Genomic DNA, 288358 nt, shown 5'->3' on the forward strand with positions numbered 1-288358 from the left:
TAATCCTTTGTACTATGTTACTGGGCAGTCGTGTCAGCTAGGCTGTTGTTGTTTTTTTTTACAAATATAGAAACTTCCCCCTTTTATAAGGTCAACATTCATGGCTGTTTGGCTCCATAATCTACCATAAAGCCAAAGCCAAAGTCCACTTCTGAAAATGGCTCATTAAGATTTTGATCAATCTTGTGCTTTCGGTGAGGCAGACTTAGGAAATGCCATCAGAAAATTGCATTTCCCAATGACATTAGGCGCCCAGTTGACCATCCAATTCCATGTATTTCTATTGAGACGTTAAGATCTGATATCATTTGGGTCAGAAAACCTGCTTTTTTTTTTTTCTCTAAGTGAGGCAATTAAATTTCCTTGATGGTCTCTGAGAGCACTTAGCTTAAGAGAATACACTTTGAAATCAAAAAGCTTTCAATCATCTCAAATCATATTTGGGAGAGATCTGGCCCCGAGTGTGTGTGTCACATGCAATGCCACTGAGCATGTGACAGAGCTGCGCTGAGAGCAGCGACATTGGCAAAAGGTTGCAACCGTGTGACGTGCTGTTCAGTACTGATGTGAGCTCATATCAAAGAGAGGCTGAGCGGAGATAACTGTCAGAGATCTTGACTTCTCAAGCAATATATATATATATATATATATATATATATATATATATATATATTTTGCTTTTTGGACTTGTCTGGAGTAAATTAATACAAAAAAAATAAACACACTGAATAAAACAGATACTGTAAAATATCATAGCCAAGGCAGTTGTGTTGCACGCATGATGAACACAAATCTTAAATATTCTTCATCAATTATGCATTGGAATTGTCAAGACATAAACTCAGCCTGGGTTTGTTGGGGGAGGCAGCGTTAGTTGAGCTCCGCTCGCATCGTTTTTTTTTCCTTTCAGAAAAGTTTTGCGTTTACACTCGCAACGTTTTGAAAACGATGTCCAATTACACGGAAATGGCAGAAATACTGCAAAAACCATGTAGTTAACTTGCCAGGCCACGAGGTGGCCCTGTTGGCTATTTTTATACTGAAACCAAACACACATCAGGAAAATCCGCTCTAAACATTAACAATGGGAGTACACCGACATTCGTATGGACAGATGATGAGGTTGGATTGTTATTACGGCGACTGACAACTATAAAACTCATCCCAACAAGTCCCAGGAGAATCTGGGCTGAGAGTCATGACGCTCTGGAGGCAAGGGCATGCGCAGGAGCAGCATTACAGCCATCAACACCGAGTCTGAGGATATTCAAACAGTTTCACCTCAACAGCCGTTTTCCCGAAGTTGCATTTTCAGTAGCTCCCAGCAGCATTCCCATGTAAACGGACACCCAAAACACGATAAAAGTTTTGCGTCTTCACTTCACAGAGCCGTAGTCTCCTGTAGGTGCCTCATGACCAGTCTGACGACACGACACCAGAAACACGTCAGGAATCACTGCTCGTTGTTCTGCAGTTAAGCTTGAGGTATTCAGTCAGCGCAGATCCTGTTGTTGAAACAGAAGCTTCTAGCATTTCTTTAAAGTGTGCATTTTGTTTCTCTCATTGACCTCCCTCAGGCCCACAATGCCCTGTGATCCATCCATCCACCCCGTCCACCTCCAAATGCTGAGCTGACCTGCAACAATACACCGCATTCTTCTGTCGCATCAGGTTTCTCCAACACTGAGCTTTTTGGCTGCTGACTTCACAGTAGAGCCTCGGAAATGTATTCCTGGCATCAATAATATAAAAACCAGTGCCGCAGTGGCTGAACTACCTTCAAACAGGTCAAATGAAGTCAAGGAGACGATGTGATACAATGGAAAAGTCAATTTGTTCTAATTTCTTAAAATCTTTGGGGTGATTATGTCTTTTCTGTGGATTCGAGCATGAATGCATTCCTCAAACTTCCAAGGACTTTTCAGCAATCTTCAGGAAATTATATCAGAAAATCTGAACCATGTAACTAATGAAAATGACATGATAACTCGAAGGTTTGTTGATCGTCAGTAACCTAGATGTGTTTACCAGAAGAAGGAATTCAGGTGAGTTCAATAGAGCTTTTCAATACAAGGTGCTTCAACCTGCAGGCCCTATTGACCCTATTCATTTTGTTTTTAGTTGGAGGAATGCTGCAGGTACCTTGAAATTATTCATATTCCAGCACCTAACATTTAGTCATATCTGAAGTCTTAATTGGATAGAAAGCGAAATATTCGGCTCTTTGTAAATCCGTAGCGTCGGCAGTAGCAGAAAAAAAAAAGATGATCTTTGAGCCAGAGTTAAATGTTATATTAAACAATGGTAGCACACAGAGCTTTGGTTATTAAAGGTGAAAATTATGCCGAGAGGCCATTCTTCCAAGTCAGGGATAAAATACTTGGGTCTCTGGTACTACCTGCTGTCTGGTTTACCGTTCTGCTCTATTTCACGACAGCTAATTAGGTTGGTTTTATAACTAGGTTTACTTAACTCTGTCATGCAAGGATAAATTACCATTTTGCTGTTCTCACTTAATCATTTTAATTACCACAGGCAATTTATCAGGCTGTCTTCGGGGTATGAATAAGTAGAAATATTATTAGATAAGAGTGTACCCTGCATGTATCAGGACACTGCTTATATGTAAAATGTATACTCCCCCTTCATATTGATCAAAGCTGCCTCACCAGGAGGCTGGACAGAATGCATTGAATTAATGTGTATGTGGAGCTGTCACCTCACACACACAAACACACACACACATGATTAACTATGAACTCACACTCATGTTTTTCTCACATTCAATAGTAAAATCTAATTTAAAGTTGGACTTCTTGTACATTCCCGTTAAAATAAGTCATTGATCCACAATGAATGGCATTAGTTTTTTTTTTAGTGCTAGTTATTGCCCTTATCACTGTAAGTGGAAATCTCTGTATGCATCCTGTCATAATATGCTTTTTAATTTATAACGAAACTTTTTTCTGAAAATTCTTCAATTAGATTTGACCTTGTTTTTCAGTCCCTGTAATACTTGTTCGGTGCTTTTTGTACAAAGAAAGTCAGTATAACTCTTTTAATCATAAATTTAATTAAAATTAAATTCAAAACTTGAATAAAAGTGTACACTTCTGCTACTATATTTTGGAACTGGGTAAAATCTGTTTGTTTTATTTAAAGCTATTTTTCTATCTTTAGTTTGCTTATATCAAATGAAAAATATTTTTTATATATATCTTTTGTGGTATACTAATTTAAAAATGAATGTCTTGAAAAATAAATAAACAAATATAAATTACAAAATAAAGACTTATCCCCAAACCTCCTTAATGTTTGTAAGGCAAAGATTATAATAAGGAAAAAAATACTTATTACAAATGTTACTTTGACCGTTATTACTGACCAAAGTCACACTTATTTCACAGTTTAATGGTTTGAAAAAACAAATCATAATGCAATGTGTTAGATTTTGTCTTAATGACAACTAAAGTCTATGATTTTGCTGTTATTTAAAAAAGCAAAAAAAAAACCCTATACACATTTATTTTTGGCTCGGATTCTTTTCTTATCATAGTGCTTGTAGGTAAACGTTTGCATTTTTTAAATATATTAAAGCAAGTAAGAAATACACAAGTCAAAGCTAAGTGGCAAAGCACAACAGTGTACAAATATGAGAAGCTTAAAGCAGAACTTGACTTAATTTAATTAATTTAACCACCTCAATGTACAAAAAAACTCTGTTTAATTGTGTAAACAATGATTGTTACTAACAAAAAGGAAATCAATCCCACTCTGAAGGAATTTTATATCTTCAGTATATCTAATTTGGTCTGATGCGATTTATGTTATTACATACATTTGTTGACATTAAGACAGTGATGCATGGTAGCGGCAGCATCATGCTGCCAGGCTGCCTCTCTGCAGTAGACTGTAGAAGAGATCTGAAAGTGGTGAAATGGAATTGAATCAGGGGTTTCTGGATGATTCAGTCTGTAAGAGAACAACCTGAGAGGAAATTTGTATAAAATAATCCAAAATATCCAGTTAACTGACTGTTATTTTTTCACTGGCTATGATTACACATGTTTCAGGTTACTTTATAAACTGCATGTTTTTTTAATGAAAAGGACACAAACTGCCACACAATGTGCTTATTATCCCTCTTTTACTACAATGTTAAAAATATATTCTTTCACAATCCTTGTGTTTTCGGTGCATATTTGAAACCAACATGGAGGAGAGCGAGTCAACGACGAGACGTCTACTGATGATACGATAAGAAAAGATCAGATAAGACATCTGAGAGGAAATTTGGATTAATTAGAGGATTAATAGATAAGAAAGACAAGAAGAAGAATAAAGACGTTGCTAATCAAAGGTGAATTAGGTCAATTTAAAGGTAATTAAAGGTGAATAAAATGACTACAGACAAAGTGTTGGATTAAAATAAAATGTGTGTGAACTGCTGATGGTGGTGCAAATAATCAGATGAGAAATGCGGCTCAAACGGGGCAGTCTACCCTTTAACCTTGATAAACCAGAGTTTGACTAATTTACCAATAATAAACAAAATAAAAAAAGAGTAAAAATGGAAGTGTGTTTGGAAAGGCCCGGCCCTTTTCATTCCGGCACAGTATCAACAGTTAAAAGTGAGATGCTGCCAATCCTCCCTTCGTTCTTTCTTTCTTTCTTTCTTTCTTTCTTTCTTTCTTTCTTTCTTTCTTTCTTTCTTTCTTTCTTTCTTTCTTTCTTTCTTTCTTTCTTTCTTTCGTTCTTTCTTTCTTTTTCTACTCCTCCACACAGATCAAAGCAGGGTGTGCCATGCTGCTGCGGACTTCCTTGAGAGACTACCAACATGAAAATGCCATATCCCAGTCCTCGGCGGGGAGCCGGTCCGTAATTGTGTCTTGTCAGACCTCCAAAGTCGCTCTCACAGCTTCGCACCTGACATTTCCCTCCAAAGAATTTATTTTTCATTCTTTGCTGTTTTGGCAGCGCCGCCACTTGTGACCAAATTCAGCTCTTTTTCTCACCGGCCCCAGTGCACCGCGAGCCAATGGTAAGTACGTGAAAACTGCACTTTGTGCGGAGAAAGAGAACATTACCCTCGTCAAACAAAAGGTCAGTTTCAGCCATTGATGAACGGCCAAATGTGCCACTGCAGTACGAGTTAAGTTATTCATTAGTTCGGACACCTTCGTTGCTCGGAAATGTCTTGCCGAGGACAGGAACGACCACAAAATGTTGAACTCTCGTGGAATTTGAAAACTGCCTCAGAAATCCTCAGCATACGAACCTAAACATCAATTTACAACAAGTTCCCTATTAGATTGAACAAATAATCAAACACCGACAACAACAAGAGTACAGTAAATAGATAAATAAATAGAACTTTCAAAAATTTCAATGTGTAGTACACACACACACACACACACGCCACCGTCTCACATTATAAGGAGACACTCATTGACAGTGGCTGAAATCGATATTCAATAAACAGCATAACTGTCAGCAGGATTTTCACACATTAATGTCTAAGAAAAAAATGATTAATAAAAGAAAATGTGAAGAATTAAACTTTTTTTTAATTAATCATTGTTACTGCAATAGAGATGAATCATAATATAAGCTTGAATGCAAAACCATGAATGCAAGTTCAGTTGCAGGCTGTGAATCCAGATCCACAGGACTTCACATTTAAAATCCTCCACCCAGCAGGAGAAGAGTTCATCTTTTTATTACCTCTGGTATTGGTTCCTTTGGAACGAACCATCACAACTTCATAGCAATTGCACATCACATTTCTAAGGCCCCGTTTACATGACAAGTCAAAATGGGGACATTGTCTCTGTGTTTCGGTGTTTCCACAGCGACGGTGCTCGGAGCCACTGAAAACACAACTTTCTGAAAACTGCTCCCAAGGTGGAACTTTTGAAAATGCACCAGCTCCATATAAACAGAAAACACCACAACTGTGGTAAATCATGAGTTGACAGTCACCGTAATAACAATCCAACTTGACCGTCCATACAAACGTTCGTTGTTGATTTTTATTGCGTATTGTTATATGCATGCATGTGTGTGTGGTTTCATTACAAAAACAAACAACAGCATCCTCTAGTGGCCCAGCGTGCTAACTACATAATTTCCAGCATTTTTGCTATTTATGTAAACGCCATACTTTTCTGAAATGAAAATGCTAAAATGATGCGTTTTCACTTAAAAACAATGTCGTCTAAACAGCCTACTGAAAACATTTTTTTTTTCTTTTACTTTTGACTAGTACCATATGATGATTAGGGTGCGACAACAGGATGGTGAAAGCTTTTTGAAGACATCCAGCAAGACATTTGTAGTTATTACAGAGTATAGGGCTTCACCATCAACCAGGTGTGGACGTTGTACATTTCACCATATTTCATTGAGTAAAGAGAAAACAATAAATTTGTGACTTCTGGCAGTGGTGCACCACAGTCTGCATTCTGGTAATGTTGGGGGTTAGCATTGGGCTCGTGAGTCGGATGTCGAGGTGGCAACTGCAAAAATATTTGCACGCAGCACAAAGCTGACATTAATCAGATTAAGGAAACGTCACTAAATATAATGGCAGTAATAATATGGTGACCAGTACCAAGAACAAACAAAAAAGGTCACCAAGAGGGTGAGGAAACAAGCAACTGACCATCCAAAATATTTTCTTTAATGAAAAATAGCAGATTCTTGTATTATCCACGTACCAATATAGTTGCAAAGGAATCCTAAATCAGCTTTTTAAAGAGCTCATAATCAGCAGTCAGTGTGTGTGTGTGTGTGTGTGTGTGTGTGTGTGTGTGTGTGTGTGTGTGTGTGTGTGCCACATTACCTCTTCTTACTTCATTAAAATAAATCTATTCATGGCTTCCACAAGCACATAACGTGCTATTTCCCACACAGACTGCGACACATGCTAAAAGTCTTTCAATCATCATAATGTTCACAACAGAGAGCAAAAACCAATTTTTTGGAGGCATTTTTTTATTAAATTTTTTTAACGCCACTTGAACAACTTTAAAAAAATATATATCTATTTTTCAATAATTGTCACAAAAACACTTTTTTTTAACTGAATATTCACACAAAGAAAACAAACAAACAAAAATTAAATCAGTTGATTATACTCATTATTTATCCACACAAATAAAAATCAATTGTGGGATTTGTTGGTTTTCTCAACATTTGTTCTTCAATGGTATTACTTTGCGGCCCTCATCCCATTCATTGGTATAGAGCAGACTGTATAACTTATACTGCAACCAGCCACAAGGGAGCAGTAAAAATAAAAAACACATATCTTTTTTTTCTTACTCTAATTGAATTAGTAAATTAATTTCCTTTCCCAATCATTTGTTAAATAATGGGTGATTATTTTTTAATAAAACACTGTCAACATAATAGTGTTTCCTCAAACAGCCACCCAGCTTTTCTTAGAGGCCGGTCCGAGTCCTCAGTGGGAGAAGTAGACACTTATTACCTCCTTCTTCGATATGAATCTGCTCCAAGGCCTTATATTGAAAGGGGAAAAAAACCAAACCAAACAGCTAATATAGTCAGTCTCTGTGTGTTTCTACAAAAATTACTTGGGCCACTACAAGCAAACAAAAGCGTATGCCCTTGTTTAAATCAAGCCGGTGATAAATTTTGCACAAACACACAGTGTAGGCTGTCACACCTCTGACTTACTGTAGTGCTCCTTGAAATCTCCCTGCGCGCTCACATGCTGTATGTTCCTGAGAGGACTGGAGATTAGCATATGACATGACAGATTACATTAAATCATGTCTGCGCCTGTACTTTATGACATTAGCCTCTTAGCCCAGGCATACAGATGCATGCAAATGCTCCCCCCAAACCCTCTTATTTAAATCTGCCGCGTGACACGGCACCTTTGATATGATTATTAGTCATCTAAGCGACTTGACTTCACCCTCATCAGATAGGGGATGTCAGCAAAGGTGAGAAATGATGGCCACTTTGAACGCAAACCCTGACAAGCCGCGGCGAAGTGGCGAGAGGCCGACGAACCGGCTGAAAATGTTATTTAACAAAGGCTGTCCGCACGTGTGGGGAGGTGCTTTTCTCCCCATCACGCCGCATGATTTTCTTCGAGCTCCAAAGAAAGATAAAAAAAGGTCGAGCAGAAAGTGTGTGTGTGTGTGTTGTTTTTTTATTTTTTTATGCTGCCTCCTCGGATAGCATTAAAATAAAAAAAGAAGAAGAAAGTTGTGGAGAATGTAGTTGCTCACTTCATGCTGTCCAACTCATTAGCAACAGAAGTCACTCTGTCTCAGTCATAGCTGCTGTCCAGATGGCTCTCCAATCTGCCCCGTGTAAAGAGTGAATCATCATAATAACACATAATCTGCTGTTTAACACATGCCTTTTGCTTCATTTTTAATAAAAAAAAAACTTGCACACTACAGTAATACATAAATCAAGCCCGTCCTTTTTTCCCCCCCATCCTGAGGCGACACAGAGATTGTGATTTATCGGGTTGTTTCATCCTCATTCCGATTGTCATGTGATGCCCACATTATCCTGCTCTTTGAGGAGGTAGGGATTGTAGATACTTCTCTCCAATTATTCCCAGAATCATCGGAGAAGCCCCCAACACCACTCGAGTGTCTTGTCTGTGCTCTGTGGTCTTTAATCTTAATTATAAAGCTATCATTACAGCATGAACCCTGGGCTGCCAACAGTGGAGCCCTGGGCTCATCTGCTCCGAATCAATCAAACTAAGTTCTGCACTGGAGGACTTTTACTTTTTTTTTTTTTTTTTTTTTCAGTCAGGTCATTTTGATTCTCCCTTATCTCATTTTCATAATTATGCTTGTCCCTTTCTCTAATGGAGTGAAAATGCTGTACCTCCTGAAGCTTTGCAAGTTCAATTCTGAATATTTTAACTGTGTTGCAACCTTGAACATCTGACCTTGCCATCTCTAAAACAGAAAAAGGGAGGATTAGAGGGAGTAGCATATGATATTTGTATCAAAGCTAAAAGCAATTACTAATAGAATTTAAAAAGTCATATCATAAATTGATTGACGTTGTTGGTGTGTTCAATTTAGCAAGCAAGACTGGGTCAAATCCCAGCATATAGAGGATGAAGCGTATTTTGTTATTCTAATATTCGTAGCAATGTGGTGCCCAGCTGACCAACAGCAGCTTCATCGTCCAGCCACATGGTGTTCAGCTGACCAATGTTGACTTTGTCAGTGAGTATTATCCTCGTTCCCACCGCGCAGTATACGTGATGGTACGGTAAGGAAAACTGTCATTTCAAGTAAACCATGCAGCCTTAAAACACATTCGTTTTCTAAAAGGGATTAGTGAAGCTTATACTTGTATTTGTTTACAATCTAAAAAAGACAACATTGTGTTCATGTGGTTTATAAATGAACTGTATTTAAATGAAGTTAACGTAGGCTGAATTTGAATGATAATGAAGAGCACCGGCCTAAGAAAGTTAGCACCAGCCGCCATTGGTGCCGACGTACCGGTGAGCGCAAAGCGGCGTATGTAAACAACAACGGGAGGGTTTACAGCTGAAGAAATATTCAGATGTTTGCTGGCTTGTCCAGAGTGACGATCGTTACCACCAATCAGCAGATGGCTGCATAGTTACTCCTCCTCATGGGACTCCTACTGATGTGCTTGGTACCTCAACAGAGGGGTGACCAAAAATCGGCAACGGTTGGGTACGATTGTTTCGGTACCATCCGCAACTTTTGTCAGTGGAGACGCACGAAAACCAGTACCTTACCCTTCTGTCCCGTACTGGCGCATACTGCACGGTGGGAATGAGGCTTTGGTGACTTGTAGCTCACAAATGTTCCTTTGATCATCCAATTATATGTTGTTTTTTTTAGTTCACTCGGCCGTGTGACTTTCCGCTGACCAATGGTCACTTCATCATCCAGTGACACTGTGTTGAGTGGACCATTGGTGACCATGTGGCTTTCAGTTGACCAACAATGTCTTTTTAAACATGTCACTTGGTGTTGAGCTGACCGATGGTGCCTTCATTATTCATTACAATGCTAAATGCTAAATGCTAAATGGATATCCCTAATATTGGGCTTTTTCACTTCCACTGATCAGTGCACAAAGCACTTTAAACTGTTATGCATATTCACCCATTCACACACACCAGTGCAGGCGGCTGCCACAGAAGGTGCTCAGTCCATCCATTGGGAGCAGTTTGGGGTTCAATGTCTTGCTCAAGGACACTTTGACAGACAAGGAATGTAACCTGAAACCTTCAACCAGCCATTAACCAATGGGAACTTCATCAGAGAGCGATGTGGACTTCAGCCGACCAATGATGACCTCACGAGGAGTGCACAGCATAAAGCTGACCAGTTGTGATGTAATGAAGAATTTACAGCAAACTAAATAAATCATTTGAACAAAACCATACAATCACTAAACACGGAATTCTTACATCTGACATTAGTCCATCTGAATAATGTTTAAAACACAGCACACCCACTGTATGTTATTGGAGATGCGAAAAGAGTTGAAAGATGAATGAATACAGCTATCATTGCAAGGCTGGACTTCAACTAATATTTTTTCTCTGAAGAGTTGATGTCATTAAAATGAATTTTAATTCAGGTCAAGAGAAACTACAACTGTAAAAATAATGAAAAAACTAAAAGCACATGCATAATATTGAGTAATATAACGTTGAGCTTAACTTCATTGTATATAGGGATAAGAAAGAAAACCACATCTGACCTCATGTTGGAGCCCTTTTGTAATAAATGCTTGTATTTTTCAGTCCCATGGAAATCCTCCGTGAATAATCCACAAGATTAAAAATTGCTCCCTGCAGTTCTTGTTAATAAAGCCTTGTTAATGGAGGGGGGATGAGACAGGAACAAAATAACTTAGGCAATTTATTGTTTATGGGAAGGTGCGAGATACGGAGTTATGTGTCTGCGAAACGCCCTCATTCACACTCAAATTGTCGGCTTCTGCTGTAAATCAAGGCAGTAAAATTGGATGACGGGGAGAAGGCTGGCAGCAGCAGCCAATGACAAATTCTCCCTATCTCAAACACAGCTGACATCTTAAAGCTGCGATCAAGTGGAATGATCAAAGGCATTCAGCACTCCGTTTAGAGGTAACGCGGATGTGTGTGTGCCGAGGGTGATAGTGGCGGAAGGTTTATTTAAAGCCAAACTGGAATTAAAATTATTTTTCCACATACCCTCTGTGTTTGTTTAGGCGGGCGTGCTTTATCTTGGTCGAAAGTGTGACTGCGGTAAAAGGGAATTTCGAATTCTTTTCGCCGCTCCTCTGCCGAGACGGCGCCGCGTTCCACGGCCCTGAATGACAACGTTGCTACTGTATTTTTATTGACATGATATCTGTGTGGGCAAGCGCTAAAAATAGTTTGTAATATGACAGCAATTTCAAGAGCACACAGGCTGTTAATCAGCTGGAGGGTGATGTTATTAGCAGCTGCTTGGTCCCATCTGTGATTCCAGCTCTCCCCGTGTTACTTAGTGCATTGATTTAAATAAAGGCATTTTCACATCAATGTGGATCTTTTTTTTTTCACTCCACTTTTTTATTGCACCTTTCCCCACTGTTGTGAGTGGGTGTTTAAAGTCCAGTATTGCATTTTTGTAAATTAGCACCACCCTTGTTCCCTCAGCAAAAACCTAATGGGATGTTTGCAAGAATGTACTTTATACTTTGCTGGATTCTTTATTTTGTAATTGAATACATCAATCCATCTCCTGTACCGCTTTATCCTGTGCAGGGTTGTAAAGCGCCTGAGCCAAATCCCAGTTAACTATGGGCGAAGGCAGGATACACCTGGACAGGTTTCCAGTCCATCACAGGACAGACGACCACACTGTGGCAGGTGAGGTGATTAAGCCCCTGATGTGAATCCGGTGTGCTGTCTCACCTCTCTGCCCATAAAGCAGGAGCCGCCCGGATACACGGGAGTGACAGGTGGGAGACGCAGGCCTGAAAAGTGAGTTTTGGTTGAGTTTTTGGTTTCATTTGATAAAAAGTATGGTGACTGGAAAGTCTGACTCCGTGCCTCTGTGGGTGAACCTGACGGTTGACCAGTTATTACAATTTGGGTTTTATTACATTATATTTTATAACAATATGGGTCGTTGTTACATGTCGGGCTCGAGGAAGCCTTATTTTAAGCACCTCACAAAAAGCATGTCAGGATGACTTGGTGTATTTTAAAAAAACATCAACTCCAAACTTGCTGTTTTCCTATGAGTAAAATAGAAAAGGAGATATAGAAAGCTACGTGTACTCATCGATAATTCTTGGTTTGTACCTTAATGCTGAGCTGTACAGCAACCAGCCACCAGGTGGCATTAAACATATTTTCACTGAGTTTTTTTTTTTAAAGTAACTGTGAATTCAACAGATTCAAAATAAATAAAAAATGTTCTGGCTGGCTTCATTCTCTCTTTTGGGGACCACCTTGCGCCTTACGTGACCCCATGAGGAGCTTAATGTTCCCAATGATATAGTTCTGGTGATCACGAGGCCACGCAAGCCCTTCCAGGTGGTGATCCATTCTACATGTTTTGTAGACTAGAAGGGATTCAACCGGATCCCCTGAGATGTCTGAGGGTCTTCAGGAGTACGGGGGGAGGGGGTCCACTGCTGTTGGTTATCTGGTCTCTATACCTCTGTTGCGAGGGCTGCATCTATGCACATTACATTGCGTTGGACTTGCTAAAGGTTTGACTCAGCCAAGGTTGGCCTGAGTTCCTTCTTTTGTTTGAGATCTTCGTGGACAGGGTGTCAAGGCATTGCTACGATCAGTCGGACATCTTGTTGAGGTTGGCTGAAGGGTGGCATGTCTGCTTTTTGTGGATGATGTTGGCCTTTTGGCACCGTCACATGAGGACCTTCGTCGTGCACAGGTACAGTTTAACATCCAGTGCGAAGCTGTAAGGAGCTGTAGATCTGGACCTGCAAACGCTGCGGTTGGTATGCCAGGCCACGAGGTGGCGGTGTTGCTTTTTTTCTGAGATGAAACAACACACGTGTGCAGAGAACAATACGCTATGAACGTTGACACAGTTGAGAGTACCCAACATTCATTTGGCCAGATGACAAATCGGATGCTATTCGGGGAGAGTCTTCTTCTTCTTCTTTTGGGTTTAACGTCAGTTTGCATCCATAAAGTCGCACTACCGCCATCTGCTGGTTCCAGCTGGTACCAACACTCCAAAACCGAAAAAAAGCCTTGATGTGATGAGTCTCAACTTTAAAATGACCAACAGCAACTATAAAATCAGAATATGGACTGGGAGTCATGTCACTATCTGGGCCACCGTGTTTGTTACTCGCTCATGAGCAGAAGATCTATTTACCACGGCGGTAAAGATGCTCTGCAGCGTCCGGCTGTCTCAGCAGGGGTGAAATCAGGAGTGTCAAACAATAGATCCACCCTGGGAGCTGGTATGAAAAAGACACGGTTGCAGTGCTCTGCGCACCGCTGTGGTGTAAACGGACGCCCCAAACGTGAAGAAAGCTTTGCGGTTACAATAGTTTCCGTTGTCATTTAAACGAGGCCTACATCTCTGGTTTGGTCTGGGGAGACTCGGTGTATTTACTTGTTATGGTCAACAAGAACGTAAATAGATAATGGGCCACTTCATTTTCACAAAATTGTTGACAAAATGTTTTATTCAAGATAAAAACAAATCATGCAGTCTTGCTCTCCTTTACAGAGAAGCATTTTGACCTTTTTTTTTTTGTTGTTAATTAAAGAATTAATTCACTACAAACTCTAAAAATATCTATATTTTTTTGGCTTGTCTACAGCTTTGATAGTCACCTAAGCAGTGCACTGATCTGCTGTTGCATTTGTAACCACGTCATTGACATGAGGATTATTTAAAAGACTCAAAGTGCTTCTGAGTCATTCAACCTCATAACTATTCTTAACAAAATCCAGGCTTCAAATGCTTCTTCCAGTGGAAACCTGAATGATTGAAAGTGGTAGAGCCAGTCCAAACACATAGTGGGCAAGGATAAGATGGTTAAACTAAAAAAAAAAAAAGATGGCTCTGCGGGCACATTGAGATACGGAGCACCTAAAGGAATGTGTCAGAGAAAAAAACTAAATAGTCATGCTTACAGACATGATACTATGTTGTGTTCACAAGATAAGTTTCACATGTGAACAGGATGAAGGGCGAAGTGGAATGCTGGGATTTTTGGCTCTTTGAAGGAAGCCACAGTTTTTGGATAAAAGAGTCTTTCAAAAGACTAATTTAATACATATTGACCCACAAGACTTTTAGATCAGATTGAGGCCAGTTTCAATTCCTAAATATAACGAGAAAAAAAAGGTTGGTTTCCTTTTGGCTTTCATTTGGGGAGTTTCAGACTTTCTGAGAGATATCAGAACAAATAACTTTCCTCCTTTATGCCACAATTGTTCTACTCTTCTAATTGCTGTTTTTCTTTAACCTCCCAGTTATTCCCTCCACCTTTCACTGTTCAAGCTCTCACAATGATTCAGCCATCACCGAAACATCTCATAAAATATTATCAAGCTAAGCAACTTAGCGTTTAGCTTATTGAAGCTAGTTATCGTCAATAGTAAATTTTTAATAATCGTACATTTTCCTTGCGTGAAAATAACTGCAAAATATAAAAATGTTAAAAAAATCCAGGTCTCACAATAGGAACTCAAGGAAACAACTATATATCAGTCGATAAGTACATGAGGTTAGTCCAAATGCCCCTTAGCATTAATAGAATATTTAAGGAAAAGAGCAATTTAAAATAGAGCATTCAGTTTTGCCGTTGTCTTATTGAAGATATTGTATTGCTCAATCTGGAATGGCACAAAAGTTCCGTTCTGAAATCAAGTCAGGTTTCACATTTTGTTTGGTTGCAATTGTTCTTCTAGAAACCTTTGATTGATTCTCAACAATGTGCTTGTGATAATGCTGAAACACCAAGGACCGGGCGTTGTCCCGTCAGTACTTTGTTGTGACGGCCATTCGTGGGCTCCTCTGTGGATAGCCCTCTCCCGGACACTTTTCACATTCACGCAGCTCTGCCTCGTCGCGCCCAGATGACCTTTGATTCATTGTCCGGACTTCGTGTTTACCAAGGTCATCCTCGCCAAGCTCTTCTGAGCGGCACTATTTTATCACGGCCTCGTGAGACCACAGCATGGGCTCCAAATATTCATCAGGTTACTTTTCATCTTCAAGCAATGTTTAATCTTGTAGTTGTGCACCACAGAGAAAGCCGGGGTCGTTTTTCTTGGATGCCGCCCGTCGACGTTGACATTCAGCGGTGTCCTTCAGCGTCTGAGCTGTCACCGAAACTCTGATTTCCCTTGATAACCCCGGAGTCTGAAGCTCGGCGTATCAGAGCCAGATTGTGGCAGTGGCGCGCTGTCCGAGGCATCGTTTTAGGATGGACAGCCAGCGCGGCTCTGATTACTGCGGCTATGGTTTGATCTAAACCTCCTGATTACTGCTGCCAACTGTGTTCCCTGTGATTTTCACTTGGCCACTGATCTTTCAGTATCCTTTTCCATTTTTGTCAAGTCTCACAATCAGATATATCAATTCCAGGGTGTGATTTAAAAAAAAAAAAAAAAAAATCCACAGAGATGATGCAGATAGACATAGCCCATAGGTCAAAGGTGATTTTTATTACAACGCTGATGGAAGGAAATTGACTAGAAATCTGAGGGAGAATTCAGTTTTAGTTCACTGAACACACGACTGTGTCTCTTTTTTGTGCGTTTGGTTCTGTATATTTCAACAATCTCTGGGACTTGTTCCTGTTTTGTTGTTCTTCAGAAGAAAACACCCGACTTGTCAACTTTGATAAAAGGTGGATCGTGACATTTAATCGTTTTCAAACGCCGCCAGCTGTGTATCGAGAAGCACAACACAAATGACAGTAAGCGCTCACTTCAACCCAGTGTGAGACAATACACTATGATACTGTAAACAAGGCTACATATAATGTTTTTCCTCAATAACACTTTGGAAATTTGGGAAAATTACAAATACACATGCTTTTATTCTACAGCAGTTACCCTCAAACTTCCAACTATGGCATTTTTTAGGAAACAGAAATGAAACTGCCAAAACAATCATATAAGTACCGGCTCAAATTAAAGTACCATTACTTTACTGGTCCTTATACAGAATAATCCAGATTAAAGATTTCGGCCCAAAGGAAATATACTTTGCATAATTCCAAATCAGCTTCGCCGTTCGCCTTTTCAGAATTCACCAAAGATACGCGATCCTAATATTGAGCTCGAGTTTAACACTGAGTGAACCCGTGAACCTTTCGTCTGCTACTGAGAAACTCAAACGAAATCCAACACAAAGACAACCTGTAAGTCGCTTCATTCATCATGAAACGGCACGAAGCAGATCAAAGAGGAGATGAATTGAGCTTTTCAACTTTGAACAGGCGGCGGCTGGTATGATATCGCTTCCCACTGTCCACGCCACCTTGTCGCGGCACAAAGGGAGGGGAGCCTGACAAGTGAGCCTGAGACGGAGGAGATTATGTTGAGTTCACAGGTCACACTTGTGTAAAGCCCAAACCCTTCAGAATACCTCTTCACTGCTGTCTGGGAGGAACCCAAAGCCTCGGTTTAATGCGATAGAACGGACGTCCTCATTGGCTTTAAAATATGCAAAGCAGTACATGCTAACATTAACCAGCGCCTACATTATTTATCCTCTTCAAAAGTGTTTTATCAGCACTAGGCCTGCTTTACTTTGCCTTAAAATATTCAAATTACAGCAGGAATAAAATACCCAGCATGCAAGAAGACCGGGGCTCTTTAACATTTTGATTTTAAAATTAAGCTCATAATTCTCATATATTTGGTTTAAACACGGTTTGGTTTATTGCAAATTCTGTGGTGCTGCAGTTTTTTAGAGGAATTGCCGAAGGCTCAGCTATTCGCAATAATCAATATATTTTTTTTTCTGTGTGGCTGAAATATGGCCGAGAGCTGAGGATTGTGGGAGTTTTGCTTGGAGAGCTGAAACTGGCAAAATGAAGTTGCTTCATTCATCAAAAGAGGAATCTTTGATGATAGAAATATGACGGCATGCAACATATTTACCTGCGAGGATGGCTTTCCATGGTATTCCTTGGATAAATTCAATCAAGATGCAATTCAGTTTCCAAACTTCAATTTTAGAGCACGTTTCATACATGTTGTTAAAATTCAAAGTGCTTCACGAATGATCGACACTGCGACGATAAGACAAAACGAGGAGTTTAAATTTATACTAAAAGTGATTAAGAAAAGATATTTGATTGAAAACCTTCAGGAAGACTAAATTAGAAAAAACTCAACTAAAAACCGAAATGTTCATAAAGCAGGAGTCAAACCCCTAAAATAAAATAAAGCAATAAAATGGATGAAATATAGTATAAAAAGATGATAGGTGAAATACTAAATAAATAAATGAATAAATACATTTTATTTAGTGAATTTTTTAATATTTCAACATTAAAGAAAGATTTTTTTTGCCAAAGCCTAAACAGGAGTAAAAAACGATGTTCAAGCCCTCTCAGGTCAGAGTTGTAATTGCAACTACAACTTCATCTGCTAAGTATTGTGTATGTGGGTCGGTCCCAATTAAAAACCATCTTTAACATCTGGGCATTGAAATTGTCCTTCATTTTTCTTCCCGAAATTACTGAAGCTCCTTAAGGTCGCCAGGTTTGAACCATTTTCACATCCTGACTGTAATTTCACCATTTCTATCAGAGACACGCTTTGATATGATGTTATATGATATTAAAACATGTTATATCTTGGAGATCAGTGGTTACCAGTGTGTATATTTTCGCAGTGTGTCTCTGACAGGGGAATTAAAGGCCTGATTTGCTCAAATGTGTGTATTAAGTGTGCTACATTGCACAGTCATGCAAGTAAGCGGCGAATAACACCACGACTGACATGACGAGTTTTCAAATGAAGGTTTTGTGCCGATTAGTTTATAATAGCTTGATAGACGGAATGGAGAACTGACCACATTGAAACACAGACTAAAATGTGACACCGTGAAGTTGGATGTTTTGGTGGAGGACGTTATCCAACAAGTTGAAGCAAAGAAAAAAGAAAAACACACCATGAGGGATGATGGGCTGCAAAGTTCAAAGTACTACACAGAAAACGTTGCGTGGAACAGCTGAGGGAATAAAGACAAACACAACCATAAACAATCATTTTGAGACGTGAATCACATTTCGTGTTGTTCATTATTCTGTTAACATAGGCCCTGTTTACACGACAACGTTTCACGTGACAACACCTAATCCTGCAGCAGCGGACACAGAGACAACGATGTTGTTAGTATGCCGGGCCACTGGAGGGCGCTGTTGCTTGATTTTGTAATGAAACTACACAGACGTGGAAAATGGAGAGAACCCGACATCCGCATGGACTGATGACACATCGGATGCTATCAGGGGAGAGTCTCAACTATTAAACTACTGATCTGGACGATAAAACTAGAATATAGACGGCGGGTCGTACCACTACGCGGCCGCCATGTTTGTTTACAACTGGATGAGCAGGAGGGAGGGGGAGAGGTGTGCATGCGCAGTAACAGGCTCTGTAGCCTCCATCAGTCTCTGCAGGAGGGATTTGCGCCGTGAAAGAATCTTTCCACCTTGAGAGCCGGATTAAAAACTTTGCGGATACAGTGCATCCGCAAACTGGTGCCGTGTAAACGGACCCCCCAAAAGTGAAGAAAGTTTTGCGGATACACTCGAATTCGTTGTTGTGTAAACAGGGCCATAAAAGCCTCCCAGTATTTTATGCACGATATCCCATATCGCGATCCCATATGCGCATTTTTCAGATTCGGCCATCAATGTGTGACGTCAGCAGTTTAACTTTCACACACGTTGGCGTTGATTTTGAAACATTTAGTAGATCAGACCCTGAATCTTCTCCCAAGTCCTGGTTTACTAATAACTGAACTGTCGCATCTTCTACGAACGTGTGGTTTTCAGGTTGAATTTTGTTTTTTCATCCTCAAACTTCACTTTTTAAAACATTTTCAACAAGTTGCCTGTAACCTGATTGTAAATCTGCTGCACTCATTGTGTCTCAAATGACCTCCATTTAAAAGTTTGAATTATTATCACCTGCAGGTTCCAATCCCACTGCTGTAAGGTCACCGCAGCACTGCCCCATGATCTTTGACCCCCCAGCAACTCCACAGGCGTCGTACTGTGGCGGCCCACTGCTGAAATAGTATGAGCATGCAAAGTCCCAGACAGAAAGGCGATGGCCAGTATTTTAACGCAGACATTCGCACTGTGAGGCCAGAGTGCTCACCACTGCCCCACCGTGCGACCCACAGTAATCAAGAAATAATAATGATTAAAAAATGAAAAAAAAAATGGAAGCAACACTTCAAATCACACTTTGGTTTAATTTGTTGAAATGTTGGTAAATTCTTGGTAAAAATTCAAGTTCTGATGACGAAAGTAGAATAAAAAAAAAAAACTATGAAAGAGGAGGCTATTCTAGAAAGGCACGACACGCAGTGCACACACCGCAACAAATTGAAACCGACTTCAGAAATCTTGTTGGATTTGAAGAAAATCCCAGCATGGGAGACACATCACATGTAATTTTCTCACGAATGTTTATTTATTTTTCCATCTTTTTCTGGTTGATTCTTCCCCATGTGGACTTTATTTTATGCGAGCGAAGGCTTTAGAGGGAGGGAGACAAGCTTTTACTGTGGTTTGTTTTGGCTGCATATCGTTAGGATTACTAAAAACCAAAGAGCCGTTCCTTGCTCTTTAGCACTCAACCCCCCCCCCCCCCCACCACCACCACCACCACCATCCCACCACCCCCCACAACCACCACCCTCCCCCATTCTGCCCTTTATTCCATAACACCCATCACAAATTTGGTCTGGTATGTGACTGCTAATTTATCCTTTCAATGTATGATATCCTGTCATCTCCTCATTTGTCCCTGAGTGTTTCTAATCTGAGATAATCCCAGTCAAATCCTTTGATTGTGTGTTTGGACCAGATCCATCTCTAAAGAAGCAATTTAATGGGCTTCATGGCACTTGGTGTGAAGTCATTTATCTAGTGGATTGGATGTGAATGCTTGTTTTAATAAGTGCTCTTCTCTTCATGAATAGCGGGGAGACATGCCATTTAATTAGGAAGAGTGTGGACCTTTCCCGTCCCTCCAACTTCTCCAAGGTTTTTTTTTTTTTTTTTTTTAAATCAAGTGCTTTGTTACACAAGGTTTGGACACTTCAGATTCACTTCAGAAGCTATGTTTGAGAAGGGATGTGAGGCTCGGATTATATAAACAATAATGTGATGGAACACTTTCTCTGTATGACAGTGATGAACTTTTCAAAATGTCTTAACAGCCAGCAGCAGCAGCAGTCATTTAAAAAAAACAAATAACTATAAAAAGCCTTTGAAACGCTTGTGATTTTTAATTTTTCTATAATTAAAATCATTTCCAGTACAGATTGGCTTCTTAATAGAAAAGATATTTCTGCAAGGAAATGTTGGTCTATATACAGGTAAGTGACAGCTAATTAAACATTTGGTTGGTGTTTCACTGTTGACATGAAGTGAAACTTTAACCGATGTTAAGGATCGAAGTTCCAGCGAAACACGTCCAGACTCAGGCAAAGAACTTGGCTCAGGTCGTGAGGAAACTGCAACATGGCGGAAAGTCAGACAAAGCTCATTTATTTGGATGCCGTTGTTTTGATCATCGCTTCTCAACTTCTGCTGCTTTTCCTTTAAGTTTTTAAGCTACAAAAAAAAAAAGAAAAAAAAGAATATTTCCTCATCTGACCTCATCAGAAAGTGTGCATTTCAAACATTACCCCTCTGGTTTCTTCACAAATCACACCCTGTTTATTTCTAAAGCGCAGGGTGGGTAAATATTTTCACAGGACATGTCAAAATATTTAGGATCGGCACTCTGGTGGACTCAGCTATATTTTCATGAATCGACATAATTTGAAATCATATCAAACAGAATCGGATTCTAAAAAGTTGACACGAGTAACTTGTGGAAAAATGGAAAAAGATCCAATCATCCATAAGCACACTTGTTGCTCGTTACACAACCAGCCTGGATTTCTGGCCCTGGTGTTTCTCTGTGCAGCGTCAGCTCCGCCACTCACGGTGGGGAAAACCCACTGGCGGGAGACGTTTTGGGGATTGGCTGCGTGAAAACGAGGATGACGGCAACATTTTGGTGCCACACTGGAAGAGCAGCGCAGACAGAAAACAGCTGCTTCAGATCTCCTCATCAAGCCTTTTCAGTTTGGGTTTCTAACTCAAGCGAAATGCGAAGAGATGCGTGAGGGGTAAATTCCACTGCACGCTGAGCATTTTCCCAGGAGTACCAGGCGACTCATTGCAGCATTGTTGTTCCCTTTCATGGGAGATCCTCCTTCAACATAATGCAAACCTCAGAAAATTAATGCTGAACCGGAAAAACAAAACAAAAAAACAACACAACATGGCCAGAATGGAAAGAATCCAGCATTTCTGATGTGTTAGGTATCAGATTCCAACATCTGCTTTCAGATTCCTCTCACACAGTTCACTGGAGAAACAGTTTTTCCTCCCCTCCATGCAGCTTCCTGTGCTGACGTGCCCGGGCGCTCGCCTGCGATTGGCCGCTCCACTTTCACAACTTCCTTGCAAAACACAGGGCTATCAGCTGACGGAGGGAGCGCGGTGGCGATGCACATGCAGATGTGCAGCAGTGGATTTGTGACGCTAATTTGTCTGAGAGTGTTGGCAAGAGGAGCCTGAGGAATGCTACTAGGAGGCCGAGGAAACCGCCGACGTCTGGAAACACTCAATGGAAGGAGGAAGAAGTTGGGCGTCAACACAGATGAGATATGGGCAGCGAGTACCAGCCACTGCCGGATGAAGCCTCATCCACAAGTGTGTTTGTAGGTGTGTATTGAGGGCATCGCTTTCAGAAGCTGTGTTTCAGCTGAGTAGATTAATGTCTATGACATGTTTCCCATCTGGTTCTGAACTTTAAAAAAAAAAAACAGGTTGTCGTGTTCCAGTTGATTTCAATTATTTGTGAGAAAACTGTTTGTTTACCTGATCTGTCCAAGGCCCCTTTCACACAAGGTTTCATCGTTTATGTTTCAGAAAAGTTTGTGCGTTAACGTTGAAATGCTAAAAAAAACCAAACAAACAAAAAAAAAAGTAGTTTATATGTTGGGCCACTAATGGGTGCTGTTGTTTGTTTTTGTGACACACACATCAACAGAGAGCAATACGCTATAAACATAAACAATAGGAGAACACGGACGATCGTATGGACAATTTGGATTGTTATTACGGAGACTCTCATCTATAAGACCGCCAAGTCCTGGAAAATATGGATGGGGACTCATGACACTCTGGAGGAAAACATTGTCGTTATTGTCCATCTACTGAGCATGTGCAGAAGAGCACATATGCAGTAGCAGCATTCCAGTGTAGAGAATGTACCCAAGCATTTATATAAAGTTCCCTTGTTAACATAACGGAGTCGGAGTGTTTTCAAAAACGTCCACCTCGGGAGCTGTTTTCAAAAGGTTGCATTCTCATTTGAAATGTGTTGACAGGTCCTAAAAAGAGAATCGGTCCCTTTTCGATTGACAACAACAAACAACAGACAGTACAGTGGTGGCGCTGTATTAACATTGAAACCTCATTCATGCTAAAGTTACACTGCTGGCCGAAACTCACCATTCTCAAATTTAAGGGGATTCATTTGAGATTTTTAACCTCACAATGGCAAGTTGTTTTTTTTTACAATTTCTTCCTTTCAAATTTGACGAAAACCTAGAAAATTTGAGCTTCAAAGACAATTGGAAGAGGCTTGCACGCCTCCCAATGATCATTTTTCCATGGACTTTGTTTTAGTTGCATTCATAATGAAATCATCAAGTGTATTATATTTGACCTCGCTTTGTCAAAACATTAACAAATTACCGAAATGTTTTGTTAAACATTTAGTATTTTGTCTCAAATTAGCCTTAACAACAGCCTTAACAATAGGATTTGCAATAAATGCAAACACTTAAGTTGATGACGTTGTTGTCTTTGTGCTTTGACGTTTGCCCTTTTGACAACAACAGCGCTTTTTCTCTTGTCCATATTTTACACCAGCCGTGATTAATCCCCTTTTTGGAAACCAAATGAACAGTAAGAAGTTTCCGCCAACAGCTTTCAGAAGTGAAGCAGGTTGATGATTGTCTTGCCACACACTCACACTCACATTCACACAAGCACTTTAGAGCTTCAACTGTGTGTTTTTGGACTGTGGGAGGAGAGAGGAATTTATTTATTATTCATACATTTGAAAACAAATGGTGCAGTTTCTTTGTATTTTCTGGATTACTCGAATAATTTCAGAATAATGGACAAAAGAAGAAAAAAGTGGGAAAAAAATCTCTCGTCTAGAAATTGAAACAAAGCAAAATGATGATTGTACCTTTCTTTATTTTTAACATACTACAGCTTATCTGAATGCGAGGACACAAGTTGAAACTAATCTGAATGAGTTATGCCTACATAATAAATCTAAGAAATTTCAATTGTCACTGTAATCACGACTACAAGTGAATCAATCTATCTTTATATTCAACAAATTAGGATTTATTATGTCAAATGCAAATCAAACTAAACTGCGCAGGATTTTTAAAGCTGGCAGGGAATTTGAAACAACGACTTTGATTAGACATCCATTCAATGTACTGGAAAAACAAAAGCTGCGAGGGCAACGTTGGTCCCGGTTTGCATGTCGAGGTGCTGTCGGCCTGGAGCTAGTGATGTTTGTGGTGTTAGCTTACAAGCCCACCCCCCCACCACACCCCAAACCACCCCCACTCACCACCACCACCACAACCCCCTTCTGTAGCCAGATGGCTGTCACACAGGCGGATCCTCGCCCGGGCCATGCTGATTTCCCATCATTCTTCTGTTAATGAGGTCGTTAGCAATGCAACGGACAATTAAATTATCCCAATCTGGCATTTTCCTCGTGTGTTTACTTTGTAGTGCACCGCGCCGCCGTTCAGACTTTCACCAGAGCAGCTCAGTACTACTCCGTCCTCCAGTCATTGTCTGTCTTTTTAAAACATCGCCGGCGCAGGCCCACGTTGAGCGTAGCCCCCCCCCCCCCATGGGCTACATTCCCCTCTCAGTGGTAACGGCGTCGCCCCGTCCGGACGCCGCAGCACGCGGGGAATTCTGCTCGCCGTTGAGCCGTGCTGGGAGGGCGACTGGAGCCCGTTAGTGGAGCACCCATCCCCACGCGAGACGCCAGCGAGCGCTGACACCGCTGACAGTTAATTACGGGAGTCACAGATCACGCAGACGTGTCAGTTGGGCTGCGAGTGACACGCCGCGTGTTTACATCTCTGTTGTAGTTGTGTTTTCTAGTTATTTTCTCAGCAGCAGTGCTGTTACTTAGCTCCAGAAGTGCCTCGGGGCTCGCCATAATGATCGTAAAAGCAGCACCAATTCCGAGTGGTGAAATGATAAAAAGGACCGGTGGGTTATAATTGGTGAACCTGCCATCAACAGCAACTTTGGAAATGTCCTCGGTCAGGCTGCTGCAACACACACCGACTGCCTGTTAGTCCGACTTGTCACGCGCCATAGGCCTGTGCCCGCATGGCTCCATTATTTTCTGCAAACTCTTCAGCAAGTTATCGTGAGAGGGAGTGAAAAACCAACTGATCCCGAGACACTGTTAGACTGGCGGACAAAAAGGAGGCAAACATATGAATAGTGACACAGAGAAGTGTTTTGGAAAGTGCTTGACATGGGAAGTGGAAGGCCCAGACGTTTTGGTGTCGGTAACGGCGAGGTACAGCGAGCGGCAGCAAAGGCAAGACACCATTTGTGTCCAAATGCCAGATTTAGGGCCAGACCCAAAACACAAGTTTAGCTTCCTTTCTGTCTCTGCGTTGCCGAACTTGTCTCACTGATATTATTTCAAGCGGAGATATTTGCCTGGTCAGTAATAAAAAAAAAAAAAAAAGTGCTTACACAGATGGCGATGGGCTACATTAACAACCCACCCTTTGATTAAAAGATTTTTCATCTGCGGATAGATTTTCACCTGCAGCAACACTCTTCAATGAGAGGCCCCGAAAGAGACAGGAGCTTCTGAGGCAGCAGTTCATCCCCCACGCCGGCGAGCCCACATATGACATGACAGCAACCCCTCCAAGTTGCTGTCTACCGCTGTCTTTTTTTTTTTGTAAGATGAAACCTGCAAATCTGGCTCACAGCTATTGTCTAATATTTGGCTTCAAAGCTTCTGCTTGGCAATCGGTGCTGATAAAGCGATTGGCAATGTGAAATCCAGAAGGTGCTGCTCGCAGCATTAAAAACAATACATGGATCTCAAAGCTAAGCCTTCGGGCTGAGGCCAGGCCTCGCACGCTTATTTCCTGCTCCGTAGCGCTTCAGTGGGAGACGTCAGGCATTGCTAAGTAAGTTCAGTGTTGTTGTTGTTTACCACAAAAGTGGAAAATATTGTCTTGTCAATGACAGTTTGCATCCTGATCCTCACTGTGCTCTGACATTGTTGGACCAGATTGTGCTTTTGATGTGCAGCAAAATAAAAATTTGTTGTCATTCATGTTATCTTTGCTTTGACACTCAATACTTAATTTATATTCAAATCATTAAAGATATCATCACAAGTCAGTGTATCAAACCGTATAAACGTCTAAAACAAAATAAAGCTGACCTCAAACAACCAAACTCACAATTTAAAAAGTCGTCAAACTGGTTGTCATATTGATGATTTGGGAGATGTGCAGTTTCATGTATTTTTCATATTACGTCTGACTTAGGGGGCTCTTCAGACCCACTGTATTGGCTTTCTGAAGCTTCCTGGAAATAATATGTAGAACAATTTTCATCCTAATATTATCTTTTTTAATTCTTTTTGCATACCTGGCTTATTTTTAAGAAAACCAAGAAGCCAAAATGTCTAGAATGGAACAAAAACATTTCAAAAGGTTAAAATGGATCAAATGGCTTACATGACAAGAAAAAAAACAGTCAAAGTCAAAATGGCTGAAACAACCAAACCGGCTGAATCAGTTAAAGTCGGCTAAAAAGATTAAAACGGCTAAAAGTGGCCACGAAAGCTAAAACAGCTTAATTAATTCTAAATTGTAGTCAGGAAACATCATTAATGTAGGCTTAGCCAAACCACATAACTGACTTTAGATGCTGTGTGATCTTTTACAAATAAACATGTTTTGTGGCTTCAGAAGATTTTTGTTTGGCGGAAAGTGACAGAAAAGATTCTTTTGACGGTCACACAGACCCATGATGTCGGAACCCATCAAGGGAATAAACAACCACATAATAATTCAACACTGGAGAGGAACCGTCTTGTTTATTGTCTCACTTGGTTGTCCTTTAACACGTAGCATCAGAAGTTCTGTTCGTTTCTTTTCTGTTCAGACATTGTAGTGGTACTAAAAGTCAAGGCCAGCGTTTTGTTCTCAATAAAACTGTGATAGCAAATATCATGAAATTACAAATTACAATAGAGTCAATATGGTAATGGTCCAGGTTGTCTATTGTCCATCCTTCCATCCATCCATCCATCCATCCATCCATCCATCCATCCATCCAAGTACTTTTTGCCTGGTTCAAACTGCTTGTATTTGTTTGTTTGGTTGTTTTGGTTGATTGATTGATTGATTGATTGATTGATTGATTGATTGATTGATTGATTGATTGATTGATTGATTGATTGATTGATTGATTGATTGATTGATTGATTGATTGATTGATTTGATTTATTCGTTTATTTATTTATTTGCTTGGTTGGTTGGTTGTTTTTATTATTTACTTATGTATTTGTTTATTTAGTTGGTTGTTTTTATTATTTATTTGTTTATCTATTTATTTCTAATTAATTATTTATTTAGTTGGTTGGTTGTTTTTGTGATTGATTGATTGATTGATTGATTGATTGATTGATTGATTGATTGATTGATTGATTGATTGATTGATTGAATCAGTAGTGTGCCTTGGATGGTTGATCAGTCAAACCAGTCCAAGTTCTCCGCTGCAAACCTTTTGAGCACTTTAATTCCCAACGCAGTAAATATTCTTCAGGGATTATGAAATTACAGTGACAACGTTCGAATACATACACAGATAAAGTTGGTAGCGTTTCACAAGCATGAAAGAAAGACTCCCCGAAACCGAAAGAAGGAACAAACTTCTTAAGTATGTCGGCTCGTTTGCGTCTTACTGTCAGTCCAGGACCCCAGTCTGAGAACAGGTAGGGTACAAGTATTTCAGTTACTTTCACAGTACAACAGACTGGAGAAGAACAGCATCTTTCTGAAATCATCCAAGCCTCTTTAAACCGTGTTTAACAGCTCTTTTCTTCATTTTGTGCACGATGGGCTCAATATCTCTGCAACGCCTCAAGAGAAACACATTTATTTCATTTTTAGTTATTCATTACATTGCTGGGTTAAAAGTAATTATGACCATATTGTCAAATTTGTTATCATACTTACTCAGGAAAGTTTACAATGAGACTGTGTCACCCCCCTACCTGAACCAGGGTTCGAATCCCTCAAAGATTTTCTCTCCCACATACACACCGCAGGCCAAAATACCGCAGCTGGAAAGTGAACGGGAGCGTTTGATTGAACTCTTGTAGTTGGTGTGTCGCCTCTGAAACGCCATGAAAGTGCTGAATTCCGTCTTCTTCTCTCCTCGCAGAGACGTCAGAGTGCTTCATATGCAGGGATGGCGAACTTCTCACCGGCGAGCCACTCCGAAATTTCTGCAACTGCAAGAATTTACTCGCTCATCATGTGTGCCTTTCCACGTGGATCCAAAGGGTAAGAGAAGCTTCCTTGAAGGCAAACCATTCATCCACCATTCCTCAGAAAGTGAAGGGGAAATTGTTCCGTGTCTGATTTCTGAAACGCGATCACCGTGTTAGCATTCCTTATTGAGAAAAAAAAAAAACTTCTCCCCCTAATGAGCCACCTTCCAAATGGTTACACCAATTAGTTTTAATGAGAGTTGCGAACAATGGTAACACGTCACCGTACATTTGAAACGCTCAAAGACAGTGAGAGGTGTCTCGTAATGGACTGGCAGAAATCCAGGAGGCTGTCGTTGCACCCGACACCGGAAACCCTCCAGCTCATTAACATCTGTCTTCCTCCTTGCACCAGCAGCCTTTCTAATGCGGAAGCCAGTGATGAGACTTTGCACCGCACCTCCCAAAAGATGGCTTTGCACTCTTCCCGGCTGATGGAAACGTAAACTTCCGTAGGTGCCGGGCTTCTTTCTTCCCGTCAGAGCTTGTTGCCGCTCGTTCTAATTCCTCTTCCGCCGTCGACTCTGAGCAAACCGATGCGTCCGCCGTCTCCGCAGACCGAAATTGCCAGAATGTGTAATTACTACCGTATTTCCCCAGAAATCAAAAACGTGAGTGAAGAGATGTGTTGACTTGAAAATGTAAATTCTGAAGCTGGATATTGACGCCTCAGCTGAAGTAACGAGCTGTACGGAGAAAAACACAAAAGAGATTGTTTGAAAATATCCTGATGAACAGTGACGCCCGGTAACGCCTTAGTTAATAACGCCTTACTCTCATAAGAGTCTTTTTACAGTAACGAGTATTCTCATGCGTTACTATTTCCAAACCAGTAATCAGATTAAAGTTACTTCTCCAAGTCACCGTGCGTTACTATTGTAGCGTCCCGCAGGACAAAGTTTCTTGCCTGTAAAGCTGCTTTAATATTAAACAGAACCGGGCTGCTCCTTCATCCTGCTCCAAACAGACACACACACACACACACACACACACACACACACACACACACACACACACACACTCACGTGCAGTCTCTGCACGCTCCCTTGACCCGCCCCCTTCTCCACTCTCAGCCAATCACAGGCCACCTCGCTCTAACGGTCAGAACCAACTAACATTAAACCTTAACATTGCATCAAGAACACAACTGCAGAGACATCAGAGTATTTTTTGTAATTTTCCTGAGTAAAGACATATATTGGCTAGAAGCCCCGCCCCTTTTTTCAATCAATCAATGAAAGAATGTATTTGTCCCCAGGGGACAATCAAAAGGTCTCATAGAAAAAGCAGTGCAAATAGATAAATAGATAAATGGTGCAACAACAGACTACAACTACATCACGGGGTACATAAATACCAGTAATAGTTCAAATCTGATAATAAAACCGTGAGTCGGGTATAAATACGACAAAGAATGAAGGTCAAAGGTTAAAATAGGTTTCAGCAGGTTTAAAAAAAAAAACACACAAATCATTTTATGTTGAGATGGTGGGGGGTTTTGTCGGCAGCTGCTGAAAGTAACAAAGTAACTTGGAATCTAACTTTGTTACTTTTGAAAACAAGTAATCAGTAAAGTAACTAAGTTACTTTTTAAAGGAGTAACTAGTACTCAGTAATCATATTACTTTTTCAAGATAAGTTGACCTGTTCAAATTTGAATAGCATGATCGGTTAAACTTCTTTGTAAAGCTGCTTTGTGATGATGACTGTCATATATTCGGGGCTATAGAAATAAAATTGAATGAAAACCTGTCACAAACCTTTAACTCACGTTGTTGAAATTCACATATGTTGATTTTACTGATGCCAATTTTAGGATTTCCTACGTATGTATTTCTATTAATGTTTTACTAGTTTGGTTACTTGTGAAATGTTGAGTTTAGGGATTAGACCCAGTTTGGTTTTGATTCTCACGGTAGATTGATTTGGATTTGGCAAAGACTTTGATTCCAGTTTGATACGTTGTACTTTTTTTGGCTTGTACTCACACCCAATGGATGTTGGAGTTACCATGACTACCAACCTTAACAACACGTGGAGCGCCTTGTTTCAGTAGTTGAGACCAGTGACCGTCCTCGTACTCTTTTCAGCTTGTCCCACTGTGTTTTCCTTTTCTGCGCCATCGCTTCCTATTTCATTAAGTGCAACTCACATTGTCACATAGTCCAAGTGTTTTTTTTGTTTTTTTTATGTGCTGCTGTTGTTCCACAGGTCGATGCATCTTTCTGTGAGATGTTTACTAAACACACTGCATATAAATCACTGGCTCAGTGTTTATGAGCTAAAAGTATTGTCTTTCTGACTTGTTGGGTTTCAAGCTGAACGTGTCAGAGAAGCTACTGCAGGAATAACTGGCTCGTCCTATCATTGTGAAGCAGAATTCACCAAAACATTAGATTGTTTTATCGAAAACTAAATAACTTTAACGAAGTCGTAAAGTGGGTGAAGTCGAAATATCAATCCCATCAACAATAGAGAGCATACAAAAATATATATAATTACAAAAAAAACAACCAAAAAACAATGGTGTGGACAGTGAGTACAACAAATAAATAAATAAATAAATAAATAAATAAATAAATAAATAAATAAATAAATAAATAAATAAATAAATAAACAGAAACTTGACAAAATGGAAAGGTAAAAATCAGCCCCCTAAACTTTAAAAGGACAAAATAATATAAATAGAGGGGAAAATAATTGAAAAATCCCTAAAGAATAAACAAATTTCAAAGATAAAAATTTTGAATGACAATTATCAAAAACAGAAAATTAAATAAGACATTTGACAATGAAAGTTTTTTTTCAACAGAAAGGAGAACATTCATATATTCATCGCAGTATGAAATGTGACCATCCCAGTGTTTCCACCGTCTTGAGGGCAAAAGGAACAGATGAGTTTCATCTATGTCACTTAAGCACTTTTGGACAGTATCTCATCGGTGCGTCTGGCTGCTGCCTTCTTCCATTTGAAGTATAAACACACTCCAGTTGTATATAATACCATCTAAATGTAATTCAGAATCCGTAGGCCTCCACACTGGCACGGTTTTCTTTTGCGTATAAATCAAAGAGAGATCGCTTTGTGTCTGTTGCCGTGCTGTCCACTCCTGAGCGAGCTTCGTCTCTCTTTGAATAGTCCACAAGTGGCAGACAACATGTTACAGTAGACCTTTCATCTGCACCACCCAGCTGTCAGGGTGAAGGGCCACTTCCATTAAGTGTGTGACTTCCCACTATACAATTATAGTACTCACAAACACACACAATGGGACGCTTTGGCCGCCAGTGTGCGTTGATACAGGACAACTTCAGTGTGTGTGTGTGTGTGTGTGTGTGTGTGTGTGTGTGTGTGTGTGGTGTGAGAGAGAGCAGCAGACAGGCAGAGAGCATGCAACCTTTTAGAGTGCTCAGGGAAGGGAGCCCCTTTCCCCTTTTACAGAACAGAAATCAGCAATTGACCTGTCACTTTTGCTCTGATAGCCATCTCTGGAAAGCAGGTCATGCACATACGTCTAAAGTGCCTCTTAACCGCATTTTATGAAGCCAGAAAAATGTAATCCAATAATGATTCGACTGTGTGTGTGTGTGTGTGTGTGTGTGTGTGTGTGTGTGTGTGTGTGTGTGTGTGTGTGTGTGTGTGTGTGTGTGTGTGTGTGTGTGTGTGTGTGTGTGTGTGTGATAGAGAGAGCAGCAGTTAGCTGGGAGTGATAACATGCACCGTTGCACCGTTAATGTTTATAAAAGCAGCGACACTGAAAAAAGAAATGTCAGATTTTTCACGTCTTTAGTTCATTGAAGCCACAGCAGGACTGCACACAATATCAAAACAACTCTACATCAGTTAAACTATTAATTCAAGAAATATTTCTGAAATACGTTTTGTTATTAAAATGTAATTCAGTGTTTTTGGAGAATTAAAAAAAACAAAACAACAACCCCACTTTATTCCCAGTTTAAAACTGAAGCCCAGAAAAAGACTCAAATGTTGGGGGGGAAGGGGGGGGGGGGGGGGGGGGGGGGGTCTCTGCATTTCACACCAGTTCAAATTTCATATCATCACCAATACATAATACTTTGTTTTAAATTTAAAAGTACTATTTCATATTTTACTAAAGCGTATCATATAACTATCATAAGATAATCATTTCTTAATATACAAGTGAAGAGTATCACATCATTTTCTTTTGAAAATGTACATTTAATATTTTATAGATTAACAAAAAATTTGAAAACTCTACTGATATTTAAAAGAACATTCCTTCTGTTCCTTTGAAAAGAGGAATTATTTGTTTTTAAACATTCTCCATTTCATTTCCCAAATTAGAAAATCAAAACATTTAACATTTGGTTGGCTTTTATATAGTGAGCAATGTTTTTAATTAGTTTTGTTTAGCGTGTACATATGTATGAGATAACTTTGTTATTGAGTGTGAGGATGGAGGGCTGATTGAAGACTGAAGACTGAAGTCGTGTTTACTAGACGTTTTCAAAAATTTTTGTCGGCATGACAACGATGCTTAGAGGCACTGAAAATGCAACTTTTTGGCCACTGCTCCCTGGGTGAAGCTTTTTGAAAACCCTCAGATTCCATCGTTGTATAAAAGAGGGAAAACTCAACTTTTTGAAAATGCTCTGGACCCGTCTCAGTGTCGACGGTGTCGACGGCGACAACCGTGTGCACCACAGTTATGGTAAATAGTTCTTCTGCACATGCTCAGTAGATGGACAATAACAACAATGGATGTCATGACTCCTGGAAAAAAAGATTTTTCAATGGTCGAATGAAAGTCTGTATAATGTCTGTGATTCTGAAGAATTATGTATTTGTGACATCTAAAGTAGACAAATACGACTGATGTGGTATATTTTACTGATAGTCAAGGACACATAGAAACAAACAAAATAATGCTGCAATGTGATTAAAAGTTTTGCGTGGGAATAAAAAAAACGTCATCAATGAGGTTACAATGCTGATGAAGAGGATAAATGAAAAATAAATAAATAAATAAATAAAATTTAATAATGATAATAATAACATCAACATCTAACCTTGCTCACCTCAGCTCATCTGGATTGGCTGACTAGTGCGTCTTGTCCCGCCCATCATCATATTTTTCTAAAATCGATGAAGCCATAAATACAAAAGGCGCAATGCAGTTTTTTTTTACAATATGGCGGACTTTGAACAGTCAGTGTATGTTACATGCAACGTTCTGCTTTAAGGATAATTAAGTTAGCGTGTTACAGAAAACCGTATGAAGAGAACAGACTTTTCTCAGACTGCTGCTTCCGTTTGGCCTCACTATGATGTTTTTGCACATGATGAAGATGAAGATGAAGAATCAAGCCGTTCTCTGGGAGAAACACTGTTACTTGGACAACCTTCATCTCAATCTCTTGATAGCTGGTGCTCATGTTCGAGGCTATCTGAGTGATTATTGTCTGCACTGAGGCAAAACATACGCTACCATCTTTTTTTAGAACCTTCTAATTTGCCCTCCTAACCGACCCTTCCACCCCTCCCTCCCCCTCCCCATTTAGGTTTCCTAAAGACAAATAGCACAGCACAGAACTAATTAGTAAACCAGGAACTAGTTAGGAGATGCCCTTTTGAAAACCGTGTCCCGAGGCAGGATTTAAATATAGGGACAGAGTCAGTGACTGAGTGTGCCTGGGAGATCCCGGCCCCCAGGCGCTCTGCCACGTCGACCCCTGACCCTCATTATGAGCTGTGCATTCCTGGAGGGGTGAGCCCCCCTCCCCACCCCCCCAACACCCCCCACTGCTCGCTGAGCGAAAGCACAAGGGCAATGGGGTGGGGTGCACAGCTCGCACCACCACACCAGCATGGCACGGCCTGGTGCGACTCGCCGCCTCGGCCCCACCTACCGGATGTACAGGACACTGTGTGCGTGTGTGTGTGTGTGTGTGTGTGTGTGTGTCTCATGATATTATGTGTTTCTGTTGTTTGGCGTGCTTGTTTCCCCCTTCCCTCATGGCAGTTTGTTTTTACATAAATCATTTATATTCATTCGTTTAATCTTATCGTTTGTGTCCGTCCGTTCATCCATCCATCCATCCATGGACATCCCTTGGCTGATATGGAAATATCATATCATGTGGAAACACATAACACCTGCATTGTGAGAGGCGTACTATAACGAAGTATATATTTTTGATTCACAACAGTCATAGTTCATTCAAGCTCTTGCAGGAGTCATAATTAACCATGGCCTTGAAGAAAACACTGGTGCCCTAAGTTGTGACTAATTGCTCAGTTGTCGTGCTTTGTGTGTGGATGGAAGTGTAATGGAATCATTTCAATTAATTAATTCCAATAAAAAAAAATTTGCATTTCTTTCAGGCCTTGGTTGGACGACGTGAAAACGCATCGTTTTTGCATATTTGTTTCAGAAAAGATTCGTGTTTACACGCCGACGTGTTGATACCAATGTCTGCTAACAATGTAGTGAGCATGTTGGGCCACTAGTGGGTGCTGTTTGTTTGTTTTTGTATGAAACCACAAGCGCATGTGCAGAGGACAAGACACTATAAACATGAAAAATGGCAAGTACATCAAGTTGGATAGCTACTACAAATATTAACTTATTATTGCGTGTTATGTTATTTTAAAAATCAGTTTCTCCTCATTTAAAAAAAAAAAAAAAGGTCAGATTTTTTTTTTTTTTTTGTGTGTCGTTGTTGAGCGTTGTTAGATATTCTGCTTTGTGGGGGAGGGGGCGGGGGGGGGTGGGGGGTGGGGGGGGGGGGTGACATTGTTGTCATGTTGCTTATTTCAAGCATTTCCGTTTAAAGGTGAATGACAAAGTAAGAAAGTTAAATAATACTCATTTATACAAACATGGTCAGCTTTCATCATCGTGTTTCCTGCAAAGTTTTGATTTCCGTTCGAGTTGTTTTGTTGTTGTTTCTTGTTGTTTTGCTGTAATTACTTTCTCAGTTGAGTGATGTTGGGCATTTTCATGTATTTTGCGAATCGAAATTGAAATAGTTTTCGTGTGTTGTGATTTCAGCAGTATGATCTTTGTGGTTGCCGAGTGTTTAGTATGTTTTTGTTTGTTTAGAAGTTGCATTGCAATGTTCATTTTCATGGAACGTTGTTGTGTTGTTCTCCTAAATGTGGAGCAGCACTTTGTTTTGAGAACCCCACAAGAAGAATCCCTTTTTCATGTTTCTGCAATGTGTTTTCCCTCTGTGGAGGTTAATGGAAACCGTGTTCCCAGAGCTGGTTAATCCCGACCATCTGAACTGAGCCACAGTTGAAAAGAAGAGAAGAAGTGATGCAGCAGAGGAGTTAAATATAGCATCGATTGAGAGGCGCGAGAGGTAAAGTGTGAAGAGATAAGAGCCATAATGAGTCGGGTTTAAACGCTGACATGTATTTGATATGTTTCTCATATGTGATAAGTGTGTTCTGTGCGCCTTCCTGTGCCTCCTTTTAATTGCAAGCAGTGTGAACAGCGAGTGCACCCTTTTCCCCCCATCCCCCCCCCCCCCCCCCCAAGGGTTGATCATTCTCGTCATTACAAACAGACCTGGTTTACATTCATTAGCCCAACACTCACAGCAATCAGGCCACGGTGCCAGGGGGCAATGGTCCTCTTTATAAAATCACATCGCCTAATAGCGCCGTTCTATAATTATATTCCATTAACATCTATCAAAATGTACTCGCGCACGCCACGCAGATTAGCCGCCACCGCTTTGGCACTTTGTGTTTGTGCTAATGCTTCTTCCGCGTCCTATTAGCATCCTTCTTCCAGGGGAAGCTAGCGAGCAGCTTGGCGGCCGCTGCCGACGTGTTTTTTTGTCCCTCGTTCTCTCCTGTCATGTGAAGTGGTCCGTTTAGCATTTAGAGCGCGCGAGATCAACAAAGGAAAGAAAGAAAAGATAAAGAGTCCAGCTCTGGCTGTCACTAATTATAGTTCCCAACAAATCTCAGGCTGTAAAACACAGACCTCGTTTCCATGACAACATTTCAAGTGAAAACGCATCGTTATTGCGTTTTGATTCTAGGAAATGTTTGTGTTTAGATTCCATGTGGTGAAAATGATGTCCGTTTAGACGGGAACGGCAGAACCGCTGAAAGTGATGTCGTTAGCATGCCAGGCCAGGAGTTGGTGGCGTCATTTGTGTAGTGCTGGAACCAAACACACAGCGAACAATACGCCGTAAACATTAGCAATAGGAGAACACAGACATTCTAATGAACAGACGACCAAGTTGGATTGTTATTATGGCGACCGTCAAAATAAAACTATCAAGTCCGAAGACAGTATGGACTGGGAGTCATGGCGCTCTGGAGGAGGACATTGTTGTTAATGAACCTTTTAATCGTTTTGCTGACATAAGGTCGTCTGTGCTGCCGCACTGATCCCTCCACGCCATTACTCTCACTAAAACTGTGCGTTTCCCAGTGTTACATTAAATTAAATACTTCCTATTGGTTTTCACATTTTGTGAGGAAGTGAACTTCTGTTCACTAACTCCAACCAGAACGTCTCCACCTCTGAGTTCAGTTCTACACAAAGTCTCCGCCTCTGAATCTGGTTCTGCAGGTTTCTTCCTGTTGAAGGGAAGCTTTTCCTTTCCAACGTCTCCTATGGTTGCTCATGTGGAATTGTTAGTTTTTCAAACTGATAAACGAAAATAGTTGGACCAACTTAACTGGTTGAAGTTCTTGATCAACTTCATTGACTTCATTATCTTAATGAATTAGATTAAGTTGGAGGAACTTGATTCATTTAGATGTTACCAAATTATGCAATTCAGTTTAGCTGGTCCAACTATTTTCTTTTTTTCAGTGTACTTTGAAAGAGCTGTGTTGTATTTCCCACTAAAGAAATACATAGAAAAGAATAGAATAGAATAGAACCAGTGGTCTGTTTGCTTGATGCCCCTCTCGCTTCCTGTGTACACACGTGTTTGTTTTTTAAAAATCTTATATTTATTGTGTATTTCCAACTTTGTTCAGATTTGTTTTTATACTGCAGATAGCTCTTTTTTAAATGGCAACACACACTTTGTTTCTGTTTTTGTTGTTATTTTCTTTTTTGTGTGTGGACATGTCTTTCTTCTCATTTGTGTTATTATATTTTCTGCTCGGTGATTGTCGTGCATTTTGAAGTTTCCTGTTTTGTGGATGTCTTCTGTTACGTCTTTTTCTTTTTTCATCGTATTTTCCGCTTTTGTACTGTGAATAGTCTGAAGACTCTTCAAATATTGTTTTCTTTTCTTTCTTTTTTTTAAATTGTGTTTTGCCACTTGTGTTATTTCTCATTGCGCTTTTTTTTTTTTCTTCAAATTGTCATTGTTGTACTTTGTAGGTAACATTTAGTTCTGTGCAAAATATTGTGCTTTGTGTCTCTTTATAAACAAGCATCGTGTTGTGCTCCTCAAGGCCGCCCACTGTACTGCACTGGCTTTCAGCGCTGTAATTAAATTAGCATTATTATGCCTAATGCAGCTTTAGGTTAAAAAAAAAATAAAAAAATCCTGTAACATTTCCCCAAACAAACGTAATTAGTTTATTGATTAAAGCGCACAGAAATCATTCACGTGTGCCTCTCGGTGGTGTGTCCACTGTGCAAGCTGCCATTTTCCTTTGCTAATTCACTCATTTACTTTTCCATATTGTTTCCTCACAGGGACGTGGGAGTGAAGACAGGCTGCGATGCATCATCTGCAAGGCAAAGGTAGGCTTAACGATGTGTGTTGATGAGAGGAGTCACGGTGGTGCGCTTTCCCCCCCCCCAAAAAAAAAGAAAAGTGTTTGACGATGTCTGATTCTTTTTGACTTTACTGTGCAGGTAGTCAGCATTTACTAGACAAACACAGTTTGAGCCATTAAAGAGCGTCTGCGTCTCACAAAGCAGATTGGAGCCCAGAAGATCCATATTACTAATGAGCAATCAGGCCTTTGTTTTGCTCTGTGATTTAGCTGATTTGCCAGCAGTTGTGTTGCTTATGAGCTGCGAGCCGCCGTTCCATTCCTCCTTGTTGTGGCGGGGCGCTCGTCGCTGCAAGAAAAAAAAAAGAGGGCGAAACATTATAATATTTGGCAACGGATGCAAGCCGTGTAATGACAAAATCTGTATTCATTTGCTGAGCACAAATTAATCACGCCACCCCCCTCTCACACACACACACACACACACACACACACACACACACACACACACACACACACACACACACACACACACACACACACACACACACACACACACACACACACGCACACACACTGCGTTCTGTCCTCCATGCAAATTCTGCCGTCAACACATTGCACCCTGTGTTTGTGCGCTTCATTGGTGTGAAATGGTGGCGCCGATGTGTCATCACAGACGGGGTTACGTGTGCAGGACAAGGTGGCTGCATTACTAACCATCTCGGATTAGGAAGTGTGCCGCTGATGTGCTGTATGTATTCATGGCTGCGCCGTGGGTCAAAGCGTCACAAGCTGGCGACAGGGTGTTTTATTCATTGTTTGCTCGGCGGCGGCGGGTTTGCAGTCGGGTCCACTCCGTGTGTGTGTGTGTGTACAGGTGGGATGCGAGCTGTTTAAGAAAAAAGAACATGTCACAGTAACTCTGACGATGACCTTTCGGGGATTTAGGATAATTTAAACATGAAATCATCCGAACACACAGATTCACACTCTGACGAAAGTTCAATGAAACATTTTAGTGTGTGTGGGAAGCCTCCGCCGTGTGTCGTTATCCATCCAGGAATGTGTGTGTTCGCACGTGTTCACTGGTCCTATAGGTGGGGGTGACAGAACTGAACAGTGGACTTAGCAATACTCATAGTAATGCAGCATTGGCGTGCGTGAACACATGACATGTGCAGCTATAAAACTGAAAATTCCCATAAAAACACATTTCTGATTGCTCTCATCCCTTCATAAAGTTTCCAGGTTGTTCATGCTCTTTTTTTATTTTAAGAATGTAAATATGTGCATATCTTTCACTGACGATGGCTTTGCATTTTATTTTCAGAAAAGCTTTGTGTTTATTGCTATTAAAGTGACTCTTACTTATAAAACTACCAAGTCCCAGGAGAATATGGACTGGGAGCCATGACACTCTGGACGCCGCCATTTGTTCCTATTGTCCATCTACTGAGCATGTGCAGAAGAGCTATTTACTACGGCCGCGCTGCCCCTGCACAACAGCGGCATTTTCACCCGTCTCCACGGAGACAGTGTGCAAACAAACCCCCAAAATGCAACGGGGCCTGATAGTTGGTTCAGTACGATCTGACTGGAGTGTTTTGGAGGTTAGCATTAACATTTAACGCCACTGCACTGTGTTTTCAGACTCAACATATTAACTTCATGAAGCATTTAAAGCTTCAACGAACTAAAGTGGATGCAGATCGAACATCTTGCTCTCTCTCGTGCTGGCAACTCAGATAATGTGCTGTAATTCTAATATCCAGCTGAATTCAGTTTCTTTCACATTTCACTTTGTCACTTTGTTTCTCGTTCTGATTGGATTGACTCAGTCTGGTCCTGCGATTTCTTTAATTTATTCTTGAGACTATATTGTGTCAAATGTATGTCATGCACTAGATTATTTACTCACTTTGTATATTCTACAAATTATTATTATTATCATTATTATTGTTGTTGTTATTATTATTTAGCCTTAACTACATATATTAGGCTGTGTGGGTCACCACAGTGCAGCGGGGGTCAAGGGTCTTGATCAGGGACCCACAGTACCTCAAATATTATTATCATTATTACCGGTATGAGTACGACAGACAGGAATACGTGTAGAACTTATCGGAGGTTGAGGTTGGGCTGAGCAGTGATAGGCTGCAGTGTTGGACGACTCGGTGCTGTTTGAACTCGGCTCCACATGATGTTCGAGAGACGGGTCCACCTGCTGTCACTCTCAGGTTCGGACTCTCACCTGATTGATAATGTAAGGCTGTGCTGTTAACATTTTGTTTTTGTTTTTGTTTTTTTTGTTTGCTTCCCCTGACAGCATTTAGCTGCAGGCGAACACACTGACTCGACTCTGCAGCCTCCATGTCTACTTCCCCACACTGTCTGCCGCCTCTCCCATCCGTCTCGTACCCGTGGCACGGCCGTCAATTATTAATGGCGTCTTTGAGACGTCCCGGTGACCACAACCGCCGGCTGGGTCTGTGGCATTGAGAGTAGCAGCTGTCCCATTTCCAGAGTGATGGTGGGGAATCTCCCACGGACACGATCTCTGCTGCGTCAAGTTAATGCATCAGTATAATAACATTTTAATGTCTGCAGTGGCACGGCCGTTTAATATTTGTCCACAGAGGGATGTATATGTAGATCAGCGGTGACTCTAATGATGGTGATAATCATTTGGTCCTGTGTGGTATCACTCTGAAATGCATTACCGCAATCACCCTTGGTTAGCATTAAGAGGCTTCAGCTATTAGGACTTTGAGCGAGCGCCGCTCATTATTGTCCCCAGTCCAATGTGCTGGTCATTTCATCTTCCAAGCAGCGTATCCAGAAAAAAAATAGAAAAGTATATTATTTTTATTGTTAAAGCAGTGTAGCCCCCCAAACCCCCCCCCCCCCCCCCACCCCTCCAGAATGTGGGCCATTTGTATGAGCTATGCTAATTTGTTGGGGCAATGAATGCATTAATTTCATTAGCACATGGCCTCAAAGCAATAATTACCAGAGTAGGTGTGTCAGAAGCAATCATGTTAAAATTTGCCAGTTAATTATTAAGATTTTGTTCTGAGGGACCTGGATTTGACACGAGTCGCCGAGGGAAAAGAAATAAGAGGGAGAGGGGGATCAGGGAGGAAGTTAATGCATTCCAGTGGCCGAGGCGAGGTGCTAGTTGTTGGACAGAGCTGGAGGAGGTGGGGTGACCCTACTGGCACTTTTCTTTCTTTCTTTTTTTTTTTTTCATTTTGCATGTTGACAGCTCACATTCGAGACTAATTACTGCACATAGGAAAAAGGGGGCTAGCTGGTGCTCACTCAGTCCAGGAGGGTGTAATTACATGTAGAGAGGGAGGTCCGAGACCACACAATGCCCCCTCCAATGCTTCTGACTGGACTCTGGTGGAGAAGATTCACTGCCTCTAACCATGAGACCTGCAAAGTTTACTTCTGTAAAGTTAGCTCTTTTAATTAACAACAATAATAATAATAATTAAAAAAAACTTAAGATTCTGTTCATCTGTAAAACCAAAGAGTTAAATACATCATTAATCAAATTTCGTTTCGCCCTCCATACTGTCTGTTCATCCTATAAAACCTCAGTGTGGGACTATCTGAACACTTACAAAACAAACACACATCCTGTTTTTGTTCTTTAAAAAAACACTAATTAGAATCAGTAATAAAGTAATTACGGAGAATACATTCATCAACCTAAAAACTCAACGATTTGTTGTATTTCAGGGCCATTCTCTCTGTTTACTGAATAAAGAACTAGCAGTTGATCCACAATATAGAAGGCGGCACCAATTAGGATTTATGTATTTGAAAAACAGTTCAACTTGACTGTGTATGCAAAGTTCTAACACATTTCTAAAACTAACATGATAATTGAGTTGGATGAACTGGAATAACTTCCTTACTCATCTGTGTTGACTTCATTTGATGTTTTACTTTCTCCTTATGTATTCAGATTATTATATCGGTGTGTGTGTATAATAATAATAATAATAATAATAATAATAATAATAATAATAATAATAATAATAATAATAATAACAACAACAAACTGATTCTCCAGCATTTCTTTAATTAAAACATCACAGCTGAGTGAAAATTCAGCCTTTTGCAAGTAAATTTGATAAAAGGTTCAATTAATCTCGTGACTGTGATTATATGTTCTTCATGTGACTGTTGTTTATCAAAGTAAATGGGTCGTATCTGCTACTGAGGAGCTCTGAAATATGCTGACTGCCTTGGTTTTTAGAAGCTGACAAGCCGCACTACTTTCTGCTTTTGGGATGTTTGAATGTACTCATGAGTAGAGACACCAACACTTTTTTTTAAAGGGCGAGTACAAGTACAAGAGCACTAACATTTATCTACCTGCCAATACAGAGTACTTACGAAATTCCATGAAGTCTAATATACTTCATGTAGCAATGATATGCTAAGGTTGTGCCTTGCTGTGAACCACCTCTGCGTCGACGATTCGAACACCTCCCAGAGGCCTGAAGCCTCCAGGATACTTCATCTGCTGTACTCAAAGGGCATTGTGTAGTGTCTAACTACGCAACTCGCTGTCAAAGTGTATCAGTCGTACTTAAATCATGTTTAGCATGTAGCTTTGCAGGTGTGTGAGTCCTGAAACTCTTTAGCATGTAGCATGTAGCTCGGCTCAGAGTATAATCCTCCTGGATCCACTGAGCGACATCGTTCTAATTCTGCTGGTCCAGATGTATCTGGTGATTAGGTTGCTGGTGTACTAACTATCTTTCACCTCATCTTGATATTTTACATAACATAGTTTACAGTCCATCTTAATTTTGTCATTCTCATCAATTTTAAAGAATTCCCAAACCACAGACATCACTCGTCTTCTCTTTCGGACCTTCAGGCGATGTTGCTGATGGATGATGCTGCGTAATACTCGCCGGGTTGTATCGGGAAGCTTTAACGAGTACGAGTACTGCATGCAGTATCGGACCCGATACCAAATACTGGTATCGATATCCGTGCATCCGTACTCATGACTATATGTAAAGTGAGAGAATGCACTGTTATTCTAGTTGAGGGTTAAAAAGACAAAGTGTACTAAAGTATGTGTACTTTACCCCGCTCAGAAATCACTTAGTAAATGAAACACTTATATATTTGACAAAGTAAGTTAAGTGAGAGACATTGGCATTATCGCAGCATGATATTTTATTATAGTTTAATATGTTTGGGGGGCTTTTTTCCTCATCATCTCATAAACAGGAAGAGCTCGTATGTGAGGTTGGACCTAAGAATTTCTTCTATTTTTCTTTTCTTTTTTTAAATAAACATATACACAGAGATACAAAAATAAATTACCTAATAGTTCAATGAGAAAGATGTTTTTCTGGACACTCTTCTTCAGCTGTCAGATTTGTTTTTAACACATTTTTATCTCTGAGCAGTTTTGACTAAACGCTGGATTTTTGCACTTTCAGAAAAGTTCGGCGTTTACACTGCAACGTTATAAAAAAACGATGCGTGTTTACCGGGCAATGCTAAAAACAATGTAGTTCTCATGTTGGGCCACTAGCGGGTGCTGTTGTTTGTTTTTGTAATGAAACCACACACGTACGTGCAGAGAACAACAAGCTATAAATATTAACAATTGGAGTACATGGACCTTTTGTATGGAAAGAATACCAAGATGGTATTGTTATCATGAGTTATTATGGTTTAATCAACTGTAAAACTACCGAGTCCCAGGAGAATATGGGCTGGGAGTCATGACACTCGTCCATCTGCCTCAGGCATATGCAGAAAAACTATTTACCAGAGCTGTGGTAGTCTTGCCCAGTAGCACATTTTGACTGTCTGCAGGGAGCCCGAGCATTTTCAAAACGTTTTGCTTTTGCCCTTTTACCCAATGATGGAATGTTGTCAAAAAGCTCCAACCTGGAGGTCGTGGAAAACTTTTCAGCGTCTCTGAGCACCGTTGTCGTGTAAACGGACACCCACAATACAGCATACGTTTTGTGTTTTCACTTAAAAACTCCATGCGATCCAAACTATATTTACCTATTTATATTCATGAGCATTAAAACAGGGTTGAATTATTAGTAGCCAGAGAAGCTACTGCATGATGCTAAAAATAAGTGTTGATGAATTTGTAATAAACATGATATAAACATCAGTACAGATGGCTCCACATTAAAAAAAAAAGTCATATTCATAGATTAACAAAAACAAAAACATCTACAAATCTTCTATTCTGCACTATTTGTGAACCTGCCTCAGTCTGCGTCTCTCAGCTGTCTCCTTAGAGGTGCTATGATTGACTAGATGCCCCCTCCCTAAAAACTATCCCGTCCCCTCCCGCTTAGTGAGAGGGGGGGACAAAAAAAAAAAAAAAAAGTTAATCATCACTTGATTCTATATGGAAAGCAGATTATCCTTTGATTTGGATGAATGCGGCAGCTGCCAGACACTTCATTTGACTAAAAGCAGGACATTATGCCGAGGCCTCTCGCATGTCACTAAGCCTGTGTCAGGACAGGACAGTGACAGGAGATGACACATGAAAGGGATTCCTCCTTATGGCTTTCCCAGGACAATGGCCTTCGTGTGTGTGTGTGTGTGTGTGTGTGTGTGTGTGTGTGTGTGTGTGTGTGTGTGTGTGTGTGACACCTCCTCACAAAGCTGTTTCTACTTTACAGTGCACATTAACAGTATCCACACACATTATAGGTAATTTCCCTTCTTACAGAAAAACCCTGTTGATAGTCAAAGTGGGAAAAAAATATTTCTACAAACTGATGACAGCAGATTAAAAAAAAATCTAATAAGTGAAAGCATAAATATTCGCCGCGTTTAAAGTGCCTGGTGCAGGCCCATGCTGTGAGGACGCTGATCGTACACAGCGAAACATCAAGAAATCCTGGAAGGAAACTCGATTCACTCTGCAGCTAAAACCTGGGAATCAATTAGCAGGAACTTCTCAGAAATTAAAAACAACAAGATCACAGCGACTGCCCAATATTTATGCGATCAATGCTTTGTAGGAATCTGTTTTCAATTGACTTCAACAGGAAATCCACACAGAGGTTTAATATCTGTTAGATTGCTTCTCTTTAACCCAAACAATTTGTCAAAATCAGTAAACATGGTCAACAAATGTCCAACTGAACCAGACCACAGTGGAAATGAGTTTGTGAGACGATGGCAGACTTTGCTGGGTTGACTTGATTTTACATTAAAAAAAACTGAGAAAAAAAAGATGCTCTGTTTAAGCTGGAGCAGTGTTTTCCAACTGGCGGGATGGGACCCAGAAATGGGTCACCAGCATGTTTTCAGTGGTTCGTGAGCGTCTGCCAACAAAAAAAAAAGAAAAATCAAGATAAACATCAACATTGTCAATTAACAATAGATAGTGATAATGTAATGTGAGTCAACAACCACGATTTTACAAATAAATAAATAAACACATAAAATATGGAGCGGCAAATCCTCAGTGAAGATCAATTTTACTGCATTTCACAGTCAATCTGTTAAAAAAGCCTGAAGTTACTGAAATGAAGAGTTTTTACTTTAATTCAAATGCATCTAATTGCACATAAAGGAAACTGTTTCCCTCTTTACATTCACACTTGGTGGTCATTTCATCATTTATATTAAGGGTCTTAAGTGTCCAAAATCTTTTGGACACTCTCAGATTCAAACCATGCTCCATTTTATTCAATACATTTGAAAAGTGGAACATATTTCTTGATGCAGGCTGATCCTGAATCCAGACCAGTGAAGAATCTGTCTGAATGGTCCACATCCAATGAAAAAACCCCACTTTTTAACAGTTTCAGGACGAACTCTAACGTTTCCTTTGGTGGGCATTAGATTTAAACTGGAGCCTGAGCTCAGATGTTTCTCATGGCAACAGGTGAGTGACATCAGGAAGCCATCGCTGCTTTCAAGGTGGATGATGGAAAAGATTCCCATGGCGTCATCTAACAGCCACAGACAGCAGCTGCCAGTCTCACTGTGCTGCTGCCTCGCTCTCATTAGCAGAGGTCCCAGCTGTCTTAAAGCACTATTAATGGCAACTATAAAGGATTGTAATGTGAACAAAATGTAGTAACGTTGAGTGATGGTTGTTTTATTGAGGCGTTGGATGTGTGAGGGCTATAAATTCTTGCTTGCACAACGCAGCACTGCACCTATTGATTTTTTGCATCTTATATTTAACAACGGACTCTGATGGGAGGCTCCAGGTTGCTCATGTCACTTTAGATTTTTTTTAATGAGTTATCAGATGAAAGTAACACTACTGTGAATACAAATCTATCACAAATTATAATTGGGTTTGTAATTTCAATTAATCTTGGGGTTTTTTTCTATTTACATGACAAGTGAAAACGTAAAAACTTTCATAGTGTGTTGGGTGTCCATTCACCCAACATCGGTGCTCGGAGTCACTGGAAAACTCTTTTTGAAAATGGCCTTCCAGGTGGAACTTTATCCACAACGCTCGGACTCCGTCGTCATGTAAATGGGGGAAAATGCAACTTTCTGAAAATGCTCATGCTCTGTCTCTGTGTAGACGGCAGACATGCTGCTGACTGAGCATCGCAGCTCTAGGAAATAGTTCCTCTGCACATGTGTGAGTAGATGGACAATAACAACAGTGGTGGTGGCCGCCAGATCTGGACTTGTCAAGTGTGAGAACTTCAAGATTCTCCTTTTTACATCGAAAAACCTCAACGAGAACATTTTGTGCGAACTGATGCTGCACATCCAGACAAGATCCACATTTCTTTATCATCAAGTAAGTGAATAAAGCCACCCAGCCTTTCTCTCCTTCTCACTCTATGACCCCCCCACCTTCTACCCCTCTTTTGATTGTTTTTGTTACGACATCAACATGCACAGTATACATTTCGTAAAGGACTGACTAAACTGCAACACATTTGGTTTCCATGCTCAGTGCCTTCATTACTCTGAAATGTGATTAACTAAAGGTAGGGTAAATGAGGGGCGGGAGAGAACACACTGTTACTTGTAAGAACAAATCTCAAAGCACAAATCCAATAACACCACTGTGTGAAGTATTTATGCCGAGTCGTATTGTTATGGCAATTATCCACATGATCACATATCTCGCCTAATATTGTGCAACCCTAGAAGAAACTGAAATGGATTTAATAGCAGGTACACCTGATCGACCCAGACACTTGGAAACACCCCCCAAATAAAAGAAAAAGTTACCCCCCCCCCCACCACCACCGCACCCCCCCACACCCTTTGGTATGCACTCCATCTCTTTGCCAGCACCCTCTGAGACATTTGGTGCCAATGTTGTGCTCACAAAAGCGCAGCAAAAGGCCAAAGAAAGTCCCACTTAGGAACAGTATATCTTAACATTGCTTCTTTGATAAAACATGCATGAGGTTTTAAAGCATTTACAGCTCTCCGAATCCATCAATTAGTGATAAGAGATAAAAAAAAAGAAAATGTTAGGCTTTTACAATAATTGGCCTTCTATTTATTCGTCAGGGAGACACACGTACACAACCAACATGAATGACATTATTTTCTATCTGAGGAGTACTTCTCCACGGGCAAAGCTCGCTTTCAACCCAAAAAGAAAGAAAAATCAGTTGCAGATGTGTTACTTTAGCTGGCTCAGGGAAAAAAAAAAACCCAAGGAGCTGTGAAAAGGCAAGCATTGATGGTTGAAATGAAGGTTTGAAGTTCAGCATCTTCTACCCCCCGTCCCCGCTCTCCCCCCAGAGTCTTCCTTTTGTCTTCAAACAGCACCAAAGCAATCATGGCGCTCAGACATAATGCATCGTAATTACGGTAATTTCAGTATCAAATTTTCAAATGTTAGACCTTAATTCATTGTGGATAAGTAGCTTAGTTGTAATTCACATTTCCAACCCGTCTTAGTGCTCGAGGAATGACACATCCTGCAAGACACTGGATGCAGGAACACATTAAATCATCAGCTTTAAATACACTTGGGAACATTTTAGGCTTTTATCAGCACAAAAAAAAGAGAGAGAGAGAGAGACTTGTGAATTTACGTAATTTAATTTCCTTTGTGTGCACATCATGTACGGAGTGTTGCAGGTATGTTGCATTTATGTCACTCAGCTCTGACGTTGAAACGACCAGCATCACACTGATCCCCTCAAGAACAACTGAAAGCCGTTTCTCATGTCGGGTTATGAACATTGTCTAAATCTTAAACTGTGAGGTTTGGATGTTCTAACAAGGATACAGCAGAACTGGACCCGGGTATTTAAAAAAACTGTGATATTTCTCTGCATTTCTTGCATTTATACATAAACGCAGCTATGAATCACCACAAATGATGTTTCCTGAAAACTCCAGCCACAGTGGAGATTGAGAAAAACTGTGTATTTGTTTGTCTCTAAAGGGCAGTAGGCAGAGATTTACATCACAATATGTGACCTTGTGTTTTTTTCCAGGATTCTGGTTGGCTATAATGACTTCTTGCTTTTTGTTACACTGCCCCCTACAGGTTTGGCATGCTCATAGTAGCTCTGAACCATTGTAAAAAAAAACTAGGTACATGTAAACGAGGTAAATGTGTCCGAGCCCAGTTTTGCTAATTTCATAGGATTTTGTTTTTGTCAAATAATCCGTTCAGACAATCTTGCATATAGTTTAAAGAGATCATGCTTCCTCTGAGTCATAATGTTAAATAAAGAATCAATGTGGTAACTTCTCAATAAATCCATCCATCCATCCATCCATCCATCCATCCATCCATCCACAGCCTCAACAAAACTGCATAACAGAAGATTAGAAAACCCCTGAAGTTCTGACGAGTCTTCATTTCTGCTGCCACGTTCAGATGGTTGACTCAGAATTTGCTGTAAAGAACAAGAAAGCATGGATCCTTCTTGCCTTGTATCAGGACAGTTTTGCGCGTGCTTTCAGCCTCTGAGTATATTTCAAACTCCACAGTCTGTCTGGGTCTTGCTTCTGACCATGTCCATCCATTTATGACTAAACATGATGACGAGTTCACTGTCCTCCAACGGTGAAACGGGACACTCACATCATGAATGTTCACCCAACAGTTCTGCAACAACTGTGTGACGCTAACATGTTAATATTGACCAAAATCGGCCAATCACCTGGCAGCAGCTCAGTCTGTTGAAGCATGTAAACATGCAGAAGATGAGCTGCTGAAGTTCAAAACGAGCTCGAGAGGAGGACAGATGATTTACGTGACTTTGATCGTGACGTGGTGGTTGGTGTCGGAGTGGAGCCGGGTGTCATCTGGTATTTCAAAAACTGCTGATCTATGGGGAGTTTCACTCACAGCCGTCTCTAGAGTTGACGTAGATGGTTTGAAAAAAAAAAAAGGGAAACATCCAGTGAGCCGCAGCTGTCTGGGTCAAAATGTCTGGTTGGTGCCAGAGGTCAGAAGAGAATCAGCCCACTGATTGAAGATAGGGAAAAGTAAATCATGTCAACATGGACCCAACTCTCTGAGGTTTCTAGTACCTTGATGAATCTATGTCAACAACAAGGCAGTTCTGCAGGTAGAAGGGGATCCGAGCTGCTATTAGAAAGATTCCCCAATAAAGGGCCAATGTAAAAAAAAAATCCTTTGTCCTTAATAGACTTTTCATTGTTTAGACTATATTTAATCCTTTCCACCACCGCTTAAGCTTGCTGTTGTGGAATTGTTCATTTTTCTCTGTAAAAGTACCTTGAAATCACTGTGTTGTGTTCGTATTGTTGTATATAGAAATAAAATTTAAATAAATTGAATTGAACCGTTAATAAAACCATGTTAGATAATTGGTTTTAATCGATCTATGTGTTGAATCTCACAAATAACAAAAAAAATTACGAGTTTCCTTTCTGTTTTGTTTGTTTCTCCTTGGTGGGGGGGTACAATGTGAGACGATGTGTTGGTGGAATCGTTATAAGTAGGGATGTCCCGATCACACTTTTTTGCCCCTGATACCAATCCGATTTTTCAGAATTGAGTATCGGCCGATACCGATATTTTCCCGATCCGATACTCACATTGCTATTGCAAATATACTCAACAGTGTATTTTTGGAGCAACTAAGATGTCGGAAGCTAGAAGCACTATTGGCAGAAGCTTTGTTTAGCTAGAAATGATTGTAAAACTCACTTATTGAATCAGAATTCTTCTCTTTCTCTTTAGTTGTTGTTGTAAACTGAGGGTACATCCACACGACGAAAAAAACATATTTTTCCTCCCTGGCCTTCTCCCAAAAAACCGTCCACACCTCACTATGAACACGGCTCAACATGAGGCTTCAGGGCATGTAGTACACATGCCAGGCCTTTAGGGGCGCTGTGACTCACCAAGCACAATAAAAAAGCAAAAGAAGACAAACCACATAGAAACTTCAGAAGTAGACCTCTGCACATAAACACATAAACCACTATATATAACTCTAGTTTTATAGGTCTATGGCCCCGCTCCGCCTGCTTCTAGCTTCTGCAGCTCAACCGGAGCTTGTAGTCCCTGATTGTTGTGGTTATTAGGTGACGTTGCGGACCCCTTTTTCTTTTTTTTTCTTTTTTTTTTAGATCGGCGGGGTGATCGGCTGGATTTGCCGATCCCCGATCACTCACAAATCACTAATATCGGCCCCGATCCGATCGGTAGATATCGGACATCCCTAGTTATAAGGATTTGCTTGCATTTAAAAAATGTGCATAACACCACTTTATTACTGAAGCTGACACTTGGCAGAAGGCCTTAACCTCTGTATCATCGAGAGAAAAGGAAAACTGAAAACCATTAAAAAAAAACACAGAAGACATAAAAAGTCAGCTCAACACTTATATATATATATATATATATACAGTATATATACTGTATATATGTGCTTGATCATTAATGGAGACGCCGCTCCTCTCGGTCTACATGGCTTGCGATGATCAGTGGATTCATTATGAGGGTCCCCCACAGCCACTATGCACAGAGTCTTTTTCTTCCGAAGCCAGCTGTAAATTTTGAGGGACTCTGACACGCCTGCCGAGGGTTACAGCGGGAATGCTAACGAGGCCACGGCGACATTTCCATCACCGTACAGTCAGCCGCACCATACATCAGCTCGGCGCCGAGCACCTCTGAAGTCCGTGACGATTTCAGACGCAGCGCTTTATTAGTATCCCTTCCCATCTTCTGCCATGTAATGAATGGGGCCATTTAGACAGGATTTACGATATCTTTAAAACTTGATTGCTCGGAATTTGAGAATTATTCATAAGACTAAAGCATCATTTGTCATACGGCGAATGCCTGCTTTGTTGGGAACAAATGGTTTTGTTGTACTTCTTTCAAATGAACTCCGTTTCAGTCACTCCTCAATTGAGCCATTTGTATGCATACGTGTCCACGGGAGAGGCTGTAATTAAGGGGAATGCGGCTCAGGTGACAACTCACAATCAAGTTTTACCTCATAATGCGTCGAGCTGAAGTAACAGATACGGATGCAAATGATTAAAAACGCAGACACGTATCAGATTACGCTGCAACTTTTGCAGGAACAAAGGCCATGCTGTTCATACTCCGTCGTTCTGAGGCATCGGACATGTACCATATATGTCGTCTTTAAAGTACCCCCCCCCCCCCCCCCCCCCCCCCCGCAATTGAATGATACACTTCAATAATTAAATGACTCCCTGACTTTTCTTGTTTCCACCACACGAGAGGGAGGAAATAAAAAGTAAAAAAAACCCAAGGAGAAGCGTCTTCGTCCTTGTTACAAAGATTATTGTGCACACTTCCCGAGGCGGTGTGGCCACGCTTTGTGTGCAATGGCCAGATCATCTCTCAATTACTCCAGGATCCTGAGGCAGAGGGTGGGGAACCCAAGTGGACCAGTTATGTCCACACACACACACACACACACACACACACACACACACACACACACACACACACACACACACACACACACACACACACACACACACACTGCTATAGCTCCGAGGCACAGCTTACTATAGCCACAGCCAAGAATGAGGCCTCTCAGGATAGATTTACACACAAATAAAACCAGTCTTATCTTGGCCCGCATGTGAACGAGAACTGATTACACGGTCTACATTTCAAAGCTCAAATTAAATGGAGTCAATTTCCTATGGCCTATTTAAACCCGTCTCAAACCTGCAGACACAATAAAGCCAAATCCAATATCACTGCACCTCAAATAAGTTGGTAATTATATTAACAATCCCCCGAGAAACTGTTTGTGGATGCAGGTAGCAATAATAGGTGATATTATACGTGTAAGCGGCCAAAGTGAAAATGTTTTATGCATAGAATTGTGCAGCAGGTGCAGATTTTGTTTTTTAATTTCAAATGCCCCAGCTATAGAGCTAACAGTAATTGTCTTTGTCGAAGCACAAAGTAATGGTCGTTTGACTCTTTCATTTCGTTGATATCAATGTATTATTAGTAGGGGCACATGAACTGTCGCAGGTTCCTGTCACAGTGAGCGATTATGCAACACTACTAAGGCCTTTGATAATGACAAACACCATGGAAATTGGGAAAAACTAGCAAATATTCTACATCGATAACAATTCATACTTTACGGAAAATGAAAGTATTTGGTGTCAACTTGTTTAATCAACATGCTGCGATGGGATATTTTTGTCAGGGATCAAGTATGACACCACAAGAGGGTGTGGGAAATCAGCTGAGATGAAAGGCTTGAAAAAGAAATGCTTCGACGATGATTCTTTGTTTGAATTAAAGATGTTTAATGTTGAACAGCATCAGGAAAACCACAGACCGGTGGAATAGGTCTGGGGGAGAAGCTGGCTTCGAATATGCTTTCTCTCCGTATCAAAGTTCAGGCTGGCTTTATATACCGTCTAAGAAAACTGCAAAACATGTGAGTTACATATTTAGTGCATAATAAAAGATAAGATAATAGTCAAAACGTTAGAATCAGCACAGAACATCGATCTTTGCTCAGAGGCCCCCCATCATAATGAGGTGGAACTTCAACCCTTGGTCTGATTTTAAAACACTGCATATTATATGATCACATAGGAAAAAGACATAATGATATTACATGTAATCCGTATGTCGTATAAGAAAATACACGTCAAGGGCTTTCTTCTTTTTTTTTTTTTGGTTATTTTTGATCCACCAAGGCATTTTTATAGTCTAGGTATGCAATAAAACAGATATGTGTACTTTAAATGCCATTAACATTGCTGCCTTTATACTTATACATGTTCAATGAGTTGGAATCATTTAGCATTTAATCCACCGCAGGTTGAAGGCGGCGGTCTATGAGGCCTTCAAACTCATCGGGATGTCACACAGATGCTCTTCAAACACTTCTGACATTTATTATTCACGCAAACTCTCAACACGGCTCCCACGGCTGTCAGTGGTCCCTCCTTCCAGGAGCCAGAAATATGGACAAAATCAACACCAACAGTGGGCAGGTGACTTTATGCACATACGTGTGCATATCGAACACCAAGCATACAAGAGGCTTAATTATTGAGCGGTGGAAATAAGCCAAAAGACCGTAATCATGACAAAGGTTTCCATGCTGTTCAAGATCTGAGGTTTGTGCAGTTGTACATGTACTATGCTTGAACATAAACACATTTTCTTCTCAGGTCCACGTGCAAACCAATAAAAGCCTCCTGAACTAACTTAACTGAGAAGAATTCTGCATAAATAATGAGCTGTGTAGAAGAAAGGGTTTGTATTTTATGTTCTTCATTTGTTCAAACAAAACAAAACAAACAAAAGGATTTCAGAAATTCACGTTTGGGTCAATTTGGTCAAATTTACAGGTCAAATGTAAGTAGTACCTCGCGCTATGACACATTTTGTGTGGCGAAATCCTTTATAGTAGTTTGAAATGTGTGGTTTTTCATTGAAGAGTGAGACGAGTGTGTGGACCAGTGCTGTCACAATCGTGTCGCCGCAGCCTGTGATAATGCTCACCGCCGTAAATTTGAGGAGTGTGATCTCACTACGGCGCACAGTGTGACTGCTGCTACGAGCGGCAGCTGCAATTAACCAACAGAAACGCAACAAAGAGAAGAGGTGATTGTCAACACCAAAATAAAAGTTTGCAGACTTCAGATAAGATAAATTGAGGGACGCTTGGGTCACTTCATTCAGTCATGTCTGGAATGCACTGGTAGCGTTTGTAGACGACATTCAGGAAAACGCAGTCTGTAGGAGCCTTAAGACAACGTTACACTGTAATTGTGGGGAAAACAATGACGATTTCTTTGATTAGATTGTTTACAAGTTTGTAGACAGCAGTGTGATCACGTCTCAAGACCGCTGTCTCACTACATCGCACTGTGTGACGGCTGCTCGGAGCTATCAACCAATAGAAACGTGGCAGCGAACAGATTCCCAAGGAGGTAAATTGGTTAAACGTGTCCCAGGTTTTCTCTCTGTCTCCATACCAAACTTTTTTTTGGTGCAAAGGCTCGCCTCATAGTTTCATTTCCTGAAGGCAGATGTGGCTTATGCCGATGGAGAACAGAATAACATTGTTTTACCTATGGACTGAATTATGTCATTAGGAATCAGTGGAAATCAACATCAGAACCAAAATCAAAGTCAGCACTTTTATGCTCTTTCATATAGGTGCGACCATTATTGTGAAGGGTCTAAATGACCCAATCATTTCCTCGTCTGAACTTTCTGGTCAAAAATGAACATTTGTCTCTCCTAATGTCTCTTAAATGTCACACAGTAGAGGCTTGCTATTGCATCAGCATCTCCGGAAGATATTATTATTATTACAAGTTTTTTAGAGGACTTGGGCTTTTTTTTTTTTTTTTCTAATTATGACTGCGTTCTTAACCATCTTTGTTCATTCCCCTGAGCGGCGGCAATCACCATGGTAACCACTCATAGCAGGTGATTAGCTGATTAGAGAGCCTCTCTGTCAGTCCGTTATCCATCTATGTGTATTTTTCTAACATCTGTTGTTCCTTTCACACACACAAAAGTTTGCTTAACCAATGCACCCGCGCTCGATTAAAGTGAACAAGTCACTCTTTTGTCCAGAAATGGAAGTGCTCCTAGGTGAGAACATGAGTGTGTGTGTGAATGTCCATTTGTGTGTGTGTGTGTGTGTGTGTGTGTGTGTGTGTGTGTGTGTGTGTGTGTGTGTGTGTGTGTGTGTGTGTGTGTGTGTGTGTGTGTGTGTGTGTGTGTGTGTGTTCTATGATGGACCGGATGTATGCTTTCTTAGCTGAGAACTGTGACAGTCACCTGCTTTAATCTCATTTCCTGTTTTATTTTGTACCCAGGTCTTATGCACATGGTCTCGTGCTTCACTTCCTGTTTTCCCGCTCACCACGCCTGCACCTCATTAGATCAGTCTCTCAGTCTCCCTAAACACTCTCTCACTCACCTTTTGTTTGCCAGACTTTTGTTTTGTTTGAAGTCATTATAGCGTCTTCACAAGTGGATTCTTGGATTTTGATTCTGTCTTGTGGACTTGTGTCTTTGCCTCACAGACAGAATTGATGATTCAAAATAAAAAAAAATTCAAACTTTCAAACAGTAATTCCTCTGTAGGACATTTGAGTTTTTTTTGACCATAGAACCTTTGGACCCAAGGCCGATCCTCCAACTACGGCGAGGAAGAGGCAGCATAGTGAACAGCAGCGTCCTGGTTGTTGCCTTCCTAGAGGGGCTCTTAGAGGAGATAAAGGATCACATGGCTCCTCTTGACTACCCTGTTGACCTGGAGTCCCTCATCTCTCTACCTATCAAATTGGACAAGAGAGGTTTGGATTGAGTTCTGCACCTCAGGAGTTCCATTCAGCCTGCAACACTGGTATTTCTGTGGAGGAGCATCGGTGACGGCTGAGAGAGGGGTAACGTATCTGCTTTGGACAACTTAGCCCAATCCTATCTCATAGTTCAATAAAAGGCCGGATTCACCTGTAAATGAAAGATTCCTGGTGAGACAAACAGTGATGGACACATAAAGCTCCCGACTACCGCTGTGCTCATCACATTTACTGGGCCTCTTCAGGTTCCCTCACAGCTCCTTGCACTTGATGGCCGTCTTGTTCCTCTTCAACTGTCAGGAGCACATGGAGCAACTCACTTTTCTTGTTTTTAACCCTCCTCAGTTAATGGTAATCTTGGCTACCTCTGGTTAAGGACATAAACTGATAGATGGAATGATTCTTGTGTAGTTGAATATTTGACCTCTGCTTCCCTTCATGTCTCTCCTGAGCATACTGACCAGACGTCTGAGCTTCCAGGTCTTGAAGAGCAGCACTAGGACTGTGTTATTGATGTGCTACCGCCCCGGGGGAGGACTTTGCTCCCTGTCAGCACCTGAAAGGGACGCCCTAGAAAACTATATCCAGAAATCCCAGGCAAATGGAATACTTTGCCCAACGTCATCTCCTGCAGGTTCAGGATTCTTGTTTGTGGAAAAGAAGAACAATCTCTCCAGCCTGTTTTGTCATGGATTCTTGGATTAGGGATTTTGGCTGGACCTTTGGTCTTTTATTTTGTTTGGTTGATTTTTCTATCTTTGCCTGGCAGACAGATTCCTGGGCAAATGAATAGATTTGAACATTTTGGTTATTAAAGTGAGTCTCTGATTTTGGGTACACCATCACAGCATCAGCTCCAGCACCCGCCGTCCCTGTATAGGATGAAGCAGTATGGAAGATGGATGGTCACTTTTGTGCTTAAAAATGGGGAAAAAATTAAATATCAATCAAAAAAATAAGTCAATATTAGAGGCATGAAATTCTTTCCTCATAGTCGAAGATCAAATTCTGCATTATCCTTTTAAAAGTTAAATAAGAGATTACTTTAAAAAAATAAATATATTACACTTTTTCATAAGACAGTCTTTGGGAATATGTATTAAATTGACCAAAGTTGCACAGAATCCATGATTTATAACTTAAAATATGTGTCGAAATGGGAAATATTTTTGTCAACTTTACTGTAAGAGGTTATGAAACCTCATTTAGTCCCACGATGTAATGGAAGTTTAAAGCAGAGGTGTCATGTGTTGTCATTATCCACTTAGATTTTAGAAATCTTACATAAGCAGTACAATGTCAGCATGACACAACTTCTTCTCATGGCTGATCATCATGAACCCAACACTGCTAGTTTGGATAAACTGTCTGGTAAATTGTTAATTTACAAAAACGTTTTCATAGTAGAGGTTAACAATAGACTCCAATGTCTGTTCCTGTTTAGTTCGGTTTTTTTTAAAGGTCGTATTATTGGTTCAACTTTATTTTGTACCAAAAGAATTTGTAACAGCAAGACACTTCAGTGCACCGCTTTTTTCACATTCCAAATAATCTGGATTTATTAATTAATTTACTGCTGAAAAAAGGCTGACGTCTAAATTTCTACTGAATTACATCTTGTCCAATTACAAAAATATTGCAGGTTTAAAACGAAGGCCTTGCACAGTTAATTAACCCAACTGGAAGAAGTTATTACACTCTCTCCCTTTATTTTGTATTTTTAAATTTTTTTTGGTCTATCAAGTGTGTTTGTTTTTTTTTACTAAGTGGGGGGCAGAAGCAGAGATGGCTGCAAATTCATGGGTGCGCACATGTGCGTGTGTGTGTGTGTGTGTGTGTGTGTGTGTGTGTGTGTGTGTGTGTGTCTTCTTTTCTTTTTTTTTAAAAACCCCACACAGCACATATTGCTGCGGCTCAGCAAAGCTCTTGATTAGCTGCAGATTTTATGTTTGGATGGTCCATTTAATTAGGTTACGTACGCAATAAAGGCCAGCCAAAAGTAATCACAAGGATTATTTACTCTTGTTAATTGAGGTTCCATTTTAACACCACAACTAAAGGTTAATGTTCTCTTGGTATATTATTTACTGTCCACACTCCAGAGGTTACCTCGCTCACCGTTGAGGTTGGGGGCGGGGTGGGGGGGGGGGGGGGGGGGGGGGGTGATGGGAGTACTCCACAGGTACAAATGATTTGCAGCGCTGAAACGCTGACAGCAGTTGAGCTCTGGATATTTAACGCCTCGCTGTCAGCCATCTGAAACACTCTCCGATCCTCATTTTCATAATCTCGGCTCGGGCTCTCAGGTGTGGCGCACCAGTTTCCCGGAGGTGTGTGGCGCCGGCGCCGGCCCCGTCCGACGCCACTCCTAATCTCCGCCTTTAACTAACCACAGATAATTCTCCTCGCACATGTGAATCAGAGACCGAGCTTGAAAGTGAATTGAAAGGTAGATTTGAAGTGACATTGTGATTAATTCAGCCGCTCTCTCGATGACCCTTGGTTCTGTCTTCACAGGGAAATGCCATTCTAATAGTCTTTCCAATAGTGATTAAAATTACAAAAATATGAACCTGTAGGTTAATCAAAATGGTAATTTAACTAGTATCTGATTTAATTGACTCTGAAGAAGTACTTCAACGTGTTTGCACTCCGGAAAATCTACATGGCTCAGCGGCAAAGAAATTGGAATATCCAGCTGTCAAGATAATAAATTTGACTATTTCATCACTGTAATCTTTGTATGATCTCCCTTTGTGCTGGTCTCCGCCGCTCACCGCTAATAAATCACCTTTGTGTTTGCAAGAGTTTCACGCATTTTATGGAGCAATTGTAATACACTCAAAAGGAGCCCGAGTGCGGTGATCCACCAACGTTCTTAACCTTTGTAGATTGAAGGATTGAAAAGTTTAAATCAGCCTTCCAACTAAGTCAAACTTCTCCGGTGTTCCCGTTCTAATAGGATTTGATCTGCCAGCGCTGAGCAGGCTGGACGGTGCGGTCCTGATTCAGACGGTTCAATGTAATGCCTCCGTTCAGCTTAACAAAAATAAGAGAATGACCACAAATGTCTGCAAGGTTTAGATAAATAAAACGACATATTTGACCTTCAAAAGAAGGAAAACACAGACGATAAACTGAGATATGCATTTTAGTTATACATATTAAAAGTGTGCTTTTTTTTTTTGCTGTTTTACCTGTTTTCCTGCCTGTAGCTCTTTTTGGTGTTTTTCCTTTTGTCTTCTCTTTAGTTTTGTTTTTAGCTTTTTCACCCTTTTTTTTTTGTTTAACATTAATCAAAAGAATTTGCTATTTGAAGCCAAGGGAGTCATTTGATCCCTTTTCATGCATCTTAGCTAATTTATTTTTTAGTGATATTGTTAGTGGTTTTTACTTGTTTTATCTATTTTGTTTTCTCTGGCTCATTCAAGCAAATCTGGATGTTTTTTCTAAAGATGTTTTGCCTTTTTAGCTGTCTCTAGATTTAGCTTTTTTCAGCTTTTTAAGTTGTCTTTGGAAACTTTTTGAGCCATTTTAGACAGGAACCCCCAATTCTTTTTAGCATTTTAATCTATCATTTATTTGGTTTTCAACCTACATTTGTTGTTGTTCCTGTTGTAACATCACAGAAGAAGAAGAAGAAGAAGAAGAAGAAGAAGAAGAAGAAGAAGAAGAAGAAGAAGAAGAAGAAGAAGAAGAAGAAGAAGAAGAAGAAGAAGAAGAAGAAGAAGAAGAAGAAGAAGAAGAAGAAGAAGAAGAAGAAGAAGAAGAAGAAGAAGAAGAAGAAGAAGAAGAAGAAGAAGAAGAAGAAGAAGAAGAAGAAGAAGAAGTGTAAACAACAAGATGTTTTTTATTTAAATACTGATGTCATTATCAAGACTCGTCTACAACTGCTGCACTCTTTTCCACTTTAGGTTATATTGTGATTTTAATTTGTCTTTATTATAGTCACCTTCTCTTCTAATTGTCAGAGTTTTACTTAAATAATTTATTTTACCTTCACTTTTAGTTGATATATTGACTATGTACTTCATATTGCATTAGCATGTAGTAAAGCTCATATTTTGCTTGTAACAGTTGAAGTGAATCTTCAGATTTTTTTTTTTTTTTTTTTTTTTTTTCAAATCCCAGCGAGACCGGGCAATTTCTTTCAGGAGTGTCATTTCTTTCTCCCCATTTTTTATTTATATGATGCCAAAAATATGCTCCCAGGGCTATCGTTTTTCTGGGCTTGTTTGCAAAAGCTGAGAGCGAAAGAGGATTTATCTTCCTGACCTATCGCACAAAGACAATGAGCTGCAATAATGGCCGTGTCCGACCGGGAGGGCCGCAGCCGGGCACACCCAGCCGTCCTCAGGCCCCCTTCTAAAGACAGAGTCATGTTACGGGCGGAGGGAGCCATCACTCTTGTCTGGATCAACTCTCAGTGGCTTTTGTTCACACACACACCCACACCCACACACCCACACACACACACACGCACACACACACACGCACACACACACACACACACACACACACACACACCCACACGCACACACACACAGAAAAAGCACATGTGAGTTGGTCGAGGGGGATTACTGTATGTCCGAGCTGCATCTCTGGCTTCAGGTTTCTGACGGTAAACAGCAGCACATATCGACAGTGACAGTAAACACCTGCACAGGTTGAAACTCGCTATGAAGATATTGTTGCTGAACTCTTTTAGGAGTTGTTGTTTTTTTTTTTTTTTTTTTTTGCCCCGGGGCTACGGCTAATGGTTTACTTGCTCCCCGACGGGCCCTCGGGCTCCAGGTACTCTCACATTGTCAGACCGCTCTCATTAACTCCCATAACTCTTGGAGAGATAAGCGCCCAACAGTCACAGACTGGGAGACCTCACAAGTGGGAGTGCAGCCGGGGCTGACAAACACATTTATACTGAAATTATTTATTATTTTTTTTATTTTCCCTTCAGGTGGAAGCGTGTTTTTACTCCCGTCCTGCTGTTTGTCAGAGTCTCTGGTGTGTGAAGCCGATCATTGCGTCACAAATCCGATCATTAGGCCTCGTTGTCGACGCCGTGACTGCAAGAGAGAGAATCTAAAAGTAAAGCCAGGAGACTGCAGAGCATCCGGTGGCAACGGAGCGAGTAGTTTCTGGAATCACTGGCTAATTAAGCCGGCAATTGTTGTCGATTTTAAAATGGAATTTTGACTAAAATTCAAAGGCGGCATCTAAAGTTCTGTTTATCTTTTGTGTCTGAAAGCCCAAAAGCTTGTGTGACAAACAACGAGATTGTGGATTCGCTCCTGCTCACAGTAAGAATGCACCGATACCAGCATCGGGTCCAATACGGCACGGAGTACTTGTACTCGTGAAAGATTCAAGATTGAAGGAACTTTATTTAAAACAGCACACACTGAGTAGCTCATGTTAAAACAACTGTAGAAACAGAAAAACAGATCCCCGACATTCCATTGCCGATGTCATCCGTGAGTAACATCGGCAGGTGGACAAGAAAGGACCAGGCATGTCAGACGTTTGAAGACTCATATTAATAAGAATGACAAAAGTAAGACGGACTGTAAATTATGTTCGAAGAAGAGGAGGCAGCAGATCATTTGTAAATCGAGCTGCGCCACATGCCAAAGAGTTTCAGCTCTCACACCAACAATGCAACAAGCTCCACATGAATAAAGGATGAGTATAAATCAGAAGACTCCGTGCTCTGGATACCACAGATTTGAAAATTCCTCGAATGAGCCTTGAAACATTTACAGGCCTTCGGTGTTTTTAATCATCTTTGCCTCCATTTCAAGCAAATGAACAGCTTTGTTGATGAAACATACCGACAGAATCAAAGTGTCTTATCCATGGCAATGCATCATACTTTGAACCTCATTAAATATTCTGAGCATGGAGTTCACAACAAAACTGTTGTACGTCTAGTTTTTGGCAAGTTTTGTTTCACCTAACTTATATGGAAACACATTTCAGTCAACATCCTGATCTGAAAAATGTCAATTGCATTGAAAAGTTTTTTTGTCACTTTTTTCTGCGGTTGTTTTTTTTTTCTATAAGACTTTTAAAGATGCTAAGAAAAATACATTCTAAAAATTTCCACAATTTGTAAGCTCAACATTTGCGAAAAGAAATATTTCTATTTGTATGTGAAATATAAATTAGTTTGACTGTTTGAATTCAATTGTTGAAAAAATTGCTTCTTCGTAGATTACATTTTCAAGATCATATAATGAAAAATATATTATATTTTCATCTCAATCTTAACCTAAAGATCAAAAATCTATCTATCTATCTATCTATCTCTCTATCTATCTATCTATCTATCTATGGAACCATAATAGCAGAAAATACATATTTTATCATAACACATAAGCAATGATAAAATCATTAATGGCGATGTGTCATTGATTTTGTTAATCCTGATACTTCTCCCCTGCCTCCGTTCCTCCTGTTAAAGTATGATATCATATTATCATTACTAAAAATGGTTTGAGCTGCAAAGTAACCACCGCAGCCTGCAGGACCGCTGGGTAACGTTCTCACTGCCTAGCTGACGTCTCAGATAATGAGCTGTAATTTACTCACTCTACTCATCTATACACACGACGGTACATCTACTTCCTTGCTCGTGTTTCTGCAAAAATTCAACACATTATTTTGGCCCAAATCTACTATATCTGAACCTCGAAGGCAGTACTCGTGATATATATGACCATGCAGGCTGTTCTTAAGCAGCACAAGTCAACCTACAGTAGATGGTGGTTTTGTAACGTATACTGTACATTTCAATCAACAACACAAATGACTGGCTTGATAGCGATGAGTTAAGTTTCCCTGCTCTTGAATTCAGGCTCTGCAAATTCAAAAAAGACTGAATTTTATGTACGAGAGAAAACTTTGATTATTCGTGAAGATTTGACAAAAAAATAAAAATTGAGGACAAACAGCCAAAAAGTCAACAAATTGTGAAATTGTTCCTTTCCTTTTTCTGCCTTATTTGAAGAAAGAAAGAAAGAAAGAAAGAACTGTGGCCTCTGTTTGCCCCCGTGTGTCCCCCCTCACATATTCAATGATCCTATCGTCTTCTTACCCTGCTCAGAACTCATGTGCAGCACCTGTGTTCTCCCTGTCTTCCCTGTGTATCTAAACCCGTCTCCCTCTGTTGTCTGTGCCGGCTCGTCTTGTCGTTTCTGGTCCCCCTGCGGTATGGTTGTGGTCGCTCGACTCTGGTTTTCGTTTCTCTGCTCTCGTTTGGAGTTTTACCTCTTGGACTATTGTTTGAATCAAAGTTTATTTTTTATGGAACTTTTGCCTCGTTCACAGTGCAGGGAAATGTGACCCAATTCAGATTGATTTATTTTTTCCCCCACCAGACCCAGACCTCGATCATATGTGGTACCAATTCGGATATTTTTCTACATGCGACTGCTTCGCCATTGACATGAAAATGAGGTTGCGGATATGGCACTATCGCTCAATTGTAGAGCCAAACCTTTTAACTTTGTTTATTTTGTGTGTTTATGGTGTGTTCTTTATCACACGTATCATAGTTTAACATGATTCCTACACAGGCTGAGATTTGGGCTGGTTTTTATTGAGGTGTGTGGGTTTTATGTTGTTTGGGCTGAAAACGGTGAGTCACATCTGGCAACCCCTGGTGCTGACCTGCGTGCCATACGTAAATGGCGTGCTCGGCGTGACCACACGACGTCTTCTGCGCATGCGCTCTGGGGCTAAAACAGTCGGTTCTGTTCAAGCAGCAGTCTGATAGAGGTCGCGTGAAGATGTGCCGCGTGAACGGAGCCTCAGGCCACGTTTTCACGTTTCCCAGGTATTTGAAAAAAACCGGTGATTTTCTCTGCGTTTTGACCTTGAATTCACAGATAAACGCAGTGACGACTCACCACAAACGATGATTCCTGAAACCTCCGGCCACCGTGGCGATCTGGATAAACTCTGTCTCTGGTTGCATCTGAAGAGGGGTTGGTGGATATTTACATCACAATTTGTGACGTCGTGTTTATTTTCCAGGATTCTGATTGGCTATCATGGCTCCCTGCTTCTCACGACACTGCCCCCTACAGTTTGGCTGCTCATAGCAGCTCTGGACTAGGTGTGTATATGCAGGTCTGTGTCAATGAAGATTTGTTTTTTTTAAACGTAGAGAATGAAATATCTTTTTTTTTAAACCCGGGTATGTTTAAATGTGGCCTCAGTCTGTTCCAGACATTCACGTATCCTTGCCCTGTTTTTTGTGATTGATTCCCGGCTTCTGACTCTGCTCGGCTCAAGGATTCGCTTTTGGTTTACCCCTTCTGCTTTTGAATAAACTCTTTTATTGCCCTCTGTCGTAAAAAAGAGCATTTATTTGAAAGCACAAAGACAGTAATATCAGCTGCCGAAGTCTTTATGTATTGCATATCATTCAGCCAAATGTTCACATGAAGGTTTGTCTTTCTGTATCGTCTCAGTTGTTTTCCGTCACACATGAAGATCTGGGGCCTTCTGAGCACATTAAAGTGCTTTTATCTCACCACAAAATATACTTCACTTTAATTTGCTGAGCTTTGGCGGCACCACAGTGAACACATGTAATGGAATCTAAATGAAAGCATTAATTACCCCGTAAGAGAGTTCCTCACAACTGTGTGAGGATTATAATCCTAAAAAATTGTGGCTGACACTGCTGGAGAGGTGTTGATTAAACAATCTGAAGCTTTGGGTGTTAATTAGGAGGTTGAAGAAGTGAGGCCTCTGTATTTTTGCACTGAGTGATTTGTACTTTAGATACTGTATGAATGAAATAATTGTTAGGGGGCAGGTCGAAATGCCGCAGTGCGAGGTGATCTGCTCGAACAGCGTGATGGCGAGGAGCGACCGACAAAGTGACCAGTTGTGTGTGTGTGTGTGTGTGTGTGTGTGAATAACTGCTGAAGGAGCGATATAAGACACATGTGTTTTCTAAGAATCTTTTTAAAGAATTCAAACCAAGAAAAACAACCGCGTCTTTTCTTCAGCCTGAATCCACAAGTTCACATGTGGAAAGCAAAAGAAGTGGGACATGACGACTTTACTGGTGGTTCAGTCAAGCACGTATCATTCAATGATTTTAGTTTTTAAAAGTGGAATGCTAGTAAATGTTTGTTCAAAAGAAATACGATCAAATAAGTGTGACAGGTGCAAGAATTGTGAATCATTATCCCTTTATCAGGCAAACAGCTATATTTGGCAATTTCCACGGTTTTCCTTGTAGTATCTTCAAAACAAACCAACACATCTTTTAATTGAAGAAAAAAAGAAAAGAGAGAATCGCTCAAAAGGATAAAGACTCGTCCATCATTGTAGAAAATCATTTGACTGAAATTAATGAGTATTTATATCTGATTTGGAGAATGTAATTGGATTATATATGTATATTTATCCTTCAACTTTCACTTTCAGATGTATTTATATGTATTGCGATGAAAATTTGATTGGATATTCTAACTACAGCATTTATTTGTGTTTAACCATAGTGTTTCAATTAGAAATGTTAACATTAATAATAATTTATAATGATAATAATACAAATTCATAATGCACTTTACATTTAAACAATCTCAAAGTGCTACAGGGAAAATGTAAAAGATAAGGTTAAAAAAACTGAATTGTAGGGATTATTGTTTTCAAAAGGAACACATAAAAGACGACATGTCATGACACAGAAGCTCGTGTGGAAGTTATCGTATTATTATACTAATACTCCATTATTGAGCTAAACAGAGGCGCAGTGCGATAACGCCCCGGGTTGTATCGTCCAACCTGTTGTTCCTGGTTATGAGTTGCAGGGAGAAGTAATAAAGGAGAGAAGCAAACTCCGGTAGTTACCGTGCTTCTTTAATAGATGTCGGTGTGTTTTATCATGGAGAGGGTTTGTGCACCGTCGGTTTTAACTCGGGACCAGACCTGCAGTTTCTGCCTGTACGAGAATCTCCTTTCCTCTTGTGCTTGATCAGGTTGAAAAAGATTAGTGTGTGTGTGTGTGTGTGTGTGTGTGTGTGTGTGTGTGTGTGTGTGTGTGTGTGTGTGTGTGTGTGTGTGTGTGTGTGTGTGTGTGTGTGTGTGTGTGTGTGTGTGTGTGTGTGTGTGTGTGTGTGTGTGTGTGTGTGTGTGTGTGCGCGTGTGCAGGAATAGTGCATCATAAACTGGCTGCAGGCCTCGGGGCAACAGTGTCTGCACTAAAGCTGGATAATCTCATATCAGTGTGGCGTGTTCATTTAGCTTAAGAGATAGGCCTGTTTTAGAAGCAACTCCTTGGGTTATTATCAAGCTTTTCATACTCAAGATGATAAACTCATTTTGGCACCTGTGTAATTTACTAATGACACATGATTTTTTATTTTTTTTTTTTCCCGCCCGCCACCGACTGTGGAGCCGGGGAAGGAGAGCCCCGTTCTCTCCGGCACGCCAGCCACCCGACACCGAGGCAGAACCTGGCTGAGGCTGTTTTAACTTCTTTAATTAGGTGTGTTTACTCTGTATTTTATTTGCAGAGATCACGGAGGAGCCCGGGGGGGAAAGGTAGATTTAATTAAGGGACACTGATGAAAGCGCACAGCTCTCGCAGCCTCCAAAGCGTTTCCCTCTGATGGTGGCGGCGAAATATCCCGATGACAGGTGGCGCCGGGGTGGAGTTGACACGGCTGCGAACGAGAACGATTTGGATTCCTTTCTCGCCATGTGTAGGTGGGGGAAAGTGTTATAGGTCCTCTGTTATATAGCACTCAACGAAATGTAACAGGCACATAAAATCCATTTAAAGACAGGCTGGCTGGGTTCTCACAAACGGAACAAAAAGAAAAAAGAGATGATGGTGAAGATGGTGATGAAGGTGATCCCCCTCCCCCCTCCCCCTCCCTCCCCATAAAGGAATTCTGATAGAGGGTGTGATTGTAGAAACGTACGAGCAGGTTTGCAATTAGCAAGTGCAGGGCTGCCACGTTGTCAAATGCCCTCATGCTCTGTCTCAGCGATAATTGTCACAGGCCCTCTTTTTTTTTTTTTTATTACAATCTGTCAGAAAGGCAACCATATTCATTAGGAATTCTTATCCAAGTGTGCCTTAACATTTACCAGATGGCACGTCTGTATCAGAAGCTAATAACAATGTCGTGAGGAAATTAAGACTTTATCAAAAGCTACTTAATGCTGTTTAAAAAAAAAAGAAGAAGAGGGAAAATCAAAATACACCGATGCATCGGTTGATCCTCCATGATCCTATCTGCGAACGTGTAAAAGATGAATCATCCTATCTTATTGCCGCAGAGTATGCAAATCGCTGCGGAGGGCAAAGCTGAAATTAGATTGGGTTTAAGCTTAACTAATCTCCTTTGGTCACAATTTAAGTTTGATGTCGAAGGCTGAAGTAATTGGCCACCAGAACCTGCAGGACAGCAGGGGGGGTTGGAAGCGGAGGAAATGTCCAGTGGTTTGTGGACAGCGAGCGCTCAGATATTTTCCACACCTGCCAGCTCCCAAACAAAGGGATTTACCTTTTGCCGCATCCTGCAGATGCACCGCATTAATTAAGACGCCAGCAGAATATCTAAATCTCCTTTTATAGGAATAGTATTGCTCAAAACACACACAAACAAACAATGTTTAAAGTGGTGAAAAGCAGACCAGCAAAGAAGAAAAGTCACAACTCATTGGATTAATCTGTCCTGGGTTCATGTTGAGTAATTGAGATTCTCCAAAAAATTTAGAAAAAAAACCAAAAAAAAACTGGGAAAAAGGATTTTGCAAGCTCAGCTCAGTTTTTAAAAATTAGAGCCAAAGGAAACAGTCGGACTAAGGTCATCCTGTTTTGTCTGATTCATTATGATGAAATCAGTAACACACTGAAGTCCAGACCCAGTCCGTCCGCACAGAGCAGGTTCAAGTTGTATTTCCTTGATGACCTCAGCTGTTTTAGAGGTTTTGACCAGAGTGCGGCCATTGAAATTCTGACATCCATAGTGCCACTGGTTTGCCTTGAGTTTCCCATCGGGCCCAGGGAGGGGCTGTTAGTCCTATGCCCAACCCTATAAGCTGGAGGACCGGGGGCTTCCTTGAGTCTGTCCTCTCCTCCGTGACCTGGTTGATCCTCCAGCCCCCCGCCGGTGTGGCTCACAGGGTCACGAAGGCCTCTTTCTACCTCCGGTGCTCACTGAGTCGATCTTTGAGCTTGAGCATTTTCCACAGCTGTTGTCTAAAGGAAAAGAGTAGCTCTCTTACCATTGCACTAAACTCCTTCTTACTGGAAGACTCATTTCGGACCAAAGCAAATAAGTTTACCAACATAAAATAAAATAAAAACCCCCAATGTATGTGACTTTAACATTAAGTTGTATCCTCGGTTTACAGAATAATATTGGTTTGTCATCAGCATAGGTTAATATCAATTATTGTTAGTGGGAATAAGGGTTCAGTCGGAGCAAATTTGTACTGATATGATGAACTATCCTTGATAGAATTTAGAGATTTTAATAACTCCCATGCCTTCATAATGTTGTATCATAAATAGTTTATATACATATATCCATTGAATTGTTTTTTCCCCATATATATATACTGACTTTCCAATGGCTTTTCATTTCAATGGTTTTCCATTGAGTAGAAGAAGTTTGAATCTTAAAAGTTTAAATCAATAAATTGCAAAACACAGATTTCAGGAGAAACTAATTGAAGAACCCTAGAAAGTACAGAAAGTTTTGAGCGGCGACAGTGGGCTGCACCTCACAGTTCGGGTCTGTTGGTGTCAACCTGTCAGCAGTGGAATTTGAACCTTTCAACAATCGGAAATCATTAAAAAATCTCAAAATGATTTTGAGAAAATATAAAAATATTCTGCAAAAACGGGTTTCGGTTTGAATATGATTCTAACTTTTAAAAGAACAAGTTTTTAATCATAAATTTGGTGATTTATGAAGCTTATCAACCACCGACAATAACACAATCACTGCTTCAGAAGATACATGCGAGTTTGAAATTTGAAATAACTAATTAACTTAAACGTTTCTCATATACAAGCTTGGATCCTCCTCTGGGGGGGGGGGGGGGGGGGATACAAACATGCAATTTATTTATCCAGTGATATTTATTGAGCTCTGGTTGATCAAGAAGATGTGATCAAGTGGGCTGAACTTCTGAACCCCATCACTCCTCAGGCTGAGTTGTTATGCAAACAACAAATACAGCAGAAATAGCCGTGCGTCACTTGTGTCCTTGCAGATATACTTTGGTTGAAGTGCTGGCAATGGTTTCTCCTCCTGTATACATAACGCATGTTGGGAGAGAGCGTACCCTTCACCCTGATGGAATGGATTCTTGTCTTATGTTGCTCTGGCAACCTGCAGTGACCATTGAAGGCCAGTCGAGTCGATGCTTTCTTTTTAAGAGTCCGGCCTGTATGAAGATGTAAAGAAGCCCAAGAACAAAGATTCTCAACACTTTTGTTCAGCGCTTTCAACTCGAATCCCTTTCAGAGACAAGACTCTGAAAGAGTCTCAGGAAGCTTTTAATTTTGATTGTTTGCTCGGTGCATAACAACACCGGATAAAAAAGTGATATGATGACGTTTTGATCTGTGTGGGAAGTTTTCCAGTTTTCCAATAGCGTCAACATGGGAGTCAGTGCACTAACATATGGAGAAATGAGGGTTTTCCAGTAACCGTGTTTCAAGTCTTTTAATGTCGAATGCGAATAAAGACTTTAGTTAATACACTTTTGCTCTTGAAGACTTGATCCTGAGTAGAGGAAGAAATTTAGAAACACGAAATAAATATGGTAAGAGCACGAAGCTCGTGAGAACAAGAGGCATGGTTCATAGATTTAACTTCCTCAGTGACGTCTGGAACAGTTTATGTGCAAAAGTTGTGGAAGATCACTTCTGGTGATACAGACTTGTCGTCACATTTTTCATTCCCCGTCGTCCTGTCCCATCGCATCCGGATCACACCGGTACAGAACAGTTCCCTCTGGATTATTGGCCCAACATGTGCATCCTCCAACAGAGTTAATGACGTTCATTCAAATTACAAGTAGATACAGTACATCAAAACTCTCATTACTTTAAAATAACTAAATAAAGTAGATTTTACCCATCGGTATTGGTTGGATTTTTTGTTTTTTGTTCAGCAGTGCACAACATTTTTTTTTTTTTTTTTTTTTTTTTTTTAACCGTGTAGCTATCAGAGAGATAAACTCCTGTTAGATAAACCCAATTAGTTTTTACCCTGGAGCCTCACAGATTGGCTCTGAGACAGGCTGCAGAGTCCTGCGCTGATTTTCCAAAACATTACAGCAGATCTCAAACTGAAGCTGAGCAGGATATCCAGTGCTGGCACCATTTTCTATTGGAAGGCCACTTTAGTGTTTTAAGTTGTACAAATCAGCATGTTCCTTTATTTCAAATAATGTTTAATAACACAAAACCCTAGATGTTGACCTGATTGAAGCCTTTTAATGAACCGAAGTAATTATTGCTCTTTTCTGGTCAGACATGTTGCAGCACTTATAATCATAAACTGCTTCTTTATGGGAAAAATAGAACTAAATTAAAGTACATACAAGCACATTTCAACATAGAGTCTTCATTCTGGGATGTACCAAGTTGAGACACCTTTACACCTTTTTTTTTGTTGTTTTCTTTTAACGTCAAATACTTTGTGCTATTGCTGTGTGACTGCTGAAGCTTTTCAAGATTGACATGCTGAATGCATTTCGTTTGGGGTTTTTGTTGTGGTACAAAAGCCACATGCTACTAAATTTATCCAATAATTCCCAGAATGGAGGCTAAGATGATGACAACATCAAAGGCCTGTAAATGATTCAAGGCTCATTAGAGAAATCCTCAAATGTATGACATTCACAGTGTGCACAGGGCTGTCTGATAGGGGGAAGAAATCAGACTTTAATGGAGAACATGCACATAAAGGCACATGTACCCCGTCACTGAAAAAAATAGAAAAATTCAGTCAAGACACGGTAGGTTGTTCACTCTTTTGCTTCCTGATTGAAGATGGTACTCAAAACATCTTTGAATGCAAAACAAGAGGAAGGTTTTCGTGTGGGAGGTGGCGTGTGTGCTGTGGTGAGGGAGTGTGAGCTTAAAGTCAAATGTGAGGGGCTTTAGATAAGTTTGCATGATACCTGTGTCAGCTCGATTGTTTTTAGACGGACTCTGCTGAACATTTACAGCAGAAAACTTTATATATCGGTATGTAATACACCAAAAAAATCTGTATAATAGATTCATTTTAAAAGTGAAGCAGAATGTGTGTGACTTTTTGTAGTATGTTCTCGGGATGCACCAATACCGATACCAGTACTGGGTAACAGTTCCGATACCGCATCTAGTACTCAAAAGTTTACTCCTGAAAGCTCCACGACACAACCCATCGAGTATTACGCGACGTCATGCATCAGCAAAGTCACCCACAGGCGTGCAGGGGAGGATGCGCCGTGCTACATGCTACGTGCTACATGACACCAGCATTGCAACACATGATTAAAACAATATTCCACTCTGAGTTGAAGTTGAAGATGCTGCATTATCAAAAAACAAACCATTCTCATAGTTTATTTTCGTTGCGTCTACATTTGATATAAATTCATTCCCTTCCCATCTAATATGAATGACGTACAGATGCACCACTTTTCAAAGGATGATTACGAGTACTAACTGATAAGAGTACTTATTAAATACCACTAAGCCTAATTCATGGTTGATACGTAAACGATTCGCAAAGTTACAGAGAACCATGTTGATGCATGACGTCACACAATACTCACCAGGTTTCATTGTGGTGTTTTCACCAGTATCCATGCAGTATTGGACTGAATACCCGATACTGGTAACGGTGCATCCCCAGAATGACGGCATGATTGACTGATGCAGACCATACAAGAATACGACAGTGAGAAACGTTCCAGTCATTTTAAACTTGTTTCCACCCGTAGAATTGAGGCACTATCAAGCAGCTTTCATCAGGTGACAAATCTCTTTCACACCACTGACAACTATTTGTTTGACAACTCACCATTACGGAAACTTTGAATAAATTAAATTAGTTCCCGTTGAGTTTTTACGGTTATTGCGTGATATGCAATGATGGGGTGAACAAAACATGTTGTTAAATTGACGTTAGACACAATAAAGGTCAACAGCCTGTTGGATATCATGAGTGGAAAAACATCAAAACCAGCTGGGCCATGTGTCACTGAAAATATCTCCCAGTTACTTGGAGTTGGCGTGTGAAGCAACCAAAATCATGTCTGCGAAAAAAACAAACCAACCTCTGGCTGTAACGAGAGCGTGAATGACATTTCTGTCCATGATTCAAGCCACTGTCATGAGTCACGTGTGACTGAAACCAGCCGCGGCCAGAAACTGTGACGCTGAAGTGGAGAATTTGTGCAGAAGTTCACCAAACAAGTATAAATTGATGGTGATTTTGGTGTGCGTGGTTGTTTTGGAGTGTGTGTGTGTTTTTTTTTTTGTGCTGCGCTCACAGAGCTGTGAACAAACACACATCTGGAGTTGATCTATCAGCAGCCCGAGGAGTCTGACTAATCACCTGAGTAACCTGAATAAACCATTGCAGATGTGAGATAATTGCAGACCCAACAAATAACTCCGGTCAGATTAGCAGAAGTTACAAACAATTGACCCCTCCCATTCCAAACAGGACCTGCCACATGTTGACCCGCAGATAAAGTCCGACTCCCAAATTTCGGATTTCACTGAAACACACTTTGTCGGACAGAGACAGACCATGCGGGTTGAAACACGCAGGTGATTTCAAACGACCAAAGCTCTGACTTTAAAGTGCAAAGCTGCAAAAGAATCCTCATTAATTGTGTAAAATAGGTTTCTCTCTTTGCTAGTGACAGGAATGGTGTAATGACTGGAATCGGGAGGTGGGGGTGGGGGGTGGTGGTGCTTCATGGGTAGATATTCTGGCTAATTGGCTCTTTAAAAGAAGGTTACGGCATTTTAAAGGCCTCAAATTGGTCTTTTCTCCTTCAGAACAAATTCAGAGTGCCAAAAATAATCAGGGCGGCACTGATTGTTATGGACCCCGAATCACACTAAGTCGAAACAGACAGCAGGGAGGATGCCAAGGGAAGCTTTATGAGTCTCATTTGAGGTAAGCTGAACTGACGCTCATTATAAACTGTATGTGTTGTGTGAGGCACCGTCAGCAATGCAGATTGCATAACTCTACGCAGCTTTTAAAACAACCATTTGCACTTTGTACATTGTTATTAGAGGAATTGCATTTCTCCATGTCTTTTAAAAGCCCGGAATGAGAAATCCCAGAACATGTCATTATCATCATGGCAGTCATCACTGTTTAGTGCAGTAGTTGGGTTATGGCCGGTGGTGTCGTGGTTCGTGTTCTGGCCTCACAGTGAGGATATTTCCAGTTCAAGAACCAGTTCAGGGGCCTTCCTGTTCTCCGTATGCCTGCATGGGTTTTAACTGGAGAGTCTCGTTTCCCTCCTCAATCTAAATACAAGCTTATCTCATGAATTTGTAAAGTGTAAATGTGACTGTGCATAGTCGACTTTCTCTCTGATGGACTGGGGACGTGTCCAGGGTGTAACCCGCTGCCGAGCAAAGAGATCGTCTTCACCCCCAATGAGTGAGGATTGATGGATTGTTGAGTTGTATTCATTATTTTTGGACAAGTAGGGACAGCAGAAGGTGCTGTGGATGAATCTTCTGAGATAATAATAGCATCTTATCAAGGTAAAGAGTATTAGTCCAAGTCTTGTTTGGAGCCGCCTGGGAAATTTTTAAATCAGCCAGTACAGGCTTATAAACTGATCTACTGAAGATTTGCATGTTGAAAAACAGGTGCGAACTTGATATCACATGTGGAAGCTGAGCCTCTCAGGAGACACACACACACAAACATGCAAAATGACATATTTGTTCCTCATCAATGTGTAGAGTAAGGCAAGTGTGAGCCAGGCTGTGCAAAATTACTCAGGTTCTTGCTGCTGTTTTAAGGTGCAATACATGACGTGATTTACAGTGTCTGAAAATAGCTGATTTGTTTATGTTCACACATTTAAAAAGGAGACACAGGGAGGGTGCTGTTGCTGTGTTGAGATGGTTTTCATCAGCTGGCTCACCGCGACTTTTCATTTGCTGACTTTATCCGAAGCTACTTTCTGTGTTTGCCCCTCCTTATGTCTTTTTCTCTTCTTTTGCTTTTATTTTCCCTATAAGCTTTGATTTCATGAGAGATTATCTCTTATTTTCCATTTCTTTGTGAGCTGTAAGCCTCGGTTATCCTTGATAACTTTCTCAACCAACACGTTTAACTTCACAGTGCCGCATTTCATTGGCAAAATGTATGTGCATGCAGTCCGGCACACTTTATACATGATCGTAGTAAATTAGGCCGATTCATAGATGATGGATGATCTTTATTGTCATTCAAGAATAGAATCCATAGGCACATACGTGAAGGAAATTACTGTGCAACAAAGCTCACACTAAAAGTGTCTAAAAACAATAAAAAGTATAAAAACACATATTAAAAGGTATAAAAACACACACATTAAACATGTTTCGTTCTATGAATGGCTGTCATTGTCTGTTCCCAACACAGTGTGACTGTAAAGCCTCATGTAGACGTTTTCTTTAACTAAAATGATGAACAGAATCAAAAGAAACAAGAAATTAAGTTTCTCCAATGTAATCCTTGTGACTCTCTACAGATGTTGAAGAAGTTTAATGCACACATGGACCTGCAACCTTTGATGCAGCAGTTTTGCTCAGAAGAACCATGTCGTTCAGGAAAGAGTCACACACCAGGTTATCATGTTCGAAGGGGTCAAAGGTAGACTGAATAGTGGCCACAGGAGTTCAATCTTACAGACAAAACCAGTGGCTCTGCTGCCGGAGTTAATGTTGCTTCTGATAAAAAAGCTTTCAGGATATCAGTTATCTCTTAGTTTCTTGTGTATTGGGCTGCAAAAGAAGAATCTACACAATATTATGCAGACGTCCTTAAAGCTATGCGTGAGGCATGTGACGCTGGAAGCTCAACAAAGAGTAATATCTCAGACAAAGGTTTCCAAATAAAATAATTTCATGGTTTGAGTTGATTCTTTTACCAAAATAACTGCAGTTAAACTCCTCAATACAAAGGTTGTACAACGATGCAGGAGATTTTCATGTAACATAGTGACCCGTTGGTTCTCAACGCTCTCACAGTTGTGAACACAGTCATGTCTGCTGTGTGGCAAAGACAAAGATCCAACATTAATTGTCAACAGGCCCCCTCCTATCAAGCGCTTGCTCCTTCAGTGCAGCTGTTTGGGGACTTCCTCATTGTGTTGGGTGGTTGGGGTGGAAGCACGGCGAGCAGTCGCATGTCCTAGTAGCCTCATTCTCCCTGCTGGCGGAGCATGTCCCAACTGTTGTCAATTTATCAACATATCGTGCACTAGTGGGCACAGTTTGAGCCACCATTAGGACAGGTGCCTCCATCCATCATGGCCGAGTCACTTGTTCCACCTTGTCAGGGGGAAACTAAATGAAGCTTTTGAAGAAATGTAAACAACTCTCAGCGGACAATCAGAGGGCCCGTCTCAACACTCCCAGCCGGATAACGGAGAGAGAGAGAGAGAGAGAGAGAGAGAGAGAGAGAGAGAGAGAGAGAGAGAGAGAGAGAGAGAGAAAGCTCCATCTCCCATTAACATCCAGAGGCCTCCTGTGCTCACGCTAATGTTTCCCCATATGTCCTTTAATTGTACAGACACGCTGCTACGCTGCGTACGAGGCGGCGGTTTAAATGCTGCACGTTTCCTCCTTGCTGTAATTATCCCATTGTCTTGATTACCCGGAAAATCACTGTGCTGTGTACAACAAGAACATTATATCTCTAAAATACTGGAACATCTTTTCTTTTTTTTACCGAGCTGACTTCCAGTGGGAGTATTTTTTCACTTGTTTCATCCTTGTGAACTGTGAATAAAACGAAAGAGAAAAAATGTCTCCGAAACTCTTAAAGTGACTCTTCGGATTTCAAAGAGCAACTTGACAATGCAACTAAATCTTATGCATGTATTCACTCTGCAAGAGGGCGCCCTATCTAATTCATGTTGGAGCACACTTGTATTATTATTTTTTTATTTTTTTAGCTGAAGCTTGTTTTGGAGCTTTTTGTCTCGACAATTATTTTCTCATGAGTGGTGCTCTCACCCCGAAGGCTGCGCTTCATTCGTTTTCGCTCAAACCTCTTGCACAGTACAGCCAGAGGTGAAGTGAACAGGGTTTTAATTAAAAGCTGGAAAGAAAAGATTAGCAGTTGGGAGGGAGAGGTTTGCACGAGGCTGTTAATCAGTCCCCACCCATCAGCCGCGGCGAATGGCGGCGAGACAACTGTCAGCAGCATGAGAGGAAAATAGAGCAGCAACATTGATAAGAGTTATTGGCATTAGTCTTGATTTACAAAATCATACTGTGTTTTATTTGGAATACAATCCTTTAGTCGCATGAAAACAAGAAAACAAAGATGTGGGCAGATTAAGTAGTGTTGTATTGTGTTGAGCAGTTGATGACAATCGCTGGGCTTCTTACTAGAGTTTCTGCTGAAATTGTTTCTTTTAGTTGGAAGAAAAAGCTCGATACTCTTGATCTTGACAGAAACGCGTTCGAGGGGAAGGAACGGCTGATATAATGCGCCAACATGCAGACGGCTCTTTGAAAGGGAGGCAAACGTTTATGGAAGGCAGCTAATACTAATAGTGCTTAGAGTGGGATGTCCTTCATGTTGCTGTCAGGAGGACTGAGTTAGTTCACCATTAATGAGCTGCTCCATCCTTCATTGGAGTCCACAGCTTCAGATAATGTCTCTATGGACAGGACAGCAACTCTAGAACTGAAAGGCAAAACAATTTTATAAAGTCAGCAGAGTGCCTGGAATTAACAATGCAATTCAATGGTATGTTGTTTTTTGTTGTTGTTGTTTGTTTTTAACAGGAGCACTTTGACTTAATGTGGTACAATCTGAGGAGTAACCTCAGTTGATGTAAAGTTTTCTGTACCTTTTCCACCTCTACAGGTTTGGTTTCACTCAATGCACCAACAAGCTGAGTTAGAAATGACACACTTTAAAGTAACACATTACTTTTTTTTTTAAATGAAACTATTAAAGTGGTTACTATTATAGAAATAATTGAATATTAATTACTGAAGCTTCTAAAAACTCTTTACTTGTTGATTTTGTCTGAAATATTAACAAACATTTAGCAGCACATTTGTGTCCTCAGATAAACATTTGTTCCCCTTTATAGAGCTGTTGCTGTTTGCATGTTAGTACTTTATTTTTTGTCCTTAATCCAAAGATTATATTCCCATAACGGTGAGAGGTTAATTTAAAAATCAGGCCTGAAGGAACAATCCAAAGTGGTTGATGAGCGACCGATCCAATAGCTACTTAAATTTTCTACAGCAGATGAAGTAACTTAAAAAAATAAATAAAATACTGTGCATCAAGTTTTGTGTGCCTTCAGAAATTATGCATGTTAACCAAAGCTTTTGTCATTCAAATAAAACACACAGGACAGTGCTTCAGGAGAGAATCAATCAACAACTTATCCTTCAGCTCATTAATGGACACCGACGTTGATCTCCGCTGATGGCTTTAGATGAACCTATCCCTTGTGTGCGAGTACAAGAAGAATTCAATCCAATGAGAGGTGCAACATCTGAACAGCAGCACTACTGATCAGCCCATAACCTGTTGTGAGGTCGGTGGATTATGCTATGTGCATCAAACCTTCTGAAGAATTTCACCGAAGCCAAGCAATACATGTATATATCTAAAGATGAATGGGCCCGAATGGATTTTGGCAATTTTCACTTTTTTTCACAAGTTTTTTGTGCTTAACAACAAAAAAAACAAAAACAGATTGTAACATAATCCCCATCCACTGTGTAAGAGAGAAGGAAAAAAAAAAATCTATCCTACTTTTAATCCAGACATATTTCACCTCATTCTGATGTATTGTTAGGAAGTGAATTCAATTCCACATGAAATTAATTATATCTATTATATTCAAACAAAATGTTGAAAACCTTTGACCATGCTAATCACATCTGCTTTTATTCAGCGCGAAGACTCTCGTTGGCTGTTTCGTTCCTTTCACATTTTATATGCTTATTATCTAATTTTCTTTTGAAGGCCTTGATTATTCCCTGTCTGAAAATGAACAATAATTGCTGCCCTACTGCTTACAAAGTCTGCCAAGCACAAGAATAAAAGAGTAGTCTTTTCAATGGTCAATCAGCAAAGAAGTACATTAATCATTATCTCGCTTTACTGTTGCTAGTTTTGTGCTCGCAACACAGTTCTGGAAAAATTAAAATGTCTTTTACCCCCCCAATTATGCATGAGATTTGTATGGTTACGGTATAACACAATATGAACAACAAGCATAAAATAGACTTTAACAAGAAAAAAAGGAGGGCGCTTTGATCACGTACTGTATGCCTTGAGGTGTCTTGCCCGAGAGCCTTTGATGTGAATCAGCGCATGAAAGACAGGTCCGATTGGCCCGGGGGGGTCATCCTCGAATTTGCACTCTTTAATCATGTGCTCAATGTCAGGTATATGGAAAAAAAAATGACCCCTCATGATTTATGATTTTTCAAAAGCATTTGATGCCCTCAAATATGGTTTTAGCTATGGAAAAAGAAGCAAAAGCTCCGTGCTGTGAAAGACATTAGAAAGGACAGAGACAGGATGGGAGGAAAAGCCCAAACAGTTGTTGTGTTAATACCTTGGTAAACACTGGGATTGCAGCATCTAATTACCATCAGATGGGTGGAAATGAAAGGTCAGTCATTGCCTTTTTTAGTCACAAAAACAACAGCGCTTTGGGGATTTTGACTTCGGTCCATCTTCTCTCTTAGTCCACCATTCTGGCCAACAATGAAATATTTGAACATCAAAGAAATCCATCCTACCTATCTACAACTGCAGAGTCTAAAGTCTCCCTATCATGTTCATTCACTGTGAGCAGTGCAAAATGAGAAGAACATGAATGAGAGAATTGGGCGGGAAGTCTCATTTTATTATCCCATTTAGATCTGAATGTAAGCTTCACGCGCAAGTATAATATAGTCCAAATGCAAAAGTTGTCGCCAAGGCTAATCCTTACAAAGCCTTTTGATAGCTCCTTTAAAGGAGTCGTCACCCAGAAATCACACTTTTCCTTGTTAAAACGAATATTGATGTTTAAGTCCTCAGTTGAAACAGAAAATCTGGAGTTTGAAAGTGGCTGCCTTTTTTGTTTGGGCTATTTATTCAAACCAGAATCACCCAGAAGGCCGTGCACCCCAAAACAAGACATTTTGATTGTCCTCCGGTGTTGTCATCAACACCGGAGGACAATATCATAAACCCTCCACTGGTAAAGATAGAGGTAAGCCGGGGTTAGCGGTCAGTGATGCCAGTAGCTCTAATATGACCACTTTTTTCAGTAACGAGTAATCTAACGCGTTACTATTTCAAAACCAGTAGTCAGATTAAAATTACTTATCCAAGTCATTGTGCGTTACTGTCGTAGCGTCCAGCAGGACGAGTATCTTTCTGTAAAGTCGCTTTATTACTGAACAGAACAGACAGAGATTAACTGGGCTGCTCCTCCGTTCCGCCTCCTCCAACCGGACACACACACACACACACACACACACACACACACACACACACACACACACACACACACACACACACACACACACACACACACACACACACAGTCCATCTCCTCTCTCTCACGCACCTAACCCAACCCCTTTCTCCACTCTCAGCCAATCACAGGCCCTTTGTTCTAACGGTGCGTTCAAGTACCAGAAAAATAATAGGAACCAACAAACATTGTCATTGAATCATTGGAACATTAACAACTGCAGAGATGTTACACCTTTTTCATAATTTTCTTTAGTAAAAATATATATGGACATGCTTTCCTATGCTATCAATGATTGACACTTCCTGCGGCCAATCGACGCATGCCTAACATCAGTACCAGTCAAAATCTTGCATGTACTCTTGCGAGAGAAATTTTCAGTGTGAGAAAGGGTCCGAACAACCTGTATACTTCATTTCTTTATTTCCTAATATATTTTAAGTATTGATTTAAAGACAAGGGAGACTGGATACATGAGAATACCAGGTGATGACCCGTTTAATTCCGCGAGACAAAGAGACATCTTCTGTTGTACAGAATAAATGACATTTTATTTGTTAGTTTTTGTGCGGCTCTTTAAAGTGCTCACAAATCTAGTTGATCTCAGCAGACCGCCAATAGACGACCAGATGAGCAGAGAGCCCAACCGACAGTCGAAACATGATTGGCTTCACTGTTGAGATGTTCACAAACGAAACGACTCTTGGAGTCGACTCTTTGAACTCAGCGATTGGAAATTCGTTTTCTTTCCCCATCTTTTTCATCCTGCTTTATCATCGTTGTTGTTGAAGCCGCTGGTGATTCCTCAACTATATGATGTGCATGTGTTCGTAAGTAGGAAACACAGCGGGCGGGTCTCCTGCTCTGTGAGACAGTTTATGCAAAATGTTCTAGAGGAACGGAAGATGAAATTGGTACTGACTTATATTCAGAAGTAATTTAAATACTGGTATGTATCATCTGTGACCACAGGATGTCACTGAATGACAACAGAACAGTGCTATAGTACCACAGAAATACCTCCATTACTGCCATGTTTGACTGAGAGTGCAAGAAAATATTGTTCAGAAAATGAAACAAAGAAGGCTAATTGTGGGCTAAACGGCAAGAGCTGAGATACAAAAACACAGAAGGTTCTGGAACAGCAGCTGCTGGACCTCGAATATCAACACTGCAGTTACATCTAGACATGGAGAAGTTAATGTTCTGATACATCCGTGTCACTAATTTATGATTTGTTTTTTTTCCACTTCAAGGAGCATTTTGACAGATGTGACTCAAGGCTAATTTATATAACTAAATGTAGTAATTGTAGCTAGATAGTATATAGTACTCAGAGGGCAGTGCGTAGTCTCTACGCAGTAAGCTCGACTAATAAGACTAATGTTCAGGCCCTTCTCACGAAAGACAAACATCCAGTGTTTTTCTTCGTGTGATGTGACAGCATTGTCTTTCACAACAACTCAGTATGCTTTACGCCAACAATTCTTTGGCAAAATACTGTTTGTCAAGCATCACGCACTGATGTCACATCACTGACATGCACACAACGGTCCAGCAATGAGACTAATCTCACATGTCGTCTACATGGACTCCTCCAATCTGATCATGATCTCAATCATGTCAAGCCAAACCAGTCAGATAGTAGTATTTATGTTGCATGATTTTAATCAGATTGGCATTTAATGAGACTACTTACAGTCCATGTAACCACAGCTGGTGAGTGTTTAGCTGAACTTTGGATGGAGCCTTTAGTCGGATCGTGAGTTTATCTCAAGCTGTCGTTAATCTCAAAGTGTCGTTTATTCCTCCAATAACATCAAAACTGTTTGGGATCAGGCTCTCAGGACAAAATTGTGTTGAAAACTATTGTTTCATAAGAAGTCAAAAACAGAATCGGAGACATCAGTAAAGGTTAGTGCTGTCAAAGATCATTCTGCCCACTACGTAGGCTAGAAAAAAAAAAAAAAAAAAAAAAAAAAAATATATATATATATATACAATTAATGCTACTTAGTTTTCTTTGTAGGATGATGATGGATTTGGGGTCAGAGCAGGACACGAGTCCTGTTCACAGAGAGGTCAGCCCCGTGTTTGATCTCTGGAACAACATCGAATTGCCTTTCCATGTCGATGTAGGTCTTTATATCATACTTCTTCGTCATCATCAACAATCTATACAAACTCTCGCTAAGACCTTGTTTTATAATGTGCTTTGTCAGAAAGGCAAGCAAAAACAAACTTATAATTATAATGGACTGGTCAGGATTGGTGGACCGATATCGTTTCAAAGCACATGTGTAAAAGTGAGTTTTCAGGAACTTTTTGAAGAAAGGTGCAGCTCCTGCCAGCCGTATCTCCACAGGCAGGTTCTTCCAAACTCACGCGGTCCTGAGACATAGGCCTTTGGTTTTCAACCTCGACTTTAAGAAAACCAGCAAAGCCCTGTCCGAAGATCTAAGGCTACACACGGGTTCAAATGAGGTCACGTCTTTAAAAGTTGTTGGTAGAATTTTTAAATTAATTCTAGGGATTGAGATAATGTGGTGACAACATGTAAAAACCTAAGAAAAAAAGTGGATGGCTTTTTCTAGGTCATGATAAAGATTTAACTTTGGAGATGAAGTAGTCAGAGATGACATTAATGATTGTTAAACGTTTGTAGGCAGGACACTGCGGTAGTTGTTATCTGAACATACTTTGTACCTGTAGGCACACTACATGTACCATGTATGTGCATACGTGTCATACTCACAGCTAAAAGCTTTGTGGTTGGAATCTTGACCAACTTGCCAGTACCACAGCAGAGACATATAGGAGATAATTGAAACGAATACTGATGCAGAACTACCGTATCAAAAGTGTATACCTTTTTTTAAATCTTCGGTCCATTTCTGACTTATTTATAATGGAAGAAAATATATATTTTTCAGCCTCATCTTGACATGGGAATTGCAAATTGTTATCGGCCCAAAAATTGAATTCCATTGCTCCCACAGTGTAGACATCCCCGTGTGATTTAATAGGCTCTTCTTATTTCTATATGGAGATAGAATTGGAAGACAAATAGGATTTAAGGAAACATATTACCTCTTGTCCCTCTCTGAATACAAAGGGCAGACCTTAGTGCTATCACAAAGAAAACAGCTTAGCAGCAGAGCATTTGTTTCCCCATTCAGAGAGAAAAGCACTTTGTCTTTCCAATCGTTACCTGTCTGTGAATCAGTTGCTCCATTATGGAGGGCCTAAAGAGGGAGGTGCTGTCTCGGGCTAAATTGCAATTAGCCGGCCTGCAAGTGAGACTGGCACCAGTTAACTTGGGATATTGGAGTGCAAGGGCCCCGTAATCAGGCTTTGGTCATGTAGAACAATGCATAAAATTAAATTGACATTAATGAATAATTGTATAATGAAAATGGACGAGTAGAGTTAATTGCATGTTACAGTGAGTGTAATGCCCAGATAACCTTGTGTCTAATGCTATTCTTAGTCTGACTGCCAAGGCTCTCACCGTGGCTTCTCTCGGCGGGAAGTCATTAAAGCTCGGGAGTAGATAATGCCAGTGCGCCGAAACCCAGAGTAGCTACAATCTTGCAAAGACTTTCTTTCACAGGCTTTTTTTTTTTTTCCTCTCTAAGTGGGGTATGCTGAAGTCATTTGTACACATTCTGAATGAAATTAAAGGTCACCAGTGCTACACATCTATGTCTGGATGGGCTTTTAGAGTGGGGCCCACTCACTACAGGGGCTGTCACACGGTAGAATGAACCCCTTAAGATGACTGGAGGACAAGGATATTTGTCACAGGCGAGGAGGACTTGAGTGACAGTCTCTCTGACTAATTCATAATTGTAACCCGTGTTGAACCACACCTTCCATTTAAAAATTATTCCAAACATTAGAGGCTTTGTTCGGAATATCAATTTGAGTTGAACTCACTTGAGCTGACTTGCATTACCACTGCCACTGATGAAATGTCACTGGTTTCTCAGTATTGTCAATCATATATAATGATATTACATATACCAGCAGTGTCCAATCTGAGGACCTGAAGGGCTCAGAAAATGATTGTGGTGATGTGAGGAGGAGGAAATCCTTAAAAAAAGAACATAAGTTACAGAAAATTGTATATTATTTTGTCTTTTTTAATCTCAAATGTCCTCTTGAGTTTAAAGCGTCCTTATATTGATGGAGATCATGCATTGACTAAATGTCAATACATTTGATTACACACGTTGAATAAATAGTTTCTTCTACATTGCTTTACTAGTTTTATGCGAATGTTAACAAAATCTCATTCTCATTGTCTTTTGTTATTTTAAAGCTATTATAATGGCTCATTTTACAATGTTAGAGTATTATCTAATGTGCAGCTTTTATATTTTAGGTCTTCATTTATCCACAATCTCAAGTAAACGCGAATGGTTGGCTAATTTTATTTCGATTATAAACATGTGCAAAAAGACTTTGGTTTGGTTGTAAATAATCTTCGCTCGTCTGTGACTTCCTACATGTTGCAGGTGAAGGAGCAACACTGAGGAGGCTGGTGTCAAATGACAAGCACGCTATTCAAATGCAGGTGAAGGGATCAAAATGGAAAAAGAAATTTCAAAGAGACCAACAGCTAAAAAAGCTTGTTTCAGAGATGAACTGAGAAACTCAGCGGTAAAATTAAAAATGGAAATGTGTAATTATTCCTTACTCGGTTGCAAAAAAGACTCGTCCCTCTAAGATTTGTCTTGCACCAATCTAGGAACATTGGAAACCACAACGCTGACTTCGAAAGTGAGCATTTACACTCATTAAATCTTAAGTTAATTCATGAGCCAACTTTCAGGCTTTGCTTAGATTACATTTTGAAGTGAAAACACAGAGCTTTCGTTGCGTTTCGGTTGTCCGTTTGCACGACGTCGTTGCTCGGACCCGCTGAAATTTTAACTCTTTGAAAGCGATTCCAAAGGTGGAACTTTTTGAAAATGCTCCGACTCAGTCGTGTGTAAATGTGAGAAAGAGCAACCTTCTGAAAACACTCGGTCTCTGTGTATACGGCGGAAATGTTGCAACTGTGCATGAGCACCATTGCCGTAGTAAATAGCTCTTCTGCACATGCTCAGTAGATGGACAATAACAACAATGTTTTTCTCCAGTGTCATGACTCCCAGTCCATATTCTCCTGGACTTGGTAGTTTTATAGTTTAGAGTCACCGCAATAAAAATCCACCTTGGTAGTCTGTCCATACGAATGTCCGTGTACTGTCATTGTTAATGTTCATGGCGTTTTGTTCTCTGCACGCATGTGTGTGTAGTTTCATTATGTGGCCCTACATGAAAACTACATTGTTTTCAGCGTTTCTGCCATTTTCCATCTAAATTTTGTTTTGAAAATGTTGCGTAAACGTCAAACTCTTCTGAAACAAAAATGCGAAAACAATGGGTTTTCCCTTTACAGGTCATTTTACCAGGGCCTTGGTGTGCATAACAACCGTGGGTATGGCAATGAGAACACATTGACACTTAATTCAAACTGATTAGAAACCGTACCATTCTCAATATCAAACAAGATTCTAAAAATAGATCGCCAACATTTCACACCAAACATTTTCGCTTACTCTCTGTGTAGCTTTTTGTGTCATTTCAGTAAACAGAGAGGTAACAGAGAAAAAAACAGCTCTCAGTACGTGCCCAGCAGCAGCAGCCGCAGCAGCAGCAGCGTCCCATAGGGAAATTCACTGAAAAGAAAGCAATATATCAATTTACTAGCTGCTAATTTACCATTGTCTCAGTTCATTAAGTTGAAATGCTTCACTACCATCACATTAAAACAGAATCACACAATAAACAAAGCTAAAGAAGCAATATTAAAGTAATTCACCTAATCGTTTCTGGTTATCACAGATTTCTTATGGCCTTATGCTTTTAATTCACAAAACTACTTCTTTTCCAGTCATGTAGATCCAGAAAATGAATTAAAAAGGGAGATGGGTAAATAAAGAAGTGTAAGGAAAGAGCAGTGAGCCTTTTAAAAACCTGCTGACGTTGTTTCCCTCTTAATACCATCTCTCGTCAAACCAAAAAGTACGCAGTACTAGTACTATGTGTCATTCCATGTAATACAAAGGAGCCACAAAATGAACTCCAGATGTTCACGGTTGATTTCAGCACCCCTCCTGCAGAATATAATAAAACTCCATTAGAAACTGATATCTTGAGGTTTGATGGTCAAAGCTTTGGTCTGTGTAATAGACTTCATCACATTTGATCCAAGGAAGGCAAGAAGAGCCCCATCTTACCGTATATTCAAGAATTTTGAACTATGCTCAACACGGACTCAGTCTACTCAGAGTATTTGACACTGAGTATTTTTCTAGGACAGACGCTGACCCAAGATGGCGGCAGAGCACCCAATGAGTCCATGTCCCAGATTCCCTTGTGCTTAACTTAATACGTTCACGCCCGTCACAAAATGTGTGCAGATGTAAAGATCATAACAAGGTCGGTGAGAAGACAAGTCCTCAAACTCCGACGAGGCTCACAGCAACGCTGACCTGCTGTTACGGTCCAACAAGGGGCCAAGTAAGAACTAGCACATCTTTTCAAAATAGAGGCACTTGCCCTGCATTGACAATGAAGTACTTGTGGGAGTCTCCTCAAAGATATCTCATAATTTCAATATATTTTCGTAGGCTATGGTGCTGGGCTCCAGCAGGATCAGTGGTACACTGTCAAAGGAACCCTGAGCTTGCATATTGTTTAAACTAAGCGTAGATGGAAGACAGCTTATAGACACTCAGTCACAGATGGGACACATGGAGACAAAATGTTTGAGTGACAGACATGCAGGTATCGCCACTGTAGCCACAACTGCTAACAAAGCTAAAAACAATGCATGCTTGTTTTGTTTCAGAGGAGTCAATGACATCCTGTAGTTTTCAGTCATCTGATTCATCTGTAAGAGAGACCTTTACTTCTTAAAGTCTGATGACTGTGACCTTTACCAATCCAGAGTATGTACAAGGGTTTTTGGAATGTTCGGTTTTAGTGGCGAGATGTAAAGATAAAATAAAAAAATCAGGCCTGTTACTGTGTTCACCCGTTTTCCACACATGATTTGATGAGATATAGACATACTTGAGTAGAGTCGTCAACTCTGCCCCGGCCTGTTGGAGCTCAGGTAGCAAAGTGGCCACCATCATGGATGACAACTCGCTTCATGTCCAGTCATTCTCTCATTCTAAAGAAAGGTATTAACTAAATTAAATTATTCAGAACTCACTGGATTTAAAACACGTTTGGACACAGTTTATGTGACCGTTCACACTAAAATGCTATAAACTACACAGCCAAACCATGTGTAAATGAGTTCTAAATCCAATGAGTTATTATTATTATTGTGTGAGGACCTGTTTCCTCAATAGAAATAAATGCACTGGAGGCAGCCAACGAGGTTACATTCTCAGGTGCACTAAGAAACCGTCTGTGTTTGAGTGCATAAATCACCCGCGGAAAAATGCTTTAAGTTTCTCAACAAGTTACTTCTCCTGTAATTAATCCAAATTAATGCATTAAGCCACAGTCCGATATTTCAAGAGTGCATTTCTAAGGTTTTGGTAAAGAGTTGGCTACTGTGCCTCTTTTGCAAGCTTTATTTCTACATTTGATGCTTCAGTACTTTTTGCACGGCTCCAAAATCCCCTTGGACAGACTGCCTGAATATGAGCTGTGTGGCAGCATACCCTCTCAAAAACAATTGGATGTCCCAATTCCGTCATTGTGACTTTTTTTTATTGCTTCACCGTCCATTGTGCCCCTCAGGGAACAACTTTAACCCAGTACCATTGTGCTTTTAATAATTATGTGTGTATTTGTGTACCTATCTGCACTAGTGTAATCTCAGAAAAATGCAGTTTGAGAAAACTTCTGCATAATTGTTCTACCTGCATACTCTCACTGAAAGGTGATCAGATTGGAATTTGGTGTCCGAAAGTGAAAAATCAAAGTCAAGGTGAATTCAGGGATTCCTGTGTGCATGTGCTGCTTCTCATTCATCATTGACCCTGTTAGATGCTGATACTGGTTCACTTGTACCCATTTGCTCTTTGCTATTGTGTCTTTCATGGAAAATCTGTTTTCTGTCTCAAATCGACTTTTGAACTACAAGAATCTTAAAGTCCAAAGCATTCAAGAAGACTCACTGACAAAATGAAGGTCTCTGCATATAAGTAGCATCAATTGACCTGATGTCACTGTATTGAGTTTCACCTTTTTATAATCTACTGTGGCCTAGATAGATTTACGAAGTTGTGTCAATCCAGCCATTCTCTATAGTTTTACATTTCACTGGAATGGCTTTTAGTTCACGCTGGGAGGGATCACAAACCACTGTTGAATTACAGGCATTAACCTGCTTATTGATGGTGCACGCAGATATACCATGGTATGATGTAATGCTCTCTGTCTTATCTCATGCACTTAGTGTAAAGTGCGCCCCCCCTTGTGCACGTGTTTGGCTTTGTTACAGATGTGTGGTAACTAGGCAGCGTTTCTTAGGACAAGCCCTATCTTGTACAGTTTTACAGTTGCCTTGTTTCATTGGTGATTGTGTGAAAAGTGAGATGTCACAGTGGACGAAGTGGGCCAATTAATCTCCAGGCAAACCCCACACCCACCCTAACACCACCACCACCACCACCATCTCAACCACTACCACCACCACTGTATTAGTCCCCACCACACAATTTTCACTGTTACTTATTCTCCAAATCTTTCTCAAAGTGGAAACCTCCTTCAGTGTGCTGGTTTGGAGGATGTCATGTGGTCTTTTTCTTTTGTTATTTTTGTTTAATTTGACTGATCAACACTGTAATATCAGCCATAAACAAAACTCCAAGAGCTAATTCAAAATAATTCTATTTGCCCAAGACGGCTCATTTGATTTATCTGACACAATAGTCTTAACAAATTATAAACACTTTAGTGGTTTTTCCTACATCATCACACTGTTGTGGAGAAATGTCTCATTGTTTTCATTTAGCGCTAAAGTCCCATCCAGTCTAATCTGGCAAACATCTGAAAGTCAAACATCAGCTGCTTGTGGATATAGTATATTAGTATACGATTATTTTTTTAATTATAAATATAATGGAATGTGGCCCTGATATGTAACAAAAACATATGTTATAAAACATAGTGTAATAAACCTCAAAGTGTAACAACTGGTAAATAATGTAGCAAGACGCTGAGCCCAAACCTTAACAACATTTTAATATTACACTATTTGGCAGGCAAAATATTGTAATAATGTTATTACATCATATCGTGGGTGAATGATTTCATGTATTGGACTTGAATTTGACCTGCTTCACTTTGAAAAACACTGAAAGAATGAGCTGTAAAACTTTGGACTATTTGTTTATCAGTATATCTACATCCAGTTTATGGTATTTATGTATGATTCTGTTCTCTATAATCTGTAATTTATTTCTCCAATCATCAGTACAAAATAATAATATGAAATAATAATCAGTAAACACATGATGACATTTGAATTCTTGTTCAAATCTTTTTACATTATTGAGCAGCTATCACATTTTGGGTTTTATTACATTTTATTAATTACATTTCAGGCTCAGCACTTTAGTTACATAATCAGGCAGTTATTACATTTTGGATTTTATTCCATTATATTTTATAACAATTCAGCTCGTTGTTACATTTTGGGTCGTTGTTACATAGCAGGCACTAACAGGCCCCCACATTAAACTGGTATTGTACTTCTGAGTCTTTAAACTAGGAAGAGTTTAGCTTTTTAACCAAATAAGGCTCATTAAAAATAAATTACTTCTGATGACCAAAAATGGCAGAACTGTAGAAATGCAAGCAAATTAGCCCAGAAAACTTTACATAATGTAATTAAGATACTTAAATTTTATTTAGGTGGTGCTTTCTACAGTCCGTACAGGTGGACATTATAACAGTGCTTTAAAGCCAAATATATGAGCAGTGTGTCCATAAAATCTATCAGTGTATATACAACCATGTGTTAGTATTGTCTTTTAAATCAGCCAAACATCTCCCATTCCGAACAGATCATGTATGTCATTGTTTTAAGAGTTTTGTATTTTTGTTTACATTTTAATGTAGAACCTTTATAGAGTCGGTCCACTTTCGTCCTTCCTGTGGTTGCACTCACTTCCTGGGTCCATGTTTCCATTTCAGAAGGCCATTGTTTCTGCGAGTATCACCGATGCCAAAATGGTGGCAGAGCACATGCAAGAAGGTAAACCCATTGTCTCTGTAACAGTGAGGCTAAAACGGCAGACTACATGGAAGAATATATAAGTGAAAATAGTTCAACATATGTAATCAGAAGCAATGACAGGTGCCACAAACAGGATGATATTTTTTGTGGCAGTGGAACCTGTCAATAAGAGAGACATTTCAGACGGTGTCCGTAGAGTCGCTGCAGGATATGTGGAAATGTAAATGACTTAGTGAGTTACTCTTCAATATAAATCTTTCTATGTAACCTCTTTCATGAGGTTAATCCACACTGCCATTTTGAAAAACAGGCTTAAGTAACATGACAAATAATAGAAGAGTTTCATTTGGCTCCAAATTCCCCCAGAACACAATCGAGCTTGATGGACAGTGAAATTCAAACTATAGAGGATTCATCTTGCATCTTTCAGGTCTTCAGATCTGATGGCAGAGGGCATCTTCGTTTTAATGTTCTCCTTCAGGCTTTTCTTACCCAAAGTCTTCCATCACAAATCCAACGCCCGAAGCCTCAGGAAATACATCCCCATCAAACATTCAATCGGAGTTGGGCAGATGATGACATTAAAGACATGTAGATTCTTGCACACGTGGAAACGAATTAGCCGTTTGCCGATGAGCTTTCAGCATACCTCTGAACTGTGACTTATGTCTTTATCTGAGACTGCAATGAAACAAACCTGCATGTTGACATTTATGAGACCTTTTCTTGCTGATCAATATATTGTGTCCGTGTACACTGAGCACAGTCTCTTGGCCAAACTCCCTGATGCAATATTTCATCCATTTCTGAAGCTGTTATCAGGCAGCTACTGTACATCAAAGAGGCCCTACTGGTCTTTAGATTGACTACCTGCTGGTGTCCACATTGTTTTTAATAGGGTCCTCACAGCAGGTGGTGATACTACCATTTGTGTTGCTCTGCCCTTCTTCTGGACTCCCTGATGCTTCCCATGTTCCCTTTCTATAACTAAAACTGAAAGGGTACGGGGGTTTTCCTCCCACCCTCGAGTGCTGTGTGCTGATTTGATCAGGACTATTGTGCACGTCAAGGTCACGGCTAAGCAAAGCAAACTGTGCAAGAGTGCTTTTTGAAGATTCCCTCTCATTATTGTTGTTTCTTTTCTTTTCTTTTTCTTTTTTTTCCTCCCTGCCAGCAACATGCACTTAAAAACTCCTGACAGTTGCAATGACTTCATTGTGGGAGCAGAATCAAAATGCATGGTGAGCGTTGTGAAATATCAGAGCCCAGAGAGGGAAGCACGCTGCTGTGATTCTGCGCATGGACTTTGATCCAGCCCACTCATGCCCTCAGCCCCTTTTCCTTGATGTCTTTTAATGCTAATCTGCACCAACAGATAAAATTGAACTGACCAGGTGGGTAAATTGTTAATGTCAACCAATAATTTCAATGTCTGTCAAATAAATTTGAAAAGTCCAAATGACTCCTCACAAGCAATGCGGGGGAGGGGGGATTACTTTGACGCTTGGGGCTACATCGGCTTACCTGTCTGAAAGGGAGCAATGAATAATTTGATCACATTTTTCATCTCACTCGAGTGCTGAACAAACAGGAATCTGTGATTAACAGTTTTAATTAGGATTCTAACTTGACAAATTCGTACAGCCTCGCAACGTGCCTAAGATGAATAAATCACCGGCCTGGGATCATCAAGCTGCCTCTTAAGTGAATGTGCCTGGAGATTACTTTGTGATTCCACAAACTGTGAGTCAGCCCAGGCTGAGTGTGTGTGTAACTAATCCTCACCCCACCACATGTCAGGTGGAGGAAGTTTATGTCCGCTCAATGAGCTGACTACCCCGCTCAGGTATTGCACCCCTGTGCTTCTTTGGCATTTGGTCTTTGACTCCTGAAAGCTGGATGTCAAAACTAAGTGGAGTTGGTGTTCCTCAGCCTCACGGCACATTGTCTGTCTGCACACCTGGCTTATGAGGGCACTTTTAAAAACAGCTGACGAAAGTTGTGCCGCGAAGACGCGTTTTGAAAGAAACAATTATCGTTCATAAAATGTCTTAAAGGAGTGGAACAAATCTTGTTAATCAAGTTTTTGACTCACTGATTGTCCGAAATGAACCCATAACATCAGAATTGTGATCAGGCAATAGTCTACAAACACAGTTTAAAGTCATGCTTTTGATTAATTATTAGTTCAAAATGATGGCAAGGGTTTAGAAGTCCTGTTGGGAATAAACAATGATCTTTCATTATCCAAAATGATGTTGTGAACAACCACTTGGGATCAAAGATTGTTTGAATGACGATCCAAAAATATTTAAGATGAAATTACAATCTAATCTTAAGTTATAAAGGAAAGTTTTGTACTGAATCCTTTTATTTCATTTCCAAAATGAGGCTGGGAAGTCAGGCTTATGTTGAATTATGTGTCTTATTTTGTGCTGTGAAGTTCGTTAGTCACATGTAAGTTATAGGCCAGATAATGCAGTGAAAACAAATGGAAGTTTAAAATGTGAAGTCAAATCTTGCATCAGCTCAAATGATGGCCAAAAGTTACTATTAGGCTTAAATGTTAGGATGCAATTGTGCAATGAAGTCAATTTTTTTTTTTTTTATGTTTCAAATATTACAAAATCAGAAATAAGCAACAGGAATGTGATAGACGGAATGTGATGGGCTACATATATTAATTTAGATAACCATGACAAGAAATAGGTCCGATATAAAATCCCAGTCCAAACAAAATACATCAACTGAAGTTAAAAAAAATAAAAAAATAAAAAAAGTTTTTTTGAACGCTTAAGGTTTGTATTGAGATGATTTGTTGTGGGTGTTCCATCCATAGTGGTCATCTAGTCAAAAACAAATTAAGACAGACAGACCAAAGTGGGTGATTTAAGTGTTTATCTGTCTTTTAAGCATCCAGAAATGACAGTGTCGTCAGCATAATGTAGTAACTACAGTTGATTTCAACTTACATGTACTGTACATGTTCTGGTCCTGAAGATAATGATACTTTTATGGTGGACAGATCAGGGGAATCACAAACCCACAAAGAGATCCATCACAATGTTTGAAGCATGAAAAACGAGGTACTCTGTAGTTTGTTGTGAATGTTGCGACTTCGCAAGTGTTTTCGGCGGACCTGCATAGTACAAAGTGCAAATGTTCTATAGAGCCTACAATTATAAATTATTTGGAAATAAACCCAGAAGTATAGTCTCATTTGTTTTATAAATAAAACAGATATGGATAATAATCCATTAATTAATCCATCTTCTCAACCTCTTCGCCCTGTCCAGGGCAATTGGGTGCTGGAGCAAATCCCAGTTTATTATGAGCAAAGGCAGGCTACACCCTGGACTGATCGCCTGTCCACCTGAAAATGGATCAAAATCCTGAACACAATTAGTTTACTTCAGAAAAGACTGAATAATTTCATCAAAGACCACATGCTGATTGAACATTCACCAAAAATTGCTTGTATCTACTTTTTTAAATAGGGCAATGTATTCAACTGGATTGTTCTGTAACATAAAGCGCTGATACACAGTGTGTCGAACAATGAGGCTTTTTTTTTTTTTTCCCCTGCTTGTTCTCCCCAAGCTCTCAGAGGCCCGTCCTTACGGTGCAGCATGCATAAATTTACTGCTACAAAAAGTACTGCACCATAATTTCAAACTTGCAGTTTAGGTAGGAGTTATGGATGGTGACACACCATCCCTCACGCCCACATGACCCGCCCTAATGCCAAATTTAAACATCAGTAATGTGCACTGGTGTCTGAAATTCCTTTGTGAAATGTTAAATTCAAATCTTGATGATATGCATCGTAACTATTGTAATCAGACATCCTGAGCCTGGCCTCCATTATTAATTGTCCAAAGCGTAAAGATTTATTGTAGTCCTGCAGAAGCATTATTAATTTTCTGGTTGATTATACCTGTGGGCGGAAACAACACTCCGCTGCATAGAAGCATCTGCTAAATGAAAATGTATTCTTCACATGAAAAGATGTCCTTGGAGAAACAACAGATCATTTTTGCTTTCATCAAACATATGTAAAAGTGCTGTTGATTAAGGGTGCGTCATGAGGGGAAGGATGCAATGAGCAGTGCCTAATGATCGTCTTTGTTCAGACTTGTAATAGAAAGTTTATTGTGCATGTGCGGTCGAGTCCAAGTAAGCACCGTCCCTCTGGATCATTTGCGCTCCGTCACCTGGCAAAGCGCCTCAATCCTGCATCTCAAACTTGCACCTGCATAGCCCAATGGTGGATTGCACCGTTGTGACACCGGTGGTTTACATTCCAGAGGAGCATCGCAGAGTGACAGAAGTATGTGTACGATACAAAAGTGCTCTTAGCCAGGCAAGTCTGGGTTCGCCTGGGCCGCAAACCAGCAGGCCAAGTTCATACTTAAAGAGAGTGCTGGGATCTGAGTGCTCAGAGGAATGCACAGGTGCAGACACTCTGCAGCGCACAGTCCCACAGAAACACTTGATCAATTTGACACTTTGCAGGGCCGGGGCCAGTGGCAGGTTCCTGTGGGACCGTGTCTGGGCCCCACGAATAAAAAGAATAGCCCCCTGTGCTGTCATTTATTTTTATTTTTTTCTTCTACGCCAGCCTCAGAGTATCTTGGTTGCCACAAACCAGCTCTTAGTTAGTGACGGGAAAGTAGCCCCTGCCAGAAAGTAACTAAAACCCAAACATTTACTGACACTGAGGCAAACAGAAGAAGTTGTACGGAGGAAGGCGCCAATGTCAGGAGAAAGAGAAACACCAGGAAAGTTGGCCAACTTTTAAGCAGTCCTGAAGAGCTGACATTTCCTACTACATCAGTGGATTACTCTCACCTGGTCCAGGACCACATTCACTACAGGGGAAGGGTTGTAAATCTGATCAATTAAATCTACCTAAACAACTGGCGTATCACAATACACACAAGCTTGGTGTGTTTATCCAGTGGCACGTGAATACATCCTTGTAAAATGAGTCAATGCTGGATCAATGTTGAAGGTCTTAGCTTGGAGACTTTTGCTCATCAGAAGAAAGCACACTTTATATACAATCCTTCACGGAACATCAGTCCAAACACATACGAAAGAATCAGTTCGGTTAACTACCAAACATTGTTTTTTTTATTGTTGTTGCTGTCAAATTAAATTGAAGCCTGATATGTAACAACAACCCAAAATTTAACAACGACCCAAATTGTTATAAAACATAATGTAATAAAACCCAAAATGTAATAAATGGTCGAAAACGTGGCAAAAGGGCTGAGCCCGAAATGTAATAAAAGCTAAAATGGCATAATGTAAAAAGATTTAACACAAATTAAAATCGTATCTGTTTAATGCGCATACCTTATTTTGTACTGATGATTGGAGAAATAGATTACAGATTATAGAGAACAGAAGACTATAAATGACTCTGGCAACAGCAATCCTACATGAATACCATAAACTGTATATAGATATACGTATAAACAAATACTCCAAACGTTTAGAACTCATTCTTTCAGTGTTATTCAAATTGAAGCAGTTCAAGTTCAAGTCCAAACCATAAATCATTGACTCACTCTATGACGTAATAAAATTATTACAATATTAGAAGGAAAATATTTTGCCTTCCTATAATGTAATATTAAAGGTTTTTAAGTTTTGTGCTCAGAGTCTTGTTACATTATCAACCAGTTATTACATTTCGAGTTTTAATATATCATTTTTTATAACAATTCGGGTCGTTGTTACATTTTAGTAGTTGTTTCATATCTGGCTCTAACAAGGCTGTCCTGTAATCCCCATCTCAACGCTGTTTTCAGAAAGTTTCGTGGTCAACATGTTTTGAAGCTAGATTGTGGAACAAAGAAGACATGGAGCTCCAGGCTGAGCGGTAGCGACACAGAGCGCTGCTTTTAGCCTGTAACATACATCAAACGCTCAAACAGGCAGGACTCCATGGGCCAAAGCCAAGGAGTAATCTTTGGGAATGCAATGCATTAGTTTGTTTAGAGGTTGCCAAATGAAGAGCACAAAGACCAACCCAGACTTCCTAACCGTAAAATTTTATTAGTTCAGCTTTGTTCCTCTGCAACTGGAGGCATAACAACAAAATAAGAATGAAAACTGAAGATTGCCAATAAATATTTGAGAGGAATCTGTTGTACACTGTCAAAAAAACTACTGGACTTGTGGCTTGGCTCTTGTGTCCTTGAGCAGGAAAATGAGCTCACATAGAAGAGCACAAAGGACAAGATGGATTGTTTTAGAGCGTCCAGTAATTAGTCCTGACCTAAATCCAACTCCAAACCTTTGAAATGAGCTGAAATCTACCTTGCCAGTAAGAGTGCATTTACACATAATGACAACAAGGGCCCAGGGCGTAACACAAGCCTCTTCCGCAACTAGGTATATATATATGGCTCCACACACACCCCAGTCATTCTACCATCAGTTGTTGGACAGTTCAGAGGCTCCAGATCGCTCCACATCCAGGGAAATGCCTTAGAGTTGCACAGAGAGGAGGAGGCGGCAGGGGAGCGAATGCTCTAACGTTGTTTTGGCAGCCAAAAACATGTTCCACGAATATCAGGAATGTCACGCCCATTTAAGAACCTTGATCAGATGCATTACGTCACATAAAGAATGTCAGGAAGTGCCAGGAATGACAAAAAATGTATATTCATAACTAATCGTGCCTATGTGTAAATGCACCTAAACTAAAGCAGCTTTAATGTCTCATATTAGAAAAAAAATCCAGTGAAAAGAAGTTAAAAGCTTCTAGATGGATTCATGAGATGTTTGCACACACCAGACACTTTATTAGGGACACCTTGCTTGTACCGAGTTGGACTACTTTTCCCCAAATAACTACTTTAATTCTCCATGGCAAAGACACAACAAGGTGCTGGAAGCACTCCTCACAGATTTTGGTCGATATTGACATGAGTTGCCTTTCCATCGTCTCAAAATACCCAGTATCCGTTCCCATCCGACCTCTGGCATAAACACAACATTCTGTAACAGAGAACTGCAGCTCACAGGATAATTTCTCTTTTTCGAACCGTCCTCGGTAAACTCTCGAGATGGCAGTGAGTGAAAACCCAGTTTTAGTGCTCAGCTTGACCTTTAGCTCATCTTCGCCATGTCTGCAAGCCGAAATACGCTGAGCCACTGGCGGGTGATTGGCTGATTAAAGTGGACGTTCAGTGTCTATGTGCAGTCAAAAGTTGAGGGACAAAATATTAGTGAGCGATAACTGTTTGTACACTTTGTATGTGGATTTGTTCATCTCACCAACTCTTGGATATTGTATCTAATATTTCCCTTGAATTTGTTATTCAGAATACTAACACTTCTGACCAGAGCTGTAAGTATTTGCAACTAGTTTGTGCTGTGGCTGCATCCTGAAGTTTCTCTGTCAGAGATGATCAGTCAGGAGAGACTCTATGAAGAGCTCTATTTGCAGCTCCATTGATCACAAGAGATATTACTGTCAGAGGAAATTTCCTTCCACTTTCAATAACCAAATTAGATTAAATATGCAATTAAAAAGCCTCCCTCATAAAATTAGAAAGTAAGGACACGATGTGGTATTGCTATGATACTGATTAGGAGTCTTGCTCAACAGCACGCTGGTCTTATACTAAAAGAGACATGAGCTTGATTACAGCGATGCCTGTGAAACATCTGTGGCGAGGACGAGACGGGGGAACGGCGCTCTGTTTGCCCCAGTCCTCTCTCTGCCCACTACGACACAGAGGCAGATTAATTAACAGACCTTTGAGGCCGATGAAGACAGGTGGCGAGACTCCTGACAAGAGACAGATCTGAAGCCCCTCATACAAAACCAATTTCAAGCGCCCTCCATTTTTCAAAAGCTCATCAAGGTGAAGAACGAGAGAGTTGAACCGGCGTGGCTGCGGAATTTGTTTCTCTCCGATTGCTTTGTCAGGACATCTTATCTGATGGCGGATGACCAAAACCCCGCCCTTCACAGACGAACTCTCCCTCTTGCTGTCTCTCCGTCTGACACACAATGCGTCCTTTATTCTCAATCTTGCGATTTTCTTTACACTGAACCGGGAGTCAATTCGTCAAGGGTGTTACCGGGCGTCCTCACACGGCGCATTTGCAGGTCACCGGGGCTTTTTAGCAGACTTCGGTCTGGAAACGATTATTAGAGGTGGACGCAAGTTATCAACAATGCTGATCGACGAGCAAACCTCCAGCAGTCATGTTTGTGATAGTTTGCCTCCACCGTCTACAAAACCTGCAAGAAGGTATCGTGAAGAGGGAAGTGAAAGGTGTGTGCAGGCAAGATGTTGACCAAGTTGTGACAAAGGATTTGATCTTTACAAGAGGATCTCAAGCTTGAAATCTGAAGCTTATAAATTTCACTGCTACAGCCTAACTAGGTAAAACTGGGGTGTATATGTGGCGCAAGAACTAAAATGAATTTGACCTCATAGTTTGATCTAAATCATTTTTACAGCTTTGTTTATTTTTTGCCTTTATTTTTTATTTTTTTATGAGATGCCATCCTAATGCTATAGTACCATATATTTTCCTAGGGAACAATCACAAATAACTTGATGCACGAGAGTGATAACACCTTGTCAACAATGTATTTGTGTTGAATGACGGAAACACCTTCTGAAGTCAACAATCAAACCAATTACCGTCAGACTGTCTAATCTACTGCCACCATTTTGAGTCACTACCGTGATGTAGTAAGTCGCCCGTCTGAGCAGTTTGTTTTCAATCCCACAAGAGAAACTTTAGTGGCAGAAAGTGTCAACTGAATGACAATAAACAATAAAAACAACAATGCCAAACCTTTTTGCAACAACAAACCAAACAAAAAACTAAAAACAGACCGCCAACTAACCAAAAAAAAATTCACCTGATGAGTCTTGAGGATCAAATCTTCATAGGCAGACTCTCAATTCATTGTCGTTTTAATCCTTTTTATAGATTTACTTTTTGGGAGGAACTCATCAATCGTACTGCCAAAACATCACCTCCAGAACTCTTGATTATAGAAAACTTGACTCCCGACATAGTTTTATCTCCCAACCAGGATCCATCCCTCCTCATATGCAGAACACATGCTTTGCATAGGGCCTCATGTTTTCCTATGGGCCTCATTTGATCAACAAACTGCAGTGCAATTATATTCTACCATAGTGTGATCTACACTTTAAGCAGCCCTAAACATTTGCTTGCAAAGCACGCATACCAGTCAGTGAGGTGAGAAAGGTTGCCAGTCATCCACCCACAGCCCCTTCCCTTTGTTAATGATGGATTGTAAACGTCTGATCAATCAGCGTTCGGACACCCGTGCAAGTGAGGAGACGGCGACAAAGGAACTCTTTGTATCCTGATGCAGCGACACAGAAATTCCCCCAAAAAACAGGAAATTCAAGCTTCATTCAGAGGTGGAATAATCAAGCAAAAGTTTGTCCATGTTCACTTTATCTGCAATTAATGACACAATAAAACTCTGCTCGCTGCCGCCTGTTTATGCTCCTAAAGTAATAGTTATTTCCAGCAGCAGACATTTCCCGTCTTAAAAAGACCTGTTAATGTAATGACTGCCAAAACATACTTTGCTCTTTGCGGGCGCTCACGCGGTGAACAAAACCCTGTTTAAAAATGGATGCTTCATTTCCAACAGGCCAAAATAACATTTTACTAACTGATGTAAGTGATATGAAGCTGAGCTTCGTGAGGTAACTCGTTCCTCGACTGGCCCTCACAGTGCTGACAGCTCAGCTAAACGGAGCCTCATAATTTCCTTTTGCAGCTTTGGCCCCTCTGCAGTGACTTCCTGAAACTCTCACATTATTGTTTTATTTGCACAAAAGACTATAGTTTTCCATCTAAAATATGTGTGGAATCGCACCGTGTCCATGTTAACGTTCACTTACAAACACACCTCTTTGTAAGCTCACCACGATAAAATACAAATTAGAACGGTTACAGGGGAAAAATAGCTTCATTCAGTGTGAAGAGACTCTGTTGCTTTCAATGCTGTCAGTGTTGGTTTGTATGTACTTTTTAAGGAATAACAAAAACAATATGTTGAAAGCTTGAAAGGGAAAGGGAAAGAGAAAGAGAAAGGTAAAAATAGATGAAATTGTTGGAGGGGGTAAAAATGGTTAAAATAGCTCAAATTGATTAGTATGTGGTTAGTATTTCTGCCTGTCACATGGAAAACCCTTTTTTTTAAATTTCTTAATGGTGAGTCTCCAGTTCCGGGGTGGCTGAAGGTTGCAGGTTCAATTCCCCATCTCTCACTGACCACACATCAAAGATGTTCCCATTGGATGGATAGTCGGCCTCACATGGCAGCCACATCCATTGGTTTAGAGGCAGTGGTGGCCAAGAAGTTAAGGAGGCAGACTTGGGATTAGAAGTTTACAAGTTCAAGTCCCACGGCAGACGTGACTCCCTGAGCAATACCCCTGCACTGTAATGTGGCCGTCCACTGGTGGCTCAATGACAATTCATTTCCAATAGATAGGAAAATAAAGACTCAATAGTTGGATGAGTCTTCTTCTTTAATGGCAGTTTGCATCCATAAAGTTGCTTTACCGCCATCTGCTGGTTTGATCTATCTACATTTTTTCCCACCACTCTCGACGTCCCTGATGACGGTTTCCCTCTTGCTCTTATCAGCAGCTTTTTTTATCCCTGATAACTTTCCCTTCTTCTTCACTTGGCTTCAACGGCGGTTGGCATCCGTCAAGTTACACTACCGCCACCTGCTGGTTCCAGTTAGTCCATATTATTCTCACCGCTCGAAGACATGTGACTGTAGTGAAATATGTATGAGCTTTTAGGAGCCAATTGTGTGAGTTTAAACACATTCTGTCGCTCAAACTGAATTTTAGTTAAGCAGAAACCTGCGTACTGGTCGTAAAGGTTGCAAACGGCTGGTTTAGGACGTCCATCCTGCTCCAAACCATTTCTTGTCTGCAGTACATTGAGATTATCTTTCTGAACAGGACCCCCCACTTGGTTTACTGCAATGCAATCATCAGCACATAACAGCAATGCTCCTATCCACTGGCAATTAGTGCATATTAATGTGCTACACTCACATCAATGTGATTGAGCACGTCTGTTAGCGATGTGCATATATAACGTTCTTTGCTCTCCTTCCCTCGCGCGACTCTCCAGCTAACCCTTCTCAAGAGAGTCTCAGCGGTGGATGGTAGGATCCACCCCAGCTGTCCAAACGCGGCTCCCTCAGGGACGGTAATTTCCAAGCAATCCCATGAGTGAGTCAAAAGAGAGAAAGCCCACTGAGCGTGAAGATTAGGGAGTAGGAATCACACTTTCCTATTAAAAAGTCTTCTTCTTTTTTTTTTTCCCACCCGGGGAGAAAGTATAATGGCAAATTAAGTTCTCAAAGATTAATGCAGAAGGTAAATATTTTAGTGCAGGTACTTATCGTCAACCCCCCCCCCCCCCCCCCCCCCCCAAAAACACACACATCAGGATGGACACCTCCCCTTTTCTCTCCCTTCCCCCGCCGCCGCTCTCCCAGTGTGTGTTGAAACTGCTTCGATGCATAAGGAGTCTAATGAGAGGAGAGATTCCAAGCAGCCTGATGGCTCTCATCAATCACCTTTCTCCTTTGGAGGTGTGATGCTGGCCCTGGGGGAGGGGTGGGAAGGGGCTGAGTGAGTGGGGAGGGGATGGCTTCAGGCTTTTAATCTCAATAAGTTAATAGACTTTGGAGTTTGGACCCACTAAGTAGAACTCCATTCCGGTTGTTAGCAAACAAACAGCATGTACACTGGAGACTGTCTCAGGAGCTGCCTGGCATTTCCCCATTACTTAGTTAATTTGTGTTGCACCTCAAGTCAGGAGATCTAGCCGGAGTTAGTCAATACACCCATAACGGCCAGTAAAAGGTTACTAAGTACTTGAACAGAATAGGAAAAACGATCCGGATCCGTGCTCCAGCCGGGGTCGTGGACGAGGACTTTGATTTATAGCTATCAATATTTTAAAGTATGATTTCTTGTTCAACTGAAGACATATATACATGGAACCGACCGCGGATGGAGGAGTTTTCGTGTCTTCCTCATGAATGATGGTGGTGGGGGGTTGATGAGATGTGCTGCAGGTCGGGACAAGCAGCCGCCGCCGCCACCGCCATGGTAGCACAGTCGCTGTAGCGGACTGGTTGTGTTTACGGAGGAACTCAGCCATAGGGCAAAACTCTCTTGTTTACCATTCTGCCTCCATCCCCCCCGGTTACCTGTGATCATGAGTTTAGGTCATAACTAGATGCAAGCAGCTGAAAATAATGTCCTGGACGGTTTGTTGGTTCTTCCTCGCACAAATCAGGTGAGGAGTTCAGGCATCCGGAAGACGAGCAAGTCTTCAAAATGGTCAAGATCGGATCCGCACATGTCCAGAAAAACCATCACAAGACGGATCTCGTACAAACCTGGTGACTGCTCACTTTTATACGTTTTTCATTTCATTCCCTAGTGTCTTGCTTTTTTAATTTCCGTGAGAGTTTGTGTATCCATCGTAGTGGGACTTCTCTGCAGTGTTCAGGAAGATCAACATTTCGTATAGTGGGTCTGCAGCCTTTTTTAGAGGCAAGTGAATCTGGGAGAGAATAAGCTTTGCTCCTATTAACCAACATTAATCTAGTGGAGGAGTTCGAGGATCTCGTAGTGTGACCAGCTTTGGGTCACTTGCTGACTTCGATAATTGATTTTCTACGAATACACAGACAGTACTGACAATGTAGTACAGCATGGTAAAATGTGTCCTTTGAAATCATGTTTACACTTTTCTTTGGTTTTACATTTCTACATGTTAGGGCAAAATAAAAGAATATAAATGAGCTCAATTGACAAAGACAGCATTCGTTGAATATCACCGTTAATAAACAGTTTTACGGAGAAATAAAAGAAAAACAAAGACAAACGTTTGCTGAAGGTTGACATTTCAGCTGGCTTTTTGCCTGAGACTTGTTATATACGCATCATTCAGAAACATACTTTTCACCTCATTTCTGGTCTTGGAGTTGACATTATCTTTAAAGAGAGTCAGAGACGTTAAAGTTTTACCCATGTGACAGACTTGACATTTATTAGCTTTGTCGCTAAAGCTAATGGACTCAATTAGAAGCAGCCTGCCTTTGTCTGCTCAGCTCTGGAATCAAGGACATGCGTATCATTTTTTGCTTGATTTTCATCTGAAAGAGCGGATTGAATTAGAAGTGATGTGTAGTTTCACTACTTTTTTTTGTCCCTGATTATTTGAATAAAATGGTGGAACATCAGAGACTGTGAGGGGACAAGTGTCACAGTCCTTTGAATGATGGGTCAGATCTTCTGACAGAGACTTCAGGTGGCAAACATCACGTTTGTCTCCTTTGGTATATCGGTCTGACAGATGCTGCATCGTTAATTATCTCCTCGCTGGACAACATGTTTGCGTTGCTCCTCCTTCAAGGGAGAGACGCCTAATGTGGAAAATATGCAAAAAATGTATTTGGGTTGACTGTCCGGTCATTAATAATGATTGTGTTTGGATAAATAGTGGCCTACTTTCTGAATCTGTGGATCTAAATATCCCCAATGGGCTGCCTCCCTCCTGTATTGATTGATTGGTTTAGTGTTTAAAGGTCAGAGTCATAAAGCATCAGCATGTACATAACAGACTTATTTTTCTTCTTTTTTTTTTTTTTAAACAAATGTTTAATGTATTGCCTGTTGACGTTTTAAGTTATAGCTCGCACTAGTATTTGGATTACTTTGTGTTATATGAATTTAAGAAAAGGTGCAGGGAGTGGTAGTCCTGACAAGATGCACCTGGGATGTATATCCTCATATTCTGAGCATTTCATCATGGTTTCTCTCAGAAAAATGTATTTGTGCATCTAAATGCTGGAAACTTTGGGTTGGAGTCACATGGACAAGTAACAGATGTGATGGTCTGTCTCTTTATTGTTGTCTTGCTCAGCTTCTTTGCAGATAATTAATTTGGGGGGGGGGTGGGGGGGTACAACAAACACATTGAGCCTCTTTTAACCCGATTCAGACTGCTTTGGCCTTGGTGAGACTGAAAAGCTTGTGTCCCTCTGATGGATGTGACGCTAACAGCTTCATTTCAAGTCCGTCTTTTCAGAACTGCCACCAAAAACCTGTTTCAATTGAATTCAGTCACAACAAACCTTTAAGAACTGACCAGCACGTACACTTCAGCCCCCCCACGCCCCCAATCACAACTTCCTAAATATCAAAAGGAAAGCTTTCACGGTGTAGCAGCACATTTGCTGAGTATTTACCCAGAGAGAAGAGTATATTCATGCTTCCTGCAAGATTGATTGAAAACTTGTGTTTTGGTTTGTGTGGCTCTGGATGTCTGTTCTGTGTTTGGCTCACAAGAATGCAACAAGCCTGTTTGCTCCCAATAACCAACATTACACACACACACGCACGCACACACACTCACACACACATTGAGCATTACTGAACTAATTAATCACACGCACAAGAAAAATCACATTTGTTTAATTCTGATAAAACGCAGCTTAAAATACAATCTTCTCCGAATAATTACTTTCAGGACAAATAATTATTTCCAAATGAATTAAATGGTGAATAATGGCTGGAGGATGATCAGGCCAAAAAAGTATTTTGAATATAAGGTAGTTAAAATGTTGGGTCCATTTATTAAAAGGAGTTAATGGTAGGGATGCACTGATACCAATACCGGTATTGGGTCTGATACTGCACGGAGTACTTGTACTCGGAAAAAGATCCCTACAACTCGATGAGTGCTACATGATGTCATGGGTCACTAACTTCGGCAGTGGTTATACCAGAGAGGACGAGTGGTGTCCTCGGTTTGGAGATTATAGGTTATTTAGAATGACAAACCTAAGACTGACAGTAAATTATATTCAAAATATCAAGAGAGCAAAAGCTACTTTGTACAACACCAGCAACTTAATCACCAGACATTTGGACCAGCAATGTTTGCTCAATGTCGCTAATTAGCTAAACTGCTAAAAACAAGCCATGCTACATGCTAAAGTGTTTTGGGGCTCAAACACCAGTGTCTATTGCACTGTACATTTTGTAACACGGCCTTTGAACTACGTATTTGATTCATTTTTATTTTATTTTATTTTATTTTATTTTATTTTATTTTATTTCATTTTATTTCATTTTATTTCATTTTATTTTATTTTATTTTATTTTATTTTATTTTTGTTTTGTTTCTTTTTTTTTGTTTTATCTTATTTTATTTTATCTTATTTTATTTTATTTCATTTTATTTCATTTTGAAGCTTGTACAGCACATTAGTCAATGACAGTTATTTCAAGTGTTTTCTAAATAAACTTTGATTTTATTTCTGTGTGTTAGGTGGCAGTAGTGACTCACTGCAACACTATAATTCTGTATAAGTAAACCCCCAGGTCCTAAACAATATGTAGACCTATTACCAACCACAGTACCGTAACAACAACAAAGACTAATTTCCACTTGATCCGACACGCAGCGGGAAGTAAATGTGACATTGTTTTGATCATTGACCAAGTAGAGAATGTGTAATCCAAAAAAACAACACCAACAAAAATACTGTTTGACTTTCACTTGGGAGTTGCCCCGTTCCACCTCCAGCAGGAAATAAAAACAAAAAGAAAAATCACCTCAAAAGAACCTGATATGAGTGGAAATTGCAACCCGGTAATTTAATCAGAGGGGCCGAAATCAAAGGAGGCAAAAGTTCAGGATGTGAATGCGCTGAAATGTATCAGTTCCTTTAGAACGTCCTGACATGGCTCAGTCGTGGAGGAGCAAGCCTCGACAGAAAGGCCTGAGTAATGAAGATGGATGCGTTCTGTTATCAGGCAGCCACTTACTGGGGCCTGATGTAACCTTAAACATTGAGGATAGCTCAGTTGTACAAAGACTCTAATTAATGAATAGCGGCCATGAAAGAGGACAAGGCAAGTGTGCATTTGCAGATGAATTCAAGACACTAATCAAACGCTGGTGGAGTCGTTTGGTTCGTCTCGAGAGAGAAAGAGAGAGAGAGAGAGCGAGAGAAGAGATGTTTGGCGAGGACTTAAAGCAGTGTTTACATGCTGGCTTAATGACTGCATGCATCAATCAGTGTTTTATGTATGTGCATGTTCTTTTCATTCCTGTTTAACTGCTGAAGTGTTACATAAACTCATGCCAAGCACTGAGTTAAGAAAAAGAGCTGCATGGAGACAAACAGCACACTCAACACCAAACCACAGCCACTGCTTTGTTGGTAACCTATTGAGAAGCGGGTTTCCATGGACGGGCCAAACATATCATCCTCGAGTGTGAAGGTTTAAACTGACCAACCTGTTTCTAAAGCAGGGAAGGAGAGGTTTTCACATCACAAAGTCACAAATCTAAGCACAGTGTGCAATCTTCATCTGTAATTTGCCATCGGCAGACATTAATTAGGTCGGATCTTTGCCCTGTTGGATAACATTTTAAAAGATTGTGCAGCGTTCATAACCACAGTTCAGATTTTTTTTAATGCAGAACAACTAATCCACAAGGCTAAAAGACTAAAATGCATACAAAACGTTGTGTAGGTACTATTTTCTATAAATTGCCGCTCAGACACTATATTAGTTTGAGCTCACGGTTAATCAAAGCCACATGAGGTTGGATTCAGGCTTTCAAGGGGGTAAAATGTAGATTTTATATAAATCCTGAGTAGTAAATTTCACTCTTTATGCCCGCTTTTACTGCTCTGGTACAAACACGGTTTCCATTAAGATACAGAATATACAAATGGGGATCACCATGTGAACATGGCTACCAAATGTTGTTTGATAGTTGTGGGTTATTGGACCAATGATACACTAAATCTGGATTTGGTTCCATGTTCGACAGTTTTCTTCAGCACATTTGGTCATAAGCAATGTTCCTACAGTACAAAGCACAATTATGTATTCATCTGATTACAGGAGTGTTTTTAGCTCAGCTTTGTGGAGTACATGATGCCATTGGTGGGGGAATTGCAACTGGAGGTTCACACTAGACCACCACCTCAGACCTGAGGCCTGTACTACGACGCTGGATTTTCTCTTATCGACATAACGTCAAGGATTAACCCTGGGTTTTCCGTACTACAACGCTCGTTCACTTCTCACCAGGATATTTCACCGTGGTGACTGACGCTGAATGTCTAACCTGCTCCGGAGCTGGATATGTTCTCGATAAGAGGTCAGAGCTCCGCCTCCTGACCAATCAGAGCTCTTGGAAAATGCCCTGCCCCTTCTTAAATGATGTTGATTGGTGGGCGGGTTCAGTGCTGAACTGCAGCTGAGAGGAGTTGAGAAATGAATTCAGAGCGATCTTTTTGACATAATAAAATATATCCTGGTCACTGAGGCTTTGAAGGATGTTTTTGTTCTTGACTTGTTCCATGTCTGTTTATCTGTAGTAATGAGGTTAATGGTCACACCTGACAGAACTGCAGAAACATGAATTTATGGAACGCAGAACTACTCGTGTCGTCACAGTGATGAATTAAAATATTCCAACACAAAACACAAGAGAAACTCACCTCATAACAACTGAATGGAAAATGTAAACTAAAAGAAGAACAGTGAGGAAATTCAGCCCGACACGTTTCTGCTGTAATTAAGTGAAATTGATTAATTGTAGTCCCCCGGCTAGCTCAGTAGGTAGAGCATGAGACTCACAATCTCAGGGTAGTGGGTTCGTGTCCCATGCCGGGCGCCACCTTCCTGTGGGCTCACCACCTGCAGGAAGGTTCTTAAATGGTGCAATCCGGCAATGGATAAGTGGAAGAAAATGAATGAATGATTGATTGGACGTGCCGTCCGTTTATATGGCTGATAAATTAATCTGGTATAAACTAACACACTAACAAGTTGGGAATGTTCTGGCTTAGGCTGCAGCAGCAGTGTTGCTTTTAGCTGCTGGATGTGTTTTAATTCTTCATATTCTCTGAGAATAATCGCTCCTTCAGGAACCTGTAAACTGCCACGGATTTCTCCGTGTGTGTGATTGGTCAGATGCTGCAAACTCCGCCCCTTTCACGTGAACACACACACGTAGGTCTGAGTTGAACCAGAGAGTTGATAACCCGCGCCGTAGTGACGGTGATCTGGATCGAGCACATCTCGATAAGTTAACCCAGGAAACAGAGAGAGATCCTGGATATGTTGAGCACGGTTCGTAGTACGGGCCTCTGGTCTCAACACATTGTTTTGTTTACATGACCAGGGGCGACTGGTCATCAGGGGCAGGAGGGGCTGAGCCCCACCTGGTGTCATCAGAAAGGACTGCATGCAAAGTATGCTAATATTTCTTTAAGATTATCTACAGTATTTTCTTGTCTGTGAATAAAACTTCCTCTAATATAGCGCATACTTACTGTGTGAGGACTGTACTCCCTGGTTATTGGTCTCCTCTTGCGGTTTCAGGTTGTTTCCTCCTGACCCACACCATGGTGCATTAGTGTAGCTCGCCCCTCTCTCACCATGCAGTGTGTATTGGATGCAGTAAAGTGAAAGTGCGCGTGCTCAGGCTGTAGCTCAGTTCATTCAGATCACATGATTTTGATGCCGAGTGGGGCTTGAAACCCAAAGCCCCACTAACAACGTCATTTAGATGCTCAAAGCTGATTGGCTGGTGCTGATTGAGGCGGAGCTTCACAGAACCGGAGCGAGTCGTCACAAATACCATCTTGTTAGCAGCTAAAGCTAACAAATACTTTTGAATAAAAATTTATTAGTTTGATTATTTACGAGGACGAGTTTGAAACGCTTAGTTTAGCAGAGAAAATTAAAATGAGTAGTTGTAAACTGTGTGACACGGTGAGGAACACTTATTAAGAATCTCATTAATTTGGAGTTTTACTGGTGGTGGAGTGGTGGAGCCATTATGACCTGGTTCTAACCCCATCCTTGATATTTCTTTTTTTTTATTGAATTTCTTTTTTTTGATCCGCTGTTTCCATGGCTAAACATTTTTTACGGGATCAACTCCTATATAGTTGTTATAATGTTGTGGCTTAAAGGTTGTGCACACACTTTACTTTGGAATTCAATAGTGTCACTCGACCTAAATAAAATCTTGCCCCACCAAGTATTTACATCTAGGAACGCCACTGTACATGACTGTGACATTTCCAATGCCAGAAAAATATCATCTTTGGAAATCTAAACAACGGAACTCCAACATCTCTGACAGGCGTTGCACGTCTGTAAGCCCACTGCTGTTGCAGCTTTTCACCACATGTGCGATCAACTACAAGGCAGGAGAACGCTGGTGCTGCTCATCCTTGTGAATTTAAAAGCATTTCTACAAGACAACGTATATCTACGGTCATTAACTACACCATCATCTGCAAAAGTGCAGATACTTCTCCCCATACACCAGATACTGAGATGATTATTTTTTTTTTTTTTAGGTTTTATTTACATATGTACAATGAAAAGGTTGTCATCTGCAAGTGTAACTTTTCTGAAAGAATTACACCATATCTACATTGTTCTCGTGCGAAGAAGATCTTGGTGTGCAACAAAAGTGTCTCATTCTCACCTACCCTGCTGCACCTTACTCATTCCCAAAGCTCAACTGGGTTGACCTAAAAACAGCTGGTGTGAAAGCACCCTAAGATTGGTAAACAGGGTGCTGTTTTCTTCAGACGGATGGGTGATGCAGCTATATCGTCCTTCATGACAAAACACGTCAAATAAATGTCTTAAATCTCACCTCTCGATGTCGGCATGACAATGTTTAACATAGAAAAGGTGGAAACGATTGTGTTACGCCTCAAGTCACACATGCCTGCATGTATGTAGTTATACATACATATAGTTTTATACCGGTTTGTTGTTCAGTTGTTAATGACATTGCTGCGTCTGCTCTGTTACATACAATTTGTTTCACAGACTATAGTTCAAAATCTTTGAAATATATAACAAATGTATCGGTGTAGTTATATCACCAATTATATGGCCTTATAAACTGGTTCATTTGGTAAAAGAAATGTAAAATTCACATTTCTTGAACAAAGAAGGAATGATCTGTTCAGAAATGGTCAGAACTTCATCCAACAAGTCTGAAGTTGATGTCGATCCGTTCGATTTTAATGGAATTGGACTGAGTACAACTGAAGATGTCCCAGTCCTTTGATGATTGGTCGTCCACGCGGTTGTACTGATGACTGATGAGCCTTGCATGTTCCTCTCCTCTAGTACCAGCTGCAGAGGAGCTCTCCGTGGCTCTCCGTGAGCCTCCGGTGGCAGACGTGGCTCGTCTTCCTTCTGGCGTTGGGGCTGCTGGGACTGGTTCCATACGTTGTCCACCGCATGATGACCGCCTTCACCAGCCCTCCTCCTCCAGGCACCTTTAAAGTGGCGGCGGCCTCCTTCGGCTTCCTGACAGAGGTCCTGCTTATCAAGTGAGTACTTTGTGTTGCAATTTGGATTTATTAAGCCTCATTTCTGCTCTGTTTTTGCTCGAGGCGTCCTTGGGTTGAACTTAAGAACACGGTCAGAATGATTAATGAACACGACTCTGACAGCAGTGCCTCCTGAGCTGTGCTGCATTCTGGGTTTGCCAAATGTATAAGAAAACAATATTTTTCATTTTTATGTTGGTCTCAAAACAACAAGTGATGAGTGCCTGTGTCACCCCCCTAATGACACACCCGCATGTTCACCTAGTCCGCTTCCTTATTTTGATATTACTAATTGGAACCATGCCTGCAGTCTTGTAAACCATCAGTAAACGAACAGTCTGGTTGTATTAAAATCTAAGTGGTAAACAATGCATTGGATTGCAAGCATAAACAATATCTCCTCTCTGATTAGATGAACATATGGCAGATATTGTAATCAGATTACAAATCCAGAGTTGTGTAGTCTATAAATGCCCAAACCAATTGCTCAGTCAGGATGCATATTAAAGTCTTTTATGGTTTCTATAATTCATGATTTTACAAAGAAGGTACTTGGAACTTGGAAACTTGGAATTTTGCATATTTTTATAAATAGTTTTTTTTTAATGTGTTGCTAAGAATTTAAAGCAATAATATTTCAGTCAATCTCACATACAAAATCTATATATAAAATGATATTGGGTGAAATAAATTCTTTATTTGTATATATATGTATATATATATATAATATATATATATATATATATATATATATTCAGGGTGGTGGACACTGCACATATATATATATATATATATATATATATATATATATATATATATATATATATATATATATATATATATATATATATATCTATATATATATATATATATATATATATATATATCTATATATATATCTATATATATATATCTATATATATATTTATATATATCTATATATATATATATATATAACCACCATTAAAACCAGTTTTTTTAATTTAATTCATTCATTCATTAAATTATTGACTGCAAATAACTTATTCTTATTCTTATTATGTATATGGCACAAGTGTATCATACAGTGGTTCTGAAAAACTTGATCAGATATACAGATTACATTATGGACCATGCTTTTTTACAGTGTATGCCAGACTCCATAAATGAGAACCATAACAACAGTACATTTATACAAACTTACTGTACCTTTTAGCCATGTTCAGATATGTCAGATCTGTGCTGTACAAACTAAATTCACCATGTCAAACAGGGTGCCCCTACTTAATGGAGTTTAAAACATGATGGGACGAGAAGACTTAACCCTGCAGTCACCCTTAACTGCTCTTATGCCAGCAGTGAAATTAGGACTTTGTGTTCTACATGTGCCGACCCCCCTCCCACATTTGTCTCAACTGATATAAGAGAGGCTGTTTGTAATTAACTCAACAAGGCCTATAACTTTTTTTTCTTTCCTCTCATTAGCTGCCTTCAGGAGGAATGTGCTTAGTCAACTGGTAATTAATAAATATGGCGGTGGTGGTAATGTGTTGTTATGTTGCTGCAGCTCTTATCCACGTAAGTACTGAGCTGTGATTTTATGACAGGAAATTGGTTTGTTTACAGCAGCTCGGGAGATCTGAGCTGCTGCAGATATTTGCTTTTTTAAGTGTGAAAGTGGCTTAAAACTGCTTCTGTATTATTCGATATATCTTACTTTTACACATTGCTGTTGTTTTGAAATTTGAGGAGTTAGTAAACTGGGTAGCCCAGTTGTACTTCGTTAGACCTTTTAAAAAAAATTGCCTTCCAACAAGGTGCTGGAAACCATTTGGCTTTATGTTACCACAGCTGCTGCTGATTTACTGGTTATATATCGATGGTTTGCAGGTGTGGTTTAGTGCACAGGCCGACCTGGGCTGCAGCCTAGAGGCCCTACGTGTGGAGGGGCCCTCTGATTGGACTATTTTTAAAGATTTGAATAACACTTTAGTGGAAAATAGGGATTAGCCTCTATTGGTCTGTAAGGTTAGAAATAAAACAAATAAGGACCTGATTAGCCATCGCTATCCAATCGACAGCGTCATCACGCTTGTCGATTTGGCGGCGGGCGGCATGGCTTTATTTCTTTATTTGTTTTCTGGTGTGGTTATAGCCGAGAGTAAATGGTTGTTCTTCTTTCAGTTTCAGAAGACAACAGACAAGAAATTCCTTTGTGGGGTAAAAAGCTAAGAACTGCGCCGGGCTGATAAGTGATTTCAATATAATAAAAAATGGAGTCACACCACTCATAAAAACAACTCAAAGTCCATGGCCCACAATTGAGCGACATCCGATCAAGTCAGTTGCAATGCGTTACACGGCCTGCCAGTCTGAGTCGACACACAAAGCCGGCGCTACAGTTGGTGCAGTGTCCACCACCCTGAAGCTTCACGTGTTACTGGACGTAAAATTAGAGCGGGACCTTGAGTGCAGGATGAGTCATCGGATATTACACACTGCTTCACAAGAACAGCTGGGAAATAAGGGGAAAAATATTCTGATGATGCATATTTTAACACTATTTGGCACATATTGAGACAAGTTATACATATGTGATAAGTGGTGAACTATATATTTTATTACTTGCCAAATTTGAGACTTTTGATGTTGTGATCCCCAGGTTTAGGATTAACTCTAAGATGTACTTTCTGGTCAAATGTCACGGTAACATAATCAATATAAAATGTCAGTAGAAATGTTTGTCTTTGTCATAAGCACTAATACTGATGGCCGAATCCAAACAATTTCCTGTGGCTTTCTTGGAGGTGTACGATGGCTCGTGCTGAGCAGGTTTTACATGGACTGAAGCTCAGATTATTGCTGGTACAGTAGGTGAGTTGGTGGGTCCCCCTCATTAGGAGCGGTGGTCCTCACAGACTCATGCCCAGTGGTGCTCATGCTGCCTGTGATGTGCCAGCCTCCTGCTGCCCCCTGTCAGTGTGCATCTCAATCACACTCCAGCCCCCCGGGGGCTGGAAGCCTCTCGGAAGAAGCCACCCAGCCCCAACCCGTAACCCCCCCCCCCCCACCCCCCTCATCTCTCACCCTCCAATCTGCCTGTTAGTCTTACAAATAGGGACGAGGCGAAGATAAACAAGTAAACAGCTGGCGGTGACCTTTGGTAGTTAGTCGTTGTGCTGGATCCAGGTTGTGGTACTCAGGGGCATTTACACTGATTCTGAAATGGTAACAGGCAGTCATGTCAGATGATCGGCTGGTTATGAAGGAGTTCATGGGCCACTGTATCTGTTTATCACCCTGGATTCAACACAATTCTCCTTTTCAGCATGTGGGCATAAATTAACATTTTCTGTTGGGTTGATTTGCCCGTCTTAAGAGACAATAATAAAACTTACACAGCAAAAGCACATTTTTCTACTGATTCGAGAAAAACCTGGCAAAACACACACACAGAACAATACATTTGTATTGAAACACTACAGACATTCAGACTCCAAACTAAATGTTTTCAAGGAGCAGTGATGTGTAAAAAGTGAGAGAAAATGCCTACAGACCCCCAACTTATGTAATTTAAAAGTCAGATTGTCAAGATTTGTGCTGATGTACAGGTCATTATTGTGACAGAAGCAACGTGAAGAGGCAGGAGATGAATTATAGAAATGTGGGATTATGGAAATGACCTTTTGAGGTCTACCTAGGATCAGTCTATAAAACTATACTCACAACATAAGTGAAAACAAAACATGCATAAATATGCTTTTGACATTTCAGATGAAGAACAACTGTTTTCAATAAAGTAATGACTTTTTTAAAAGCCCGTTTAAAGACCAACTGGTATTTTTCCTTTGATATGCAAGTTTCCTTTTTTTTTTTTTAATGAAACACACTGACTATACTTTCGAAGTCAAAGACTATAAAAGCTTCAAGAGCTCAAAGCTGTGAACTAAAATTAGAGGAAATTTTGAGTTATTATATCTTCCACTGGATCTCAGAGTTGCTACCCGGCGTCCCTCCAACACGGTGACCCTCTAAAATGATCTTCCCCCTCACCCTCGTCCCACTGCTGCAGGTCTGTTATTGGACACATTCACAAAGTCGCATGACATTTGTCAGGCTTGAACTGCCTTTCAGAAAGGCTGTCACACAATATGCGCCCTCGCCTTCCTCTACTGTCACGGCGAGGGTGTGCGGCGCTGAGACAGTGCCCCTGACCACGCTGCTCCGCGCTGTGAATTTTTATATGCCATCGCCTGGAGGTTCGAAACTCTCATTATGCCGTGTTAGATTTATTAAAATAGATTATGGAAATGTTAATTAAGTCATTAATTACATTATTTAAGCAGCATTGACAGATAAGGGAGTGTGTGTGCGTGTGTGCATGTGGGGGGGTGTCGAGCTCCCTGGGTGGTTTAAAAGGATGTGATTGGTGACAAGGGATACTGTGGAGATGGCGTCTAACCGCGAGCACTGACATGATACAAAGTGGCCTACACTGCTCTCTCACCTCACGCTACTGTCTGCAGCAGCTTTCAGAGCTGCCCGAGGACGAGTCGCTCATCACCCTTTTGCGAGACACACAAGCGCATGCTCGGCTCCGAACGAGCGTTTCTCCCAATTTGAATTGGAGTTAAATAGGTTTGGGGGTCTGCTCTGCGTCGCTCTGCGAGGACGAAGCATTGGCGGCGGCATCCCAGCAAAAAGGCCTCAAACCATATTTCCGAACCGATACGAAGAGAAAACACAATGGTTCAATTGTGAGATGAATAACCCACGAGTTGATACTGGAGACTCTCTTATCTGCTGACAGTTTAGTTACCACAAAGGCCTGAGAAATGTGTTTTCCAATTCTCTGAGAGCTGTGCTTTTCTTTGTCCCATCAAACCTATATTAAAGGAGGGGAAAATTGCTCTGATCACTCATGATAAGAACAAATGATAGACGATGTAAACAAGCAGAATTCTTCAATTCAGATCTGAGGTACCGATTTGCCTCGGTAGGCAATTACCATGTGGACTGAGGTTATGCAGCCAGTCAATCTAGCAGGAAGTGTTTTTTTTTTTTGTGTGTGTCTTTCCTGTCCTGCTTTTGATTTTTCTACAAAAATCGTTGAAATAAAATGTATCATTAAATCCCGTAGGTGAGAAAGTACAGCACATAATGAGTCTTGATTCCTTGAGTCCTCCATCAGGTTGCCAGGCAGCTCTGAAAGGTGTACGTCTTGATATAAAGTGGCCGCTGATTGTGGGAAATGATACAGTGTGCGGTCATCTGACCGACCACCTCGGAGTCAGGCTATCGTGATTAGCTCCTACATCAGCCACAACAACCTAATGATAACTAACTGATTGCACAGATAGTTAGCATGTAATCTAACAGGACTTCTTTGGCAGTGTGGTACTGTGAGATGAAAAGCGGCAGGAATTCAACTGTTTTAGTGTTTACTGTATTTTATATCTTTCCGTAAAATCTATTCCATGCAAAGATTCTGCTTCTTCTTCTGTCTTGAGGCCGTTTATCCATCATCCTACTGTATCAGTCTAATGTTCCAAATGTTACATATTTAATTACCTTCGCCAACGAACAGTAGGCCGAACGTTACATTGTTACCCACGTACATTTATTGGTATGGATGGATGTATGGATGTATGGATGTATGGATGTATGTATGGATGTGCTACTGACCCGGATTGCATGAAATCTTCAGGGATGATTTGTCGTCATCCAAGTATCAATCCGTTAGATTTTGGGATCGAACATCTCCTGGAGAGGTAAGCTATTTCCTCCATTGTGGACACACTGGAGTACCACGGTGAGCCGTCAGTCATTCAGGGCTGGACCAAGGAAGCTGTCGTTAGCCGCCTGCTACTAGCACACTGCTAACTCTGCGCCGACGCTCGCAGCCAATATCTCGGTTTGGCAAATATCCAGAAGCGCTGGTGTGAGAGCATTGACTCAGGTAGTGGTTTATCTGTGTCCCTGCTCAGTGTTTCACACAGTGATATCTGACAGGCTAGTTCGCATCAATATGAGCTAACGGCTGAGATGCTAGTGATGTTAACTCATGTCCGCAAACAACTGTGGCCTTGGTGAAGGTATGCGCTCTACCGAGTTCAATATTACTTTATTTGTCACAAGTCAACAGTCTATTGTCCATTGTACTAACGCTTTTTTTTGGGAGGGTCCTAATCCACAATGGTTATCTTAATCAAGACTAATGCAAACTAATTCTCATTTAAGCTTTTATACCTGTTTTTACCAATGATCATTGATGGTTTGCCCAAAATATCAAATACACCAGCTCAGATTTCAATCTTTCACTAGCTTTAGGATGTTTTCTAAGCAGTTGTGAAGGGGACAGCTTCAATCTTTCTTCATGACAACTCCCTGAACTGAAGAAAATTATCATGAGCGTTTGAAGCCTGTTACTGACAATCATGTCCTCATGTCAGACACACAGGATTATTGTGGAGCTTGTAAAAATTCTTGTTAATACACATTCAGGAACCTGAATACCACCAAGTCTGGACACAAAATGAACAAAGCGTTGGTTTTTCTATTCAATTCACTGGAAAGGGGATTTAAACTTCAAAGCAACTTGTGCGTAGATCAGTCTTTGATGGGTTGGTAACTGGTTGAGGGCACCACCGCACTAAGACTGGTGCTAGAAGGGACAAACCACTAATCAGTGACAAGCCAGTGGTAAATGTACTTATGCCAGTCAGACAGACATTACTGTTATGAAATGCACCAATTCTTGATTTTCTTTTTCTGGGTTGGAATTGACACCCATGTCATACCAGGAGTGACAATGTCGCCAGTTGTTTGTGCAGGTTGAAGTTATCAAACCCCACTAATTGTGGAGAGTGTCCAGAATTACCTCACTAAAACTGAAAAAGTAACTTGGAAATTTCCTTTTATGTATCCGATATCTTTGTTTTATAAAGTCAGGCCTGCCTAGACATCAGGATATAACTAAGCTTCACCCTAAACCTGGATGAGATTTTATAGCTTGGATACAATTGACTAGAGTGGCATCCATTTGAACAGGAGAAACAGGAAAATGAAAATTTTAGATTTGCTCTTTGATTTAATATCAAGGAGAACCTGATAATTTCCCCTCGTTTGCATTCATATTTCAACCTAAATGCCACTATGACTCCTGGAAAAGTTGCAAACCAGCTTTGTTGAATGTGCCAGTGGTTTCAGATTTGCATTTTGGCAAGTATTCATGATATGAGTAACACTGATGAAAAGATTGAGGCTCCGTTTACATCACCAACTTTTGTATTGATTTGGGGTTCTGTCAATACGACACCGGTGCTCGGAACAACTTTTTTAAAATGGTTTCCAAGGGGGAATTTTTCCAAAAAGCTGTGACTCTGTTGAAAAGGAGGAAAATTCAACCTCCTAACAATCAAAGTAATTTTCAGTGTTTTTACCATTTCTGTGTAAACGGACGCAAGTTTTCAAAATGTTGCTATGGAAACGCAAACATTGTCTGAAACGACGTCTCCTAACATGGTGCGTTTTCACCTGAAATGTCACGTAAGCTTGTCAAACACAATCACATAATTATGTTCGGCAAGACTCTCAAGTACAGAACTTTCTTCTTGTTCTTACGCAGTATGAATTGGCCTTAAGATGTATCCATCATTACACGAGCAGAAATGCAATCTACAGTACTAAGGTTAGATGACATCAAACCATGAATCTCTGATTACATTTCAGCTGAACATGTAAAATATGCTACCAAGAAGGTTCAGCTGCTTGGTCAGTGTTCCCCTGGGAGACTGATTCTGCCTTGCTATATGGTTCTGGTACTATTAGAGCCTGCCATTACAGATCAAACAGGCAAATAAACAGCGTGGGAAACTATAGGCCTCTAACCATGGCCAGAGTTGTTTTAAACATGATGGCGTGAATCCTTCGTACAAAGCTGGAACAGGATATCTTTAACTCTGACACCAAATTGGGCTTTAGTTTTCATCAGGGTGCAGGTCAGTGCACAAGGACAACACAAATAAAACAGAGAACTCAACAGCTTTTCAGTTTGTTATAGATGGCTTCAAGGCCTTCGGTTGCATTGCAAAGCCAGAGAGAAAGTGAACTTTGGATCTGAAGTTTGCAGGTTTGAATCCCACGGCGGGAAACTGAGCAAGACTCTTAACCCCCACCAGGGAGCAATACAGTTTACAGTAGGGATGTCCCGATCAGATCGGTAGATATCGGATTGGGGCCGATATTGGTGATTTATGAGTGATCGGGAATCGGCAAATCCCGCCGATCTAAAAAAAACAAAACAAAAAAAAAAACTTTTTCACGTCAGCTGCCGTGAAGCGAGCCCAGTTTGCGACCTGCCGTAAACTGACGTTAGCAGCCTAAAGCCATTGAGTGGATAAAATGTCAGCAGTCTGGAGGTATTTTAAGGTTGACCACGAAACTAGTCCAGCGGCCAGTTGTACTATTTGCTTCTCCACAGTCCCGAGAGGTGGAGCACCAGAGCTTCGTTTAACACAACTAATTTGATAAGACATCTCAAAAGTAAACACATGCGGCGGAGTACGCGGGCCGCAAACCTAATAACCACAACAATCCCGGACTACAAGCTCCGGTCGAGCTGCAGAAGCTAGAAGCAGGCGGCGCAGGGCCATAGACCTATAAAGCTATATATATATATATATATATATATATATATATATATATATATATATATATATATATATATATATATATATATATATATATAGTTATATATAGTGGTTTATGTGTTTATGTGCAGAAGTCTACTTCTAAATTTCTATGTGGTCTGTCTTCTTCTGCGTTTTGTTGTGTTTGGTGAGTCACCGCGCCCCTAAAGGCAACTGGGAATTGGGTTCTTCTGATTGGTTTTACTGAATACTGTTTATGTTGTAGTTTTTTATAGTTCATATGTTAGTCAAACTGATTCACTGGGTTTAATTTAAAAATTTTGGGGGATTTGCCACAAAATCCAGGTGAAGTTGTTTAAGTTAACATAAATAAAAGATACAAGACTGCAGAGTGTAATTGTTTTTTTTTCATTGTTATGACTGAATAAAGTTTAAATAAGTTCTTAAGTTCCTGAGAAGAATTTTGATTCAATAAGTGAGTTTTACAATAATTTCTAGCTAAACAAAGCTTCTGCCAATAGTGCTTTTAGCTTCAGACATCTTAGTTGATCCAAAAATAGATTATTGAGTATATTTGCAATAGAAATGTAAGTATCGGATCGGGAAAGTATCGGTATCGGCCGATACTCTATGCTGAAAAATCGGATCGGTATCGGGAGCAAATAAGTGTGATCGGAACATCCCTAGTTTACAGGATGTTGCATCATAGAGTATAATCAATTTAACAGGTTGTGTGATACACCACAGTAAATCACCTCACATATGCAGATTATTTGGCTTTCTTGTGTGACTAGAGAGCTGGATTACCAGCGGTGTATTGGACTGACTTTGTTGTCACTGACTACTTAAAGGGGACATATCATGCTAAATCCACTTTTTTAGCCCTTAAATGCATTTTGGTGTATATTTAGAGTGTTTAGAAGTACAGAAAAGTTCAAAGTAGTCTCTCCAGGTGCTCCGTTGATATCTTTATATTCTGTTTTGGTCATATTTTGCGATCGGTTTCGATTTTTCTATTCTCTATTACATTTTTTGAACAATGACGTCACAGTATTCTCAGCGGAACTGCCAAATTAGGACATCGACGTTTCGAGCAATCCGCCATTTTTGTTTCTCGCTGCGATTTTGTAGTCCAACCGAAGTTACGAGAGGATAAGTCGAAATGTTCGGTTGTTGGATGTAGTAACCCACAAGCTTCGTTACACCGTCTCCCAGCATCAGAACCTTTTCGAAGTGCCTGGTTGAGTTTTATTTTTCACAGAAATGTACCCACATCTGTGGGTAAGGTCATTTTTGTGTGCGCGAATCACTTTAAGGACGACTGCTTCAGCAACCTCCGCCAGTATAAAGAAGGATTTGCCGAAAGACTTGGTCTGATTGAGCGGTCAGTTCCTTCTATCTATGGAGACGACGAACAGAGCACTTCGGTAAGCTGTATATAACGCTAAAAAGTGTGATGATAAGACGTCCCTGTCATTGTTTTGTTAGCATTAGCAGTTGCACCGTCTTCATATGTTAGCGCTGTGTGCTCGTTTTAGATTATAATGTAACTTCTGTGTTAAATAGTCGTTGTAATACAGGCAGTATTGTAGTAGTGGGCATGGATGGAGAAGTTAGTGTAAATATAGTAACACACCATTGCGTTACATCCATATGAAGACGTTGTTCTGAAGGTGCATCATCGTCATTTTCATCTCGCTCCGCCGGGTCCGACTCTGGCTCCAACATGTATGGCTGGATGGACAAATCTTCCGTTGTTGACATTTTGTAAATAATGTGTGAATATAAAGTTTCTGCGCCGCTAGATAATTGTATCTGTTCTATCAAACTACAAAGATGGCCGAACAGGGTGACGTTGAACCGAGTGTGACCTCTGCAACCTGGAGAGGAGGCGGGGTATGAAGTGTCTCATTTGCATTTGAAGAGACCGCCCCAAAACGAGTTGCTCTCAGAAGCGCATCAGAAAAGGGGTTGAAAAGGGGCCTGTGGAGCTATAATAATGAGGAATTCAGACCCAAGCATTGCAGTTTCGCGTTGTATAGACCACAACTGTATGATTTATATGTAAAAAGGAAGGATTTAAAAGCATGATATGTCTCCTTTAATGTTTGTACTTTTCAGGTGTCTCTTCAGCTACCTGAGCAGTCAGCACCTGCAGGCTGTCCAGAGCTCCTTCACACTCCGGCCCCGGATCCTCAAGGAGGATGAAAGTTGCTATGATTGAATCAACAACGCTTTAGCAGCAGCAGCTACGAGTCCGTCTCCGTCGTCGGCCTCGACCCATCAAATGGACTCACTGAAGAGCGGATGTCTCGGCTTTTTCTGAACGTACGAACAGATTACAGGCTGAGAGTAAAAATCCTTTGGGGTGTCGAATAGCCTACCATACAAACTATCATTTTAATATATCAGTGAGGTGCATATATGAGTTCTTGCACTCTACAGCTTATTTTTAAAGGTGTCAAATATTGTTGTTGTCCTCTCTGTCTGTCCTTCATGTTGTACTCGGTGGATACATTCGCACATGATGTAAATTGATGATAAGGAGGAGTGTTCAGGCTCCAGGAGGGAAAGAGAGAGACGGAGAAAGAGCCTGAAATCACTCTCTTTCCTTAATGATGCCCACACAGAGACAATGGGGCGCCGCTCTGATTAGTGTCACCTGTCCTTGTGCATCTCATCAGCTCCATTATGGCTCCATCTCCCATGCTTCTCCCGCTAATTGAATAGCCCGTGAAGTGGTGACGAGGACGGGGGCGAGAGCAACGTCTGTCCCACTGCTGCTTCAGAAATGAGAGTAAAGCTTCCTGGAGAGACGCCAGTTCTTAAAACATAAACCATTATCATACAGATAGGAGAGTGCTAACAAGTGGCCCTCATGTTAAATTATAATCATATTGACTATGGATTATTTTCATCTGTAATAGCTTCAAATTAACATCCGCCGTATAAGACGCGAGCGATTCTGCATTTCTTCAGTACATCAGATTCCTTTGTACTGAAAGTTGTGTGGGAGGATTGATACCCATTAGTCTATGCATAGGAATTGAAGTGCGCAGTTAGTATTTGTCAAGGTTTCTTTGACTTTATTAAATTTAACGCACTGCTAGTGTGCTCAGCTTTCAGACAGTCGAAACAACAACAAAGAAAAACAAAATGTGACTCAGCTGAAAATACGATGCTATTACTCTTGGTAGCGATTGACAGTATGACGTTTAGGGAACCTTCAAATAACTACCCATATATATATATAAATAATGAGATATCTCAAAGAGGAGAAAAGTTGCCTTGTGTTATGAGCTACCAGCAGTTTATGTCCAAAAAAGAACGACAGGTTGTCGTTACCTTATAAATACTGTAAAACACACAGTAGACACACATTAAACTTCTATTGTAGTCTTTGCATATTGTTTGCGTTATGGAGACTGTCTTTGGCTTTATGGCATTTAATAAGTACTGGAATCAGTACTTGCTAAAGATTGGTACTTGTACTCATCCTTTATAAAAGTTTCAAAGGGACATCCCTACTTTTAATATATCTAAATACATATCTACATTAACTGCTATACAGAGTTAAATACAACAATAACAACTTTGAAGTACATCTTGTATATTTTATTAAGCCTTGTAAAAAATACTGTGTGACACACGATGAGACATAATTAGTTTTTTAGTGGATGAAATGAAGCCACCACTCTCCATTTTCATCTTTTATGTTGTATTGCTGACAAATTAACTGGAGAGCTGAAACAACAATATCCAATAACTGGGCGTAAGAGTACTGACGAGTATTTGTTCTCGCTAGCAAAACATTGCTTAAATAGTACTACAGTTTTTTAAAAAGTATAATAAAAGTATAATATTAGTTATTTTGTGAACTGTTATGTGCTTTAATAACATTAATTCAAATTGTGCACTTGCTCAGTAGTAACGTAAAACAGATTACATGGTGTAAATTGTACTGAAATATAAGTAAAATTATATACTTGTAGTAATGTGGGTGTAACAATATATTTCAGTCATTATCATAAGAACTTTTTTTGTGATATTATAATTTTACATATTTTACTGGTTATAACATTATTGAAGAAAATGTAATAACACTTAAGTATGACTTCATTTTTCATGCAGTTTGCTTGAAAATAATTGTATAATGAATGGAAGTCATATTCATTCATTGTGCAGTTACTATGCAACTTTCTCTCTATTGGTATGTGTTTACTATATTTTTCCAGTATCGATTTTATTATATTTCAAATTGCAAATATTATGTTTTTATTTGCTACAGCAAGTCTTTGTAATGTGTTACTTCACAGCCGCTAATTTCAGCCGTTGTTCATATTACATTAAACTGCTTTTCCATGGAATGGAGACAAAAATATAAAGTAATAATCTCTTGGGATTAAAAGTACTGTTTTGACTGATTTACAATAAACTGCCGATGTATTGCCTTGGTGTTATGAAGCCCCAGAAAATGGGAACTAAAATGTAAACTTTGTGGCCACAAATTAGTACTTTGTGGCCACAATATATTCCATTGAGGCTACAAAATGAAATGAAATATTAACTACTACAAATTTGAGGCTACAAAATGATCATCTGTGGCCAAACAATAGTCATGTCGGGAAATTTGAAGCTACAAAATAGTAATTTGCGGCAAAATTTTAAACTTCTAAAAGTCGTGTCTACTTGAGTAGCATTGTAGTAGGATGTGATGGACACAGTTTATTTTGATATCTTCCATCCTGAGGACTAGATGTAGATCTCAGCGTGTGATCGTGACTTTCTGATGTGAATTTGAAGTCTCCCAACTTGACCTAACCAAACATACTAAAGATAAAGATTTACACTAATGACAACTATTGTCCCAGGGGCTGATAATTTGCCGCAAATGTATTGTAAATAAATGCTTCTCTGTAAATTGCTCATAATGGGAAACATATAAAAGAAAGATATTGATTAACAGTGACATGTGTTTCATTATTCCGTTGAAAGGCTTTTGTGAAATCCTTTTCTTTCTGGCCTCTATCTAGTGTTTACAGTGAGTGATTTTTCAGGTTTGTCTGTCTTTAGTCAAGAGAAAATACATGAGATATTATTCAGATGGGGAAAGAAAACCTTGATATATATATATAAAAAAAAAAACTCTTTTATTTTGATTGGATAAACATTGCCAGCTGTGATGCAGGGCTGTAGTGTTGGTGCTTCTCCTGCCAGGCAGGAGCTTAGCTGTTATCTGCATGTGCCTGAAGCACAGCTAATGTAAAAAGATCCTCCTCGCTCTGCTCCGGTAGCAGTGAGCTCCACGAAGCTTATCCTTCTCAGACCCTTTCTGTTTCACCTCTCGGTCACAGCCAAGTGACTCTCAGCTGTGTGACGCTCCGGCTCGGGCCTTTTCACCAACAGTCGGGGACGGGGGCACTGCAGCAGTATCTTGCGCGGCTCTATCTGTTAAATGCCCGCAACGGCAGTGTCCCCACGCCCGGTTTCTGCTAGCTTAACGTGTGCATGTGGGGCCAGATGGACACTTTCATGAGTGTACGAGTGTGGATTATTCTGCAGGCTACATCTGGGGCTCCACATGGCGCGGCAGACTGCGGTAGGAGAGACAGGTGGGCACATGGGGAGCGCACACCTCCAGTGGGCTCTCTTACATCTACGCTCAGCGACAGGCCGTCGCCACAAATGGCAAATCTGAAAGGTCACGAGCCCATCCTGGAAAGACAAACGCTCCGTCTCTCGTCACGCACACGTCACACGTTTACATCATATTCCGCAAACTGATTTTTTTTTTTTTAAACATGTCCGCACAGTGGGAGTAATCTTTGTCTGGCTCAAGGACACTTTGTCATGTGGACAAGAGGAGCCAGGGACTGGACCGACACTCCTATGATTAATAGCCTACCTACTCCACCACCTGAGCTACAGCTGCTCATAGTATGAGTGTGCCACCACCATCAGCACATTATCACATTAGATTCTGATTCATTGTTGTCAGTGTTCATCAGCAGCTCCAACGGGCACGTAGGAGGCACACACACACACACACACACACACACACACACACACACACACACACACACACACACACACACACACACACACACACAGAGTATCTTTTCATTCAGTCATTTTACTAAGTTATACTTCAAATTTCCACGCCAGACATGAATAACCCATTGCTACTCCAATTGAAGCTCTTTTTTGGGGGGGGTCTCCACCACTGCTGTTAATCGCTAGATAAACCAGCCACCTGCAAACTTTCATCTTGTTCAACAAAAACAATTTGATAAGAGACACTGATATATAGAATACAAATATAAAAACGTATCTTGCAGTGGGTCCGTTGGTACAGGTAAGATTTTTCATATACACACGGTCAGCTGCACATCACATGCTGGATAATGTAGGTTCACATCAACCTGATGGTGTTTTGCAATTCAAATGTACTTTCTTGCTCCATAGATGCTACCGGTATCTTCCGTTGCATAGTTCCAAAGGAACGTGAAGTCGAGCCAGCGTGGTGGTCTATAATGAGGCCACAGAGCCCTCCGTGGCTTTCTAAACAAAGCCTTTGTTTAATTAATCATTTTATATGTTTGTTTTTGAGTGTGACCAAAAGTAAACAGGGTTGTTAGCTCCATGCAACTGGCTGCTAATTGGCTATACAGTGTGTGTAAACACACTGATCAACACATTTTGACCGTTCACATGTGTCACTTTCGCTGCCAAATCAGTTTTAACTCATGGAGGCGTTGAACTTCACAAACCCATGTGCGTACGCTGTGGTATCAGGCTCACAAACTGGCATGTGGTAATAAGGAGGACCGTGCAGAAAAGAAACTCAAACATTAATTCAATCTCAAAATGCAACAAACTGCAGCAGCAGGTGTTAAGTGAAAGCACTCAAACTGCATCTTTGATGGACCAGGTGAGCTGCATCAGCTGAAGACCCTCCAACATCAGCAGGTTCCTCTCAGGCAGAGCAGGAATGACATCAAAGAGGCGGAAACAGATTCTACGCGATCAGCTGTAAAATCCCTTAAGGAGCCATTTTTACACATTTCAAGTGAAAACGCATAATTTTTGCATTTTCATTTCGGAAAAGTTTCACGCTTAGGTGGCGACGTTTTTAAAATGATGTCCGTTTGGAAGCAAACGGCAGAAAAATGGAAAATTATGTCTTTAACATGCTTGGCCGCTAGTGGGTGCTGTTGGTTGTTTTGTAATGAAAGCACACATGTGGGCGAACAGAAACTATAATCATTAACAATGAGAGTACATATGGATATTACAGTGACCGTCAACTATAAAACTACCGAGTCCCATTAGAACACGGACTGGGAGTCATGACACTCTGGAGGAAACATTGTTCTTATTGTCCATCTACTGAGCATGTGCAGAGGAACTATTCACTATGGTTGTGTTGTGCATGCGCAGTAGCAGCATCTCTGACGTCTACAAGGAGACAGAGTATTTTCGAAAGGTTCCTCTCTGGGGTCGTTTTAAAAAAGTGTCATTCTCAGTGACTCAAACCACTAGTGACCCCCAACGTTTCCACTTGAAAACATTGTCGTGTCAAGAGGTCCTTAGTTTTGCCAACACACATGTCAGAGGAGGAGGAGGAGGAGGAGGACGAGAAGAAGAAGACGATTTTCAAAAGGACTTATTTCGCGGAAGACAAACACACCACAAAAAAGTCATTAATCAACCATAAAAGTTAGAAAAATAAAATGAAAAAGATATAGAAGAAGAAGAATCGTACTTTATTCATCCTCTTGGAGAAATTTCTTCACCGAACTGAACCATTGGTGGCAGCCACACAGAGCGGCGCTCAGGTAGAGCTGATGGGGGTCGGGGGTCCTGCTCAGGGACCCCCGGCGCAGGTTTTTTGGACTGTGGAGGAACGCAGACTACCTGGAGGAAATCCATGCTCACATGCGGAGAACATGCAAATTCCACATAGAAAGGCCAAATATTGGAAACCACGACCTTCTTACTGTGAGGGCACTAACCACTGCCCGACGGCCATTAAATTTAGATTTTAGGATTTTGGTAGCCAAGTCCAAATGTTAAAGTCAATATTTTTCATATTTCAACAATCCCTAAAGAGCTTTGAATAGTGGCAAGAAGCAGAGGTCTTCTGAAAGAAACTACGCAGACCAGACAGCACTGAGTCTATAATGAGATGTACTTCAACAGTTTCACTAAGTGTAAAAGTAGAATCCTCTTGAAAAGGAGAACATTGCCCAAAAGCCTCACACACTCTGATGACCATTACTCATTAAGAGTCAAGCATCACAAATGAATTTATAACAGGAGTGTTAACCTTATAGGAAGTGGGCCTGCCCAACGGTCTGATCTGACAGAGGAAATTGCAAAGAGAAAGAGTGGCACTGTTTTTGCAAAATTAGTTGACATAATCAGACAGTGAGAGCTAAAACTGAACAGCTGCTTAAAGATGCTGCGGTGGAAACGACTTACCTTTTAACCAGTAAATTATCATCGCCAGGGAAATTCCTAAACGTGTGGGGTTGCGTCTGAATGCTGCTGAACTCTTACAAACTGAAAGGCCACTGCTATTGTTAGAACTCTGAATTCTATTATCTGAACTCTGATTTGCCAAAACATCACAGGTAAGCCCAACCCAGACAAAAATGTTTCTATTCTGCAAAAGCTTTCATATATACGCACTGATCAGCGGCAACACAAAACATTTTGACCATTCACTTTTGCTGTGAAATCAGTTCGGAGACTTAAAAAAACAATTAATGTTTCCCTTGGCATCAGGCTCACAAACCAGTTTTTGACAATAAAGAGGACTGGGTTGAAAGGTTTTGTGTCTATCTACACAGACAGGCTGTAGTACCGTATTTAAGGGTACAACACCAAAAAGACATGAGGCATACATGTGAAAGTCCAAATAGGACCATTGGCAATCACGAACATGTGATGGAGAAAAGAGTTTATTGTATGAACCGACAAAGAGGTAAAAACTCTGAGCTCACACCAACAGATATAAAACCAACAGATGAGAAGAGAATGTGAACATTCATTTCAAAAGCCAGAACATTAGCATTAACACAACCATGCAATCATCTAATGTTAAGTCGACGGTTTGTAAGGGTTGGTGCATGTTAATGCAGAGGCGGCGCTGTGACAGCGTTATTCCATTTTCGTTGGGAACGTAAAATATGCTGAGCAAGCGTCTTCAGCTTTATCCACTCTGGGAACCCGTTTCAATGTGCCTAAGGCCTGAGTGCACTGATTGGCCATTTGCATCACTCCACAGCAACACTAGAACATTCCACATTGAGCAAGGATTGATGGCAATAAAGAATTGCAGTGATGTCAGTTATTTCTTATCAATTCCCATCGCTACTCTTTACCAGGTCATAAAGTTATGGTTGATTAATGTACATACAGAAAGCTGCCATTGCCAGTGAAATGACTACTCACCACAGGCTCGTAATTACCGAATGTAAATACTCTTGCAAAGTGCTGAAAACATGCCAGCTATAAATAGCATCAAAGCATTTGATGATGATCATAAGGATTGCGTTTGATATTTGCATACCTCTGTGGTTTGATTTGGTAACCCGCCACTGTAATCACATTAAGACTCCCAGTTACAGTCAAAAATGCATCCCTGCATGTCTTGAAAAGCTCGAGCCGTTCAAGTTTGCACATTAAAGCCTCCACTGAGCATGCTCACAAAACTCAGGCCAACCTTAATAATGCCCCCCTTACTCCTATTAGATTGAACTCAAGCCAAGTCCCTTTGTGAAATCAGAGCTCATTAGATGAGTCCACCTCATAACGAGTGGCCAGATCCATCAGGAGAGATAAAGCTCCCCCTGCGCCGTGCTGACTGCGATCCAGTGGAACACACCCGCAGCGCCTCAGACCACATGCGAAACGGGAGGTTCTCTTTGAAGCGCTGACTCACGGCCGGGAAGCAGCGATTCAGAGAGCCAAATGTCCTGGGCTGTGAATGACAGGGGACCCGCTTCAGAGCCGGCTACCTGTTGAGGAGGATTAAACGAAATACAGATGGTGTTTACACATAAAAACAAACAACGGCGAGGCTTCGGTTCTGATGAAGGAAAAACCAAAAATGCTTTCAAGTCAGATCCTCGTTAAAAATGAACACAAAAAGAATTTACTAAAATGATTTGATGTGACACATCAGCTGTGTACCTTTTCCTAAACCTTCACACTCCCTCCCATTTATTTTCCACACACAGTCCCTCGCATCTGATAGGAATCTCTGAGTGACGCCCTTTTTCTTATGGCCCGCGTTAGAATCATACACGACCCTGAGATCACCTCCGAAGGACGAAGGCTGCTGAGTGTCCGTCCGCGTGTTCGGGTGAAGGGGAGCCCCATCCACCAAGGGTTGACTCGAATAAATTAAATGAATTACCAGCCGCCTCATACAAGCTCGCCAGATGCAGGGTGGCATGAGCACACCATTACAACAATGATAAGGATATCTGCGCGGCCTTGTGTTAAAGGAATTACACATAGCATCCAGAGCCTTTAAGGGAGGCTGACAGTTTTGCGCACACTGGCAAGTCGGGATGACATGGAAATATGTGTGTGTGTGTGGCTCAGCTGTTGCCTGGCCCTGCCTGCGTCGGAGGGACGGAGACGGGAGGGTGGAGGGAGGGTTGGGCGGCGGCTGGAAAGTCAGAAAAGAGGACTTTTATTGTGATGCAGATGGGACAGTATTGTGCTTAAACAGTGCATTAATACATACCATTCTGGAGGAGATAACATCAGGAAATGCACAATAACAGAAAATGATGTCCTCTGAGGTTTGTTCAAAGCGCAATGGCATCAGATCCTGACGTAGCAGGAAGTGCGCGCTGCCCGTCCACCCACTTTTGGCCTTCAGGTTTGATGAAAACAGATAGAAGGTTGTTTTTGAGCGTTAGCCATTGTATTAGCATATACATAATCGTATGTATAGCGTATTCCACTTTGTCCTAATGCTAATCGGAATTTAAGCATGTACTCGCTGGAAGAAGTGTAGAACGTGGGACACGTGGCAAGGTGTCCGATAACTTTGTCTTCCACCTGTAATCTGATGCTGCGTCGCGAGGAAGGGAAGAGGCGGGGTGGGGCTCACTTACACCCACAGTGATTTATGATTGAGGACATGTTAATAAAAATATCAAAACAATCGTAGGCTCTGCTGCGGGAGATACCGGCCCCTTGCGTACATCATGCTCGACAGGCCCGGGTGGGGGGACTCGCCCGCTCCGTGATATTCTGCTCGTGTGGATGCCCCGCTTGCCCCTGTTCCTGAATAGGAGATGCAGCTGCTGTTTGTTTTTAGGATGGAGTCGGTGGGGGTGGCACAACTCACAAACAAGGTGACATTTGTGTGAGCTTGACCAAACCTCCTCCGTGTGATCATAACAGCGAGCTCCCAGAAAGAGTTCTAAAGTCATGTGGCCTTAATAAACAGCTCAGTCTCCTGCAAATGCTCAATCTCGGGATGTAAGTGTGGTTATCGCTGATGACCACAACACCAACAGTGGAGACGGAACGTAGCGAGGCAATAATCTCGGTAATGAAACACAAAAAGATTTATTTTTTTTTTTTTAAATAACACAGCTCAAAAATTTTGCAAACTTATAAAGGTATGTCAATATGCAAACTGAGAGATCCACCATAAAGGTAAAAGCCCAAACCCAGCGCACAAACTACTGATAATAGTGGTAAAGTGGCACAAAAACACACAGTATTACCCCTTTTTTTTTTTTAAATTTGAGTTTTATCGACATTATTTAAGTCGTGTTGTATTTCATTCATTCATTTCATCCTTTTATTGAATCTATGTTTGTGTTTGTTACTTCTTTCTGTCATTGTTGCATTTCTTGCTCTACGTGTCTTTCTTGAGTTGAATTCCATTCAACAGGAATTACAACAGATACAAAATAGCTAAAATACAAAAAAAACAAAAAAAAACACATCATTTCTTTGAAAAGGATGCATCAGTAGCACAATGGTTTGCCACAAATAAATCTCAAATAAATACACAAAAAACAAAAATTCTCTTCAAAAAGACTGTAAATTGGGCAAAAATACACACAAAAACAACAAACACAAACTAGTACAAAGACATTTTAAAGAACAGATGAATCCACAAAATATTACAATTAATACAATGAAAACACACTTCACACTTCTCCAAATAAAAAAAAGAAAAGAAACGTGCACGAAGAGATAAAAGAAGGGAAACATAAATGTTCTTTAATGCTAAATGATTTTACCTTGAAGCAGCGACACAATAAAGAAATAATATCCCAAATAAAAGTACCCTTACTTTTATACTTCATGATATTACTGTAGATATAGATATATGGTTTTACCATAGCTATCATGTGTTAATATGTACTGATCTGTTGTACTGTCTATTATCCAAGTATCTGTAAAACATCCTGTGGCGTATTCTAAATTTCTTCTAGGACCAATAAAGCATTTGATTTTACATGTGGCGTTCCACATGGATCCTTTCTTGGTCCTTTTCTGATCAAGATCTGTTTGCTCCCTCGGGTTGTCTCAGGTTATGGAATATAATAACATCTCTGACAGAGATGTAATCAAACAACTACAGTCTCATCCATATGCTAATGGTTGCCTTTGAAGGGTTGGTCTTAAAAAAATAAGGTCCTCTTATATTTTGCGTCTAAGAAAATTGGATATCTGGTTCTTGTTGGTTTGTCTTTAAATGTCAATAAACATACTTTTTATTCAACAAAGAAGTAAAAGTAACCTGCCTCCTCAAAATGGAGCAATACAGCGATCACCTGGAGAAAAGAGGCTCAGAAGTAGGTCAAATTAATCAGATGCACAGGAGGAGTCGTGAGGCTAATTTTAATCTGACAGTAATCAATACAGCTAAGATTTATAATAACTGACAAGCTGCTGAAAAAACATAGAAACGATTTAGTGAAAACAATGTAAGAAGACGGAGAGCACGGAAAGAGTCAGAGCAGATGGTACCGTGATCTTCAAAGTGGTTCACAGACAGAGAGGAGAGGGAATGATCACTCAGTGACAAACATGAAGTCAGAATGAGCAGAACCAGAACTGATGTTTATTTTATTTGTAAAGCACTTTTCATTAAAAAAAATCTCAAAAGAGCTCAACAACCTTGATACTGAGTTTAAAGACAGTCTGGGCTGTTGGAAAAGATTCATGCAGTGTAATGTCTGTCTTTATGGTGATATCAGAGGATAAAACACTCAGACCCCTGAATCGGAGGAAAAAACACCCAACTTCCCTGAATCAGAGGAAAAACACCCAAATTCTCTGAATCAGAGAAAACATCCCCAAGAACCCATGAATCACAAAAAATGCCCAGACCCCCTAAATAAGAGGAAAAAACACCCAGACTCCTTGAATCAGAGGAAAAGCACCCAGACTCCCTGAATCAGAGAGGAAAAGCACCCAGACTCCCTGAATCAGAGAGGAAAAACACCCAGACTCCCTGAATCAGAGAGGAAAAACACCCAGACTCCCTGAATCAGAGAGGAAAAACACCCAGACTCCCTGAATCAGAGAGGAAAAGGACCCAGACTCCCTGAATCAGAGAGGAAAAACACCCAGACTCCCTGAATCAGAGAGGAAAAACACCCAGACTCCCTGAATCAGAGGATAAAAACACCCAGAGTCCTACTGAAAATCCACAAAGACAAAAAAAATCGAACATTCCTGCAAACCTTCAATCCATGACTCTAAAACCTACAAACTAGGTCAGAAATCTTTTAAAGTTCTTCTGAACTCAGACCAGAATTTCAATATCCATATCAATCACAATTACTGAATCAGAACACTCCGACCCTTAAAAACAAAGAAAAAATTGTAGGAATTTCTGTTTGAAGAAGATACGTAAAACCTTTATTTTGTGAGTATCGGAGTGCTGTGAATGTGTTTTTCCCACCAGACGTTGTCTCGCTTCAATCGTTTGATTGTAATGATGTCAAACAGTAAACAGTCAGCGTTCATTAGCTCATTTATATCTTGACCAAATGTTATAACTCACAGCGGCTGCAGGAGAACGTCAGTGGAGGCCATGTACATTATTAACAAGTCAATTGCACAAATGTGTTACTGATTTGAGACATGTCAGACACATTCTGTTAATATGGGATACAGATTTACTTGCTGAGTGGCGTTAATTTCATGTGGACGCTCCATTGCAGGTAATCTTTTTTGGAGGGCGAGGAAGGGTGGGTGGCGGGACAAGCAGTACCAGCACAAATTGACACTTCCACGAACCTCCTTCATAAAATCTTATGAGGGACCCATCAGAAAGACTGAGGAGTCATTAAGTTTGGGGTCACCTGGCCCTTTAAAAGAGCACACTGTGCCATCATAGACTCCCAGGTGTGCAGGGGTGAGGAACAATGCATACCTGAACCTCCGAATTGTTCCTGAAATGTGTTCAGCGACTGGATGAAAAGATGTGCCCTCCACTCCATCCCGCCCGACAAGCACACCGCCACCGCCACCAGCACTTTTGGGCCTTTGATGGATTTGTATTGAGTATGGGCGTGGACGTGCTGTAATTTAGTGTGTATTAAGAGCAGCTGCAGAGCCGTGGCCCGCGAAAACTCACTCAATTCCACTTCCAATATCCCTGTTCCTAAAATGGCAATGATTTTCTGTCTCCGCTCCGACACAAAATCATCACAAAGCGCACTGTCAGAGGAGAAAATGTTCTGAAACATGGAATCAACTGCAGTGACAGACTCTGATGCCGTTGTTGTTGTTGTCGTCGTTGTTGTTGTCAGGGAGCACACGGTGTGCCGAAGAGGTATTACACTGTCCTGAGACGAATGAAAGACGATGTTGTCACACTTATGGCAGATTGTTCATTTTACTGGCCTCGCCGTGTGGTTTCTGTAGTGTGAGGAGGTTAAATGTTATAATTTTTTAAGCACATCGGCCTTGTTGCTCAAGCGGCCCCCTGTGTTCTTGTTGGTGCATCCTTTAATCAGCAGGATGAGATGTGAGAAGAATGTCTGTAGTAAAGACATATTTGTGACCGAAGGTTCAAATGAAGGAATTCCACATGCTTTATAAGGAAATTTGGCCATTTTAATTCTTGAAATAAGCAACACTGCTGATTGTGCGCCTCACCATCTAACTAAAACCTAATTTACACGACAACGTTTTAATGTGAAAAACACATTTTTTTGGGTGTTTTTCTTTTAGAAAAGTTTCACTTTTACTCATCAACAATTTCAAAATGATGTCTGTTTACATGGAAATAGAAGAAATGTTGAAACTTATGTAGTTTTCATCTTAGGCCACTAGTGGGAGCTGCTGTTTGTTTTCGTAGTGAAACCACACACATGCATGCATTGAACAATACTTTATAAACATTAACTATGGTGAGTACACAGACTGGTATGGACAGACAAAGCAAGTTAGATTGTTATTACGGTGACTGTCAAAATAAAAGTTCCAAGTCCCAGGAGAATATGGCCTGGGAGTCATGACACTCTGGAGGGAACATTGTTGTTATTGTACATCTACTCACACATGCGCAGAAGAACTATTTACTTCAGCCATGGTGTGCATGCGCAGTAGAAGTGTTTCAAAAAAAAGTTTTCCTCCGTCTACACGGACAAGAAGTTGAAGTGGCTTCAAAAGTTCCACATTGGGAGCCGTTTTCGAATGTGGCTTTTTCATTGGCTCCAAGCACCGTCGTCGTGTAAACGGACCGCCAAAATGCAATGGAAGTTTAGAGCTTTCATTTGAAAATGTTGCCGTGTAAAACTTGACTTTTTCAAAATAAATATTTCAATGACTGAAGAAATACTCACATGATAATAGTTTGTCTCCATAAAATGACCACAGAAATCCACAAAATCATACATACAACATACAAAACATGAGTAGCAGAAAAGAAATGCCACTGGACCAAAAAAGCAAAAAGTGACAAGAAACATGACTGCCTACCATTCTTATTCTTATTCTTATTCTTATTCTTATTCTTATTATTATATAGGAAATAGGACATTTGGTAATTCATCACATGTGAATATAACACATTGTTTGGGCATTTTCAGCCCATGCCAGTATACACATATGAGTATTTCTAATCTTTGTTTTGCATGTTTTCTGATGATAGGCGAGGTTTTGCTTCACAAACACAGATGGTACACATGGTACACATAGTACACTTTCTATAGATTTAAACATTTAACATATGATGGAAAGTTAATTCCTACTATTAAGTTTTTATATCACAACCAAATACAGTTTCTGGATGATATAACTTAAGTACAATATAACATGTAAATTATGGCAATAAATAGCAATAAAGCTTTAAGTGATTAAGGTAGAGATAAATTATAGGTGAAAACAAATGCAATACTATTATGAATTTTATTTGTTACAGTTGTAGCGTAATTATTACGATCTGTTCGGGAAAATAATAATCATTTTGACACATTTTAGAATGAAGTTGTTGTTGACTCCTGTCAACCACTGTAAATAACTATTATTATTATTGTTGTTGTTGTTGTTGTTGTTGTTATTATTATTATTTAAAAACCTTTGTTCATGCGGGTACACTCTCAGTTAAGTGTCATTCATATATCAGGTATATACGTGATGCCACTTACAGGTTTACGCCTGAGACGCTCTTGTGTTTCACCGTGAAGCAGTAAGTGGTTGAAGCTGCGCTGCCCTTATTGATTTCATAAACAGGCGTGATCTGGACTCAGCAGGAAAACAGTCCTACAAGACATTTTTGGCCCAACATGAGCTGCTGCACCCTGACACTGGCAAATTTGTATAAATGTCAAGAGAGATGTGCCCTCCTTTTGTTCGCTGCCGAATTTGCCAGCAGCTCATTTCCTCCAGGAACGCATTAACAAAGCAGTTAATTCTATCATTAATTAAAAGGAATCACAATTCAGTGAACACTTCAAATTAATCTACTGAGATTTGCTCTCACACAATGCTCACATTCTATTTTCTTTGTCTCATCAAAGAAACTGCAGCTCCAGAGACACTTCTTTTTTCTTTTTTTTCTCCCTCCTTTCACTCTGGTCCCGTGTAGCTCCGCTAGCAAAGCATGTCAGCAATGTTGCCAGGTTTGCGGGTTTGATTCCAGAGGATCCATCCATGCAATAAATGAACACAGTCGTGGCATTAGTGAGGCGCTGACACGGCGAGCGGTTTGGCTCGGGAAAACATCATCTTTGAGACGGCATTGTAAAGGCGCGAAAGCTCAAACTGAAACCAACCCCTCACCCAACCACCACCACCACCACCACCCACCCAGAAGCATCGGCCTTCTGAGCAGACAGTTTTAGGTGCAGTTGGTAGGAAAAAGGTTTGCTTCTCCGTCGAGAAGAATTTGGCTAAATGGTTTTGGTAACAGCAGCAGAAGAATGAAACAAAACGTTTGATCTGGCCACCGGCCACCCAGAGCTGTTTATCTCCTTCCTCCGTCTCTGGGTTATAAATACTTGTGTGCCTGGCGTCTCTGCAGTATGGAGCTACTTGGAGGGTGATAAGGTGCTAATTAGCAACTGTTAGCTCAAGCATGAAAAAAAAAAAAAGAAAAGAAAGAAAAGAAATCCACGGAATGAAGCACATCTCGCTGCCGCCACCGAATGTTCCACCAATGATCCTCTCTCCTCTAAAACTTGAGAGATGTCCCTTATTAACACTGTGTACAAGAAACTCCTTGTTTTTTTGTTTTCCTCCCCCCCCCCCCCCCCCCCCCGCTCCTTTCTTCCTTTTCCCTCCTTCCAGGCAAGCCAAGTCTGACAAATTAAGGCTGCGGAGTCATTAGATTAAGATAAGAAACTTATCTTTTTACTTCAAGACACACTTTTATCTATTGTATTTTTCTTCTCTTCCATCTCCTCCACCTCCCTCTGTCCGTCGTGAGATTGTTAAAGTAATTGGGATGTTATGTGACCAGAAAGGCCAAGATAAGTTTTTAACCCCGTCACGGATTGACCTTTCGCGTCTGAGGTAGGTCACGAGAGGTGCACTCGGAGACATGCTAAGACTCATTTAAGGGGGGATCTTGATGTATCGCGGCTGGAGGAGCGCTTGTTCCCCCCCCCCGCAGGTACGCCGCTGCAGGGAGGTCCGGGGCTACGACTCCTGTACGCTGTCAGGGGGTTATTAAAGCATAAAGCGTATTACTCCGCGGACGAGGACTTGGCCTTCGAGTACATCATCTCTCAAACGTGGGATCCTCCTTGAAAGCTATTTTAAGTGACTTTTTTTTTTTTTTTTTTTTTTTTTTAAAGTTAATCGCGGTCGCGCTCCATTTGAGCTGCCTTTTAAGAGGGTTGCTTAAAAAATGGAAGCAGCTGAACCGCTGTCTCTTGTGGCAGCATGATCAGGAGAGCTGCTCCCACAACATCAAATAAACAATCAGCATCAGAAGCTTGGTTTTCTGTCTGAAAAGCTGCTTGTTTGACCCCATCGGATGCTTGTGTATATTCCTCTGCGTTATTACTTTCTAAAGGGAGAGTCACAGCCTGGAGCAGCATGATTAGAGCAGTAAGGTTTCTATATTTATTTATTTATTTATTTATTTTTTCTTGAGCGCTTCAAAGAGAAAAACACATGAAAACCACCTGAAATAAATGAGTCGGCGCCTCATGGCAAGCGGTGGCCGCAATTTTCCCCACAACGCCGCTGTTTAGATTCCTTTTGTTTTAAAGGTCAGCGAATCACCTCGTTGATATCGAGACATTTCTTTGTTCCGCTAATTGTGTCTACATTCTTGACCACTTTGTCAGACAACGCCGCACTAGAGCTGGAGAAATCAGAGGAGTGTGTGCAGCTTGTTTACTGCCATCAAGATAACAAGGACAAGTCTGTGAAATAACGAAGGCTGGTGCTGATGCAGAAAACACAGATTTTTTTTTTTTACCCCCATTTTAATGGTGTTTAAGCGTGGAAGCTCGGAGGAGAGATAGTTTGAAAAATGTGACTAAAGGATCAGATTCAGTGGGAGCCAAATGGCAGGGGTAGCTGTCGGGCACGATGGCGCTCCTTTGATGTGAGCTATAACTAGCTTTAAGCTGAGATCGGCCTGCATCACTGCTGCCTCCCGACTGATGTGGGGGATTCCTCTAACATTTGTCGCGCGAGCCAACCGTACCTTTAATTTCAAATTCTCTAATGTCTAAGATGGGCTGACATTAAAGGGGCCCGGGTCATTAGGGCATTGTAATGTTTGCCCAGAAAAAAAAATAAAAATACTGCGTTTGCTGGACCGTCATCTTTTGGAATTTTTGTCACATTTATCAATGTTTTGCATAATAGGATGAGAAACTATTTACATACCGCATCAAAATTGCCAGAGGAGGGCATTAATTATTGAAAAAAGTGGCAGAATCAAAAGCTTTTTTTTTTTTTCCTTTTTGACTTCCTTCGTTGGTTTGTTGTCTGCACAGACTGAGAGAAACTCTGCGGCCAGTAAACACAATTATCTCAATTTTGAAGACATTTAAAAGAGGGCGCACTTGAGCACAAAGGCCATGGCAGATTTATTATTTTTTTGGGGTGGAACAAAGGTTTGGCCTTTGTTTTGCATTCCAGCCAACAACATGTGAGCATTGTTGGGCGAGGGTGTGGCTCAGCCTTCATGGAGCCACCTCGTCTGATGCCTTTGTTTCGGTGCTGGTCTGCTTTGTAACAAGTACAACTTTTTAAGATGTGAACTGCCTGGATTACTGAACATAAAGCAGTGAGCTAATGAGGAAGTGGTTCCCAGGTGATTTTGCTGGGCCTGCTCTCTGATGACCAACAGTTTTTACAACTCGTAAAAACTCGTCCACAAAAGTGCAACCCCGGACAACTCGTCCATGGATGATGTTTCAGAATTTTCGACCAAAAATACATAAGTACAATGTAGTTTTACATATTATTTCTAATTGTTATTTTATATACAGTGTGTATCGTATGTATAGTATCATATGGCTTTGTTTCTCCAGAAGAATGGTCTTTGCCCACATGACGGCCCTCCCCACACAGAACTTCGGCACTGCCATGTGCTGCGCATGCACGTTCCAGCTCGCTAATAACTATCAGTCATTGGGCACTACAATGTCTTTACACCGTTATAAAGACACTTTGAAATCCAATCCTTCAAAACAATAATGCTGAAAACGCATGTAACGTCGCTACTGTATGAGCCCCGCAGCTCGTTAACATGTCGGAAGGCGGGCTTCCGACATGTTAACAAGCACCTGAACGCATCACTTAAAGCCGTCATCTCTGAAGCAATGTTTTAACTTTACGGCTTATTTGTTTTCAGAAATACATTTCTGAAAACCGTATTTCTGAAGACCGTATGTGTTGAGTTTGTGCTCTGGGCAGCTGCTAATGTTTATGTTTTTGGGTCATATATTCTTAATATCTTACGTTATTGTGTCAAATACGCAATTGCGCTTTATACTCGACCTTATTTACCAACAACGTTCCTGGACACAACTTCAAAATAAAAGTCAAACAACGTATTTTCAAGACAATTTTCCCCCAACCGAGCTTGTACTTTGAAAAGAATACCAGATGCGCATGCATAAATGACATGGCGTTTGCGTCCATGTGAGAGTGCGCATGCGTAACTGACTCAAACGACCTGTGGAAACTCTGTAAAAAGAAATCGAGTGCATCACTAATGGAGCAGCAAAGAGCAAGAGTCTGGAGAAAGAGAGGCGAGAGAGAGAGAGAGAGAGAGAGAGAGAGAGAGAGAGAGAGAGAGAGAGAGAGAGAGAGAGAGAGAGAGAGAGATAGATACAAGGGAAACAAGGGCTGCTGCTACAAGGCCGCAACTGTGTTCTCTTTTTATTTGGAAAAGTATCGAAAGTATCGAAATACATGGTGGTATCGGTACTAAAATGGTGGTATCGTGACAACACTAGTGTGTATGTTCATCGCACTTTTGAAAATTCTCAGTAATAAAGCCACAATTACCAAAGAAAGAAATCCGGTTATGTGTTAGCTTTATGGTTCACTGTTGGTTTTATGAATTGCAACACCTGATACAACCTGTAAACCTTGACTCCAATTTCGAACATTTATTCAACTAAATCAATGTTAAAAGACTAATACGCTAAAAAAAAAAACTGACTCAGGTTAGACTAAAACCGCTTTGAGTTTCCGTCGACTAAAACTTGACTAAAATTATCACATTTTGAAATGAATAAAGTATGACTAAATCTAATCAGCATTTTCGTCCATAAGACTAAGACTTAGACTAAAACTAAGATGGCTGCCAAAAATAACACTGGTATAAGGTCAGAAAAGGAAACAGTACAAACTATTTTTGTTCAATTTCCCTGGGAAAATTCTTTAGCAATGCATCACAAACAGCAGTGTTTCCAGCTCTAATGGGACTATTTTCAGAGACTTTTGCATGGAGTAGGGGGCAGCTTCACGGAGGAGTGAATTGCCTGCTACAGCGCAGGAGCTGCTTTTCCTTGTTTTGATGCTGCGGTCAGCACCGTTCTCCTCGGCGAGCTGGAGTTTTAAAACGGTGACGTCTGGCTGCAGAACAGTCGCCTTGCTGTACAACGGCTTTGCAAACATTGCACGTTGCTGTGTTGCTTTGTGGTGTTTTGAGCATAAGATACGTCCAAACAGTGGACATGTTGTCATGAATAGTTGGATAGCCACAGTGCTACTTCCCCAGCCTGCTCGCTGGCTGCAAACTGTGGAATGGGTTCCTGACTCATTACTCTGCGTCTCATTGAGACCCGCCTTCGTTCAGGAAATCCATTCCACATTTTGCAGCCAGCGAGCAGAGCAGCCGGCACTGAAACACTTGTGGAGTCATTCCAGCAACAGTAAAGCACAGACCCGTGTCTTAATGGATCGGAAATCTCCGCAGGCTGGATTGGAAAAAAATTCTGATCCTTGAATTACGTTGGTATCGGAACCCAATACCAATACTGGATCGGATCCGCCCCATTCCTAGTACCAGGGTCCATTTTCTATAGCACAGGCTATGGACCCCCCCTGCATAAATTGTACAAGCATTACATTAAACCAATTCACAAGCTACATTACATAAATGTGTATGTGCCATCAGCATTCACACAACAGTTATCCAAAACTTTATAATTATTATTCTGACTAATTCGCCACCCCACTACACCTCCTTCACTCTTTAACTGTTTTGAACTCTTCAAATGTCAAAACGAGCTGCTTGTTCATCAGACAACTGCTATGATGTATGCTTTTTTTTATGTTTTTAACAGTTTTCAAATTAATAAAAAAAAAAAAAAAAAACATGAAACAATGTCCTACACAAAGCGTATGTGTGTTTTTAGAAATCCGCATTGATTCTGTGCCTGTAAATGGAATAAAAGACATTTCTATGCATACATAACTCTTTCCATGAACAGGACTATATATAAAACTTGAAATTAAAACATACTTTCAACATTTAATAAATTAGGATAGCCACTGTGTCGAAATACATTGACAAATACAACAACAACAAAAGAAGTCAGAAAATTCTAACTGTTGAATACAGCAGAACTAATGCAAAGTTGCTCAAAGTTGTTGATGAAACTTCTGAAATGTGTTTGGCCATTAGATCCAGACAGAATTTGAGTGATTTTTGGTGGTATGTTATGAAGGATCGCTGGTTTGCATTCAAACACATGCATTTGTGGCCCTTCCATCTGGACACACCCTTTGGGCAGAGGTTGCATCATCCCTGCTTGTCACAGTGAAGTGCCCAGACTTGTCATACTGCACATCTGGTTGGGGCTGTGAGGGTGTTGGAGCATAGCATCTCAGGGAAGGAGGTTGATGGTCAGCTGACTTTGGATGGTGGCTTGTATCAAACACAACACAGTCATTTCAAAGCAGATGCAGATAAAACCCAACATGAAAATAAAGTTGTAAAGTATTTATGACATAATTCCTACTGATACTAGGTTCACATAGGGTTATTTGACCTTCATTTGTTTGGTCTTGAGGGCTGCAAAGAATAAAATTTTCTCCGGGGGCTTCAATTGTCCAAGTCTGCACTGTTGGATTGAGAACTGAGGAACTTAAAGAACAAGTCACCTTAAGTTGCTTGTCATATACCTGAAACGTCCCTATGTGTCTTTGTGTCGGGTGATTTATCCTGTTGAATGAGGACTGCTGCTAACAGGTAGTATGTTTTCCATGAACGGTTCCAAAAGTTCTGCAGCAGTCCTTGTAGGCGCTGCATGTCAGTGTGACGTCCACAAGGATGGAACCCAACGGAACATTTCCCAAAACATCGCTCAAGCTCTCTTCCTATAGAGCATCCAGGAGCCACGTGTTCATACAACAGAGAACCTTCTTCCACTGGTCTGTTCTGGTGCCTATGTTAGACCTTGTGACAGTGGACAGTCAGCCTGGACTCTACTGGCACCTCCAGACGTAACTAATTGTGAATTCTATGAGCCTGATCAAAAGGTTACCAGCACATTCTATTAGACCCACATATAAGAGAATGATAATAATTGATAGGGGCCTGATCTATGTGCCTGACCTACATCAGTAAAGACTTGTGAACTAAAGGAAAAGATCGAAAATGGCTTCACTCATTCATTGCTATAGTGATTGTGATAAACACATTGATGTTTGCTGTACAACAAAGAGATTCAACATTAGAAGTCAGTCCAAGTTGAATTCAGTTTAGCCTCTTCGAAATCCATCAGCCCGATTGATTTTCCAATGTTGTTCTTATCAGTATCGTATATAACTTTTATTAGGCATCACCTCATATGCTGAGTTGCGTTATTAGTTTATAGTATTAACTTGCACTGGAGGCTGACAGTGACATGGTGGACTCTCATGTAAATCAGCAGATTAGAACATGGCTGCTACTTTGGTGAAACTCAGGCCATGTTCACGTGACAGCAATTTCAAGTGAGAACGCAACATTTTCATTACGTTTTGGGTGTCTGTTTACCAATGATGCCAGTATTACTCTCATATGACCACTTTTTTCAGCATCGAGTAATCTAGCGTGTTACTATTTCCAAACCAGTAATCAGATTAAAGTTACTTCTCCAAGTCACTGCGCGTTACTATTATAGCGTCCAGCAGGACTCCGCACCTCACCTGACCCGCCCCCTTCTCCACTCTCAGCCAATCACAGGCCATCTCGCTCTAAGGTGACACAAATGAATCGGAACCAATAAACACCACCATGCAGAGACGTTACACTATTTTTGTAATTTTTCTGAATAAAAAGATATATTGGCAGGAAGCCCCTCCCTTTTTTCAATCAATCAATTAATCAATCAATGAAAGACTTTATTTGTCCCTGGGGGGTGAGGGGACAGGGTATGCATTGTAATAAATAATAGTAATAATAATAACAGCATGAGTCAGTCAGATATAAATACAACAAAGAATGTAGGTCAAAGGTGAAAATGAGGCCCGGCAGTGATGAGCAAAACTGGTTGTCATTTTTATGTTGGGTGGGTGTTGTCAACAGCTGCTGAAAGTAACTAAAAAATAGTTACTTAGGCCCTCTTTACACGACAACGTTTCACGTGACAACACCTAATCTGCTAAAAAAAAAATGGAGGGCGTTTTCACTGCAGCAGTGGACACAGAGACAACGATGTAGTTAGAATGCCGGGCCACTGGCTTGATTGATTTTGTAATGAAACTACGCAGACGTGTGCAGAGAACAATACACTATAAACGTGAAGAAAATGGAGAGCACCCGACATCCGCATGGACTGATGACACATCGGATGCTATCAGGGAGAGTCTCAACTATTAAACTACTGATCTGGACGATAAAACTAGAATATGGACCGCGGGTCGTACCACTACGCGGCCGCCATGTTTGTTTACAACTGGATGAGCAGGAGGGAGGGGGAGAGGTGTGCATGCGCAGTAACAGGCTCTGTAGCCTCCATCAGTCTCTGCAGGAGGGATTTGTGCCGTGAAAGAATCTTTCCACCTTGGGAGCCGGATTAAAAACTTTGCGGATACAGTGCATCCGCAAACTGGTGTCGTGTAAACGGACCCCCCAAAAGTGAAGAACGTTTTGCGGATACACTCGAATTCGTTGTTGTGTAAACAGGGGCCTCTGTTACTTCTAAACAAGTAATAATTAAAGTAACCAAGTTACTTTCTAATGGAGTAACTAGTAATCAGTAATTAGTTTTTCAAGGTAACTGTGGCGACACTGCTGATTACACAATGGTGCTCAGAGCACCAAGTTTGTCTCCGTGTAAATGGGGGAAAACACAACTTTCTGAAAACACTCTGTTGCCCTTTAGATGGCGGAAACGCTGCTATTGCACATGTGCACCATGGACATAGTAAATAGTTCTTCTGCACATGCTCAGTCGTTGGCCAATGACAACAAAGGCGGCCTCCAGAGTGTCATGACTCCCAGTCCATAATCTCCTGGGACTTGGTAGTTTTATCGTTGACAGTCGGAATAGCAATCCAACTTGGTCGTCTGTCCATACAAAGGTCTTTGTACTCACTATTCTAATGTTTACAGCGTATTGTTCTCTGCACTCATGTGTACAAAAACGGTGCCAACTCGTGGCCAGAGGTCTGTACTACGACACTGGATTTTCTCTCTATCAAGATAACTTCAAGGATTCACCCTGGGTTTTCCGTGCAATGACACTCGCTCACTTCTTACAAGAATAAATCACTGTGGCAACTTGCTCTGAATGTCTAACCGACTGGTTACGTTCCCGATAAGATCACAGTGAGTCTAGCAGCTCCGCCTCCTGACCAATCAGATCTCTTGGAAAATGACCTGCCCATTCTTAAAAGATGGTGAGTGGCAAGCGGTTTCAGAACTGAGCTGCAGCTGAGCGGAGAGGAGAAAGTACTGAGCGCGATCGTTTTGACATAATAAAATAAATCCTGCTCACTGAGGCTTTGATGGAGGTTTGTGTTCTTGTTCTTGACTCGTTCCAAGTCTGTTTAGCTGCACGAGGGTTGACCTGGAATAATAACGTTAATAATAATGGTCACGCTGACAGAACTGCAGAAACATGAATTTATGGAGTGCACATCTACTCATGCCGTCGCAATGATGAATTAATATTCCAACACAAAACAAACACACACAGGGGGAACTCAGCCTCAAAACACCTGGACGGAGAAAATCTAAACTAAAATAAGAGCAGTCAGGAAGTTCAGCCCGACACGTTTCTGCTGTAATAAAGTTAAATTGAGTGATCAGGGTGCCGTGCCGTCCGTTTAGATGAATTAATATCATATAATCTCACGAAGTCACACATTAACAAGTCAGGAATGTTCCGGCTTTGGCTGCAGCAGCCGTGTTACCTTTAGCCCAGTGGATGTGTTTTAATTCTTCGTATTCGCTGAGAATAATTGATTCTTCAGTAATCTGTATATGGCTCTGCTGGGATTCTCTGTGTGTGATAGGCCAAACGCTGCAAACTCCGCCCCTTTCATGTGAACGCGCACAGGTAGGTCTTGGGTTGAACTATCGACCTGATAACCTGCTTCGTAATAAAGGTTATCAGGCTCACACGTCAACCCAGGGAACAGAGGAGAGATCCTGGATATGTTTATCACGGGTCGTCTGCTAACTACATCGTGTTTCTGCCATTTTCGAATCATTGCTGTGTAAACGCAAAACTTTCCTGAAACGGAAACGAAGCATCGATGCGTTTTTACTTGAAACATTGTTTTGTGAATGTGGCTTAAAGCATACAAAACCGTAATTTGAATACTCCTGTTTGCACGTGATGTCACTCACTGTGATGTTCTTTGTTAAACACGCAAACTGAAAACGCAATGTATTTGTGTGAGCGTGCAATTCAGCACACTGTTTTGCAGGATCTTAGTAAATCAGGCCTTCTGTATCGTTAAAGACAATGTTCTGAGAAATACTTTCTGTTTCCGCTAAAATTGCAGCATGAAGTGATTTAGTGTAACACATTTGGTAAGCTGCATTTATTGGGAGATACTGCGATTGATTATCAAAATCTTCAACCTGACTTGTTGTCTTGGCACTGTATGCTTAAAATTTTGGATTTTGCTGTAATTACCCAAAAAATTTTGGTGTGTTTTTTCCTTATGGAGATCATTAAAAAGTGTCATCTTGATCTCACTTCAAATCTCTGTGTTGCAACCTGTCTTGCCAGTGAATCGGTGAAGCAGGCCGATTTCATGCTCGGTGGTAAAATATATTACAATATATCATTTAGAATTGCGTTTTAAGGTGTCGAGCGTGGCAGACATCTGTTTGAACAGAGCCGTAATGGCAGATAATGGAGTTTGTTTTACAGTGCTGCCCCTTGTATATACAGCAAATCACAGTAAATCACACGCATAGTAACGGATAGAGCGACTTGAAAATGCAGACGGATACATTTTACTGCGCCCTCCTTTACCACCCCCCCCACCCCCCCCCCCCCCCCCCCACCCCACCTGCCCCCCTCCTCCATCCACAGTGTCATCCCCTTAAGCTGCCAAGAGAGTGTAGGGGGGTGAATTCACGAGGGTCTTCTGTAATAGGCTGGCACACACACAGGCACAGCCTGTGGAACCTTACAGGCTGCTGAAGCTGGTCTTGGCATTGCTTTTGGCAGCTATGTGGTTATGCTCGCTCTCTCTCTCTCTTTCTCTCTCTCGCTCTTTCTCTCTCTCTCTCTCTCTCTCTCTCTCTCACAGCACAGTCTTTCTGGAAAAAAAAAAAGTTTTAACAAGCTGGTCTTACCACTCCTTTATAAATGAGGAAGCCCTTGGCATAAATAGATCTACATGTTCATTTGGTATATTAAGAGAGACACACAGTTAAAGAGTGTTCATTACAATTGTAAATTTCTGCCCTCGGGCCCTTCGCCCGGCGCTAGATTACATGAGGTCTATGCTCACGGACAGCGCCTGGCATCTGATTGAGGGTCCAGTGCAGCTAATTAATTTCATTAGAAAGTGAAGTCATCTTCTAGCTGGAATTAATATTTGGAGCGTCATGTTGCTAATTTATTTCCAGATTTAATTAGCTCAGAGAAGAAATGTTGCTTGGGCAAGAGGACTTTTTAATTATCAGCTTGGATAAATTTGAAAATGTTGATGCCTTAGGGTTGAGTTAATTAAAACCTGCATTATTTTAACTTTAATTAGCTCCCATCTTTGTTTTTCTTCACCATATGGCCATGTCCTGTAGTCAAATTTAGTTAATTAAGCTAATTAAGCTAATCATTTTAATTACTCAAGACAATGTGATTGGATAGAGGATGACTACAAGTTTATGGCCAAGTACTTGTTTTTCATTAAGTTGAAGGGACAGAGTTATTTCTGATTGCAGTTGGCAAGCATAGCAGAGAGGTTTGAGAATGTGACAGCCTCTGAGATATTAAGGCCGAAGTCTAATTGCATTCCTTGATAATAAAAAAAAAAAAAAAAAGAAAATATGGAGGAGGGGGATGGGAGGGGGGGTTCTTGTCACCAGCGTAGCTGTTTTAGAGGAGAAACGGTTCGCCGCAACATCTCGTTGACGTTGGCCCCTCGCGCTCCATCGCGTCAAATACGTGTGTTTTGTAGAAGGTCCTCCGCGGCTGGAAGACGGTGCGGATGACGGCCACGTTGTTTGCTTCGACCACAGCAGGCGGGCAAATTGAATTGTAATTGGGGTGTGCGGCGTTCGCTGGTGGTTGTTGGACGCTGCCCTTCCCCTCTCTCTGACCTCGGAGAGCGGTGGCGGGCTGGGGCTGGGGCTCGAGCCGCGAGCAGCTGTGCGTCAGTCTGGACACAAGCTGGGCTCATCCAGAAGCCAGGCCTAGCTGACAGATGCAGAGGCTAAACCCAATAATGAAATAATACTGGGAGACATCATGTCCGTGGTTTCCATCATTGTTAAAAGATTTTGGTAGCGAGTCCCCCCACTTAGGTAATTTGTTTCCATGTATAATCCTATTGCTCACTATTAAATTAAACCAACTGGTCATTTCAGTTTGGGGCCTATAAATAAACTGGTTGCTATGTGCATAGGCAGTGTGTGTGTGTGTGTGTGTGTGTGTGTGTGTGTGTGTGTGTGTGTGTGTGTGTGTGTGTGTGTGTGTGTGTGTGTGTGTGTGTGTGTGTGTGTGTGTGTGTGTGTGTGTGTGTGTGTGTGTGTGTGTGTGTGGGACGTCTCATCTGATTAGAGGGGAAGCACTTAATAATTTTCACTGAAAAAAAGGTGACCTTCAGTGTCGGGTGACCTCCGCGGTCTGCCACACATATGGCCCAGGCTGTATTACTAATGCTCGTTCTTAATGTATTTTTACAGTCCCGGTCCAGGGCCACTCTCTGCAAATTGTTTTGGTCAAACGTTGATGTGTGGCGAGACGGCAAAGCGCACAAGCTGCCTGGCACTGTGATATGATAGGCCCCTCTCTGCTTTCATCAGAGCTGGGCTGGCTAGTTAGAGCGTGCGTGCGTGCGTGCGTGCGTGCGTGCGTGCGTGCGTGCGTTATTAGCGCTGAAGGGGAGGGGTTCTGATAATTAGAGAAATTTATCCTTGTTTTTGGGAAAAGAAAACAGATGAGTTTGTAATTCAAACATGCTTAACCGTATATATATATTTGTTTATTTATTTATTTAGATTTTGTTAGCATTATTACTCATTTTAGCCATTTCCAAAAGAGCTGCTATATTATGGTTAGGATAACAGTGGTGCCACTGAAAAAGCACTATTTAGTGTTTTCCCTTGGTTTTATCATCTGCCACACACCGACGATACATGGTACATGTGATTCTAGCAAGCACAGGTTTATTCATGTGTACTTCAATTACACTAAGCTGATTATTGCATATAATTATTTTATTACAATAAACTCCTTTGCAAGCCTTTGAGAAGTGATGCTAGTTTGGTATAATGTTGTAAATACCAGAATTGCACTTTAATATTATATGAGGTCATTATGAACTAGAAGGAAATGTTCGTCTATAAAACCAGAATGACAGATATTACCATTACTTCAGTACATACAGTCCTTTGCTCCGCTTTCAACGTCAGCATTGTTACTATTTTTGTCAATTTTAAAGGAATTTATTGCCACAAATGAGCAAATAAGAAGTATTATTAGATCTGCTGAACACATCTGTGGCAGTGAGAGAACGTTTAGATATGGTTATCATATTTGTTTCTAAATGGTGTTGTAAATACTCAAAATGAACCAAACTCACCCCTTGATGAGAAAATTACAGATGTGTTATCACTGTTATTATGTCAGCCCATAATATTACCACATGCAATATTTTACTATTCACTGTTGAGTGACCTTGATCCGCCACGCATGGCTGTGGCAACGTTTATAGTCTTTGTGTCTTTTTATGAAGAAAATCTGATTCATTCTTTAATCACTTTGCGTGTTTTGCGAGCCTTTGAAAGCGTGAGATGTTTTTGTAGCATGTCACCATAGGATGGTGAACCCATCACTTCTTTAAACAAAGCCATGACATTCACCCACACATGTACATGCATGTACATGTGTGGGTGAAAGCTCCCTGATACAACCTGGAGAGCATTACATGACGTCACGTTGTCAGTGACGAACTGTAAATCATGTTCTGCCAAAATATCAAGAGAAGGTGAAAGATAGTTCTTATAACATGAGCAACTTAATCACCAGAGACATTTGGACCAGCAGAGTTTAGCCCGATGTCGCTCATTAGTTTAACTGTTCATTGGGTACCAAGAGGGGTCTACTCCGAGCCGTGCTACATGCTACATGCTACATGCTAAAGAGTTTCTGGGCTCACAGAACAGTGATGATACATGTTAAACATGATTAAAGTATGACTGATAAACTCATTAACAGCGAGCTGGAGCGTGTGGCGACACACAGCGAGCTCAGTCCCTCGGTCTACAGTCTACAGCATGTAGATAGACGCTACACACTGCCCTTATGTGTACCGTAGATTGTTGAGGCTCCTCCATACTTTCCGCATCGTACATCCGTAGATCGTTTTGGACTTGTACGTGGACAGCGGATGTGCACGTGATTCCATTCATACTACATTTCAGGGTTCACGTCGGAACGCTTTCCACAACGTAGAGTAACGATCCTGAAAATATTTCCACTTCTCGTGGCAGCCGTTCTTCTCCTTTCTTAAATTTTTTTCTAGATTTCTCTCCGAGAGTTCTGAGCCGTCTGACTATCTTGACATTCTTTGAAATTGTGACAGTACAGATGGGGAGACCGACAGATCTCCTCACACAAGTGTCCAGTGTTGCATAGCACAATAACCCGTGTGTAAATGTGTGTGTCGTAAAATTTAGAAAAAGGGAATTCTGGGTAATGCAGTGTCGTTATTAAAGCCCAAAGTTGAGCACACAGTCGCCGTCCGCCTGTTATTAAAGCATAATACTCAGTAGGCATTCATTGTTGCTGTCTTGTGCTCTGGCGCATGCGCATCCGATGTGTTTGGTCACAAAAACTGGGCTGCACGTGATTGGGCGCCGACCCTGACGCACTGTGGTGGACGACGATATTTACGTAACATGGACCAAAGCGCACCCTGCAGACATGTGGACGTGGAAAGTATGAAATGGCCCTAAGACAGTTGGTGGTGTGCATAGTGTTGACGCAGATACTGTGGCTCACGGCAACATGTGGCCTTCGCGTATCGTTTGCGTATGGAGGTTGAATTGAGCTTAATGGCATTTAATCAGTAATCTGAATCGGCACGTTGTACTCATCTTTTTAAAAAGTGGTTATTGGTGTATCCCGAGTTGTAAATACATAAGAAATAATAATTATGCCATACTGAATCTCACGACTAAACCAGAACCTTAATGTCACGCGTGAACATTGGCGTTCATTGTGTGTGTGTGTGTGTGTGTGTGTGTGTGTGTGTGCGTGTGTGTGTGTGTCCAGGTTTTGGTCAGTGCTGGAGGGTAGGAGCCCCCCAGGCTTCTCACAGTCGCAGTGTAACTTAGAACGCAATAGGAGAGCAAAATTAGTCACCTCGTCTCCGACAGCCCCCCCCCCCACACACACACACACACACACACACACACACAAACACCAACCAACATCCACCCACCCACCCCACTCCAGCAGTGTTTCTGTCACCACCAGTAAACGCCGCTGCTGCCCACCTGATCTGCTGCCACTAAGACGCTCATCTCACTGCCAGACCTTTGGCTGAAAACAAGTAATCACTGCTTTTAATCAATCATTCATCATATTTCCTGTTATGGTTTTTTTTTTTTTTGCACTGACATACGATTTAATAAAGCAGAAGGTGAATAATTGGGTTTTGAACAGATACTGACTGGATAATTACCAGCGCTTCAAAGAAAAGAAGATGAAATGAGTTGCAATTGTGAGCAAACAGTGAAAGACACGTCAGTCATTGGTTGAGTATATTATTCTGTGTGACACTGCGAGAACTAACTGCTACTCACTCTCAAGCAGATGTCTTAAGAGAGGGAGAAAAGCAATTTTAATGATTTACATTCCCACTGGAATCTCGACTGGTAATGTTCTGACTTGTAATAAAACCAAAGTTGGAGAATTCCTAATAAGGAGACGAGTGAAAACGTCCAGTTACCAGTTATGGACTCATAGTTTGTAACATTAAGTTGCCAGGAGGCTGATTTATTAAGATCTTGTACTGAGACTCTAACTCACCCGTTTGTGTGTTTATCTTGCAGAAAGGTTTGGATTTACGTGACAACATGATGTCAGTTTACACGGAAACGACCGAAATGCTGAAAACAACATAGTCAGCATGTCGAGTCACTCGTGGGTGCTGTTGTGTGTTATGTGCACAAAGAACAAGTGTTTTCATATTGTTGTGTTTTTTCGCCCATTCAAATACTTCGACAGGGTTGGAGCGTGTTTGAAAAGTTCCATCTTGGGGGCCGTTTTCAGAACGTTGCATTCCCTGTGGATGGCTGCTGTGTGAACAGACACCCAAAACTCAACAAAGGTTTTGTGTTTTTACTTGTAAAGGGGCCTGTGAATGTTAGACCCTGATTACATGAGCAATCCGCTGGAAACGGTATCGTTCCAGCAGTAACATGTTCGTATGCAGGGACCGAATTGTGCACTGGGCACTAAACAAGCAATAAAAGAAATGTGATGCCAGATGTGTTGATAGATAGATAGATAGATAGATAGATAGATAGATAGATAGATAGATAGATAGATAGAGAGAGAGAGAGAGAGAGAGAGAGAGAGAGAGAGAGAGAGAGAGAGAGAGAGAGAGAGATAGATAGATAGATAGATAGATAGATAGATAGATAGATAGATAGATAGATAGATAGATAGATAGATAGATAGATGTAGAGATAGATAGATAGATAGATAGATAGATAGATAGATAGATAGATAGATAGATAGATAGATAGATAGATAGATAGATAGATAGATAGATAGATAGATAGATGGAGAGATAGAGAGATAGATCGATAGATCGATAGATAGATAGATAGATAGATAGATAGATAGATAGATAGATCTGAGCTCTGAGCGACCGAAAATGCAACTATTTGAAAGGACTCGGGCTCTCTCTCCGTGGAGATGCAGTAAATAGTTCTTCTGCACATGTGTGAGTAGATGGACAATAACAACAATGTTTTCCTCCAGAGTTTCATGACTGCCAGTCCATATTCTCCTGGTACGTGGTAGTTCTATAGTTGACAACTTGGTCGTCTGCCCAAATGAAATGCTTGTTTACTCGTCACTGTTAATGTTTATAGTGTATTGCTGTCTGTGCGCACGTGTGTTTTGTCATTGCATACACAAACGACAGCACCCGCTAGTGGCCCAACATGAAAACTACCTTGTTGTCAGTGTTTCTGCGATTTGCGAACAACGGACATTGTTTTCAAAACGTTGCCGCGTACGCATGAAACCTTCCTGAAACGAAAAGGTTGAAACGGTGTGTTTTCCCTTGAAACGTTGTCGTGTGAACGGGGTCACAAACACCGACAAACATGTGTTCTGCATTAATCTCCTCCTTGTGTTTTGGAAGACGCACCCATATTTCGCACATTCGTGAAGCTAAATAAACAATTTTAATGAAACGTTAAAAACATGTACAGCCATAGATTTTAGAACTGGCAGAAATGTACATATTGTTTTTCAAATGTTTAAGAATGATCAAAGATCCAGTGTCACACTGGGAAGTCGGACACTCAAGGAAAGACATATCATTTACTGTTAAAACACAGAACATATCAGACTTTTCACACAATTGTTAAATAAACTAAGTGGGATGGAGTGACATGGAGGAGTCAAAAGTGAGTCACCAAGTTTTTGTCTTTAAAACGTTAAAACTTTCAAACATGATGCATTTACAAACATGTGAAAATGATATCAGGTTCGGAATAAATGTTTGTTTTCGGGACCTTTTTAAATTGAGAGAAGACAAACATAATTTGAGAGGATTGTTATTTATTGAGTAAAGTGGGAACTAATATCTGATACAGATGTGTTTCAGTTCTGGAGTTAAAATCTCTGTGATGAATTTAAATGTAGTCGCTCAGTTTTGACTTTCAAAAAACTAAGAGGGAATACAGAATAAATAAGAGTTACAGTTCTGACTAATTCATGAGAGAAGAAGGAATTTTATGGTATGGTCTTTAGACCTTTCTTCTGTTTTTTTTTTTTTTGTTTTGTTTTTTTCTTTAAAGTTGCCCATAATCAAGATTATTCCAGATTATTTATAGGATTGGGAATTAATAGTCCACTGATATTTTCTTGGACAGTTAAAGTGAACAGTATTTGTTGGTGTTTATGATTTCTATGTGTTGAACTATGACCAGAAATAAACCATCCATCCATCCATCCATCCATCCATCCATCCATCCATCCATCATCCATGTATCAAGGTATTCCCAATCCCAGAGAGCCACTTATCAAAGGGTCATAGGAATGAGTTGATGACAGGAAGGATCCCACTCCTGACAGATTTTCACTGTGAAGCCTGAAGCTCCCTAATGCTCCTCGTGTGTCGTTTCTGTTAAAGCACGAGTCAAATACAGAGAAACTTCCTCAAGGAATAAGTAAACATTTTCAGAACCGTGTTAGTTTACATGGAAATGATGAATGCTGACAATGATTTGTTTGTTTAATGTTGTTTTGAAGTCATTTGGTTTTGTAACGCAGCCACACACACACACGTGCGTGCAGAGAACAAAACGCCACAAGCATTAACAATGATAGAACACGGACATTCCTATGACAGACCATGACGTTCAATAGATATTAGCCCAAGCGTTTCAAGATAGTCGGAACATTTTCAAAATGTTAGACTTATTTTTTCTTAGCAAACATTTTTCGTATAAGTTCAATGTGTTTTATGTGCCTGTTTTGTCGGGAACCTTAATGTACTGCTGCGTGTCTTGTTTTTTCTGGTAAAATAAAGGTAAAATAAATAAAAAAGATGAATAAAATGTTACATCTTCAGTGGCTCCGGTAACCGTTGTGTAAGCATGTGTTTGCGTTTTCAATTCAAAATGGTGCCGTGTAAACGTTTCCTAGAATATATACCAGGTGTTATCTTTCTAACTTTAAGTACACATTTTTAAATTAGCAATTTTAACAACCTCAGAAAAAAGAAATAAACCGATCAAAGTCCGACGCACGTCTGTTTGGCCGTGTAATAAAAGCCTCTCACCGGCCAAGGGGCGCTCGGTGAGGAGCTGATTAATAGATTTAGATGAAAGGAGGGAGTCATGGACGCTTCATCCAGCAGAGGAGCGAGGAGAGCATCTGCTCAAAGGCCACCTCCCCACGCCCGGATCACCATCTCCAGAAGAACTCGGGCATGGAGCCTCCATCTCCACAGCTCCACGCTAATTCCAGTGCCCCCGCCACACGCAGGCTAATTAAGGCCATGCATTTATTTATGACTGAGCTCATTAAACAGGGAAAAAGATGGTCGCCGCACTGAAAACACATTAGTCCCCGAGGAAACTGCCTGTGAAGTCGCTCTCCTCGGGCTGTTTCAGGTCACAGATTCTGAATCTTTGTGACATATGAAGAACCAGCAAGCTGCAACAATAAAAAAAAAAAAAGAAAAGTGGAGAAGAATAGAAATAAAAAAAAAAAAAAAACAACATTGACTCTGAGGCAATTAAGTGATGTTGCAGGACATTCTTTAGGGTATATTTGAAGCAGCTTGAACTGGTCCCATAATTACATGTATAGGTCACCGACTGGAGGATGAAGAGAAATTTCACTCCCAGGGTCTCGTGCCTTACATTGTTTTGTCTTCGGGGGACAAAATCCCCCTCCGCTGGTGACGAGCTGCTTTTAATAGAACCTGACAACTGCAGCAAAAAAGATAGCAAAGCAATCATTAGCAGACATAACTCAACTTAGGGGGACACAAAGTGGCTCCGCCCGCCACCTCCACCCACTCCTTCATATTTCTGTGGTATTTAAGTTAATTTGGAATCGAGGCAGAGCAGAGCTCTGAAATCAAAGGCAGCGGATATCCCTCAGGTGTGTTTTCTTTCCCTGGAGTGCTTGTCTTTCTCACTCGATCTGTGTGTGTGTGTGTGTGCGTGTGTGTGTGTGTGTGCGTGTGTGTGTGTGTGTGTGTGTGTGTGTGTGTGTGTGTGTGTGTGTGTGTGTGTGTGTGTGTGTGCGTGCGTGTGTGTGTGAAGGGCAGAGACGGAGAGATCTTAGGAAGATCCCCCTTCCTTCCTCATAATTGCACAGATAATTCCAAATCACACAACCTTTTGCTGAGACAACTGGCAACTTGATTTACTGTTCCTCAGTGGCTCCAACTTTGAAGACACTGAATATTACCACCTTCTACTTTTACCTTTTAACGCTGCGAGGAAGGAAAATGACTAAATCCTGGCGACAGAGAAATAACAGATTGCGTTTTAAGTTTTCATGTTTGCCTATACAAAACTACTTGAAGTTACTGTGTCATTAAACCATGAAAATAAAATGTCATTTGATGTTTAAAAGTGGAATGTGGGAGTTAACTCATTTTTAAAAGGTATTTGAAAGCTCAGAGAATTGATTATTATGGGGTGTACAGCTCACTTAAGAGACTGCTCTTTCTTGTTTCTTATTGAAATGTATGAAAAAGATCAAAACACATGACAATAATATATGTTTTGAGTTATTAACACACTAAAGAAGGGCATTCAGAAAACGGCTTGATATGTTTTCATTGGAGTAGGTCTGAAAATTGGGAAAAGTATTTTGGTGTGTTTGCGATGCGTCAGGCTCAGAGGGGCTAAAATCAATCCAAAGGATCCACACCCAGGGCTTCATTTTAGGATGGCTGATAAACAACAGCATTTGGTGACCTTTTGCTGTTCTTACGGGGGATTTAACCCCCTGCTCAGCGCTGCACCATGCTGGTGGCTCCAGCAGTCAGGAGAGCAAGAGGAGCACCAGGAACTCAGATGGGACCGCTTCCTGAAGGACGTCTGAAAGACGCCTCGTGTCCTCAGATTCACCGGACTATCCAGGATGTTTTGGGTTTTTCTTTTTGGGTTTTTAAGCTGAAGGGGGGAGGTTCTTCATCCAGCTTCCCTGGCAGTGTGTGTCAGGGTCTATTATGTGTATGTGGCGCAGACGCCGGGGTGGTGGGGGGGTGGCGGGAGTGTGAAGGCGAACTCCCCACTCTCCGTAGGACTGTGTGTAAGATGCTTTCAACAGCAGGCAAACTGGTTCTGCACTTACTGTGAGAGGAAGCTCTGAGTGTTTAGAGTACTCAGCCCACTTAATGCATTATTATTGTTACTACATTCTTGAGGAGAATGGGGGGAAAATGGAACATGGAATGCTTTTCAAGAGTCAAACCAGTAAAAGGAGAGGAGATTTGTGCGTGTGTGTGTGCGTGCGTGCGTGTGTGCGTGCATGCGTGTGTGTGTGTGTGTGTGTGTGTGCGTGAGTGAGGGAGTAAAGATATCATAATCTTCATCTCACTCCATTTACACTTTCTTTGAAATAAAATCCAATAAAAAGCCTTATATATGGGGAAGAAGTGGCTCCAATTTATTTTGTATGTTCATCAAAATGAGTGATTATTTATTTTTTATATTCGCTCTCATTTAACTTATTTCAATATTTGACAGAAATGTCTATTTTTGGAGTTTAGGCATCAAATCTGCATGTTAAACAACAAGTTATTGTCTGCTCCCTCTGGGAGGACCAATGTAAAATACTAACCGTACTGGGAGAAGGAACAAACATACAATACTTCATTGGGGGTAAAAACAGAAATACAAAATTGGCTTGTGTCAGAAAAAAACAATATTTTTCTCACCTTTCATCCCATTAAATCAATCAACCATGTGATTATAATCCATCTGTCCTCTCCAACTTCCTCCTCTCCACAAAGACCTTCTTCCTCCTTTCAGCTAATGCATCTGATTGTTTTTCTCCACTCATAAATCTTATGGTAACTAGAGGACATACATAACAATATACATATTCATGAGTCCAGGTTGCAGCACGCACCATTATTTTTTTCTGAGAGAAGGGCCTTGACGCTCTTGAAGTATTTGTAAGCCTCAATTATGGCACAATTTCTCACAGAAACAGCAGAATATTCTGACTCCATCCATTGTGACCAACACCTAAATAATAAAATTAATCACCATATTCTAAATTTATAGATGTTCTTTTCTTCCTCGTCATGATGCAAATTTTGACAGATCTGACATAGACCCGAGAGTCACTTATAGTACGGAAAACATGAAAATTTAGCAAGTGAAGAACATTAAGAGCTGCAAGAATAACCATATTTCTTATATGGCGCATTTTGTTTTGTGTGTTTTAGTCTAGACACCATTTGTGTTTGCTTCCATTTTATGCCATTATGTTACTTCTTTGAAAATCAACGTTGACGTCTTCAGATCCACAAAGTTAAACCTTATTCTTACCAAGGAGACCCTTTGAACCCGCCCATCCACCCCAACCTCCTCCTCAAAACACAAACTTCCTTGTAGCTCTAAACCAGGAGTGTCAAATACAGACAAACCAGCAAGCAAATTGCAGACATTGCAAACATTAAGACCCAAGCTGAGATATTGGTGACGGATGTGTGTATGTGTAATAATAATCTATCATCATGACTTGACTCTTAGCAGGTCTTAAAAGTGTTTTGGATCATAAATTTGATCAAGCCTTTTTTTAAAATTTGTTCAGCTTTAAGACACATTTGGAGCAAAAGTTTTGTTTTGATGGAATTAAACAGAAAAAAACAACAACAACAAAAAAAAAGAAAAATTAAACTGCATGTGATGAAAAGCTATTGACGGGGCCAGTTACAGATATTTATACTCAGAAATGTTTTATTTTTATTTTTTATTTTTTTTAAAAGGACTCAACAAATTAATTAACGTGAAATGCATAATTTTTCACAGGTTTCAGCAAAATCCAAACCAAGTCTGGCCAAGAAAACAGATGGATGGATGAACTAATGAAGGAACAAATAAAGAAACGCAAGTTGAACGATGGTATGGAAGGAGTTCACTTTGAGAAGTACAGATAAACGCTCAGGAATGGATGTGAGCAGTGGAGAAAACATTGGACTGTATGGAATCAAATCATTGAAGAGCTAGTTTTGTATGATTCTGTCTATTGAAGCATGTTAATTAGGGCTAAATGATATTAAGATGCGTTTGGAGAGAAAGTTTTGTTCTGATGGAATTAAACTGCATAAAAAAACCTGCAAAATGAAACTGATAATGGTTACAGATATTTAAATTTTTTTTCAATAACTTAACAAATTAATCTTGGCTTTCATTTTGTTTCTTGTCTGCACGTGTTTCACTAAGTGATTAAACTGCGCTCACAGAGATCCCGAAACGCTGTGGAAGCTGCTAAAACCCGGATGTAAACAGGTTCCACTTCAACAGAACGAGGTGCTTTTGTTTCTCTCGTTGTATTTCCACTGTGAAGGACGACTGAGTGTAAAGTGAGCCTCCGTCGGTCAGTGAAAAGCAGGCGCTTTAACGGTTCTCCTTCACCAGAGCTCACAGCAAACATAATGGAGAGGATAGAGTTACCAGCTACTTTGGGCCAAACATGACTGCCAATAATTGCCTTACCAATATTTGCATGTCCCGCTCAGTGTTATTGAACACCCTGCTAAGTAACTGAGCGCCGCGGCCCCGGCACTATTTTAAGTTGTTTGCTGATTCCACGGTGGGATGAAACAAGACAATTATGAAAACCCATTTCACACCATTATGGTGTTTTTAAGAGGCCTCGGGTTTCACTGAAAGCTTAGATTCTGCCATGATTTTTATTGATGGCCAGTGTGGATCGGATGGGTTTTAGCAATGCAGCGCTTTAGCAGGTATCAGGATGTGCGATGATTTGCCAAGTAAGGTAGCTGTGCAAAATGGAAATTAAAAAAAGAAAATAGATCTTTGTTCACAAGTTTAGTGAAACTCTTAGCAACGGTTTATGGGATGCAAGGGAACAAAGGAAGAGACAAAACGCCTTGGACCTCACCAGTGTAATTACTGAAATGTTGGAACATGAACGTGAAATGCATAATTTTTCACAGGTTTCAGCAAAATCCAAACCAAGTCCGGCCAAGGAAGCAGATGGATGGATGAACTAATGAAGGAACAAATAAAGAAATGCAAGTTGAACGATGGTATGGAAGGAGTTCACTTTGAGAAGTACAGATAAACGCTCAGGAATGGATGTGAGCAGTGGAGAAAACATTGGACTGTATGGAATCAAAACATTGAAGAGCTAGTTTTGTATGATTATGTTAATTATGGCTACATGATATTAAGAAATCCTCTGATAGTTGTAGAGTATTTTGATGAAAATAAACACTTCTATGATGTCAATGTCTTTGTGCTTTAACTTTTCTTTTTTTAAATAACAGTACTTTTTCTCTTCCCCAATCATATTCTTGTCCGTTACCACTTGCAGCAATTTTTATATAAATTTTTTGCTTCTCACTTCTACCATCTTGATGACAGGTATGATGTATATCAGGCTGTCAATCGATGACATTTCTTTTTAAAAATTGCAATTTTTTTGTCAATTAGACCCCGTTCACCGTTTTTGTTTCAGGAATGTTTCACGTTTACATGGCAACGCTTTGCAAACAATGTGCTATTTGTATACGGCAACGACAGAAACTCTGAAAACAATGGAGTTTTCATGTAGGGCCACTAGTGGATGCTGTTGTTTGTTTTTTGAAATGAAACCACACACACATGCCCACAGAGAATAATATTCTATAAACATTAACAATGGGAGTACACGGACATTCGTTTGGACAGGCGATGAAGTTGGATTGTTATTGGGGTGACTGAATAGTTGTGTTTTCAGAGCGTTTTCAAAAAGTTCCACCTTCGGAGCTGTTTTCAAAAAGTCTGGTTTTCAGAGGCTGAGAGCACCATTGTCGTCTAAACAGCCCCTTAATCACACCTTTCTTTCATATTTAAAATTCAGTAATTTTACATTTGCAGGACTTGAATACACAGTGTATAGAAACAATTCATCCCAGTTCAGTCTTTAGCAGTATGTATATTGCTTTCTGATATCGCAATAGCGATACATTTGCAATAGACTGCGCAACCCAGACATTTCTACACCAAAAAGTTTTGTTTATTGGTAATGTCTACTAAACAGTTGCATTAGGCCGTATCAACATGAGCCAAAAGATGTTATTTCTCCTCGACGTTCTTTAAAAAATTTGGAACACTATGAAAAACAGTGCAGTTCATATGCCAGGCCTTTAGGTGGTGCTGTGACTCAGTGGCTCAGAAATACACCAAAAATAGAAAAGAAGACACAGAGCATGAAAAAAAGCCTTGTTTATTATTAAAGCGACTAGCATCAGTAGCTTCTGCAGCTCGACCCGGCGCATTGTTGTTTGTTAAGTCGCGGAGAGGGTCTCGGGGTTATAGGACGAGCGGTGGGGCGATGACATCATCCTTCTCAGCAAATGTGTGTCTTGTCCGTTCACACCTCAAAGTGGAGGTGGCGTTTTAAAATTTCTCCACTCTGGGCCGGCCTTTAGTCATTTCAAACACGATTTTGATGCCATGAAAGAATGAACAGATATATTAAAATAATATATATTTTTTTACTCATTGTGTTCTCTTTAGCTACATTAAGAGAATAATTTTTATCTCTATATCTCATAGGAATGTCGCTCCCTAATTTTGTTTTGGCGCTTTAATGTCTGGGATTGGACCGCATCAGCAAGGACTCGTGTTAGTTTTCCTAATATTTCTTGTACTGGTGCTAACATAACGCTACAGCCTGCTTCTTAAAGTTTTGTATTTGTGAACATTTCTTTGAAGTCAGTGTCAAAAGACAACAGGGGGACTTGAAAATATGTCAACACATTCAAAATAAAATAAATAAAGGCCTGACCGTACCTCGATCTACAGAAACAGTCCTCACAATAGTTAGAAGGCAGAATCGTTTGAAATAAGACTTTGTTTGTGGTCGAGGGGTTTCAGTTGCTTTCATCAAAGTGGGAAGATCATGAATTGTTTTTGTTGTCCATTAAATAAACCTATGAGATGTGTTGAAGTTTTCCTCTGGTGGCATCTGGTTTAGGTTAAGTCAAACGTTTTTGATAGAGTAAACAAAAAGAAAGCGAGGAAACCAGCCTGGCAGATGTCCTTGGTTTGCGCAGCTCTTCATGTGGAACACAACATCCACTCTGCCATAAAAATCTCCCAATCACTCTGAGATAAACGGTAATCAAAAACGTGCGACGAAGCAAAGGCATAAACTAATTACAAATAAATACAAGGTGGCTAATCATAAGTAATCCAGTTGTGGCGCATCGGCAGACTCCCGAGCGAGAGCAGCAAGAAGCCCGAGTTTGGAGCAAAGTGATTTCCCTCAGGCAGATGTGCCATTTAAGTGTGCTCCATTGTCGCGGGTGAGATCCATTAGCCCTCACTCTGGCTTGCCACATCAAAGTGAATTCTCACATATGGATTATGTATAAATCTGGGGGGGGGGCTTTGTCATTATTTTATTTTTATTTTCAGTCTCAAGCTGGGCAACTTAATTCAATAAGTTGATTTTGAAAAATGACTCATATGAAATCTGTGTGGACACATGTGTACAGCTTATGTATACTTACGTGTGTGTGCGTGTGTGTGTGTGTGTGTGTGTGTGTGTGCGTGTGTGTGTGTGTGTGTGTGTGTGTGTAAACAGCTTAATGGAACCAAGCGGATTTCATAATGGAAAAGGCCAACGTTGGAGTTGCATGACACAGTCTTGTTCTGATGTGGATTAATGAGGTCACTTTATGAAGCAAAATCAAACCCAAACTCAACTCTGAGGATCTTTATTTTTTATTTTCATTTGTACATTTCTTTTTTTTTATTGAGTTTTTCTTTAATCTGATACTAACGGCCGTTTAACACGCAGGTGAAAGGCCTGCTCTGGTTCTGTCTGATCATCTCCATCACAAGATAATTCTTACCTAAATCTAATGCAACAGTTAAGCTCAATGAGGATGATGGTTTTGAAGCATTTTGCTGTCATTTAAGTATTAAGGCTGACTCCATTTTCATAATGATTACATAGCTTCCCCCCACGCCACGTAAAATAAAACCAACGACACGTGTTTTAAGTGGTCGACAGGACGTCTAGCCAAAGCTTACTCTGAATGTGAAAAAGTGGAATTATCTCTTCAGATTGTTTTTAGATTTACAAATCGGACCATACTACTTCCCCACAGGCTCGGTTGGGTTGGTGTTTCCATCGAGGCTTTAATTTGCTCAAATCCTCTCACTCAGATTAGCTGAGGTTTAACATCTACTGCGAGAAATCTTAGATTTAACTGTTATCATTTCGTAATAAAATCAGTTACTTTATCAGTCTTTGAAACTCAATTTCACCATTAATTAAGTGTTCTTATCAATCCATAGATATGAGGTAGTATTGGCCCACCCTCCACCTTCATCAGTGAAATGTAGGAACATCACCCCACCTTTGGCACCATCCGAATGTTAAACGCATTTCAGATGAGATCTGAAGTTAAACTCTGCATATTACCTGTTATCATTACGACATTATAAGACTTTTGGATAGTTTTACGTATTTTTAAGTATATATTCAAAGAAATAAAGCATTCGTTAAAAATGTGAATTACCAATTCCACGACTATGAGAAGAATAGGAAAAGACCGATAATCATAATTAATAGGGATGCGCCGACACCAGATTGTTAAAGGATGAGTACAAGTACAAACTTTTAGCTACTTGTTGATACCAAGTGCCGATACAAGTACTTATCACACGCCATTAAAGCTAATTTATACTACATTGCACCGATGATACGCAAAGGCTATGCGTCACTGCGAACTACTTTCACACAGCCTCTGCGTTGACGACACACACCCCCAGCAGCCTTAAAGTCTCCAGGATACTGCGGCGTCTACGTACTGCAGTGTGGAGCGTCTATCTTGTTCATGAAATGAATTTTAGGTGACGCTTCACTTCCAGATGTAACTTCAACCATCCTCATGTGTCCTTTATCTTGAGAGACATTAATCTAATGCTCCACCCCGACGCAAACTTACATCCTTTTAATGCCCCATCAATTTTTGGGGACAAAATTGCTACGTTCTCTAAAGGTCGCCGTAAATGTAACCCTCTGGCGAAGAAAGGTGCTGGTGCGCCTCCTTATAAACGAGATGGGTAAAAAAAACTGACCGAAGCCATTCAATTAGGCAGGCTTAAATAGGGCAGAGTATCCACTCAGCTGCCGCACTCATAAACCATCCGACACGCCATCATCAGATTAAGAATTCTTTCGAGAAATCACAGGTCAATAAATACAACATGTAGATTTCTTAATGAGGATATCTCCATGGAAAAGGTTAACATGGTTTATCAGTCATCGCTTTACATGAGAGGATATTGAGATACTTTACATTTTATTATGGGCTTGTATTATCAGTATAGGTGATCCGATGACTGCTGTAATATACGCAGACGATGAGTTACAGTCTGCTGCAAATATTGGCAGTTTTTTTTTATTCTTCGTGTCAGCACTTTTTTTTAAAGGGGCCGGATGATAACTGTCAAATATACAAAAGCTCAGTTGAGTATTGCAATGTCACAATATGATTTGCAAGAATAAACTAAATAAAAAACACTTCGGGAGATGATCTATTATCTGTGATCGATGAACTATTACCTACGGCTGTGGTGTGCATGTGCACTAGCAGCAGCAGCGTTCAGTGGTTCAGCGCACTGTTGTCGTGGAAACAGACCCCAAAATCCAACATAAGCTTGTGTTTTCACTTGAAAACATTGTGTAAACAGGCCTTCAGTAACAGTGCTCTTTCTCTTGCCCCTAATTTACACAAGCTGTTTGTTGTTTTTTCTACAACATGTGCCCCAGATGCTCCCACCAGCAGGATTCAGACAAACTGGACTGTTGACTTTGTTTTTCTTGGTCAGATCCCCTTAATGTTTGTGATTCTGACTTCTTCCCTGTGGTTACCAACCTATGAAATAATTGACAATTAATTAAAATGTTTCAGTTAATCACACAAATATTGTGAATTGATTGCAATAATCATACATTTCTGTCATATTTAAAATGTGGTTTTCCATAATGTGAAGAGCATGAATGCACAGTCAATAGAAACAGGATTTCACAGATTTTAGTCATCCTTTCGTATCATGTTGACATAGTAATAAGGATGAATTTGCTAAATATTCTGCAGCCCCACTTTCTACTACGAGAAGATCAACAGTCTATTTATTCAAATTTGACAATATTCTACTATATTTGTAGGACTACCAAGTTTGAAAAGTTGCGAAAAGCCTTTAATATTAAACACTAAAGCCCACCTGATCCAAACTGATAGAATCATCTTCTCCAGATATTCAGAAGCAACCACGACATAAAGCCGAAAACAGTTGTCTGATGTTTAGGTCATGTCCTCTCTAGAAAGGCACTTCTTCTAAAATGAAGCGTCACAAAATAATCTTTTAGTTCTTGCAGGTAGTACACAGCACTGAAGCTCTATTTTGTTTTGTTATATCTCTAGAACACATAGCTTATGGGATGTTTTGCATATTGTGTAAATCCAGAGCTCCAATAATCACTCAACAATAAAGATCGATACCACATCATTAGTAGTTGCAGCTTCTGTGTTATTGTTAAATCTCAAAATGATTCAATTATAACTGAAATGGGGAACTTAAACATTGACTGCTAAATTTGTAAAAAGGTTTGTTTTATGAGGCAGTATTGGAAAAGAAATGTCGATAGATTTTCAGTTTGTCTAATAAAACACATTACATAGCTAGATAAAACAGTGTCAACAAAATGACCAAAAACTGTTTTAAGTGTTATGAAGATACTCGACATATTTCGACACTGTTTCTCTATGAATTAAGTTATTTTCTGTCATGAAACAAAATTGCTTCTAAATCTAAACCGCCATCTTCCAAACAACAGCCCAAACCTGCTCATTCTTACTTCTCACCGAGCTTCTGTCTTCAATGAGTTTTTACATAATGAATCAACTTATTTCCATGTTTTAATATGGTAATTAAAATAATCCATGCTGCGAATGAAAGGTGCACCTTTTACTACTCTTGACTTTGACACATTAGTGAACATTTTGTCTCATCAGAGCAGAAAAAGCCCAGGTGTTACTAATAACACGTACAATGTTTGAAGAAAGCCATTTCCCTCCACCTGTAGCTTTATTGCTCTTGCATGATTGAAATGAGTGGAAAGCCTTGATGTATGCACCAAGAAGGCAGGGAAATCCATTTTTGAACTGTTGTGAAAAAAAAAAAAAAGGTCTATATTTGATAAAAGTTGGTTATGTTCATAAGTGAACATCAGTTTTAGTTTGTTTTTTTAATGTTCACTTTCAGCCGCCAAAAGTGAAAAGGTAATCTAAGACCCAGTTTACGCAACGTTTTAAAAACACAAAACCCTCGTAGCGTTTTGGGTCTATGTTTACACGACAATTGTGCTCAGAGCCAATGAAAACACAACTTTGTGAAAACGGCTCCCAAAGTGGAACCGGAAGGTGGAAACGCTGTTACTAAGTAGTTCTTCTGCACATGCTCAGTACATGGACAATAACAACAATGGTGGACGCGTCGTGACTCCCAGTACATATTTGCCTACAACTTGGTGGTTTTATAGTTGACAGTCATCGTAATAACAATCCAACCTGTTTGTCTGCCCATTCGAATGTCCGTGTACTCCTATTGTTAACGTTCATAGCATATTGTTCTCTGTAAAAGTGGTTTAATAACAAAACAACCAACAGCGCCAATCGTGGCCTGGCATGCTAACTACATCATCTCTGCGGTTTCCATGAAAACAGACATAGTTTCCAAAATGATGCCGTTTAAACGTGAAACTTTTCAGAAACAAAAATGTAAAGTTTATGGAGGCAAAAACAAACCTTCCACAAATTTACAAGCTATAAATTGAGAGGCAGCAACGGCAGAGGGCTTCACCAGTTTTGTTGGGTAATTCCTTATTAACGACTCTAAAATATTTGTTTTGCAGAACAGGGAATAAAAATCAGTTTGTGACCTTAAACCTCATTAAAAAAAAAACTCACAGCTGATTAAATTCAGGGTGGATCCAGAAAACTAAAATACCAAATTTTGCTTTGTTTTACAACTTATTACATCCACATTATGTTGCTCATAGCCATTAACTTTCTGGCTAACAGTGGTGACTGAGAAATGTAAGGCTTTAATTACTATGCCAAAGATTTTGGGTCTATATCACAGAAAAACTTGTCAGTTTTTTTTAAGACCTCTTAGAAAATATAACATCTTAGGGGATAAGTGAACCGAACATGCTTTAAGCACAAAAAAAATATTTTTTTTGAGATTATGTAATCACAAGGTTAGAATATCTATCCTAGTAAGCATCTTTTCTATTTAATTAATTGGCTAGAAGGTAACATGTTAGCTACAAGGCAAACAGTGATGGGATGGACAAATGCTATCAGAGGTAAAAAACAAAACAAAACAAAAAAAATTATTAACTTGAATAAAAAATAATAAAAAAAATAACAATGCTGCTATTTAAGTAGCATTATCAATTCAACTGCCCATCTTCTTTGCGGCCTTCTTCTTGACCAACATAAACTATAATCTCTAAAAAATGTATCTCTAGTTCAAGCTAACAGCATCTTAAAGCATCAGTAAAGATGAAGAAATGCTAACAATGCTAATACACCACATATTGACCGATATTCACCGATTTAGGAATCGGAAAACCCAAAATCCGAAGACAGTTGCACCGATACCACTTTTTTAATAGACGAATACAAGCAGTAACCATGAGCTACTTGCCGATACCGAGTTTCGATACGAGTATTTGTTAAATGTCATAAAGCCAAATTCATACTCCATATCTTAACGGTATACGTTGGCGATGCTTTGCCGTTACCCGCCTCAGTGTTGATGCTAAGCAAACCTCCAGCAGCTCCCAAGGCTCCGGAATACTACTGCATCGACAGTATGCAAAGGGCATTGCGTACTGCGTAGCGACTAAGTACACTCTGCTCTGTGTACTGTAGACTGTAAACCGAGCTCACTGAGTATATCAGTCATACCTTAATCATGTTTAGCATGTAGCACTGCTGGTTTGTGAGCCCCAAAACTCTTTAGCATGTAGACTGTAGCATGTAGCCTGTAGCATGTAGCAAGGCACAGAGTTATGTGCTGAGCATTGAAACTAATGTGCATCCCTATAAGAAAGTACATATTTTTTCTTAATTTACTCATAACATTTCCTTTCTCTTAAAGTAACGATCTTGTACAAAAGAAAATAGCAGGAACGATCAGCACATCTCTGACTTTGAGCTCACGTGTCGTCAGTGTTGTCAATGACACCAGATTTCTGTTTCTGTCTGCGGCACAAACTTAGCAACGTTTTCCTCTTAACATCTGCTGACTTCAGAAGACGGCGGCTGAAGTGCTAAAACTGCTAATTACTTTCCAGTGTTCTGGGTCTCGTCTGCAGCGCTGCTGAAGAAGTGAACGTGTGGAACTTTAAGGATTTTAAGGAAATGTCGTTGAAGATAACGAAGCTTCGATTGGATGAGGGTTGAACTGAGGGGCGACATTAAAGTAAAAGTACCAGATAATTACAAAGATAAATAGGAGGTGAATCATGCAAAGCTGCTCTAATTGAGGCCAGAAGAGAAATTAAAGGAGCACAATTGAGTGATTCAAAGAAACGTGGTCTTTGGGCGATACTTGTTGAGACTGACGACAGATCCACTTAGCATGATTTTCCCAACGTTGACATTTCAATGTAAAAACACAGGAGACTGTTTACTCTTGAGGTCCATTTCCTCTCCTGACTTATCCTGCAATGAGCGGCATTGTTTCAGCGGCAGGTCTGGCGAAGGGGCGGACTCCACAGATAAGCGCCTCGACCATTACGGGGTCCCTCCTTCAGACCTATTAGGTCTTGCAAGGACTTCAAACACCAATTTGTTCTGCAAATAGCCCATTCAATTTATGCCTGCCAAAGAGAGACACCTCTCTCCCTCTCTGCTGTAATTGAATCTTCAAAGGGACATTTTCCTCTATTTCTGTCAGGTATTAGAGTGATGAATAGGAAACGGTCGTTCGGACAGAAAGAGAGGACGCATGTTTATCCATTTTCAGTTAGACGCTCATCACGCGCCTTGATGATTGTGAGACAGGAAATTGAATGGCAGCGCTGCGGCGTCTTCAGTGGGATTGGGTTAGAGGGGCTTTGACTAGTAGGGCAAACAAGTCCTGCACTGACATCCGGCCTCTGAACACACTGTGTGTTATCGGTCCACTCACTACAATATCTGTACAAATCTGTGCTTCTTGAATGAAATTAGAGTCTTTTCAAACCTTCAATATTTTTTTTATTAATTAAATACACCATACTGGAGCAAGTGTCTCGGAAAATATCACAAATAAATTTCTCTTTCATTCAGCATTTTATACGTTGGTGATGAACTCTACATTACTGACTAAGGAGCAGATTTTCTTCAGCTTTGCCGGAGGGGTTCGAAAAAGGTTAAGGAGTGGAGTGCGGAGGGGGTCGGATGTACTTGTAGCCACGCCTGGACAACGACATTTACATGCAAACTGTACATACATGGTAGTTTTACAAATACACCAAGAGTGTTCATGATTTGATTTTCCACAAAATTCCACAGACATTTTTTTTTTTTAAAACCCCATCTTTTTCATATATATCTATATATATATATAGATATATATAGAGAGAGAGATATATATTTATTTATATATATACCACCAAAAATTAACAAAAAGAAGAAAAGAAAACACATTCCCCCCTTTGACAACACATAAAATATAGAAAGTGGAAACACCATGTTGCTGGGAAATGAGGGTAGAAAAAGAAGACAGGAAAAATGGAAAGGTTTTTCCCAATTTTTCCCTCCCGAAAAATGTCTTTAAACAAATGTGCAGTTTAAAAAGTCTGCATCTCTTAAGCCTCATTAGTCTTTTTCTCTTTCCTTCAGTCTCCTCTCAGTGTGTTATTGAGTTTCTCCTCCAGAAAAAAAAAAAAAGTTTCCTTGGATTGTGATCCTCGCCTTTTCTTGTCGGTTTCTTTTTTTATTTTTTTCCCTCCATCCCCAAGGCCGTGAAGTCCTCAGCGTCCCAACTCGGATACGATAAGTGCAAGTATCCACACGTGTTTGTTGGAGGCAAAAAAAAAGAGCCAAGTTTTGAAGGCCGAGTGTTCGGATATGAGGTTGAAGAAAATATTTTGTAGGGTTTTTTTTTTTTTGTTGTTGTTTTTTTTTGGAGTCAGTGTTAAGATGGGTTGAAGAGGATTCCTTCAGGGACTGAGGGCACAAGTTAAAAAAAAAAAAAGTAGAAGAAGAAGAGTGAAAAGGCCGGGGTGCTGCTGATGCACTCTGTCTCGGGTGACAATGAGTAAGGGCTAAAATGAAGGCACACATCCTGCTTCCCGCGCTGCTTCCCCCCGTCTAACACACCTGAATGTGGGGGGGGGGGGGGAGAAGGGGGCAGACAAAACAAAAATATAACATTTTTAAAGTGAAGCGGATTTGGGGGACTTGACAGTGTTAAAAACGTTTCTCTGCCCTCTCATGATAAGTCAACCTCCCACTGGCACTTTAATTTATTGATCAGCTCAGGCTTTGAACCCCCCCCCCACCACACACACACACACACACACACACACACACCCCACCGCAATTTACTTTGCATTAAGTTAGAAGTGCATTCATGAAGCGATTCTCTTTGGTATAATTAGTGCTGCGCACCGACATAACTGCAGGAGTCCTGTGAAAGAGGGAAAAATGCAGGGGAGGAACGACAATTATCTGACTGTTTTCTCAGCAGCAACGTTCAACTTTTTCATCTTTTCTCATGTGTTTTTTTTTTTTTTCGCGCTTTCTTTCTTCCCCCCGCCTTCTTTTTCTTGGTGATTCTAAGAGGTGATTTACTTTCTCCCCTACTCCTTCATCCCTAAAATCACTAGGAGGGCTCGGGTCTATTAGTAATTGCAAACTCCTACTTGGGGGCTAATTAAAGTGACTGACGCAGGGAGGGTCTCACTCCCCTGGGTCAGAGCGGCTCTGTATGAGAGAGGTAATTTGTCTGCTCTGAACAAAGAGATTAGGAAGAAGCTGGGAAGAAAGCCTAATAAATGAGCGTCAAATGTCCCGCGTCGCCATCATGAGCAACGCCAATTATGTCACGGCCTAATCGCGCATAATCAAAAACAACAGTCAGCAGATAACCCCCGTGACTGCTTCATTCTCCCCCCTCGGCTAAAGGCCACGCTCAGACTTCCATACACCAGAGCCGTATCGACTCTCGCTTCAGTCCGTCTCTGTGTTTACCCGAGTGGTGTCGGAGCAAAAAACAACAACAAAAAAACCCGGAAAGAATAGGGCAAGGAAAGGGGAAGAAATGTGCAATAAAGTACACGAGCAGGCAGCATAACTCGCCTTATTTCACTCCTGGATATAACCAAAGCATCTGGAGCCTGTTCGCATTGAGCGATGCCTCTCTTGTTTATTTAATAATTCTCTCTCTGCTATAATTAAAGCACCGGGGCCAATATTCAGATTGCATTTTAGCATCAATAATTCAGCAGTTTTCACTACAATTGATGTTGGCGCATAAATAAACAATGAGGCCTCATATTTACTACACCAGCCGTGGCTTACGAGGGACACGGGCGGATATGGGATGGGGAGCGAGGACTTAAACAGACATTTAAAATTAAGCTAGATAATGCAACAGCTTTCAATTTTCAATGTGAGGAGCTCTCAGAGCCGGGAGAGCTGATTTGTAAAAGTGACAAGCCCTTAAAAGGCCTGTGACGTAGTGGGGGGAGGAGGAGGTTGGGGGGGGCTTAATGGAGTTGTACCTCTCCTCTTCTCAGAGAAGCACTCAAGGTGAAATGCATGCTCCCAACAATATAATTCCTCTTTCAGTCAGAGTCAGACACACTCCAAACACCTCCCGTATCTGTGCTTGTGTGCGCAGGCGAGGTATCAATAAAGGCGCTTGTTGCGAGGCAAAAATGATTAGATCTCCTGCGGGGCAGAATGAAGCTATCCTGAAGAATGAAGTTATCCTTCGTATATGATTAGGCCTTCTGTTTTGCTTTCACTGGAGGCATCAAGATCAAATCAAGGGAAAAACCATGATGACAGCCCTCATGATATACTAGCTGCCGCAGCTCGCCGCCTCTGTGCTCCACCCTCAGGCCTCCAGGATGCACATTTTTCCCCTCCGCCGTTTGTTCGCTCCGGGAGTAATAACTTAGCCCAGGTGATCTGGGCCCCGTCGACAGTAAGTAGTACTATTCTTATTTTAAAGACTGCAACTTTTCAGCGGCACCGCGAGTCGTGCCCCCCCCCCCCCCCCCCCCCCCCCCGCCCCCCCACAACCCCCCCTCAACCCCCGACATCATTTTCACATGTTTTGTGCTGATGGTCTGTACAGATTTTCTGAGTGCGTGTCCTCCAAACCAACAAGAATGATGGAAAAATCCATTGCCTGTCTAAAAATAAAATTCATCTCTTGCTTGGTGAGATTTAATATCTGCCGTACGCCTCGCGGTGAATCAACGGCATATAAACAGAGTGAAAAATGTCGGCGCGAAAAATTACAGATGTTTTTTTTCTTCCCGCTAATGACTCCACCTGACTGATGACAAGCCTTAACCGACTTGTCCTGTGTTTTGAGATGATTCTCTCTCTCCCTCTCTCTCTCCCCCTCTTTCTCTCTCCCCCCACAGTGGCGGTGTTCTGTTGTTCTTCGATCTTACCTTCTGGTCGGGCAGCAGCGGGTTCGTCTGCAGTGAACTCAAATGGCCGTTGATGAGCGCTGTGGGTCTGTCGTGTTCGCAGAACAGGCTGCCGTTGATGTAGTGGAACCGGTCCCCGGGGACGAGCCGGTTCCGGCAGGTGGAACATGTGAAACACTGGAGACAAGAGAGACGGACAGGGACGGAGAACAGATTGTTTTAGCGTCTCTTCATCCCAGGACTGCACGACGTTTGTTGCAATGGGATTTGTGATAAATACATTTTGCTTTGAGGTTCACAGTGCTCTTTCTCTTGCCCCCAATTTAACGGCGTCTGCTATTTCCAACAGCAGCATTTGAGAAGCGGATTAGTTTGTTGACTTTTTACCTTGATTTTTTTGAATTAACTACAATCAAATGCATTTTTATATCTAGAAGGCTGTCATTTTGAATTTGTATACATAATTTATCACAGATCATGCTTTGCGATTTGGATATTGTACATGACGATGTGGCGATAACAGTATATTTCTGATATATTGTGCAGTTCTGCTTCATCCCAGCTCAATTTAACATGTGTTAGTTCACATCAGAATTGCCTGAGTTGCACGGTGGCGCCGTGGTTGGTTAGAATATCCATGGTTTGAGTCTGAGCTGGGAGCCTTTCTCCGTAGCCTTCCTGCGCATACCTGAGCGTTACTAAAAACATGTCTGAGGTTAATTGGTGACCATAAATCTGTCTGCTTCTGTCACTGCCCTTGTACTGGCTGAAGCCCTCAAGAAGTATGGAAAACGGCTGGTTATATAATTTGAAAATATTGTTATGAGAGTCCTCAAGTTGTAAAATATGCACATTAAAATAAAAATGGTAAAGTTTAAAGTTGTAAACTTGGACACAGATGGCAGCGCTCATCCATGCTGTGTTTTATTAATAAATGATATACTACATTTGTGTGTTTATTTTTCAGATGCACAGGGAGTTGGGTTTATTAACAAAGCGTAAAATTAGAAGTGCTTATCTTAATAAAACCTGTATTTATATACCTGAAAGCAAAAAATGTTTTTTTTTGATAAAACTACCAGTACAAGATTAACCCAAATTTCTATAATGTTGTTGATAAAGATCAGAGGTGTCAAACTCATTTTACTTCAGGGGCTACACACATTACTCTCAGGTGAGTCAGATCAGTATATATAATGCCATTATAACATCAATAAGTACAAATCTAAATCCATGTCTTTCCATTAGTTTAACAAAGAATTATCATAGCAGTTAGAAGTTCACATTTAACGGACTTTCAACAGTATCACGCCTCAGTTCACCATGTGCTATATAACTGGCAGATCACGGTGGATTTTTAATTCTGTTTACATCTTCAAAGGCAGAAAACATTTGGTCACACGTAGCGGGAACTCAGAAATATAGCAGGCTAGTTCGTATTACGATCAGAATAACTTGTCAAAATCTAAAAATTAAGTGAAATAAATAAAATAAATAAAATAAATGTCTTGCATTAATTGCATAATTCTCTGGTAAATTTCCTCTTGCGGGTTGGATTGGACTCTGGCCGGACGGTTCTGGCCTGCGGACCATACCGTTGACACCCCTGAGACTTAGAGTATTTCATGTCTGCGTCTTGGTAAAAGCACAATGATTTTCACTTTTGGAAACAGATTTTAGACCAGTCCATCAGTGTGAGAACACAACTGCAATAATAACAGAATGCTTCACATTAGAACTGCACAAAGTCTTTGGCCAGTACCCTGCCGTTATTTGGAAACTGGACACTTTTGAATACAGACCAGAAGCTGCAGTACCACTGGTAGCCATGGGGGCAGTGTTGGGATCAGAAGTGAATAACAAAGACCAGACAAAGACCACTTTGAGCTGTTTCACAGCCTCACAGACCGATTTTCTCAAAAGCAATAGTAGATTTAAAGTTTAGCACTCATTCCAACGCAATGGACTCAAAAGCAAGGACGGTTAAGGTGTTTATTTCTGTTTTCGTGTGTTTATAGAGCATACTGTTGGTTTCGTTTTGTAATGAAGCCACACACACGTCGTCAGAGAACATTACTCTATCAACGTTAACAATGGCGAGTACACAAACGTTTGTATGGACAGACGATGAAGTTGGATTGTTATTACAGGACTGGGGAGTCGTGACATCCTGAAGGAAAACACTGTTGTTCATCTACTGAGCATGTGCAGAACTATCTACTGTGGTGCACATGGACAGTAGCAATGTGTCCGCTGTCTACACAAAACATTTTCACCGTTGTCGTGGCGCTCGACACTTTGTGACACTCTGATTGTCAAAATGACATTTAAAATGGTCAAAGAAAATCTTAATAACACACTTTCTAACAGGACTGCACAATATATTGCCAATGTGTTGCTTTAGTCCTGAGATCATACATCATCACACACTGTCTGTACAGCAAAAGTGAGACAATCTACTGATCATATTTCTAATCCTCATATTTTGTTGAGAGTTGGTGATGGGATAAACCAGGAGAACAACAACTTTTTCTTTTTTTTTTTTTGTACTGTGGACCACATTCATGTCGTCAGCCTGCGAGCCAATGCATATTAAGCAGAGTTTGTTTTGAGCATTTGAATCACCTGCAGGTATTTCCTTTTAAACCTGGAGTCTCATCATCGGCTCTTCCTCCCGTTTGAAAAAGCCCTCTGGTGATATTTGTTTTATTTTTTAGAACGTTCGCTTGCAGACTTATTTAATGATGGGCAGCATGAGAGTGAGGTTTAGTCCTTCTTAGTAGACCGATATGAAACGATCTGAGAGCCATTACTGGCCCGTGTCCTGGTGGATGAGGCCTCTGGGATATATATTTGACAAACCAGTAGATTGACTGATGGACCCACAGCTTCGCTTAGAGGTAATCTGGGAGGATTAAGTTTCAAAACCACTAAGCATAATAGATGAAAAACTCTCCAGGTCAGAACTTTGCCACCATGTTTTCTCCGACTGAAAACAAAACCACATCGGACCTGCAAATCTGAGGCGGCTGTTTACTGACTCGACTTTTTATAGTCTGGTTATAGAACTCAATTTTATTTGGATTAACATCTGCAATGAATTAATACATTCTCTCACTCATAAATTACTGGCTCAACCTTGAGTCACGCCATTTCTAAAACATAAAAATGAAGAATTTCTCTGAATAGTTACAGAGCTGAAACCCTGTTCGCTTTAACCAATCGTGGCATCCAAACAACATATGGATAATTTCACTTCCAACTCAATGCATCAGCTTCACACTGTATTAACTGTAAAAAAAATAAGAAATCTATGATTTCCTGTGAGCTTGCGTCAACATCAGGTGAACCTTGAGCCTTGCACACAATGATACGAAAAGAAACTCACAACTTTAAATTACGTCTTAGATCCAGATTTCCATACAGTACGATATATTTGGCAATTAAATAATGACAATTAATAATGTCTAAACTTACATGACATTAGACTTTCCTGATTATTCAGGATATTCTTGCTGTAATTCAGTGTTTTATATTAACTATTTCTTGCTATTCAGAATGACTTAAATTTGACCTCTCTGATAAAGTTTAATAATATCTGTTAAAACCTTGAACTGTGGATATGTTGATTTTTAAAAAATTTAATTTTTGGGGGGGGAGGGGGGTTCCTTCTCTGCGGCCTGCGAGGAAACGTACAAAACCAGTTATTGAAGGAGGAAGAACATTTAACCATACTTGCTCTCAGATGTATTTAATTTGTAAATTCTGTTACACTAAAGTCATTTTATTCAAACCCGTCAGCTAAATCATCACGGCCAGATTCCGCATGCTTTCTATCATTTCCAATCTTTCTCAATTTCCTGTCTTATATTCGTCCAAGTCCATGAAACTCTCAGCATCCCTGCTTCTGAACGTGGGCTGACTCGTCGACCCGCCTCTGCTGCTGCGCCGCTAAACATGTTGCACATGCGACAAGTCACATGCCACAAGAGAACAATGGGAACTTTTCACCGGGGGGAAACTCTTCTCTTCATTACACAAACGCTTTACTTCTATCAACACTGTTGTGATTGCTTTCATCCGCGGCAGTTACTCAAACCTATACGGCGCCGGAATGGAATTCCATCAACAGCATGTTACTTTCTTCATACATAGCATTCAAGATTACAGCAATTGAACACGCTTGGCATTTACATTACCTTGAGATGGTAGACGTTGCCCTGTGCCCTCATCACCAGTTCGCTGGCTGGAATCGACTGACCACAGGCGCTGCAGGCTCCGCTGTTTCCGAATAATCTGAGCAAAGATATTGGCAGATGAAGAAGAGCGAGCGTTAGCCGGCACGTGCATAGCTTCAGCCGTGTGTAATGGACTGGGGCAGCCACACTTTTTTTGTCGGTCTGCGAGTGTGTGTTGCGTGAGTGAAAGAGGACGGCCTGCCTTAAGTTTGCTATTCCCCAGCTCCATCTGAAGGTAGGGAGGTAGGTGTGTGTGTGTGTGTGGGGGGGGGGGGGGGGGGGGGTCATACAAGAGTTGAACTAGGAAATCATCACTGTATCACCAGGGAGAGAACAAGAAATAAAAAGAATCCTCCACTCCTCATCTGTCCGCCAGCATCCGGCGCTGAAACTGTGTATTACGCCGGTTGCACATTTTTTTGCAACCTAATAATAACCTGGAACATAAGCAATCAGGCCCTAAGAGGATTTGATTGTACATCCAGGCGGAGACATAGTGCTTTTGCCATTAGGACTCCTGTGAATGCTCCGTCAGTGCTGTGTTTCCATTAGAAACCCTGTAGCTACTCGGGTTGATATATAATGTGCATGGGTTAACCTTTTCAATCATGGTGTCAACACTTTAGATTTGCTTCTGCTCATCTCTTTCGTCCCTAACCTTCTCTCTCTCTCTCTCTCTCTCTCTCTCTCTCTCCTTCTGCCTCTTGATAATGAAATGCTTGCTCCAGCTTCCCTTCTATCTTCCTTCTGAGTCCACAATTTAGATTACTTCATCTCGGTGAGCAGCAAACTGAATGAAATTTCGATTTGAGCAGAAAGTAATTTACTGGGATCTGGACCCATTTGTCATCATATCTCACCGGGTGTTTGCTCTATCACTGCACTTTTCCTAAGCAATCAAATAAGACCACGGCATCTGACATGCTCCGGAGAGAAGGGGAGGGAAAGAGTGGGGTGTGGGGGAGAAGGGATGGAGGGGAGGAGGGGCTTATGCTGGTTTGTCTGTGTATCAGATAAAGTTGTCTGGCTTAAAAAAAAAAAAAAGAAAGAAAATTAAAGAGAACAGGCAACAAGAAGACAGTGCTTCACTATTTAACAAACTTGCATTGGTATAGAGCGGGAGAATAAACGCTGCCGCCGTCCCAACCAAAGCCCGAGCAGTGTAGGACGCAGACTAAACAAACAAGCGCTTTGCAAAAATTTAGATAAATAACTTTTCTTTTTTTCCCTTTTTTTTTTTACAGGGAGGGGTACAAAGAAGGAGCTTTGAGGGAGACAAGCCTCGGCAGAAGCAAATTTTGTCTTGGCATCATTTGGAAAGGCTCCATCAAAACTCAATTTCAGAAACTAATTAACTGGAGACTGTCGTCACAACTCTGCCAATTCGGGGCTCTGGCTGGGACAAACATGACAGTGGGGAAATGAACATATATGCCTCACTTTGAGACTCATGTGATGTTGTTGTTGGGAGAGGGGGGGGTTCCCATGAGATTGGCAGATTTTAGTGGAAATAGCCAGAATTTAATTCCTCTACGTAAAAAAAAAAAAGCTCATAAACAAAAGGATGCAGGCACTCGGCCTTTCTTTTTGTCTTGTATTTTGGCGCAGTGTGGCTTCCGTAACAAGGTTAATTATTTTACCAGGGGGATAGCTCTTGATAGTGTTTGATTTAGGGAGCCAGGGCCCTTTAGGTACTCAATTAAGTTGCTGTATCGGTTTGAACTTGGGCTCTAATGGCCTCTTCTGCCAGTGAACTACAGCAGCAGGGTGAAGCCGACACCTCGGGTCAGTATAATTAAGGCCAGGGGACTCTTTTAATTGCAGTGACACATCTGGTTTCTGCTTTTCGCCTCTTTAGAAAAAAAAAAAAAGAAAGAAAAGAAAATCACTTCCTCTCCGCGTATCTTGGGGGTTGGCTTTATCTTGATTTATCTGTCCCCTTGCCGATCTGTCTTTGATTAAATTAAATAACAAACACACACACACACAAAAAAGCATTCGGACCCGTCTTGTTGTCTTAACGCAGGCGGCGGCGGCGGCGATTGGATTTCATTTCAGCGCTGACTGCCCAGTGAAATATAGCGTGGCTTGCTGCTGGGCCGGGCTGTCTGGTAAATGCAGACCTCATTCAGCGAAAGGCCTTTGAGTAGGGTAAAATTACCCCACAACAATGATTTCTGCAACACAGTCCATTAAAAATGCCTCTCTACATCAGCAGCCAAAGGACCTTAAAAGCACTAGGGCCATATTGATACTGAAGCGGGGGCTTTGCATAATGGCAAGAGCTGCATTAGAGGGAGAGAGCGTTCGGGGGTGGGGGGGGGGGGGGGGGGGTGATGGGTTTGCGAGAATGACGGGAGGGCTAGCATCGTGTATGTGCATGTGTTTTGGGAGGAGGGAGGGCAGGAGGAGGAGGACAGGGGAGATACATGTGAGGGTGTGTGAGTGAGGGTGGATGGATAGATGGATGGATGGTGGAGGTGGAGGTGGAGGGGGAGAGGGAGGGGGGGGGGGGGGGGGATCAGCCAAATTACACTTGGTTAATTCAGAGTAACAGATCTGGCCCCAAGTGAATTGAAGGCCTTGAATTAATTCTGTTATGACAAATCAAGATAAACGTTTCCCCTAAATTGCATGCGATTTAATTAATTTCTGAGATCCCACTTTCCCCCCCTCTCCTCTCCTCTCCGCTCCTCTTCTCCCCTCCTCTCTCCGGCCCTAATAGTTCACATTCTATCGCGCTGTCATAGTGCTTGAGTGGGCAGACTTCAAAGTGATATTAAATAACCAACTATTAGATTTACCTCACACATTCTATTGGAAAAGTGCCATTTAATTACCTAGGCTTATTCAATTAAGGAGGAGGGAAATGTGGGGGGGGACAGTATTCTCTCCCCCTGCAATCCGGCAGCCACAAGTAAATTAATTCCCCCTCCACCAGCGGCTCGCAGAAATAATATCACCTTCAGCTTAAAACAACACGTCCCCCCCCCCCCCCGCCACCCCTGCACAGCCTATCACAACTTTGGCTTTGAGTCGTTGTCTGGCGTGAGAGCACTTTGTGTGGAAGGCCAAGAGGGTGACGCTCAGGATTATTCCCACACTCCACCACTGATTGGTCAGATAAGCGTTTTTCATATGAGATGTGTTCATATAGCGGCTGAGCTACAGCTCTTTAGCAGCCTGACCCCCCCCCCCCCCAAAAAAACAACAAAAAACCACAAGCCTGCCCCTTTAAGAGGGAAAAAAAAAACAGCGGCAAATGGCCTTCACAATAATCCCTCTTCTCTATCTGTCTTTCCTCTCTTGCTCTCTCTCAAAAGCCAATTTGGTTAATTAAATGTTTTGTTTGCAGTGTGGCTCTCATTCATTTCGGACACGTCATTGGGAGCGGATACAAGCCAGGGACCAGATCTCATTAGATAAAACCCATCAGGACTAAAGGAAATGGAGGGGGACTATAATTAAAGCATTTAATTGTGTGGACTCACTGTCAGATGTCCCCCCCCCCCCCCGGCCCCCACCTACCATATCCTCGCTCCAATCTTTATCTCTACAGAGATCTCCAGGTTCCATAATATGCGTTTTCGCTCTTCTACCACGCATGCTCTTATTACAAGCGGAAAGGTACGTCTACATTCTCCCTCCCTCTTCTACCCCAATTTCCAATTTTAATTACATTACAGTCCCATTACCAATGAAGTACCCCATTGACTTTGCCATCCCTTTTTTTTTTTTTTTTTTTTACGAGGTGCGTGAGTGAGCGCTTCACATTTTGAATCATCCGTGCAGGTTTGACAGCAGTGCTAAACGAGGAAAACAACATCCCAACACCAGAAACCTTCACAAGACGAACAGAAACGTCCCAGACTAACGATCCGGATCAATATGGTCTTTGTGTCTCACTCATGGGTGCAAGAAGCCAATTGAACCATCAGTAAAACCACAGCTGGCCTCATCACGTCAGGCCGCTTTACATTACAGCAGTGGGTGTCGTCGACAAGCTCTGGCTGGGTGTCTAGCACACCTACTAGAATATTCAAAGAGGCTCCTCTTTGCTAATTAAACGGTGCTTTTCCATTATACAGAAAACCAAAAAAAAAACCAACAACAACACGATCATCTGCTTCTCAAAATGCTAACATAAGTCATAGGAAAGTGGTTTCCTTTCCTCCTGTTGACTCTGAAACAGGACAGACAGCCTGATGACCTGCAGAGCAACTCTTCTGTCAACACGGCGCCTCGCTGGGCGTCTTTCATTGAGCTGAGAGAATTCAACCAGGAGCTCTGATGACATGAAGTCAAATTTAACACACATGTTGTGAAGGAAAAGAAAAGAAAAATACGCCCAACTCCTCACATGCGTTACCAGCAGAGGCCGAGGTTCGTTTCGACTTCGAGACCCTTCTCAGAATGATCCAGAACTTTCCCCAGTTATGAGTTTATAGAAAACACAAGTTTCCTCGGAATTCTTGGCAGACGTGACGTGAATGATCTAAGTGGTCCTGAAACATCCGCGAGCAAGCGAGACAATCTCTAATATCCCGATAATAAACTCCTGACGAGGCCACGGTGTCTCTTTCTCACCTGATATAGTCGTTTCTACAGAGGATCATGCCGCTTTTTGTGTAACACGACGTGCCGATTTCGCCCAGCTGAGCCTGGCAGCACGAGCACTTGAGGCATCGGCTGTGCCAGTAGCTGTCCATGGTGTAAAGAAGGAAACGGTCTGCGATTTTGCCCCCGCAGCCCGCGCACCGCTTCCAGGACAGGGAGCCAGTGCCCACCGGCGGGGGCTGGCTGCTGCCTCCGGGATTCACCATTGTCCCTGCGGAAGGAAAACAAAACACATACATGGAAAAAAAAAAAAAACGCAAGGAAGTGAGTCGACTTCGGGTCCTGCAGTCAAGAACAATCACACGGCACACGTGAAACTGATCATGTCAGCCATTATATCAGTCTGTGAATCTGGCTTCTTTAACGTATTGTAGCATCTGCCAGTCGCGCCATGCCTTAAAAGCATTGTGAGTGGGTGGGGGGGGGGGGGGTTTGCCCTGCGCCATGCCAGCAATGAGTCACATCGTGAATTAACCTGCCCTTGATCTCCATCTCATCTCGAAGCTGTTGCTTCATTGGACCTCTCATGATGGATGTCACTTAACTGATAACTGTGAGGCCAGAGGAACGATTGTCCCTTTGTCTCGCTGTCCAAAGACATTTTTAAACAGTGACTCTTTTTCGCTGGAGTGCAGAACTCCTGCAAAAAAAAAAAGAAAAAGAAAAAGCTGAACTCCCATGGAGGGAGTGTGTATTACAAGGTACTAAAGTGACACGGTGGATGAGCGTGGCCCGTTTGGATCTATGTTTACCGACATTTCTCGCTTTTCTAGGCTCCGAGCGACGAACTGGGATGTCTCAGAACTGTACTGGATCAGCATGTTATTGGTCTAAAAGTGCAGCACACAGACCTGCTGTAATTACGTTATGTGTGCAAATCCAATGAAATGCAAGTCGTTTGTTTAAAATTAATGTGAGGTTCTTTCACACCTAATCCTCTCCAATTTGGTTTGGGCAGACTTGCCTGGATGAAGCCAAATCTTTGTTGAAAGGCAGGTAGGCTAATTAGAGTTGGGAAGGGAGAGAGAGGGGTGGTGGTGGTGGTGGTGGTGGGGGGGAAGGGGGGGGGGGGGGGCTGGTGGGTGTACACACACAGAGAAAAGCATTCAGTAAGCCCATTAGCGAAGGCTCTTAGGGACAAACCGCAGCGTACCTTAGTGCTGATTAAATCTAAAAGGAGATGAATCAAAAAGCGACCTGAAAGTGACTCCCTGGATAAACAAGACGGGGGCTATCGTCAAGTTTCATTCGGAGAGGAGTTTTCTTTTTTCTTCTTTTTTTTTCTGCTGAGGGATGGATGGAGGGGACAGGAGGAGGAGGAAGAGGAGAAGGAGGTGGGGGGGGGGGTGGCTTTTAACTTAAATGGGCTAACTCAAGTAATTACACGGGCAGGCAATTTAGGCGCAGAGTCGTGGAAATAGAAGCGGAACAGGAGACAGGAGGAGGGGGGGGGGCACATCAAGCAGCCACGTGCTAAAATGTCCAGGTTTTTTTTTTTTTTTTTTTTGTAAAATGAGATTAAATAAACGAAACAGCACCAAAACCATCGTGTCAGCACGAGCCTCGACAATTGCTCCCCTACTATAAATGAAAAAACAACAACGACGCATCTTCCCTGTGACTTTTCGCTCTAATTACACGTGATAAATACACTTCAGTGGCGCAGCGCGTGCGTAATACCAACAGACACCCACCTCGTTTGTCTCTTTTGAGCGTAATGGTTGTAAAAAGTTGACCGCTTGAAGGGCAGGTAGGAAGGTCGGGAAACAGGTACAACAGTCCGTACCCCTTCCCCGAAAAAAGTACAGGTTTAAAAAAAATAATAAAAAAGGAAGAAGAAGAAGAAGAACCAGCAAGCGGACGCACTAAAGCGACGCGCCGTCGGCCTCCGCTGGTTCAGCTGGCAGCGAGCGGAGCGCAGAGGTAAATGGAGTTATCAGATAGTATTTCCACTGGATGGCTCTCCGCTTCACTGTAGCCGCTTCAAGTGCTCCTTTTTAGCGCTGGAACAAAAGGAGTCCATTGCGAGACGTAATTACGGGTCTACGCATGCCGTAATTTTCCACCACAAGCCCCGAAAAGTGCGTGTTTTTGCCGCGAGGGAACGGGAGGGCTGGTTAAATGATAGGACGAGGAGACGGAAAAACAAGAGGAGAAGAAAGAAAAAAAAAAAGAAAAGAAAAGAGAAAATACGGAGGCAGACAGGAGCGGCTGTAATTGACTGTCCTCTGCGCCTCTCGGTCTGGTCTCCGGGTCCCGCTAGATGCTTGTTCTACATGTGTCGCTGACAGGAAGAAAACCTCCAGTAAAAAAACCCTTCAGCCGAGTGACGACGGCGCCTCCGCAGCCAATCCGGGCGCACATAACAGACCCAGCCAATGGGAGGGAGGGGAGAGAGACTTGGACACTCAGACGGAGAGGGATGGAGACGCGCAACCGGAGGAGACGTGTTTACGGTCACAATAACACGCACAGACTCACCAAAGAGTACAGCACAAAGCCCAATAAACACTGCAATAAACACTGGAAATCGCTTTTATATATATATATATATATATATATATATATATATATATATATATATATATATATATATATATATATATATATATATATATAAAAGCGATTTATATATATATATATATCCGACAGGAGGCATTCATCTCATGCCTGAGTTTAATTAGTTGACATTCAATAACTACTCTGTTTACCGAGGGAGACTCCAACCTCTGGGAAATAGCGCAGTTTAATAGCTGCGTAGTGGCGCCATCGTCTGTCACTGGGAGTAATCGCAACAAGGCTCTGCTGTCGTTTACAACCTCATTAAGTCTCGGGTCATTGGTTTCAACACCTATTAAGGCTAATCTCCAAGACCTGGAATTGGCGGAGATCCTTTAATTCATCCGAGTCCTGAATCCTGCAAGCTTTGTACACCTTGTTACAGCTTTTAATGATTTGGGGGGAAAAAATGATGCACTGTAAAGATGTTAAACGAAAAGGGTTTATGGACTCTTCGGGTATAATTGCATTAAATCTGGAGCTTTGTGTAACATGAAAATTTGAAAAAAGAAATCACTGCAGGCATTTAAATTCAATGTGATTCAGTTTTATTTAAAAAGTTCCAAATACAACACAGTCGTTTCAAAGCACTTTTACAGAGAAAAAAAATTATAATTCCACATAAGCAAGCAGAGAAGGTGGTGGAAAGAAACAAAACTCCCTTTAGCAGAAGAAACAGAGACATGGTGAGTGAGAAAGGAAAGAAGCGCAGTGTGGGTCTCCGAACAGTCTTAAACTATAGCAGCCTGACTAGAAAAGCGTCCAGGGTTTTCTGAAACAGCTCTAGCCGTAAGCTTATCAAATAGAAAAGTCATAAACCTAACATGAGAAGTAGAGACTGTGTTAGCACCATACTGTATGTCACCATTATATTTCTCTAAAATTCAGTTTCTGCATTGTAACCTGTGCTCTCTGTTCTTTCTTTCTGCCTTCCTCCCGCCTCTCTAAAGTAGAAGCTTCTGATCTCAATCTAGTCTGCAGCAAGTGGATTAGCTTGTTGTCTGATGCCAGCTTGCTTGTTTGCTTGTTTTTCTCTGTCTCTGTCCTAATTTAGAACAATTTTTTTAAACCTTTGTCTAACCTGAACGGGGACAGCAGAGAGCCTCCACCTCTGTTCTCTTTAGGTTTCTTCTGTTAAAAGACTCACCATCACCTTGGTCATGTGGTGTTTGTTGGGTCGTTCACTGTAAAAGTGTCATGCTATGTTGTTATTGCCTCTATCTAAATAAAAATGAACTGAATGGAATAGCAATGATATGCAGATTATGGCAGATGGGATGAGGACGAAGTCACCTTCATCGTTGTGTCAGTCTTTCTTTTGAGACTAAAGAGTTTTAACTGTGTGAAAACAAATAACTTTTCCACTTTTTGCTTGATAGTAAACATCATATATATAAAACTGAGGTCCCGTTTTGCGTGATCTAACTGGAGACGGAGCCCGAGCATTTTCAAATAGTTGAGTTTGACCCTGTTTCCATGGAGACGGAGTAAGTTGCCTTTTCAGTGGCTCCGAGCACCGCCGTCATGTGAACGAACCCCCAAAAACGTAACGAAAGCTTCACTTTTTCACTTGAAAACGTCGCGTGAATGAGGCCTAAAATTTGCAGGCAGGACACTCCACCGCCTGGACTCTTTTACTACAGAACCAAGCTTCTGGATTTTTAGAGTGACTTTCTGAAATATAGTGGCACAGCCTGGATGGCAGCATATGTACTGTAAAATATTATTCAATATTAATCAAATCATCACACTCGTCCAAATCGCTCATATCATATGCGTTACTGCGCTGACGGACATCATCTCTTTACTTTCTAGCATCGATCGCTTCAACCCTACTTTTTCTCCTTTGCCTTCAGACCGCCTGGAGAAATCGGTCCTATCCTGTACGTGCACCCTGGTTGGTCCTTCGTCTATAGTTCAGCGTTCTCGGAAACAGTAACACACCGTGTTAGCAGACAGAAGTTTTCAGAAGTGTTCCTGAGGATATGCGGTGACTTCTAATTCACGACTGCTGTGTTTCCGTGAAATGATGCCCAGCAGTTCAATCACACACATCCTCTAAATCTTAATTGTTATTCGCACATCTGTTGCAAAATTTTGGATATTAATTGAATACAAGGCAGCTGATAGGAGAGGAAGATGGTGAGTCTCCACAGGGTAACCATTCTGGTCTGGGTCGTCTCATCCGGCTGATGGGACGGGTTAAAGAGAAGAAAGTGTTAAGGGTTAAAGAAGGGTTAAAGAAGAAGTGATAGAATAAAAGCAACCAGGAGGTTAGAGCATAAAGGTGAATGAATGACTGAAGAGTGGGTATAAAGGAAGGAAGCAGGATGAAGATGAGGTTTGTGGGGTGAATGTGAAACCAGTGAGGAAGGGATGGACATGATACGTGTGGTAAGGGATGCAAAAGGAGGACGAGTACAGTTAGCTGGAGTTGCAGTATGAGGATGGATGGGAGTAAGTAAGGGAGAGTAGGATTACTTCCGAGTAGGGTGAGTACTTGAGTATGAAGTCCCAAACATTAGTCAATAACTTATTTTGTGCTCATGGAGTCTTTAACAAAGGGTTAGAGACTTCTTCCTTTTCTTACTTCCTACATGCATATTTATGTTACTCAAGTGTTTTATTTAATTCAATGCGTCATTCTTGTGTTTTCGTTTCAGAAACGTTTTGCATTTGCACAGCAACGTTTTCAAAAAGACGTTTCTTTCCAGGGAAATTGCAGAAACTCTGATAACGAAGTGTTTTTTCTGTTGGGCATAAGTTGGTTCAGCTGTTTGATTTCATAGTGAAACCACACACATGTGCATTGCATGCAGGGAGCAATAAGTCATAAACAATAACCGTTCTGCGCATGTAAACAGACAAACAAAATGCATTTAAAGTTTTGGGCTTTCACTTGAAAATACTGTTGTGTAAAAGGTGCTTTAGTACTATGAGAACACGCAAACAGACTTGGGGCCTGTCCACACGAGAACGCTGTTTCAAGTAAACGCATCGTTTTCGGCCCATCGTCCACATGGTGCGTCGCTTTAGGAGCCTGAACACTGGGTTGAAAAAATAAACAAACAAATGAATAAATAAAACATGGTTTCCAGAGTGGGGACATTTTAAAACACCGGCTCGGCTTTGACGTGTGGATGGGCGAAGACACACATTTGCTGAAAACCCCCACCCCCGCACGGCAGCCCTCTCTACGACATCTCTTAACAAAACAATGGCGGACGACTTCACTATTTTGTTTTACAACGTCGGGCAGAAAAAAGATTGTTTAGGCTCGTGTGGACAGGGGCCGTGATCCAGGGTCTTCCTACAGTTAAGGTTGTGGCCACGGATGGATTGCTATTTCAAAAGATTGTTGTTGTTTTTTAATTTGACGTGAATTTCTTAATTCGCCGCAAACCCACCAACTTTTCTTGGAAGTGCTAAAACTAGATGACGTCTTCCGTTCAACTCTATAGAAAATTGAGAAGTTGTTTGAGATTCACCAGGTTTAGCAGTTTTACATGACAAAACAGCTTCCCTCCAAGATACCCTGGCTTCATTACAAAGACGTCAGATGTATAAAGATGATCTTTTTCTTGACTTTAATTGTTTAATTATTCCTTTCGCTCTGAAGAGATTGCGCCGCCTCACTCTGATTTCCCTTTGGCAAAGCCGGAGCTACTCCACCTTGGTTTGAGCCACATTCTCCTGACATTCTCATCAAGCCTCACACTCGCTAGAACAAAAACACAGAATCCCACGGAAGGTTGTGAAGAATCACTTTTTCCACCAAGGAATGATTAATTGATATAAATGATTAAAACAGAGGGAAATTACGAAATGAATTTGAAAAGAAGCCTCACAGGAGAAGCTTTGTTTGTTCCAGGCCTGTTTTAATGAGCTTTTCATAACTGGGCAAGAGAAATTACTCAGCGTGTTCTTTTTCTCCGGCTCTTTTGCAAAATAATTACGGCTAGTTGAAAGTGAGGCGGAGGAGGTGGAGGGGTCAGGGAGATGAGGAGGGTGGGGGTTCCCTCAGAAATTGATCACCTCCTTTTCTCCACGGAGATCTCTCAGTCCTGTGGCAGTTTCCAAGCAGCTTCTTTATGAGAAGGGAGCCGGGAAGAAAAAAAAAGAAAAAAGAAGCTACACACAACAATATGGCAGAACACTATTTCAATGTTTAAACAGGGACAAGGGAGCGTCAGATGTGGCTTGCAGTGTTGATACTCCCCACAGGGGTGATCTCACCGAGATGAAAAGGAGACCGGGGCGCTTCATAATGAAGCTGCTTGTCCTGTGGGAAACGGCGAGAGAGCCACATTCAGCGTGGTGGTTAAGTTGGGATTGGGGATTCGCTCCGTGTTAGACCCTATTGACATGACGCAGAGTAGCGGCGAAGCCCTGACTTTACACAGAGTTTACGATCCGTGGGCGGCCGACGCGCAGGTCAACGCCGATCTCTCTCACGCTCATATTCTAAGACCTGCAGCAGATTGTTTACTGCAGCTCCGTGTGGCCTCGGCTGTGTTTACGCTACAGCCTTGCCCTCACCTCGGCATGTGTGAGCTCGCCGAGCCAACTGCTGAGGTAAGATTAGAGTTCAGATCATTTGCAGATAGGGGCGAGCTGAGCGGGAGAGAAAGCACCAAAGATGGCAGCTAAATGACTAAAACTCACTAACCTGAAGTTCTCCTCAACTTGAACGTCTTTGCTTTCTTTCCTGGATGTTTCGACTTGATTGGGCAAGACAATGGATGTTCAGAGCTTTGATACCAAAGAACTGATCACAAACGGGAAGAGAGAGAAATGAGAGCCAACTCTTATGGTATGTTATGTTATGAGCTTTTCACAAAAATAACAACGCTCCGAATCTGTAGTCGTGTAAATAGGGGGAAACGCAACCTTCTGAAAACGCAGCATTATTCTATTGAGCTGTTGGCTTCTATGGATGCTGACAACATTGTTTGAGGTCTTCCTATGAAAGTTAGTGGGTGAGCTGTTGGCTGTTTCTTGCCACATAAACATTTGAACGTGTTTCCACCTACGCGATCGCAGCATTAAAGACACGGAAAGGTTGAGTGAAACAAGATACTACTGGCAGAATCACAGCCGGGGCCGGTCAGCACGAGGTTGGAGCGGTTTCTTGTCCTCCTCAGTATTTTCACATTCACATTAAGCAGCAGAGGATCGGTTTCCTCACAGAGATTTGTTTCTCAGCGCTCCTCGTAATGCACCTGGTACTCTCATTAGCGTATGTAATGTCACACCCTGAATATGCCTAATGAAAGAGCTGGTTTGATGGTATAGCTGTTTGCGCTCCAGCCTCGCAGTGAGATGACCTTGGTTTGATTTCTCGTGGTTTGAGCCGCTCTGTGTGATGTTTTGCGCGTCGTCATCACAAGTTGTTTGTTTTTCCAGGTTTTCCAATATCGTCCCACAATTCAAAGACTTGCTTGTAGGTTGACTGCTGAATAAAAGAATTTAGATAACCGATAAACTGGGCTATTCCATTTTTTTTAGTGCTCGGGTGACGATCGTCGATATGTCACATCAAAGATGGCGACGTTCGGCCAATGTGGCAGCAGCAATAAAAGTGTGGATGGAGAATGAGCCGATTAAAAAAGTCCTTTGAGTCTGTAAACATATGCAAATATTTTCCTCGACAGTGAAGGTTTTAAGCCTCTATAAGTGCCAAAGGTGCAATATTGCGACGGGGTACTTTACACCCGGCTTTTCACTACTTCACTCTGCTGTGGTGTTAGAGCGTCCTTTACTGGTTATGTAACACCAGGTCATCAGAAAAACACCATATTCCCTCATTTTTCTTTGTGAAAAATAAGTGGGAATAACTTTTGGTCGATGGCTATAATTGGTCGATTTATATCGTCTGACCGATTAATCGGTCGGGCTCCTCCCCTCAAGTCCCCTGGTTAATAGATGTCACACGGCTGGACGATGAGCCTCGAGCTAAATTTCCTGTGAGATAGCATAATACTGCGATGGCTGACCATTATCATATCTTTTGGGTTTGCCCAGGAATCCGACTTCACCGGTAGAAAGTAAACAAAGAAATAAAAGCAATTCTTGTTTTTGACATTAATCATAACTTTAAAATGGTATATTTATGTAACCTGCCATCTGATCTCAATTCCAGGGATAAGTGCTTTTTGAAAATGCAGCTGAGAGCCAGCAAGAACTCTCTAACCAGGAAATGGCTTGACAGGGAGCCACCAATGATGAGAGAATGGACAGCCACAGTAAAAGAATGATACGAAATGGAAAGACTCCCTTAGACTCTGTGGTATCAAGGCTGGAGAAGTATTGGTTGAAATGGCTATTGTATGTAAGAGAGAAATTGATATGAGATGATGCGCCACTGCCTTTACCCTGGACTTGCTCATACTGAGACTGGTGGTCAGACTTACACTGGAGAGACTCACACCCGGGGTCGGTGGACCTATGCCGACCCCCTTCTGCCAACAACTCTCTTCACCTCTCCCACGGACTATTGTAAAACCGCACAACACTGAAATATTGCTGGTTGCAGTTATTTTTCTGACAAGCCACAATGTATCTCAGCCAGTGACCTGATTGTTCGGTTCTACTCTGTTCTGTTACGTTAATGTTGGATTTATATGTTTAGTTCTCTTTATAAAAGAAATTAAATAAACAAACAAATCTATCTATCTATCTATCTATCTATCTATCTATCTATCTATCTATCTATCTATCTATCTATCTATCTATCTATATATCTATCTATCGTCAAAACAACCTCATTTACAGCGTTTATGTATATATACGTGTGTGTGTGTGTGTGCGCGTGTGTGTGTGCGTGTGTGCGTGTGTGCCTGTGTGCGTGTGTGCGTGTGTATGTGTGTGCGTGTGTGCGTGTGTGCGTGTGTGTGTGTGTGTGTGCAGTCCAGTTTCTTATTACATTTTGTTTAGAGTGGCCATTGCAAACTGCAAATCCATACAGTCCAGTTCATGGACTTATGATAGACGACAGGCTTGAAGTGCGTCGTTAGAAATTGCACCAAAATAGAATATTCAGACCCAAACTGGCATAATCAAACCTTCAATGAGTTCATGGCTGTGCCGTTTTATTTTGCACTGCACTCTCTGTAGTTGTTCCTCTCTCTCTCTTTTGGTTCAATCTCAACGTGGGTCAGCCGAGCAGCCGGAAAGTGTTTTGCTCGATACTCCACACCCACTCTCAAAATGTGTCTCACTTCATTCATTTGGTGGTATTGATCTCATCCAGTTATCGTTTGTAATTAAACAGCGAACAAGCAGAGCTTAAGTAAACAAAAATCAACAACTCAATAGCGGCCTGATCTGTGCCAGAGAAATGTCTTAAAGCCCTGCAGTTCCCGATTTAATCAGTTCTGGCCAGAGAGACAAGTCTGAAAAATACATCAGGACCAATATATAGATTACAGACTATATATACTGTATGTATAGAATATATAGACGGAAGATTTCCTGGTTAAAAAAGTCATGTTGTGCTCAATAGTCATCAAGCACTGCTCGCTGCTGTACTCTCAACACAATAACAAGTCAACCAGGTAGCTGGTACCTTAGTTTTCTCTGTTTGATTCAAGTATAAGTAAGTTCTTTGCCAAATCATTCACAAGAAGCTCATCTCTGTCCAACATTTACATTCTTACAGGCTTTTCTTGTAAACATATATAACAGAACCATGCAATCGTCTGTGATTTTGTCCCATAAATGTAATGGATTTTATGTGTGATTCTCAACACACCAAGCACCCCGTGACAGGAAGGAATGTGCAAACCAGAGCTCGACATTTCTTTATGAAGAGAGAGAGAGAGAGAGAGAGAGAGAGAGAGAGAGATGAAAATCAGAAACTAAATGACAGAGCAGCATAAGAAAAACAGCCTTTAAGTGCTTTAATCGTTGGATAATTGCCCCTGCACACTATTCCAGACTCTCTGCGTGCGCACACGTACAAACACAAACAGAACACCATGCGCTGCCTCTAACAACGTTGCTTTAATGAAATGTCGCGAATCCCTAATGAGTCTCAATGTCTTGTGATAAATTTCATAATTATTCAACCCCACGCAACTGGAGCGGGAAATTCATCAGTCAAAGCAAATTAGTTGGGATCCATTAGGGTTCAGTATCTTGTAGGGACATTCACTTTATTAGCTCCTTACACCCATTGCCATAATTGGGAGCATATTTCATTTGACTCTAACCCCACTTTACTGAATGACTGCTCTTTCCCTTTTTTATTTACAGGAATGTGCTCCATACTGAGCGTTCAGCCTCGGCTGTACAATCCTGAGCAGTCCGATCAGATAATGCTGAGCCTTTGCTTAAACACTATCTTCAACTTTGTTTTTCTCTCCGAGAGGCATCAAACCAATCATGCCAAACGCACTTGTTCCGTCTTTTCAGATTCCGCTCCAAAAGAAAGCGGGAGATGCAGCGATATCTGCTCTTTCTAACACAGATTAACAGGAGTCAATAATGAAAGAGGGTTTTGTCTTGTTGAGAGGGCGCTGCGGCCTGATCGGCTGGTCCATGGCACACGGCGAAGGGGGTAATTTCTTCAGGATGACTGACGATGGCTTCCATTCACAGTTGCCTGTCTTACTTGACTCGGGGTTGCCTGGGGCTTCGCCTTCCCCTCACTCTTCTCTCTGTGGCTCTGACAACCTGCAGACATCTCAGATGAGGGGCATTCTTCCCACGGAGACACCGGGTCTCAGACATGGAAGAGAAAAATCCTGTCTGTGTCGTGATGAGACCAGGAGAAACTGATGGTGGAGGAGAACACAACTGGGTTAGGGTATTGGCCCAGGGCGGAAAACCAGCCAGGTCCGCCACTGCACACATGTGTTGATGGACAAATTTGAAATACAAATACTCTCAACTGAGATGTTAGGTCAAAATGTAGCTTTAAGTTTTGGTGATTTTTATGCCCCAACACACACAAAACACGCCATTGTGCTCATTTTAATGCAAATCATAACACATCTTCTTTGCCTCACATGTGCTCCATTTAGCATATGCAAACAGACTTTGTGTGTTTTTTTTACCTATGTGAAATAGTGGCTGTCAACTAACATCACAAGGGATTATCACCAAATAATGTTAAGGGGCGTAATTAGAAGATGCTATTAAAGATTTTTCAATCATTTTTGCCTGAGCAAAGGCCCTCGATCCTCCGAAAATAGGCCGGCAACCTACTTCTGGGTCTACTTTTAATTGAAACACAATGGTATAGAAAGTAATTAGTATAGAGAGTGATTAGTTATCAGCATATACTAAAGTGTGCCGCAGAAAGTGTTTCAAGTGTGTTTAAGTGCAAATAACTGGCAAAAACAAAAAAACCTTCAGCATATATCAAGTCATAAAGTGAATCCCTCGTTTTACTAAAGAACTGCTGAGTGACTGAGCTGACAAACTTAAAGGAGACATATCATGCTTTTAAATCCTTCCTTTTTACATATAAATCATACAGTTGTGGTCTATATAAAGCGGAACTGCAATGCTTGGGTCTGAATTCCTCATTATTATAGCTCCACAGGCCCCTTTTCTACCCCTTTTCTGATGTGCTTCTGAGAGCAACTCGTTTTGGGGCGGTCTCTTCATACCCCGCCTCCTCTCCAGGTTGCAGAGGTGACACTCGGTTCAACGTCACCCTGTTCGGCCATCTTTGTAGTTTGATAGAACAGATACAATTATCTAGCGGCGCAGAAACTTTATATTCACACATTATTTACAAAATGTCAACAACGGAAGATTTGTCCATCCAGCCATACATGTTGGAGCCAGAGTCGGACCCGGCGGAGCGAGATGAAAATGACGATGATGCACCTGCAGAACAACGTCTTCATATGGATGTAACGCAATGGTGTGTTACTATATTTACACTAACTTCTCCATCCATGCCCACTACTACAATACTGCCTGTATTACAACGACTATTTAACACAGAAGTTACATTATAATCTAAAACGAGCACACAGCGCTAACATATGAAGACGGTGCAACTGCTAATGCTAACAAAACAATGACAGGGACGTCTTATCATCACACTTTTTAGCGTTATATACAGCTTACCGAAGTGCTCTGTTCGTCGTCTCCATAGATAGAAGGAACTGACCGCTCAATCAGACGAAGTCTTTCGGCAAATCCTTCTTTATACTGGCGGAGGTTGCTGAAGCAGTCGTCCTTAAAGTGCTTCGCGCACACAAAAATGACCTTACCCACAGATGTGGGTACATTTCTGTGAAAAATAAAACTCAACCAGGCACTTCGAAAAGGTTCTGATGCTGGGAGACGGTGTAACGAAGCTTGTGGGTTACTCCATCCAACAACCGAACATTTCGACTTATCCTCTCGTAACTTCGGCACCCTTAGGTTGGACTACAAAATCGCAGCGAGAAACAAAAATGGCGGATTGCTCGAAGTGTCGATGTCCTAATTTGGCAGTTCCGCCGGGAATACTGTGACGTCATTGTTCAAAAAACGTAATAGAGAATAGAAAAATCGAAACGGATCGCAAAATATGACCAAAACAGAATATAAAGATATCAACGGAGCACCTGAAGAGACTACTTTGAACTTTTCTGTACTTCTAAACACTCTAAATATACAATAACATGCATTTAAGGGCTAAAAAAGTGGATTTAGCATGATATGTCCCCTTTAAAACTAGATTAAATTTTAGTCTGGAGAAGAAGATCATTTCTCCACTGAACAGGCCAAACGCATCAGAGTGATGACGTCTCAGCTATGTTTAAAGTTAAATAAATAAAGCAAAACATGCAAGTTACAGTTATAACATGTCGTACAATGACAATTATGGAGTTTTTGTAGACCAGTAAAACTTCGGATTTGGGTAAAACATTAGATGATTAAACCAACAAACGAAAAACGAAAAAATGCTGCCATCATGAGCTCTGTCGCTTCTGTAACGCAAACGCAATCCTGTAATCTGCCATTGTTGTTGGTCGTCGGGGTTACACGGCGGGGCTGCGACATTAGTGTTTGTGCACTTTAGTGATTTTTAGAATGTTTTCAGTTTCGTCAGTCTGTCAGCTGGCTTAAAAGATTAGTCATTTCGCTCTGCGAAACACCGGATTGAAGTGGACAGAATGCTGATTTGAACGTTTGTGGCTTCACTTCCTTGATCTGTCGTGGACATAGCAAAGTGAATGTATGTCGAGATGGCCATTTGGCAAACAGGAGGGCTTGATCTCACTGCGAACATCGGCACCATTATGGCCCCCTGACCAAGTCCTCAACTCCAAGATGCTCCCGTAGCCTTCAGTTGGGTTAAATACTGAGGGTTAAACATCTTCAAGAGTGCAGTGTTTTAAAACCTCCCGAGTGTCTGTGCAGATTCTGATTCAGTAGGAAAACATCTCAACTCAGTTTATTCAGGTTAACTGGACTTGTTCATATCTGTGTCGATCTGATCGAACTGCTTTGGGATGCCCTCGTTCTGCTTCCATGTAAACAGGGTGAAAACAGAGAGTGCTTGTACATGCGCGTCACAGCAAACCCAGCCTAAACTGGTGGCTTTGCATGTAAAACACTTCAACATTTCCCTTGTTCCTCTGTGTGCTGCCTGCGACTGTTATCAAACATGTGTTACATCTATGAAATGAAAACAGACAATCAAACCGTTTCAAAGCCTTATCCTCTAATATCTGAAGAACGGCTGTATTTCTTAAGCCTTCTCACCAAAAATGACAGATGGAAGCAGCTCAATGTGATGTTTTAGCTTCCTGATATCCTGCGATTTGTGACCAATCGTCACAGCTCTGTAAAGCCTCAGTGGGCGGAGCTTAGGGCGGAAGATTGAGCCCACAAAGGGTAAAACTTGAACCAATTACACGCAACTTTATTCAGCTTTCGCTGAAGTCATTCACGGCAGCTTTATGTCAAAACTCAAAGACTCATACTTTGGCTGTCAGTTCCAGGGTTAGAGACTCCACTCAACTGAGATGCTTGGAAGTACTTGTAGCTCTGCGGTCGGTGGTCAGGAATAAACCGGGAAAACACTTTTAGCTGTACAGATTCTGTTTCAGTTCCTAAGAGCTCCAACCAACAAGAAATTCCCCTTGATGCCGAAAATCCCATTCAAGGCTAATTCACCCAGCTATGTCAGTTATATTTAGGTCGTTTGCCTGCACTTGGATCGTTGCAGGGACAACAAGCCACATCAAGACTCGATAGATTTCCGAGGTCCATTAAACAAATTAAAGCTCAAGATTTTAGTTTAGAGCTAAGAAATGAATTGAACACTGAGCCACGGAGTAGGTTTGCACAGAGCTTAAACAACAAAGGAAACCCGAGAGTGAGAAATGTAGACCGGCCAAATAAGCACAATTAGGTAAGGCAAATCAAAAAACAACAACAAACAAATTCCCTGTATGCTGAACATACCTGGCAGTAAAATCTTTCTGATTCAAGTTCCATTCAATTATAAACAAGACAAGACAAGGGCACTAACATTTACATGTTCACATATTCACTAAAGCCATAATAGAAAACTACCACAAACTGAATATAATGCAATAAATAAGAAATATTAGGCCATGAAGAGAAGCTTTATTCAACCTGCATCTAGGGTCCAGCAGCCCCCCGAAAACCCCCTTTATGTCTAGTTTGATAGACAAACAGGACTAATAATGGGAGGATTAAAAGCAGGAGGAATTTAATCTGAGTTTCACAGTCCAGAGGAGGCAGCAGTAATGAATATTTGCTGGAGGCCTTGAAATGACTATAATTGTACTTTTTCATTCAAAAAGCTCCAAGTCAAGTGAAACAATTTCTTTCTTTCTTTCTTTCTTTCTTTCTTTCTTTCTTTCTTTCCAAAGAACCGTCCAGAGATCCTTATTAGAAATGTCCATTTGCTTGGCATGCTATCTTTTTTCTTTTCCTTTCTATCATGAGCGTCTAAAACGTGTAGCAGCAGTATGAGTTGCAATCTGCAATTAATAATTTGTTTGTTTGTTTGTTACATTAAAAGAAAAAAAGAAAAACTTTATTAATTTCCCTCTGACATGTAATAGCAGCAGGGACACAAACCTGTAACGTTCCAAAGACTGAGAGAATTCAGTAAATTGAATTAAACCGACACTATAAAAGAGTGATTTTATCATGTGTTGAATTAAATTCAACTTGTGATACCTGGAGTAGATGGTTTACTATTTTTTCTATTCAATAGACCACTAAAATAGATCATCCAAAGGTAAACATAAGGATTGTCTACTAACTTATTTTCCACCCGTCCCGTTGACTTTATGATCTTTTATAACTATAGGAAAGATACCATATCACTTACAATAACAGTCTGTTTAATCATTAGAGCGTTTGACATCTCTATAATAAACAAAGTGTTTCTACAACAACTTTTGGATCCATAATTCCAAGTCCTACCAAGTAGGGATTGACACTTGATATTGGCAAGCTGGCCATTAGGTGGACACTGTCCCACCCCCTACCAGATGTGGTCTTGGAGCTGCTGACACGTGAGTGTGTCCTTTCATGCAAAAGCTGTACATGTATGTCAAATGCAAAGACGTGCAAGTTACAGATCTGTACAACCCAAAACCTGGTAATCCTCTCTCATATCTCAGGAGCTTTCAAGATATTCCAGGTCACATGAAGCAAGATCAGTCTCACCATGAGACATTGGAGTGAGTCACTGTTTCCGTATGAGGTCAGTAAGAGACTGGACATGTACTTCATCGCTCTTGATTTTCTCAATCAACACCGGAATGCTTCGAGTGCTAAAGGGTCCACAGAGGATGGAGATATTACGGCTCCACACGTCGGTCTCAATGGACCAACGTAAGACACAGGATAGTGTTCGAGGACGTCAGCATTAGGGAGGCTGTATTCCAAACAAATCAACATCAGTCAGATCCAACCTGTGGAGAGTCGATGTGAGCGAAGCAGCAGGTCCAGTAGAGGGACTGGAAGAATCCTTTATCACTGTGCAGAGGTTTGTTGACTTCCAGCTATGGTAATGTACCATTCCCATCTGCCCGACCTCAGCCAGGATTGTTGCAATGCTATAGAAGAGTATAGTGAACTGTCTCCTTGATAACCGACCGACCTCTCATTTCTGCAGGTTGTATTCGTATGTGTTTGGACCCAGCCCTCACAAAAAAGCCCAGGAAAGAAGGCTATTTGTGGATTTCAGCTCTGACTTTCACATGGTCACCTTCCAAAACTGGTACAGAAACGGAGTGAGCTGAGTTCTTAGGTACAGGCCACAAAGGTCAGGAGGGGACAGCACACATCATCCACGCTCCACCACAGGGACGTGTACTCGGCCTCATCTTCTATGAGAAGAAAGTCAACATTTAACAAGGTGGTGTTCTAAAGGCTATCCTGCTGTGCGATTTTAACAATCTGATAAGTTCACAGCCGCCACACTGTATGACACAAATCTAAATAAACTGAGGCCACGACATGTAGTTTGCTGTGTGCAGACTGTACGATGAAAAGGCAAGCTGAATCTCAGCCTACGACGACGTGAGTATGTAACTGTGCAATCACATGTGATTTCACAAAAATTGGCACAACAATGACATGTCCTCATGAACGTGAACGGAGCCCTTGCCATTGTAGCATTTTACGTTAGCATTTGCTGTAATGACTTTCCATTTTCCATTAAAACTGTCTCCATGTAAACATAACGAACAGTTCACAGTTTGCAGCAGCAGCTTCAATCACCCCAAATATCTGACGCTGTTTGATATTTATCGCGGGCTGTCTGGGGTCACCAGACCATGACAACGGCCATCCTTGAACCAGTCACACAGAGCGACATAGGACCACCGGTTTAGAGACACGACCAAAGATTTTGCCAAGATTCTCTCACGATTGTTGTCTTTCATCTGCGACGGCAGAAAATCGCACAGCACTTTCTTTTCATATGCAACAAGAGACAAGCATGCATCCCTCACTCCTTACTGATTCACTTCTCTCTGTGAGCCATAGAGCCTCTCGACCCTGCTGCTGCACTCTGACGTTCTCCACCTGTACAGTGGAAACATCACCAGTTCCCATCGCTGCCCTGTGGATGAAGATACGAAGAATAATTCTATAGTAATAACATCAGCATGAAATAATTTCTTGTAAGGCTGCAGAAGTTGTGCAGCCAAAACAAACAGGAAGTTATTTATAACATTAGACTGGTGCAAATAATAGGAGGGGTTTAAGATGACAATTATTTCTCCTTAGAAAACTCATGTTGTTCCTACCAGGTTATTCACAAAAGACTTCATCCAATTCATTTTCAGAAGAGTGAGTGAGTGAGTGAGTGAGTGAGTGAGTGAGTGAGTGAGTGAGTGAGTGAGTGAAATGCATTGTTCATTTTATGCAGATCTTTTGAGATACAGACATTCCATGTTTTTTCTGCTAAAGGCAAACATACATGAACCTTTTCAAAATGTGCATATTTCATTGCATGTTGTACTTCAATCTATAAGCAAAAATCTGAAAAATCTGGAGCATACACCCGGTATTCCATACCTATGCAAAATCAGTGGTATGTTTATTAGATTTAGTAGATCAGCTTCAACATTTGTGTGGGCGCAATATCATGTTTCCAACCATTTTCGAACACATACATATTTAGTGGATCAGGCCCCCGAGTGAGCGACGTGAAGCCATGATGAAGTCAGACTGACGGTAACTAGTTGAGGGCATGCAGACTTTAACCATAACAGAAAACCATTGAAGGCCATTTTTCCTTGTTAATAATGACCATTACCATCAGGGATTATGACTGTAGGTCATTTTGAACATCTCTAGGTCATTATCTATGTCCATACAAACAACAGGTCAAATATCAAACTGTCTAAGTCGAGATGCAACCGATCGTCATACTGACCGAAGTCACTCGAGGTCACCGCAAAGCTGCTTCCACCAAACTCAACGAAACTGTCAGTGACCATCAGGGCGTGCTGAGTCACGCCAATACCCAACTTGTTTCGCATTTAGCCACCAAATAGTATCTTTCCTACTGCTGCATTACCCTCTAATTCGTCATTCAAACCTTGCTGGGCAGTTTTTGTGGTTGCTTGTAATGTCATTTTGTATCACTCCGGTATGTTGAGGATGTATTTTCCATTTCAGTTAAAGGACCGTCGGATGACACACACAGCAAAAGGTTGAAGGGCAAACTGACTTTGATACTAAAACATCTCCTCAGTTATCAGGGGACATTGAATTTCCCTCTGCTGAAGGCCCTGCGCTGAGGCCTCGCTGTGTTGCCTTAATCTCATTCTGCCCACATCATTGCCATGTTTGTCCAAAAAGCCTACGCTGTGGAGCTGACCTGATTGGAAGGTAATAAAAAAATCTAAGTCGAACAAAGGAAAGAAATAAGCTACATCCAAGCACGTACGCCGGCACGCACGCACACACACACACAGAAAATAGCACCCTTATCATCCCTGTTTCATTTAGAGTTGATTGCTGTCGGATTATAATGCAATCACCACGCTGTGTGAGCCGTAACTATGGGAACTGGTTTTAACTGTTTATCTTGCCAGAGATCTTAATTTAAGTTTGAACACTCCGGATCACTTAGATGTGAGAGACAGGGGAAATTGACAAAAAAAAAAAAAAAAAAAAAAAGAGAGAGAGAGAGAGAGAGAGGAAAAAAAGGAGGACAACAAAGAGAAGGGAGGGGAATGGGATCTGTGCAAGAAAGATGGAGAAACAGACACCTTCTTGTTCTTTCTGCTGTATTTCGTATGCAATTTAATTTGTCTTTTGAGAGAAAATCAATTTATGATGACAATCCGCAGGGCAGGAATGAAAGCAGCCCGGCTCCTTTGCCATGGGAAAGTTTCTGCCAGAGAATGCCACTAATCTTGGCAAAATGAATCATTCGCACTTTATTTGGACATCTGTGTTAACCCTCCCCCCACCCCTCCTCCTCCTCCTCCTCCTCCTCCTCCTCCTCCTCCTCCTCCCGACTTTCATTCATTTGTGACAGTTTTATTACAAGTTGTGCAGGTGGCTGGAGGCTGGAGGCTCAGGAGTCAAAGAAGAATGCCTCATGGAGACGGTCCAAAATGTTGAGGAGTTGTTGGGTTTATAATTCTGTTTTTTTTTCCCCTTTTATCTGCGCTCGGGTTTGACGGTTGCTATTCTTAGGACGCTCTCAACTAACACGCCATCAGTGCAGCGAAAGGAGAAAAGTTTTCTGTCCCGGGCGCCAACGAGTATGTCTGTTTTTTAAGGTGTGAACAAACCCAGATTAAAGGATCTGAGGCAGCGACTCGACGTAAGCCTGAGCTAACTCTGTGCTAAATACAGGAAATTGCACTTGCTGCTATAATATCCACAGTGTAGTTTGGCGCTCACGGCGAGCAGCAATATCGCCTCCTTGGCATTCCAAGAATTTCTTCAAAACATCTCCAGGCTGCCCTTATTTTGAAACTAGTGAGAGTGTGGGTAGGTTCCTCTGGTGCAGGCTTACCTGCTGATCAAGCCCGACGTTTGTGTAACTTGTGTAAATTTGCAGGACGTCAAATCAGCCGCTCACATGTGAAGAAGTTTCCAAAAAATATGACTGGAGTCTTGCCATTTGCTTTAGCACTACAGAACTTTTTTTCTTTAGTCTGTAACTTTATTGTTTTGGCTCTCTGTGACCACTATGTATACAGCTGGCAGCAGCAGGCAGTACTTTTTTTTTCTTTCTAAAGCTTGATTAACTTTCTGTATAATACCTGCCGAGCACCAAAAGGCCAGTCAGAAGGTTGTCCTTCATTGAAGAGCAACATCATTTTCTGTTTTACCTCTGGTTCTATCATTCCAATGACAAAAAGGGTTTCAAATGTTTTTATTGTAAATGGTCTTAATTAAATCTAATATATTTGGGTCTGTTTGCGCAACATTTTCAAGTGAAAATGCAAAACTTTTCTTGGGTTTTGGGTTTCTGTTTCACAAAACAAAGTTGCTCAGAGTCACTGCAAACACAACTTTCTGAATACGTTAGGGCTCCATCTCCACGGAGATGGCATAAACGCTGCTACTGCACATGAGTACCACAGTCGTAGTAAATAGTTCTTTTGTACATATGCAAGCAGATGGACAATAACAACGTTTCCTCCAGAGTGTCATGACTCCCAGTCCATGCTCTCCTGGGACTTGGTAGTTTTATAGATGACAGCCACCATAATGACAATCGTCTGTCCAAACGAATGTCCGTGTAGTCCCATTGTTAACGTTCATAGCGTATTGCTCTTTGCTGCATGTGTGTGGGATGTTCCTTTATTAAAACAGCTGCACCACTTTGTGGTCTGCCAGGCAAACTTTATCATTTCCAGCGTTTCAACCGCATCCGTGAAAACATACATCGTTTTCAAAAAGTTGCTGTGTAAGCACCAAACTTTTCTGAACCGAAAATCTAAAAAATATGTATTTTCACTTTGAAAGTTGTTGTGTAAACTGGATCTTAGTAGCTCACGATGCTCTGTTGTCCAAAACCTTGTCTGTCCCCACTGCATGAGCACTGCTTCCTTGTCGGTCTGCATGCATTAACAGCCACCAGGCACTCGCCGATAAAACCCCTCCCAGGCCTGACTCGGGTCAGTTCCTGGTGATCCTTTCTTGGTCGGGGTTTATGTTGATTTATATTACTTTTGAGTGTCATAAGATCATGTCCATCATGGGTTTCCCTACCAAGAGCATATTGCTCTCACTGGCCTATGTCTGGAGCTCCTTCAACTAAGAAAGCCCAACGCCCTCAACAAGGCTGTGATTGCAGAGAGATGTCTTCTATTAGATGTATAACAGTTACGCCCAACTGCAACTCGGCCCTGGGGGTCATCCCCGAACCAACTGGAGTAATTATATCTCTTGGCTTGTTCTGGGAGAGGCTGGGGATCCCCCCGAGAATAGCTGGAGGAAGTTGCAGGGCACAGGGACATCTGGGCTTATTTGTCCTTCTTATTGCTACTGTGACCCCAAACAGCCTAAGTGAGTAATGAGGTGTAGATATGATTAAAAAATACAAGCTAAAAATATTTCTAAGCCTTCATACAGCTTAAAATAGTGGGGAATTAAATCAGAACATCATTACATCATTATAAAAGTACAACTCATCTAACGTATGTTTGCTATTGTAAACTGTTTTGAGTCAAACTGTTTCTTGTAGATTTATCAATTAATAGCATTAGAACATTTTTAACTTTTAACTACCATAGACTGGAACCCTTTCTGTTTGATGCTGCCTTCATGAAAGCGAGTATTTATTTCCCAATCCACTGTTTCTTTAACTACTCGACTTCTCAGCTCTTTTTTTTTAATAACGTTGAGGTTTGCTTGCTTTATTTCAATATCTTTGTTTCTGTCTTTCCTTGTTTTTACTGACTTTTCTCAGTGACTTCGCTCTTGTCAGTTGCACGTGTTTGTTAATGTTGACATGTCTGAAATGTGCCCTACAGATCAAGCTGATTTGCTTTACCACTTTGCCTGAGACAACAGTTATCCTCTGTGAGGCTGGTAGTCGGTGCATTCACTCCCCGCAACTGGATCTAGAGTACCTGGCTGTGTATCTGCCAAAATTATTCCTGATTTAAACAGAAATGCAGTGTGGTCGCCACATTCCCTACATTATACCTGCCATTCACCTTCTGCTAATGGCTTTAAAATGTATTGGTTGTTAGGGGACAGTGGAGGGTTCCTGATCGGCACAAACTGACTGCAGTTGAATGGTCTAGTTGAGTTACAAGGACACAAATGTGTCTCATTGTATTTCATTATTGGGTCTTTACCTTAAAGGGACGTCAAACCCCCTCTGTATTTCTAACTGCATGTCCTTGATTATTTTTAATTGAGAGGTTTACTGACTTAAAATGACATGGTTCCAAGACATTTCTACATACTTGCTTCCTTGTTGCATTACTTGAAAATATATGTATTCCTCAGATAATTATTTTTTTCTTCCTTTTGCATGGGTCATGGTATTTCAGCTGGTGAATGGATCACAAGTGAAAAGCACTGGCAGTGTCAGCCCTGCAAAGAATCCATAATGTCCTCCATCCTCTTGAGCCCCACCGTTGGACAGGTCCTTCAGTCAAAACCTGCATTTTATATTTCTGACAAAGCCATTATTCAAACCTCACATTATTCCCAACAAACTGACATTAAATTCACTCCCACTTGACCTCAGCACTTTCTCCCAGTAATGCGCTGTATTTTTCAGCGGAATACAACTTGACTGAATAGTCAACCGATGTGTGAAATGGAAATAAGTTGAAGAGGCAAGGCCAGCAATCAATAGGAAGTTAATTAATGAAGAGTGTGCAATGTTGTATAAGTATGGATTTCTGAATGCCTATGTTCCAGTCATTGAAATGTCACAAGCATTCGTGGGGAAAAAGAAAATCTCCCTACCTGTCATTTACCTTGAATTTCTAATCAAATGACATGAAATATAAATTTTCTTTTTGCATATAACCAACAGAACATATTGTGGTATACATTTTTCTGGACTCTAGCTTTGACTTTGAGAAGTGATTGAATGAATGGATGAGGCTCTTACAGAGTGTAATTAACATTTATCGTGGTAATGGATTTTTTCATTTCCACTTTTGAAAACAAGCCAGCACATAGTGTGTGCATATTGTAAAAAAAAAAAAAAAAAAAAAGCAGTGGCGAGGTTATTAAATTGGGTCGTCCTCCGGTCCAAAGGTTGCTGGTTCGATTCTCCATCTTGACCTGACCGAGCATGAAAGTGACAATGAACCGGGAACAATATTACCCCGGTGGCATGTGACCATCTGTCAAAATTGATGTGTGAATGATTGCATGAGCGAATGGATCAATCAAACTGGTTGTGTGATAGGTGAAGTGGTAAATTGGGCTAAAGTACATTTACTAGATGTAGACATTTTCAAAAATTATTAATTTGCTTCATTCGGAATTCATTTTAATTCAAACCGTTCTGATTCAGATCGGTAGAAGCTAATGAATCCATATCATCTCCACATTCATTTTCATCACCTTCGAAGCAGAGTTTTGCTGGAGCGCCTTTAGACCAGTAGTCTAGATTGAAGCTCTTTAAAAAAAAAAAAAAAAAAAAAACAGGTCCCTTGGAAAGCCAATCGAATGTATTTTGCGCTCTTGTATGTTGAATGTACCTTGCAGTGTTGTTCAAGCTTGAAAAGTTTGCGTGAGAAAAGTTGTGCTGTGAAAGAGAACAAGGATAAAAAATTAAGTTCTGATTACAATTATGGGACGTGACACTTAGCTGATTTCAAATCAGCGAGGCCAAATTTCACAAAGCCTGTCAATGGTGGCAGCAAGCTCGCCAGATCCTTCCCCAATCAAAAGTTTGCTCTATATAATTTTACGCAATCAGATTTCTCCACAGTCATCCAGTGCAATCAGGTAATCAGAGGGGAGCATTAACAAGACAAATGGGGTTTAAAAAGTGGGTGCACTCTGTTTGCAGGAACTTCCTATGGAGAAGCCCCCTCCTCTCCTTGATTGCTCCTATCACCCTCATACGGTGCAACATCCCCGCTAAATAGCTTGCTACTACAGTACAGGCAGTATGTGCAGTAAGAACAAATGTGATTGACTTTACACGATCAAATAAAAAAAAAAAATTCAACAGGTAAATTGGTACTCTTAAGGTTATTTATGTCAAGTGACTAACCGCACTGACGAACAGTTTCACCGAATGAGTGGCAATGTGTACAGCAATGGCGCTGCGGCCCCCTTAACACCTTTCATTACTGGTGAGATTCTGTGATTCAGATTGCACAGTCAGGGACTGTTTACACACAGATTGCATTTTCTCTACACGTATGCAGATGTGGCGCGTATGACTGGATTTGTGACTGCTGTCTATCATCTTCTTCCATTTTGTACAGATTCAAACAAATAATTGTCATGTATTGTCCTGGGGGGGTGGGGGGTTGGAGGGGGGTGGGGTGGGGGGACTCTGCCTCGGGGTTGTTGGAGAGACCCCCTGGTGCAGTGCGGTCAGCCCCTTACCTGATTGAGGACCACGAAGCCAATGAATATGTGTTTGGTAATCAGCACCAATTGCATTTCTGTATGTTCAACTGCTCAACCAGTCATCGTCATGGTGACCAGGAACTGGAGTAATTTAAGTACAAAACAAAAGATAGATGTGAAATGTTATGGGCAAGCAGCTTGTTTGTTTTACGAGAAAGACTGGAACATGTCACTGGGATTGAACGACAAGCATTAAGCCCATCATTTGACCCCACTTTCTTCACGTTAACGAGGATTTCTCAGCTCGTACTGAAGTGAATCATGCAGTTCGACAGGGTTGCATGTGGGGATCCACAATTCCCACCTTTTACATGTTTTTTTTTTCAGGCTGATACATAAATCTGTTTTATCTTTAAAACCAGATGACACCAGTCAGCCTGTCACTCGAAAATTCCTGGCTAAGCTGTGATTTTCTGACCCCAACATCAAATAAAAGAGAGGTTATTACATTCAGAACCCTAACTTTTCAGAGGCCCTGAAAATAGTCACACCGGATAGGATTACTTTGAGTGCCAGCACCACTGTCAACAGCTTGGGAGTTGTCTGCGATCAGCACCTGTCCTTGGCTCCCACATTAGGCAAGTCTAAAAGACCGTCTCATTTCCTTCATGTAATTTCATTCATGTACCATAATATATTGTCTGTGTAACGCTTCGAAAAGTCTTCAGTCGATTGTAAATGCTGCAGTGTTGTACTGTTCATGAGACAACAGACAAATGGAAGCGTTGCTGTTTATGGACGTTTCATGTTCCACACACGAAAACACTGAAAACGCTCTAGTTTTCATACCAGCTGTTGTGTTTTTTTATGGATTCAATGAAAGCAGGATGTAAACATTCAAGGTCCTTTAAACGGTCTGTCTAGATCTCATAGGCCCACTTATGGCCCGTTTACACGACAACGTTTTCAAGTGGAAATGCTAAACTGCATTTTGGGTTTCCGGACAACGATGCTCAGACGCACTGAAAACACACATTTTTAAAAACGGCTGTCTGTTTTCCATGTAGACGCATATTGGCTTTAAAATGTTTCTGCATAAATGCAAAACTTTTATGAAATGAAAAAAAGTGAAAACGATGCATTTTCACTTGAAACATCATTTTGTAAACAGGATGTGGGATCAGGCTGGGGTATTTGTACTGCTGCTATATGTCTTTCTATGATGCAGAAGAACTCGTAGCATCAATCACTGAGGAAAATGTTCTAAATAGCAAAATCCTTTTAATGCGCAGTGGATTAAATCACAGGTTTTGTTTATTTGAATAAATACTATCTCAAGATCAATCTTTTAACACCAAAATTGATACTTACGTAAGAAGCATCAAACTTTCATCTCAATTCGCACATCATTATTACACATTTTGTGCAGGTTTTTGCTGCTTACACCGAGTGTGGTAGAAATGTGGCACTCCTCTTGTGACTCCTCTTGTTGTGTGAACAAACAACCAACATAACAATGACAGTTTCACTCGAAATCATTGTTGTATAAACCGGGCCTAATAAGAGTATCCTACAGACTGTCCATACACTCTGCTCGCGATATTAAAGGTTCTGTTAGTGTATCAGTAGGATCTGATGTGTTTGACATCTGCAGCAGCAGCCTTCCTCCAAAGAGATAAACACATTTTTCCATGTGACCGAGGGAACTTTAGTTAAAAAAAATGATACCTGACATGAGGACGGAAGACTGAAAGAAACAACTTGACACAAACAGTCATTTGTAGTTCACCTCACTTCTGACATGTGACAAATCACATTGAAACCGTGTATTTCGCTGAAGTGTAACTACACTTCTTGCAAGGTATAGGAATGAGAGCCTATTTTGTGACTTGGTAGCATCCAGGACCCCGGCCTGTAATGGGGGCAGCAGCTCTTCGCTGTATATAAACTAGCAGCTTCATTTGACTATTGCTGACATGCTGATTGTAACTACTGATTAGGGTTTTATATGCAGTGAAGGGGCCTGGTCATCTGCCCCTCCCCCACCTCCATCCTGATTTCCTTTGCTGTTGTGTGTAAATACAAACCATTATTATATATATATATATATATAAAAACCCAAGCTGTTAGACCACCAGACTGTAACATGATGGCATTAACCACAGGAGCTGTCTATACAATTAATGCATTTGGTTATAAATTGGTGTTGTTCGGCGAGACACATTATGCATAGAGTATATTTATCCTTTGCAGGACCTTATCGCAATTAGTGTCTTCTCTCCCGCAACTAAACTTCTTTCTCAGCTCTAATGGTAGCCTGCATTTCTGGGCAATCTGAGAGGCTGACCTCTTCAGACTCCTACCCAATCCTTCCAGCAGATTTTCTTGGCTCTGAAATAATTAGGGAAGAAGATGTGAGGATGACAAAAGACAACAGGAAAATGAAATAGGCCCTCTCTCCGGGCCCTTAGGGTCTTTGCTGCAATTCTAATTAAGCCCATCCAGAAACAGAGGAGCTGGATTGAGGCGGTTTCTCATCAGAGTCCCTCCATGAGCCTCTTTTGTCATGAACACACAGCCAATTACAAAGCTCAACAATGGAGTGGGAAAGTCTTATACCCTCCACAAAGACGAGGGACTGCGGAAAGCTGCAAATATCCATGAGCAGGGAGTGACTTTGTGAAAAGCGCTCTCACCTTCCTGAGAAGTGAAATCAAATATGCAACTCTTTGTTTGTGTGCATGTGCGCCAAATTGGTGGACATGAGGACTTGCAGTTCGGGCTCCCTCCGGCTCACATGCCAGAGTCATCGTATGTTTCCAAGGGAACACTATACAGCCAGTGAATTTGCGCTGGTTTTTTGGGGGGTTTTTTTCTTCCCCACTCCACATAAGCTTGTTCCACTAATTAAGTAGAAATAAATTAAGGCTTGAAGTAAATCTAAATGGCTGTCACTCTGCATCAGGACAAAGTCAAAGACAACCTCGCTTGTTTATCATCTTTGCATATTAGTCTCGGCGAACAGTACGAGTGGCTGTGTAATCTCCGAGCTCACCAGACCCCAGATTATGGAACTGTCTCTCATTTTATTCATTGTGCACAGAGAGTAATTACCCAGAGATAAGTGTTCCTCTATCAGGGTCCGGTCGCAGCGCTCCGAAAGCAATCTTCCTCAGACACGGCTCCCGTCCCGGGCTATTTGGGTGGCACGGAGTGGCAAGCCAGTCAGCTTTGTGGTTGCCTGCGTTCAGATGAGGCCTGCTGACAGTCATGGCCAGGTGGGCAAATCTTTCAGTCAGACACCCTATTTACCATTGCAAAGCTCTACTGCCCTGCCTCATTTGGAGCCGCTTAGGTTGCTTGTGATGAAAGCAGATAACAAGGTACATTCGCTCTCCCACTTCTTTCTGCAGATGGCTGGTGAGGAGGGAGGACAGGACGGAGGCTTTGGACTATTTTCTGCTGTGTAAGTCTGTCAAATATAGAATGAATCTCTCCTCAGATTTGCAGAGAAATAAGTCAACGGATCGCAAAGTACAATTAGTTGCTCTAACAATATTGTGAATTGAGAGTAAGACAACATCAGTGCTTCTGCTAACTATCAATAAACCAATACGTTGGAAGTCCTTGCCGGCCACAAACAGAAACAGAGAGCAACCACATCCCTGCACATGCTTCTGTTGACATGTCTACTGTTTGGTCCACTTAAAACAAATCCTAGTACAATCGCTGTGTTAGTGCAGTCCATTTGTGGAAGTGTGGCGCTGCCTTCAACAGCCTGGCGCACACAACGCTAAGAAACTGAATCCACTTGAGAAGTGGATCTCAGTCCGATGGCAAATGTCTCTACTGTCTCTACTCTTGTTCGATTGAAGTTGAAATTGAATTGTTAGTGGACCAACATGGGATGAAACACAGGAGGTTCTTTAGAATCACTGTGTCTGGACTCCTGTCACCGTTCTCACTCCTTCATACATTTTAAAGTCTGAGTTGCTGGCTTTTTTTTTTTTTTTTCTAAATACCTCTAACTGACCATTTGTCTGTATTCCTTTGCAATTCATGTACCGTATATAATATCTTGGAACCTTTGCAATACATAAAACACCTGGTTTACTATTGTGGTCATGGGGAAACATTTCACTGTGTTTTGATAAATACTAATAATCTAATAATATGAATTAGGGATGCACCAATGCTTACACCAGTGTTGGGTATCAGGTCCGATACTGGACAGAGTACTGATATTCCCAAAAATATCCCAGATACGTCACCTGCAGGTACTCAAGAACGATGTCAGCAGTTTGGAGAGTCTTTAATATTAATGAAAAAAACAATGATGTAAACAATGATCTGCCAAAAAATCAAGAGAAGTTGTGCTAAAGGCTGCATGCTACATGCTAAAGAGTTTCGGGGCTCACACACCAGTGATGCTACATGCTGAAGGAATGATTGCATGCACACAACATCTCACAATACTGCAGCAGCAGTTTGTTATCATATGTAGGTATCCACACACACACACAGGAAACTGATTCACATAGCCTTGAGAGACAATCATTCCTTCAATGCTAAAGAGTTTCGGGGCTCACACACCAGTGATGCTACATGCTAAAGAGTTTCGGGCTCACACACCAGTGATGCTACATGCTGAAGGAATGATTGCATGCACACAACATCTCACAATACTGCAGCAGCAGTTTGTTATCATATGTAGGTATCCACACACACACACAGGAAACTGATTCACATAGCCTTGAGAGACAATCATTCCTTCAATGCTAAAGAGTTTAGGGGCTCACACAACAGTGATGCTACATGCTAAAGCTGGTTAAAGTATGAAAACGCATGAGGGTCCCTCAGTTTGCAGTACGCATAGAGTAGTGTGTATAGATGCTATGCTCTATGTGTACTGTAGACTGTAAGGACGTTGGAGGTGAGCGTAGCGTCGACTCACAGGATGTGTGGTGGTGGTTCACGGCCACGCAAAGCGTTTGCATAGCATATGGACATGGAGTATTAATTAGGCTTAATCGTATTTGATTTGAAGTATTCGTATTGGTACTCAGTGTTCAACGGTTAGTACTCAATCTTGTACTCATCCATTAAAGAATTGTATTGTTGCTTCCCTAATAACATTACCATAAAGCATAAACAAAACAGTTGTCAGAATATATTAAACATATTAAAAATAAAATAGTAAAAATCCTATCAAAATATATATTTTTTAAGTCTACGAAATGTTATTAAATACTATTGGCTTAAAATTTGCTTCAGAGCTGCATTATTAATTTTAGTTGTTTTTTACAATAGTTCCTTTTTTTTTAACATCTGATATAGTTACAATTTGGTATCTTCTTAATGGAGTTTAAACTAAAACTATTTACTAATTCGTACTATATTAATCTCCGTGTGAGAATTCCTTTTGCTGCTTCCAGGATATAGAGATCTGGTCGTATCACGGCGCTCCGGGGAGCTGATGGGGGTCAAGGGTCATGCTCAGGGAGCCACAGTGGTGACCTGTCCGCGGTGGGACTCAAACCTGTGAACTTCCACCAGCTTCAACATCCACCAATATACAGATAACTCTTTGTTGTGCAATTTAATAGATGAAAGAAAATTATTTTAAGAAGAGCTGACTGCTCAAAAAAAATAAGCAGCAGAAAAACTAAAAATATATAGCAAATTGTACAAAAAATATTATCACCAACAATAATAAACTCTAACTTCTAAGTGCTGTCATGTGCCTGGTTAGAAGAGAGTACCAATTTGTTTGTCTATTTTTATGTTTGTTAGTCTAATGAAAGGGTTTATTCTGGATTTTTTATATAGATGAAAATGTGTCTGCCTACTATTATTATTATTATTACACTGTTATTTAATTTAGATATCAGAAATCACTTTGAGGATTACACATGTTTTTTTTTGCACAATTGGCGCACAGTAGTGGCCCTCTGATGATGACAACACCATAAGTGGCCTGGATTGAGTTTGAGACCCCTGTGTTGAAGTGTCCTTGGGCCAATGTGCTCTCAAGGGTGGACAACCGTCCTGGCCAGTAAGACTTTTTTTTTTTTGAAATTTTAATTTCTGTGACAAACAGCTAAAGTTGGGTGTTTCTTTTGTGTGTGTGTAATTTTGGTGCAACACCTCCCTCATAAAAAACCCAAAGGTGCCCACATAAGAGTTAGTGGAGTGAGCTCAGGCCCCATTCACAACACTTCAAGTTAAAACGCATAATTCTTTGCATTTTTTTTTCAAGAAAACATTTGAGTTTTCACAGCAACTTTTGAACGCATCACTCATGGCAGTCAGCTGCTGGAGTTCTGGACCACGGAGAGCAGCACAAGACGAGGTCACGAAGAGCAGACATATCACTTTTAAGGCGAGTTTTGGAGAAGCAGAGGCTCAAAACAGCACGTGCGGAAGGAGAATCTGGTGGCACGAAGCCCGTGAACCTGTACAAATCCAAAAATTTGCCGCGTCATTATATAAGCCGCAGGGTTCACAGGGTGTGAAAAAAGTAGCGGCTTATAGTCCGAAAGAGTTTCATCTTGGGAGCCGTTTTCAAAAAGTTGTGTTTTCAGAGGCTCCAAGCACGGAAACACCCAAAACGCAACGAAAGTTGTGCATTTTCACATAAAAGACACTGCCGTGTGAATGAGCTCTCAAACTGAAAATTGTAAATACTGTCTGCTGTAAAGCAAAGTTTGTGTACTGCTGCCAGAGGATGCTGTAACAAGATTTCACTATTATAATCACCGTAATCATTGCTTTGACCGAGACAATAATGATATATTCCATTCTATTCTTTAAAAAAAAAAAGAGCTGGGGATTACTACTAGCAGTGTTGTGGCACTGGAAGGCCACTTCAGGGTTCCGAGTCGTTCAGAAATTGCCCTTTTTTTGCTCAAACTATGCTTCAAACATTATAGAATTATATACAACTTGAAGCGTTAAGTGCGCATCATTTCCTTTATTCTCAAGTACCACATTAAAACCTTCCAATAAATCAAGAAATAAATAAACTGTGTATTTTCTTCAAGCCAGACAGCGCTTGCAATGACGACAGCTCGTGAAACTACATTTTAAATTTCTTCTGATTTCTGCCCTTCTGACAGGAACATTAAGGCTGTTCCAACTTGTTGACGATAACCTTTACTAGGTGTAGGTGCAGGTAATAGTGAGGCAACTAATTGCTACAATTATTTGCTCATTATCAATAACCTGCATGACGTGTATCAATTTTTTGTTCATGTTTTCAGCTCACTGAAAACTGTTTCCACAGCAAAATGTCTTGCCATTGTTTGATAAAAATATTTTTGCCACATTTAAATTTTTGTGGTGAAGCTGTGGGAATACAGGCATAATGTGATTTGGTAATTTCTGTACCTCGTATTTGATACCCTCTGAAAACGTAAGCATATGTTCCTCCGCAAGCTGTCATTAATGTGCAGCATTCACAAAGCCGTCACGGATTGTTGTGTCTGTGGTTCGGGTGGTAAAGTGGATTGTCCTCCGATCCAATAATCAGCGGTGCGATTCCTGGCTACGCCTGTTCATATGTCAAAGTGTTCTTGGGCAAGACACTGAACCCCAAGTTACCTCCAAGGGTGGGCACCTTGCATCGCAGTAGTGAATATTGTTGCGTGAATGATCAAGTATAACTTTTTAGCGAGTGCTAAAAGCAGTAAAAACATGCATATGTCTATGTAATATTCACTGAAACTGGCTGGGTGCTACTTCCGCTTCAAAGTCTTTAGGATGGAGAAAATATCTTTTATTCAATCTTTTATAGACTTGTATGTGCAGTAAATGATGTTGTACACTTAGTTTAATATCCTGTTCTGCTGAATTTCACTCTGCTAGACCCTGGTTTCTTAATGAAAGTCACAAGGAATACACCGATACCAGAGGTACGAATACTAACTTTTAGCTCCTTGCCAACACTGAGTACCGGTACGAGTACTTACTAAATGTCATAAAACCTAATTCATACTCTATAATCAAAAGATACATAAAGGCTATGCTTTCACGTATCGATCACATATTCAAGGAGTTGCCTTATCCTTATCCAGGATAATAGCTACAGTAGCTACACATCAGGCAGTGTAGGGTCTGTTTACACTCTGCGCTCTGTGGACTGTACATTGTAGAGCGACTATGTGCCACCGCACGCTCCACCTCACTGTTAATGAGTGTATCAGTCATAATCTAAACATGTTTACCATGTCGCATTGCCAGTTTGTGAGCCCTGAAACTCTCTAGCATGTAGCATGTAGCACAGTTCAGCGCCACTGGATCCACTGAGGAGTTAAACTACTGAGCAACATCAGGCTAAACTCTGCTCATCCAAATGTCTCTGGTGATTAAGTACAAACTATATATCTCCTCTTGATATTTTGACAGAACATAATTTACAGTCTGTCTTACTTTTGTCATCAATATGAAAGAATCTTCAAACCACCAACAATTGCTTGTCCTCTCTTGCCTGCTTGCAGGCGACGCTGCTGAATGATGTCACGTAACATTCGCTGGGTTGTACTCTCGCATGAGTACGAGTCCTCTGTGCAGTATCGGTAAACTCTGAAACTCTGAAAGTACTTTTTGGAAATGGAAAAACAAAATTCTGATTTAGTCCATATTTCAGTGCTTTGACACTGGTATGTGTACGGAACCACAATTTCACTATTAAAGGCACGGCTTACGCGTTTTACTCAGGTATATGGACTTTCAAAAAATCTGAAATTTCAATAGCTTCTCACTACCTCCAGCTTCATGAACCTCTGTCTTGGGCCTAATTTACAACAACGATTTCAAGTGAGAAGGGCCGAAAACGGTTCCCAACATGGAACTTTTCGCTCCAACTCCATTATCATGTACGTCCAACGTCTTGTTTTCTTTCTGAGCACAAACAAACAATACAATCAAATTTATTTTTAGCTGTCTGAGCACTTGTAAAAACCAATAGCATAATAACTTTGGCTGTAATAAATGATTGTAATAAAGCAAATAATGTAATAACTTGCCAACAACAATAATGGCGTAACATATTTATTACAACACCAACTGAGAGAGATTGTTGCAGAATTTGTAACCTCAATGAGTGAATATTGTGATGATTACATCCACTATACATATTTTTGATCAGCAAAAGCTTTAATTTCCAAGAAATGCAGCCCTATTTATGTATCATTACATTATTGACTGCAGTCAGAGGCACCGCAACAGGGTAGGCAACACAGGCAATTGCCTAGGGCCCCGAGCTGAAGGGGGCCCCAACAGACGGCTGACATTAGTCAATTTCAATGGCAAAATAATGTAACTGCTTTGAGACGCTGCAACGACAGCACTTCGGAAATCCCCCGCATGGGGCCCTTTCCGAGTAGTCACTGGCTAGTTGCTAGTAGAGGGTCCGGAGAGACGGCAGATATCAACGACACAACTTGAAATCCCCCCGGACACGTTACAATGACACGTCGGGAGCCTCCCTAATGGGGCCCCACTACTACCCTGCATCAACGCGAAAAAAACGAAGCGGGTAGATCCCTCGGGGCACATGAAAAGAAGAAATGATTCTCAAAAATGGAAGATGTCCATGTCCTCTACAGTTTCCTGTTTTCAAAGAAAAATATGCACCAGGTGATACTGAGTGGCAAGCTTCGTGCAAGTTGCAAGAACTTGGCGCAAGCAATGGAAAACAGTGACATTGATGATCTAGAGTTGGAGATTGTGGCAGGTGAGGTGATTAAGCCCCTGATGCTGTCTCACGCACCGAACACACAGAGGAACAGGCGGGAGACACAGACACAGCACGAGAGCCTGGAAGAGGCTGTGTGTCTGTTTGCAAGTTTTTGAGTTTTCGTTTATTTAAAAAAAAGTAACGGTTCTGGAAAGTTCTGACTCCATGACTCTGTGGGGAAACCCAGCGGTGACATGCACTACTGCCACCGAGATCAATTCTGCTGTCTACACTTTCCCCGACCACGCCTCCACCTGCCCAAATGACATTTTAAACTACATTTACAGAGAGGACCTGCTCGATCTATACAGCAATCTAAGCATTGCGTAGCATCTCCTCTGGTGAGAGGAGCTTTTCTGCTTTGAAGCTCATCAAACCTATTTGAGGTCAACCATGAGCCAGGAGAGGCTCACAGGCCGAGCACTGATTTCCACAGAGAGAGATGTTCGGAGGTCCTCGGATATGGAAGATATTGTGGCTGCATTTGCAGATGTCAAGGCCGCAAGCAGCAGTTTAAATTAAAAAAAAAAAACGCACTACAAGTGGACTATAGATATATAGAAGGTGTCATAGTTCTTACTTTCCACTTCAATTCCTTGTTTTATTTTTGTTTGTTTTTTTTGCTTGGTTGCATTTTTATCATACTTAAAATTTTGCACGTTTCAATTGTGTTTGTTTTCCTCGCATTTATTCATTGTGTGTAAAGTTTGCATTCTACATACAGTTCAGATAGCAATGTGGGGCGATTGTGGCTTAGTGGTAGAGTCGGTTGTCCAATAACCGGAGGGTTGGCGGTTTAAATCCCACACTATCAAATAGTCATTGCCGTTGTGTCCTTGGGCAAGGCAAATGGTCAAATTAGCCACGTTGCCTCGTATGAATGGGTATGAATGGTGCATGAATGTTGGTGGTGGTCGGAGGGGCCGTTGGCGCAAAATGGCATAATAATGTTATTTATTTTATATTTTAATTATTAAAGTATATCTTTAATGATCCGTCGTCCTGGACTTCATTCATCATCATTCTGGAGCTGGGAGGCCCCATAGTTCTTCTTGCCTAGGGCCCCCAGGGGGTCTAGAAATGCCCCTGATTGCAGTTATTACATTTTGAAGAGATTTATTTTTATTACTTCAAACATATAATAAGTTATTACATTATTGGCAAAACGTTATTGCAATAATGGCTCAAATATCAAATTACATTATCAGTAGGTACTATAGGTTATTACAGTCTGTATTACACTGAAATAGCAACATTGTTGTCTTGTATTATATTATTGCTTGTTACAGAGCTTAAAGCCAAACAGAAGTTGTTTTAGAGAATGAAGAAATAAATAAATGCTGGTCTTTGATTCTACTATGAAGGCTAAAACATTTCTTCGAAAACCTATTTCATCATATTATTTCAAACAATAGAAATAAATAGATTCTTCTTCATGCCAAGGACTGTAGTATACATGACCCTGTTACCATTGCCTGACAGCTAATGCCACAAACAGTCCGTGTCATCTCTCTCTCTCTCTCTCTCTCTCTCTCTCTCGCAGCTTCAAGTTTGTGTGACTGGTTTCTGAGCGGCATCATCACTTCTTCCTCCTGCCAACAAAGAAGAAAAAAAAAAATCCCCCTGACAAGAGAGTAGCAGCACCAAACCATTTCCTGGTGTCACGTGATTCTACTGAAACAACTCTTTCTTTCATTGTGACGAAACACGAGATGCCAGATAATCTTGTAAATATGTGTTGTATTTCTTTTTCTGCACTCGTGCTGCTCGGGAGAAAGAGGCAGGCCTTTGTCAGGGGCTTCCTGGCCCACAGGAAGTGATTGCGCGTGGGACAGTGAGGGACACTCATCTCTTGGAGGAGGGGAGGGGGGAGCGAACGCTGGGAAGACGTATCCCTTTTTGATCAAGGCCTGCTGACGGATCGCCTGGAGAAAGGCAAATGGGGATCATACTGGGGCCCGATGACAAGAGGCCAATTTTGATGTCCCTTTTCTCTCATTGCAGCGCTTCTCTTTCAAGCCCAAATCTGCTTGAGCAGCCTGGGAAAGTGGCCTTTTATCCACCTCCTCAGTCGCACAGGTGACAGCACAACTAAGCTAAATGGAATTTAGATGAACAAAAGTGGCGAAGACAAAGTGATATTAGTTCTTTGCTTGTTTTCTTTCTCTCCTGACGGTCGCGGAATAAACACACAAGATGGGAGCGGAGTCTTTAACAAGTGGGCAAAGTGATGCTCGGAAAAAAGGGCCGCTGGCGAGCCAAAACAAGGGCATCGCTTTGTTTCATCCCGGGTTGTTTAATTCAAAAATGTTGACCCATGTGAGAAACATTATATCTCAGGAACATCGGGGTCCATATTCAGTGTAACAGGAACCTCAAAGGCCACATGTTCTCACAGTGTTTATAATGCATTAGTGGAAACAAACTCTACACTGTACTCTCTTTACAAATCCCACCTGGCTGTGTATTAGTTACAGATGTGGCTCTCTAATTCATAATGAACTAATAATGGTTTTGTTAGTGCAAGATTGTTTTGCTTTCCCCCCCCTCGCACACATATAGACGGGGCTAATCTGTGCTGGAGGTGTGGCGGGGCAGGACCAGATATTGCACCCCCGTATGAAACATACACTCAGGAATGTGCCGTTGGAAAGCCAGCGGGCTTTGAATCGTCTTGATATGACTCACTCGTCATGAACGGATCTCTATCATTAAATACCCGCTCTCTCTTTGGGCCCTTTGGGGAGTCACCTTCCTGTATCCAGCCAGATTAGAATGAATTAGTCTAAGTAGAACTTCCCCTATGTGCACCGGAGAAACCGCACAAGTTCGGCTTCTTGTTTTATCGAGAGACTCTGAGTATGTTTTGCCTTGAACGAGGCTGCTTGACACAGTGTGGCAAATTAATGAGTCCATATTTTTGATGGTGCGCTGATAAAGATGAGAGCTCAAGGACTAGACATGGGAGATAAAGTACAACAAAAGATGAAGATCTTAAGGCATCAATTAACAGCCTGATCCAGCTTTTATGTCAAAGAGACTGCCAAAAGAAAAAAAAAATCACCCATTACAAAAACAGAACGAAGGCATTTATTCTGCCGCACTGACATGGAGTTATATTGACTGTGTCAATGCACATAAAGTTCCTCTTTTAGATTATGTTCAGAGTTAATTATCTCAGATTATATACCTAATGGAAGCAAGAAGAAAGTATTTTCTCTTCCATAACAGCGCCTGAAAGGTCTGTGTTTGTCACAGAAACTGTTAATATGAAACTGTTAATTACACATTAGTCATTATTAATAATAATGATATTCACGTTACTAGTCACTCGTGGTTTCACAATTCAGGTCTGTTATGTTTCTGCTGTTTGTGTAAGTTGACGCAAAGATCACTTTCATTCTGGTGGATGTCAAGGGATTAATTTTTTCTTTAAATGTGATAAGAAAACTGAACTCAACCATAATAATTTCCTTGCATCCAACTTCGACACCATTTTAATTCTTACATTAGGTGCTGGAAACATTATACATACAGTGAGTTTGCCTTTAAACCATATAGGTTGGGAACGTAATGAATATCCTGTTTTGTTGTCTAATACGTAGACAACCAGTAATTGTGTGTCACCAATAGCAAGGCTTTATTTGTGATCATCTTTTTTTACCAGGAGAAAAGTAAACATCCACACTGTTACGCAATTTACAAAGGAAGCATCAAAGCTGCAAGCAGCCTTGATCGGGACCTCGCACTCTGGCCTCCGGCCCGTCAGGGTCGGCCCAATAATGGCCTCGGGCCCATTTAAAAATTGCTAAAATATAAATTTTGAAGGTTTTACAAAAAAGGACTTTCATTTTGAAAAATGCAGGGGCTTTTATTTTGAAAGCCAACCAAACTCTAATCTAGCTAATCCCTAAATATCAATTGTTAAGGTTTTCGGTGTAATTTTTAATGAACAAGGACTTTTATTTTGTCGTGTAAACGGGGCCTTACACAGCATGTAGCCTTCCCCTGACTTTGTGTTTACATATTTATAAACAATTATAAGTTTTGGCAAAACATAATCTGACAATGCATCACTTAGATTTGGTTGGTGGCTTTTTCTGCTTCATAGAGTTGAGTTTTGCAATGCAAAACTAAACTAAAATTAAAGCTGCAAACAGCCTTGATCAGGACTTCGCACTCTGGTCTCTGGCCTGAAAAATTGGGGGGGGGGGGGGGGTCAGGGGGGCTTTTATATTGAAAGCCAACTAAACTCTAATCTAGCTAATCCCTAAATATCTATTTTTGAGGTTTTGAGTTTAATTTGTAAGATTCCAGGACTTTTATTTTTTTTAAACTGGGGGCTTTTATTTTGAAAGCCAGCTCACCCGTCGTCTAGCTAAACACTTAGTATCCAGTTTGATGTCAAAATTTTAATTTAATCTAAAATCGAACCCAAAACTCAGAATCCACAATTTTCTGACAAATATTTTGATACAATTCTATTTTCTTGAGAGTAAAATTTCTTGTCTTTCAGTCTGTGTGGGTTTTGAAGCAGTCAGATGTAAACTTTAGACACTAGGAGACGCAGTTTGATGCAGACTCACGAATTTTCTCCATCTGACTCAATGATAAATGTGGCTTGAAATTGCGGGAACAAAAAAAATGACAACATGTTCTCTCTCGTCAAAAAGGTCATGTTTTATTTCATTTTCACCACACGTGTGACATCGTCTTGTTCGGCAGTTTCTTGTTGTGCTTCTGATCTGCTCGTTTTGTCAATCAGAGTCACGGTTGAGCCACAGTCGCCACTTGTTCGGGGTGTTCTGTCACGGCTGCTTATGAGGAGACATTTTGATTTTCCCATGTATTTGAATGAGAGGAGGGAGGCGGCGGGAGGCGGCGGGAGGCGGCGGGAGGCGGCGGGAGGCGGCGGGAGGCGGCGGGAGGCGGCGGGAGGCGGCGGGAGGCGGCGGGAGGCGGCGGGAGGCGGCGGGAGGCGGCGGGAGGCGGCAGGATTCGGCGTTTGGAACTTTGACTGCTAATAAAAACAAAACCACTCGACTAAACCAAAAAGTGATCAAGATTTTTTTTTAACAGAAGTGTTTACTTCATCATTTAATCGTATTTTGAAGCCGATACAATATTCGCCCTCAGAGGAGATTCCGTTTGCCTGAGGGCCTTTTTTGGGTGAAAATCTTATTTTTAAAGGCAAATTGCAGATATCTTGTTGGATTTAGGTCAGGGGTATCGGCACAGTATTGATGAGGAAAACAATTGAGTTTTGATTTGATCTCTCTATGACATTCCTACAGACTGTGGTGGCCGTCTTAATGCCTTTGTGTCCCTAAATAACATATTGGATCCCTAAATATTCAATGTATGGACGAGACACAAAAGCACAATGCAATTAGCATGTGGTGGCTAAGACACTGGACTCAAATCACAATATAGCCACTCAGAAACTGTATGAGAGCTTTACCAACATCCCCTGTGTAACAAAGGTTATATAACTCGTTTACACCACATTTCAATTGAAAATGAGTAGATGGACTATAACAATGCTTCCTCCACACTGTCACGACTCACAGTCCAGATTCTCCCGGACCTCCTAGTTTTATAGTTGACATTCACTGTAATAACAATCCATCTTGGTCGCCTGTCCATATGAATGTCCGTGTTCTCCCATTGTTAATGTTTGTATCTTACTGGTCTCTGTGCACATCTGAGTGGTTTCATTACGAAAACAAACAACAGCACCCACCGGTGGATCAACATGATAACTACAGATTCAGGTGTGTTGGAGCAGGTTGAACGTTGAAAACATGCAGGCCTGCAGCCCCAGCGGGCCGGGATGTCCACCCCCTGAGCTAAAGCGTGTAAAAACTCTTCATAAACGAAAGTGTTAAAGCATTTGAAACGTTGTCGTGTAAACAGGGCCTTGATTCCTGGATAAGGACTGATTTGGATCATAAGAGCTGTGGTGGCCTGGGGGATCGAGAAGACCCACTGCCCACTGCTCCTTTTGGGGCGGATTTAATACCGAGAGCCAACTTCCCTGGACCTTCGTTGTATGTGTGACAAATAGTCTTTTTTCTTCTTCATGACAAAACGCCAGGATGCAAATTGTAATCGACGAACCCACTAACACGAAGATGTAAAACCTTCTTACTCACTTCTACGGCAGTGAAAAGAACCGATGATGATCTGTTCGGTACAGTCCTCAACCAAATCAGCTGAATCCATCATTTTGTCACTTTTTTATTCACGTTTCCAATGTTTTCCACACTTTTCTGCTTTAAGTTTGGCAGACGCTTCAAGGTCCTCAGATGGAAGATATGGCTCTCAAAACCAACTTTATAGACGGGGTGATTCCTCCAAGAGTTGACAAAATATGCTTCCCGTGTCACAGAAATCAAGTCTGATGGTCCAGATCAGCGATTAACAGAGAAACGCCTCCTGCTTCCCCCAACTTCCAAGTGTAATGTCAGCATGTTGTTCCCTATAAATCAAAATAAATAAAAATCTGCTTCTGATTTTCAGATGACGCACACTGTGCCAAACACAGGCTCCTATTGTGTTATGTATAGAACAGCTCATTGTGTGGGTTTGGATAATCACCTTTACCCAAATCAGGCTCGGAGGGGTACAGCCGGGAACTTCCAAGTAATATCTAATGTAGAGTTTCTTTCTGATTTCTATTATTGCGCCACGGTGGTTGCCAAAAAAAGAGGCCACGTTGTAGTGAGGAGTGTGTTATCCCGCTTTTGGTTTATCAGAGCGCGTTGATGACGTGCAAAGAACAAAGCCGTAACACATGCGGCGTGAAGTATTTAATTAAAACGTCTTCCTGTTACTTCCCCTGGAAGATTTCACCTCGCAACTTTGATGTATGACCCGCCAGGAAGGAGGGAGCCAAGCTGCACGCTCGGTATTATCGCAGCATATGTGTGTGTGTACACTTGAGTCTCATTAGGGAATTTCACCCTGGCAAAAAAAAAAAAAAAAAAAGAAAGATTTCACAATAATAAAAAAAAAAAGAAAAGGAGTGATAAAGAAAATGAAAGATGGAAAGAAAGCAGGAGGAAATCCAGAGGTAGAGAGGAGTGGGGAGATTGTAATGAGTTGCACCTGTTTCCTTTAACCCAGCTCCAGTTTCCCTCTACAAACGCATGCAGATTACCCATCAAAGGCCCTCGTTGCTGCCTCCACTCAATGGATCCTTTGTTGCCAGTTGTCAGGGAGGCGGCCCACAGAACTATGTAACACAAGCAGGCCACATTGCCGTGGAACTTACAGTACATGTCAGCCTCTGCCGGCCACAACAAGAAGCATTGTGAGTGTTTGTAGACAACCAGTCTGCAGCAGTGACTTTTCTCTTCTGTGGGGCTTGGTGTGACCACACACACACACACACACACACACACACACACACACACACACACACACACACACACACACACACACACACACACACACACACACACACACAAACACACACACACGCACACACACACAAACACACGAGTGTGCTCACTGAGACAGCGTTAATCAAAGCAATGTTATTATCAACTGTAGGCCACACATCACACAATAATAATAATAATAATTATTATTATTATTCACTCAATCAGACGTTGTTTGTTTGGCAACTTTCAGGTGAGCAGAGTTCAAGCTTCTTCTCAGCCGAGGATAACCTGTCAAGGTGCGGCGGTGAGAAAATGTTGTGCGCTAATAAAATGGAAACAGCGTTATAAAGACAATTAAACATGAAAATAAATATAGCAAATTCACAAATGCATGATTTAAAACAAAACAAGTTATATGAAAATCATTAAAGACATTTTATTTACACAGATGATATGAAACAAAAAGTTTAAATAAATAAAAAGATAAATAAATAAATAAATAGATAGATAAATAGAGAAATAAATAGATAGATAAATAGATAGATAGATAAATAGAGAAATAAATAAATACAATGCCAAGTTAAAGGCAATACAATAGCCAGTTAAATAAAATAAAGCAAAGAAACAATAAAGGCATGTCAATAATGCAAGAGTCAAAATCTGATTATATATATATTGTTTTACATACTTGTTATTTATTCTCACATAATCCCTCCAAGTTGGTTCATGGCCTTTGTGAAATGCTTAGTCCCAATAGTGAGTCATATCGAGACAGTTTGGGGGGGGGGGGGGGGGGGGGGGTTGCATTATACATCATATTGTACAACAATGGGGCCTGACGGAGGGTAGACAATCCTTCACAAGTGTCCAGTGAGGAAATAACCCAGTAGAAACCATTTCTGATCTAGAAATGGAGAAATCTGTGTGTTTTCAGTCAGTTTAAAGACTTTCAACACATTTGATTACATTCAGTACAAGTTGCATATTGTTTACGTGATAGTTATTTTAAATTTCAAAGCATTGAGACGAGAGCCTGATAACCGGTGTAACCATACTCATATTCACTCACTATCCTCTCAGTGTATCCCAGATGATTCCCCGTCGGCGCAGATGCTTTACAGTTCCCTTGTACTATTAACATTTATTATGGAGGTTTTTCCCTTGAACTTTCACAATTTGTCATAATTAATGTTAAATCAAAGAGTAAAGCCACAGTCGCCACCCAGGAAGTCATTAGTAACTGGAAATGGAGGTACAATTAAACCTAAAAATCCAAGTATTAATATCTCGACAATAGAAGCTTGTTTTTAAAAAGTGTTACATAATCACTCCGTTGGAAACTGCGGTTAATTAGTGTCGTCATTACTTCTATGTATATAATCTGCAGTTCAAAGTGTCATTCACCTCCTTTTTATTTATGTTCTTCTAATGTCTACATTGCTGGGGGATTTGAGGAAACTCATTTGCCTTTTCTGTGATAATGTGAATATCTGTTTGTGATTCATGTTGTAAGGGTGTACATCTTCAGGAAAAAGAATGGATCTGGGCAGGGACAGACTAACATTACCATGACAGACTGCGATGTTGATTTTGGTCTTTTCACAGGATTTGCTGACAATACAAAATAGCAAATTATTTCCATTCTTAATCTTTTCGGTAAATCTGACTGGAGAGAACAACAAGGACTACAAGACTCATAAAATTGAGGATTTGGAAGATTGAAAAATCTGGAGTTGTTTTATTCCTCCCTGTTTCCAGTCACTGATAATGATCAGTATCTACAGTACTCCTGTTATTGATTAGAACAAATGTTTAGCATTTAATAGAGAGATACATACAAGTGGAATTTTACATTTTGTAATCACAGTCGCGGTGAAGCTCACGATCAGTCGATCAACCGATCAACCGATCAACCGATCAACCGATCAACTGATCAATCGATCAATCGCTCCTGAAAAGAAAATGACTCAAAAAAGAAGAAGAAAAAAAGAATTTGGACGATCATCCACGCTTCTTTTTTAAACGGGTATGAGAGTGTAGAAATTTTAAAACGTCGCCTCGGCTTTGAGGACACACATTTGCAGAAACGATGATGTCATCTCCGTGACGTCACTTAACAACAACAATAGCGGACCACACGCTCCACGTCGCGCAGCAGAAGCTATTGATGCTATAATCGCTTTAATAAGGAGAAATGTCGTATTTCTCGAGTACGAGGAGGAGCCGTGTCTTCTTCTCCATTTTTGTAGTCTCCTTGTCTTCTGTGATTCTGGTGTATTTGGTGAGTTACAGCGCCACCTAAAGGCCTGGCATATGTACTACACCATTTTGAACCGTGTTCTTAGTGACATGCGGCCAAAATTCTTTGGTGGACGGGGAGAACAACGATCGTTTTGGCTCGTGTGGACGGGGCCTAAGTTTCATTTGTACTGCAACTCATGTTTACCAAGTTAAGATGAGATAACTGTGTGTGGAGTTTGCATGTTCTCCCCGTGTGTGTGTGTGTGCGTGCGTGTGCATGTGTGTGTGTGTGTGTGTGTGTGTGTGTGTGTGTGTGTGTGTGTGTGTGTGTGTGTGTGTGTTTCCTCCCACAGTCTAAAAACATGCATGTGAGGATAATTAGTGACTCTAAGGTGTCTGGTGACTGAAGACCTGTCCAGGTGTATCCTGTCCTCGCCCAGGGTAAACTGGGATCAACTCCAGCACTTCATGATCCTGAACAGGATAAAGTGTTTTCCCTGTGATGGACGAGCAACCAGTCCTGGATGGATGGATGGATGGATGGATGGATGGATGGATGGATGGATGGATGGATGGATGGATGGATGGATGGATGGATGGATGGATGGATGGCACAACTTACCTTCACCTGTAAAATCTCTAGAATATTTCATCTTCTTTATCTGTGTGACCTGCTTTTATTCCCTCTCCTTCTTTTGTTAATAAATATCCAGCATTCTAAGAGAGAGGCGCATACATTTCTCTTTATCTTTTTATTCTGTACTTCAAGATTCAAAGCTTCTGCTCCTGCTGAAGCTCATGAATCAGTTCACTCACTAAAGTGTCGCCGTCTGTTTTATGCCTCCCCCTTTTCTTCTGCGAAACCTCACTTGTCCTTGTTACACTGATGATTGATCTCGGAACCGTAAACAATGAGCGGCTCATTGACGCGGCTGAATGAAGCCGGGGTTGGTAGGTTAGCAGCTACTTTAGCGGCGTGAATGGCGGCGCGTCAAAGAGCTCATGGACACCGGCCTTTATGATCGATAACAAGCACGCTGCTGTAGATATGGAGGAGCTTTTCCGTTTCTCCGCCAAATGGGCGGAAGCGGCGAGAAGTGACACGGTGGTCCCGGCGGTCAATACCGTCTCAACCGTTCATTAGAAGGAACCGTCCTTGATTAGGTTATTATGAAAAGCTCGGAGCACTTCAGGGAGGAGTGACGGCGACGCGGTGGTACAGTGGCGCTGGCAGGTTCAGACGCTCACCTCACGGAATGTATCCGACAATGAGCGGGGCGGTGGAGGCGGGAGGTAATGGTGGGAGGTGGGAGGGGGGAGGAGTGGAGGGGGGGGGTGGGGGGCAGACCACTCTGCATTCAAGCGCTAATTAGAAAAATTAGATCTATGAAAGGCAGCGAGTGATCTAGGCCTTCAACCTACGTCTATGTACCGCTGTAGCAGCACAAAGAGGAGGCAACAATGAGCGGCGAGGAGGAGGAGGGAGGGGATAAATAATTTAATCCATTATCTACTCTGCAAAGCTCATCAGCACTGCTACACAATGGCCACGATTGAATTGCTGATTGCATTTCTGTGCTACCCTGCAGGAGAAAATGCCCATGCTCCACTATGTTCTCTCGGCCCGCCAGCACAACCAATAGCAGAAAGACGGAGAGAAAACGGAGGGAGGGAGGGAGGGAGGGAGGGAGGGAGGGAGGGAGGGAGAGACAGAAGAGTGTAGAGTGTCTTCCACCAAGGTCAAACTACAATACAGCAATCTAATTAAGAGTATCAGAGAGTTTCCTGTATGGGGTCAACCTCCCTGTTGTGCTCACAGGCCTGTATTGTCCATTATGTATTACATCATGTACTTGTGCATGTAAATGATGGCGGTGACTCTGATTAAATCTTCATCTTCCTCTTCCTCCAAACTTTCTTTTTAAACACGAGTCAAAAACCGACATCAAAAACATTGGAACAGAAATAAATACAGAGCTGAGGTGGCAAAAACTACTCAATTCCTCTACTTTTGTAGACGTACGGACAATATAAAAATACCGATTAGAAGTACTGATTTAACTGATTTACTGTAGTAAAAGTAGGAAGTACTGCGTCTGCCTCACTTTACACTGTCAAACAACTTTAAATGTATATTTCTGCTCTCTGGGAGGAAACCTACAGGCGGAACACGCAAACTACACACAGAAAAGTGTTTAATCAGAAAACAAGCAGGTTTCTGATGTTATAATATGTGATCCTTTTTGAAGTAACCGTCGACATTATCTGAACGAGTGCAAGTTGTGCTTAAGTGCAACTTTTTCCAGGAAATGTTCATTTTCCCATTTTCGTTAAACATTCAATCGTATCAAACATGAAGCAGTGTTTTGTTTAGGTTTTTCTTTGGATACCTGTGAGACTTAGTTCAAAGGAGTCCAGAAATGTGTTTGGATGAAACTCCAACATTGTTTAAAAAAGATTATTCCCGGGTATTTGTGATGAATAGAAATGTGCCTGAAGGGCATAAAGTCAGCCCATGGCTTCAGCGGTCCCTTTCACACTGTAAAATGACCTGCTCGGAGGAAAGAAAGCATTAATGGATGAATGAGACGATGCTCTTCAATAGTGATGGTTTCCATAGTGATGGTTTCCATCTTTTTCTCCCCGCCATTAGCTGCAATCTATAATCTGCGACAGTCTCCAGTAAAACCGGAATATCTGGGACACTTGAGGTTTTCTTGGCGCGGCGCCTCTGCCATGCTGGCTTCATATTACCTCCTATTGCAGCACTTTTATATAAAACCGGGAGAAAAGTAGTACAAGTAATGGTCCCCTTTGGCCAGGCGCTTTAAGGTCCTGTCCGCAGTCCCAGTGTGAGGCAGTCAAGCTGTTTCTGCTCTGCTCTGTTTGTTTAATGGAACAGTAGTGAAACCAATTTGAGGTCAGCTCGCTGCAGAAAAAAAAAAAAAAAAAAGGAAGAAAAAAAACTGCCTGGTCTTTTATGGTCAGCAGAAAAATAAAATAGTCCAAACCCCTTCCAGAGGGTCGTTTCTGGAAGTCTAGCCAACTTTCTTTGACAAAAAGAGGTCATTATTCTGCATGAGCTCGATAATTAGGGATCAAATGTGCTGGATGGGATGTAACGGAGACATTTTACTTATGTTACACCTACTGATCAATTATTCTTGGTTTTAAAAAAAAAAAGTTGGGGGCGGGGGGACAAAAGAAGGCCAAACTGTGCCCACTCAGAACACACAGTATTATGGGCAATCTATTCACACACTCTGAATTCTTCCCTCTCGTTATGCAAGTAAAGCACAAATTGTCCCAGACCAAGTGAAACTATTTATAGGCACCAGGAGGCCACACAGCCAAGTGCGCCTAATGGTGTGATTTGTATTGTTAATGGTAATGCACTGTTAGTTTGTTCCATTTGGCTTTGCACAGGTGCCTTAAAGGCAGCCTGGCGAGAAGCGCTCCTGCTACTCGGCGGTACCACGACTCCCTCTAGTGGACAGAACGGTGTCGTACAACAGCTGCAGTCAAGGTTAGTGAAGGTAGGAGCTGCAGCCTCCTATCCAGATCAATTAAATAAAGATTGGTCTGATTGTGATGGAAAGACCACGACCCCAGGAAAATAAAAAATAAAAAATACATATAATAAGTCAACAGCCAACAGGCCCCCTGCACAGAAGCAACGCACACTTCTGAGAAATTGTGTTCCTAATTAACTTTCAAGCTCATCAGCTGCAATCAATATAGCGTGTGGCTCTTTTTCTTCTAATTGAGATGAAGTAATTATCAGACTGTATTCGTCTCGTTAATGAAACAATGTTCCAATATGCCCGCAGCAAAACTGTTAATTGAGTTCTATTTTCTGAGGCAGGCAGCCTCTCCTTATGTCCATGGCCACGGAGCGTCAAATGTGGGTTGGGGGGCCTTTGTGCTGGTGGAGCCACAAGAACAGGCTGAGGACTGGTGGAGCATGCCAGTGGTGCCTCCCTCCTGTCTGTCCTCCCACCAGACTGAAAGTCAAGACTGGGTAATACAGCTGACTTCAGCAGATCGCTCCGTCCCAGGCTGTTTCACGGCTTCACTGGTTAAGTACTCCCTGTTGAGTAAGTTATAGCAAGGCAATTATTCTGTAATTATGGAGCCACAAGATGAGAAACACAGTCAAGACATAAGGCGTCCGTGTATGGCATTGTAAAGGATCAAAAAAAAGAAAAGAAAAGAATGGAGGAAAGAAAATGTTAATGTGTGTGTACAGGCTTATCAAGGGCAAATATTTGTACAGTACAGGCAAATGGCAAATTGGACGAGTCCCACCCAGCCCTGCAAAGTGTGAGGAGACTGTCTTCTCCTCTGATTGATGGATCTTCTCTTTTGCTGATATATAAAGAAAATAAATATCCTTATCATAGTGATTACAGATACATCAACCACAACAATAATAAAAACAATAATAATAATAAGATTTTTTTTTTAATGACTATTTTCAGAAAAATAATACATACACAGCAAAAAAAGTCATTAACTCACCATCAGCTTTAGAAAACTAAGTGGAACAAAAGATAAATGATAAATCAAATGACATAAGCAATATACACATTTGTATATATTTCAGTCCCAGAAACTAATTCAAGAACGTTCCAAGAATCAGGTCATTTTCAACAACAGAACACAGAATATCTTTGAAGCGCCAAACAGTAACAAATTCCTCAGAAGACGAAGACGAAGACGAAGACAAAGAAGAAGAAGAAGAAGAAGGAGACGACATTGGTATTTCAGCTTGAGTCTTGGTGCATCTTGTCTGCTCCGCCTAAGAAAGCTGTTGAGTTGATGGTTTCTTTGCTATTTGTTTTAATTATCGGCCGGACTGGAGCGTCTTGCAGGCTGATTTTACTCCAGGGGTCTAGCGTTTGACACTTAAGTGTTAGAAGCAGTGGACCTCTTGCATTACTAATTATTTTTTTGGTTCTTACATTTTCAAGTTTCACATTGTGTAGAATGTGATTTTCTTTCTTAAAGGCTTTATCGTTCCCTTATTGCATTAAAAGGAAACAAAAAAAACTTTTAGTAATCTTCTTGTTCATCTTTTGAAGAAGACGTTTTCTTATTTCACAATTTCTCTTTGTCTTTTACTGGTGAATCCTCCCTATAGGAGACTTTGAGTGCCATCTAGTGGCGCGATCGAGAATTGCAGTCGTCCTAATGAAACTTCGAAAAATAAACAAATTAAAATTCATTCCTTTATATAGGATTTTCTTGAGCAATATTTTGACCTAAAAAAACCAGGAGAAACATACGAATAAAGTTCGATTAAATGTTTGGAAATCAGTTAAAATAGTAATGAGATATTTAAATGTTAATATAGTATCAAATGTATAAAATGTAAATAAATATATTTGCAGTACTTGAGACATTTTTTCCTTCCCTCATTATCTGTGACATTTCGTAATATATAATTAAACATCATATATAAATGAATTAAGTTTCATTTTGTTTCTCTTTTCTTGTGGAATTCTGGATCACGCCACTAGATGGCACTCACAGGCTCCTATAGGGAGGATTCATCCTGGTGGTTTTAATCCTTTAAACACAAAAAGACCAAGGTAACAAAACAGAGGACAAACTCACACTTTCAAGCATTTAGTTACGTCAAACATAAAAAAATAAATAAACAGTCATAATTGAAACAGAGCAAACCTTGCACACTCCACATTAAAAAAGATGAATGAATGAATGACTCGAACATGTATAAAAACATATGTAACTATTACAAACGAAAGAAAAAGTGAAAAAAAAATAAAAAAACATAGAGCCAATATATACCAAAACGCTGCACATTGTTCGAAAAAGGAGTGAGAAGAAGTACAAAACTTTTATCATTTCCCACCCCTTTTTACCTTTTCTTTACTTTGTACACAGATATCCTTATAATTACATAATACAGCTATATAAATATATACCATATATACATTTCTACATAAATACAGTTCATAAACATCTATATAAATATATAATTACAAAAACATACTAGAAACATATCCTTATAAATATATATATATACATACATACACACATATGCATACATACACATATATACAAAAAACTATCCCCATAAATAAATCTATACCATATACTTAGTTACAATCTACAGTCCACACTAATATATTTAGAGACCATTCTATTTATAGAGACATACTTTCTCTTCTATATACTTATATATTCTTTGTATCTTTTTCTATACAGATTTATATTTGCACTTTGTTTTATTTCTGTCCACAAAGTCCCCCCACAGCTCGATACGCACATGCTTTTCATCTTGGTTCGAACTTTTGGTTTTTAGTTTATTTAAGAATAATAAGTTTATTTTTTTCCTTAGAATACCCCCCCCCCCCCCCTCAATAAACATCCCCTGTATATTTTTTTGCCAATAGATTTTTTCGCACTTCGTACATTAATTGTGCCGTTCTGAATTAAATAATAAATCTCTGCAAGACGTAATATTTTGTTCATTGTGTTTCAACCCAGCTTGTTTGTTTACTTGTAATATCACAGTTTACTGCTTTCAATAAACAATCAAAAAGTCCTAAATACATCGTATATTATATGTTTATTGAGTTGACTTACATGTGAACGTTTTACCTCCAACAACAAGGTCAGTGTTTTGTTTAAGAGTAAACCTAATTTAACAAACACGGACCGTCGGTTGTGTCTCAGGTGGTTTGGCTCGGCCTTCTGGACGTGGATCCCGGGGAGGCGAACACCTTCACGAGCTCCGGCTCGTCGTCGCTCGGCGTTTTCATTTAAACAAATAGCAGCCAGGTAGAAACTGGAAGTACAACAAAGAGGAAAAAAAAAAAAGAATCACAGACGTTCATGACGAAACTTTTAGGCGACGACGCCGACGAGTTCTGAATGAGTCCAGTTTGATTTACCTGCTCAGCATTCCAGTGAACCGGGGGGGACCCTCTGCAGGGGCGAAACGAAGGACGACGCTACGGAAAGACGCAGATTTTAAATGACGATACGGTAATTTATATTAGTGACGCATTTCTAAAAGTCATTTGTAGGTGGTATTTGCCTTTCATGCAAAATCGGTGATCACTAATTAAAAATAACGAAAAAGGTAAAAACTTTTACTGTGTGTGTGTGTGTGTGTGTGTGTGTGTGTGTGTGTGTGTGTGTGTGTGTGTGTGTGTGTGTGTGTGTGTGTGTGTGTGTGCGTCATTCCTGAAGTGCATTTAAGACACATTCAGTATCAAAGATGTTTTTTTTTTTTTGCAACCTTTACAAAAACAATGAAATTCAGTCCAGAAATCTCCATGTCAGCAGCATCACAACACAGATTAACATGAAGTAATGTTGAACACAGATTTTTAAAATATATATATATATATATATATATATATATATATGATGCTTTTCATTGTTGTGTCGACGCCGGACCTCCGTGTGATACTGACTGACTCCCAGCTTCAGAATGTCCCCGTCAGGACACCGTCTGTCTGTCCAAGTTCCTCAGACGTGACGTGCAATCAATACACACAAGTACACGTTCACGACGCACTTTTAGAGGCAGCGACTGTGAGGAGGGACGAGGACGAGGACAGACACGAGAGTCAGAGAATATAACCCTTTTTTTTTTGCCGTGTCGTGGGTGAGGACGGACGGGGACGTTCCAGTGATTGGATTCGGCATTTTCTTTGTCACTAGTTTGAACTTAATATCTGAACCGCCCGTATAAGCTGTAATATTTCATCAGATTATAAATACCTGGGGAGGCCGCCGTCACGTCGCCGCTAACTTGTGACGTTGTCCTCCTGATTGGAGCCGCTGCAGCGTCACGGGGTCCAGCGGAGGCTCCTGGCGTGTCGGCGAATCGCTGAGCCGCCGGCGAGTTTTCACAGCGTTTCACTTTTTCCACATTTTCTCACGTCACAGCCTCATTTTAAAATGGATTCAATTCACCCCCCCCCCCCCCCCCCCCCGAACATTCTACACACGACATCCCATAATGACGACGTGAAAAAAAAAGTTTGAGATTTTTTGCAAATTTATTAAAAAATAAAATACTTTAAAGGACATGTATACAAGTATCTCAGAACTTTGTCGATGCACCTTTGGCAGGAACAACAGCCTCGGGTCTTTTTGAATATGACGCCACAAAGCTTGGCCCGAATGTCTCCGGGCAGTTTGGCCCATAAATGTTATTATGGGATGTCGCGTGTAGAAATTTGAGGGAAAAAAAAATGAATTGAAATCATTTGGGAGTAAAGCTGTGACGTGGAAAAAGTGAAATGTCCTGAATACTTTCCAGACGTACTGACAAAAACAGCTGCCGCCGCGTTGACACGGAGAGCCTGTTAGTTTGGGGAAATAAAAAGATGTTTACGGACGCAACGCATTTAAATTCCACCTGAATTAACTTCACGTTCAGAGCCGCAGTAAGAATTATGAGGACACAATCATTTACCCTTTCAATTCTCTGACGTGTTTCCAGGGACAGGCCGGCTGCTCCACTGTCGGTAGAACTCACAGTGGGGGCACCACTGCTCCACGGACAGAACCGCCCCCAGCTTCTTGGGCCTGGCGTCACACGCCCGCGTGCAGACAGGACACACGGCGAAAAGCTCCATGATGCAGCTCTCGTACACCGTGTACCTGTTGACGGAGTCGGTGGGAGCGGACGCCTCTCTACTGTCGAACAGAATTAAATGGAAGGAAAACACAGAGTGAGCGAAGACCTAGAACTCTCTTCAGTCGTCTGTTTTAAAACCGTGTCAGTTGTTCTGTGTATCTCTTATGATATAAACGTTGTGGTAAACCACAACAGTCCTGCTATGAACGCTCCAGTCAGAGAAGTTAAACTGTACTGCAGCTTCCATAGAGACTCATCTATTACCTACATGGAATATAGAAAGAAAAAAATAAAACAATGTCGATTATAATGGGGAAAAAAAAGAAGAAGAAATGATCGTGAGTTAAAAACACATCATAAGATCTACATCAATTTTATTCCAACAAAACAAAACAAAACAAAACAGATTAATTTTACATAATAATAATTTTACAGGAGTATTGTGCTTCACTGCACTGGTTTCATCCAGTGAACCATCACCACACACACACACACACACACACACACACACACACACACACACACACACACACACACACACACACACACACACACACACACACACACACACACACACACACACACACACACACACACACACACACACACACACACACACACACACACAGAGTAACTTACGAAGCCGTTAACTCTGTCGATGAGACCGGATCCTTCCCCCCTGACGCTGCTCTAGAAGAGCCGCCCTCCTCTGGATCGTCCTGCTGCTCCAGCTCGTCTTCACCGTCCAGACGACGTCTTTTCAAGAGTCTCTCGACGGGCGGTGACGGAGAAGAGAAACCGTCTGCAGTGGACGTCCCAACAGCAGAATCCCTGCAGGACACAGTCGCCTGGACACCTGCAACCAAATACTTTTTATACTGAAGAAAGTCGACAAAGGCAGCTGGAATATAAACAGAAGAATTGTGATTACAAGCACTTGTACTGAAGGTGTATAAGTAAGAACATACCAGCACTAGTGACGCGGGGTTGAAGGGTCCTATAGGTTAGCTGAGTGCCGACGGTACATGTGTCCGGCGGGTCGGTCTGGCAGGGAACGTCCCTCCATGTAGGTAAATAATCACACAAACTAAATGTGCTGGCCTGTATAGAGAAAACAAGGTTTACATTAACATCTTCTCTAATTCTTAGTTACAACAGCTGCAGGGAACGTGACTGAAAAATATATCAATAATGCAAGATATACGACATCCTAAGCCTATATATGCAATAACATTTATTATTTTGTCCAGTTATTCTGATCACTTGTATCACTATTCAGACCAGTCGCAGCCCGAGTAGATATGCACTTATTAAACGATATGCAAGTCAAATAAATAAATAAATAAAGCAGTTATGAAGCCCATCACATACTTCAGACTCTGCAAAGCCTGCATTTGTTCTAAACTGAAGCTTTTATTGTGAAATGTTCAAGTCTACAAAGATGAACTGATGAAGCCCGCCTGGCGTTGACAAAAAGTAACATAAAAGCTTAACTACCAGAGCATTTTACTTACAGCTGCCACGTTCCCAGAGTCACGGACAGTCGGTACCGATCCACGCTGTAATAAAAGTCTGGCAGCGAATCCTTCTTTGTAAGCGCCCAGGTTGTGAAAACACTCATCAGTGAAGTGCTGGGAGCAAACGTACAAAACTCTGTCGGGTATTTTTCTTACCCTTCCATTAAAAATGAAGTAGACCCACTGGGTCTTTAGAAAATCAGAGGAAGGGAGTAGAAACAGACTCCTCTGCTCGTTGATGCAGCCGATAACCGAACATCTGGCGTGTTTTGATCGTAGTTTTGCCATGCCTGCCTTCCTGTCGTCTGCATGGAGAAGAAATGGCGGGTGTTCCGTGTTTTTCTTTTTGTCACAGGGAAGAGCTCGACTCACTGTGGGAGGGGCTACGGGGCGGATTGGGATTGGTTAATGCCCTACGCGACGTTGGCCAGGGAAGATCTCTGATTCGCTCGTTGAAGCACGGACTTTCACTTCCGGGTCAATATACGGAGCCGAGCGGAGACGACTCATTGGAGTTGACGCAGTGCGCGGCCGCCATCTTGGATGGGGCACCCTTCCACTAAGCAAAGCGTAGTCCAACTACAATAATCATAACTCCCCGAATTTCACACATTACAAATACGTTTTCCCATACTGAAATACTTAGTAATATTGTCTTTTACAAAGCTATAAATGTGGTGCAGCATATTAATAAATGTACAACGGAATAAAATGTATGTCTTAATATAGAAACTGTTGGATTGTTCATTTGGATTTATTTCTCTCTCTGTCTCTGTCTCTGTCTCACACACACACACACACATGCAACGGGTTTGATTAGGACTTTAATGTTGAGTCGATAGAGTGTTTACCAGTCTTTGTTTATTAGCTGCACAAGAGATTAAAATACAATTAATCTTCTTCTTATTGGCCTTTATGCACTCTGGTTCCTCAGCCATTAAAACCAGCACTCTGACAACATTTTGAAATTCAATTTTGAACATTAAATCTGAACAATGAAATACAATTTTAAAAATATTTTATAATACGTGAGGGTGGAACGAATGAACGGAAATAAAGTAAAAACTTAAAACATACCTGCAGAAGAAATTAAAATACAATTAATCTTCTTCTTATTGGCCTTTATGCACTCTGGTCCTAAACACAAAACAAGAACAGTGTTCACCCGAGCTGCGCTGTGTGCAGACGTCACAGGGCGTGCCTTTACTGGCAAATTGCGGCAAAATGAATGAAACTATATAAGCCTGTAAAGGTTCAAATAAAGGTCAAAACAAAAACAAAACAGCTCAGTAACATGACACCATACAACGATAAAAGATACTTAGCAAAAACCTCGACATAAATTGCTCCATTTATCAAGAAAACAGCACGATGTTGCGGCAGTGATTTGTCATACAACTTAAACTCAGTCATTAAAACCAGCACTGAGGAGTCTGACGGGAGGAACTACGGAGGCCCGGGAGGGTCAACCGAGAGGGTGAAAAAAGTCGATTCATAAATAAAGCAAAATTAATAAAACATTGGTAATAAAAATATTATATTGAGATAAAATTCACAAATACTCAACCTAACAATAACAAACATGGATTGAAAATAATAATTAATAAAATGCATTTTTAACTCCATTAAACACACACACACACACACACACACACACACACACACACACACACACACACACACACACACACACACACACACACACACACACACACACACAATTTGTTAACAGTCGTTTTAAATTTTGAGAATTTTTCTTGGGTGTGCTGCAGTGCAATTTTTTTAGTTGGTTTATTTGGATTTTTTTGTATGTGTGAAGATTACATATTGTTGCGTGGTTAATCAATAAATAAACCAATACAACGTGTATTTATGTATTCATTTTAAATAAAAAGCAGTGTAATCTGATTCAGCCAATCGCTGAAGTGCACGCATTAACCTTTGAATTTACGATTTTTCCCTTTGACTGTGTAACTGACTAATAGTAATGAAACATGGAGCGCTTTTTGCAAAGAAATTAAAAAAAGATAAAAAAAATCACTGATGCCTTCACTCTAAACCACAACAACCAAAGTATTGTTTTATTCTGACATCTCATGGTGAGTGATGATTATTGCTGAGTTTCCCCAAAGCACCAGCAAAATAGAATATCTGGCACCGCCACTGCGTGAAAAGTACATTATCAATATATTTGAGTTCTACTGTATATTATGACTACAAAAACTTTGTGTCTACTACAGTACACTTACAGAAAACACTTGGTGATAGGTGACTTGATGAAAAAAAAAATGTAACCAGTGAGATCTAAAACAGAGAAGTGTTTTTAGCACATATATAGAAATGAATACTTGTTAAAACATAATTAGTTTTAATCAAGTAACAGAATCTAGTGCAGCAGAAGAGGAATAGTAAGCGCTCCGTCATACAGGAGTTGTCCATCGTACATGAAAGTTCTTCAGCTCTCATCTATGACAGTTGAAGAACAGGAACTCAAACTAATGGACATGAGCCCAGCGACTCTCTGACTGTTTCAACCTGCAGTCTGTGAGGTTCCTCATGTTTCCTCATGGACCTGAAGCATGGAGCTCTGACCACTACCTGTCCCTCCACAGTATCTGACACAGGCCGGAGCAGACGCCACTCCAGAGCTCCAACAAGGATGGTCCAGCATGACAAAATATGTACGAACCCTCTCATCAGGTGCAAATCATAAACGTTCACATGACGTTACTACAACTGCAAAGTTTTACATTGACTTGGTTAAAATGACATTTTCTGTTTTTAGGCTCAAAGACGACTGCGGCCAAGAGCTTCGCTCTGAGCTCAAGGTAAAGTCCACTTTTCTATGATTCAGTGTTTTAAAGTGACTAACTGGATCAGATTGTTCAATGCACAAGAAACATGAAGCTGTGAAGGATTCAGGGAAAGTCTGTCATCGCATGAAAGTGGTATGCCAAACAGAAATTCTTAATAACCAGTGCTTCATAAATATTTATTAACTTTGTGTTTTTTCTTTATGTTGCAGTGTCTGAATGGAGCCAGGAGAAGAGGAGACGCCGCGACAATGACTCCACATTTCTTTATAATAAAGAAACATTTATTCTTCCAAGCTTGATCTCATCATTTAACATCATGGGAACAAAAAACAGGAGAAGAAAATCTCAATTAATACAACAAACCACTTCTTTTAACAAACAAAAGCTTACAAACATAGAAACTATTTACCCTGTGTGCCCTTGAGCAGTTGTAGAAAGGTATTAAACTTCTCTCCTGCTCTGCTCTCTCTCTCTCTCTCTCTCTCTCTCTCTCTCTCTCTCTCTCTCTCTCTCGCTCTCTCTTTTTGTACCTGCCTGATTAATCTGCCTGCTTTGCTTTGTAACTCTGGCTCCCTCTGGTGGCCACAACGAGTTACTATTTTAATCAATTAATGACACTTCTATATATTTGATTCTAATTTTTAGTAATTACTAATGCATTGAAATAATCATTTAATGGTGTATTAATTATATTTTGGCATGTTTGGTCCTCCATATTAAGAAGATAGAACTTTGGTTCCTGTCTTCCTGAGTTCTGTTGGTGTATCTTTGATTTCTGTGGACAGTTTCGGTCCCACATCGACAAATAAAGTAGTTAAAATCACCAACCTCATCCTTCATATTGTTATTAGTCTTTTCTTTAGTGAGAAAAATGTGGGATAATTAGTGTTTGTTGATCATTTTCTGATCATGTTCCATAAGCACTTAGTATTTTTTTTAATCTAATATTTAGTTCTAATACTCCTTCCTGCATCTCCTCATTATGATCATTGTTTTAATATCTTTTAACTACAAATTCAGTCTCTTTAGTTCATATTTCATATATTCTATCGTGTGTTTTTTATGTTGCAGCATTTTGTAAACCTCTGGTGATCCATGGCTTCTCTGGATATTTTTGCTTCTTGTTTAATGTTTTTATTGAATATTTTTATTAATTTCTGATATAAATATCTTTAGAAATGGTTATTTGATATTGGAGAATATCTGCTGCATTGCTTTAAATCAAAATGTTTCCTAAAGTGTAACCATATCCTAAGTGAGGTTTTACCAGCTGGGTTGGTGAACTGTGTACTACAGTCGTGTGGTAACAGATCGGTTTCTGATCAGAAATGCTCAGCAGAACATGGGGGCTCGGGTCGGGTAACAAAAGTATTTTAAAACAAAACAACATGTACTGTATTCTCATCTGAATGATTTATTCTACAGCTTTATGTTTCTGTTCTGTGTCTTAAAATCACACACTTCTCCTTGTCCTCCATAACATTTAGTAACAGTCACAGAAAGACAAGTTCAATGGAAACACTTGAATAGGCTGTTAGATCTTCCAGTCCAATGGTAACACACACACACATATATATATATATATCCTTCAGTCCAAGAGAACAATTCTTTGACTTTCTATGAAGTCATTAATGTGCAGCTTCTTAAACTCCAGGTCGTATCGCTCACCAGCCATGGAGGAGTCGGCACGCTGCACAATACTGAACCTCTGAGAGCCCAAACCGCTCATCAGGTCCAGAAACCTCATGTTGCACAGTGTTTCTGGATAGAATAGAGCCACAGGCGACATAAAGAGGCCAAAACATTTGCAGTTCTGTAGTCATGTCCTGGGATTTATTGTACGTGTGGAAAAAAAACCAACAGAAAGGCTAAAAGAACACGACAGATGAGAAGGAAAGTGATGGTGGCAACACTGAATAAGTAATAATGAAAACAAGAGCTTCCTGATACATCAGAGTATAAAGGCACTATCAGTATCTGCCTGCTTCAAAAAAACCAAACCCATGTTGTTGTTCTTCATTAGGACTCGTCTTCCTCTCTATTGTGCTCCTTTTACAGACCAAATACAACAGTTGTTTGTCTTACCAACATTTTTAAATGAAATTTTGTGACGTGTTAAACACATGAAATGAACACCTTTTCAATGGTGTAAAAAAAAAAAAAAAAACAACGAAAACTTTTTACATTTGCTGCCATTTGGTCCAGAAACTGTTCATTGTGTATCATTACAGAAAGTACAAATACACCATGTTAGTCTGCAAAATGCCAAGGAGTACAGTTACATCTAAAACCTCGTGGGGAGTATTAAAACTTACACAAACTGGACTTAGTATGTCGCTGGAAAATTCTATTTGAATACAAGTTCTACCTTGTAAAGTTGCTCTTTTTGATGGTCCATTGTGTTTGGAATTAATAAAGAGGAAATGTTTCACAGCTGCAGCAGAAATTCCAAGAATTTAAAAAAAGACCCTGGTTAAAAAAAACTAAACACAAACAAAAAAACTCCAGCCAGTTTCTGTGAGAGGTTTCCTATAAATCCAGCATCTCTTACAGTCTTCTCCCAGTGTAAACTTACAATTCCTCTGTGACGCCCCCACCCCTCCCCCCATGCAGCCATCTTCAGTTCACTTTGGGGTGAATCTTTTCATAGAAGAAGCTCTGAGCCAGGATGAAAAGTTCTCCATCCTTTTTTCTGACAGCGTGTGCACGCACAAAATGAAAGTACTCCAGTGCAAACTCATAAAACTCATTTTCCACTTTCCAGACATCCGACTGTCGCAGCTTGGCTATGGTCCCTTTGGTGAGGGGTCTCTTCTCATTGGTCTTCCGCAGATGGGACTTGTTACCTGAAGGGGGACACACACCAAAAAAAGTCAGGTGGCCATAACGCGCTCTCTCTCTCTCTCTCTCTCACACACAGTCAGTGGGGTGAGAGTACGGCATGACGAAAACCTGCAGGAATCTCCCGTCTCAACGACTTCAGAGGATGAATGAGTGAAGTAGCTTTTCAACGGACTGACGTCGCTCAAAATCTGGTTAGAATTACGAAACACCAGAAAACACTGGGAAACTGTGGCTGTGGGGAGCATGTGCAAACCTGCATGCTGTACTCCTTACCCCAGGAGAGAGAGAACCGGAATGTTTCCTCAGTTAATGTCTCTACTTTGGGGTTTAACCGAGTCTCTTCAATGAACATGTTTGATGGAAAACAAACGAGAGCTGCTGTTCTGAATCTTTGTGTCCATCCATCGACGTATGTAAGCAGGAATCATTTTCACTTATTTTGTAGAGAAATCACATTTTAAAAGATGTTGTCAGATTATCGTTTTCAGGAAAAACATTTGTGAGGTGGTTTTTTTTGTTTTCGTCCGTATCGCACACCCCTACATATAAAAGGGTTAAATATTCAGAAACGATAGGATCCGTTAGAAAGAAAGAGTGGTGGTTTGCATTGATATTTACTCTGAACGACTCCCGTTCTGATCATGTCTCAGTGGTTTGGATGCGTTAACCTACTGGATCCAAAGCCTTTTCTTGAGGGAACTAAATATTTATCATCATGAAGCTCAGCGGCTCCCCCTCCACCACATCCTGTACAATTACTGAAAAACAGTGGAAGGAACCTTATAACACAAGTGCAAGACCCATCTTGTGATCTTCAGTACTATAGCCAGGCTGACAAAAAGCCACAGCTCCGTCGAACCTCATATCCCTTTGACCTTGAGCAGTAATGACTTTGTAAACTTCTTTTATGACAGAATTCTAACTATTAGGGATCAAATTAAAGACTCACTGCCCAGTGCAGTCGCAGATCGATCAAACACATCTTCAGGTTTGTTAGTGGAGCCGGATTTCCAGTTATCCAGCTTTCACCCTATAGAGCTCTGAGTTCTCCTCAATCGTGGCTTCATCTAAACCAACAACTTGCCTACTAGATCCCATCCCCACTTAACTGTTTAAAGATACTTTCCCCGTGAGTAGTACATCAATACTAGATCGGACCAACATATCTATAATAACAAGATACCACAAGCCTTTAAGGTTACTGAAACCTTGACCCAGATGTCTTAGCAAGTCACAGGCCAAAATCTAACCTTCCTTTTATTTCTAAAATCCTAGAAAAAGTGATTGCAAGTCAGTTATGTGACCATTTAAACAAAAACAACCTATTTGAGTCTTTCCAGTCAGGTTTTAGATTCATCACAGCACAGAGACTCTCTGGTCACTAAAGATCGTCTCGTAGCCTGAGACAAAGGACTGGTCTCTGTTCTGGTCCTGTTAGATCTCAGTGCTGCACTGATACTATTGATCAGAACATCCTATTACAGAGACTCCATACTGTGTATGCAGTATGAATTGGGCTTTATGGCTTTTAATAAGTACTCGTATTGGTACTCGGTATCAGCGAGTAGATAAAGGTTAGTACTCATACTCATTATCAAAGTGGTATCGGTGTTTCTCTACGGTGTGTGTCTCTACCTGTTCTATAGAGTTGAGTGGCTCCCTTGAAGAATCGTGGCAGCGCCGCCTCCAGGATCATGATGAAGTCCTCCAGCTCCTCCGTCACTCCCACCAACAGGTACTGGTTCATCAGGTTGTATTTAGCCTGTTCCAGCGCCCACCGACTGCCGACATTCCTGCACAAAAGAAACACCGCCCCAAAATATGGTCAAATTAAAAACCAGTGCGGATCATAATGTTTGATTCAACCCAGACTTGGTCAACCGTTGGAATGTATTTTCATAAATAAGTACAGCTGCAATGACTGGTCCACCCACAGAGAATAATTTGTCCTCTCGTAAATTCAGCGTTTTTGCTTCTTTAGTCTTGAAATGAAAAACGGAGTCTCTTAAAAGTTCGACTGTCCAGAGTCAAAAAGACATTTCAAACTTTGATAATGCCGAGAACTGCTGCTTGCAGAAATATAAAAACACAAAACAAGTCTATCCGTAATTCAATAAGTCGTGTGTGCTTTTAATTTGCAGTTTAAGGTTGCTTTTAGGTTGTCAGAGCTGCAGCTGAAACTTCAGGCTCCCCTGATGGGATCACATAACGTGACCAGCCTTCACATGATCTGTGTGCTGATACCATTTACTGGCAGCGTACCAACTGGTGTAGTGGTGCGCCTCCACAAAAAGAAACCCGGCAAAAGTTTCCTCCCTGTGAACAATTCAGTGATCATCTCCAAAAAAAACAACAGCACCTCCTTCTGGCCTAATTAAGTGTTGAAATGGCGCCACCGGCTCCTACAGCGGGGCTCTTATCTTTCTCTCACAACATCAAAAAGGGGAATATATTGTTGAATCATTTAAGAGGTTCAGACCCCGTTTACACGACAATTTTTCATCAAAGAAGCTATAGGAAATATGAAGCTGGTGTCAAGCGACAAGAACCCGGCGCTGGATTTGACTGAGATTCAAGTAAAGTGGAACTTCAGAATAAATAGTCATCAGAAGATAACAAAACAAAACATAACAAAAAAAACAACAACATTCTGACTGATAGTTCATGGACAGGAACACAAAGCTTCTATGGCTCTTAGGGATTGTAGGGACTCGTTTCTTGTTTCATTGAATGTGAAGCGTCAAAAGGTCCGCAGCCTCGTCCCTCCAGCTCTCTCACCAGCACTCTGAAACATGTCCACAGAAGAAAGGGACCTGCATCCACAGCTTCTCCGGTTTACAGTCGGAGCCTCCTAAAGACACGCACTCATCGAAGGTCTGAAACACAACAGAAACCCCCCCCCCTGATGTCATCAAGGCAGATGGACGCACAAAAGACTGACGCGATTCAGAAAGCAGAGCGGTCGACCATCACCTGCTTGTCTCCTTGTTTCCTGCGCCGAAGCCCCGGCCTGTAGTTGTCACCAGAACGTAGGAAGTAGTAGTACGACACCAGGCGCTCCAGAGGATCCCGCACCACGTTTATATAGAGCGGATTCTCCTTCGCACCATACCTGAACAAAAGAGGGAAATAAACAAGTCCTGAAACTGCAACCTTTTTACAGTAATACAGTAAAGTTTTCTTTTAAACTGAATTCCAGGTTGGTCGCCACAGCAGTAGGTGATCAGCTTCCTCCTCTTCCGTTAGAGCACAGCTGGACTCTCTCTGATCATTGAGTTAATATTATGGGAGTCGTATGTTCCAGATAAATATATGCTTACCATTTGCAAGTAATGCGTATATTATTACTACCAGGGAGATTCAGAGCCTTACTTTGAGAAGTCCAGATAAGCCAAGTGGCCGTGGTAGAAGCCGGGCTTCTTCTCTTTCCATGAGGTGACGTTTTTCACAAAGCGTATCTGGAAATGAAAGATAAATATAAAGATTAATATGGAAATGAGGAGCTGCATTCAGGTGTTTGGGCTGCATGGAAAAGTTCAAATGTAACTTAAAAGTTTCACAGTTCCTTTTTATTCTCCCTTCCTTCTTTCTTTAATTGACATTTCATTGAGACCGAGTCAGCTCAGCCATCTTTACGACAACTGAAAGGGAAAGCAACGTGGCCCACGAACAGTGACGGAGGACCGCTGAAGACAAATGGAAGTTTCCCAGATTGGTGGTGTTAAAAAAGCAGCGGTGAATCTAAGCACTATATTTTAGGACTAATGATATTGGCTCACAGTCGCACATCTCAACAAATCGGTCAAGCTACAACTGAATACTTAAATCCGTCCAGATTCTGTCCCATTCTATGTACAAAACTAAAACCTTTCGAAACCACGACGAAGCGGGTGAGAGTTTATAACCGGACGCGACACTGGTCCATCGCAGGTTAGTCCCCCAGCAAATCTTGGTACTCATTGAGACAGCCGAGTCGATCTGGAGCAACACAGAGGAAAGGCCAAGGAATCAAACTCACGACCTTCGGGTTACGAGTCTCTGAAATAAGACAGCGGCGTGCACCATGCAGCGTGTGTACACACCCCCACCATCGTACAGGGACTTGTTATTTCACCGTTTGGCTCCATGTTGTGTCAGTAGCGCCGTGATGGAAATGAGCTCATGAGAGCGCTGGAGCGGTTCTTCCCCTGGACACTCACCTGGTCCTGCAGAGAGAGGACGGGGTTGTTTCGGGAGATGTTGATGTGCAGGACGTGGAATTGGTTTTTCTTGCACAGATCGTAGGCGACGTTGGTGAAGGACGTGCTGGCCGTCTTGGGCACCCTGTTGTAAATGATGACCGTGTCGTCTTCCCTGGCCAGCGGCGGCAGGTCCTCGCTGACACGCCGCTCCATCTCAGCCGCCTCTCGCTTATAAATGGTCCTCTCTGAGTGGGGCAGAAAGCAGGACATATGAGGACTCCTCAGAAGACGTCATCTTCATATGTTGTTGTTTTGGTTAACTTTGAGAAAAACGTTTTGAAATGGGAACCAAATCAACAGGAAGCTGCATTTTTTTGTAATGAATTGTTTCTTTTCCATATCACTGCTTACAAAATGTATGCAGAATTAGTATTAATAATGTTAGTAAAAAGTACATGGTTTGTCTGTCTGATGGTACATAACAGATTAGTGAGACTGAGCAAATACATTTGCGAGATGCAATTGTCCTCACCATTTATAGCTTTATTGTAAGATCTGCCTGTTCGGTCGCTTAACTTGGCATCTCACCACTGGCACAAGCCTGAACTGGAATGTTTGAATCACGTGATTAATTGGTTCAGAACTCTGCAGCTAGAACACCGACAGGCCCCAGCAGGAGACATCACGTCACTCCGATACTAGCTTCTCTTCATTTGCTTCCTGTTGAGTCTGGAATAGAATTTAAAATCCTTCTTTTAACCTGTAAAACTCTCAACCACCGGGCTCCATCGTATCTTAAAGAATCGTTAGTCACATATCTCCCCAGAAGAACACTTGGTTCTGTGATTGCTGCTTACTGGAGCTTCCTGGGTTTTCTAAAAGTAGAATGGGAGGCAGAGCTTTCAGCTCTCAGGCTCCTTTCATGTGGAACCAGATCCCAGTTTCAGTCAAGGAGGCTGACACAGTCTCTACTTTTAAGGTTAAGGTTAAGACTTTTCTATTTAATAAAGCTTAAAGGCTGGTTCAGGCCACCCTGATCACTGGAATCACTGAAGTAGAGGACCGAACCTACATAATCAGTGGTTGGGACCCAATTTTTGATCATTGATAACTCAGACCCAACCCCCACCCCAGCCCAGCCCCACCACCACTACTCCCTGTTCTATTACAGAAAAACGCTGAAGGAGCCTCACAACACACTATATGTGAAATACAGTTTATTTGTTCTATTCTGTAGCTATAAGTTCTTCTTCTCGGCGGATAAGCTCTTTGGGTTTACACATCTTCCTGTGGTGTTGGTTGGGAATCACAGCTTCAGACATCTCTGCCTGCTTTAACACACGATGATCTAATGGTTCCCCGTGAAGCTCCCCGTGAAGCTCCCCGTGAAGCTCCCCGTGAAGCTCCCCGTGAAGCTCCCCGTGAAGCTCCCCACAGGCCCAACCACAGCCTCCTCGCTGCAATCAGGTGTCAGGAGTTCTCCATGGATACTGGCCACCACCCGATGTGCCTCTCAGAATGTTTAACAGCAGCAGCAGCAGCAGCGTCCAGTCGGGGTGCAGGGTGGTCTCTTACCGAGTTTAGCTCTCGATTCATCCAGCCTCTGGATCTGATTCTCGATCAGCATCACGGCCGCCCCGAACACCAGAACCGCCAGGAGCTGGATCTTCTGCGGCATCATGATCTTCCAGAGACTCATCGCTGCGGCCAGGAGGCACCGTCTGCACTAGGATCCCCTGCTAACGGCTCTGGACCAGCTTGCTGTTAACAGCTAATCCGGATCCTCCCCGGATTAAGTCGAGCATAGCACGTGTAGCGTCTTGTTGTTGTTAGCATAACAAAACAACATCAACTGGCGTATTATACAAGCGGCGTTCGCGTCAACTACAGAAAAGCACCCGAGGTCGACTCTGCATATCCACCAACGGACGCTCAATCCCTGAATTGCCACATGAAGACAGAGACAGAAAAAAAAAAATCAAAAATAAAGTTTTGACCAGCTTGTTGCAGCACTTCCGCTTCTTGTCTGGCCGGATGGCACGACCGGAAACCAGCGTCAAAAGCTACGGGGCTCCCCCTGCTGGACACTTCGCAGTACAGCACCAAATCAGATTTATAACGTCAGCAGCCAGAAATCACAGAGGATTAGAACCTAAAGACAAAAACAAGTGTATTAGTTTTTTTTAAGTTAAGAGAATAAAGTCAGGAATCGATTTTATTTTAGATTCTTGAGAAAGTCAGGATTCTGAGACAATGACACTAACAGGGATACTGACAATCATTAATACTGTCACAATACAAAGTTCGAGTTCAACTCATCCTCCAGTGAGTATGAGACAGTATTGTACATAAAATATTAAAGTTAAGGGGAAAGGTTTTGCATTAGGAAACAGAAACAAGTTTGTGAGGATAGCTGATGATGGACTAAGTTATTGCTTAGTAGTTCTATATAAAAAGTCCCCAAAACTAGAAGAAAGAAAAACTAATCATACTTTATCAATCCCCTTGGGGGAAATTATTTTTTCCACAAATACTCATACCATTCGAGGATCCCATTAAAGGACTCCGGGCAGCTGATGGGGGGGGGGGGGGGGGGGGGGGGGGGGGGGGGTCAGGAATCACTCCTGCTCAATGACCCACAGTGGTGACCTGTCTGCTGTGGGATCCCAATTTGTGAACTTCCAATTCCAAATCCACTTCTCCAACCTCTCGAGCACCACTATAAAACTACCAAACATTTATTCACAGAAACACACTCACACACTCACACACGTGCAATTTTGAACTCTGGAAGGAAACCACAGTACGCAGACTATCTCCACCATGCATGTTCTCATGTTCTCAGAGTGTGTAGGTTTTCTGCAGAGCCTCTGATTTCATCCCACAGTCCACAATCACCAAGGCGAGTTTAACATTTGACTTGGTGTGAATTCTGAGAATGAAGTAAAAATTCTGATTTTAAAGTCAGAATAACAAAAAGAGTATTCTTCTTGGGTGGCCTTATTTCTCTTCGGTTCCAGAGAATTTAAGAAGCACATGAAATCTCATGAGATTGTTAAGAAACACGATCCAGCAACTAAACAATATATACATATATACACAGTTTTTGTTAAAAGCATAAAAACAGACTTTTCACAGGTTTTTCCCCTGTGGTGATTCCAGACTTTTCAAGTGGTTTTCAAGACAAATCATGAGTCCACTGTTCCATCTTATTTCATTGTGTCTGCAGCTGCCATAGATTTCTAAAGGTTTAGTGACACGGCAGAGCTGGTCTCTATATTTTGTTTTCATAACCATGAAAACATTTTTGATATATGGCCACTGTACTTGTCCACTAATATTACTGATATTGCTCATTTGGGTTTGAGTTTTTAAAAGGTATAAATAGTTGCATGTGGTCTTTCAGTCATAAATAAATGTTGGAAGGCGTAGAATAGGACTAAAATGACATCGAACAACAGTAAATATCTGCCGTATTTCATTGTGTTCAATTATATTTACGTTGCATTGTCTTCCCATCACATCCTATTATTGTCTGACATTCCATAGACACACCCTGGACAGGTCACGAGTCCCTCCTTTGCATCCCATTCAGTTTAAATGAAATAAATTATATGGCATTTTATCATTTTGAAGTTATCTTCATTCAAACCTATTTTCCAACTAATAACATTAAAATATAGAGAAGCAAAACAATTTTTTTCTGCCAGAAAAAAAAGGAAGATGAGAAATTATAACCCGGTTCTTCTTCGTCTGAGATGGGAGCCTCCGTCGGAGCAGAAGTTTCAGTCCGTCTAAGTTTTGAACAATACAAACGTTCCTTCCTCCTTATGAGATTTATGTACATTGTCAGCGATGAGATTAGAGTGGCTCAGCTTGATGCAGCATGTCCGAGCCTCCTCCCACCGCTGCCCGGCTCCATTGTTTCACTACTTACCTCCAGGGTTTGTGGTTCCTGAACTGAGAAAAAAAAAAAAAAAAAAGCAGCTGCTGTCAAATCAGGCCGTCTTCACACCGACAGCAGCACAAACAACTCGACCTCTGCTTCCATCCTTTGTTCTGTCCTCATGGAAACAATCCTCCACCGCAGGGTGTCAATCATACAACCTGTGGGCCAACAGCTTCAAATCACTGAGAAACATTTAACATTATCTCACTGGTTTATTCACTGTTCCACTAAAAGCTCCATTATTCCAATCAGTGTGGCGTTAGCATACAAACCGGGTGAATTTGTAAAAACCTGAATGCTGATGGATGCAGAAATCAGATCTGTCTACAGGTTTGGAGGGTCAAAATATAACAAACAAACAAGGGAAATGATTGGCAGTATCTTTGAACACTGGCTACACAGAGAGGACATGTTTTTGAACAAGTTTATTTTATTTATTTATTTTATATATCTTGCACCAGGCAACATAATGCTTAATCTTCTTTATATATTCTAACTTGTTTGGTTTTATGAAAAATATATAGTTCATTGAACTGTCATAATGTACTCATACTTCATTCAATGTCATTTTGCTTAAAACCTTACAAATTTTTTTTGGGTGGAAATTAACTAGTCAGCCTGTTTCTCTCTGTTTGTCATGACTGGAGACCTTACCAGGGTGGATGGATGGATGGATGGATGGACGGATGGATGGATGGATGGATGGATGGATGGATGGATGGATGGATGGATGGATGGATGGATGGATGGACGGATGGATGGATGGATGGATGGATGGATGGAAATCATGAGCGTGAGTCCAAGATGAGACAAAGAAATCGAATCAAAAGACATTAATGTACTCGTGTATAAACTCCTGGTGCTGCGGCAGCGCGGTGGTGCAGATGTTGGCCACTAGATGGCGCCAGAGTACAGCTAATGACGCGAGTGCAGCCAAGGCGTTATAGGAAGAGTTGTGTTTTCATGAGTAGAAAAGTTTAAATAAAATGTCATGGCTACCCTCTGCATATGAGATATTTTTGGAAACGAAAATGAAAAACTTTCATTGATTTGTTATTGTAAAAACTCCATGTAGGTTGAAATTTGTTGCTTTATGAATTTCTTTCTTTCTTCTTCTGGTAATAAGGGAGACCCCACCAACACTGCACATCTATTAAATATGAAACAACAAGAACACATTCAAACTTAAACTAAGTAAAATAGAGAGGACCCTGTACCAAGCATGGGGACCAGCCTACAAACCCCAGGTGAGCTTTTAAATCACTATTACATTGGACCGATTATTTTAATTTTAAGGACCGGCTGATTGTTCGGACCGTCGGGCCTCACATCACCACTGGCCTCATTTATTGACACTGAGCCCCTAAAGAGTTTACATTTCCAAGTCCTGCCGGCTCCATGTGGTTGTTTTCTAGGTGTTGAGGTGAAAAATGTACTGACAAAGTAAAGAATATAAGAAACAACAGAATACAGTAACTATACATTCCTCCCTTCGTGAAATTCAAATCAATGAATCAGTTTAAAACTGTAATGTCACGGAATCACCAGGACTAGAACATATTCAAGGGTTGAGCAAGCTAATGGAAAAAAAAAAAAAGACAAACAAATATGTCACAACTATTGCTCACTTGGAATAATGTTATACCTAATGCAAATCATTGAGATATAGACATTCGAGAGGAATAACTTTATGTTACTGAGCAGTTCAGACGGAGCACAGGGCTGTTTGATCAATGAGGTTTTACGTCAAACGTGCAGCGTCTGAGGAAAAAACAGTCACTTTATTCAATCAGTGCGAAACGACGTCACGGTGGTTTTGTCTCTGGTGTGGAGCTGCAGGGCAGCAGATAACAGGTAAGTACTGTGGATAACCTGATGACCACTGCATTTTCCTCTGATAGCACTAATAGGATAAATAACAACACAACAATCAATAGAATGCGATGTGATCGTCGTTTGTGTTGAATCGCTGTCTTCTGCCGAAAAATAAATGTCATTTCGCTTCATCCAAACAAAACGTCACGTCAGGTTTTTTTTTCCAATATCGCAAATTCACTATAATTTTGTTATATAGAAAGCAATAGTCACTGGTTTCAAACTAGCAACACAATATATTTACATACCTAAAATGTTGGGTATACTTTAAATAGAAAGAAACTAGAAAAACAGTCCTAATTATGCATTCATTATATATTATTATTACATTATTACAGCCTCACGATGAACCTGGATCTTTTATAAGACGCATTGTAACAAACAATGTGAATTATGACTGAAGTCCAGTGTGGTAAACACATCCCTCACTGGAAAAATAACAAGCTGATGTTGTGAGAGTGTCGGAGTTTAGCGAGTATTAATAAGAAGTGACCGTCTGGCCGATGACGTGACGCAAGTCTGCATGACCAGCGTGACGCGTAAACAAAACAACAGGACTCTTCGTACGAGCTCAGACGACTTGTTTTTGTTGTTTTTCGTTTCAGAAAAGTCTCGTGTTTAAAACGACAACATTTTGAAAACGACGCCCGTTGGCACGGAAACGGCAGAAACACTGAAAAACGATGTCGTTTTAATTTTGGGCCTCTAGTAGGTGCTGCTGGTTGTTGTTTTTTTCTAACGAAACCACGCACACACAAACACACAAACACACACGTGCGTGCAGAGAACGATAAGCTATGAGCATTAACAATGAGAGAACACGGGCCTTCGTATGGACCGACGATGAAGTTGGATCGTTTTCACTGTGACTGTCAACTGTAAAACTTTCCAGTCCAGGAGAAAAGATGGAGACACGACAACCTGGAAGCAAATATTGTTGTTAATGTCCATCTACTGAGCACGTGCAGAATGGTGTGTTTTGATTATATTGAGTTTTCCCCTCGTTTCCACGGCGACTGATTGTTTTCTAAAAGTTCCACCTCGGGAGCTGTTTTCAAAATGTTGCGTTTTCAGCGTTTTGATATAAACGGACACCAAAAACTCAACATTTTCACTTGGAAACGTTGTCATGTAAACGGGGCCTCAGGCGACACAGGAAGAGTGATGCCTGCCTCCCTCTCGTCTATTTATCCACGGCTTAAGAGGAACACAGTCACCTTATATGTTACCTTTTCTGTCGTCAGGAGGATTTCAGACAGAAGACACAGGGATCCGACTGAGAGCTATAAGACAATTTTTATTACATTATTCTTGCAAGAAGAGACAAAGTCACAGTCCAACCTTTGAATGATTGTCCCGGAGTTTGTCTACCTCTGAAATCAGACAGCCTTCTTAAGAGTCTGCATTGCAGGTCACCAAAAGTAGCACGGAGGTTCCAAAAATGCTGACACAGGTCATCCTTTATGAGGCATGAGAAACAAGAGTTCCCTAACACCGTACAAGCCTGGAAAAGCTGCACTCTTGACACTTGTACTTGACGGTCACAGATTACCATTGCTTTTTGTCCACAGCCATCCCTCAGCAGGCCGGGCGCATAAGACCCCCGATGACCAGGACAGCAGCACCAGCAACCAGTTCAATTAGAGTCAGAGCTCCCGTTAGTCCGCCATGAATCCATTGTCCACGTTGCAAAGCCAAAACTTTGCATGATCAAGTCAGCAAAGGCCGGCGACACAAAAATGCCGCAAACACCTTTAAAAAAAGAAGTCAGACATGGTTTGAGAGCAGAATCACAGCTCACCAGTGACTATAAGTCACACACCTGCGAGTAGAAACAAGATCTCAGCCGTCAGACACACTGTGGCCTCGATGTTGTCCTCCATGTTTCCCGTTCTCAAGCGCAAATACAGAGATCAGAATGCCGAGAACGATGAACGTTATGACATAAAGACCTTTCAGAAAGTGTTTTTTCACCTGCTGGTCACAATAGAGGTGGAAAAAAAAGAAATGTGAAAATGCCCAAGCATTTCTAGAAAGTGATGTTTTACTCAGGGAATTTTTAAAAAGTTCCAACTTCATCTGCTGTTCTCACAAAGTTGCGTTTTCAGTGGCTCCGAGCGCCGTTGTTGTTTTAATGGCCGAAGTCATACGGAGCAGTGCAAAGTTACTATTACTGTTAACGGCAGTCTTCATATTGATTTTTCTTCACCTTCATTCATCTCAACTACTTTTTCTCGACAGGATGAATCAGCAGACGTCATGAGAGAAGAGTACAAAGACAACACGGTCCAGGTATTTCCTGAGGAGTGTACATGAGTGTGTCCCGTCATGTCACTTCATACTTAATTCCATTAAAAAGCACTGAGGTCACAGGCGGAGAAAATTGAAGGTCTCATTCTGTAATTACGTCCCATAATTACAAGATGATTCTGAGAGCTACCCACTGTGATTATGATCTATTTTCCTGTATTTATAAAATCGTCCATTATACTTACGTAATATGTGAAAACCATATTTCTCATGCTTTTATGACACACGTGTGTGGAGGCCCTGAAAAGAAACAAAAGCATACTGAGGATTACATTCCCTTCAAATAAAAAAAGTCCCTGACCAAATAATCAGATATGCACTCCAAGATTAACTTATAAATACTATTATAAATACTTTAACATACTTTTTGGCATTTTTTTTCGGTGTATTTAATGACAGAATAATTCATAATATTAATAATGAACTCATCAGTCAGTTATTATTCTTACAGATCTATTAAATACAACCAGGCACTTTCATAGGTCAGTAAACTCAGTTCTAAGTCCTGTAATTCTAAATCCTGTGGATAGTTTTGGAAGAGGTATTTTTCAATGATGGGCACATCTACAACACTTTTACCTTGAAAGTATTTATTTCATCGCTGACACTTTCCCACAGACAAACACATTCATATTAATAAATGTTTTTTATCAAGTGAAAACACATAGAGAAAGCCGTTCTCGCCGCTTACGCATTTCCACAAAATGAAGAAAGAGGAATTAAGGAAAAAGCCTCCTTATTTTCTTTGACTGGTGATTTGCAGGTCAACAATCACTGAAAATTGCCACTTAAGATATTGTGTGATTGACAAAAGACAAGAGAGGTCCTCATTTAAATGAAGAACTCACTTTTCTTACCCGATCTTGACGATGAAAGCAAAAGTAATTAAAGAGGTCTTCGTCTCCGCAATAAAATTACCGCCTTGGTTCAAGTTCCCTACAAAGGAACTTCAAGGTGCTTCACGGGGAGATGAAACCAGAGAACAAATCAAAAAGGTAAGCACACACAACCCCTGTGCACGCAGGAGCCACACCGATGCGAATAAATATGAACTGAGACATAAATACTAATGCTAAGGAAGAGGTTTGAAGCTCAGCAATTAGAAATATTATCCTTCGTACTGATTAAGCTCTGCACACTCGGAGTTCGCTTTCAATTAAAGTTTGTAAAAACACTGAATCTGTTATTTTCCAGCTTCAGGGACGAAAAAACCCCCAAAAAACCTCCGAAATCAAACGCGCTATGCCATCTTTCAGTGTCCTGAGATATTGTACCTGTATTATTCTAGATTTAAGCCTTTAAGACCTTATATACAATATGCTCTACACTACATTCAGCTGTTAAGTACAGAGTGTGGAAATGTACTTTACATTGTGTGACACGCGGGTAAAGCTTGTGCTTGCTCAGCTAAGCTGTGGATGTCTCATCAAATTTCCATTCGATTCCGGAGAGACACCATCTTTTCTGCCGTCGACTGCAGTTTTCACACAACTGGAGAGAGTGAAGGAGGGAGCGTGGAGGGGTGGGGAGGGGGGGGGATGAAAAAAAATAAATAAAAAATCTGCCCTAAAACCCTTCCAAATATTCTAAAGTACCTTCCAAGGTCCTTTGGAAAATGTTCCTCCTCTAATCCGACATGTGGAGGAATGTTTGATAAAACATCTTTTTTTGCTTCGCTCTCTTCCCTGCAGGAGTGCGATTCTCTTACCTGGCGGTGCCGGGACGGTAGGGTAGGGTCGGCGCCGTGTGGCGTCGTACGCCTTGCCCCACACACGGCCTCCACAGACCAAAGGAGGTGAAAACACTCGTCACATGTCAATCGCAGTCGGGCATTGTGAGCCCTGCTGGTTGAGGAATGGTTGTGGACTCCACGGCTCGTAGCTTTGACAAACATTAACCCCAAAGAGTTCTCTGTTTCTGGATACCAGTGTCGCCTCCTTCTCAGTAGGGTGGGCACTCCTACCTGTACGTTTCACAATTTTCACTTTGTGTGGAATAACTCAGCATCGGTTAGAGAGAGTATTTAAGCGCAAATACTTATAACAAAAACCTTCAGATAGTAAAAAAAAAAAAAAACTTGAACTTTGTGGAACGTGAACCTGGTTGGATTAAACCTTCTTCCATTTCACACTCACTGGCCACACATTAATTACACCGACATCTTCAATAAATCCTTTGATATAAAATCTAGTGACACAACATTCAGGCACGTTTATGTGCTCAAGAAAAGCCTTTTGATTAAAACAGTTGATTTAAACACAGCCACAGTGTTATCCTCGGGATGTTCTAATTCTTCAGTGTCAGCATGAAATACATTTACACATGATATGACATGCTAAAAAAAATAATACCATGACCAAATATTACACATATTTCACCATTTATAGCTTGAAAAGTCTCTAAATTGCATAAAGTTGATTGGATTAGTCATAATTGTCAGCTACATGCTGACTGACATCGCCTCACTTTTTATTGCATCATAAGTACCTGAAAGATAAGCGACCGAGATGATTGGGCACATATCTTAAAACTTGCATTAGTTGTCTGATCCGGCGCTTTGCTCGGGCACAGTAGTTCATAGTTTTATAATATTTCTAATCTAAATGATTCAATTGGACGAGGTGACAGGAATTAAAAGATGCTTCACCGCAGAAAAACGCCGCCTTTTCAATTCAGAAAAGATTTAGGTTTTAAAATAAAAAAAAAGACCTATCAAAACTCTGCGTACTCATTTGAAAACTTACAATTCAACATTTTTTAAAGTTTCAAGTTAATACATTTGGTCATATTGGCATTTATTTCAATGCTGGTATTAGATCTGATGGGGTCAAAGGTCAACACTTAGCTGTAAGAGGGTTTCATCCTGGCCTGTGAAACAACCGGAAAAATGAACTAAAACTAATACCAAGACATTCACTTACATTTTCAGATGAACGTAACAGCTCGTCTTATTTGTACACCGCAGATTGTTCTATTTAGTGAGCGTAGCTGCAAAAACACGACCCCGAGACGCAGAGCTGCGCTGAAGATAGCAGCAACGCCTCTGAGCCAGAGATCAGTGATGCAACATCGACCACCTGATTGCAAGGGAAGTGTAGTAGCAGAGCGGTAAAAAGTTCATCCAAAGTATGCGGTTGAACTTCTCTGCATGAAAGCAAAAGCCGGTTTTGGAGTTTAAAGGTCATCGTCGGTTAGTATGGCATCGTTCTACCGGCCCGGGACAGCTGAGATGAGATTTGGCTGCAAGTGGCTCCTGAACTAACGTGAGACTGACACCCTGCTGTAGATCCTGTCATGTGTCAGCAGGAGAGACTGTGAATATGCTGCTGCTATTTAATGCTGATTACTGACGTCTGTCATCTGAGTGTTGATCCATTTAGCACAGTTCCCCAGGACGAGGGGAAAAAGAGTCATGACGACAGAAACAGCCTCACTGTATTAAAGCTTTCGCCCACAAATGTTTGGCTTTTTTTTTTTATCAGTTTGGTTGACTGCACTTATCGCAGCGTTTCGAGGATTCACTTTCCACATAAAAATAATAAAAAAGAAAGGTTTCATGTTAAGAGCGCAACACTTGCAGATTAAATATTGTTCTATGCTGCCGCCGGGCGAGTGAAGGAATACGATGGTGCTGTCGGGGTCGGAGCTCCGTATCGTTGTGGCTCCCGCAGCCAGTCAACCGAAAGTAAATACTGATATGATTGTAGGGACCTGAGAGCGATTTGTGTGTGGCTGATATGTCGGGGAGAACATGGGAGGCGGCGGCCGGACTGAATCGAAACTGGTTTAAAACACCGGCTGTGCCGCTCTGCATTCAGCCCTGTGACAAACACAGAATTCTACCTGCTACAAACTAGAAGCCAGATTATCAGGTTGTTTAGGTTCAGGTTATTCACCGCTTCATAAATATATTACTCATTTCCATAACCGGACAAATGAAACATTTGTTGTGACGTTAATATATATGCTGAATATATCTGAATATATATATATATATAATGGGAGATATTATGGGAGAAGGCCAGGGAGAAAAAAGCTTGTTTTTTCATCGTGTGGATGTACCATCAGTTTACAACAACAATTAAAGAGAAAGAGAAGAATTTTGATTCAATAAGTGAGTTTTACAATAATTTCTAGCTAAACAAAGCTTCTGCCAATAGTGCTTTTAGCTTCAGACGTCTTAGTTGCTCCAAAAATAGACTATTGAGTATATTTGCAATAGCAATGTGAGTATCGGATCGGCAAAGTATCGGTATCGACCGATACTCATTTCTGAAAAATCGGATCGGTATCGGGGGCAAAAAAGTGTGATCGGGACATCCCTAATATATATAGATATATATATCTATATATATCTATATATAGATATATATATATATATATCTATATATATCTATATATATATATATATATATTTTTTTTTTTTTTTTGTCGTTGGACGTTGTGTTGGGTGTTGATATGTCCGTGTAAATAAACACCAATACATGTCACTTTTATCAAATACAATGAGTTGAGAGTTGTAAAAGTGACCAAAATTACTTTATATTTCACGATATATTCTTGAACTGTGATGAAACTGTTGATCTGATGAAAGGCACTCAGCTGTCTCATTCTGTACATTACATCGTCTTATTGCCCCCCAACAGAAATGTGTATTTTTCAGACGGGTAAGTGGTGTGTTTTGTAATTATCATGAAGGTTTGTTTTAAGAGAAACAACCCAAAAAAAAAAGCCATAAAGCAACATAAATTACCCTATAAAGCTGGGGTGTCAAGAACAGGCTTGAGAGAGGCGACCATCTTCCTGCAAATGGCAAAGAAAAGAATGAGTTTTAAACAAACTTCTTAAGAGTAGCGAACACAACGTAACATAACACAACACAACACAACACAACACAACACAACACAACACAACACAACACAACACAACACAACACAACGTAACACAACACAACACAACACAGCACAACACAGCACAACACAACACAACACAACACAGCACAACACAACACAACACAACACAGCACAACACAGCACAACACAACACAACACAACACAATGTAACACAGCACAACACAACACAGCACAGCACAACACAACACAACACAACACAACACAGCACAACGTAACACAACACAACACAACACAACACAACATGATGTGATGCAGCCATAAACGATATCAAACTAGTGTCAAAGTCATGCTGTCAGAGTGAGTTTACATGCATAAAGCAACAATTTCTTTTCTTTTTTTCTTTTAAATTTCAATACATTTTGATCCCAGCGGGTTTCATTAGAATGGGCCTAATAATGAGACTGTAGTCATTTTCTGTAGTAACTGTTTTTTTTTAATTTTCATTACGGAAACTCTGCATCACAACAAAGAAAAACTTAAAAGTTTTGAATTTAAAAGTTATTAACTCAATATTTTTACCAGTCCGGCCCACTCAAAAATGAAATTTGGCTGCATGTGGCCGATGAATTAAAATGTGTTTAACACCTCTGATGAAAAGGATTAGGAAGAATATCTTTAATTTCTTTTTTTTTTTCATGGTTGTTTCAAAGCTCAGTGAAGCGTAATCATTCTCCAATCAGAATGCTATGGCAAACTAAATAACAAGGCAGATTGGAGAAACAAGCACAGGAGTAAACAATACAAAAAGAAGTTACGGCGAAAACTTATTAGAAGAAACCCTGCGCCTCTCGGGACGCCGTCCACACAGGGAATCCCTGATAGGTTTATTGTGAAAGGCTCTCGCCGTTGCCCTGATTTGATCGCTGTCTTCAGAAATAAAAGAAACCTACTGCGTGCAGCGCGAATGATTCTTGGCCGCTGCTGAGCGAAGTCATTTGTCCCCCAGCAGGCCGAAGTGTAAGCAAACAACTTTTCCAGCCTTTGCGGGATCCGCTGTTCACTGATCGTGAGGCTGCCGATGGAAAGACGCTTGAAAAGAGAAACCACTTCACAGCCACTTGTTCCCTCTGCATGAATATAACTGTTTTCTCATCTATGGGAAGAAACCGTGAGTGAAAGCTGCGTCCACATGTGGCTTCGTGTCAGTGGCTCAACCAGTATGAGCTATATATAGGCTTGAGCACTAAATATTACATTTTGAATTTGATGGGAGAATAAATGACCCGTACATCTATCGTCTATACCAGCCATTCCCAAAGTGTGCTGAAGGTGGGCCATGAGCAGTAGATTATATGAAAAGTTTTCAATATTCAAGTTTCTATCTGAGTTTGGACACAGTAAACATGATGAAACGATACAAAATGTGTAAAAATGTTATTAAGAAATGATCGTTTTTTATGTCCTGTTTTATGTCGGTTTTTGTCGTCAGTTTGGTTTCAAACATGAAAGTGTGCCAACAAATGACCTTAGAATAAAAAACTAAACCTTCCAAAAAAAAAACACTGGAACGCAGGTTTTATTTCTTTAATATTTTACAGCTTTCCACCCTTCAGTACTCACTAAACATCCAGCTGTGATCCAGCTGTAAGAAACACCATAATGCTTTTGTTAAAAGTTATACAAGCTCCTTTTTTGGGCCTCAATTAAGATGCAATTTATTGTATGTCCACATTGAATTATTGTGTTTATGGAACAAATGTTTTGGCGAAATTAATCCCAGTGTCGTATTTTGATGAGATTGTAGGTATTAGGGTTCACTGAAGATTTTTTTAGATTTTCGTGTGTGTGTGTGTGTGTGTGTGTGTGTGTGTGTGTGTGTGTGTGTGTGTGTGTGTGTGTGTGTGTGTGTGTGTGTGTGTGTGTGTGTGTGTGTGTGTGTGTGTGTGTAAACACGTATATAAACATACTCACATAGAAGTTACATGTGTAAAGGTAGGTACAGAAATACATTTGTAAAGGGCAAATGCTCATCATTAAATGTAGAAAGTAAATATCAATGACTGTTCCTCAATTATAAAATCAGATTTGTTATGCTGGACAGTCTTAAGGTAAATAAGTGGAACTTTTTGACAATGCTGTGTCGACGGGTAAAAACCCAACTATAAAAGGTTTCGTCGGGTAATCTATAAATATATTACAGAAATATTGCTTGATTTGAAGGAATCCAGTACATGGACTGAAGTTGGACTTCCACTGGACTGACCAGGCGTGACTCTGATCATCTGCTTTGCTCATGGACCCCAGACAATAACCCGTGCACCGTGGATTCAGACCTACAAACCTCTGAACCTCAACCGCTTTCTCTAACTTGTTCCACCACTGCCCATCCAGTTCTTTTTTTTAGTTTTTTTTTATAGTTTATAAAACACCTGGATGTCTCTGATGTGGTTGATAATTAATAGTTGTGTTGGACTGGCTGTCGGTCAGCTGAACATATTCTGCCTCCTCTCTGACTTCTACTGTCATGACGAGTAACGACTCTCCCTCCAGACGTGTGGCCGATGCAAAGAATTGTTACTGACAGTAAAACAGGTTTAATTTATTTACTGTAGGCACATACAAAAAAGTGGCAACACTCTTAACGTATACTCACAAGTGCTGAACAGCCCCTGTGGTACGATAACTGCAAGAGTAAAGCGACACCAGCGACGAGGATTCATCCTCGGGGAGTTATGAATCTCCAGGATTGTTTTCTGGCAGCAGGACCGAACTTGTGAAAACTTCACAGCCGATGCAAACACGTGGATGTCATCGCTTCTTCCTCAATGTTTGTGTAAAACTGCAAAACGTTGTATTGTCAAAGGGGATCAGAGTAACTCGAACAGAAAGTATGGGGCTATACTCACTTTGATGATATTTCAGTATGTTGTTTTTTTTAATATAGAAAATAGTTGAATAAATGGTACATTAGGTGGGAACTGACACTGGGTGAAGTAGTGCTGTTCTTGTTTTGCAGCACTGAATTGCAACTAAAACCTCTCGCTTATCCCAAACAGCTGAGCTGTGTTATCTTCATTTTAAAGGTTAAATATGTTTTTACTGCTCCAGATTATTGTTATTTGGTGTAAAAGTGGGCAAAATGGCTCATGAAAGTTGCAAAATCCAGCAATGCCCGAATAATCAAAAAGTTCATTTCCATATTAAAGTTGGATATCAAAGAGAGAATCACAACACGTTTGGCTTCTCCCTTCTAATAACCCCCGGAAATATTCTCTGGAAAAAACCTCTGTACAGGATTATTCCAGAGTAACTTCAAGTCAATTTCCTTTCAGTTAAAGTAACATATCAAATAAATCCACAGCCGTGATATATCATCTACCCCTATATTTGTGGAAAATGTGTGTTAAAATTAGCAGATTAGTTCTCAAATCAGGGCAAAAGTCGTGTTTTGTGAGGTTATAATAGTCTTGAACTTCAAAATCAGCTCCTCCCTGTTTCTATTTCTTTTTCTTTAACTGCAGATAATAAGAATATTCTTATATTATCACAAGAAATAATAACAAACTGTACAGGAGAGGAGATAAGTTTATAAGAACTCCATTATTATAAGCACTACTATAATGGAAATAAAAAGAGATAAAGGAACAACAAAGTTAATAGAAACAGTCAGCTAAACCCCACAACATGTTAACATCGAACTGTTGGGATCTTATTTAGATAACAGATCATTTAATAGTTTACCTTTAAATTTGGCCAAAGAAAGGAAGTAGTTTAGGTGATTTTTAATTTTTTTCCCCCAGAGAGTTCCGGAGTTTGGGTCCACGAAATGTGATATAAAGTTGATGTTTGAAGGGACGACAGAGTGGAAACTGAAAGTCTTCTTGGTTTCTCGTCGGGTCGCAGTGAACGTCTGGTCACAAGAGGAAGAAGTTGTGAAACGTGTCTGGTAGGTCCTGTTTATTATTAATGCATTTAGACATAAATGTACATGTTTGTAGAGTTTTATTTTGATGAAACTAGAAGAAGTCGAAACATTTTAAACAGAGTTGACTCTTGAATTCTGGATTATGAGAAATGCTGTTTGTCTGAGAAGTATTTGATGAAGTGGAGAAGAATGTGAGGTGTCCAGACAATATTACAGTATGTGAGGTTTGGATATATTAAAACATGGTATAGTGACATTAGACACGTTTTATTGACTAAATGAAATAACCTCTGATTTTACCACAGAGGTTTTAGGTTTGCTGCTGCAATCATTAAACTCCTATATTAACATTTTAAAATCTTTAGCCTGGCATCAATTCTAGTCCTTCTTTGTGTTTTAAGACTGTGAAACACACATTTCATGTTTGCTATTACATTTGTGTGGCAAAGAAAAAGAAAATAGAAAATAAAAGCATCGCGGTGGATCTCAGAGTGTAGGGAGGGTTTCTCCAACGAGGCACCAGAGAGTGTAACATGGATGAACCGGATCCATGACATAAGCTTGCTGAACCATGAGTGTAAATAATAATAATACATGTAAACAAAAAGTTGAGGTGGCGAGATGTGTTTTAAGTAGGGATGCTCTGATACTACTATTTTAAAGGATGAGGACATCCTTCTATGGAAACCGATAGATTATTGTGTGCTGGTGCTGCTAATTCAATGTAAGTCTGACACTTTAATGAAAACATTAGAGTTTTTATTGCAGGACTATAAGATGGAACTGATCAGGAAACGTGAGTGTTTCTTGTGGAGAGCGACTCCTCACTAATGCAGTGACACCAACAGCAGGTCATACAGCCGGGCGAGTAGGATAATCTGCCGCTGTCATTTTCTCTGAGTTTTGTTACCAGGAAAGAAAAAAAAAAAAAAAAGTTTGGGGGACAGACCATGAAAGAACATTTCCACGCCAACTTCTATTTTGAACTCGAGTCAAGAGCTCCATTACCACTACAGGCCACAATAAGAAAACACTAGAAAGAGATGATGTTGAAATGATGAAAGGCTGTCTCAGAAAATGGCACAAAAATGGCCCATTTACTTTCTTCCTCCTTTTGGGAGTCTAAATGGATTTATAGTAATAATGGCGGCGATGCCGGGCGGCGGACACTAGAGGGCAGGGTGAGCGCAGAGAAGGCGGGCGGCTGGCTCACAGCAGGGGAGCAAACTGGCTGGCAGTGTGATAAGAGGGCCTGAAGTGGATGTGCTGCTCCTCTGAGGGCCTCAGGAACTTCCTGCAAAATGTGAGCAGGTCAGGAGGGGGGCAGTGGTGGTGCCGGGGAGGGGGTTGGAGTGAATTATCCCCCCCACCTGTGACTGCATATGAGAGAAATCAGTCTTGAATTAGCAGTTCGGTTAGGAAAAAAGAAAGAGAGAAGCCGGTTCAAGGGGAGCCAAAAGCCACCAGCTCCACCCTCCCCAACCTCAAACCTCCATGACAATGTGTTGCTACCTGGGCAGCGGACGCAGAACACCCCGCTCTCGCCCGCCCCGTCCTCCCCCTTTTCCCTCCTCCCGCCAACAAATCTGCTGCATTTGAAGAATGAGCGAAAACTTCAAAAATCCCCGAGCAATTAACCAATCACAGTCCAGCAGGACAGTGTGACAGAGTGCACACATCATTGGTCGACAGGCTCGCATCCGTTATGCTTTCAGTGGGGCGAGATCTAAATTAGAGAGCCAATTAACTCTGCTAATAGCTCTCTCCTATTTAATCTGGAAGACAATGGGGATTGAAGAAGAAGCTTTTACAATATCCTCTTTCTGCCACCATTCTGAGGGCCTGCGTTTGCCTCCTTGTTTTCACTTCAATTAGCCCAGTGCTTTCTATGATTAAGTACCTATAATTATTTTTCAATTAAGGCTTTGATCTGCTGTGTACTGTATACAGCTCCTCGGCGTGGCGGGAAGAATGAGGATGAAACACTAAATTTGTTCCCTTCTGTGTTGTGTTGATGAGAGTGCAAGTGAGATTAAGCTTGCCGAGGCTGCCGGGAGAAGCCGCTGCTGCAACACGCCTGAGCTCCATCCACGTCCTTCTCCGGCGTTTCACTCCACTCTTTCTTTTCTTTTATAATGCATTGAGAAGGCTGGCTTTAATTTTACCACATGGCGGTGTAGTGGTTTAGCGCATCGGCCTCAAAAAGAAAAGGTTGTGGGTTTGATCCTGGGCCTTGTCGTGCAGTTTTCCTCGAGAAGTTGATTTATTTATTTTTGGACACTACAAAAGGCCTTTTTGGTGTGAATATGACTGCCTCACTGTGTTGACCTGTCCATGGAGTGTTCTGATTTAACCCATCGATAGCCGGGATTGACTCCAGCACCGTGTGGCCCTGAATTGAGCAAGGCATGGATGTTTTAGTATAGAACCTCATGTGATTTTTATTCATCTGCGCTGGTTCTGCAGCAGGACAGATGCCAAACTCGAGTCAAAATAAATGTGTCATTCTTGAATGCGTTGAAGATTTTTCTTTCTAACTGGTTGTTTTCGGAAGTGACTCTTTAATCAGTTCTTAACTGAAATTTGGTCACTTCTGCCATTATGTTTTATACTATACTAACAATTTTCAATGGGAGGATAAAAATAAAGGTTAGGGAAGAATAGTTTTTTTTTTAATTATCAAGAAAGTTATTTTTGAAGTATGTCCGACCCTTTACCTGTAACTGTAACTTATATCAAGTGTACTCTTTTTGGTAAATAACACATGGTCAGAAGTACTCAATAATGGATAGACAATATCTTCAGTGAATTAAAGATTATTTACAGTATTTCTTTTAACGCGAAATGCTAAAATATGTTTGACCTTGTCAGTATTTCCTCACTTTAAAGAAGATATTATTGTATAATTGGTATATAATGGCACATTTACACTGATTTGAACTTTTTGGAGAATATGAATAACCTCTAATAAAGTTAAAATGTTCAATATTCATGTTTACTAATTAAAAGTAAAACATAGTGTTTTCTCCATCATCTCCAGTTCCCAGCACTCTACACATTCCTGTGTGAATATGATTGAAGGAAAGATGTTTGGTTTCTAACAGTATGAATCGTTAGATGTAAAGCACTTTGTGCTAAAAACCTTTCTTGTATGAAAACTTCTATGTAAAGTGATTTTAATGGATTCTTTTCTTTTTTTTTGTACAGTAAATACTTGAGTTTTTCCAAAACTGCCAGAGGTTTTAATTTCTTTAAAAAAAATCTAAATAAAATTGTATTTAATTATGTGCACTTCTCTCTTTTACACGTTTGTTCGCCAAACTCACGTGAATTGAAGTCATGAACATTCATGGGGTATTTAGAGTCGCAAATCTGCGGAATGTAGGAAGAAGCCAGCATATCGAGAGAGAATCAATGCACGCACAGGGAGAACAAGCAAATCCCACATCAAGAGGTCTCCTTCACCGTGTGGACGAAATCCCATTCAGTCATAACCTAGAGTCGGCATTTTGTGACACACAAACCAGTGTTTTAGAAAACTGTAGCAGCTCTGAGTGTAGATGCAAATTTAAGAAAAAAGAAAAAAATGTGTATAGAACATCTCAGATAACATATTTCCAATCTTTCATATCGGAACATATTTCCTCTGCACTTAACTTAATTCTGCGGTTTTCAGGCGTTGAAGTATGAATCCACCCTCACAGACTCTGAACCACACTGAGCTCGTCTCGCCTCTCACACCGTACAAACTCTCTGTTATGCAAAGAAATGATCTCGGATGAATGCTGGGTTGTTGTTGTTTTTTTTTGCTTTTTTTTTAACACATCATTGTCAATAACTGTTAGTCCATTTTCAAAATTTGTTTATAACTCCTTTTTTTTTAAATTCATTGTCACATTGAGGGGAAATAAAACATGATTCTTATGCTAGTTAGAAATATGGAAAAGTACAACATAGTAAGCATTTATAAAAAGTCAGTAATTCTCAGAAGTTCAGTCATTAAAGAAAAATCTTCACCCGTAACAAAACAAGTGTCTGGTACAAGAGTTTTTCTTGGATTTGTTGGTTTCTCAGAATCTGCTCCCACAATAGCAAAAACACACTATTTTCAAGCTTTCCTGGCACTTAGGAGCTGACGTACTTATTTAAATCAGTGGCAAGAAAAGAAACATTAAACATTCAGAAAAGTGTTGGAAACAACCTGTTTGACATTCAAAATGGGGTTTGTCATTTCAGCACTACAAAAGAGAATAAATACATTTCTTCAAAGGATTACTGCATGATGATGATGATGATGATGTTGTTGATGATGATGGTGACATTAGTGTAACTGGGTCAATTCACATACCTGCAGAATGGAATGTTTATTAACAGGATAATTCCATAATTACTGTGGGAAGTTTCAACCTGTGTCGTGATTAATATTGCCAAATAATTGCGTGTGTGTGTGTGTGTGCATCGTGTGTGTGTGCGTGCGTGCGTGCATGCTCTGTCTTGACAGTTTCCTAAAAAGAACACCGCAGACGGTTGGCTTTTGTACTAAAGGCGGAGGTGAAGATGGGTAAAGATGCCGGTGAAACAAACAAAACAAGCGAAAGTGCTTGATCCTCTCCAGCGCAACAAGGTACTTAATAACACTTATTATAATTCCTCTGTTTACCTTTTGCTACCTGACCTGGGAGTGAGATCAAAAGCAGGCAGACGCGCAGGGTAAAATGACAGTCTGGGTTAATTATCTGTAAAGCTGCAGGGATTAAAGGCATTCACAGTAAAGCGCAGCCCTCGGGCAGGTGGAAAGGTAAAACATGTTTTGTGGAGGAAAAGGCCTGGGATCAGACGCTCCCAAACCGAGGAGCTGTGTGAATATGTATGTACACGCCGAAGCAATCGTACTCCTCTCATTGAGAGTTTTCACAGATACTGAAGTACAATAGTACCTATTATATCTGCTCAATGTCTTTTGAGGTTTCATTACAAAGCCAGACAGCAATCTGTTATACGTGGATTAAAACTAATTTCTGACTTATTTTACGATCCAAAGTTGTGGTTTGCGGTCGTGTGTTTGTGTTTGCGCAGTCGAATAAAACCATAGGAGGATACTTTTTAGGATCGCGGATCGATCTGGGGAAACAGATATTTTGAGGAGACAAGAGAAATTTCAGTAAAAAAACAACAGATAAAAACTTCTGAGACGACATTTACACAACATTTCCAGTGAAAACGCATCGTGTTTGTTTTTTCGTTTGAGAAAAGTTTTGCTTTTACGAGGCAACATTTTGAAAATGATGTGGTTAACATGTAGGGCCACTAGTGGGTGCTGTTGTTTGTTTTTGTGGGGAACAATACATTCGTATGGACAGGCAATGTCGTTAGGTTGCTATTCCAGGTGACTGTCAAGGTCCCACTAGAATATGTACTGGGAGTCATGACACTGGAGGAAACATGGTTCTTATTGACTGTCTACGGCCGTGGTGCGCATGCGCAGTAGCCTTCAAATACTTGCGTTTTCACCCGTTTACACAGTCAGACAGGGTCGGAGCGTTTTTAAAAGCTTCCACCTTGGAAGTTGTTTTAAAAAAGTTGTGTTTTCAGTGGCTCCGAGCACCCATGTCGTGTAAACGACACCCAAAACACAACAGAAGTTTTGTGTTTTCACTTGAAAACGTTGTTGTGTAAACGGGCCCTCAGTTTGAATGTAACTTGCTCTCATCAGTACCACTGATACAACTGAGATAGGCCATATACAGAAAAAACTTTGCATCTTTGGATTAGAAGAAATACAGACACTAGAATTTGGCTGGCATGCAAGTTACTTCCTATTTAGCTGTAAAAAAATAAAAATGAAATAAAAAATCTGTGTTTACTTTTGGTTTCAGACATTTTTCTGGTTGACATACATACACATACACAATAATCCTCATATTCTGGCTTCGTCTCTGAGATAAATTAGTAATTTTAAAACAAGTTTGACACAAACTTCGAAAATGTGAAAGATCCCACAAAGCCACATCAGGTTAATGTCCCTATTGTTTCTTTCTGTTTTAATCTACTGAAAATGATATATTTACAAATATTGATAACTAAGTTGCTGCACAGTCAAATATGATGATAACGCTAAAATTAATCTTACCAGCTGGTTTTGCAAAGTAACTTTGGAAAGTATTCAGGTGTCAGCCTGACCTACTGCAGGTTTGAGGGTCTTTTCCCGCACTTCCTCGGGACAGGAGTGTAAAAGAATCTGCATTGCATTTAATTAAAGCAATAAATATACAATTTATACATCTGTCACACAGCTTTCCTGACTCGCCTCAAAGCTTAAAGCTCCTTTTTGTCCCTGTGCTCGTCCTCTCTCTGTGTAACTGCTCAGTCTTTATGGGGCTGAGTGGTTTCTAGAGCAAGAAACTTTACTTCACAAATAATAGAGATGTTCTTTTTTTCAAAAATAAAAAAAAGTACAATCCCTACACTGGACAAGATTTTAAGTCTTAATTTCTTATGTTTAAGCCGAGTTCTTGCGTTTCAAAGTTCTCTCCCCCAGCTGAAGGAGGGTGAGAATCTGAAATCCACTGGGAGGCCAGTAATTAACTCCTTTACTGTAATTAAAACAGTAGTCTCTAAAGGGTGTCGCGCTCCTAATGAGTTGTGACATTTTCGAGGCTCCAAGTACCCAAAACTGTACTGTCACCAGACGCCGACCCGAGGAGAGGGAGAAGCGCGTGCAGCCAAGCGCCAAGAAAATACAGAAAAGAGAGAAAGAAAGAAAGAAAGAAGAAGAAGAGAGTGGAAGAAAGAGGGAGATGGGATGCTTTCATTGCCTCAGAAATGTAGAGAGAGGAGGAAATAATGAAATATCGTGCCTTTGTGAAAAATAGAAAAATAAAAATGGGAGGCGCAGGTAGCAGGGGGGAGGAGGAGGAGGAGGAGGGTGGAGGTGTGTGTGTGTGTGTGTGTCGGCGGGGGGGGGGGCAGGAATTGTGTCTGAAACATTTTGTATGACCTCCTCCCTCGCCCATCCATCAGGCAGGCTGGCTCATTATTCTAACTAGCCAGCTCTTTTCTTCTGTTGCGGGACGCCATCAGCTGCAATCTGCATGCCAATTATCGGCCAGACCCCTTGATACCCCTGCATGGAAAATGATCTGTCAAGGAAAAAAAAAAAAAAGAGGGGGGAGAAAAAAAAAAGGAAAACGAAAAAGCGAGAAGGCTCGTGCACTGTAGCCCCAATCTCTTTATACCCCCTCCCCTCCCTCCTTTTTTTTTTTACACTCTATTCCTCTCTCGCCGCTTCCCCTGTACAGGCAGTGACAGGGCTTCCTAGAAAATTAATCTATGGAAAGAGAAGAAAAAAAATTATAAATGTAGCTATTCTCCCACTCCGGCCGCTCAGTTCTCCGGGCTCCGGAGGGCAGGGGAAGTGGAGTTTGTGATAATTGCCAGGGAGAGGAGGGGGGGGGGCGATAACAAAGGGACACTCTTCCCCCTGAATGTTAGACTAAGGGCAAGAGGAGCGGTCATGAAGCAGCCATCATGCTTTTATGCTCCCAGGTATGCTCCCCCTTTTTTCCCCTTCCCTCCCTTTTCATTCCCATCTATTTCATCATCAAATTACAGAGGAGATGAGCTGCCACTCCTGATCACTCTCTTGATCTCTTAACTGTGCCGGATAGGCAGAACCGGGAGTATAGAAATTTGATGTCAATGGGCCATGTGGTAATCACTTAAAACCACGTGAACTGTGCGCCCCGATCGCAAACAAAGCCCGGATACGTTTAAAAGTCACAAATGACGACTTCACTAAACCCGGGGCACCTGTCAACTTTAACCCTCAAGTTTCAACTCAGTGAAAACAGTTGTAGAGCCGCTGTCTCTCTCCTGCTTGTTTGGTGAGCTGCTGGCATTAGAAACCACAGATATTATTCTTTTTTCTTTTTTTTTCTTCTTCAGTTTCACAATTCCATCTCGCCATATTCTCGGAGAATCAGTGATCATCAGTTTATTTTTTATTTTTTTTTGCTTTTTAGTGACAAACCGTAACCATAGTTATAACATTAACAGTCGAGGAGGAGGAGTGCCTTGTTCATTCTGTGGTGCATCAGTAACTTTAAATAAACATTAGCTGTTCTTGGTGAGAGGCGTCTGATCGCTGGCGATTCATATCAGTAGTTTTTGTTACTGTATGAAAGGCCTCGTTCACACTGCAGGGAACTGCGACCCAATTCCGATTTTTTTACTCACAAGTGACTCATACTCGACCTCTTTTGCGGCCGTGTGAAAGCGCCAGTCCGATTTTTTCACACCAGACCCAGGCCGCCATCATATGCGGTACCAGTTCGGATATCTTTCTACACGCGACTGCTGCGTCAGTGACGTGTGACTGACGTCACGGATAAGCGCCGGAGGAAGCGGCTATACTAAAACGTCAAAAGCTGTGCTCTCTTTTATCCTCTTTCTCCTCCTTCTTTCACTCGTCATGTTATTTAGATTTTGTCTGCTTGTATTTAACAACCACTTGAAAGTGGTAAAGTTTATGTGGCTCTCTATTAGCGGGCTCCCTTTAGCACCACAAAGTGCTTGAAAACAAATAGATCCATGATCAAAAAGCTTCCCACTTGTACTTATTAATGTACTATATTAGTTTTACTGAAAACCTTCACTCTCAAAACAGCACGTTTTAATCTATTTGCATTTGAAACGTATTCACTGGTCATCCTCTCTAAAATGACACAAAAAGCTTTCACTTTAAAGGTTTAAAGTTTCCGTCTAAGTAAAATAATGGAAAGTCATTCAAGTGTGCACTGGATAGTTACTTTCATAATGAAATCACGGATACTATTGCAAGGTGCATGAGTGAGTTAAACATCACTGAGTAAATGGTTTCGCAAAAGGACAAACTGGGTTATGTAATTATTCAGCAAGCGTGTACAGAGCTGGTAACAGTTCACAAGCTCGAAGAAGAAGAATCATATCTCTGATTTGAGGTTAAAATAACTGCAAAACTATTTGATCAAATAGAGTAAAACCTCATTGTTACCATTGTGTCAGTCATGATGAGTCACGGACGCAAATACCGGACCGTCACTCTCTGGAGGGGGGATTTATTTACTTTCAATCATAACTGTATTTCCTTCTCCTTCAGCCTTGTTTGGGGACACGATTAAGCAAATTAGGACTTCTGAATGGCTCAAGCGATCAAACAAAAGGGACATAATGCCAACAACACAAAGTTTGCCGTCCATCTTTAAACGCCAAATCCCCGTCGTCCAATTCCTTGCGAGATGAGGCAACGAATCTGCGAGAACGACAGCCGAGGATGAAAAAAAATTAAATAAAATAAAAGAGAAACTCAAAGCCAACGTGATCCTGATTCCCAGCGCTGAAGCCAGGAGAAGAACAGTCACTCGGCAGAAGCAGTGGAGAATTGGGTTTGCTCTGTCTGCCTTTGTGGTGCATGTGTGTGAGCTTTGATTAAAGACAGAAGATTCTTTAAGCACATTAGGGCCATTTTGTCCAATTGTTTCACGCCCTCTTCCATATCCACCCGCACAAAAGATACAGACTGCAGCACAAAGCGATGCTCACCCTCTTTACTCTTCTCTATCACACTGAGCAGGCCCAGCGCAGGCACAAACAGGCAAGGACCAGAGGAATTAGGCTCTTGTGCGGCGCGAGTAGCAGCAGAAGCCTCAGTGTAATGCCTTATCACTTAAAGGGCAGATGAAGTATTGAAACACAAAGGCAAAAGAAACAAAGGAACCATGTAGCTTCATGTTTGGAGCCTAAAAAAAAAAAAAGGGAGACATTTTTAAGTAACAGCAAGGAAATCAGACACACAGATCTGATTAGGAAGTCTCACAGGGACGACTATAATATCTTGTTAATACACTGGGAGGTAGCTGCACTGATAGGGTCAGTTTTCCCGATAGCCTGCAGTGCTCTTCTATAAAATATGTGCAGCATTAAAATAAACGGCACTGTGCATTTCATTTGCAATCATCCCTTAAATTTAAAATCGCAGGGTCTGACGCGGACATGCGGGGAACAAAACCGCACTTCAATATTCGCCGAGGAGAGGAAAATGACTCTGTTAGCATACTCAGTGAGAGAGCTGAACCCGGGCCAACCAGCCACCGTACCCTAGAGTAATAATTAAGAATCCTGTCGACGAGTTGTCAGTAGTCAATTACACCTCCTGTTCATTCGGGCGCACGATCTGACTGCAAGCAAAACGAAGACACTGGAGCTGTCATCAGAGATGGAGAAAAGAGGAAAATGACTGAAATGAAGATTACTGTGGAGTGGGGATTTTGAGCAGGGTTTAACAGTCTCTGTCAGGAGGTGAGTGCTGAATGCGAGTGACCAAACGCCCTCCCAAACATGAAACCATTATTGCCGATTACACAGACCAGGGACTTTGGAGGTGCATTAATTGAAGCTTTGGCTCGCATCAGTTTCCAATTACTTTTATGCTAGCCTACGGTTAATGCGGTGACAATGGATGGGAGGAAAAGACGCTCCACAGACGGAGGAGTGGGGACGGAAGGAGGGAGGCTGGTGTTGTCGCCAGGCGTGAATATAGTCAGATGTGAGAGGCAGAGAGACTGCAGTGCTTCTCCCTTTGCTGGCGGCTTTGGGAATATTCAATATACAGCGGCAGCCGAGGCCAAACACCAACAGCTAAACGCAGGTTGGAATCCCGTCCTACAGGACCGAGTTCAAAGTTAGCAGACAAGTAAAGATTTACACACCACGGAGCTGAAAAGGATGCGCCACCCATGTACAATTTCTTCTGTAAAGTCTGTAGTCACGCCCAATGCCGGCCTTCCTTTCGCCAGCAGAGCCGTATGACAAAGCAAAATTAGCTTGCACACATCCCTCATGAGAATAAGGTAAAGAATTCATACGGCACGTGACCAGTAATATCTAATGCAGGAAAAGCTTCAAGCCTGATCAAAAAGTCTTTGTAGCAGAGGGATGTTTTTTTTTTTTTTCATTTCTGTGACGACATCCTGGTAAAGGAAATAAATAATAATTTGAGGCTGACACAACTTACGACATAATTAATTGAATTTACTGTAGATAGAGATGAATTAATGGAATTCAATTCTTTACAAACCATCAGTGTAACAATAGTTGAAAACAAAATATTCATTCCAGGATAAGTCTGATAGTCCAGCTCATAACTTCACAACTCGACAAACTACTTTACCCATAAAAATAAGCAAACTACTTGTTTGCACTTCATTAACTGAAGCTAGAGCTCTGCCGTCCACAACCACGGCCGCAGTAACAAACATATAAAAGCCTGACCAGGGATATCTGTGATGGATAAATCAGCATATTCACATATAATTGACTTAGAGGTCATATTATCACAGTCCACGACTGCCCCAGGCCAGGGCCCCCAGTGGCCTCGGGGTCCCCCCCCCAAGAAGCTCCGCCCCTGCCCACACTGGGAACATTAGCATAACATGATGTTCTACATTTACAGTAACCCACCGAGATGTGACAGAATAACTGCACTTTTGGGGTCTTTAAAATACAACCTTGAAAGAAAAGATGTTCTGCCGTCACACTGCTGAACAATCTCAGTGTCTTAGTGGGAGCTCGCTCTGCTCCAGTGATACTCACAATGAAATAGTTTCTTCACTTCAGCTCAGGTTGGAAATTGATGAGGAAAATCCTCCGTTGGTAATTGTTAGAATAGAATAGAATAGAATTCTTCTTTCTTTTACAGTAATGCTCCAAATACAGTAACAGTAATTTACAGTAAATAGTAAATAAGATAAGAATTGTGAAGAAAAATTAGGTAAACATCATCATTGTTATCTTAATTCTTCTTCTTCTTCTTCTTCTTCTTCTTCTTCTTCTTCTTCTTCTTCTTCTTCTTCTTCTTCTTCTTCTTCTTCTTCTTCTTCTTCTTCTTCTTCTTATTATTATTATTACATGGTATTTAACATTTGGATATATAATATTAAACATTGAATATCAGTATGAAAGTAAACTAAATCTACAGTACGCATGGGGCAGTGCGTAGTGTATCTAAACTGCGATATTTGTAGTGTAGACGAAGGGACTGAGCTCGCTGTGTGTCGCGCACACACACACATACTCCAGCTCACTGTTAATGAGTGTATCAGTCATAATTTAATAATCATGTTTAGTGGTGCGTGAGCCCCGAAACGCTTTAGCGTGTAGCATGTAGCTCGGCTCGGTGCCACTAGATCCACTGAGCAGTTAAAGTGATGAGCGACATCGTTCTGACTCTGCTGGTCCCAGTGTCTCTGGTGAAGAAGTTTCTGCTGCTGTAAGAACGAACTTTCAGCTCCTCTTGATATTTGGGCAGATCATACTTTACAGTCTCCTTTACATTTGTCATTCGCTGACGTCGCTCATGCTCGCTTGCGTACCTGCGGACAAGTTATCATGTAATATTCACCGTTTGGTAACATGGATCTTTTTTTCTGAATACTCCTTGCAAAACCTGACACCTGATACTGGTATTGGTGCATCCCAAAATACAAAATAAACGCAGAGAAGCCCCATGTAATAATGATACCTCCACCAGGCATCATGGTCGGTGGGCTGGACTTTTTACAAACTGATGTGCTCCCGACCACAAGAGCTCAGCTCTGGAGTATTTCAGACACGTTTTCGTGTCTTTCCCTCAGTAGTAATGTCCTCCTTGGTCCTCGCTCTGTGGAGTCCTGCTTGGTTTGGCTTTTGGTGCCTGGTACAGACTGAAAACATCACTCCACATTGTTCTAACTCAATCTGACACTCTTGCCATGTTCTGCTGTTGTTTTTGACCTTCACATACTTCTTGCATTGGGTTTGATCTGATCTCCTCCTCCAGAGGGCATCAGAACACATTGAAGACTGTGAAACTCATTAAAACAACAAAACAAAGTGCTGAAAAAGGAACCTCAGGATCTCTGAATTGCTGAAGTGTTTTAAGAACATTTCTGATAATCCCAGATTCTTGAAAAAGTGCATTTCAACAACTGGACTTTCTCAAAATTGTCTTTACCTAAATCGAGCATTATACTGCTTAAATAGTAATCATCTGATATACGCAAGAATGTATACACACTCCCATGCAATGTGCAAGGACAATTTCAAGAAAAAAAAGAAAAAAAAGAAATGATTGCACAAACTGGGTTCATTTGCATGTATTTGTGAACAAATTGTATATTAAACAGATGACTATTCAGCGTATATGTACCTTTGAGAAGCACTGCAGAACAATGTCTAATTTCATATTACGACATCAAATCAAACTATGGAACCATAACACATGTAAATACACAACACTGACCCAAAATCTAGTCTCATATCACAATATTCCAATTTTAGATGATGTCTTGCTTCTGGTTTTGGGATTACAGAATTCCTCAATTGAATTAAATTCAATTCAACTTTATTTATATAGCGCCACATACAACACAGTCATTTCTGGGTGCTTTTAACAGAGATAAATCCAACAATTTAAGATTAAATTAAAAAAAGTCTCATATAACAGCATTATACTTATTTAAAAACTAGGATGATATCTGGTCTACGTTTGTTCACGGAACGGGAAAAGATCTTCTTCCAGGTTAGTGTATTCATCATTGTCATAACTCCTATAAGCCTTTATGTCTATATCATTTACACACCTCACCTTTACACATAGAAATGGAAATAATAATATAATTTAGTGGCTACAAAGTCAAAGCAAATGAAGGCTGAAGTGTTGTGATTCCTCATGAGTCCTCCCGACACTCACAACAAACACGCAGTAGTTTTTAGTTGAATGCCGCAGCCTTCCTAATGATTTTCACTCAAACATGTGTAATTAACATTTTTGCCTTCCCAACGAGAGATCCGTTATCACAGCATGGCCAGTCAGAAGACAACTGATCTGATGCAGTCTGAAAATGATTTTTGATCGGTTGATAATGACCTGTAATGTGTTTCGTGTTGAGTTATGGGGCCCGAAAATGGTTCTTTTTACCATTCAAAGCAGTGCAGAGACCCACCATGCTTTGCTTGCATGCCTTGCTCAAGGGCACAATGACGTGGAAGCTTCTCTCCAATGGCAAAACCCAACTAAAGAGCAGGGGTAGAGAGAGAGAGAGAGAGAGAGAGAGAGAGAGCGAGAGAAGTTCCAGCTAGAGTTTTCACACTGACCTAGTTTCGCTGCTTCTTTTCCCACTGAACACTGAAGTGGCTGTAATTATTAGCTCTACGGAGGGCCACGTTTAATACCCTAATGTATTATTACCTGGATTTGCTACAAACAGATTAAACAGAAGCAAGAAAGGCTTAGGTAATTTGATAATTGCTTTCGGCACCTGCGTTTTGTTCTCCCCTCCCCTGTTAGAGAGCGGAAAGGATCCCCGAGCTGAGTTTTTCCGGCTTTACGGAGGAGCGGCTCGGCGTCCCACTGTGTCGCTGCTCTGAAAAAGGGCGCGTCTGCACCACGTTTGCCCCGGCTCAGCACGTCTCCAATTCGGGCCGCATCCAGATCTTTATCACTACATGAATTAAACCTTGATTTTTTATTTATTTATTTTTTTTCCGTCCACTCAGCAAGAGAACTCCACCTCGTTTTCACACTCTGGACAGGCAATCCGCCGAGGTATGCAAGGGGAACACAAACTCAACCACCTCACCCACCCCCACTCCTTTCTTCTTCTTCTTCTTCTTTTTTTTTTTTTTTTTTTTGTGGTGATGGTCTCAAAATAGCAATAAAGGTTCTTGACACTGATTTATATTTATTTATTTCATTTCTCGGCTCTCCTCTGATTCAAAGCCTTTTCTGTTTCGACCTGGTCTCTGTGGATTCTTCAACACGAGGAGGTTGGGGAGAAAAGAGAGAGAGAAAGAGAGAGGAAAAAAAAAAAAGAAAATTAAAATCCATCAGCTAATGTGTCGCCTGGTAATGAAATAAGAATCTGACACTCTCTCGCATTGAAATGCAAAAGAGGTGTCCTGGCGTTACCCTGGCAATTTATCATAAAAGCCAGTGAATTTCTACTTAATATACATGAGGTACAGTGAATTATTACAGGGTTTGCCATTATAACAAACTTCTCAAAGTGTCCAGACAAAAAGGGTCAAGTATATTATTTTCCCTTACGTCACTCGGATGGATGATCTAAATGGCTTTCTGAAGTTGGGGAATTTCATACTTTCTTTGAATGTGTTTCATACTTTGTCCCATTTCGCACAATGCAGCCCTTTTTACCCTCTGTTCCCTTTTCTGGGGGAGAGAAAATGGAAGAGAGAGGGAACAGAGAACCAGGGCCAGAAAATGTCACCTGCTAGTATCTGAGTGCTTTTCCTCAGCTGTAATTCATCTCTGCCAACACCATGTCTCTGGTTCTCCTTATTCTTCTCACCCGCAAACCAAATGAGCCCACTGATTCAGCCAGTCATCAGCACACCGGCTTTTTTTTTTTTGGTTGAAATGAGAGAAGATTCAGAAGTAACATTGGACACACTAACATAGTACCATAAACCATGCAACTAATGCCCAAACCACTCGTGATTAATCATTTGTTCCTAATCTGGTGATTCCGCCTGGTTAAAATAATCAATGGTGAACAAAGCCTGTGATTGATATGTGAGCCTATTGCATTTAAGAAGTGTCGTCACGGAGCGACAATAGTGAATAATGCTCAATAATATCAAGTGTGCTGTACGGGATCCTTTGATCGATGAGTTTCATGGAGCGACGGCCTCACACAGTTTATGTATCTGTCAGTTGGGTGATTAATGGAAACGAAGGCAATATCACCTCAAACAGGATCCGTGTTTGTGTTTCCAACAACCTCCATCGTGGCTGTCGCTTCGTCCGATGCGTGATAGTTGAATAACCACAGTGCTGTGAGTCAAACTACATGCTTTGATATGTGACACTATAGAGTCCAAAGGAACACAAACTGTACAGAATAAGTACACACATGTGAGTATGTGAGTATGTGTGCATGTGTGCGTGTATATGTACTTCATGCAAATAATACTCAAGCTTTATGCATGTTAAAAATGTAGTAATTCAAACTGAATATATATATTGACTGTATATCTATTTTACCTGGATGCACTCAAAAAGTAAAAAATAACTTAAGGATTAAATTGCATATGAGATTTATTAGTACCAGAGTGAGGTGTGATAGGTGACCTAACATGAGGTCCTGGGAATGTGAGACTACATTAAAAAATGACAAAGTCAAGTGTTTTTGTCCCAGACTGAGAACTGTCACATCAACATATATGATGCATGCAGCCACTGATAATGTATAATTTATATGACACATTTTCACTGCGGCGTGCATAATGCCATTATCATATTGGAGAATGTCTTTAGTTTTCCCACGGGTCCGTCTCAACGAATCACCGTGTCTCAAGCAAAGCAGGGCCAAAGATTAATGATAAACATGACAAGGACAAATTAGAATATGTGGACGTTAGCATGTGCGAGTCTCACTGAATATCCTGCAGCTAAATAAATAGACATGCGCTCTGATCTATTCCCTGTAGTACAATTTTTATAAATGCTCCTATCGGCCAGTTTAGAAACCACTGAAGTGTGTGTTTTCATGGTGACAGCAGATTCAGCTGTCACTAGTAATAATACTGCCGACAGAGTGAATGATTAGCGGTTGCACGTCAATCCACGACACTAAACGGATTCTTTGTTAAACAGTAGTGTTATTGTTCAGCAATGCCGCACATTCTGCTTAAAAAAACACAACACAAAATATATATTGGCATTCTGTATTTACGGACCCTCCCTATTGTTCTCTGCGGTTGTGTCATGTTTTAATTACAACAGCACCCACTAGTGGCCCAATATGGAAACAGTGTAATTTTCTGCATTTCTGCTATTTCCGTGTAAAAAGAAATAGTTTTCAAAATGTTGCTGTGTAAAGAAAATGCAACAGAAGATGCAAAAACAATGCGTTTTCACTAGAAAACCTTTATTCAATGGTGCTAATTTTTACACAATGGTGTTCATAATAATAATAATAATAATAATAATAATAATAATAATAATGCATTTTATTTGTATTGCACTCTACATTTGTAAAACTCAAAGTGCTAAAAGCAGCAATATAAAAAACACTTAAGAAGGAGCAATAAAATCAAAAAGAAGAGTATAAAACACTTGATAAACAGCAATGAAAATCAATAAGAGCTGCGAAATGGGAATGTTTTTTGTCCCTTTTCAAAAGATTCAGCGGTCTGTGGAGTCCTCAGATGCTCTGGAAGTGACTTCCACAGGCGGGAGCAGTGGCGCGTAAAGCCCGGTCACATAAATGTAAGACATTTTAATTAGGAATTTAATGATTATCATTTACATATACTGTTATCAGTACTGCTAAAACAACACTGAGCCAGTTTTCTTATGACTTCTGATCCTGATTTCTAACACATGTTAGAAGATTTGAAAAAACACATAATGTAAAACTGTAACCAGGAGGTATTTAGCTTGAGCAGCCAGGTTTTTATTTTCCAAACTGAGTGGACTCTCGGGCCTGCTTCCAGTTTATTCATAGACGAGTTATAATTGTATTTTAATTTAGATGCTTTCTCACGCCTAAAGTCATTTATTTTCGTCAGTCAATATTGCCAAAATAGCTTAAACAGGCTTCACCTGTACAAAAACACTAGAAAAATTCATAAAATGCAGTTCAGCCATGCTGTTTTGTTCAATACAACTCATACGTTGTAAGATGTGCATTGATGTGTACCAATCAGCCAGAGCATTATGACCACCTGATTAAGTAAGCCTTGACCTCTGGACATGGACTCCACCTCGTTTCTATCAGAACCAGTGTTAACTTCTGCAGCAGTTTAAGTTTCAGCGGCTCGTCGGTTGGATCGGACCACACAGGTCAGCCTTCATTCCCCCACGTATATCAATATGCCCTGGCAGTCCTCGACCTTGTCACCGATTCGCTGCTTTCACTTCCTTGGACCACTTTTGATAGATACTGACCACTGCAGAATGGGAACACCCAACATAAGCTGCAGTTTAGCAGATGCTCTGACCCAGTCGTCCATAAATCACAATATGGCTCTTCTCAAACTCACTCAAATCCTCAAAAAAAATGTTTTCCCTCTAATACATCAACTTTGGGGTAAAATGTTCATTCACTGTCTGATATATTCCACCCTCTATCAGGTACCATGACAAAGAGAGAATCCGTGTCATACACTTCAAATGTCAGCGGCCAGAACAAATGCTTCAACAATCGCAAAAAATATCTAGTATTATTTTTGTTTATTCTAGAAAGAAATTAAATTATTTGAATATCTAGTTATGGTCTTCTGAGTTCTTTGGAGTTTGTTGTTACATTCATTCTTGATTTACACTTGTGACTTTTTCAATAAGTTTTACCCACCAGCAGCAGTTTTCCCATATGATTTTCAATAATTGTGCGAAATTCAACATCTCAGGACTGTAACATTCTGTAACAACTTTCTGTTAGAAAAACAGACATTACACAAGAAATATATATATTTTGAGTGTATCTAAGTGTAGTACACTAAGGTTATATTTGTAATATATCGTTTAACATGCCTAATTATTATTATGCAAATGTTGGGGGCAATTCTTCAGTATTTTTAATCTCCTCATCCTAATGTTTAGTTTTGCCCTTTATGAGAAAAGTGACCATATTTGGTATCTTCCACATTTCTTCCTGTAACCTTAAAACTAACAATGAGGAGTTGATCAAAGTGTTATTTGATATCGAGATAGATATAGTGGGTGCAGGATTTGTAAAAATTGTGAAAACTGCATAAAACAACTTCATATTTCCCTCCCATTGGTATAATATTTGATTACATATATTTTGCATTTAAGACCATTGCAAGTTACAACATGTCCATTTTCAAACACACGACTAATGCATCCAGGTTATATTTATTGTAAGTATTATTTGAAAATTAAGACATATTGTTAGATGTCAATACTTAGTAGTGAATAAAATGTTTAAAATGTAGACCCCCCACACACGCACAATTTTATCAATTACAACATAAATGTATATCAGATTTTTCGCTTTTTATTAAGTGCAAATGACACATAATAATAGTAGTTTACCCCTGACTTAAAAAAGCCATTACATTCAAAAACTAGAACCGGCACTCGGTAGACGTTCGCCAATGCCACATTTGTTTGGGGAACCGAGTTAGCATTGCTAACATGTTCGCAATTAGCTCATATCAACGCTAACTAGCCTGTCAGGTATCACCTTGCAAAACACTGAGTGGAGTCACACAGATATATATCACTACTCGAGTCAATGCTCTCACACCAGCGCTTCTGGATATTTGCCGAACTGAGACATTAGCCGCGAGCTCCGGAGCAGAGTTAGCAGTGTGCTGGCAGGAGGCTAACGGCAGCTTCCTTGCTCCAGCCCTGAATGACTGACGGCGCACCTCGGTACTCCAGTGTGTCCACAATGGAGGAAATATCTTTTACCTCTCCAGGAGATGTTCGATTCCAAAATGCCATGGATTGGTACTCGGATGTTGACAAATCACCCATGACGATTTCATGCAATTGGGGTCCGTATTTTTTGTGAAAAGTTGGTAAAATACATAGATACAAATCAATAAATACACGTGACCTCAACGTTCATTAGCGAAGGTAAAAAAAAGACATTTAAATATTGTTCAATTACAGCATTAAATGTTCCAATTCCCGAGTATGTCAATATGGCATTTGAAGGGTTACCCGATAGCATCCGTACTTCTCTCATGTTAAATCTTACTCAGGATTGTTCTGAGGGGCTCCAGCCAATCCCAGCCAACACTATGTGAAGGCAGATTACACCCTAGAGAGGTCACCGGTCCACCACATAAACAGAGAGACCTGTGGGACATTTCACCAGCTCACCGCAAATACATGGTTTTGAACAATGCGGTGAAGCGGGATTACTCATAGAAAACCCACACATACTCAGGAAGAACATGAACAACTCTGCACAGAAAGGGACCCAACCCAGACTGAAACGGGAGATGACAGAAGTAGCCGCTTCACCACCGCACAGGCCTGAGCAATAGCTGCTCATCATATTTTAAACATATGTTCACTTGGGTTAAGTCAATAAAAGCACACTGGGTCAGAAATCTCCACATACTTCTCAGGAACAGGAGGAATCACTGGGCTCACGCAGCATGTGTCTGTTCAGAGAGGGAGCTTTATTGTTTTTGAAATGGAGCATAAATCCCAATAACCATCAGTAGTGAGTGCTGAGCCATGAGCCACCCCCCTGAGTGACTGTCACATCCAGTGGAGAAGCCACTCCTCCATCCTCCACCTGAGTCCCAAGAGACGGATGTCCCCGCCGCCGCACGGCACGCTGGCTCATTTCTGCCCCGGTGCAGAAGTCAGCGCTGATTAAAATATCCACACTGGTTCCCTTATTTCTATTACCAGTTCACTCAGCCCGGCACAAACCCTCTCAATTAAGGGCGCCGAGGCCCAGATGAATGGAGATGAGGGGGTGAATGGTAGCTGACAGAATTACAAACGCTCACAGTCACAATTTATCCTCCTGACAATTAGGAGCAATTTGTTTCATGCTAACTCATCCTTAAGGTTTCAAAAGGTCTTATTTGATATCAACAGGAGTGGCTGCAGCTGTCACAATCCCCTAAGTGCCGCTCTCTGTTTTGATTATCCACAGCCGGCTGCACTTTACAGTACATGTAATGGTTGTCCCAGCTCTGCTCTTACACCTAAATTAAATGGGTCTGGGGTGTGTTTATGCAGGCTACGGTGAGATTAAGTCAGGAACTCGGCCTCCAGGAGAGAACTTACTTAAGATCTCTTTCTTCTTAACACACCCGATCTGTTGCAGCTTCACAATTAGATTCACAATGGTAATTATTAGAACAGGTTTTAAGGCAACACAGGAATACGTAAGCTTTTTCTATTTTTTTTTATTTTTTTCCGACAACCTTTAAACTCAGGCTGCAGGGGGAAGTGAGAAACGATGGCGACTTTGGAGCATGGGAGCGTCTTAGGAGCCGCTACAATATGAGAACAGCTCGCAATGACAGAGCCACTTTCTTTAGCGGAACCACTAAAACTTCTGTGGCGATATTCTATTGTGCTTTGAAAAAGGGCTTTTGAAATGCATTAGCGCTACACACTTTCTGAAGAAAGAGCAAGCAGGGATTTGAAACAGCAAGGCAACAAAAAACGAGAGAAAGAAAGTAATAAATAAATAAAAATGGGATGCAATCTGTTTTTCTTTTTTTTTTTTTTTAAAGCGATTCGCTCGGCCCCTTTGAGATCTCTCTTTCATTGTTTGCTGACGACTTGATGCTGCAAAGTTCTATCTATTTTCTCTCCCCCCCTCCTCCTCTCTCTTCTTTTTCTTCTGCCGAGGCAAATTTGTTTTCAGGCTCCATAAAATAGCCTTTTCTTATTTCAAGCAGCAGTGTATGAAGTGGAAAATCTTTCACATAATATATCCTTAAAAGCACATTACTGTGTCCCATACACCGTTAAGAGTTAAGAACACAGTTAATATTTACAGTTGGGGGGAAAAAAGAAAGAAAGGAGAAAAAAAAAAAAAAGAAATGGGAGAAAAGGAAAGGATTTTGCTTGGGAATAAAACACCCCCACCCACATATACACACTCACTCTCAGTGCAGCAGTTGAACAATTGCTATTCACAATCCTATCCTTAATGCCTAAGACCAACATAAAAGAGGGGAGTTTAAGAATATAGGGATAAGCCCTTTCAGCTTTTCTAAGTCTTAAGGCTGGTTTATGCTCCATGAATACTGAGCATCGGCAGCCAGTGCTGTTGCCACTCTAAATAGATATTACAATGATTTGGGAACAATGCGTTCGACTGATTCCCTCAGACACAAAAATACATATATGTGTATATATAGTGAATAGGAGGCAAAACATTAGCGCTCCCTGACAATACAAGCATTTCTTGATGTAGAAGGGTAGAGCAAGATTAATGTCTGAGCCAGAGAAAAGGCGAGATACCACTTTGGGTGTTTGCTGGGAAAGCTGCGGCGGGAAGATGCTTTGAGAGTCTAAATCCACCCCCCCGCCCCCCCCTCGACTACAATGCGGGGCTGCTGATACAACCAACAGACACGGGGTCACCTCCCCTCGGGGAGACAATAAGTGGTGTGTGTGTGTGTGTGTGTGTAAGATGGGGGGGCACAGCAACAACAAAAAACAACAAAACCAAAGCAACGGGGACCATTATGGCATTGAGAGGAAGATGAGCAGAAAGGAACAAGGTGGGAAAGAGGGTGGGAGGGATGGTGGTAAGGTAGGGAATGAAAAAAAAAAGAAAAAAAAAAAGCAATTTGGAAATTTTTTTCCTTCTTGATTACATTCGCTAAAAAGGGTCGAACGCTGCTGAATGTCAGCAGCAGAAAGCGACCGTCCACCGGGAGAAACTCCTGACGAGCCCTACAGGAGCTGCACTTCGGTGTAAGTCATTGACGACGCACGGCAGCGTCCCCTCGCTCAAAGACGGTAGCGTTGCGTGATTTTAGAAGAGAGAGGCCATCTCGCAGGCAGTACAAGAGAGGTATGGATAAGTGCCCCCCCCCCCCCTTTTTCTTTTTTGCCACTTAAGCTTTCCAAACGGCCTCGGGGCTCCAGAACAACTCCGACCCTTGTGTCTCCTCTCCCAATCCAAGATTAGCCTGTCTTCTTGTCTTAATCCAGCAGAAACGCTGCATCCTGACTCCAACACCTCTCCACAATTACTGCACTCCGTAATCCCCTGCCTGCCTCCATTTTCCCTACCGCTTTAAGAGGGGTAAAAGATCAGGGGTGAGCACTCATCCTCGAGCCCTCCCCTATGCCTCTCACCATGGCAGTTAAGTGTCTGTGGAAATCACAGAATGAGTAAGCCTTGTGACAGCTTATTAATACTCCTCTCTTTTCTTGGGGGGTGGTAGTGGGGGTTTACCAATGGTCAGTCCTTAAGTATACTGTACTGGATTAAAAGGATTTGCTTGTAGCTCAGGTTGGCTTCTTGCAAAGAGGTATTTCCAGTGTGATTCCTCCCGCTCTGTTCGTACTAAGATGTCACTTGAAGGGTCTTGAGTCGCATTGTGTGCCCGGCTGATGGTCTGTGAGATATAATGTTGGAACATGAGGCGAAGGTCTTTTTCATGGTCACTACTGCCTATGATTTGAAGAGGCACTTGATCCTCTTTGGGGCAGCGAGCAGAAGGGGCGTTTGGGGGGGGGGGGGGGGGGGAGACGAAGAAAAAGAAGAAGAAGAAGAAGAAGCGGCACTCAAGCCCGGTTGTTGAAATACGGTGAGCAGAGAAAGTGAGCGAGCACGGCTCTTTATTCGGGCAAAACTTTGATAGTTTTTACTGTTGTTCCAAAGAATGACCACCGCAGTTCTCTTCCACTTAAAGCTGCTGTTCGCCACAGTGTACACAGCTGAGCAACAATGACTGTGGCGCTTACAGAGATGTGCTTAAATGAATCATCCTGCTGGCTTAGCATAGCTTGGCTGCCTCTGTGCTCTGGATGTCTTTAATGCGTTTGCTTGCCTGCAGGCCCTCCTGATTCTTTCTCCCTGCTTTCTCTGCTTTCTAGCCTGGATAGATTATATGTTGTTTTTTTTCTCTATCTCTCTCTCTCTCTCTCTCTTCTTCTTCTTTTTTAAAATATTTATTTATTTCAAAAGCTAAATGGACTTGAATCGATCAATACTTCATTGTGCGTGTGACGAAAGCCGCGCAGGAGGGTGGGGGCACCCAATACGACAGATGTTACAATTCAGATTTGCCTTTCATTCTTTTTCAAGTAAACACAATGGCATATCGAAAGGCATTTCAAACGCTGTTTTAAATTGATTTAAGTTAGCTCCTTGTCATAAAGCCGTGTGTTCACAAGTATCACAAAGATGACTGGGAACGGAGAAAGAGAGGGAAAAAGAAAGCTGCCTCCTCCAAGGAGTCTAAGCCATTGTAGGCTTCTACCCAAGCCTTAGATTTAAAAAGGGACCAAGCCTGGACAGATTTGCTCAGAAGTCTTTTCAGAAGATATATTTTTTTTTTCTCTTTTCTTGAGCCGGAGATAGTCATCATGGAGAATAAACAACTTACTTTGAGAGAAGGGAGGGACATGAAAGAATATGGAGGCAAAAATGTCCCACTGGTAACGAAATCAAGGAAAATAGAAGGGCATCAGAATCCTCTGAGCCTCCGTATCAAATGTCCCACCCGATCTGGAATTCACAATAAAAAAGACAGCACTTGTGCATAATATAACGATTGACATGACATATCACTACAGCAGGGGAAGTAAAATGGGGAAAGGAGAGAGCCTTTTATGTTCAGAAAATATGATATGATTAGGGGCTTTTGACGCTGGGAGCTACTCATATTTTTTTTTCTTCCCGGCATCAAAAGGTGAGATCATAAGTTTTCCATATTTCTCGTCCTCCATCATATCTCTCAATATCTTCAAAAATTATTACTGCCGCATAACTGAATTAATCGACACGAGTACAATTGAGTTGGAACCTCAGTTGCCCTAGCTACAGGGACAATACCGGTGGGTTTTCATCAAGTCTCATCTGTTCCATTTAGTCCAGACATGATTTTTTTGGGAAGTCTCTAATCCTGCCATGCCTCATTCAGACGAGAGCGGTGACCGCAAATACGCCGCATCCTCCAACCAGTGATAGATGGAGGAGGAAGAGAGAGAAAGGAGCTTCTTGGAATGGGGAGGTGGCGGCAGCGGCGGCGGTGGAGGGTGGGGGGGGGGGGGGGGTGTCTTCGCCTCTGCAAGGGAGCCCGAGCCTCAGAGAGAGAACAAAACATGCAATTAGAGTGGCAGTGCACTGTGAAGTGGTCATTACTAGAGCTAATGAGCGCCCTATCTGTCCGCACATTAAAGTGCTTGCTAACGAGGGCTTGTTCATCATTGCACGAACACAAGTCATCGCATAATCCTATCTCCTGTCCTCTCATCCCCTGGAGCAGGCAGAGGAGGCTCATTTGGGCAAGGCGGGCAAACAAAAGGACCCAAACAAGGATTTGGCTTGGAGAGCGGGGCGATTTGGAGCACTTCAAACTTGACCGGAGCGGTTGTCTCCTAGTAGTTCTTCCACTTTGCAGATCTTCTCTTGTTACCTCCCAAAGAGATTACCCACATCTTGCTCCTCAAATACATGTTTGAGGGTCTTAGTAGGGTGCTAAAAACGAGACAATGACGTGTTTTTTTGTGCGGTTGATACAACTTCAGGCAAAGACGGACTTCCTTTGAGGACTTTGCCCAAGTTTCAAGAACTCAACTTCTATGGCTGGCCACAAGAGGGCACTGCTGTCATGGATTTTCTCCCATCCAAATGGTGCTCTTTTTGCTGCTGCAGCTGCTGTGTGGCATCCCATACTGTACGCTGATAAAGAAAAGACAACTGGTAGTTGCATCAGATAAAAGGGAAGGGAGCGCACTCCATAGGGTTCTCAGATTCTTAAACACTTGTTATCTGTTTGATTCATTCCTGATTGCAAAATATTTCAAATCCTCCCATGGGGCCAAGCAAACACACACACACACACACACACACACACACACACACACACACACACACACACACACACACACACACACACACACACACACACACACACACACACACACACACACACACACACACACACACACACATACACACACACACACACGCCCCAATTATTTCTCTGAGCCAGCTCAACCAGCTCTGTGGTGTCCTGGTTACCTTGGGAAGAGAGGAAGTTTGGGGAAAGAAAGAAAGAAAGAAAGAAAGAAAGAAAGAAAGAAAGAAAGAAAGAAAGAAAGTTTAGTCTGCCACTGTCTCCAAGCAGAAAATAAAAAGATTTGTCACAATACAAGACTGAAATCTTTGGGCTTTCAAAACCCAAAAACAGTAAGTACAGATTTACTGTACACACACACACACACACACACACACACACACACACACACACACACACACACACACACACACACACACACACACACACACACACACACACACACACACACACACACACACACACACACACACACACACACAAAGAGTCAAGACAAGCTTTTTTTGAATAGCAGTGACTGACACGGCACTGAATACATCCGTATTCAAAGAAAAGAATGAAAGAAAAATAAGGAGATGAATTTGGATTCATTTTTCTTCTCCCCCTGTTTGTTTCCCTCCCTGTCTCCACGGGGCAATGTTCTGGCAGTCACAATCGGATGAACAAGTTTTTTCTCCCCCCCCTCCGCCATTGTTGAGCGTCAAACGCTCCGCTGTGACTCATTTCATACCCTGTAATTATGTCGGGGGGAGAAAAAACACTTTAATTCTCTTTAATTGTGTAAAGCATGTGCTAAAAAAAAGGAAGAGAAAACAAGAAAAAGGAAAGCCCGGTGTTGACCGACAAAGTGTTTAACCTTGGGCTGTGATATCCCAGAAAAAACCACAAGTCTTCAACACCTTCAGATAAACGACACAGAAATCAGGAGCTAAACGGGTTTGGAGACATTTTCAGATTTTAATTTTGATTATATGAGGTCAATTCCTTCTTTTCTCTCTTTCTCTCTCCTCGACATGAACATTTTAATGGGAATAATACTGTTAATAAAATCTAATTGTTGCAGGGTACTGTGACGGGCTTCATGGAAGGAGCATATCTGCAGTGCATCTCCAGGGGGCTTCTGATTACTTCCTCCCTATTCATCACTTTTGTCGCACGGCCCTGAAGGCATCAATATACAACTGTCATGTATCCAAGTGAAGGCAAATCAGTCAGCACAAAGCCACTAATGCAATTTTATTGTTCATTACTTTATCATACTATTAGATCTAGCGGGCAGATTAAGAGGTGTCGTGTCTGATTTCAGGTAAAGCTGTGTTTCCGTAAAAGA

At 41.0% G+C, this 288358-nt stretch overlaps 3 protein-coding genes across 6 annotated transcripts; 1 reads left to right on the plus strand and 2 right to left on the minus strand.

Annotated features, from left to right (window-relative positions):
* The first annotated feature begins 21740 nt into the window (after positions 1 to 21740).
* LOC308115601 (uncharacterized protein) lies at positions 21741 to 159337 on the plus strand. 2 transcript variants are annotated; one of them, XM_080473188.1, is made up of 5 exons: positions 21741 to 22005; positions 27829 to 27950; positions 37609 to 37656; positions 109704 to 109909; positions 120661 to 121672. In XM_080473188.1, exons 1-5 carry the CDS (start codon positions 21948 to 21950, stop codon positions 120761 to 120763), a joined length of 537 nt encoding a protein of 178 aa, XP_080329314.1. In that variant the 5' UTR covers positions 21741 to 21947; the 3' UTR covers positions 120764 to 121672. The 2 variants fall into 2 exon arrangements, with proteins under 2 accessions (XP_080329314.1, XP_080329315.1); XM_080473189.1 differs by lacking the exon at positions 120661 to 121672 and adding an exon at positions 157895 to 159337 and having other exon boundaries at positions 21751 to 22005.
* Positions 159338 to 169118: 9781 nt separating this feature from the next.
* lmo4b (LIM domain only 4b) lies at positions 169119 to 183129 on the minus strand. The gene is made up of 5 exons (XM_080473190.1): positions 182335 to 183129; positions 180611 to 180851; positions 175985 to 176081; positions 171807 to 171962; positions 169119 to 169494 (listed from the first exon to the last, which is right to left on the minus strand). The coding sequence occupies exons 2-5, from the start codon at positions 180844 to 180846 to the stop codon at positions 169486 to 169488; spliced, it is 498 nt and encodes a 165-aa protein (XP_080329316.1). The 5' UTR covers positions 180847 to 180851; positions 182335 to 183129; the 3' UTR covers positions 169119 to 169485.
* Positions 183130 to 238858: 55729 nt separating this feature from the next.
* hs2st1b (heparan sulfate 2-O-sulfotransferase 1b) lies at positions 238859 to 246578 on the minus strand. 3 transcript variants are annotated; one of them, XM_080473167.1, is made up of 8 exons: positions 246102 to 246578; positions 244545 to 244771; positions 244213 to 244323; positions 243718 to 243803; positions 243319 to 243457; positions 243124 to 243221; positions 241981 to 242138; positions 238894 to 240347 (listed from the first exon to the last, which is right to left on the minus strand). In XM_080473167.1, exons 1-8 carry the CDS (start codon positions 246223 to 246225, stop codon positions 240121 to 240123), a joined length of 1170 nt encoding a protein of 389 aa, XP_080329293.1. In that variant the 5' UTR covers positions 246226 to 246578; the 3' UTR covers positions 238894 to 240120. The 3 variants fall into 3 exon arrangements, with proteins under 3 accessions (XP_080329294.1, XP_080329293.1, XP_080329295.1); XM_080473169.1 differs by having other exon boundaries at positions 244428 to 244771; positions 246102 to 246554; XM_080473168.1 differs by lacking the exon at positions 244213 to 244323 and having other exon boundaries at positions 238859 to 240347.
* Between the last annotated feature and the right edge of the window lie 41780 nt (positions 246579 to 288358).

Source organism: Lipophrys pholis (assembly GCF_963383615.2).
Source record: "Lipophrys pholis genome assembly, chromosome: 10".
Lineage (NCBI taxonomy): Eukaryota > Metazoa > Chordata > Actinopteri > Blenniiformes > Blenniidae > Lipophrys > Lipophrys pholis.

What these genes read in the sequence shown, in the direction of transcription:
- LOC308115601 (XM_080473188.1), top strand. Translation starts at nt 21,948, where the DNA reads ATGGGCAGCGAGTACCAGCCACTGCCGGATGAAGCCTCATCCACAAGT. An exon ending in TTTCCACGTGGATCCAAAGG is followed by an intron (nt 27,951 to 37,608) that starts GTAAGAGAAGCT and finishes GTTTCCTCACAG; the next exon opens with GGACGTGGGAGTGAAGACAG. An exon ending in ACAGAGGTCCTGCTTATCAA is followed by an intron (nt 109,910 to 120,660) that starts GTGAGTACTTTG and finishes TGTACTTTTCAG; the next exon opens with GTGTCTCTTCAGCTACCTGA.
- lmo4b (XM_080473190.1), bottom strand. Translation starts at nt 180,846, where the DNA reads ATGGTGAATCCCGGAGGCAGCAGCCAGCCCCCGCCGGTGGGCACTGGC. An exon ending in TGTAGAAACGACTATATCAG is followed by an intron (nt 176,082 to 180,610) that starts GTGAGAAAGAGA and finishes ATCTTTGCTCAG; the next exon opens with ATTATTCGGAAACAGCGGAG. An exon ending in GCAACGTCTACCATCTCAAG is followed by an intron (nt 171,963 to 175,984) that starts GTAATGTAAATG and finishes TCTTGTCTCCAG; the next exon opens with TGTTTCACATGTTCCACCTG.
- hs2st1b (XM_080473167.1), bottom strand. Translation starts at nt 246,225, where the DNA reads ATGAGTCTCTGGAAGATCATGATGCCGCAGAAGATCCAGCTCCTGGCG. An exon ending in CTTCGTCGTGGTTTCGAAAG is followed by an intron (nt 243,804 to 244,212) that starts GTTTTAGTTTTG and finishes TTTCATTTCCAG; the next exon opens with ATACGCTTTGTGAAAAACGT. An exon ending in CACTCAACTCTATAGAACAG is followed by an intron (nt 240,348 to 241,980) that starts GTAGAGACACAC and finishes GTCCCCCTTCAG; the next exon opens with GTAACAAGTCCCATCTGCGG.